At 39.2% G+C, this 288,358-nt stretch overlaps 12 protein-coding genes, 1 long non-coding RNA gene and 1 pseudogene across 20 annotated transcripts in view; 7 read left to right on the top strand and 7 right to left on the bottom strand.

Moving 5' to 3' along the window:
- LOC134212245 (ski oncogene) overlaps positions 1-23,075 on the top strand; it is a 477,716-nt gene extending 454,641 nt beyond the window's left edge. For all 3 annotated transcript variants that reach the window (XM_062689913.1, XM_062689912.1, XM_062689914.1), the window contains exon 3: positions 17,163-23,075. In XM_062689913.1, coding sequence (XP_062545897.1) covers positions 17,163-19,055 — 1,893 coding nt within the window. In that variant the 3' untranslated portion in view covers positions 19,056-23,075. The remainder of the gene's footprint in view (positions 1-17,162) is intronic.
- A 26,261-nt stretch (positions 23,076-49,336) lies between these two features.
- On the bottom strand, positions 49,337-78,098 carry LOC134212243 (uncharacterized). Of its 4 annotated transcripts, none has more exons than XM_062689909.1 (6): positions 77,932-78,098; positions 64,194-64,303; positions 61,358-61,577; positions 61,013-61,234; positions 49,864-50,727; positions 49,337-49,799 (listed from the first exon to the last, which is right to left on the bottom strand). In XM_062689909.1, the coding sequence occupies exons 2-6, from the start codon at positions 64,274-64,276 to the stop codon at positions 49,566-49,568; spliced, it is 1,623 nt and encodes a 540-aa protein (XP_062545893.1). In that variant the 5' UTR covers positions 64,277-64,303; positions 77,932-78,098; the 3' UTR covers positions 49,337-49,565. The 4 variants fall into 4 exon arrangements, with proteins under 4 accessions (XP_062545893.1, XP_062545894.1, XP_062545895.1 ...); XM_062689910.1 differs by having other exon boundaries at positions 77,937-78,098; XM_062689911.1 differs by lacking the exon at positions 77,932-78,098 and adding an exon at positions 77,492-77,645.
- Positions 78,099-105,989: 27,891 nt separating this feature from the next.
- LOC134212242 (DNA-directed RNA polymerase, mitochondrial) lies at positions 105,990-111,404 on the top strand. Its single transcript, XM_062689907.1, has 6 exons — positions 105,990-106,277; positions 107,064-107,192; positions 107,256-108,433; positions 108,584-110,821; positions 110,914-111,005; positions 111,069-111,404. Exons 1-6 carry the CDS (start codon positions 106,103-106,105, stop codon positions 111,196-111,198), a joined length of 3,942 nt encoding a protein of 1,313 aa, XP_062545891.1. The 5' UTR covers positions 105,990-106,102; the 3' UTR covers positions 111,199-111,404.
- Positions 111,405-130,073: 18,669 nt separating this feature from the next.
- Positions 130,074-140,392, bottom strand: LOC134216351 (SET domain-containing protein SmydA-8). The gene is made up of 3 exons (XM_062695259.1): positions 139,624-140,392; positions 130,877-131,103; positions 130,074-130,819 (listed from the first exon to the last, which is right to left on the bottom strand). Exons 1-3 carry the CDS (start codon positions 140,301-140,303, stop codon positions 130,233-130,235), a joined length of 1,494 nt encoding a protein of 497 aa, XP_062551243.1. The 5' UTR covers positions 140,304-140,392; the 3' UTR covers positions 130,074-130,232.
- Positions 140,393-146,615: 6,223 nt separating this feature from the next.
- Positions 146,616-147,690, top strand: LOC134209726 (uncharacterized protein K02A2.6-like). Its single transcript, XM_062685740.1, has 2 exons — positions 146,616-146,673; positions 146,738-147,690. Exons 1-2 carry the CDS (start codon positions 146,616-146,618, stop codon positions 147,688-147,690), a joined length of 1,011 nt encoding a protein of 336 aa, XP_062541724.1.
- Positions 147,691-156,095: 8,405 nt separating this feature from the next.
- LOC134209725 (actin-related protein 3-like) lies at positions 156,096-157,023 on the bottom strand (annotated as a pseudogene).
- Positions 157,024-165,890: 8,867 nt separating this feature from the next.
- Positions 165,891-186,589, top strand: LOC134212241 (voltage-dependent anion-selective channel-like). The gene is made up of 5 exons (XM_062689906.1): positions 165,891-166,050; positions 176,794-177,113; positions 177,201-177,428; positions 185,767-185,975; positions 186,225-186,589. The coding sequence occupies exons 2-5, from the start codon at positions 176,794-176,796 to the stop codon at positions 186,314-186,316; spliced, it is 849 nt and encodes a 282-aa protein (XP_062545890.1). The 5' UTR covers positions 165,891-166,050; the 3' UTR covers positions 186,317-186,589.
- A 27,444-nt stretch (positions 186,590-214,033) lies between these two features.
- LOC134212240 (COP9 signalosome complex subunit 4) lies at positions 214,034-217,774 on the bottom strand. The gene is made up of 4 exons (XM_062689905.1): positions 217,480-217,774; positions 217,158-217,413; positions 214,355-215,031; positions 214,034-214,286 (listed from the first exon to the last, which is right to left on the bottom strand). The coding sequence occupies exons 1-4, from the start codon at positions 217,640-217,642 to the stop codon at positions 214,153-214,155; spliced, it is 1,230 nt and encodes a 409-aa protein (XP_062545889.1). The 5' UTR covers positions 217,643-217,774; the 3' UTR covers positions 214,034-214,152.
- A 3,503-nt stretch (positions 217,775-221,277) lies between these two features.
- Positions 221,278-221,860, bottom strand: LOC134216349 (uncharacterized). The gene is made up of 3 exons (XR_009980628.1): positions 221,757-221,860; positions 221,462-221,693; positions 221,278-221,386 (listed from the first exon to the last, which is right to left on the bottom strand). It is a non-coding gene; the product is annotated as an uncharacterized LOC134216349 (long non-coding RNA).
- Positions 221,861-233,568: 11,708 nt separating this feature from the next.
- Positions 233,569-251,630, top strand: LOC134212239 (alpha-(1,3)-fucosyltransferase 10). Its single transcript, XM_062689904.1, has 4 exons — positions 233,569-233,690; positions 233,763-233,918; positions 246,883-247,464; positions 247,531-251,630. The coding sequence occupies exons 1-4, from the start codon at positions 233,574-233,576 to the stop codon at positions 247,954-247,956; spliced, it is 1,281 nt and encodes a 426-aa protein (XP_062545888.1). The 5' UTR covers positions 233,569-233,573; the 3' UTR covers positions 247,957-251,630.
- A 7,033-nt stretch (positions 251,631-258,663) lies between these two features.
- On the top strand, positions 258,664-263,126 carry LOC134212237 (uncharacterized). The gene is made up of 4 exons (XM_062689902.1): positions 258,664-258,849; positions 258,934-259,258; positions 260,268-260,307; positions 262,411-263,126. Exons 2-4 carry the CDS (start codon positions 258,970-258,972, stop codon positions 262,841-262,843), a joined length of 762 nt encoding a protein of 253 aa, XP_062545886.1. The 5' UTR covers positions 258,664-258,849; positions 258,934-258,969; the 3' UTR covers positions 262,844-263,126.
- Positions 263,127-265,408: 2,282 nt separating this feature from the next.
- Positions 265,409-266,626, bottom strand: LOC134212238 (mitochondrial import inner membrane translocase subunit Tim23). The gene is made up of 3 exons (XM_062689903.1): positions 266,446-266,626; positions 266,110-266,356; positions 265,409-265,995 (listed from the first exon to the last, which is right to left on the bottom strand). Exons 1-3 carry the CDS (start codon positions 266,495-266,497, stop codon positions 265,701-265,703), a joined length of 594 nt encoding a protein of 197 aa, XP_062545887.1. The 5' UTR covers positions 266,498-266,626; the 3' UTR covers positions 265,409-265,700.
- Positions 266,627-269,049: 2,423 nt separating this feature from the next.
- Positions 269,050-269,830, top strand: LOC134212236 (prefoldin subunit 1). The gene is made up of 2 exons (XM_062689901.1): positions 269,050-269,260; positions 269,319-269,830. Exons 1-2 carry the CDS (start codon positions 269,240-269,242, stop codon positions 269,691-269,693), a joined length of 396 nt encoding a protein of 131 aa, XP_062545885.1. The 5' UTR covers positions 269,050-269,239; the 3' UTR covers positions 269,694-269,830.
- On the bottom strand, positions 269,761-288,156 carry LOC134212234 (protein-lysine N-methyltransferase CG9154). 3 transcript variants are annotated; one of them, XM_062689898.1, is made up of 3 exons: positions 287,844-288,156; positions 283,982-284,135; positions 269,761-270,197 (listed from the first exon to the last, which is right to left on the bottom strand). In XM_062689898.1, the coding sequence occupies exons 1-3, from the start codon at positions 287,988-287,990 to the stop codon at positions 269,809-269,811; spliced, it is 690 nt and encodes a 229-aa protein (XP_062545882.1). In that variant the 5' UTR covers positions 287,991-288,156; the 3' UTR covers positions 269,761-269,808. The 3 variants fall into 3 exon arrangements, with proteins under 3 accessions (XP_062545882.1, XP_062545883.1, XP_062545884.1); XM_062689899.1 differs by having other exon boundaries at positions 269,761-270,173; positions 287,844-288,155; XM_062689900.1 differs by having other exon boundaries at positions 287,860-287,997.
- Positions 288,157-288,358: the final 202 nt, after the last annotated feature.

The following is a 288,358-nucleotide window of genomic DNA, read 5'->3' as shown; positions in this document are numbered from 1 at the left end:
CCTTATATTTTTCGATCTTGGTTGAAGACTGCAAACATAGTCCTTAGTCCACGATTTCCAAAATCCTCGCGCATCTTTTGAAGATGTTTCCACCGTTTCAGCCGATTAGCATGTACATTTTCGAGTGAGGGTTCTGGAATTGCAGTTAGTGGACGCCCAATCAGGTAATGTGCTGGTGTTATTACTTCATCATCTGCAGGATCTGTAGAAATTGAGAACAGTGGCCTAGAGTTAAGTACTGCTTCAATTTCTGTGAGCACGGTTGCGAGTTCTTCGTAAGATAGCTTAGAATCTCCGATAACTCTGATCAAATGCCTTTTGTTGATTTTACAGCGGCCTCCCAAAGGCCACCGAATTCTGGAGCATTGGGAGGAATGAAATGCCATTCAATTCGTTTGGGTTGACAAAAGGATTGGATACGTTCGTTAAAGCATTGGTCCTGGAATTGTTTATAGAGCTTGTGTAGTTCGTGCTGTGCTCCACGAAAATTTGTTGCATTATCGGAATGCAACTGATGGATCATTCCTCTACGGCTCACAAAGCGTTGAAGTGCTGCAATAAATGCATCGGATGTTAGGTCGGACACTGCCTCAAGGTGTATAGCCTTAGTTGCCATGCAAACAAAAACAGCCACATAACACTTTGTGTATCGTGCTCGATAATTTCCCATTTTGATCCACAGTGGTCCCGCATAGTCTACACCACTCACTGCAAAAGGAGGTGATGGAGTAACTCTAGATGGTGGAAGGTTTCCCATAAGCTGCGTCGCCATCTGTGGCCTTGTGCGGAAACATCGTACACAAGTCCTTGTAATATGTCTGATGGTTGACCTGGCGTTTAACAACCAAAATTTGTGACGGATTACAGACGTCAATCCATTTTGACCCAGATGTAGATGTTCGATATGCAAAGCTTGAATCATCAATTTTGTAAGACGATGTTTGCTTGGCAATATTATTGGGTGTTTCTGGTTCATTGTCAAGTTAGATTGCTGAAGACGTCCTCCAACACGAAGCACTCCATCGATGAGAATTGGATTCAAATTTCCTATTTTGCGACACGGAACCCCTGTTTCCACTCGACCGATTTCCTCGGCTAGTTCAGAATACTGCAACATTTTAAGTATCGTATGATTCGCTTGCCGAAGCTCTTTGACCGTGACATATCGCAGTATTGTTCGTTTGGATTTGTCCTTTGTCCGGGTGTTGCAAATAAACCGAATAACTAGAGCCATGATTCTTTCTATTTTCCTGAAGTCACTGAATCGGTTGAATAATGGAAATTCTTCTTCTACTGCTATTGCAACTGTTTCAGAGTTTGTTGTTTCAGGCAAGACATGATCAGGGATGTCTACTACAGCTTCTGCTTCATATTCACGGTTCGTCAAAAATTCGGTCCGTACCACCAAAGCTCGTTGTCGTTCAAATCGTCTGGAAGTTGTCCTCTAGAGATAATGTCAGCTGGATTGTCTCTGGATCGTATGTAGCGCCATTCATATCCATCTGTGTTGCTGTTAATCTCGTGGATACGATTTCGTACAAAAACCTTGAGTCGATGCGTTGGTAGCTTCATCCAAGCTAAAACTATTTGGCTGTCTGACCAAAGAACGACGTAACGGAAATCCATTTGTACGACAGGTATAACTCTTTGTACCAGCCTGGTTAGCAGTAAAGCAGCACATAATTCCTTCCGGGGTGTCGACAGCTCATGTAACGGTGCAACCTTCGATTTACTAGTGACAAGTTTTAATTTAGCTGATCCATCGGCAAAAATGCTTCTGATATAAATACACGCACCATACGCCAAAGCGGATGCATCGGCGAACCCGTGTAATTCGTAGCATATTGCATCGTTGAACGTTATCCGTCTAGGAATTGAAATTTTCTCTAGAGCTGATAATGCACTTGAAAATTTGTCCCAAGTGTCCTGAATTTCCTGGTTCACTGGATCATCCCAAGCAACTTTACATTTCCACAGTTGCTGGACAAGGAGTTTAGCGACGACAATTACTGGTGAGATAAGTCCTAGCGGATCAAATAGTTTTGCCACTTCGGAATATATGATCCTTTTGGTAGCACGATGTTGTATGTCACGTTGAACGGGTTTAGCTATGCGGAAAATGTCATCCCTTGGATCCCAGAGTAAACCAAGTACCTTTATAGCGCTGTTTGGTCCGCTTTCTTCCAAACCGTTCAGTTGCTCTTGTTGATCCTTTGGTATGTGTTCCAAGAAGGGTTTTGAATTGGAGCACCATTTATGAAGAGAAAATCCTCCTTTCTTCATGATACCCCTCAGTTGATCTGCTGCTTCGATGGCCGCTGCAAGTGAATCTGCCCCAGAAAGAACGTCGTCCACGTAAAAATCCTCCTTGACAATTCTTGCACCGACAGGAAAATCGAATGATTCGTCTTCAGCTAGTTGCTTCAAGCACCTGGTGGCTTGAAACGGAGCTGCTGCTGTCCCGTACGTTACCGTTGTAAGCTCCAAGACCCGAAGTTTATCATATGGTTGCTCTCGCCAAAAGACACGTAGAAATGGTGTATCTTGTGGATGCATGTTTATCTGTCGATACATTTTTGGCACATCGGCAGTAAATGCGATCCGGTGCGTACAGAACTTCAGCATTATATCGTATAGCTCCTTCTGTATTGTTGCACCCACTTGAAGCACATCGTTAAGTGACAGACTAGCCTCGGTAGGTTTAGCACTAGCATCGAATACTACCCTGCACTTGGTAGTAGAACTGGACGGACGTAGTATAGCGTGATGCGGAAGATAATAATATTGCTGATTCGGGTCATCTTTTTCCTCTTGGATTTCTCTACAGTGTCCTAATTCTTCATACTCACGCATGAATTGTATATACTGCTCTTTCAAATCTAAATCCCGTTGAAGCCTATGTTGCAACATTTGGAATCTCTTCAAAGCCACTGACCGGCAGTCACTTACCTCCTTGACGTTTGCTCTAAAAGGCAGCCTTACCATGTATCGTCCGTCGCTTGTCCGTTGATGAGTGGCGACGAAATGAGCTTCGCACTCTTGTTCCTCACTGGTTAATGGACTTACGGTTGGCACTTCTTCAATCTGCCAAAAACGTTGAATAGCTTCTTCGACTTCATCCAAGGATGCTATGAATGAATGTTGAACTTGGCTTTCCATTGATTTTCCTCTGAAGACGCCAGTCACCACCCATCCTAGGGTTGTTTCATGTAGATCCGGAAATTCATCGTCGAGTTTTATGTGCCCTGGACGGAGTAGTTGGAAAATAATTCTGCACCCAAAAGCATATCTATTTTTTCGGTTTGTAGAATTCCGGATCAGCTAGTTGCACGCCGAATGGTATATTCCATGACGAAGTATCTACTTTTGATGCAGGAATTACTCCAGTCACATTTGGCGTTACAAGGCATTGCACTTGTGCTGGATAGTCTGTGATGCGGGATCGGAACTTGACTACCACCTTATCATTGGCGACCGTTTTGACATCGTTTATTCCTCTAATTGGGACAGATACACGGTGCCTTTGACTTCCAATGCGGCTTGCAAACTCATCTGTAACAAAGTTGAGTTGGGATCCGCTGTCCAAGAGAACACGACACGAATGCGGCTGATCGTTTTTGTCTAATACGTTCACAACAGCAGTTAACAAGAACACTGTTTTTGTAGAATGTGCATAATTGCATGAGAAGGATGTGGTTGGAATCTCTGTTGCAGCTGACGATCCAAAATATGGCTCTTTGGTCAGATCTGATTGGGCATCTTGGACCAAAACGGATACGTTGGGTTTCGGTTCTTGCTTTACCTCGTCATTGTGAAGCTGCGTATGATGCCGTTTCTGACATTTCTGGCATGATTTTGTCGATAAGCACTCTCTGGAACCGTGTCCTTTACGAAGACAGTTGAAGCAGGCACCGGAGGCACGTACCTTCTCCATTCTCTTGTCAAACGGCAGTGTATTTAAAAGGTTACACTGGTAGTTAAAATGCGAACCTTTACGAAAATCGCAAAATTCCCTTTTTGGTTCTGTTGCTGCGGCGTGAACTTTCATATTGATTGCCTTCGATGTAGTTTGTTGTTTAGGATTCTGTTTAAGTTCCGTAAACGCTAATTCACAGTTTTCTAGCGTCTGGCATTTTGCTTGAAGGAACGTTATCGTTTGTGCATACTTTGGTTGCTCACCTTTTTTCTGTGTTGCTTCCCACGCCATCCTTGTTGCATGGTCCGTAGTGGAGGTAAGAATATGTATTAAAACAATTCGGTAACGCCTAGAAACTCCTGCTTAAGGTATTTCAAACTCTCAACATGGCGCGTACAGTCGTCTAGTAAACGTCGCAACTCCTTACATGACCCTGAAGACATTTTCGGGATGTCGAAAAGGCCACGAATATGCGTCTCCACAATGATCCTTTTATTCTCATATCTCTCGGTAAGAATGTCCCACGCTTGCAGGTAATTTCCTTCACTTATCACTCGAGTATCAAGGACCCCAGCAGCAGCACCAACAAGAGCTTTGTCCAGATGATACAGCTTAATCGCATCCGAGTCTCCAGAATTAGCCATCAAGTCCTGGAATATGGCTTTAAATTTTGTCCAATTGGCGTAGGATCCATCAAATGTGGGAATAGGCGCTTTTAATGGTTGCTGCTGCACTATTACTTGGGGCTGTGAGCTTTGGGTTTTAACGGTTTTTGATTCATATGCCATCATCAATTCTTCAATAGCTGTTCGCACATGATCATAACGATCTTCGAAGGCAATGTACACTTCTTCTTGTTGTCTAAATGCTTCATCCGGAATCACTGCAACGAGTTTGGTATGCACAGCACTGAATTCGGAATAAGCATCATCCACTTTCTTCATGTAGGTTTTGAGCTGAGCAAGACTAATATGATCTTGGGCAGAAGAAAGTGTTCTCTGCACTCGCTAGTTTCAGATTTACTTGATCTCGTTGGCGGGAAAGGGATGACAGCTCCTTCAGCGTTACTGCGTCTGCGGATGTCTCCCAGTTGGTACACCTTTCTTGTAGTTTCTGTTTTCGGCTTCAGCCTTAGTAGCTGACCTGGTCATAAGTGTGCGATCCATAGTGGCGAGAATTTCGGAAACGTTAAACACTTCACAATGTGCAATAATAGGGATTTTCACGGAAGTCTTGAATAAATTCACACGCGATGTTGCTTTCGGAAACGCAATCGGGTCGGATTTTCCACGGAACTTCTCGAAACTACTTCACACGCGACGTTGCTCATAAAGCACTTTTCGGAAACGCTATTGAATCGGATTTTCCACGGAACCTTTCGAAATGAATTCACACGCGACGGTCTTGCGGCTGTTCCTCGGATCGATACACGTTGGATACACGTTACCACACAAACGTGTCTGGCGGTTATGGTGTTGTCACTTTTCAAAGGCGGCACTGGATCCGGTTCGAAGGACCACTATGTTGGCGCTATAACCGTGACCAACTCCGGTTGGATCGGATGGACTGTATTTCGATTCGGAATAAAAGATTCAACACCATCAGATTTCACTTTAACTTAATCACTACTTTATTTTTACATTCACTTAATTTACACACTACGAGGTATATTCGCGACGGTAGAAAATTAACTGATTCGTTATGCATCGAGCTAGGATATTTATACTTTAATTTTAAGAGCTGGAATTATCTGGAATGTTCGAAAAATAGAAAGATCTGCAATATTCAAGAAGATTTGGCTGCACTGCCTGAGAAGAGTAGCTCACGTTCACTCACGTAAATGTCATTCATTCGGTCCATGTTCATTCAGATGGTTAGCACCATCAACAGTGTTTCCTGTCATATATATGACTGATGCTAACTATCATCGCAATTTGTTTTGATGTTGCAGTCGTTCGGTGGGTGGCGATGGGTGGTTTGGTCGTTTTCAGTGCTCAGCGTGTTGTTGACAAATTCACTGCTCGCAGAAGTTTCATCTAGTTTTTTTTCCGTACGGAACAGTTACGACAATGGTTGTTTCAATCAGTCTTACAATCTTTCGTCACCAGCAGTCAGAATATGATGTAGGTTTTCAAGAGAACGTTATTCAATTTGACTGGATCTCGGATTGTAGAGTTCAGTCTTGTTATTTATTGAATAATCTATCGTGCTAATAATTATTTCATTCTCAATGAAATGTTGTACTTTCAATTACTTTTTCTTATAATGGTATTGAAATTAGATGATGATTTGATGCGTATAAATTCCATTTCTCTTCAAACATCAAATTTATACATTGTTTCCTTACGCCCAAATCCATATCTCATAATTCAAATTCTACTGCCCCTTCTTCCCGAAGAACTACCCCAATGCAATCGTTTAAAGGCGACCAACATTTTGCGGGAAAAAGCACATTAAAGTGATAAATTAACGACATCAATTCCCCTTCTCTCCCGAACTCTTTGTTTTGCATAGTCTGGCGTCGGCGACGGAGTCTAATTAGGAAGATTTAGTGTAGATATAATCGGTGTCTTTCTTTCGCGACACCAACCACGACGGTTATTGCTGCTCCCGAATAACATTATCGGGCCCAAACCCGCCTCGCTCCGGCAGCTTGTAGGTAGGCCACATGTTTCCCCCAGACGGGGAAGACTTCCTCGATGGGTTGTTATCGCACTCATGTTACATGTGTTCAGCGATCCCTCGAAACTAGTAATGCTTGTGTCGTGCCAGCGATACGAAACGCTGATAGTCCCGCTTATGCTATGCCAGCGCATCAGCTCTACGTTGCTCGTTTCGTTTTTGTTTTGGAACGTGCTCCGATGACCCATGTATCTGTATATCGTACATTCGAGTACCAGCTTACTGATTTGGATCCCAGCATCTGATTCTCGCGTACGACCAATAAATATGCAATTTATCTCGCAAAACCCCATCAAATAACGCTCACACACCTAAATGGCAAACGGGGGAGCCGTCTCCAACGAACGAATGTCTTGTTAAAATGTTCTGCTCCATAGAGTTGACCTCGGCACATGCGGTTATGCTGTATCCAGAAACCTAGAACATGCAGCTCACGGTATGCTTCTTCCCATTCCTGTTTACATAGGTATACGTACTGATACGATGTACGATATAGGATCCAGGATATATTTTTTTCGGTATGTTCAATTTACCGTCTTCACGCGCCACAGCTTCGTCTCCACTTCGAATAAAGAGCATGCCATTTTCCATACTACTTTGTGTTACATTGTATGGCAGGGCCAGGGCCAATGTTATGTTCGACATTAATTATACCTCGGTTTCACGAGCGGTTGAAAAGCGCTGAAAAATATTGCAAGCAGAGCGCGGTGTTGCGGTTTTGCATCGCAGTTAGGATCAGACAGTCCGAAATGGAATATGCAGAGAACAACACCCTAGTATAGGATCTGATTCATTTTGTTGTATCGTTGTATCTAACCTACGACAGCGCAAAAATAGAAGTTAAAAGAATATGTAACGGATGGATATAAATTAGATCGTTGATTGAATTCAAATATTGGTCCGGTATAGGTAACTTTGGAGATGGAAATCTGCTCAACTTTCCTGGTCATAGAAATAACTAATCTTCTTCTTCATCTTCTTCTAATTGGCATTACATCCCCACACTGGGACAGAGCCGCCTCACAGCTTAGTGTTCATTAAGCACTTCCACAGTTATTAACTGCGAGGTTTCTAAGCCAAGTTACCATTTTTGCATTCATATATCATGAGGCTAACACGATGATACTTTTATGCCCAGGGAAGTCGAGACAATTTCCAATCCGAAAATTGCCTAGACCGGCACCGGGAATCGAACCCAGCCACCCTCAGCATGGTCTTGCTTTGTAGCCGCGCATCTTACCGCACGGCTAAGGAGGGCCCCTAAATAACTAACCTAACTAAGATAAATTATTGAGAAAGTCTAATAGACGAAATCTTGGTGAATGCTTAGTCAATTGGGGAAGGAAACAATTCAGCTTATTCGTTACAATGAAAACATGCATTATATTATTCCTTTATTCATTTGCAGTGAACACGTTGCATAAAATTTGGAAAGCATAAAATAGAATCATTCTAAGATCAAGACCATACATAAAATCTGCGTTGATCTAAATATTTATTGAGGGTTCTCACTACTGTACATAATTGAGTAGTTTTTCTAGTTTACAAGCTTATTCAAGTTGTTCTGGCAGTTAAACTTTCTAAGTGCTCCGATTTTGCAAAGCTCCCGCCAACCATGCAGCAATGCAAACCGACAAACGATACCGCACTAATTTATCGGTCATTGTCAACCCGCACCAAATAAGGTCAAAATACTTCCCTGAGCCGGGGATTCATCAGGTGCAGTTTTTTCATGCACCAACAACCACTCGATTCAAACCAAACAATCTTTGAATTGTGCTGAAGACACTTTCAGCACTTGGTTTCTCTCCCGGAAAGGGAGCAGTAATTTCGCAAATTGAGTTATCACAACTAGTTTGCTGTCTTCTTGTTATCCATATATGAAGGTATTTCTGTGGGTAATCGCTCGCCGTCGAATCGCTGAGCAGCATTTTGCTTCGGCTCACACTCCTCGATCGGTGCTTCGTTTGTCGTCATCGTCGTATGTTTGCAGTTTGTAATAAGACGACGTGATTTGGAACAGAACTAGCTCGCGAAATGGTCACAATTTATGCTCCTCCGCCCGTATTTCTCGTGCTTCCAGCAAATTGAGCACCCGGCGATTGTGTGATTCTATGATGCTGCGACTGCATCGGCCAGCACTGCGAGCAATGTGCACCCATTATCATCCGGGGTTGGATTGTTGTGCTGGCAAGCTCTCCCCGTCTTCGTCCGATTGAAAGTTGGTGGAATGAAGGCAGGCCCGGGTGCGGTGATTGCTGCGAGAAATAAGGGAACTGAACCATTTATCACTCAGGCCACCATCACCGCAGCTGAGGGACGAATGCACAACTCGCACATCATTGCGCACCATTTGGGCCAGTCAGTATCGGACGATTGAAGGAACAACGGGAAATGCCTTCCCGTGTGAAGGGAACGTCTTATTTATTTCATCTCTCAAATTGTGATGCCATGTGATTCAATGATATGGGTAGGAGAATGTGCAGTCCGGTCGCTGCTTTTGGTTCAACATTCGTCATTGCATGTTATTACGCGCCTGGAATGAACGAGAATGAGCACAATGATCTTGATAATTGAACTGGTTCTATCGGATGGTTATTATCAGCGACTGGCAAGGAAACATGGAGGGGTGTATTTTTCCGAGCGATAGGATCGCGTTAGGATACGATGACTGCCCTCAGGGATTTGGAGGAACTTAGGGAAAATAATCATCAATCGTTAATAATCAGCTGGCAAATGAAGGTACTTTTTGTAGGATGCATATAATACACTAATAGTAGATGTTGAGTAATTCATTTCACTGTTGCAATTTGCATTTTATGAGAAAATTTTTGTTATTTTTTCGTTAATCTCATGCAGCATTCCGGAAGTTTATTTGTCTGAAGATATAAATTTTAATCGTGAATCCAACATGACACGAATTTTCATTTTGAAACTGATTAAAAATGGCAACAACAAGGGTAAAAGACCCAATAGTGGAGGAACTAAGCACGTTCTCCCACTATTTGTAGGTTTACACCAAGTCTATACTTCATTTCACCTACCTCAAATATGCAAACGAATAGTCAATAATTATGCTTCAAAAGAAAAGTTTCGCAATTGCAGCACCATCCATCGTTGTTGCCTAAAATGATACCTCCAATTATTGGTGCCGTGTTCCAATAGTTACGATATTTTTTAATTCATGTTCCTATAGTTGCGAATCCCATTACTTTTATATGAGACTCGCAACTATGGGAACACTACCGCAACTATTGGAGCAAAGACGAGTAAAAAATAAAAATAATGTATTTCAGTGTTAATTTACCGATTTTGAGGGAAATCCAAACCATTTTCCGTTATTTTATCTAATGACAGGACAACAATTTGATTGACTACATGGGTTGCTGCGTTAAATATGTAGATTTTGTGAAAACAACACTACCGCAATTATAGGAACACCCACGACTATCGGATCATTTGCCCAATAACTTTTTTAACTAAACTTTTTTAGTTTAGCGATTTTGTTTGCGTTTTGCACTGAAAATAAATTGTCCACCCCCGCCTCCTTCTCTTTCATAAATTTGGCAAATTGAAACACCTAGTATACGGTACACAGACAAGAAGATAGGCTCGTAAAAAAGATGACACTTCAAGATTGACGCATATTTTATCGTCACATGCTGGAATATTATCGGCGTAGCACCAACTTAGAATTCGGAAGTCGGGACTTCCGAACCGATTTTTCTTCCGAAGTTTTATCTGTCAAACTAATTGATGCGTTGTTTAGCGCATCTTTAGGCGAATCCAGCGCACTACTTACGAAGTTGGGAAAGTTGCCTGTATCTGGAGAAAAATCCAACTTTGGTATAGAAAGCGTTCTAACTTTGTTCCGGATAGACAATACAAAAGTAAGCATGCTGAGACCGTATAGTACTTACGTCACATGTTTACATTCAAACTGAACTGCCGCTAACCGCAAGTCGAGCACATATGTATATGGATGCCATATACAAGTTAAATAGAATGCGGCACGCATTCATAAAAAAATATAATTTATTCCGAAATTGAATTACACTTCACACTACAGACTAACGATTACAGACTAACTTGATTTCACCTGACTGAACTGATTTTATTAACTACTAGCAGACCCGACGAACTTTGTTTCGCCTAAAAGTGATTTATTCTCTGATTAGTTCTCGAGTTAAGCAGAAATGTGTGTTCCATTTGTATGGGAGCCCCCCTTTCCAAAAGGGGGAGGGGTCTCAAACCATCTTAAGAACCTTCCCCGACCCCAAAAACCTCTGCATGTAAATTTTCACGCCGATCGGTTCAGTAGTTTCCGAGTCTATAAGGGTCAGACAGACAGAAATTCATTTTTATGTATATAAGATAAGATTTCTGATATGTCAGCAATAAGCTTTCCACCTGGTTGTCGTCCCTTCTCGATCGGATGATCGGTTCATTCGATGATGTGTGTCAGCAGTTTGTGCGTTGGCCAAAGTGCACTTCATCGCTGCGTATGCTCGTTCGTCCAATGTACCATGCTGTTGCCAGGTCGCTGTTGCTACCCGCTTGTTGGTATCGGTGTAGTTGCAGGGTCCTGGTGCTGAAGTCCTCCTAACGTCTCCCCCCTTAAGTGTCGGACGTCCTCGTTTGACTTCTCCTGAACATCCAGAACCTGAAGCCTTGGCAATGGGATGAACTTTAATGGTATTGGCTTCCCTTCTTTTGACAACGTTTCTTGACTGGAAGCTTCGATCGTAGCGTCTTCTGCCTTAAACTTTGCTATTTTGCCGTGGCACCACTTGCTGTATCTGTGGAGATAAACTACGATCAAAAGAAAAATAGTTATGGAGGCAATCGTGACTCCTCCAATCACTTATGTTTTGGATAGCTGCAATCGGATCCTTGCGATTTCTTCCAGGTTTTCTAGGTTTACTTGATAAATATCCTCCATCTCGGGGAGTTGTTTGTTCAACTCTATCTTTTGTCCAAATATTGGTGTAGAAAACTATGCGTTCGCTAAGGTTTGGAAATTTTGTAAGAATGTTTGGTCGCTGTTGCTACCCGCTTGTTGGTATCGGTGTAGTTGCAGGGTCCTGGTGCTGAAGTCCTCCTAACGTACATATGTGCTCGACTTGCGGTTAGCGGCAGTGAATGTCTGCCTTGTTTTTTGTATGCCGTGACTTAGTCAGAGTTGCTCAGTATCACTAATTTCAAAGCTTTATTTTAGTGAATTTTAAAATAAAAACTCATTGCCCCATTAGTTAAGAGGCTAGAGCCGCACCTCGTAGAAAAGAGGGGACGTGGAGGCAACTTATTCTAATTTAAACAGAATAAGATATCAAAAACATTTATGAAATTAGTCATGCGTAAAAATCGCTTTTTATTAATTACTAGCAGACCCGACGAACTTCGTTTAGCCTAAAATTCTATTTCATTTGTAGGGGACCCCCTCTCCAGAAGGAGGAAGAGTTTCGAACCACCACAGAAACATAGCTTCCCTTCCAAAACCTCCACATACCAGATTTGATTCCATTTGCTTGAATAATTCTCGAGTTATGAAGAAATTAGTGATTCATTTGTATTGGAGCCCCCTTTCTAATGCGGGGAGGGGTCTCGAACCATCTTAGAACCTTTCCCGACCCCAAAAACCTCTACATACATATTTTCACGCCGATCGGTTCAGTAGTTCCAAGTCTATAAGGTTCAGACAGACAGAAATTCATTTTTATGTATAAAGATTTATGCACACGAATTTGATGTATTTTAGTTCTTCACTTAAAATTGTTAATTGAAGATATTGCACTGGATCGTCATTTGACCAGATGGGCTTCGAATGCATCCGGAAGGAAATTTCATCAAGGCATCCAAGCTCTTCTTGGAGCAGCTTCAAGGAATCAAGTCAAATATGCCGAAACTCAAAATAGTGTTGCTAGCAGGATGAAATTTCGGATCTGTTATCCGGAAGGTACAGACGATTGTACCTTCGTACCGATCGTACCGAGATTGATAGTCAGTATTCGGATTGAGACCCCGACGAGAAGTGAACCGCAACCAAGTCCTGCATTGTGAACGGTAACTTGTCGGCTTTACACTTAGGCTTCCTTATAGTGAACGTCTATCAAACGGGTTGCACGATGTGAGCACGTTTGGATTATTATTAAACGGAAGATTCAACCGGGGGCAGATTGGATTCTATATTCATGTCAAAATGTTTTCGGAGACAGGATTTACAGTCCGAGATGCCTAAAATGTTATACTATTAGTAAGGAGTATTAACATCATTCGTTTTTCAACACACCTGAAGTTCTTGTTGGGAAAATGTTAAAATCTAAAAAAAATGGTTCTTCTGAAGAGCAATTTTAAGGTTGTACATACTATCAGACTATCAGTGACAGAGATTTGATCAGAATCAGTGACTGTTTTTGACTGATAGACTAGTATCCAATATCAGTGCAGAGTTGATAGCTAGTTTGAATAACTGATGTGTGATAGATAAAGGAAGTCACATATCAGCCTACGCTGATGATATTGTTCAACTCTGCCTAGTAGTGTATTCATCTTGATCACAGTAGCCGTGAAATCCTATTTGTTTGGAAACCCGTCAAACATTTGCGCATGGCGATTATTTTTTGGATTAATACCAATATATGAATTTTAAATGAGATGCATTAAGGACAATCCTCATGAAATCCAAAACTGAAAGCACTCACGTTTTCAAGGGCACCCCATTCAAAACGGAGGTCACGCAAAACTGTAGTTTTCATTATTCCAGCTTTGCTTACTACTACTCCATTGCATATGGTCATTATACTTATTTACCAAACATTACAATTTAAATTATTGTAACCAAAGTAGAATTAGAGGCACTTGAAATTCACAGGGTGCCGAGAGACTTATTTAACATGTATTTTGCTTTATTCAATCAGTGTTGGCTTATTACTAGGATTCTTAATGAACCCCAACATATACCAAACGCCAAAGTGGTTTGATTTTAATGCCACGCTGGTGTCAATTTATTATTAGTTACCTAAATACCTAAATAAAGTTTTGCACTTTTTCGAGATTTTCTAACCTTCGCAACTTATTTGCAAACACTTCTAGGCGACAAGACTAACATTCCTATACACTTCCAATGGAAATTCGACTGATCTAAAAGCACTTTTTTTCAAATACACGCGCCGTAAAATATATTCAATTTGTGAAAAGCAATTTTTCTTATCCAAAATAGTAGCTAAATATTTTCTAAATTTGAGGTAAAATATTCAGAAAAATTACATCACATTTATTAAATGGATATTATCTATTTAAATTTTACGACTATTTTTAGTATGCTTATAATTTCTGGAACAGTTATCATTGGTCCAAGTGTGTTTACTATCATGGGCCGCAGTGTGGGCCAGCAGTGTGGTGCAGATAATGGAGTTATTCTGCATTCCGGACTATTTACCATGCTTCAATGATTTTCGAACATTTGAATTTTACTGAAACCTTTTCTTCATTAACTAATCGGAGCATGAAATATTGATTTCGTTAAACATTTTTCGTGAAGTTAGGAAAGCTTTGCGTTTAAGGGCACTCCTGATGGAATCCAATTTTCAAAGTACTCGCTTTTTCAAGGGCACACCATTCGATACGGAAGCAACGTACAACTGTCATTTTTATTGTTTCAGCTTTGCTGCGTCGCAGCATGCGTGAAAAAATAAGAATGACACTGCCCATGATCGCATATTTGTAACAATCGACAAAAGTAGGCATGGGAGAAATTGGACGTTTAAGTTTGTGATATGCATCAGTATGGAAATCTAATTAAATTTCTAAAAATCATCAAAAATTAGAGAAACACTTTTTTCGGTTGAAATTTCCCATAGCATCATTTACATTATTTGCTATTTGAATACACCTCGGAGACGAGCCAGCCTCGGGCTGCAAGTCTCTTAAATAAAGACAAAAAAAAAATTGGAATACAAATCAATTGCGATTTTTTTTTGTTCAAGGAATACGGCATACCGGCGATAGCATTTCCCAGTGTTACCGATATGCGGTCACTTCGCTCAATGTTACAAAACAACTTGATGTTTTTCTAGGTTTTCTAGAACAAACTTTCTGATTTCACATAGTCAGCTTAATTAACTAACAATTTGGGGACGATCCCTAAGCTTAACTCATAATCGCCGAAAATGCAAATGTTACAAATATGCGATCATGGGCAGGACAGTTGTGTGTTACTTCCGTGTCGAATGGTGTGCCCCTGAAAACGCGAGTACTTTGAAACTTGGATTCCGTCAGGAGTGCCCTTAACCAATCTAACTAAACGAACAATGGAAAAATTGGAGCTTTTAATTAAGCATGAGGGTTGCAGATGTATTGCAAATATCAAAATGATCAACTAATACTGGCTGCATTGAAATAAGTCATCCGTATGCAATATAATTATTCTAAAATTATTCTACCAAATAACCTTTTTTACCCTTTCTACTTCTCCAAAGATAAAAAAAAAGCCCCAAAAAAACAGTTAAGAGACAGTGTCACTAGTTCATCTTTCATTCCCTCCTGTCGATCCATATAGCTCGTAATTCTTATTGGGCGATAAGACGTAGAATATTGAAAGAAAACAATAATTAAAAGTAGAAGGAATTGAATTAATGTTTAGCATTTTCTAAATTATTCGCATAATGACTTCCGAAGTGGGTCAACTTCGTGTAGTTATTTCACTGAATGACACATTGAAATATCATGATATACTATGTATAAGAACAAACTAATGGCACATGATATTGATCACTTCTTACAAATAGCATAACTTGATCTCCTAATGATATTTTAGTGCAAATTTTTGATATTGTCGTCTGATCTTTTATCTCTTATATCAATCATGTCCATATCTCATTTTGCTATCTTATCAACATTTGATATTATTTAGCTATTTTCGTCTACTCGGGATGCGTGGATGGTGATCTACGGACAACATGCACTCATTTTACTCAAGACTACGTTTTTTTTTTCACTTACACCTCTTGGCGTTTGACCCTCTCAAACAGGAATCAAGAAATGTGATGTGTGACGTCTTACTTTTCACTGCGTACTTCTTACTTCACATTCCATATTTTTTATACACTTTTCATACACTTTTCACAGTTTTCACTTCGCATTTGCTAGTGAGAAGTGAGATGTAAGAAATTAAAAGCGGGAAGTTAGACGTCTCAATTCTTATTTTTCTCATTTTTAACTTCTTATTTCTCCCTTCTAAATTATCAATAAAAACTTTATACTTTTCACGTGGTCATATGACCAGATCGGTTGACAATTACGATACGTCCATTTCAGCCAAATGGCATTTAAGGCCAAATGATGTTCCTCCAAATAGTTTGTTCGGCCAAATGGCACTTTCTGCCACACAACTTTCGGCTCAGTGGCCTGCGACCAAATGGCTTTCGGCTGAAAGACTTCTGATCAGTTGACCCTCTTCCTCCAAGAATTCTTTCGGATACTGCTTCAGGATTTTTTTTCCAAAAGCAACTCCTCTAAAAATCTCCCAGAAATATCTCAGGCAATTCCCCATGCATTTATCAGAAAAATCCCCCAGGAGTTATTCCGAAAATTCCCTCAGATATTCCTTATTCAGTTTTACCAGGAATTGATTCGAAAGTTGCTTCAGGTATTCCAGATATTTTCCCTGGATTTCCTCCGGAAATTCTCCTGGAAATTTTTCTATAATGAGTTTTCTCTGGAACAGCCCCAGATTTTTTTTTCTTAAATTTCCCCAGTTATTAGAATAGAAACTTCCAAAGGAATTCATCCGGAAATTATTACACGAATACTCCTAGGGGATTATCCGGACATTTCTTTTTGTTGGAGATTGGCAATCATTTTCTGCAATATCACGTACAAATCACCGGATCTCGAAACAAGAGCGAAACAAAATCTTAGTACGATTTGTATATTGTTTTCAGTTGCAATTTAAAAAAATATACGTTCTTCGATTCGTCTTTTTGTACCGCGGATTGGATGTGAAGCATTTTTTCCATTATACGATGCGAGACAATCAGTTAAGTATTCCAAATTTCGTTCAATTTTCTGACGTTCTCTCTTTCCACGGTTCAATTTCTTCTGATACGCCATACTGAGTTCTTCCGACGGTGCTTAGTGCCGTGCGCGTTTTCGCGTGCTGCAAATCCAACTTTTTTTTACCCAAAAATACAATAATTATCCAAATCTCTATAGAACCAAATGTTCGGCGTATATTTCTTAAGTAAAATGGACTGTACTTTTCACTGCTTCGTATTCATTTAGAATTGAACAAGTCCATAAACGGATATCTACAAATAGAAACAATGAGTTCGAGTATATTATCAAAAAAAAAAACATTGCGCACATTCATAGGGTTCATCCCATTAAGAAAATATTCAGTTGTATTGCAATGATATTTCCATGTGATGTAAATGTATTGTCATTTAAAATTTATTTATTTTATCCGGACATTCCAAACACATTGTTTCAGTACCTATCGGAAATAGGAACCTGATAAAGGTGGCAACATTATGTTAATCCATTCTTTTTATTTTCTTCATTCCAGGGTTTCGACGAAAGCAGCGTGCAAGTGACGACGATAAAAGCCGAACCGCCCAGTGACATTCCACTCAAGAAGCCAAAGCTAATCAACGATGCCAGCTTGTACCACAGCTGCCGGCAGAACAGTTCAGCATTTCGGCCTTGGACGCAAGTACAAATGTACGCACAACAGCATCTCCTGCACGCCATGGCGTTCAACGGCAATGGGCTGATAAATGGTGGTAGTGGGGCGGCGCTTGGTGCCACCGGGTCGTCCGGCGGATTACTGGCGCTCAGCCAGGAGCCTCCGGTTCTGCAAAATCCAGAAAGCGTCGTGCGGTTATCGGAGAGTGATAAGTTCGAACGGAGTTTTCAGCCAAACGTAGCACTGGCACCCCGCAAAACGATACTCTGCAAGGAGCGAGAACGGGAACGGGACCGAGAGAAGGAACGGTCAGTCATAAAGTGTGATGTACAAATTAAGCAAGAGAGTCCACCGACGCCGCCGGCGGAAGTGATAACGAGGTCCGTAATAAAGTGCGACGTAAAGATCAAACAGGAACGACCCTCGACGCCGCCACCGATGGAGATGTCGCCTGGTCTCCGGGTACCCTCATCGCCAAGGTCACCCCCGCTGCCTTTGATGTGCACTCCGTTATTGGGAGGCCCACTGAAATCCGTTCCAATGCCATACAGTCCAGGAGCGGATGTGCACCACTCCGGGTCAAACGAAATCACTTCATCCACCTCACCTGTACCTCCCGCGGTCAATATGACCATCATGAACGGTTGCATCTCAGAGAAACCAAAGCTGTTGATCAAAGAACAGAATAGTCCTCCATCGCCCCGAAGGACGCCCACCCTCAACGAAGATATGCTTCACCATCGATCTCATCCACCACCTGCCGTGATTCTAAAAAATGGTGGAATCTCACAGGGCGCACCGGGAGCACCCATTATGGGGAATCCGGAGTTTGAACTGTCGACCGATACCGACGACGACAGTTTAGCTGGCGAACCGGACAGTAGCAATAACTCAATGGCTCCGCTAGACATTATCAGGGATGTAATGAAGGACGTTCAGCATGAAACCAGAGACAAACTAATGAGTATTTTCAAGCTGCTAATCCAAGAAACGGCACAAATTCGAAACGATCATATTCGGTTACTACAGGATAACAAACAGAAGGACGACTTAATAGCGGAGTTGCATCGAGAAAAAGACAGCTTGCAGCAGCAGGTGCACCATCTTCAGCAACAGAACCGATCTCTCATCAAAATCGCCACCTCGGAGTCCAATGCCCTACATATGCAACAGCAGTACCATGAGCGGGAGTTGGCAGCTGCTGCCAGTGCAAATGTCGTACCCAGTGGTTCCGCTCCTTCATCGACACCACCCTCACCTCTCTCGTTAGCTTCCAACAGTAGCAACAGCCAAATTGTGATCGAAAAAATCGAACGACGGAACAGCTTCCCGCAGAAATCCGACGTTATAATGAAACCTCTGAAAAAATGCCTGCGTCGAAGTCCCGATGATTCGGTGCTACAACTGTTACAATCACCACCCCCTCCTCCTCCGCCGCCACCACCAGCGACAGTACCAGTCGCAACCAGTCTGTCAATTAGTGCAACCAGTCTGAGGTCCAATCCATCCGTAATGGACGAGGAAGAAGATGATGACAAATCTCTCCAGCAGTCGAACGATTGTCCTCCAGTTCTGGTCAATGGCGTGGGATGCGGAGTGATAGCATCGCCCTCGCCACGACCACCATCCAGACCAGCGTCGGTGGCTTCGACGGCTTCCAATGCCTCCACAAGTTCACCCTTGGCCAGCGCGGTGGCACTGGAAAACAGTTCGAGTGGCAGTACCAAACCCGGCACCAGCAACCAGGAGATTATCAAAAGTGCTAATAACTGATAGTGTATAATTTACCTTTGATAAAAAGGTTCAATACGTAACAGAGATTGAGGGCACGGGCAAGCTCTCTTTTCCGTTTTGTTTTTCGTCGGATGCTCGACAGTCCATATAACGACAGTGAGCCGTCTCCAAACACGCAGGTTGATGTTTCGAGACCGCAGGCCCACTAGCGAGGTCGAAGTAATGCATCCCAACCAGTTCAATCCGTACTTTTGTTCTAGGTTTGATCACCTTCTAAGGGTGATTGGCACACTCGTGCATTGTAAAGTAGAAATTTATAAGCTTCATTGTCGATATTTTTCCCACCAAATAATTTCTGTTTGTTTATTTTTAGGCGAAACAACAAACCATTATAAGCTTAGATTGTAAGACCACACCGTGTAAGCCAAGAGCAAAGAAATTACAAAGCAAAACAAACAAAAATGATACAAATTTGAAGAGCAAACGCAAAAAAAGGATGTAGGAAGTTTACAAATTCTCATTCGCATGATACAAAAATCGATTTACAATTATAATTTAATGTAGTTGTTCGTTGAGAAGATAACCTACTCAAAAAGAAGCATAAACAAACAAAAAGAGCTGATAGTGACTAATGTGTTACAAACAAACAAACAAAAATTATAGTCAAGTCAAACCAAGCAAAGCGAAAAAAAAAACACAAAGTCGAAACGAAAAAAAAATACACTTGCAAGAAATTATATGGATAGAAGAACCGATTAAGGAGTACTCAAAAATATTATTCTTAACCACTAAGTGGTTTTCAAAGTCTTGCGTAGTGTCTTGTATAAAGATTAAGTTTATTTTAAAACAAAATCGAACGTTCTACAGTAGTAGCGAAGCGCCCTCCCCCCTTATTACTATAGTGTAAATAGTCAGCTGTGTAAAAAGATGAAAACATGTTTTGTGTTCTTTCAAACGACGTTCTTTTTTAATTTGTTTTTTGTTCTCTACTCCTAGCGGTCAGTCAAACTCACCTCTCATCTACACTCATGTCATTTCTGTGGTACCAACAGTACTACACTATTGTTTCGTTTAGGATTTATTTTGCGTAACTCGTCAGTACACCGCGTGTTGGAAATAAGTATTAGGATAGAAGAGAGCGTAATGAACAAAAATTATTTCAGGAAGTCTAATCACCTTTTTTACAATATTGGGGTGTTGAAATAAAACGTGTCTTAAGCTGTGATTCATATTCACTTTCCGTGATCATGCGAACGATCTTAGAAAAAGTATAGTACGATACAGATTCTCACTTAATCCCGTAGTGCACTGTTTGTCATAATGACAAATATTTGTCAAGTTTATCCGGACATCTGTCTTATTGATAACAAATAGACAAGAATATCAGGCTGACTTGACAAATATTTTATATTATGACAAACAGTGTACTGATAGCTTTAGGTTTAGGTATGGAATTACACAGTAATCAGGATTTGAAAAATATCTTTTTCAGCAAAAATCTCATACTCTGTTTATGATCGGTAAATTCGGGTACTGTCGTGGTTAAGTGAATTGCGACAACATGTCGATTCCCAGCCAAATATTTATCATCTCCAGCAAAAAAAAGTCATAAACAATATTTGTTCGAATTTCAAACAGCTTCTTCTGGAAACTATAAAGAATTTCATATGGAAATTCCGAAGCATTTTCCATTGAACTCTCTAGATTTTTTAGTTGAAATGAATCTAAGTTTTTGATCGGAGATTAGCAGTTTGGACGATAGACAAGGTCGAACCTTGTTTGGCCAAGCAAACCAATAGGCCGAATGTTATTTGGCCGAAAAAGTAATTTAATCGAAATGGACGGCCAAAAGTGTCTTTCGGTTAAACTGGTCATTTTGCCGGAAACGTCGTTTGACTGAAAATACCGTTTGACCATAATGATCCTTTGGATGAAAAGCCACAATTTTAGAGATAACCGGCCTAGGGCTGCCAATCTCTCTAATAAAGATAAAAAAAAAAGCCATTTGGCCGAATGGTTCGACAAGTTTGACCAAATGACTCGTTCAGCAAATGACATGACAACTGTACGACCCTAGCTATGTCTTAATTGTCGGCAAAATTACCAGTTCGGCCATTTCGAGAGGGGCCGAAACATTCTCACTTTCGTTTGAATGCCATTTTCGACCTAATAATTGTTTCGGCTGAACTTTGAATTCGGATAGATAACTTTCGGCCTATCGTCTTATTAAGCCATGTGGCAAATGGCTTCCCGCCGAACAAACCATCAGGCCGAAACCCATCTGGCGTTGAAAATACCGTTTGGCAGAAATGATCGTTAGACAGAAAGGGCCATTTGGCTTCAGTTCGGCCTACCAAAAATGTTGTTAAGCCGAACTGATTCTTTGTCCGTAAAAGTTGTTTGGCTGATAGGTCCTTTGGCCGGAAAGCTCGGTTGGCAGAAAGAGCCACTTGATTAACGAAAAAGTATTGTTTGGTTGAAAATGTAGTTTGGTCGAAATGATCGTTAAGCAAAAAAAAAACAAAATGTAAGTTGGCTCAAATGGACATATGTACGACCAAAAATATCGTTCGACCGAATTGGTTCTTTGACCGAAGAAGTCTATTAGTCGATTGGTCGTTTTCGGCCATTTGGACGAAAATGTCATTTGCCGAATGGGTCAACAATTTTTGTCATATTACGCGTTCAGCGAATGACAGCTGGTCATTCCCCGCAGCTCTTTAATGACTTCTCTAACCTCTGATTTTATTGAAATCGCGTCCGGCCCATCCCTCTGGACTCAAAAAATTCATCTGGGGAACGATTGAACCCTATGAGATTTGATTTAGACTTCTAGAATCGGATTGAATCTTTATGAATTCTGTGGCCTCCTCATGGATTCAGATAAATCAATTCGATCAAAGTCAAATCCCGGATTAAGATTCGTTTAAATCTAAAAAAATCATTCGCAAAGAGTCAATCGCATATGAATACATTCAGCCAAATTTAAAAATTGAAATGATTCCTAATGAATCCCACTTTAGGCACTTCGAAGAAAATTTAAGAATACGGAACCTAAGAAGTAAAATACAAAAAAAAATACAAAGTGGACATGAGTTAACTTGAATTGTTTCACGGTTACAAACTAATTTCAGCCTCCTCAAAGTGCTAGAAAAGGTTATCGAGATTCCCTAAATTAACCATATTGTACAAAAAATCCCATCTGACCTAATACCTATTTCCACTGGTGTAGAAGCGCATCACTTTCTGCCATTTTTCGGCAAAAAAAACCATCACTGTACATTTTTCACATGAAATTTTGTTTCCTTAATCAAATTGCCACGACAAACCAGGCGTTCAAAATGCCCCTTACTAGTTTAGAAACGAAACTCATTTACAAACGCAAACGCGAATGTTTAAGTGACATACAAGAAGAATAGAAAGCAAAAAGTAACGTAATCGCTTTTCAAAAAAGTGTTCACCTTTTAAAAGATGTTTGGTTTAAAAAATCGAACTACGTACTCCTTATTTTGAATTAAAAAAAGTCGTCCTAAGTATCACCTATTATAAACTATATAAAACAAAAAAGCGAAAAATAAAGCGTAACATCTCTGTCGATCTGCTTCCACATAGGGGAGGCGAAGTAAATAAATCGAAAAATTATAGAACGGCATACCAGCCAACGCAACGTAAAGAGATCTACACAAACTAGCCATCGTGTTCTCTTGTCGGAAACAAAATAAGAACAAACACAAAACCGCATCCAGATAAGTAAACCACAGGTCAAGTCTGTATTTTTCGCGTTTCAATCAGGCCACAGTTATGATATTAAATCAAAAAAAATATTTATTTATTTATCCTCCTACTTTAGAAACCAACGCAAAAAATCATCTCCTTTATAATTACTTTTCTGTTCGGTGTACAACTCCTACGTTCGTTTAAGTTCAGTGCGCTTTCAGAAAAGCAAACCAAAAGTCATGCAAAATGCATCAATCAACACACTGCTACTTGTTTTGTGATCTTTATTTCATGTTTTTCGATCTAATAAAACGGAATGCAATTTTATCGTACTATTAAAAAGCCGCTTTGTTTTCTTTATTTCCCTGTTTTTGAATTTTCCACCCACTCACTCACACATCCTCCATTAGTTTCCATCGTCGCTCATCACATTGACATCGTCGTTAATCATTTCCAGCGCAATTAGAATTAGGAAAAAAATCACGTCAAACAAACAAAAAAAAATGGAAGCTTTAAGTGACTCTTTAAAGTTGGAAATAACCTTGAAGTTCAACTATTGCCATCGATGATCTCGGAACTGCGTAAAAAATGTATCGTGGAGCTGGCATTCGCTCTGAGAGTCTTGGGAATTATATGAAAAACTGTTGGAATTTCTTCAACTTGTTGATTGTTATCGTTGTGGTCTAAGTCTTAGTTACCGTCATCGGGGGTGACAATGGGTCATGGCTCTCACCGGCATTCTGGAGGTTGTAGAGCAAAATCGTTCAAAAAAGGTCTCTTATATTATAGTCTTCTTGCCCTCAGATACATGCAATCTATTCTACAAGCTTTTTAAGTATAGTTAAAACAGTGACCTATTGTCACCCCGCTTTGTCCCATTATTACGTTATCACCCCCGATTGACAGTATTTTTTAGTTCATCGAAGTCACGTGTATATGTAAGTATGATACCTCATTTCAGATGACTTAAATGTATAAATGTGATTAATGTTGATTATTTTGGTTTCTAAGCTACCCGTAGCGCAGAATTGAGAACTTAACTTGGTGTATTACGGAATAAGATCTACCATTGTCCAACAATCAATAGTTTATGACAACTATTATAGAGAATCAGGAGCTCAAACAATACCATTCTTAAATTGAATATACCTTCTTGAATATTTATTAAAACCGGGTGCTCGGGCTCAGCCCATTGTAACCCATGGGAAATCATGAATCGAGGCATGCGGTTGCTCGAACTTCACAAAATATCTTCATAATTTCGAAGAATATCGTTTTTTTATTGGAATTTACTTTCTGGAATTTTTACCATGGCCGAACGCAAAGGTCACAGTGCTAGGATAGGGCATCCGCACTCGCAACGGCATACTGCAAATAAGTATCTAATGTATTCAGTACAGACTACAAGCTTTATCACTTGTTGCCGAGGTTTACACGTTTTACTTTTTGGTCTTTTATCTTTTATTGAGCGGGAAAAGCCGGCGGGAGTGGAGTTAAGAATAAATTTCCCTCCTTCTCCCATAGACATGAAACCTCTTTTTTTTTTTCATATCAACAGTTTACAAACCAAATGATACATTCTTGGAATTTTTGAAAACTAACTTAATGATTTAATGATAGAATATTAGAACATTTTTACTACGACTAACATAACAAAAGGCTTGACTTACATAGTATTGGACAAATATCGACATTTTTATAAATGCAGAACGCGCAAAATAAAATCGAATACACTATAACACTGATTGAAAATTCTACACATACTACTAATGGGTTCATTTTGGCCATTATTTGTACGGGACATGGAAGACGAATAAAATTTAGGGGAACGAAGATCACAACGACGAATATCAATATCTATAAGGCAGACTAAACAAGAACAGTCAATGTTTGAGAGCAGGATGTCAGATATTGCGATAACAGAGAAAACTTCTAATTTTGAGGAACAAAGAAGAAGAAGACTGAGTGTCGGAAACTTCAAATGACATGCACTGTGCGAAAAGTGTTGATATTCTTTTAAATCAAGAATATTCGACAAGTCTAAAATGTATCAAAATCGCATAAATACGTTCCGAAATGCCTTGAAAGTACCATAAAACTTATTTAAAACATATAGGGGAAACGGTTCGCCAATTCATCTCATAGATCCTATTTCCATCTCATCAAAAACAAAGCAATGGAAAGGAATTTGGTACGTTTATTATTTTTGTGATTTTTTTCAGCAGTGAGCACGCATGTTTACAAAAAGAAGCGACGAATTGGGTGCCGTATTTCTTTGTTTAGCGATGAGATGGATATATGTACAGTGAGATGGAGATCGGAACATTTCCCCTAGCGGCATGTAACACTCGTTTAAAGTTACATATTTTCTTTAAATTCAACCAACATTATTTTCCGTGCATCAAGTGATTTGACGTTTGCAGAACCACTTTCCGACGGTCGACCGTCGGACCCTCGTTCGAATTTTTCTATCTTCTCGCAATATATGTAAATGAAGCTTTAGCGACATCACGTCGTAAATACAGCCGTTCAAGTCCAAAGAGTAGACAACGATCCTCGTATTTTGTCTTGGAAGGTTTTGAGGATCGTTCCAAGGCAAAAGACGAAGCGCAAAACGCACAACCTTGCGCTGGATATACTCAATGCGTTGGATGCCATTTTGCCGAAATAGGAATCCAAGACTTTTCGACGATTTTGAAGAGATGTACGCTATGTAGTCCTTGAGCTTACAGTCAAGCATAACCCCTAAGTCTTTCACGGTTGTATTCTTCCTTAAAGTTATGTCAAAGATTTTGTAGTCGAAATAGGCTAGGTGTACCAGTTGTGGCTATAGCACCAGTTGTCGCACTAGTGCTTTATATGCCAAATGACCAATCAAATCACCGCAAACCAAGTTCATATCGATAAAGCATATTCATATGACACGATAACACCTTTGATTTCCTCCAAAACAAGCAAAGCATAATTGTAAAAATTTATTTTGCTTAATTTTCAACGTTCTTTGCACCAGTTATGGCACTAGTGGTCCCAATTTGGTCCCAAGTCCACCCACATGCCTTTCACTTATTTTTTAATAAATAGTTGTTCTTATGTATGGCGACAATTGGTACACCGACCCTATATGATTGAATGCTTTGCGAGCAAAACTTATAACGGAACATTTAAAGGCATTCAAAACCATCCGGTTGGTAACACACCATTCGGCAAATGCGTTCAACTGAGGTTGCAGGTATAAAGCATTAGTTTCGGTACGAATTACACAATAGAGTTTGAAATCATCGGCATACGAAACTTTAAAGCCGTCGCTAGACAAATTGACATCGTTTAGATATAAAAAGAAAAGGTATGGTCCGAGGTATGGCTGGTAAAAGGTATGGCTTCCTTGAGTATACCTGATGTAACATTGAAAGAAGTCGATATATTAGGGATATACACTTAACGGCATAGGTTGCTGCGTATCTGATTATAGAAATGTTTAATACTCAATTACAAGGGACATATTTTAAATCGCCTATAAAACATTTCCATAAACAGATACACAGCAACCTACGCCGTATAAATTAATTAAATATGCTATCGCCACATGTTTCAGGTCTTCCAAGAATTACCTGGAGTTTAGGCTTTCAGATCTCCACGGGTAAACTAATATCTTTCGGCCTTTATATCAGTACTAGCAGACCCGACGAACTTCGTTTCGCCTAAAATTTATTTATTCTCTGATTAGTTCTCGTGTTATGCAGAATTTTCTGGTTCATTTGTATGGACCAGAAGGAGGAGGGGTTTCAAACCACAACAAAAACATATCTTCCCTTCCTAAACCTTCACATCCTAGATATGGTTCTATTTGCTTGATTAATTCTCGAGTTCTGATGAAATTGGCGTTTCATTTGTATGGGAGACCCCCTTTCCAAAGCGGGGAGGGGTCTCGAATTATCTTAAGAACCCTCCCCGGCCCCAAAAACCTCTGCATACAAATTTTCACGCTGATCGGTTCAGTGGTTTCCGAGTCTATAAGGTTCAGACAGACAGAAATTCATTTTTATGTATATAGATTCCTAGCGATTCATGAATCAAATTGGACATACCTTCAACATGTGTTACATTACAGGTAACCCAATAATTCCGCGGAGTATAGACTTTAAGGTAAAGAAAGACCTCCTTTTTAAAATAAAACATGCGCTATTTGCTTCTTCTCGAAGTGAACATGCTGATGTTTAGCGATCATTTAAATCAAATAACATTTGACTTCTTGTTTAAGGCTTATTCAATTTGGTTATATGGATCACATAGAGCAAACCATTTTTGGAAATATCTAATAGCCAATAGGACGTACTCTTAAGGAAATTCCCGGAAGACCTGGAATAAAATAATGTTTGAGAATATATCCAATTTGGTTCAATGGATTACAAAGCGCATTATCCATTTTAAGAAAGAGGTAACAGCCGTTTGGTGGTCGTACACTCGTTACGTAGGCAGATTTTCACCCCCTCCCCCCATGTAGGATTTCAGGCCGAAACTCCAGGGGCACGTTCACCTCCAGGCTCCAGGGGCACGTTCACCTCAATTCGGAAGATTTGTGCCATCGCCTTCACAGCCTTTCTCATCACGCACCTGACGGAAAAGGAAGTGAACAAAAAGGAAAGGAATATGGATGAGAGAAAAATGGGAAGTTTGGGAAAGGTACCCTTGAAGGGTGCATACAACGTATACAACACGTACAAAAGCTCATAGCTCCTTACCACAACGGGTTATGATCAACAGAATTCTTTGAAGGTTCAGGTTTCTGTAGTCAATTTCACTTAGTAAGTGTTTACCAAATATTTGGCAACGCAGTTGCGCATAAACTGGGCAGTTACATATCAGATGATAAGAAGTTCCATAATCGGATTCACAACCATCACAGACAAAGGATTCAACACGTTGAATATTTGCCATGTGATAGTTGAGTCGGCAGTGACCTGTCAAGGCCTTGACTAAGACACTGCAATTCTGTTTAGACAGATTAGCTAAATAGTTAGCTACTACCGGAGATGGCTCTCGGATATACAATTTTGTTTGTCGACATGAATCCAAACTACTCCAATGCCGTTTGTGCTGAGTGGAAGCCCAAGAGCTAATCAAACGCTTCACCCAACACTTAGATATTGGAATAGCTGGCTCAGGACCAAAAAAGTCTTGTGATGCTCCAGTGCGAGCTAACTCATCAGCCAATTCGTTTCCAGCTATGGAAGAATGACCAGGTACCCATATAAGGTGCAATGTATTAACTGAATTCAGTTCCTCTATTTGAGTTCGACATGCGATTACTAACTTCGACCTTGAGTTGGCCGAAGCGAGGGCTTTGATAGCTGCTTGACTATCTGAACAGAAGTATATTACTTTGCCCATTTTGTGTTTCTGCAGTGCGGATTGCACTCCACACATAAAAGCAAATATTTCCGCTTGAAAGACAGTGCAGTGTGTACCCAGTGAGTGTGACTGTTCCAATCTCAGCTCACGCGAATAGACACCTGCACCTGCTCTACCTTCGAAGAGGGAGCCGTCAGTATAACAAACAATGCTGTCCGACATACTTCTCTCCAAATAGCCAGATGTCCACTCATCCCGCGAGGGGAATTGTGTTGAAAATGTCCTATAAGGAAAACTACTAGCGAGTGTGAGATCACTTGGAGCAAGGACTGTTCTGTCCCAATCAACCATGAGTTGTAACAACGAAGTGTGTGTAGAACTGCGGTTTACAGGATTCTCTTCCATGAAACCGAGAACCCATAATCGGTAAGTACAAGAAAGTGCTTCTTGTTTGAGATGTATGTGTAGTGGGACAACGTCGAGAAGAACCTCGAGAGCAGCCGTGGGAGTCGAAGAGAACGCACCAGTCATTGCCATTAGGCACATCCTTTGAAGATGGCCTAATTTAGACTGAATTGTTCTCACTTCACCCTTTTGCCACCACACAAGACATCCATAAGCCAAAATTGGTCGTACAACTGTTGTGTAAATCCATTTGATATATTTATCAGGTATCAGGTATCAGAACATCGGCTCCAGGGGCACGTTCACCTCAATTTGGGAGATTTGTGCCATCGCCTTCACAGCCTTTTTCATCACACACCTGACGGAAAAGGAAGTGAACAAAAAGGAAAGGAATGTGGATGGGAGAACAAAGGGAATGTTTGGAAAAGGGCCCTTGAAGAGGGCATACAACGCATAAGCGTACAAGAGCTTATAACTCCTTACCACAACGGGTTATGAATAACAAAATACTCTGAAGGTTCAGGTTTCTGAAGTCAATTTCAGTAAGTAAGTGTTTACCAAATATTTGGAAGCGCAATTGTGCATAGACTGGGCAGTTACATATTAGATGATAAGAAGTTCCATAATCGGATTCACAACTATCACAAGCAGATGATTCAACGCGTTGAATATTTGCCATGTGATAGTTCAGTCGGCAGTGACCTGTCAAGGCCTTGACTAAGACACTGCAATTCTGTTTAGACAGATTAGCTAAATAGCTTGCTACTACCGGAGATGGCTCCCGGATGTACAATTTTGTTTGATGACATGAATCCAGACTACTCCAATGCCATTTGTGCTGAGTGACAGCCCAAGAGTTGATCAAAAGCTTCACCCCACACTTGGATATTGGAATAGCTGGCTCAGGACCAATAAAGTCATGCGATGCTCCATTACGAGCTAACTCATCAGCCAATTCGTTTCCAGCTATGGAAGAATGGCCAGGTACCCATATAAGGTGTAAAGTATTAACTGAATTCAGTTCTTCAATTTGAGTTCGACATGCGATTACTAACTTCGACCTTGAGTTGGCCGAGGCGAGAGCTTTAATAGCTGCTTGGCTATCTGAACAGAAGTATATTACTTTGCCCATAATGCGTTGCTGCAGTGCAGATTGCACTCCACACATGATGGCAAATATTTCCGCTTGAAAGACAGTGCAGTGTGTACCTAGTGAGTGTGACTGTTCCAATCTCAGCTCACGCGAATAGACGCCTGCACCTGCTCTACCTTCGAGGAGGGAGCCGTCAGTGTAACAAACAATGCTGTCCGACATACTTCTCTCCAAATAGCCAGATGTCCACTCATCCCGCGAGGGGAATTGTGTTGAAAATGTCCTATAAGGAAAACTACTAACGTGTGTGAGATCACTTGGAGCAAGGACTGTTCTGTCCCAATCAACCATGAGTTGTAACAACGAAGTGTGTGTAGAACTGCGGTTTACAGGATTCTCTTCCATGAAACCGAGAACCCATAATCGGTAAGTACAAGAAAGTGCTTCTTGTTTGAGATGTATGTGTAGTGGGACAACGTCGAGAAGAACCTCGAGAGCAGCCGTGGGAGTCGAAGAGAACGCACCAGTCATTGCCGTTAGGCACATCCTTTGAAGATGGCCTAATTTAGACTGAATTGTCCTCACTTCACCCTTTTGCCACCACACAAGACATCCATAAGCCAAAATTGGTCGTACAACTGTTGTGTAAATCCATTTGATATATTTAGGTTTAAGACCCCAAGTTTTACCAAAAGTTCGTCGGTATTGGCCGAAAGCCATACACGCCTTTTTGACTCTGAACTCAATGTTAGGAGTCCAGGAGAGCTTGGAATCAAGAATTAGTCCCACATACTTTACCTGATCCGTTACATTGATTTCAGAGTCAAAAAGATGTAAAAAGATGGGGGAATACCATTACGGTTACGTTTTTCCGTGAAAAGTACAATAGATGTTTTATTCGGATTAACCGAAAGGCCATATTGGCGACACCAACTTTCGACTGCCTGAAGAGCGTTTTGCATCAGGTCGAATAAAGTAGTAATACACAAACCGACTATCAATATTAGATAGTCGTCGGCAAATCCATAGGTAGAAAAACCGCCATTATTGAGCAATCTCAATAGCGTATCTGCAACGAGGTTCCACAAAAGTTTAGATAATACTCCCCCTTGTGGGCAGCCACAGACACTTAATTTACTAATCGCTGCTTGACATAATGTTGAGTAGGGATGTCGGTTTTTAAGCATCTGGTGAATCCATTTGGTAATTATATTAGGTAGCCCATTACAACGTGCGGCTTCCAATATTGGATCGAAAGACACGTTGTCAAAAGCACCCTCAATATCTAAGAACGCACCCAAGCATGATTGCTTTTGAGCAAATGATTTTTCGATGTCGTAGACAACCTTGTGTAGAAGAGTCACATGGACTTTCCAGATTGGTAAGCAAATTCATTAACATGAAGATGCATGTTTGCCAAAAAGTCATCACGAATGTGACGCTCTAAGCATTTCAGAAGAAATGAGATTTGTAAGGAGCAAAACTATTAAGAGCCCATTGAATCGATTCAGTAGCTATGATTCTACGAGTCTGAGCCCAAAACCTATAACTACATGAAAAGACATCGGGAACATCTGAAGATGCAATATCTACACATCCAGGGAAGTGTGTATCAAATAAGTGCTCTAACGCTTCTTCGTCAGAAGAAGTGTAGTCGCCATTTGGCTTGCGAATTTCGCCAACTTGGAAATCCTTGGATCTGGCAAGAATTTCATTCAATCGAGTGGCTTCACCCAAATTGGAAACATTTGCACAAAGGTTTTTCCAGCCGAATCGTTCAGCAGATCGTAGAGCCTTCTTGTAAGCTTTGCGAGCCAACTTGAAAGAATCCGTCCCTGCTGAATGGCGTCTGTTCCAACTCCTTCTACACTGCTTCCTGAGCTTAGCCAAATCGGAATTCCACCACGGGGTTCCTCTTGAGGTTTTCACAGAACGCAAGGGGCAAGCTTCTTCAAAAGCTTCCACGATATGCAACGTTGTAGTATCAACGGCATCATCCAAGTCGATAGGAGTTTCAATGGATGGTAGATATCCATGAAATTTTGTCCAGAGCAACTCTGTATAGAGATCCCAGCTGGTTGAACGGGGATTTCTAAAATGCAAGGTCTGCGATGAAACATTCAACTGATCAAAATAGATGTAGCGATGGTCAGATATGGATTCCTCATCTGACACATGCCAATTCGTCAACTCGTGACTGATTCTATTGGAGCAGAGAGTTATGTCTAATACTTCTGCTCTGTTAGATACCATAAAGGTTGGGCGATTGCCTATGTTAAGTAAACCAAGTTCGGTACTACTTAAGTATTCCATCAAGCTGGAGCCTCTCAGATTGATATCCGAGCTACCCCAGATGATGTGATGAGCATTAGCATCACTACCGACAATTAGCGGAAGGCCTTTTGACGTGCAATAACTGACCACTTGTTTGAAAGCATCCGTAGGGGATGGTTCATCATGTGGTAAATAAACCGAACAATAGACGTATTTCCTGACGGGGGATCCGCCAGTTGCATCAATTGTGACAACACATACATCTCTGGTTATTAGTTCAGAGATAAGTGTAGCAACGATAGCGTTGTTAACAAGTACACATGCACGCGACATTGATCGAGAGTTTGCCATTTCATTACTGAAAGCAGCAAAAACCGGGTTCACTAGGTTACCTAGGTAAAAGCTACCCTTGCGAAAATAGGGTTCCAAAGGCACCAAAGCCACTTGGGATTTGCCATTTTGCATAAGTCTACAAAGATTAATTATTGCTGTTCTTTGTGCTGAAGATTGATTTGAGCTATCATAACTGTAGCCATTGCGAATTACGATAATACACTCCACAACTTCAACATTTATGTGAACAGCAACGATGAAACCAAGTCGGTATCGTATCAAGAACGTCAAAGACGAAACACAATTAGATGAAAAACTAAATAAAAATATACTCATAATCCCACCCTTATTTAACCTCAAGTTGAGATTGAATAAGAGTAGCCGATTATTCCGGATAATCAAACTGTCAACTAAGCCACAGCTCCGGTTAGCGCAATAAGGGCTCAATACTGTGAAGGGTGCCCTGGTGCTTCACAGGCTCCGTTAGCGGTTAGGTTCTTTTTAGACCCCCCTAACCATTCATTCGTAGGCACGGTAAGCATAAAGCCGCATCACACCAATAATTAGGGGTCACCTGTATGGTGGACTTTTACCACTGGAACAGGCAATCCGTAGTGTTATTTTTAGCCAGACAACCGGCTGCCGACACCACACGGCTATCTAGGCTGTTCGTGGAGAGAAGATGGCATTGAATTTACGCCAACTCTCAATGTGACCGAACAGCCACAAAATAATGTTTGAGGACATATCTAATTTGGTTCAATGGATTACAAAGCACATTATCCATTTTAAGAAAGAGGTAACAGCCGTTTGGTGGTCGTACACTCGTTACGTAGGCAGATTTTCACCCCCTCCCCCCATGTAAGATTTCAGGCCGAAACACCAGGGAATCTTGGATGAACTGTAATAGAAAAATTATTGAACGCCCATCCAATTCAATTGAGATCTCCAAATGAATAAAAGTGTGCGTGAATCCACTTTATTCCTCTCGCAGTGTTTGTGATGTTTTTGCTGCAACTGGATTACCACCCACTTTTATTTTATACATCCTACACAGTGACATTAGTGTTGGTGAGTCTGGCTTTGGAAAACTCAATTCTATAGACAGTAATCAACATAAAAGTATAAAATAGCAATCTGGGTTGCAATTTTTTTCTATACCGGTAATGATGATTCTTAAAAATTGGAAAGCGATTCGTTGGGTTTAACATTTTACTTGCTCGAGAGAAGCTTAAAAAATGAAAAGATTGTGGATCATTGTATTGGAACGACGTGGAACACAAATTCAGGCAGAAACGTAATTCTTAGCTGCTTTATCGAACTTAATACAGAAGTCCCTCCTCTCTCCAACAACGAAATTTTTCTACTACGCCACTAATATTCCAGATATGCTACCTTTTTTCAAAATCTGATTTTGTAACCGATGACAAACATGATGTAATGTGCCATCTGATAATTCGATACGGTGATCAGCATAGCATTTCTGGCAATGACAGAAATTCTGGGGATTCAAGACTTCTTCAAGAATTCGGGAGAATTCCCACACTAAGAAATTTTTGATTCTTTAATTCTGAGTAAATTACCTCGCAAAAATTTAGCAAAATTCCTCCAGGAAACTTCCTTCCTTTCAGGCAACTTTAAACCTCTCCAGATTGTCATTTTTATTGAATTCTGAAATTCTGAACAATTTCTCTAGAACACTAGGAAATTCCAATCTAGAGGAATTCTGGGGTTTTCTTTTATCACAAGTTTTGAGAACTTGCCCATTCAGGAATTATTGAGAGTTATTCCACATGAGGATTTAAAGAACTGCAGCACACTCCCACCTAAACCCAGGTATTCCTTTTTCTAAAATTCTCTGGAAATATCCCCTTGATATTTTAAAGAAATTCTTCTTCAAGAATTCTAGGAACTCTTTATACAAAAAAATAAATGGAATATTCTTACATAAGTATTTTTGGAGAATTTCTCTTTCAGAAGCTCTGGGAGTATGTGGGCTGTTGTATTTTGTATTACAACACTGACGAGCGAGCCTGTTCCTGGACCCAGACGCTTATCTTTTCTTTTCCCCAGTTCCCAAAGATTCTTGCCCAAGTTCGGTTGATATCCAATCTCAGACAATCAATTAATTCCCGCGAGAGACTTAACCGATCTTTTGGAGGCTACCGATTGCATAAATGTAGGCGAAACATAAATTTTGTTTTGGCTCCAGTTCTTGAAAGGTTTAAGCTGTTCTTGGGTCGTTCCACGCGATGTGGCACATAAAAGATTTAAATATAATAAATTAGAAATATTATTCATACAATAATTAGAATTCCCGAATAGCACATAAGTTCTAACTTTCAGATTCAGTCAACGAACTATGTACTGTTCAGTTCAATCAAATGTAATTGCCAACTTTCCAGTTTATTCACCAGCTGAATTGGAAATTAATTACTACAAAAGTTGAAAAAAAAATCACCCGTAAACTATCCTGAAAATAGGTAAAAGCATTGGCGGACAGAAACAAGAAAAAAACTGCAGAAAAAAGAAGACAGGGCACGACAAAAATCGTTTTTAGCGCGTTTATTCAATAATACTTTTATTATACGATTTAGCCAAATGGTGTCTTCCAGATATTTCATCAGTAAGTTAATGCGCTTCTTGGGAGATTGGCTTAATGATCTTAACGGCCTAATGATCGATCCCTCTAAAAGTGAGATGAAAAAAAGTATTTATTTCACTTTACAACATACGAGGTTTATGTCTTCATAAAAGTTGTAGCAAAACTTCTTCTGAAAAACTTTGTCGAAGACGCCAAGTTCGTAATTTCATTACTTTTGGAGATATATTAGTAGGGTAAGACGGTGTAATATGCCTTTTTCTACCATTAGTTAGTTATAGTTTCTAGAAATCAAACTTTGTCGAAGACGCCAAGTTCGTAATTTCATTACTTTTGGAGATATATTAGTAGGGTAAGACGGTGTAATATGCCTTTTTCTACCTTTAGTTAGTTATAGTTTCTAGAAATCAAAGGGGGGCGTTTTGGGCCGGTTGGGGCGCATTATAAAGTCTTACCCCGTTTATGCCTACAAGTTTGGAACATGTTCATCATATAAGCACACACGCATATGGAGACGCATGGTGCATTGTTTCATGAACTCCTTGGCAATAAACTTATTGTGCAAAAATTAAATGTTTATAATATTATGCATACCAGTGAAACCATATTTGCATGAAGTTATGATCAAAACAACCTGCCATGATATACCGAGGACTTATTTCTGCTTTAAACATTAGGAAATGGATTTTGATTAAACATACCTTACATTCGCTTACAACTCGACAGTTCAGGTATTAAATCGTAGTCAATTACTTATGCTTTGAAATGCGTATGATCAATAGAGTGGGGCGTCATGGTTATTTTTTCAAATCAATGGTTTTTCGAAGCCTTTCTGGGTCCTGAACAACTGTGCAGAATTTGGGACCGATTGGTTGCTCCCTCGCTTTCCGCATCGCGTTTGAAGTTTGTATGGAAATTAGTATGGGAGAACGTATATGTTTGCATTTCTATTACTAGAGTTTTCAGTTTATCGTAAAGCAAGTAGCATAATGCGTTAAGGTATAACCCAAAGGATGCAAAAAAAAACTTCGCTGAAGAAGGTACGTTGCTAGAACGTCCACGAAAAAAGTTATAACGTTTCGAACATTGAGTGTTCAAACCATATGCAAAAAATCGTTTATTCTGCCAGCACTGCCGTACTACGTAGACGAATAATTTAACTGAGTGTTTTTTAAAAGAAATAAAATAATTGGGCTTTAGAGCTAATGGGAGCTATCCGGAATTATTTCACAAAGAAAAAAATCCGATAAGAAGGAAGATGGGTTTTGCCTTTCGATAACCATAGGTTGTCCGGTAGTGCTGGCAGAAACATTGATTTCTTGCATATGGTTTGAGCAATCAATTTTCAAAACGTAATAACATTTTTTGTAGACCTTCCAGCTACGTACCTTCTTCGGCAAAGTGTTTCGGCATCTTCCAAACTATATGCTAACATATTGAGTCACGTGATTGATGATAAATTGAAGCCGCTAAGTGCAAAAATGTAAAAAAGTACGTTTTCCCATACTAATCTCCATGTAAATTTAAAACGCGATGCGGCATGCGAGGTTGCAACCAATCGAGCCCATATTTTGCACAGTTGATTGGGGTCCCAAAACGATTCAGAAAAACCTTGATCTCACTTGATCGGACGAAGCTTGCGTTTTTCCATACAACTGCGCCCCACTTTAATGATCAATTATCAAAAATGCCAAAAAAAATCCATAAAAAATGTTATAATGTTTTTAAGTCGCAACAGTCACCAAATGGCGTCTTTTAATATTATCTTGAACTTCATAGAACATGCAAAACATGTAGAAATGGTAATAATAAAGATTTAATGAAAAACCAATTTTTAAGGGGCATAAAACGTAATATATCTCCAAAAATAATGAAATTACGAACTTGGCGTCTTCGACAAAGTTTTTCAGGGGAAGTTTTGCTACAACTTTTGTGAAGACACGAACCTTGTATGTTGAAAAATGGAAAACATATTTTTTTCATTTCACAATAGAGGGATTAATCTAAAGAAGCGCATCAACTTACTGATAAAATGTCTAGAAGACATCATTACGCTAAATCGCATAATAAAGGTACTATTAATTAAACACGCTAAAACACGATTTTAACCACTTTGCGTGCGGTGTATTAGCTACTATAAATTACCTAAATTACAGTGACTATAATAAAAGTGCTGTCAAGCGTCAGAATTGGAACAGAATTGTCTTTCAGCTCCATACAAATACGCGTTCCAAACGAACAGGGGACCTTTCAAACGTGAAACATGGCAGTACTCTTCTTATAGGAATCTACTATAAATGAGTTCATGTAGTCGTTGCATAGATGACCTATTACAACCCCAGACATATTACCACTTGTAATAAATTATCTCAAAACTAAATATTGTTTAAAATGTGTACAACTTTCACATCAATCTAAGTTGAGCAAGCAATTCCAATACACAATAAGAAGGGAACTACTTTCTCTTCGTACGTACGATCTAGCACTAGCAATTAAATTAGAGGCAAGTTCACACAGTTACGTGTTCATATAAAATAGTAAGTCAATACTCCTGAAGACTCCTGATGAGAACAAAGAAGTACAAATTAGTAAATACGCTTCATACACATTACCATACACACAACAATCGTAGCACTTCTTCGAAAAGAACGATCATAATAAAAAAACGACAAACAACATCCATCATAATCCGCAAACAAACATACGATCATTCGTAAGCATATAAGTACTAAATATTCGATAAGAATAAAATCTCCGAAAAGATCACATAAATATTTATGTATTCTACCCTTTCATACGTTTTAATTATTGTATCCTAGAACATCCTGTAAGCTTTACTCGTAGTGGTACGATTTGAACTATTTCTTTTATTTAAGTTGTACGATAATAGTGCACAACTAAATAATATGATGCATGTTTATTAATATATAACAGAGCAAATAATATTCCTTAATAATTTCTTGCCCGCAGTCCAGTATTTGAAAAAAAAAAACATATTTGATGTCTAAAAGTGTGCTCGAAAACTGAAATATGACTGACTTGTTTATGTGGGCTATAGTGTAACGAGTTGAACTCTTTTTGCGAAATCACGTCCAGATTTTGGAGGCTTTGAAATCAATTGCAAAAACGTGGAACAAGTAAAACCAACAAATATTTGAAAAGGTATTTTGTCAGTATAAGTCGGACATTAAGGTGTCGAGAAAGGATTACCGGGTTTTTCGTTTCATCAATAAAAATAGTAAATTCAGCAAAATAACGTCAGGTAAATGGTGTTTGAGCGATTGGGTTTTAATACTAGCAGTAAAGTAACCTGCATTTCCCCAGTAGCAGGGGAAAACTTTTTTAAGGAGTAAAATGGGAAACACTAAAGGAATTTTTTGAAGAATTTTAACTCCAAAAAGAATTTCTTACTGAGTTTCCGGAGAGATTCCTTTAGGAACACTGGAAGAATTTCCTTAAAAATTTCCGATAATCCTGACATAATTGTTGTAGGTCCAAATCTCCGAAACCAATTTCCGCATAAATTTCTAAAACAAAATGAAATCATTAAGAAATCTCATAAGCAAACTTCGGAAGGTTTTTTATAAATTTAGGGTTTCCGTAGGAATTCCGACCAAATTTCCAAAGGAGTTTCCGATGGAATTTAAGAATTTGTTAAGAAAATTTCCGATAGAATTTTCGAAGAAACCTTGGAAGGAATTTCCGAATTCTCAAGTATTCCTTAAGGGTTTTTCTAAGGTTTTCTTATAGGAATTTTTGAAGAAATATCTTGATGCATTTCCAAAATAACTTCTTGATCTATCTCCGAACCAATTTCCTGAAAATTTTCCGAAAGAATCCCTGGAGGCAATTCCGAAGGAATTCTTGGAAGAATGCATAGGGAAATAAAATTTCTGCAATTAATTCAGGATTTCCTTCGGAAGTTTCTTTAGAAATACGTTCGAAAAATCCTGAAAGATCCGGCAGAATTACGGCAGCCAAGGGTATGGAATTTCTAATGAAATACCTGAAGGAATTCCTGAAAGTATTGCCGAAGGAATTCCTGATGAAAATTTTGGAGAAGTTTCTAAAACATTCCTTAGACAAATTTTTGAAGGAATTGTCGAAAGAATTACTTAAGAAATTTTTTAAGGTATTTCTAAATTCATTTGCGAAGGATTTTTAAAGAAATTTCTTGAAGAGAGAAAGAAGAAATTTACGATGGGATTCCTGGAGGAATTTTTAAAGGTATGCCTGAAAGAATTTCTGGAAGACGTACCGAATTAATTTCTGAGGGTATTTTTTACAAATAAATGTCTGGATGATTTTCCGCAAGAATTTTTGAATAAATTAATTTCAAAAAAACCTGAATGGCTATGAATAGGAACTCGTGAGAATATCCGAAGAAGTATAATGATGGATCCACTGCAATCTCGATATGTTTTGGATTTTTTTGGCAAGTCTTCCTGTTTCAAAACATGGTTTTGTTTTACTACTGTCCGCATTTTTTCTGTTTCTGAGTCATTTACGAAGGAATTCCTGCAAAAATCTAAGAATTTATATAAAAATTACAATAGGTCTTTGTTTGGATTTTTTTGTGAATTCCTTCAATAATTCCTTCAGAAATTCTTTTAGAAATTCTTGTTCAAAATCTGTTCAAGTTATTCTTCTAGAATATCTTCAAAAATTTCTTCAGAAAATCCTTCCAAAACTATTTCGGAAACTGTAGTTCATTTGAATACGAAAAATTCCTTACAATATTCCTACAGGAATTCTTCTGGAAATTTTGTTGAAAAAAATCGGTTTATTATGCAAGAACGAAATAGAAAATCCTAAATGAATTTTTGTAGTAGTCTCTAACGGAAACTGAAGGAAATTCGTGAGGATTTTTTAAAGAATTGTCGAGGGAATTCCCAAAATAATTTCAAAAAAAAGGTACGAAGGATTCCTAAAATAATTTCTGAAGGTTTTTGTGAAGAGATTCCTTAAAGAATGCTCAATTTAAATTCCGAATGACTTTCAAAAAGAGTCTCCGAAGGTCTGAAGGAAGTTCTGTAAGGGAAGTTCTGAAGAAATTCCTGAGGAAAATTTCGAAGGAATTTTCTTCTTAGAGTTTCCAAAGGGATTTAAATTGAAAAAATCCTCCCAAAATTATTTAGTTCATTTGAATGTTTCTCTAGGAATTCTTTCGTAAAACCGCCTAAATGGCCTTTATAAATTTCTCCAGAAATTCTCTCTCCTAATTATGGAAGAATGAAATAGGAATTCCCAAAGGAATTTTTGGAGTAGTTTTTAACGGAAACTGAAGGAAACTCGTGAGGATTTTTGAAAGAGTTCACGAACGAATTCTCAAAACAATAGCCAAAAGAAATTATGTAAGGGAAGTTCTAAAGAGGAGAGGAGATTCTATATATTTTTTGCAAGAGTTGCAAAGCATGTCTCAACGGATGCAATGCGCGAAATAGTATCAAACTGTTTGCATTCGACAGATCAAATCGACGTGATAAAGCTGGTTCCGCATTGGATAAATTCTGAAAACCTGCGATATGTTTCCTTCAAAATTGGTGTTCATTGGAAGTTAAAGGAGAAGGCACTTATGAAATCAACGTGGCCGACGGGATTACTCTTTAGAGAATTCGTGCAGCGAGAAACCAGTTATTGGGAGCCGTAAAAAGCAGTCGTTTATTCCATTCTATTAGTTTTATTTTATATTGTTGAATTTTCTAAAAAAAATCATTTATTTTGTGATTTTTGGACCCATTTGCATATTGTTCAATCATCCTATAATCATAGATTTTTCGTTCCGTTGAATGTTTATATATACACTGTAATTTAGTAAATTTGATCATTGGGGCTATTGATCGTAAACAAACGAATAAACAAATTCCTGAGGAAAATTTCGAAGGAATTTTCGTCCTAGAGTTTCCAAACAGATTTCTTGAGAAAGTACTGGCAGATTTCTTAAAGAAGAATTTTCTAAATCGATTTCCGAATAAATCCCTAAAGGAATTTCGGAAGAATTTCTTCTAAAGAAATTTGCGAAGGTATTTCTAAAATAAGAAATTCCTAAAACAACTCGTAAAGGATTTTCTGAATGATTATAATCCCTTCTTTGAATGTTCAAAGGAATATTATGAGGAAATTCCAGTTTAATTTATGAATTTATATCCGAATTAATTTCCGGACGATTTTCAGAAGAAATCCAATCAAATATTTTAGAAAATTTCTTCAGGAAATTATTTTAAGAATACCTTCAGAAATTGTATTAGAAGATTCCTTCGGAAATTTCTCAAGGAATTCCCCGGAAAGTCAAAATTATTTTCGAAAATACTGTTCAAAATATCTTCGAAAATTCCCCCAGAAATTCCCTCGGAAATTCTTCTAAGGATTTCTTCCGAAATTCTTTTAGAAATTACTTTGGAAAATTCTTTAGAAAATCCTTAGGAAATGCTTCATGAATTCCTGCCGAAATTATAAAATTTTCAATTAAATGACTCAGCAGATATTTCAAAATTTTATTAAACAAATTTCTCAAATTCCTTAAGAAATCCCATCTGAAAATAAAGAGAAAAATCTTTAAGTCCCCTGAAAATTTCATTTGGGAATTTCTTCAGAATTTTTTCCAGGAATTCTTTCGAAAATTCCTTCAGGAAATCCTTCGGACATTTAATTAGAAATTCCTTAAGACCTTCGGATACTCCTTCGGAAATCTCTTCAGAAATTCTTTTAGGAATCATTCCGAAATTACTTCAAAAGTCCCTGGAGGAATGTCAAAAGGAATTAAGGGCGTAATTTTTTTTTAATTTTTCCTGGAGGAAATTCCAGAAGAGTAAAGAATTTCAAAGGATTTTCAGAAAAAAAAATTGGATCCTGATGAAGTTCCAAAATGAATTCTCGAATAAATTTCCAAAGGAAAACCTGAAAGATCGTCGGCAAGATTTTGCTTATGAATATCAAAACGAATTTTTACAAGGAATTCACGAGGGAATTTCCAATCCAATCGAAATCCATTTAGTATACAAAAATGTCTCTAGCAAATTCGAATCGAATACAAATAGAACGCTCGTCTTTGACACAGGTGCACAAGGGTCTCTATTTTTTATGTGCTCCACTATATTGCATTTAAAACAACGAAAAATATGATAAAATTGCGAACAAAATCAACACCGGATCATAATCCGTACAACTATTTTCCAACTAAATATTTAAATTAATGCCGACCGATTGACCAGACTACCATTCACTGTCATAAGACGAGTTCAAAACTTCATTGAAAGTTCCTACGAAATAAGAACAGACATCTTCAGTTAAAAAAATAATTGGGAAAACGTGCAATAATAACGTGTTTGAAATTGAAATCTGCTAATAATATGTAAGATTCAATGAAAATTTTGCTCATCTATGGGTTTATTTTTTAGACAGTTTTCTTTCGTAATCATTGACCGTTCCAACAATGTCAACTAAATACAGAAAAAGTTAGATAAAATAAAAAAAATACAATTTTTAAAGTCGTTTCCGATGTCTTTGGCAATAGTTCAAATTGAAGCAATGTCCAACAAAAGTCTACTTTCGGGTAAATTAGTAGAAATATATGAGAAATTATGATACACTGATTGCCGTTCAGTAACAATTTTAAACTGAATCTCGGGGGCAATCACACCTGAAGAAAACTAAATTAGAGAAGCATATTAGTTAAGTTTAGGATCTCCGTTGCTATGTAAATAAATATTATGAATCGAATTTAATAGCCGATAGCGATTCTGTCCAACCTCTTTTATTTCACGCTACATTGAATCATCAGACAAACAGTTATTTTCAAAATTGAGTGTACACCAATTAAGTTATTCTAGAAATCCGAAAGAAGTTAATTTACTCAAAAGTTAAAGCAATTTATCATTTGAATTCCATAAATTTTAATTTTTAGACGTACTGCAATCAATTCGATAAAAAAGTAATATCAACTTATTTTTTATTCATGTTAACTAGGGGAAATGACGGCTTTGGCAGGTTTTGTTCTATTATTGTCAGGGGGGTTTTCTATGATTAATTATGCTCAAATTTGGTCTAAACATTCTTTGCATATCAAAGAATATTGTGGCCAAATTTCATGAAATTTGGTCCACAAAAACCCCCCTGACAATAATAGAACAAAACCTGCCAAAGCCGTCATTCCCCCTAGTTAAACTTTTTTTTAACCAAATAGCAGCGTCTCGGCCGCTTATTGCGTAGATTTTTTTAATTATATGCTGTTCTAAATATTTGTTAAAACAATAGCTACCGTTGGATTATCGCCGAATCGATCGAATCATCTTGCGGACAATGGAAATAAGATTTTTTTTATTGTCATTTTTTTAAATACATGAAATGGTTTTTCTCAAAATACTTACTAAGTTGTTCAACTTTGAAAGAATTTTAATACACGTACGCTTAATTTAGAAAATAACTGTGCACCATGTAAAACTCTCTTCCTGTCTTGAGACAACCGTTAAAGCAAAATATAAACAAAACAAAATCAATTTGATATCTGTTTATCTACAATAACAAGTATAATAACGCAATGTTGAAACAAAATACTTCAAAATAATGCATGAAAAGGAAATCAAAAGTCAGACAAATTCTACCACTTTACGGAAGTACCACAGTACCAGTATATTTCTACAAATTTTAAAAACTACACAAATATAAATAGAAGAAAAAACGATAACAACAAAGTTTAATTAGATAAATATTGCGGCCGTTTTCGAAACAATAATAAGCAAATGAATCACAAGCGCAGTGAACCACTGCTCTCATGTGGAGAATAATATATATCGACATTGTACTATAATGATCTTCATTAAAGAAAAAAACAACAACAGCGGCAACGGAAGTCAAATAGGTGTCGATTTTTAAGAATTATTATATTATTTCCTATGCTCCCTCATGTTTTTCAAACAATGCACAGTGTGCAAATTCGAGCCAAAAAACGGACGCAATTCAACCACGGTATGTACATATCTGGAGATTACCTTAAAAAAATCACAAAAATCCAAAGAATATGATGGTGCCGACCCCTTTGCCGTTAGAATACTGGAAGTGTCCTATTTTGTCCAATTTCCCCTACAAATAGACGATTTTGCTAATGCATATGTTCACATCAATCGAAAAGACAGAAAAAACCTTGACTTGTGTTATGAAAATATCATAATAGGCCTCTCATATATTGTTGAACACGGATAAGTGTCTCATTTTGTCTAAATACCCCCTATAAAATGCTTATGATACACATTTAAGATTCGAGGAGAACATCAAATGAGTTACTGCCAGTTATGGAATTCAGGACGATGAAATAGTGTTATCCTCGGACAATTCACTGGGAATATGTTTAGTGTCTGTTTTTGTCTGATGCCCCCTATAATTTAAAAATATTTTCAAAAGTATAACATCAAATCAATTTTCATTTTAGGAAAATGTACTAAGATCCTTGAAGACTATTGTAGGCATATCAAAAGGCTATTCCTTTTTTGCAGGGTCCCTTCAGTGTCTCATTTTGTCCAATATCCCTTATACGTTGAACCGTTTTTATTCAATTTATCAGAACACACAAATTGAAAGCTCGAGAAAATTTTGTGAAAATCGGCGAATTATATGGTCAATGAAATGTGACTTTTCCTAGGGGGTTGAATAGTGTCTGATTTTGCCAAATATCCCCTATAGTTAAATGAAATTTTAAAATCAGATAGAGCAAATCAATTAATAACTCTGAAAATTATATTAGCATCCTTGCTTACTTAGTGGACATATTAAAGAGAGGTTTTTTTTCTTTTTTAGAGTGCATCGTCCAGTGTCTCTTTCTGTCTAATACCCCCTATACATGGAAGTTCTTTTAATGCACAAAAACATCAATTAAAGTTCAAGAAAATTTTGTGAATTGTGCTAATTTTAGCAAATCACTTGAATAATAAAATAAGACCTTAGCCTCGGCCTTAGCTAATTAACAGGGAGCTGGGTAATGTCTGATTTAGGTCAATATCCCCTATATTTAAATGAAGATCCAATATATAGTAGAGCAAATCAATAAATAACTTAAAAAACTATATCAAGATCCTTGCATATTATAATGGACATATTAAATAAAGGTTGTTTTTCTTAAGTGCACCGTCCAGTGTCCCATTTCGACAAATATCCTTTTAGGAAATATTTAAATGCATACGATCACACAAATCAAAATAACTAAAGAATTTTGCGAAAATCAGCGAATCATCTGGACAATAAAATATTCTTCTTCGTGTTTCTGATGAGAGTTCTGATGAGATATATGAGAGCAATAGAAGGGAATAAAATGTGGTTCTTCTCATTAATTTGTTTAGCAGTTTTGTGGTTGGTTTTGTCAAATACTTTTTTATATTTTAATGTAATAAACTAAACATATCAGATCACTATGAATTTGTGTTATTTCCACTTGCTTATTGTAGAATATTTTATTGTCCAGATGATTCGCTGATTTTCACAAAATTCTTTAGTTATTTTGATTTGTGTGTTCGTATGCATTAAAATATTTCCTAGAAGGATATTTGTCGGAATAATAAGAATAATAATAAGAAAATTATTTTGAGCTTTTTAGTGGAATGTCTTCACTTGTCATAAGAAGAGTTTGTACCTTCCCATTTAATTCCACCACTTGACCACAACCTTTCTTTAATATGTCCACTATAATATGCAAGGATCTTGATATAGTTTTTTAAGTTATTTATTGATTTGCTCTACTATATATTGGAACTTCATTTAAATATAGGGGATATTGACCTAAATCAGACATTACCCAGCTCCCTGTTAATTAGCTAAGGCTTTATTTTATCATTCAAGTGGTTTGCTAAAATTAGTACAATTCACAAAATTCTCTCGAACTTTAATTGATGTTTTTGTGCATTAAAAGAATTTCAATGTATAGGGGGTATTAGACAGAAAGAGACACTGGACGATCCATTCTAAAAAAGAAAAAAACTCTTTAATATGTCCACTAAGTAAGCAAGGATGCTAATATAATTTTCAGAGTTATTAATTGATTTCTTCTAGCTGATTTTAAAATTTCATTTGTCTATAGGGGATATTTGGCAAAATCAGACACTATTCAACCCCCTAGGAAAAGTCACATTTCATTGACCATATAATTCGCCGATTTTCACAAAATTTTCTCGAGCTTTCAATTTGTGTTTTCTGATAAATTGAATAAAAACGGTTCAACGTATAAGGGATATTGGACAAAATGAGACACTGAAGGGATTGCAGGAATAGTCTTTTGATATGCCCACAATAGTCTTCAAGGATCTCAGTACATTTTCCTAAAATGAAAATTGATTTGATGTTATACTTAATATTTTTAAAGTATAGAGGGTATCAGACAAAAACAGACACTAAACATATTCCCAGTGAATTGTCCGAGGATAACACTATTTCATCGTCCTGAATTCCATAACTGACAGTAACTCATTTGATGATCTCCTCGAATCTTAAATGAGTATCATCTGAAGCATTTTATAGGGGATATTAGACAAAATGAGACACTTATCCGTGTTCAAAAATATATGGGAGGCCTATTATGATATTTCCATAACACAAGTCAAGGTTTTCCCTGTCTTTTCGATTGATGTGAACATATGCATTAGCAAAATCGTCTATTTGTAGGGGAAATTGGACAAAATAGGACACTTCCAGTATTCTAACGGCAAAGGGTCGGCACCATCAGATTCTTTGGATTTTTGTGATTTTTTAAGGTAATCTCCAGATATGTACATACCGTGGTTGAATTGCGTCCATTTTTTGGCTCGAATTTGCACACTGTGCAATGTATACACATTAATTTATCTACTTATTCAGTAATCCATCCATACTACGAGCTACGTCAATTGATGTTGATGTAGCTGATATCGTATCGTTTCGTATCAAATTTGTCTATATCAAGTGATGTAGATCGTAGCTTCCCCACTGTTATAACAATATGATTAACATGGATTTATGTGATGTGAAAAAACATGCCAAATTTTCTTTGTTACAAATTAGGTTTTCCAGATCCTTATAATTCAAGATTTGTAATCTGTATTTGAATCTACGACTTCGACTAATTTTCAATAAATGTTTTTCAGACCCTCAATCAAAATAGGCTTTTTATTATTATTTGTTAATTTTATACTTGGATTTGCCATTTAAATGTTATCTAGTAGTTATTATGGATGAGATACGGCAAGTAAATATGTAAATCTGTAAAACAAAAAACGCAAACCACTGTTTCAACTTCACATTAAAATACAACTAAATAAAGGTTTAAGGTCAAATGCAAGAAACCACACAATTCATACACGTAGAGAAACGTATATTAGAGGAAAATGAAAAAAGCGAAAAAGATGATTCCGTTAGACACAAAACAGCAACAAACGCCCCATTGAGACTAGTGTCGACTGGCATTTCAATAGTTACACAAACACATAGATTAGTTCAGATTACTGAATATTAATTAACCGGAAATTTATTAATGGCTCTAGACGAAATAGAAAAATGAAAACCAACAAGAGTAAGAACCCAACGTTAATAAAACTGTAGCAAAATGAAAAAAATGCCAGCAAACAAGTAAAACACAAACAAACAACCAAACATAAGGAATGCAAACATGGGTGGTACAAGTTAAGAAATGAAACACAAATAAAACAAGAAAAAATGCGAAGAATCTAAACCATGTGGAGGAGAACGCGACAATGCTATGAATCATTATAAAAGATGGTAATTTAAAAACCAGAAAATAAATGAATTATAAAATGATTATTGAAACGGTTTTGAACATGTGCTGTTATCCGAACTTTCCGGGATTTATTTTCGTCAGCTGTTCGGCCCTCTGCTATTTATTTATTATCAAACTAAGGCCGGAATGGCCTGTGCAGTGCATAGAAGTCTTCTCCATTCAACTCAGTCCATGGCTACACGTCGCCAACCACGCAGTCTGCGGAGCGTACGCAAATCGTCTTCCATCTGATCGATCCACCTTGCCCGCTGCGCACCTCGCCTTCTTGTGCCCGTTGGATCGTTGTCGAGAACCATGTTCACCGAGTTACTGTTCGACATTCTGGCTACGTGCCCGGCCCATCGCAGTCGTCCGATTTTCGCGGTGGGGCTGGTTGATCTCCATCATCCGCTGAACGGACGTAGTCATCTCCTCAGAAGTCTTGTCCCTAGTAGCCCTTACTTTCACAGTCTTTAAAGTGTTCCTCGAAGTATTGCTTCCAGCTTTTAAGCACCTCACGTTCGTCCAAGATGTTCCCATTTTTATTCCAGCACATCTCGGATCGCCGCACGAAACCTTTGCATCCCGCGTTCAGCTTCTTGTAGAACTTGCGTGTTTCCTGAGAATGGCACAACTGTTTCATCTCCTTGCAGTCCACTCCTTTTAGGCGGCGTATCTTCTCCTGAAAGAGGCTAGTCTGCTATCTCTGTTTCCATCCATAATGTTTCACGTTCTGTCGAATTTCTTATTGTAAGGATGCTGCCTACGCTACGATTTTCTTCTCCAAATTTTGTCTGACTCTTTGTCGATGCCTACATATCCTACGTTGTTCTCCGTTGTATCGTTAATGGCGTCCTTTAACTGCACTGTGTAATTTAAGAATTCGTATATTATGGCTCGCTGGTGACTTCCGAAAACAATACCGGCAGAGAAAATCGAAGACGCAGTGTAACGGGGAATCGTACGTACTTTATATTCCTCAAGATCGAATAGAGTTCGACACCGTACAAAACTAACTATGTACAAAACGCTCACTAGACCGGTAGTCATCTACGGATATGAGACATGAACAATGCTCGAACAAAGACCAACGCGCATTTGAAGTTTTAGTAAAACAAATAATTCTGCGTCGGTGCAGTTGGCTGATGGTTCATGGAGAAAGCGTATGCTCTTGGGAAAACAATCCATCGTTTACACCGTAAAAATCGGACGATTGCAGTTGGCCGGGCATGTAGCCAGAATGTCTGATAGTAATTCGGTGATAATTGTTTCCGACAACGATCCAACCTGCACAAGAAAGCGAGGTGCGCAGCGAGCTAAGTGGAAAACGATTTGCCGATCCTCCGTAAACTGCGTGTTTGGTGAAGTGCACCCATGGAACGAGCTGAATGAAAAAAAGACAAGAAGATAAAATTTCGAGCTTTGAGCTGCAACCCTATTTCCATCCGAATGAAACTACAACCTCTCCCAAAGAAAATTTTCCATAAAAAAATATTATAAATTGGGAATTAGTTATTACAAATTGCCAATTAATTTATTATTGGGTTGTAGCAATGAATGAATATAAAATTTCCCTAAATAAATATAATTTTATTGAACATAAATAAATTTTTCAAAACCCAAAAAGATGTTAGAAATTTTAAACGTAAAAATTGAAATTATAAAACTTTCCTAGTCTTTATAAAAATTTTATGTTGCTGCTGTTCCGTCTCCTACCTACCTCAGTGGGTTTCATCGTTGATGTAGAATATTATAGAATAAAATGGGGTTTCTTTCACTGTTAAATATCTGAAAAGGCTTCAAAACATCAGAGGGAGTTCTAAGCGATATCAAAATACTTTATTCATCATTTTCAATACACATAAAACCAGAGGCTAATCGTTTTGCGAACAGATCAAACTATTTAAAACGTTATCAATCTCTTGATCTTCAAGCACACTGGTTACCTGGTCACAGTCTTACGAACTAATCATCCATTCCTACCAGCTACTAAAACACAGGGTACTCCTTTCTATTCTACTATGCATTGCGCCGATCTAAGTAAGTTCACTTTGCCGGAGGAGCTTGATTAAAATCATCCACCTCTTCCGAGGAGATTTTATGCGGCCCGGGCCCTTTCACGCGTTCCTGCACTTCCATGAAGCTACTCTTGATTTCATCCAGCGCTTGACCGAGTCCTCGCTTGATTAGATTGAATTCCTGGGTCACCAGAGATAGACGTCCCAGCAGGTAATTAAGATTGGAGTCCACCTCCGACATGCGTCCAGTGATCAGCGATACCTACAAATGATACGAAACAGTTTGAGAATTGAAAAATAGTCACTGTGAGTTTTACCAAATTTACCTTTCCTTCCATACTGTCCATCGTCATCAACGTACCGTTGACGTAGGCTTCGGTTTGCTGCTGCAGGCGATCCAAAGCCTGTTTACTTGAGGAAATTTCCTGATACATAATTCCAATTTGTCTCCAAACCTGGCTGATCTCGGTTTCGATCTTCGAGCTGAGGTTGCTCAAAGCACCATTGTGATTGTCCAAAATTGTGGCACCGATTTCATCGAATCGCTTCGTAACAGTGGAGTTCAGCTCCTTTGAATTAGCCTTCACAACTTCCGTAACCTCCCGGAGAATTTGGTGGATGCCATAGTCAATGCCACGCTTAGCATCCAGAACGTTTTCGCCGGTTTGCAGCAGGAACTTCTCCAGTCTACTCAATGCAGCGATTTCGTCCTTCAACGATCCAATGTCCTTCTTCGTTCCGGAGAAGAACGCTTCCGTGTCAACGATCTCTTCTGACAAGGTTTTCAGGATTTCATTGACCGAAGACTGCAGCACCTCGTTGTTTTCCTTGATGCGGGTTGCCGTCTTCGAGAAGCTCTTGTCGGAAGCTGTCAGCACTTCAAGGCGCATATCTTCGATTGCCTCCAGCGTTTCGTTGATCAGACCGTGTACGAATTCCTTATCAATGGTAGACGCAGGCATAGTAACCGGCGATGCCAGAGCCGTACGACTTTCCTTTACGTTCGTATCAATTGCTTCCAGCTGCTTGATGACCTTCTCCTCGAAGGCATCGTTCGAGTGGGAGATTACCACCGGGTTGTTGTAGTAGGAAGAAAGACGTTCCTCGATCTTGCCAAGAATTTCGTCTGATGAACCTTGTTTGGCCTTGGCCAATTTCTCCGCGTGCTCCAGCAGGCTACGATTGGTTTGCTGTAAGAAGATGAGATATTTTATGTGACTTTTTTGTGTGATTGGCAATATAACAGTATAAACAGAGATATTAATATTAAATGTTACCACGATGAGTTGCTATAAGATCTAACCTGCCAGACGTGCAGATAGCTATTAGCTTATAAAATAACGAAATTATACACTTTCATCGATAAAATGGTAGACGTAGTAGTGAACACCTTCATATTTAACATATAAAGCCTGTCCACGTTAAATTTCGGACACTGAGACAATGTCCAACTGATTTGTAACCATTTTATCTCTTTGGACAAGAAGGAAAACCCGCTGAAAGAACAACATAAAGCGGAGAGATTCAACTGTCGTGTAAATTGATCTCCTCAGTGGTTTGTGAAAATTTAAAAAAATCGGATTGGATGATGGGTGTCCGAAATTTAACGTGGACAGGCTTTATCAATTATATTTTCGTAAAAAAAACTCACTATGGATGGCTTTTGAATACTACTATTACAAATTACTGTCGATTAACTTTTATTTTCTTCGCGCAAAAATCAAATCAAAACCATGCTGATGGAGTGATGAGACTTTAATCAAAACTACATGATCGTCTGTTCCCCATGTTAAGGGCGGCCCAAAACAGCGTATGATTCGTAGCAAGCGGCTGAACGAGAAATTCGGTATCACGCAGCTGCCCTGGTAAGATGGCATACCAGAAAACAACAATCAACCCCGAAAATGTAAGCGAAAATACAGGATCAGCAAAGTACACGGCAATGTTCAACGGAAGCTGATTGGAAACTCGGTACTTGGAATGTTAGAACCCTGTTGGAACCTGCACAAATTGCCCACCTTGATCGAGAACTGCAAAAAGTGAAGATGGAGTGGTCCGATGGCGATGAACAGGAGAATGGGAATTACGTGCAGTTGACTTAATTGCGAGTACCGTCAACTGGGGGGAAGATGATCATTTTTAAGACAAAACATGCAATAACAATGTGTGTTTACATTTTAAATCGAAACAAATATTTTCAAAACATGTACTGCTATACGTTGCAATAATCAACAACTTTAGTTTTCTGAAATGCATTCGCATTTATTAAAATAAATTAAATTATTACACATTTTTTGAGTAATCTGGTTTGGGGTGAAGTTGATCAAGACAGCTCTACTAAAATCATTATGACCTAGTAGTCAAAATACACTAGGCTATTTGTATGAATGTTGAATTTACTACGTAAAGAAGTCTACGAAGTCAATATTTGAAACGAAAATGGCGTCATTTATGACTATCTCTCTCTTTCTTCCACAAAATACATTATCATGATTATAATCGAAAAACTCGGATTTCTACCTAGCGGTAACATTACTTGAACGGAGAATATTGTTGACTACCGTTTCATAAAAAAAATTGGCACTTTTGACTGACACATCAAATGATCATCTTCACCTCAATGATCACCTTCCCCCCAGTTGACGGTACCTCATTCAAGTATCCCATCTTCTACAATGGCGGCGAGAAGGCAGAGTATGGAGTTGGTTTCGTAGTACTTGATGAGCAGCAGCGTCAAATCATTAGATAAGGTCGGTAAGTGATCGCATCTGCGTGGTGAGAATTATGGGCAAGTTCTTTAAATACAGCTTGATCAGAGGAGACTAAAGGCCCCAAGCTTCAATATTTGAAGAGGCAATAGGGGAAGTGAACTGGCTTTGGCCACCTTAGTGGCTAATTTGGCCAACCCTGAAAAATGGATATTTTCCAAAAAATATCGATCAGTTTCAACAGCGAAGAAAGATAAGGGAACCCTCGATAATTGCTTCACTTTTGGAGTTACCCTACTTGCACTTAATTCTGAATGAGCAGTCACAAGTTTATCAGCAGAATCATCGAATATTTTGACTAATATATACGCCGGATAATAAGGAATCCACATTCTCTGACCCGCCAAAACTGTAGACGATCACTTTGAAAGCTACCACTCCACTTTCCAGAGGAACCTCCTGAACAACATACGATTAGTATCTAACTTTGTGGTGCCCCACGTTTCTAATCCTTTCAAGATTATTTTCTCAATACGAGATTTGCTGACATTTACTCTGACACCTTGGTCTACTATCTTTCATGCCCGCTAAATCCATTTACGCAGATTACTGACATTTTGTCATTGAGCGATAGTCGCCGTCTGAACGAAAACTGTCATCTTTTCTTCAAACACATTCGGATTTTTTTGTAGAACAGCAACAATATGACAAAACGTGTGAAAAATCATAACACCTGAATGGATACAAGATGTTTGAATCACGAAATTAACTACTTTTTTTGAAAATTCCTTTTGTTTTCAAATATTTCTCCGACCCCTCCTTTTGACGGAAATTCCATTAAAACTTTCTCCAGAAATTCTTTCGAAAATTTCTCCAGAAAATTCTACGGCAATTCCAGGAAGAACTTTTAGAAAATTCTTCGAACTCCTTTCCGGAATTCCTGCGGAAATTCCTTCAGTAAAACCATACAAAATTCCTTAGGTAGTTCTTTCCAAAAATCATGCAGGAATTCTTCCGGAAATTACGTTTGAAGAATACTTTCTTGTTCAGGAATTTTCAGGAAACTTATTGGAGAATGAAATAGTTTCCAATGCAAACCTTTTACCCTTTCAAGACGACTTTTTTACGCGGATTTGACGTACAAATATTGTTTTTTCACTAAGATCCTGCCAAAACTAGTTTAGAAAGAACTGAAAAGGCATATTTTTTTTTGCATGTCCTAGTCCTGTCTTGTCCAAACTGTTCTGGAGTACATACCTTCGAGTGTATCAGAAAATATGCCTGGAAACAGAATGTCCTATACCGAGATGTAAGTCTGAAAACGTCCATGTGATCATAATACATCAATTATTCGAGTTTTGAATAAACGTAAACCATTTCAGGTTCTCCAAAACGTTCTGGAGTTCGAAACATGTGATCTACCCGATCAACCAAGTCCTGAACAATGTATCCGTGCTTCGGTAAACATCCCACCAGGTCCGTTGATCCAATAGGATTGCACTCATTACTTTTACAAGCTGCTATAGACTTTTTTGATCCTCCAAAACGTCATAGAGTTCAGATCGTGTGATCTATCCGATATCAACCAAGTCCTGACCGATGTATCCGTGCATCGTTGAACATCCCAGCAGGTCCGTTGAACCAATGGGATTGCACTCATTACTTTTATCAGCCACTACACTACCCATGATCGCATATTTGTAACATTTGCATTTTGGTTGATTTTGTTGATCTTTTGGCAATCGTCCCCACAAACTCAATCATTTCCAGCTTACCACAGTTAACCAAGATAGTAAAGCTGTTGTGGAATTAGATGCAGAAAATTAAGCATTCTGAAAAATTCACTGGCTTTCAACAAAATGCACGGAAACGCGAGTGTTACAAATATGCGATCATGGACAGTACAGGCCCTTTATGGTTCCCCAAAACGTTCTGGGGTTCAAAACATGTGATCTATCCGATCAACCAAGTCCTGAACGATGTATCCTTGCATCGGTAAACATCCCAGAAGGTCCGTTGAGCCAATAGGATTGCACTCATCACTTAACGATTTACTGCAGGCCATTTATGGTTCTCCAAAACGTCCTGGAGTTCAGAACATGTGGTTTACCCGATCAACCAAGTCATGAACGATGTATCCATGCATCGTTGAACATCCCAGCAGCCAACAGGAGCCGACAGGATTTCAATGAATTATCTTACAGGCTTCAGTGACTTCTTCTTGAGTCGGTATTCTAAGATTCGGTGTCAACTCGTGGAAGCATATGATTCTATACTAAACATATTTTCTCGGTTACTCTGCCTTCCTTAGTTGTGCGGTAAAATGCGCGACTTCAATACAAAACCATGCTGAATGTGGCTGGGTTTTAATTCCGGTCACAGTCTAGGAATTTTTAGGGTTGGAAATTTGTTTGTATCGTCGTGCTAGCGTCATATTATTTAAATATAAAAACAACTTGGGTTAGAGACCTTAAAGTTGATAACTGTGAACACTAAGCTGCAATAGGAAAATGTCTCTGTGGGGGATGTAATACCAATAAGAAAAAGAAGTAGAACTTACTCTGATGGTCCTTTCGACAATTTTCGAAGGAACTTCTGTTCACATTTTTGAACTTCTGAACTTCTGTGGCACTCAGTGGATCTAAGCCCCAACAAAAAAAAGTCCATATCTGCATTCGAATGGGCATTGCTTGACACATACACTTCCTTAGTCATTGTGCACCAGGTAGATGCCTTTGTCCTAACTGTTCAAAGAAATTTAATGCATATGTTTATTGAGCCGGATTGGGTATATACCGATTGTGAAGATATTGCCAAAGACTTGATTGATCTGGTAGGCTGCACTCGGGAATGTTTGGATTTACCTTAAACATCTCGTATTCAATAAATTTCAGTTTACATGGTGAGCATATGCTTTTTAAACCGGATTGTGTATATGGCGATGTTGAGGAAATTGCAAAGTATTGGTTGATCTGACAGAAAACGTGGGCTGAACTCGAGAACGTTTTGGAGTACATTGAACATCTGCTATTCAAGAAAATTCAGTGTGCATGGTGCACATATGCTTTTTGAACTGGATCTGGTAGATAACGTGGGCTGAACTCAAGAACGTTTCGGAGAACATTGAACCGTATTTCTGACAATTGATCACTGACTTGAAGTTCAAGATGACTATACCTCATAGAGTGTTCAAAATTATCATACAATGCGGTATAGGACTCAAATACTTTAGATTAATTTGCATGCTCTCAGAAGCGAAATCTTCCCAAAGGTTTCGAATATCTGGGTCTTCAAGGTATAGCTACACTTGACCTCTGATAATTTTCCTCTAAAGCCAACATCTAGAAGAATAAATTTGCTGAAGAAAGCGAGCACCTAGCTCTCTTATGTGATCTTACACAGCCAATCTAAAACGCTGGACAGAGTGATTCAAATTTTGACTTTTTCGCTCCCCTAAACGATGGCATTTGCTATTAAAATAATCTTCCTAAATTTTTAGCTAATTTGGTTGAAATTTGACTGAGCACATGCAGTTTTAAGTTTGTATGAAAATTACTATGAAAACAGTAGTTTTTGTGGAAACCCGTTTCGCAGCGTTGTCCAGTAAGCTCTAAAATACACGAAGACACCGCCAATATGGAAATTTTAGCAAGGAAACAGATCGTCTTTGTTGCGAAACGATTTGATGCTGGCATGAAAAGTTATTACGGAAATACCAAATCGTGGGAAATTCAATTTAACATGTAAAAGAATAACATCAATATCAATAATGAGCACTTTTGTTTTATTTATAACTTTGCTTATAACAATCAGATCGTTTCGCAACAGCCACTGACTTTCAGCTTAAGAAGCATTCTATAAAGTTCAAGTATAGATTATATTCAAATAGTTTATGGGCCACCTCACGAAACATTCTGTCACGTAAGTGGCGATTTCCATACCAATTTCCATACAATCTTCAGACGACGCGTGCATAATCAAATTACATCCAAATTAGCTAAAACTTTAGGAGGTCTATTAAAATGACAAAACCAATTGTTTAAGCATAGGGGAGCGAAAAAGTCAAAATTTGAATCACTCTACTGGACATATATGACAAGGGTTAAGGCATTTTTATATGAATTTTCGCAGGATTTCTCAAAGCTCTCTGAAAAAAATATTCAATTTTGGGTCCCTGTTCATAATTACCGAGGAATAGACGCTGAGATTCCAGTGATTTATTAAGACCTCGCACCCATCTTTTTGTGCTTACACTTAGGCCTTTACAAACGATTTTATACGGAAATTCAAAATTAACCTTCCGAAGGAATTCGTAAAAATATTTTCAAAGGATTCCTAAAAGAATGTCAGAATAAATTTCTAAAGAGATTCTCGAAAGAATTCCTATTATATTCCTCGAAAGAAATTCCTATTTCCGATGGCGTAAAGGAGTTTCTAGATGAGTTGCTAAAAGATTTTCCAAAGGATTGTCCAAAGAAATTGCTGGATAAAGGAAGCTCTAAAGAAATTACTGAATGCAATTTCGAAGGAATCCAAAAACGTATTCCTAGACTTCACGAAGAAATTCTGGAAGAATGACAGAAAAAATATTTTAAGCTCTTTTTAGTGGAATGTATTCAAGTACGAGACACTGAAGACGACCCCACAGTTGTGGTCGAAATACGTATCTGCAAAGATATCGAAACAATTGGTGGAATTAAATGAAGTTACTTAACTCGTCTTAGACGGTTCTGGAAGAATGTTTGAAGGAGTATTCAAAGAAAATCTCTTCGCTTTAACTTAAATTTTACGATTTGCGATTGACAAAACAAACAACCATGCGTTCACCATTATTTCATATGCAGTTGAGTCACCTTTACATTACATTACATTTCAGGCGTTTTGCCCCAGGTCCATTTTTAAAACATTTCTATTGAATAAGAGATCATTGTGAAGTGTACTTGGTTTTGTAAATTTTGCATCTGCACGTTGAAATGGTTCGGTATTCTTGTTTTTTTTTTGTGAAAATACAGTAAAAGCTTAAGAAGTGCATTTTGTGCTGTTCTCCCCAGCCAAATGAGTTCCTGAAACAATTTCTGTAAGTATTCCTGAAGGAATTAAAAAAAATCGTAGGGATATTATAAGGAATTTTCGAAGAAGTTTATAAAACGATTCGCAAAGAAATTTCCAAACAAAATTCCGTAGTATTTTGAAAAAAAAAGTCAGATGGAAATTCCAAAGAAATTTCTGGATAAATTCCTCAACGAATTTCCGAAGAAATTCTTGAAGGAAGAAAATTATTAAGCTCTTTTAAGTGTAATGTTTTTTACCTGTCATAAGACGAGTTTAGTACTTGCTCGTGGAGTCGAGCTGGAATTAAATGAAATAACATTGAACTCGTCTTGTGACAGGTCCTGGAGATAGTTCTGATTTCCAGCCTTGAGCTGAAAGTCTCCCTAATAAAGATATAAAAAAAAATCTGAAGGCATTCCTAATGGAGATTCCGTAGGAGGAATGCTTGGAATTCCTTGTTTTGATTTTCGAAGTAATATTTGAAGGAATTTCCAAATTAATTTCTGGAATTAGAATAGAGATTTCCGGAAGATTATTCGAAAAAAATCTTGGAGGAAAATCTGAAGGAATACTCAAGTTTAAAATTTAAGAATGTCGGAATTTCCTTCAGAAGTTCCTTTGGAAAATTCATTAGCAATTCGTTGGAAATTCATAGAATTCCGTCCTAGAGTTTTGGAAGGAATTTCTGGATGAAATTCTAAAAAGTACAGGATTTTTGAAGATATGGAATTTCCGATGGAATACGTGGAGGATTCTCCAGATGAATTCCTGCAATAATTTGTGAAGGATTTCCTGTAGAAAATTCAGAAAGTATTCCTAAAGGAACTACCAAAGGTATACCAGATGAAATCTGTGCCAAACGGTCGAAGGACAAAAGGACAGAAGGTCGATAGGACAAAAACAAAACGTCGAAAGGATAAAATGCCGAAAGGACAAAAGGTCGAAAGTCAAAAGTTTGAAAGGACAAAGGTAGACAGAAGGTAGAAGGAAAAACAGGTTGAAAAAATAATAAGGTATGCCTTATATTTTAAACAGGCGCAATTTTTTAGAGTTTATTCAACCCTATACAGGCAATACATTCAAATAAGCGATTGCGAGTGTGCGTTTTTTCATGTTACGAACAGCAGAAAAAACTCCCGATCTCCCAAAATATTGTGTTCTGCATAGTGCGGTCGGTAATAAAGTTAATCAGTACACATTTTTTCATGTTACGAGCAACATCGAGCAGATCGGACTATGGGCTCGGAAGTTATGGCCAAAATACCACTTTTTATAGGAAAATTGAGTGAAAAATTGTTACTCATTTTTCATGCACTTATCCTTAATTGATTTACCCGCAACAAATTACATTCGATGCAGAATTCTCTCCCATTGTTTCCTATTGAAAATTGGCCAGATCGGACTATGGGCTCAAGAGTAACGGCCAAAACACTATTTTTATAATGCACGAGAAAGGCACCATCACCGCTAGGTGGATTAATCAGGGTTTTTTCATGTTACAAACAGCAGAACCATCGAGCGATCTTCAGAAATATTGTGTTCTGGATTTCTGGCTTCATTGTATAATACGAACAGCAGAACGATCGCGCGCGTTCGAAATATAAAAAAAAAATAATCAGTTACCAAGGCGACTTCCTATAGATTACCTTATCATCTAACCAAATATCCCTTTCTTGTGGCACTCACGAAAATGCAGAGGATTCCTCGGTCTCTTATAGCAATGAATGTTGGACTAATTTTCCTCCCCTAATCCTAAATTGACTGTGAGGACGTGGCCGGCATCGTTATTGGTCTTGAATTATTGAAACTCCAAATCATGTACAGTGAAAATGGTTTTCTATTCCTAGGAAAGCTATTCATTTGGTAAGCTGTGCAAAATTTGTTGTTTCTCGTTCAATCACAACTAGCAACTACGATGAGTACAGTCAATCAAGCTAAGCAAAGCTAAGCTAATACAATCAAATTGGAGATTTCATCACATTCTAGTTTAGAAATAATTTTTAACCAGATTTGAACAAGCATTAAGGTTTATATTATTGATCAACATCAAACACTTTTTGAAATGTGAATTGTGAACCATTAGAGCCACAATTCCAAATTCCAAAAAAAAATATTAAAGTCTCCCGTCTAAAGGCGGTCTTCGGCATTATAGGGTTACTAGTTGACTTCAAAATGAAACACAAACGTTCCCCAAATCACGCAATTACATACCCCTCCCTACTTTACAGCGTAACGAAACGGTTTCTAATAATAAAAATAAATTTATTATATTCGTTTATAGTTACTTAAAAACAAATTTTGTAAACAAAAATGTATCATCTTTTGAGTATAAAAAAATTACTGTCATTAGAAGATGGTATGTTAAGCTAAAATGATATATTTCGAATGATCATTTTGATGAAAATGAGTGAAGAACTATTTTCAGGAATTACAATTAAAGTTAAGAAGGGCTGACAACACTTTGAAAGAAGAACACCTTAAGTTTGAACAAAAGGAAAATTCTAGAATGAAATGTTATCAGGTGTTATTGGTATTTCATATGCGGTATAAAAATGCGAAAATCGAAATAAAAGGTTATGAATAAAAGAAAGAAAAACTCAACAATAAAATATAATCAGGTGAAACACAAATAAATATAAATATGCGAATTTCGAAAGAACAGAAGGGAAAATTCAACAATGGAAAATTATAAGGTGAAACATAAATAAACATAAATGTGCAATAGAATGGTTGACTAACACGATTTTCCTAATTTTTTCGACCTTCGAGTTTTTGATCTTCGACTTTTTGACCTTCGACATTTTGTTCTACAACCGTAATTTATTTCGTTTGTTCTTTCGACCTTTTGTCCTTCGACCTTTTTACTTTCGACCTTTTGTCCTTTGACCTTTTTACTTTCAACCTTTTGTCTTTCGATGTTTTTACTTCCGATCTTTTGTCTTTCGACCTTTTGACTAAGATTTTTTTTTTCAACCTTCTATCCCTTCGATCTTTTGACCTTTCGACTTTTTGACCTTTGACCTTTGACCTTTTGTCCTGCGATTTTTAACTCAGATTTTTTTTTCGACCTTTTGTCCCTTCGGCCTTTTGACCCTTTGACCTTTTACCCATTCGATTTTTTGACCTTCGACCTTTTGTCCTTCGACCTTTGACTCAGGTTTTTTGTTTCGACCTTAAATCAATCAAGACAATATTAAATCATATCGCATAATAGGAAACCAAGCAGAATCGACTCTCGACTTGAATTAGTCGAGTTATATATAGGCCGAATACCACTCCGGCCTTAGTCTGAGAAAATAAATAAATATTTCGCCTTCCATATATTCATCTGCTCCCATAGATTCTATTCGCACGTACCCTGTTTGCCGGTTCAAAAAACTACACCCTTTCATCCATCTATGAGTCTAGAAGGATTCTAAATAACACGGTACCATTGTATCTCATCTATAAAGATAATGATTATAAAGTGCATTGAAGTGCAATCAAAAGATCAATTTGTGACCCTAAAACGAGCATCTCTAAATTCATCTTCTGGAGAATTATTACCCAATGCCCAGTGACTAAGAGCTCCAGCAGCATTAATATGAATCCAATACAGGCTAAATTCGTGAAAGATGATAAATCAAAACTTTTATGATATCCCCATCAAGAATGCATTATTGCATTGTCCTAAATGATGTCACTACCCGATTTAACTCTGCGTGCGTATACGAACCTCAATAGAATCTCTGTCCGATTTCAGCTCTGCCATCTCCCGCCGCAGCTCTCTAATACTTTCGGTAAGCTCTTCAATCTTTCCTCCAAGGCCCTCCGTATCCTCATCCGGTCTCGTTTCCACGTGAGCCCTAGCTTCGAGCGCGTGCACATTGTCTTTCAGCCAGCGCAGAACGCCCTCCAGAGTCTCGCTCATCTGCTGCAGCGTGTTGTTCTCATCTTGCTGCAAGGGAAAAAGGGCATGCGTTTACATTAGCACTTTACAAGTTGCGATGAGATTAATAGTCCCGATAGCCTCAAGTGTGCGTGCTTCGATGGAAAGTGGCCAGTGCGCTTGGATACTTACGTTGAGGAGTGCCGTCTCGATGCTACTGACTCGCTCCTCCAGTCTTGAGATGGTGCCCTTGAGTGGTTCGAATATCCGTTGATTCTTTTGCAGCGTTATCAAACCTTTTTTGACCTGCTCGCCCAGGGATCGCTCCCGCTGCTCGTGCCGTTCCAGTTTATTGTCAAGAAGGTTGTAGGAGTGCACTAGCGATAGAATGGCATCTCGAATCTCCTGATTACTGTAAATATTTGAGTATTTTCAATCAGAGTTACATAATACTTTTTTGAATTTATCATATGAAATCTACTATTTTACAAATAATGTTACACTAGCTGAACCAAAAATTGTTTGAGCCGCTGAATTGAATTATCATTTCCACCCTGTCATGATAATATGGGCCGATGTGGGGATTGATCCAGCTCAGATGTGCAATCAATACTCTCGCCTCAAAACAATATGAAAACTAAGGAATGGTAGCTCAAAACGAGACTGAATGGCTCAAGTATGGTTTCAAATGCTAATGAACCATATTGCAATACATACAATTGATTTGAGCTTCGAATACCATGCGTCTCCATTTCACATTTTGCGAACGACTGTGCGTTTAACGGTTCAAATTGCATGTGTCATGTTTCTACGGATAAATCAAGGTCGCAATTAATGTTTCTATTTATTTATAAATTTTATTATTCCATGTGAAATATGGTATTTTCCCTGATATTTTCAGTACAGTTTTGAGCAACATTTTTAAAAAGGAAATAATTTTCCGAGCTTTGTTTAGTAGATTGCCTTCAACTAACTTACGAAACAAGAATGTTATCTAGACCTAGAAATTAATATATGCTAGACTGTTCAGCTCGATACATTGTGGTCACATCTCATATATTACATTATCATTAGATAAATTTAAGCAATTAAATTTATATCTTATACCAACAAAACTAATTCAATAAAAGGAGTATATTTACTGCAGCGTTACAGTCATAAATTCTCAATCCGCGTGTCTTACATGTTCTTGTATCACCATTATCATATTCAGTGCCAGCAAGCAACAACATACGGGTCTGGAAATACTAGATGACGGATAAACATATGTTCCCGACTTGTTTGCCGACATCAAAGAGATGTGACACCATGTTGTTTGGGAACACGAAGAAAAAGTATCACTTCTAAGCCACTAATATAGTTAGTAGTAATGATACCGAACAAACGGTCTGAGAACAACATCAATTATGACCAATTAGATCCTTGTCTCCCATGGACCACGATGAAGCTACTGAGCGCAGCAGCACCGCCGCGTTTTTTTTTTTCAGAAACATCGCTGCGTTAATGAGTTCATTGCCATCACGATCGGCTGGGGTGAAATGGGTCGGATCGAATCTACTCGTGCAAACATAAGTCACATGGAAAGATCAGATGGTATGCCGCAGTAAATTTAATTATGGTGGCGGGGATTTTCTTATTTGTAATTGAGACGTCTCTTTTAGGAAATACTTCACACTTAATTGAAAATGATGCATTGGGATATGTTTCCGTCGTTGATATTATCAAAACATTCCACCGTATTTAATGTTGGTTATAGCAAAGTATAAACGATAAATAATCCAAAATTAGTAAACAATGTGTCAAACATGAGACATGATTCGAATTTTTTTTAGGAATGGTAATTTAGGAAAATGTGGTTAAACCCGTCATTTTCAGACATAAGCAAGAAATTGTTTTGTTTTATTAATGTTATGGCGATAGCACCTTCGATCATAGTGAGTAAAAGTTGTAAATTCAATAGATAGAACAGTTAAATTGAACTTGTTTTTTTACCGTGACGAAAAATTCACGCATAAAAAAAACTCCAGACTTATTTGTGCTTATTCTGCGTCTCGAATGACTCGAGAATAGTCGAATTCGACACGTCTCACGTCAGACGACTGAGAAATTTAAATGGAAGGTATCGACAATTCTGGACCAACATTTGAAAAGGGCGTAACAGCCAAAATTTATTCCTTCTAATTCTTCGTCTTCAAATATAGCTTTATATGTAGACGAGGAATCAGAAGGAAAAAAAATTGGCTGTTACGAGACGAGACGCAGAATAAGCACAATTTCCTTAAGTGACGTTAAACCCCAATCCGTAAATAATTATCAACATGTTTTTGTTTTGCGACAGTCGATGTCCAGTCTAGTAGGCGAGAATGTGTGTTGTGTCGATGCGAAATTCTCACACAAATATCAATTTTAGTTTTTCATGATTTCCACAATTTTACTTGCTAATTTCTTAGTAGAAAATATTCTATAAACCGGTCGTGCTCGTGCTCTTACTTCGCAACTTTTTTTCCTGATTGTTTTAGCTTAAATGTAAATGGTCCACATTATTATCAATGTAATGCACTGAACAGTTGTGAAACAGCATGTGCTTACATTCTGGACTTTAATTACCATCATCTGTTCATAATTTCAGAAAATATTAGTAAAAAGCATGGTGGTACTATTTTTATTTCGCTCAGTGTATAAAAGGAAAAGAGAAAGATAACGTTGAATAAATCTAAGTGATAATGGCATAAAAAGTAAGAATCAGTTTACAAAAATTTGTGGTTCCTATGTGTACACTTATTACGAAAGTAATTTTTCTGTGTTTTTCAATCCTCCCTCCCCCCATGTAAGTTATTTTTGCATACAATTGATTCTTTATTAAGATTTTTTATAAGAAAATGATTAACCTCCCCCCTGCCCCCATAAGTGCTTACATAATATGTGTACGGTAAATGAACCAAATGCTTGAGGGGTCGGACTTATCCCACCTCGTAAAGTAAAATGTTTTAAATAAAATGTTTATTGCTAATAAAATATTACTACTTACGTGACATCCACTTTTTGCTGGGCAAAAACTTGTGCCGACAATACACACAATGCAGATAATACGAATATTCGGTTGAATCCCATGGTTATCGAGCCGTTGCTAGGCTTATACTGCAAAAAAAGGTTTACAAAAAGCAACAATATATTTTTTGGTATCCACTAATACGAAATTATCAGGATAGATTCTTGAAGTTATTTCATTTTATTTTGCTCTTTTTTGGTACAAGTTATTTGCATATCATTCGACTAATCGACTGTACGAACAATCATTTGCTTTTATAACTTGGCACATATTTTCGATATAAATATTAATTTTGCGAAAAAGAATCCACGTGTCTTGGTGGGACTCGATCCCACAACCTTAGCTAGATAGACGTGATAACCCCTGCACTAACAGACCATTGAATGGTTGCTGCCTCTTATAGATAAATAGTATGAAGTCCTCGGGCTTCGTCGTCGATTACGATTTGGTTATTTACACGCCATAAACATTATCATACTCTTCACCAACGATGCGACGAGTTGCAGCAAAGTCACTACAAATCGTCGCTCAAGTCGTCACTACTATGGCATTTCGAACTTCGACGAAAAATCCCTTCTTTTCTTTTTGCAAATATACCCAGCATTGAAATTCGAAACCAATAGAATTCGATCCGGCCTTCGAACGAGAATGCCAAAACATTTTCGGTGGCTCTCCAAACATACTCTGTAGTCTGTGTTGGCTGTTGCTTTCATCCTTAAGCCGGCACTCTTCCACGGCACCTTGGAGGTTCAAATTTGAATCATCGCATTCTGGTGGGCCACCTTACTAACGTTTGTTGACGCAAATAATCCGGCACTCTTCCAGAGCATCTTTGACATCACTAACCGAAAACAAACGAAAAAATGAATCATTCAATTCGGCGCTTTCCCAGAGAAAATTCAACGTTTCAAATCAAATCCGATGAGAACATCAAAATATTCACCCAGTGCAATTCCTAAGCGCCTTCGACATCTTATGTCGAAATCGATGAGAACAACAAAACATTAAATCCGGTGCTCTACCAGAACGTCCTTGGCATCACAAATTGAAACCGGAAACGGAACAAGAAGGAAAATAAACGAGACCTCAATTACCGTGGTATCACCTCTTTGAGCGCTGTTTCTAAACTATTCGAACTCGTGGTCATGGAGCCACTACATTGTAAGCAAAATATCAGCGATGACCAACACGGCTTTATGTCTGGACGTTCAACAGCTTCAAATCTCCTATGCCTAACTTCCTATTCAACTGGAAGTATGGTCAGTCATGCCCAAACTGACGTCATTTATACTGACCTGTCTGCTGCCTTCGACACGGCAAACCATGATATTACGATTGCGAAAATGGAAAGATTTGATGTAAACTTCTAGAATGGTTTCGTTCGTGCAAGTTAGGTCGTCAGATCCTACGCTGATGACTTCAAGATTAATCTACAAATCGGATCAATCGAAGATTGTATTTTGCTTCAGCGATAGCTACTAGTTTTCGATGAATGGTGTAAATTAAACCATATGATTGTCAGCCCGATGACAATGGCGTTAAGAGGATTGAATCTGTTCAGCGACGTTTTCTACGCTTTGCGCTCCGTAGATTCGTATGGAGGAATCCTTTCCAACTTCCAAGTTATGAAAGCCGTTGTCTTTTAATTCATTTGGAACCGCTCCACGTACGAAGGAACGTGACAAAGGCTTTGTTTGATGCTGATGTTCTACAACAGAGGTTCCCAAACTTTTGGAAATGCTACCCACAAAGCAAAAATTCATATTGCTCGCATCCCACATTGGTACCTTGGTTTTGATTTGGTAGGGGAAGAGGCCCCAAAACGCCCCCCCGATGCAAAACGCCTTTTGTGGTTTCCCTCATATTTACCGTCATTAATATGTCCGTAACAAAACTAGATCTAAAATTATGTAGGATAGGCGAAGAAAAATTCAAAATAGTGCATGGGAAGGTCGGAAAAACCGAAAATTTCCACATTTTGAAGAAACATCTAACATTTTGGCGAGGCAAAACGCCCTAGTGGCAATAACCTACAAAGTACTTGCGTCTCCACGGACTATCCATACTAGAATGCTGATTCGCCTACGCGTGGTACTTTGTTCCCTAGGAGCCGCTAGCTGAAAGGCGTTTTGCCTCATGAGTTTTCCGGCAACAAAATATCATCACTTTTTGGAAATGTGAATATTATCAATATGATTGAGATTTTTGACAATTTTTGAATGGCATCAACTAGCTATCTTGTTTAACTGATGCATAATGTAAAAATACCCATGAATAGCGTTACAAAAAAGACAATAGAGCAGTGTTCGCTTAGCTAGGGCATATTGCCCCCCTTCCCCTACATTGATTTTTTGAAATAATATAAAAAATGAGTTCGCGTTAGATTGAAGAAATTATAAAAAAAATCCAAAGCTTCGTATTTTTTTTTTCTATTTCAATTGATTGTGGATTATATTTGGATTTGATTTAGATTTAATTTGAATGCGACTTGGATTTGGTTAGGGTTGGATTTGGAATGGATTTAAAATAGAGTTGGATTAAAATTGGATTTGATTGAGATTTGAATTTGACTTGAAGTGGATTTGAAATGGAATTGAAAAAGATTTTGAATTTCGGAGACCAGCCAGCCTCGGGCTGAAAGTCTCTCTAATAAAGACACAAAAAAAAATTGATTTTATTTGACGAGCTCGGTGGTCTAGTGGCTTCCGCTTCTGCCTTATAAGCAGGAGGTCGTGGGTTCAATTCCAGGCTCGTCCCTTTCCTACTTTGTATTTCTATCTTAGTTCTTTCTGTATTTCACGTTATACCAAAACGATTCCTACTGTTATAACCTTTCACGCAATCCCAAAACCTCCCGTGGCACCTATGAGAGGTCGTAGAGTTCTCTGCATCTTTCTTAAGTAGGTGTCCAACAAACCATCCTTCCCCTTCCTCAGCATTTGCAAGGACGTGGCCAGGACAGATCTCGACTATTGGAGAGTGCATTGCTTCCATCTAAGAGTTAGTGATTAGTCCCAAATCAATATCTGTGGTAACGGATGAAAGTGATGCTACTCTCATACAATAGTCTTGGCTTGTACCACCTACGAATTTGTGCGAACTGCTAAATGCTAATGCTAACGCTTAAAAAAAATTGATTTTATTTTAATTGGATTTGGGTTGGATTTAGATTGGATTTGGATTGAATTTGGATTGTATTTGATTGGGATTGGAATTGGATTCGAATTAGATTTGGATTGGATTTGAATTAAATTTGGATTGGATTTCAAATGGAATTGAATTATCTGGATGTGAATTGGATTCGGATTTGGATTGGATTTGGATTGGATCTGGATTGAATTTGGATTGGATTTGATGTGAATAGAATTTGAATTGGATTTGGATTGGATTTAGATTTGTATTTGGATTGAATTTGAATTGGATTTGAATTAGATTAGAATTTGAGTTGTATTGGATTTGAATTGGATTTGGATTGAATTTGGAACGTTTTTAGATGGAATTTGGATTGAATTTGGATTTGAATTAGATTTGGGTTGGAATAGGATTCGAATTTGATTTGAATTGAATTTGAATAGGATTTGTATTGGATTTGATTCAGATTTTGAATTAGAATTGAATTAGATTTGGATTTTATTTAAATTGGTTTGAATTTGGATTGGATTTAGATTGGAATTGCATTAGATTTTGAATTGAATTCACTTAGATTTGGATTTGGATTTGAATTGGATTTGGATTTGGATTGGAGATTGATTTGAATTAAATTTAGATTTGATTTGGATTGGATTTAAATTGGATTAGGATTGAATTTAGATTGGATTTTTATTAAATTTGATTTAGATTTGGATTTGAATTTGGGTTGGAATTGGATTGGAGTTGAGTAAGAACTTGAATAGGATTTGTATTGGATTTGATTCAGATTTTGAATTGGAATTGAATTAGAATTGGATTTGATTTAGATTGGATTTGAATTGGATGTGGATTGAAATTGTTTCGGATTTGGATTGGAGTTGAATGAGAATTGAATTTGATTTGGATTGAATTTGTATTAGATTTGAGTTAGATTTGAATTAGACTTAAATTGGATCTGGTTTGAATTTGGATTGAAATTAAATTAAATTTTGATTTCGATTTGATTTGAATTGGATTTGAAATGGAATTGAATTAGATTTTGATTTTATTTTAATAGATTTGGATTGGATTTAGATTGGATTTGGATTGTATTTGATTGGGATTGGAATTGGATTTGAATTAGATTTAGATTGGATTTGAATTGAATTTGGATTGGATTTCAAATGGAATTGAATTATATCTGGACGTGAATTGGATTCGGATTTGTATTGGATTTGGATTACATTTGGATTTGAATTTGATGTGAATAGAATTTGAATTGGATTTGGATTGGATTTAATTTGAATTTGATTTGAATTAGATTTGAATTTGAGTTGTATTGGATTTGAATTGGATTTGGATTGAATCTGGAACGCTTTTAGATGTAATTTGGATTGGATTTGAATTTGAATTAGACTTGGGTTGGAATTGGATTCGAATTTGGTTTTAATTGAATTTGAATATAATTTGTATTGGATTTGATTCAGATTTTGAATTGAAATTGAATTAAATTTGAATTTTATTTAGATTGGTTTGGATTTGGTTTGAATTTGGTTTGAATTTGGTTTGAATTTGGTTTGAATTTGGATTGGATTTGGATTGGAATTGCATTAAATTTTGAATTAAATTCACTTAGATTTGATTTAGATTGGATTTGAATTGGATTTGGTTTTGGATTTGGATTGGAATTTGATTTGAATTAGATTTTGATTTGATTTGGATTGGATTTAAATTGGATTAAGATTGAATTTAGATAGGATTTTTATTGAATTTGACTTAGATTTGGATTTGAATGTGGGTTGGGATTGGATTGGAGTTGAATAAGAATTTGAATAGGATTTGTATTGAATTTGATTCAGATTTTGAATTGGAATTGAATTAGATTTGGATTTGATTTAGATTGGATTTGAATTGGATTTGGATTGAATTTGTTTTAGATTTGGATTGGAGTTGAATAAGAATTGAATTTGAATTGGAATGAATTTATATTGGATTTGAATTAGATTTGAATTAGACTTAGATTGCATTAGATTTTGATTTGAATTGATTTAGATGTGGATTTGATTTAGATTGGATTTGAATTGGAATTTGATTTGAATTAGATTTGGATTTGATTTGGATTGGATCTAAATTGGATAAGGATTGAATTTAGATTGGATTTGGATTGAATTTGATTTAGATATGGATTTGAATTGGAATCTAATTAGATTTGGATTTGATTTAGATTGGATTTGCATTGGATTTGGATTGGAATTGAATAAGATTTGGATATGATTCGGATTGAATTTAGATTGGATTTGAATTAGATTTTGATTTGAATTGGATTTGAATTACATTTGAATTTGATTTGAATATGATTTATATTGGACTTGGTTTGAATACGGATATTGGATTTGAATTGGATTTGCATTGGATTTGGATTTGAATTGGAATTGATTTAGATTTGGATTTGAACTCGATTTGGATTAGGATTCAAATTGAATTAGATTCGGATTTGACTTGGATTGGAATTGGATTGAATTAGAATTAGATATGGATTTGAATTGGAATTGATTCAGATTTCGATTGGATTTAGATTGGATTTGGATTGAATTTGGATGGAATTTGAGTTAGATTTAGATTGGGATTGGATTTGGCATTACATCCCCACACTGGGACAGAGCCGCCTCGCAGCTTAGGGTTCATTAAGCACTTCTTATGCCCAGGGAAGTCGAGACAATTTCCGGTCCGATATTGCCTAGACTAGAGGGTCTTGTTCGGGAAATCCCGGGACAAAAATCCCGGGATATCCCGGGATGTAATGCATCCCGGATCCCGGGATTTTTCATGCAAATCCCGGGATTTCCCGAAAATAAAAAATACATGATAACAAAAATATTTAAGATAAATTAATGAATGTATGTTCTGCATAATTGCACCGATTCTAGTTTGTTAGCCCATCGGCTTTTATTTTCCCACATGTCTTATGCTCACTCATACATACAAACATGCACAAGCAAGCAATCACAGATATCTTCTCAATTCGTCGAGAGAGTGATGAGTAACAATATAGGTCTCCTAGCCTTCTGACTATTTTGTTTTTGGAGCGAACATACAGCTGATGAAAATAAGGAATCAGCTTTCCAGATTTCACAATAATCGAAGCGCCATCCGATGTGCGATCAACTGCGGCTACGAAATTGTGTTCAATGTCACAACTCGTTAACAGCTGTTCCACGGATTGCTTTATCTTCTCCGCCGGAAACGATCCGTAAAGCCGAAGTTGTCCCAAGTTGTCGCACCTCGCTATTAATGACGTTCTTCATCGAAGTCCCCCAAGTCCAAGACGATTATGTCGGAATAAAAATGTTCAGATAATGATGACGACGATTGTTTCAACGACATCAATGGTAGTGAAAATCAGATGACGAACTCAATTCGTTCTCATTTGGTAATATCTGAACTTATATTATATTGATTTTCTTAACCAATTGTTGAATTTAATTCAGATTATATAAAACCGATTTTGGAGAAACTTTCAAACGAATCCGAAACATTGTTCGAATTCCAGAGGAAGGATGAAAACCGGTTTAGGGAACAACTTCAACTCGTTCAGGATGTTCTGAAAACTAGTGAACTGTGAAATCGCTCCATAAGAATAAAAGTACGTACATAATCAAAAATTATCTGGATCTGGTTCAATCGATATTCGACGCTCCCTGTTGGGGTGATATCGGAGGCGCTGAAGGGTCGTGACGTAATGTTGTTGACTAGACTTTTTGCTATCTGAACTGAATAGACAGCAAAACCCTTCCACTTCGATTTTGCACGATGCAATTCTAAAACGAGTAGATGAGCGTCGAGACATCAAGAGATGAGATGGCTTCAAAGTAAAGAAAGGTAATTTTCGAATTCTGCTGGATTTTCGATCGCTTCCCGTCACCAGCTGATTAAGTTTGTTTAAGTTCCGATCCACACATCATTTTCTGAATCTGACGGGAACAAGGCTTCATCTCCATAGAAGAGTTGTAAGCTATGGACCAAAAACAGAGAAATGCGTCGTAGCTTGAATAATTTCATCAATAAGGAGCATGCTCTGTTTGAAGTAACTGATGAACTAGTATCGAGTCTGGAGAAGGTTTTCATGGCATTGAAGTCCATTAAAACCACTTCGATTGATATACCCAACCAGCGACTGTTAGATTTTCATACACTTCTGTATAGAACTTACCAAAACCTGTATAAGAACTGGGCATATGCAACATTCTTATACAGATTCGTATACAATATAAGATTACAAACAAAAATTGTATGAAAACCTTGCGAAATTGTAAGGTTCATATAATATTTATAAAAGAATCTAGCGTTTTCGCATATGCCCAGTTCTTATACAGGTTTTGGTAGGATCTTATACAGAATTGTTTGAAAATCTACCAATCCCCGGTTGATCGAGCGGGTGTTCTCTGATTTTAATTCTGAAATAACTAATAAGAATTATTTATTGTCGGATTCAAGCATCAACGCCTTAACATTTATTAAACCGTATTACAAGCAGCCCGGTGGCATCCCGATCTCACACAGTAGGTTTGTTTTACAGCCAACATTGCGCGACCGTATCCCACCGACAGTTTTGTATCCTGAAGAGAATCATATGTGATGTTAGAAAACAAAACACATACTATCATGAGTTTTACACTGAGATGTTGCAAATATGCAAAAACAAAAAAAAACATGGCTGCAAAAACATGGCGTCGTGCCACCCACCGGATTGCAAGCGAGTAGACAAGGGGCGAGTCGTTAGTAAATTGACCTGATACATGTTTTACCATTCTTAAAAATGTAATAAATATATGAAATTGAAATTTGCAAGTATTTTTATTTTTATCCCGGGATCCCAGGATAACGAAAAATTCAATCCCGGATCCCGGGATTTTTTATAGTCCGGGAAACAAGACCCTCTAGCCTAGACAGGCACCGGGAATCGAACCCAGCCATCCTCAGCATGGTCTTGCTTTGTAGCCGCGTGTCTTACCGCACGGCTAAGGAGGGCCCAAATATCGTATACCAAAAGAAGGCCATTGACATCATAAAATTCATTGTTCTCTAATCACCCAACCATTACTTAGATCCTAATCTAAAAGCTCTTATAGATTTGTGAGTAAAAACAGCGTCAAAAATAAGAATCAAGATTTGTTTTACGCGACCCACCATTGGTCAACCCACGACTCCCGTGGGGGTCGCGACCCATAGTTTGGGAACCCATGTTCTACAAGGTTGCGTTGATTGTCCAAGAATCCTGGACCAGATTAGCATTAATGTCTAACCTTGAGCGTTACGCAACACCATAATAAATTTTCGACGCCCAAACTATACTGTCGCTAATCGCAAGTCGAGCACATCTGTATATGGACGCCATGTAAAGATGTGCTCGACTTGCGGTTAGCGGCAGTATAGCCTACATGGAGCTGTTATGGGGCTGCAGAGGGTTTTTTAACCGGGTGGCCTCATTATTTGATTTAAACGTTTCTCGCCAAACGCTTCGTCGACGATTCTCCAGTGTATTTTGGAGACTGGAAAATTGAATTTTTTTTAATTGTGTGTCGATTAGTCTTGACAAATAGATTTATCATTAGAATAAGACCAAACATTATTGGAGCACTAGAATGCCTGTTGATGTGTATAAACCAATAAAGATAAAGATAAAGAAACCAACGAAAAAACAATTCATTCAATCCGGCGCTCCTCCAGAGTGCCTTCGTTATGTCGAAGCTAATCACTCCTAATCACTCCCCACTTTCTTACACATTGCTGGATACTTACAAAACAATAATTTCCAATCAGGAACAATATGGCAGGATCACCAAATGTGGGGCCAGATTCCACCGATCGAATCAATAATTAGTCTGTGAACCTGCGTCGCGACGCGTACAAACCCCTTTGGTTGTCCGATGAAGAAAATGGAAAAAATCATGGACTGCAGCATTTTTGGAAATTATGCTTTCTGTAATGCATATAAATTAATCAAAGCATCTTTACGCATCTTATGCCGGAGAAATAAACCCTATTTCAATGCATATGCTGTTATCAATCAAATAAGCTCCTTGCTGCTTTCGAATAAACTGAACCTCATTTATTAACCTTCCAGCAAGAAGGAGAGGAATATTTCATATAGGTGACCTGCTCCGTTTCCATCTCACTGAACATATATTCATCTCATCGCGAAACAAAGAAATACGCCACAAATTTTGTCGCTTCTTTTTGTTAACATGCGTGCTTACTACCGAAAAAAAAATTACAAACATAAGAAACAAATCAAATTCCTTTTCGATGCTTTGTTTTTCGTGGGATGAATATCGGAGCTTTGAGATGAACTCCAGGAGCAGTTACCCTACTTAATTTTCAGTAACCCTACTTCAACTATTCCTAATGTGTCCATTTAAATACATAATCAAAAATATAAAGACTATGTCTTCGGAGTAATTTTGTTCTCAATCCTACGCAAACAGAATTCGCAAGATTCGCGGATCGCAAGAGAAATAAGATACTACTTGATGGATCGCATACCCAAAAGGTCTTTAAACCTTTTAGTGTTTCAGTTGATTCGGCTAGATGACTCAATTGTTGTATATTAATTGGTCGGAGTTCAGCCAAATCGCACCAAGCGCCATTGAAAAATTAACCATTGTTTTGCCCGAGTTTTCGTGTAGAAGATTAAATTATTCACAAATTGTATCGGAACTCCCTTAGCCCTATAACTGAGGATATCCTACAACAAATGTACGCATGAATAGATCTGAAGTAATTTTCGTTTTACTTTTACGAACAAAACATCACAAGTCAGTCGAAAAGTTGCTTGGTGCGGTTTGGCTGATCCCCGACCAATTGTCCCAAATGGTTAACTAATCAATATTTAGTTGACCAATTTAGCTAGATGACCTTTATGCCCAGTCGAGACCAGCTCGGTGGCACATATCGGTGGTCTAGTGGTTACCGCTTCTGCCTTATAAGCAGGAGGTCGTGGGTTCAATTTCAGGCTCGTCCCTTTCCTACACTTTTGTATTTCTATCTTAGTTCTTTCTATGTTTCACGTTCTACCAAATCGATCCCTACTGTTATAACCTCCCACACAATCCCAATAGATCTCGACTATTGGAGATGGCATTGCTGCCATCTAAGAGATGGTTATTAGTCCCAAATCAAATCATACCATCTACGAATTACATATTTGTGATTATTTCGAATTTCACGGATCTTTCTGCATGTGTTGATAAAAATGAATTAATTTTTTTCAGCACCAGAAAATTTGAAAAAAAAAACGGCAAATTCATGGATTTATTTGAATATTCATGTGGAATACTGTGAATTTCGAGTCTTTATTTTAAAACTTTAAACCATGGCCCGTGCTTTTCCATCTTAATGTCATAAATGAAATTTTTCGAGTTGTGCCGAAACCGTCGATATGTATGTACTGGGAATTTGCTTTCATTACCGTATGAGTTCGAGAAAAAGGGTCTCAGATTTTATGAAAATATTAATTAGAGGATATTAATTTTTATATTAATAAACGAGGATTTTTTGTGAGATAAAATCGTACAATATTGTTTGCGGCTCCGCAAAGTGTTTTGACATTGAGCCTTTATAAATAAATTTGTGAATAATAAAAAATATTCGAACTGAAAAAAATAGCTCGAATTTTTTCACCGTGAAGAAAATTTGTATGAAAAACCCAGATTAATCCACCTACAGTGAGATTTTGACCCTTCCTTAGTTATAAGGATTTTTTTCCAGTCTCCAGTATTTAAAACGAGATAAAACTACTCAGCTTCCCACGGCGATTTACCGTGAAAGTGACAAAATAATTGCCTACCCAAAGGCGGATATCATGGATCGAGTGACAACTCAACGAATGATAACGTACTGTACTTCATGCTGCCTATCTATAAGGAGCTCGTCGGATTGAATAACTATTGTGACATGGTTAGTAACAATCGTAACGCTGGTTGCATATATTGCACTCGTAATTCACAGAGACCTCGATATTAATTAATCCAGAACTAACTAAATCAGTCATTGATCTGAGCGAAACTCAATAGCGTTCAATAATAACATATATTTCGCCTTATGGATGCTTAATTTGGTAGAACTAAACTTGTTCAATACCTTAAAAATGAGCTAGATTTTTATGGTAGTAAATTTCAGAATTTGCACACATACGCACACATACATGCATACAAGTGGTCTATTAGTGTCTCAAAACATGCTCACATTTGCTATCTAGCTTCCACTGAAGACATTTTTGAAATCCCTTTCAATTTTTACGTTTTTGCTTTTCTGAGAAGATTTTTTTGTACATGCTTCTATATGTTCCTCAATTAAAATCATTTGTTTCTTTGAAACAAATAAGAAAAATAGGCATAATTCCATATCACTTCATTTGTTATAATTATATTTTCAATATCAAAGTGAATTTGTTTCAAATATCATACATTTTATTTAATAATTCACGAGATTTCCTGATAGATTAATACGTAACACATCTGCGTAACGCATACAAAGTGAAATTATAGACACTTCCGAAGGAAGGGTCAAAAACCAAAAAAAAACAATGCCTGAACTCGTCGTAACTTTTCACTCAATATTTTTAAGAAAATAATTCTATAAGCTTGAGGTTTTGAAAAATTCAAGATGAACCTTTTTTAACACATATATGGCCGATTTTGTGTGAAATGTTCAACTGTTCCATAAAAGTTCAATTTTGGAAAAATAACTCCTGATTGAAGCATCGTAGAAACAAAGTTTTTTGGTGGAAGTGGAGAATTTATTTTACAAAAGCCGAAAAACATTGCATAAAATCAAGAAAAAAAAATTAAAATTATTTAAGGGAGAGAGTTTTAAAAGATATAATTCCTAAAATTTCTGAATGGTTGATGTTAGTTATGGCTGATGTTAAAAAAAAATCCTAATATCAACTAACCTGGATATTTTCCACAAAAGTGGACATAGCTCAGAAATCAACAAAAAGTAAATCCCTAAAAAATTAGAAATTGAAGAATAGAACTTTCCTGTGGAAAATTTCGTGTAAAATTTTCTTCACTTGGCCTGCTTTTCAACTTAGTATTCTATTTCTTTAGTTATTAATTGAAAGCTTTACTATGCCTGCCATATGAGTATGTATCTTGTATGACAAGTACGATGGGTACACTAGAAGTCATGGAGTCAAGAACCCTGAAACCATCCGAAACGAGAATCAAATTCACCATCTCCGGATTAGACTACCCAAATTTAATATTGCCTTCTAATTTATCTGCAACAAATATAGTGAGGCATTTATTGTGAATTTTTCAAACAATGAACTTATTTGTATATTCCAGAAGGAAAATAAAATTACGTCAATATGTATTTATACCGATTGACAATCAATGATCTTTTAGCCAAAAACATCATCCAAATCTTATTACTTTTCTAGACTCGCAGAAGACAACCATTTTATATATGAACTGTCCGACAAAGTTGTAGAGAAAACATCGTGTCAGAAGTTCACCATACTGAGCATTTTGAAATTCGGTCTCTGAAATGAATTAATGGTAAACTACTAAATGATCGAACCTATATTATTAAATGATGGAAACTATTCTTGGCTATGAGTTAAGGTAATCTTAATATTTACAAGAGAGGACATTGTTGTTGTCAAATAAAATCTAATAAACTTCCAAAAGTAGCAAAATAGTTTAAATCATCAAAGTTGTTTTTCAAGTTGTTCATATTTTGATTAGCTGGTTTCCGTAGTTGGCATACCATGAGAACTTTTTTGTTGACTGCAGGTTAATGAGAAGTATTTATCAAGGTTTGCTAAAGGCAATGAGACAATCATCTTCTAAATACGCACTTTTTTCATGTGTTAAATCACACTAGGTTCTACTGATTGGGAACGCTTCTCAGCTGATAGATTGATAACTCAAACAATATAAGGGTAACAACACTTGCTGAACGTTTTTGACCTTTACACAACGCGTATTACGCGAAAACTGATAATCCCTCGTGTATGATACTAGCGTTCGAGATCGCGAGAATTGTGATGAGTTCATAGGTCATACTTATCAAACTTCACTTGTACAGTAGCACTTGAAAGGCGCCTTGAACACGTTCAATACGATTGGTTCCTGATTTGTATTTATAAATACAAATTATACCTTTTTGATGAATCTATGTAATATGTTCCAAAACTATCACTGAGCTGCAAACACCAAAGTAACTTATCAGAATTCTGTTCAACTTAAGCGGAACACGTGCGGTCTCCTCTTTGGACCAATGCGGACTACACGACCGCCGTCGGAAATCTCTGCGGTTCTAAAGAACAAACACACATCAGTTCCTTGTGCACTGCTAAACACCAAATCAAAACGCACAAAGTTCCACATTCCTGCTTCTCTATTAATTTTCCAACATATGCACATGCACTTACTGCACCATTTGGTGCAATCCGACCATATTACGGGATTTCAACCGAACAAATGTAAAATAACATCAAGAAAAAAAAAACTTCTCAAGTTACACGCTCTTGAAAGACACTTGACTCGACCAATCTTTATCACTTAGCCATTTCGGGTAAAACTGAACCAACCAAACAAACCTTACTCGTTCAAGTCGGATCCTATTTCTGCTGGGGGCAATTTTCGGCTAACACAGCACAGTTAGTGGGTGCGACACTAATGACTTCTGTTCTGAGTGCGGACATAGACGTGTCCGTCCAGTGGAAAAGATGCTAACCGATCGAGCACTGGGAATGGACTGAGAAAAGGATCGATCTACGCTGTTCTAACGTCGCGCCGTAGTGTGCGCGCAAGCGACAGCGGAGAATCATCATCAGGAAACGTGCATCGGCTGCCGCCTGGGAGAAGCTTGCTGTTACTTACATTTTACTGCATGGGTGGTGGCGAGCGATGATCAGAACAACAATGTCCGCATTATCCATGTGCGGGAAAGAGTAACAATTGGAAATTCAGTGGAATAAGGAATAATTCATATGATTTTTGATATACTTAATTTAAATTAGATAAAATCAGAGATATACATCGTTACCTGCAGGATTTCGAGATACTCATAAAAACGAAAATTAAGTATGCGACTTTTACATAGACCTGTGCGCCGCCGCGCCACGCCGCCGCCGCCGGTGGTTTTACTCGCGCCGTCGCCGCCGACGATTTTGGGACGGCGCGCCGCCGATCATAATTTTGCCGCGCCGGTGACTAATCGCAATAAAAAAATCAATTAACTTAAGTCGAGTCGAGCCAAGCACGTGACACTGAAAAACGGCCTAATAATTGAGGTCGAAATACGTATCTGTGAAGAAATACAGCGTGGTAGAGTTAATTGGAATAGTACTGAACTAGTCTTATGGAAGTTCATAAATGTTGTTAAGGTGGATCTCGTCAAAATTCAATTTCAAATCTACCTCAAGCGATGGTGTCTCTAAGTCGGTGTAGTGACATACATTGTCTTGGTTAATTATTAGGTTGGTTGATTAGTTTGAGAGTTTGAAAGAGGCTTTATCTAGTAGGTATAATAATACATAAATTGTTAAACTGATCTTTGGAATGCGTTAAGCCAAGGCCTCATTTAGTCGGGCACCTAAACTTGTAGGTGACTCGCAAAATGGGTTTGTTGTGGGGCCTGGATACATACCCAAAGCGTCCCCATTCTTAAAGGATCTGGCATTGGTGCAGGAAAATTATTGAACTTAAGAAATTTCGAGTCAAGTTGGACATTATTTATTTTGTCAATATATTTTTTTAATTTATTTAAATCAACTCATCAGTTTTCTTTGTTTTAAGATTTGTGCTATTAGGACAGTTGGCTTATAAGGCAAACTGATTTAGCAAAATAATTAAATCCCAACTTTGAATGCTTTACCGATTTTTTTGTTCCGACTCCCGAGTAAGTAATTTATATTTTGAAATCAATTTCTGAATACCGTTTTGCTTCGAATTGCCGGACACTTCTGTTGTTGTTTGACTTTATTTACCATCTCGTCAAGTTTTTCTTGGGTTATCAATGCAGGGAACGATTCTTAGACTTGAAACCATTTTAACAGATGTAAGTAATCCGTTATCTGTGGTAAAAACTTAAAAATTAGAGGTAAAAATTGAAGGCATGTCATAATCAACGGTACATTTCGTTTTTCTTAGAACGCAGCTTAAGACTCAACAGTAGAAAAACAAAGCTCATAATTTCTATAGTCTATCATTTGCAAGGGGTATTAGTGATTTATTAACATAGTATAATAGCAATCTTTGTCATGAACTGGAGAAATTGCTTGGGAATTCATACCTTTATAATTTTTATTACATTTTCTGTATGTTCGGACTTCGAGGCAAGTTTTTAGAATTGCTTCGATTTCCGGACATGCTGAAATAACGTTAAATAACTGTTTTTTTCAACTAAGCTAATTGAATTGAAACGATTCGTAATGGGCAAGCAAAGTTACGATTTTATAAGATATGAGTTGCTACACCTCAAAAGGAACATTGCTTACTCTCAGCTTATCAATACATACTTATACACATATTGCGTATCCGTTTATTAATTACTTTACACAAGTAGCAAAATTTGCTTTCAGTGTCTGGTGGAAGGTTGTCTTCAAAAGATTTTTTTTATTCATTCACATTTTTGTAAAAAAAAATTGGTTCGTAAAACTAGCTTTTTTAAAAGAATTGTATCAATTCTACAGGCACGTTGTGAACAACACCAGTCAAATAAAAAAAACATTTCTCGGACGCGCCCGGATTTATCAATCCACATGAATTAATTATTTCAATCGTTTCCCAGTTCCTCCTAATCATAATTATTTCTGACATGATTCATTAGAAAAGAATTTTGGTCATCTAATCCTTCTTATGATCTATTGCAGCTTATCCACGTTGAGTTTGAGAGACTCATTGTCCAGTTTTGAAAATATTTCATTACCCACACGTCAAATGTCCAAAAAGGGTTCTACCTTAAGGGGGAGGGGCGGGGTGAAATTATTAGATTCCCAATGTTGTATATTGCAGTTGAATGCTCCCGCTTGGTTTCAATTACTTTTTTTTGCAGTCCTGGTTAATCACGGATCAAAAACTTCGAATGGTACATACAACTGGGGGATGCCAGATTTCCATACAAATATGTATAAAAACCTTACATTTCAGATTTATATTAATCGAGAAATATGAATGCTATATGCTCGTCGTCTTTGTATTAATTGAATATTTGAGAATCAATATAGCCAAACTCGAAGTGTCCGGAAATTCGAAACAAAATTGTCATGTATTTGAAGCATCCCTCATACTGTGTCCGGATTTCGAAGCAAGCGATGTTCAATGTTTTCGATTATATTGGCTATTTCGTTCATACAAAATGTCATTTTTAGTACACTACAGCAAATTTGATAATTTAATCTTAATCTCAGTGTCAAGTACTTATTTCCGTTTGAAATATTGAACTAAAAATTCAGCAGTTCTTAGGTGTCCGGACTTCGAGTCAAAACGGTATAACTGACAAAACCACTTGCCGAGCATCAGCAAAGTTAATATTGCTGAGCAAATATTACGAGCATCAGTTAAAACGCTTCTTATTTGAATCGTAGTGTGCCGCGGTCGGGAGTGTATCAGAAAATTTTTGCTCCCGTCATTTTTTTTTGCGTTTTATTCTACTTGCTAATTTAAATTTAAGTGAAACAGTATTATGTAGAGAGATTTTACTGATACGGTTTTTTTTCTCGCCCGCTTTTTGTTCTGTGTTTTTTTGTCGCTCTAAGTGATACATGAGAATAATATTTCGCGTCCGGAAGAAGAAACAATTTTCAAACTGACATGCTGATTCCACACCGTCTACAATGTGACCCCTATCCAATAAATGACAAAAAGGAAAAACCCCTTAAACGAACTCTTTAACTTGTACCATCTACTGAAAATCGCCGGAAAAATCGTTTCTGTGGTCGTCGTTGATCGCGTATCGTGATGAATTGCGGAGCTGGTTGATGGAGAAGAAAAAAAAACACTTGAATCTGGTGAGAAAGTTCCAATTGTTTCCTTTAACCCTCTAAGACCCATCTTGTCAAATTCAGATTTTAAACTTTTAGAATTGTGTTGCTATAGTTTTTCATACTTGGACATAATTTCCATCATATTAAAAGAATTATGTATCTTTTAAGCTCTTTATGATATCGGATTAATTGTGGAAGAATACTAACCACAAATATTTCACTCATCAAAATAATACAAATTTAAATACTAAAATATAAAAATAAAACCAACTTATGAAACAAACATTACATAAAAACTTCTATGTTATTTTTAATAAAGCTTCTTAAAGTTATTTTGAAATACACTTTGATTGACTTCAATGTCAACAAAATGAATTATGAACTTTAATTATTTAAAAACTAAAAACATCCATCTAAAGGCGATCTTGGGAATTAGAGAGTTAATTGTATTATATTTTTGATACCTCATTTGTTTCTATTATATTTTTGTTTCCTCATATATTGCCAACTAAATACGTACAGGGCATCGTTTGTTACTATTGCCGCGGATATTGTGGGAGTCGCAGGTATCCGGTTCACGCTTTAGTTGGCAGCGGTGGCTCTTCTCGACCTTCTACTCCCTGAGTAGTCAGTACGAATAAGGGCGTCCTTGTGAAGTTTTGCTGTACCTGTTATGGCTAGCTAGTGCATCCCCATCCCCTACATTCTCTGAAGACACCCTTCTTGCTTCAGCAGTGATTCCTTTTTACAGCACTAGTCTTCATAACTAAAAGAACACCATTACGGAGCATGAGATATTATCAAATTATTCGTAGTACTACTTGACCAACACCCTCAGCTGGGTGAGGGATAGAGGATGACACACACACATCAGTTAAAACGCTTTTTATTTTCTTATTCACAGCTATTGTAACCCAGAACTGGGGTGTTGTCGCCTCGCTGCATAGTATTTAGGCAAATTATTTAGTTAAAACGTCAGGTATTTTCAAACATTACGAAAATTTTATTTTATTTTATTGTCTTGAAATTATTTAATACTGTATTGTAAAAGCCTTATTGAGAAATTCCTGGAACTTCTGAGAATTTTCGAAGAAATATCGTTCAAACATTCATTTATGAAACCGTCTAAGACGAATTAAGTACCGTCCATTTAATTCCACCAGTTAATTTTCGTTATCTTTTCAGATACGTATTTCGACCACAACTGTGGTCGTCTTCAATCTTGTACTTGACTCGACTTGAAGAAAACAATCGCAACTTACACTATTTATACTACGCTAGGTACCTAATCTAATCTTATTTTCAAGTTTTATTTACCTAAACAATAAAGTACTTTACTGTATAGGTAAATAAAATAGGCAAATAAGATTAGATTAGGTACCTGATCAGTATTCAAATAGTGTAAGTTGCGATTGTTTTCTTCAAGTCGAGTCAAACAGACGATCGAAGACGACCACAGTTGTGGTCGAAATACGTATCTGAAAGATAACGAAAATTAACTGGTGGAATTAAATGGACGGTACTTAATTCGTCTTAGACGGTTTAATACATTCCACTAAAAGAGCTTAATATATTTTTCTGATTCATTTATGAATTTCTTCGAAAAATACTCCAGAAATTAGCTCGGAAATAAATAAAGAAATTTATTTGATAATTCCTCCAGATATTCCTCCGAAAAGTTTCTTTTAAAAAACCTTAGAAGATTATTTTAGGAGTTCTTCCTAAAATTTGTTTGGGTATTCCTTCGGAGACTCCTTACAAAATTTCTTCGAAAATTCCTTAAGAATTTTCATTACGGATTTCTTCAGATAATTCAGAAATTGCTTAAGGAATGCTTTCGGATTTTGTTCCACGAATTCCTACAATCTCCTTCTGAGACTCCATGAGGAATTCTTTGGATGTTTCTTTGTCAATTCCTGTGAAAATTCCTTAAGGAATTCCTTAAAAATATACATTCGTTATTTTGAGAATTTCTTCGGAAATTTTTCTTTGAAATTGTTGAAATTGGAATTGTTTCGGCATTTATTTCATGAATCGCTGGAAAAAGTAGTTCTAGATATCCATAAGGAATTTCTTCAGAACTTCTTCCAGCAATTCCTTGAAAACATTCCTCGGGAATTCTTCCGGAACTTCCTGCAGGAATTCCTTCGAAAATGTCTTCATCTTTCCTAAAGTCTTTGTTTGTTTGTTGTTTATTTTTGATTTTTTTTTTCGAAAATTCAATAACTACATTGCATACATCAATAACTACATTGCAAACAACTTCATTTTCAATAAATTTCAAAGGATCTCCTGGAAGATCTTCCGATAAAAAATCTGGAGAAATATCCGAAGGAAATCTCGGAGGTTTTACGATTAATCTTTTAAAGAAGTCAATGGAGGAATATCCGAATGAATTCCGGGCGGTATTTTTTATTATTTAAGAAATAAAATTCTGGAGGAGTTCCCAAACAAATTTTTGGAGGCGTTTTTAAAGAAATTTGTGCTGAGTTTAGTGCAGGAATTTCCAAATAAACTTTTGAAGGGATTCCCAAAAGAGAACCTGAATGGAGTTTCGAAAATAATTCCTAAAGGAACTTCTAAAAGATTTTTTGAAGGTAAAATACTTCCTTAAAGAACTCCTATAGGAATTTCCAGAGGTTTCGATATAAAGCCTGTCCACGTTAAATCTCGGACACCCATCTTCCCATGCGATTTTTAAAAATAATTACAAATCACTGATCGCCTCAACTTACATGGCAGCTGAATCTCTTCGCTTTATGTGACATTTTTAGCATGTTTTAGTTGTCGTCTAAATTGATAAAATGGCAATGAATCATTTGGACATTATCCAAGTGCCCGAAATATAACGTGGACAGGCTTTAGGTATATTTGAATGATTGTATGATGGAATTTCCGAAGGAATTCTCAAAGGAAATTACGAAGAAAATCCTAATAGAATTTCAAAGAAAATGCCTACTGGTTTTTCTGATGTAATTCTTAGGTTTCTTCAAGAATTCCTTTGGAGATTCTTTTGAAAATTCGTCCAGGAATTCCTAAGGAAATTTCCTCAAAAAGTTCCACAAAAACTCCTCCGTAAACGAATTCCAGAAAGTTCTTCGGAAATTTTTTCGGGTATTCCTTAAAGTTTACCTCAGGGATTACGTCAGAATTTCCTACACGTATTCCTTTGTTTAAGAAAACCTTAGGAAATTCGCTAAGGTTCGTTCTTTTGGAAATTCCTTTGAAAATTTCTTAGGAAATTGCTTTAGGAATTGCTTCATAAAATCCCTTAGAAATTCTTTTGTAATTCCCTTAGAAATTTTTTCGGATATACCTTCCGAAAATCATTCGCAAATTCCTTTTGAAATATCGACGGAAAATATTTAAGAATTCCTCTAAAAATTCCTTCAAAAATTCATTAACACTGAAAGTTTGCTTAGGAATTTCTTTGGAAATTAATACGGAGGATTATTTTAGGAATTCTTTCGGACTTAGAAAAAAAACGTTGGAAATTCTATAGAAATTCCTCTAGGGGTTCCTTAGCAAGTTAAGTTCCTTGGGAATTTCTACAGGTAATCATTTGAAAATTCTTTGGTAACTTTAGGAAGTTCTTGGACATTTCCCTCAATAATTCCGTCACAACATTCTCATTATCTTTTCATTTTTTCGGGAATCTCTTTAGAAATTTATTCAAAGAAATTTCTTCGGAAATTGCTTTTGGGAGCCATTCGGAAATTCTACTAGGGATTCCCTAGATTTTTTTTTTCAAAATTTACTAAAAAGATTCTTTCTGATTTTTCTGCGGGAATTCCTTCCTTGTGAAGTCGGTGCTACCGGGCAAAATTATAAAATACCTATACATATAATAAGCAAGGCCTGCGTGCTCAATCCTTTGTTCCTATATAAACGGAATAAACGAGTATACATTAAGCAAGGTTTTGTATTTCCTTGGTGTGATTTGTGGGAAGTGAGTCGTGGGATCAATAGTGAAGTCAAGGCCAAGTTCGGAAGAAGTATTTTACACTAAGTTCTTTCGAAAATTCCTTAAATTTTTTTGCCAGAAATATCTTTATAAACTCTTTTCACTATTCTCTCGGAGAGTCCTTTCTGAACCCCTTCGAAGATTTTTTCAGCAATTTCTTCGGAAATTGTTTCAGGAATTCTTTCGGAAACTATTTCATTCCTTAATAAATTTCCGAATGAAATCCTGAAAGAATATTCTACGGTTTTACCTGTGGTTTTACTAAAGAAATTTCCCAACGAGAACCTTAATGGTTTTTGAAAAAATGCCTATATGAGCTTCCGCAGAATTTGTTATAGGGTTCAAAGGAATTTCTAATGAAACTTAGTAAAAAATCGTAGTTTCCTCCGAGTCCCTCCAGGAACTCCACCAAGAACTTTTTTGCCATATTTTACCAACTTTTGAAGAAAATATTCAATTTGGTTGGTCATCGTGCCCCAATCTTACTCAGCTCATTTTAGTTATGTTGATCATCTATTGGGATTTGTGCATACAAGAACGCGATTTGGGGAGTAAACTGTCCTTTGTGGTTGTCATTAGTGGACTCCATCGTGAATCCCCTTCAGGATCCAAGGGTAACAGCAAGTGAACGCAGTTGCACTGCAAATTCTCTAAATATACTAGATGTGCAGCCGCTCAAACATTACCCAACTTCATATGTAACTCAAAGAATAGTAGTTGAAATTTTCTCAAATTTAGATACATTGAGAAGTAAATCGACTGGAATTTATCAAAATCCTGAATAGGGATAACTTTTGAAAAAATATTAACAAATTAGTCCTATGACACCGAAGTCTAGCACTTAATACTGCTCAAGGGTTACGAAAAGTTGTTAAATTGTTAAATTTTGATTCATCAAAATCAGAGAATAATAAAATATTTTTAATTTAAATAACATTTTGAGATCAGGTACTTATTAGTATCGCTGGTAATTTACTATGGAATGTGCTGTTTGATGATCTACAAACATAGAATATTACAATTTTAATCCACTGAAGTCGAATCCGCATTCAAATAGATTTTTTGCCTTTGATTTTTTCATCCACGCCGGTTCACGCCGCCGCCGATAAAAGCCAACGGCGCGCCGCCGTGACGACGCCGCCGCCGGGGCAAAAGTGACAACTACGCCGCCGCCGCCGATTATATGACCGGCGCACAGGTCTTTACATTCATTTGCTAATCAGGATGGTTATTAAAAAATATATCACTATGCAACAATTTCTCACGGATTTGCAGTGAACGTTTTCGTTTGGGGGATATCCTCCTGTGCCGGACACATAAGCCATTTAACGCAGAACTCTTCAACTATCCAGATTATTACCATATAGGTATACAAAATGGGGCCCTCCTTAGCCGTGCGGTAAGACGCGCGGCTACAAAGCAAGACCATGCTGAGGGTGGCTGGGTTCGATTCCAGGTGCCGGTCTAGGCAATTTTCGGATTGGAAATTATCTCGACTTCCCTGGGCATAAAAGTATCATCGTGCTAGCCTCATGATATACGAATGCAAAAATGGTAACCTGGCTTAGAAACCTCGCAGTTAATAACTGTGGAAGTGCTTAATGAACACTAAGCTGCGAGGCGGCTCTGTCCCAGTGTGGGGATATAATGCCAATAAGAAGAAGAAGAAGAAGAAGAAGAAGGTATACAAAATACTAGGCGAACCTGCCCGATCTAGCTCGAGTTGTTTTTTTTTCGACCAAATTGTTAATCTTTTATTTGAGACGAGCTCGGTGTTCTTGTGGCTATCACTTCTGCCTTATAAGCAGGAGGTCGTGGGTTCAATTCCAGGCTCGTCTCTTTCCTACTTTGTATTTCTATCTTAGTTCTTTCTGTGTTTCACGTTCTACCAAAACGATTCCTACTGTTATAACCTTCCACACAATCCCAAAACCTCCCGTGGCACCTATGAGAGGTCGTAGAATTCTTTGCATCTTTCTTAAGTAGGTGTCCAACAAACCATCCTTCCTCAGCATTCGCAAGGACGTGGCCAGGACAGATCTCGACTATTGGAGAGTGCATTGCTTCCATCTAAGAAATAGTGATTAGTCCCAAATCAATATCTGTGGTAACGGATGAAAGTGATGCTACTCTCACACAATAGTCTTGGCTTGTACCACCTACGAATTTGTGCAAACTGCTAAAGGCTAAAAAAAATTGTTAATCTTTTATTTGATTGCAGTGTCGCACTCCACTTCAATTCGAATTTGATGGCTCTCTTCAGAACTCATAAAAATGGTTGCATTTTGACATTGTTTCAACTTTCATGGTGAAATTGTTCGTCTTTTCATTTATATAAACACAGGAAAGCCCAAGACGAACCGATTAGTGGAAAAATCTTGCAAATCAGTCCATCCGTTCGTGAGTTATATTGCCTCAAATGAAATGCAAACTCATTTTTATATATAGAAGAAAGAAAGAAGAAGAAGAAAAGAAAGAAGATGATTTTTTTTGTCTTTATTATCGACACTTTCAGCCCGAGGCTGGCTCGTCTCGTGGAAGATGATCACTAATATATTTAATGTTTTGAAAAAAAATCACGATTCAGAAAAGTGTCCCAAAGTACCGGACACTATTCCATCATGTTGAAATATGACCAAGATCCCGTTACATGAGTAAAGGCATCATTTAGAATAGTAATATTTTTCATTTGCTTTAAATTGTAGACATTAAAATGTGTTAGAGCTGATTTGACTTTCCAGCTAAATTTCTTTCATCCTACTCCAAATTTCCATCTTAATGGCATCTTTATTTTTGTTTCTGCTTTTTTCTGTGGCTTTCTGATACCTTGACAAGAAGAAACAATTGAATTGAAGTAAGTTTAACAAAACTTATGTAAAGAATAGCTATTTGATCACATGAATAATTTTACTGTCCCTGAGGACAGCTACCGGATACAGAAAATGAAGTTGCACCACAGTAACATTACATTACATCTAACAAATCGTCTTACTACAAATTCAATGGACTAAAATGATAAAATACTATGCAACATTGATAGTTGTTAGTCCTGATAACTGTCAATAATTGATTGGACAATTGCTGCACAGCTGCATATATAATAATTATTATTATATTTGTAACTGTACAACAATTGTTCCTTTCATTGCTAAAAAAAATCCCAAAACCAAAATTTTAAATTAGCAGTAAAAAAGTCTACAGTGCCAGAGAAAATTATTTGTCTATCTGCAATAAATAAGCTTTACTACAATCCAATACGTTCCATTGCGCACATTATTTTACTTGTTAGAAAGAAGCTGAGAAAACGCAAAGATTCTGCACGATTCTGTATTATTGAACTTGAGTGACGTGGGACGCCGGGCAGAATAAAAATGAATAAAATTTGTAAACAGCATCAGATATGAAACATTGTAAATGCTCGAACGCAATTAAAAAAAACCCTCCCAGAATTGGTCTGGTTTTACTTCAAGCTACGCCACTGGTAACCATTTATCATATTGAACGTTAATAGCGTAGTCAATCGACATGTGGCTATTGCTATTGGACTTCGATAAATGTACTGTTAGATAAAGTTGTGGAAAAACCATAAAACTCAAAATCCACCATACATCAGATTTTCAAGTTCGGCTCACTCAGTTTATACACCTACCCAGTACCCATCCATCTGTTCTTTCCGTTCTTTCGCAAGGCATCAAGAAAATCTGTGCTGCCTGATGACGATATCTAGGTACTAAGGGTCTGTCTCAATTGGATAATTAAACTGAAATTAAACTTAAAAGTGACATTTCAATAATTATCAAATAACCCTGCTCGCAGAGCAAGATTACTTTTGACAGATATCGAATCATTTTCCATCGATGTCCTATTGGAATTGCTGGGTAGCACCAGCCTTTCTTATGACCGATTGATTTTTGAATTTTCGAACAGTCACTTTTAAGTTTATTCTTTCAAATGAGACAGACCCTAAATGCACTTTTGACGCCAAAGCCATTCATTACTACACTGACTGAATGCTACGTTTGCGTAGTCGAACTGCCGCCGTCACGCCGATCCCGGTAAACATGGACGTCTCCTGCCGTCATCGGCGCGTGTTAATCCGATTTGCCTACTCTTTATTGCGTTCCGCACTTCATTTCCTTTGTTTTCTGGCACTTGTGCGCTGGGGAATGGATACGCCCGACGAGTCTGCTGGATCGCTTGAGAAAATGATTTATTTTGCATTGGAAAATTCAATGTGTTGTTCGACGTTTAACCATTACTATTTTTAGCTAACGTATAAATATTTCTTGACAGAAAGGCATTTGGAGAAAATCATGGGTGAAGGTCAATAAGATGCCATATGTTACTGCATATAAAAACCTATTTGGTATTTTGGCTGTTGATAATGAGAATTTGATATTAATTGCAAATGCATGTTTTTGCCTAGTTATCAAGTTATCTACATAACAGGCAGGTCGTTTCGCAATCGGATGTTTCAAACTTTCAATTTTTTATAATTTTTGCAAAGCGCAATTTGGGGCAAGTGTGCCACGTTAGGCGATTAGTTCTGGAGTTTTTAAAAAACTCCTCGTTAAAACTTGGATATGCTTTCAATATCAATTTAAGTACACTTAAATTTTCACTAATGATTGGGTCTAGTGGCGAAGCCAGAAATTTGGTCTGAGGGGGGGGGGTGGGTTCTGAACTTTTTTTTATGATAAATCTCATTAAAACCCCACTACCTCCACTATTGATGCTACCTCCACTAAGGGTACGGTTACCCTACTTGGATTTTCACCAGTTTGAGTAATTAAGATGAAAAACAAACCTCTGGTACTTCCCAGTCGAGTATTTCTCAGGAATTTAATTTAGTTCACTTTAACAAAGTGAACTGACAATGGCTTACTTAGTTACTTAACTCGTCTTAGACGGTTGAATACATTCCACTTTTTCAGGAATTTTGATGTTGATATTCGATCCTTTCGATTCCAAAAGTGATATTGATAATGCTCTCGTATCTTTTGTTGGAATATCAGGTAGTGTGCGACGCTTCGCTGTAGATCGTAGATGGTTAGGAAGCAGGTGCCAGTTGGTTGTAGTTGCTCTTGGGTAGAATAAGGAATATTGTTATGGATGTATTGTATATACCTATTGTTGAATAAAGAGAACTGCAGCTGCAGAATTATCAGTCAGTAGCCTGCCGTGGTGTAGAGAGAAGAACTCTAGTATTGTTTTGTTCTTCGAGAGGGTGTTCCCTTCTTATGGCCAACAGGTTATGGGCCCAGGAACGATTCCCGTTCTCCATCTTAGTGGGATGTTATTGCCGTCGACGTTATCGCAGTGGAATCATGGATCGGCCGCATAAGTCGCGTGGCGCAGTGGGATCATGGATCAGCCACGTAAGTCTTGGGTAGCGCCGGACGGAATTCATCAGGAGGTTGGAACGTTCGGTAGGATGCTGGCTGGTTAGCAGAAGTCCAGGAGGAGCGTCGGAACATTCAGGAGCTGGTCAACAGAGGGTGCTGTGTAAACGTCGGATAGAGGCCATTTGTACGGGTAACGGATTGGGCCAGGAGGAATTGTTCGGCAAGGAGAAGCTCCGGACGGGGTACTCGGTGTTAGAAGGAGCCAAGAAAGTTGCGAGGCATGCACACTAAGGAGGAGTGTTGGAATATCAGGTAGTGTGCGACATATCAGTTTCATTAAGTGATGGTGTTGGCATACACTACATAAACAATGTAGTGCTGCTCGCTAGGAGCGAGCCTAGGAGCAATTCGGAATGATAACTAGCGCTAAAAAGTAAAACATGGCAAATTTAACCATGATTGTCAGCACACTAGCACCGCGCAACGGGGGCATAACGACATACTTCAAAATGACCAGTACAAACTTTTACACAAGCACGCGAATGAAGATGAACGTCTGTTCTCTGTGATCCCAGTTCGAAACCCTTTTCAAAAGCCAATTCCAGCACTTAAAAGGGAAATTAAATTTTATTAACAAATGGCGAAAAGGCTCAAAAACTTGCTCAGCAGTTCGAGAGTGCCCATAATTTTAGTCTAGGTCTCACTAGTCCAATTGAGGATCAGGTTACACGGAGCTTCGAAGACATTCTCAATCAAAACAATGTTTTAGGCTCTTCCTTGGAAACTAATGTGGATGAAGTGAGATCTGTTACTAGAAAATTTAAAAATATGAAAGCCTCTGGTGATGATGGTATTTATTTCTACATACTTATCAAAAAACTTCCTGAGAAGTCTTTATCCTTTTTGTAAATTTATTTAACAAACGTCTTCAATTGGCATACTTTCCAGATACATGGAAATGCGCCAAAATTGTTCCAATTCTGAAGACGGAGAAAAATTCAGCTGAGGCTTCTAGTTATCGCTTTCTTCAATAAGCAAACTGTTTGAAAAGATTATTTTAAATAGAATGATGGCTCATATTAATGACAATTTTATTTTTTTTTTGATGAGCAATTTGGTTTTCGCCATGGGTATTCAACCACTCATCAGTTATTAGGAGTTACGAATTTAATTCGACTCATCAAATCTGAAGGATATTCGACTGGAGTTGCTCTTCTTGATATAGAGAAAGCACTTGACAGTGTTTGGCATGAAGGTTTGATTGTAATATTGATGAATTTTAATTTCCTCTGTACATTATTTAACTGATCCAAAATTATTTATCAGATCGCTCACTGCAGGTAAACTATCAGAATTCTAAATCTGATAGATTACCTGTAAGAGCTGGTGTTCCCCAAGGCAGCATACTGGGACCCATATTGTATAACATTTTTACTTCTGACTTACCTGATTTACCACCAGGGTGCCAAAAATTATTGTTTGCAGATGACACGGACCTCTCAGCCAAAAGGCGAAGCCATCGTGTCATTTGTAGTAGATTGCAAAATAGTTTGGATATTTTCTCCACTTATTTGCGAAAATGGAAAATTTTTCCGAATGCTTCCAAAACTCAGCTTATCGCCATCTTCGTCTGCCACATCGCCATTCAGGTGTTTTTCGTAGTGCTGCCGCCACCTTTGGATCACCTCACGCTCGTTCGTAAGAAGGTTCCCGTTTATGTCCTTACACATATCAGGCTGTGACACGTGCCCCTTACGTGAACGGTTCAACTTCTCATAGAACTTTCGTGTGTTATTAGCGCGGTACAGTTGCTTCGTCTCTTCACGGTCTTCTACACGGTTCTTCCTACTGGCGCTTTTTGCTCCGGAAAATCGAGTTTTGTCTGTTCCGCGCCTGTTTATATCGTGCCTCGTTTGCCCTCGTGCGGTGTAGCAGCAATCTCGCCCATGCTGCATTCTTCTCTTCTACTAACTGCTCACATTCGCCGTCATACCAGTCGTTTCTCTGATCCGGGGGCACCGTGCCAAGTGCAGCGGTTGTGGTGCTACCAATGGCGGATCGAATATCTCTCCAGCCATCTTCAAGAGGCGCTGCATCTAGCTGCTCTTCCGTTGGGAGTGCCACTTCCAGCTGCTGTGCGTATTCTTGGGCTAGTCTACCGTCTTGTAGCCGCCCAATGTTAAGCCGCGGCGTCCGACTTCGACGCGTGTTGTACACCGTCGAGAGTTTTGAGCGCAGGCATACTGCAACGAGGTAGTGGTCGGATTCATGCGGACGTTCGTGATGTCGGAGAAGAATTTACCGCAGACAGACGTTCAAGTTCGACTCACTAACTTGTGTAAAAAAACATGGCCGTCGGATTACCAAGTAGCAATAGGCGAAGAGATGGCGCCACATGTCAAAACGGCAAACCCGGCAAACGTTATTTGCCGTTTTGTTTTGATTTTTTAATTCGTCAAAATATTTTAGTTTCTTGATCTATCTGTTCCATGGGACTCTTAATAAAAATGCATGATCACGCACAAATGCGCTGTTTCGATAAAAATGCACAGCACACCAGAGAGGATATTTGTTACTCAGGAGAGGTTATTTTATTTCTGATTTTTTAAATCTTTTCCATGTCCTACTTGACTGGACTATTCGTTGGTTTTGCAATGAAAAAATCTACGATTTTCGGTCCAGGCACATGTTTTGAATCACAATCGCCAAAAAAACACGCATGTGAAAGGATCTAGGTAAAAGAGCCAACGCGAAAGATCTGAAAAGATGGTAACAGCATACACGCAGCTTCACAATTTCTTTACAATATCGTGGCAAGAACTGCAAGTAAAGTGATTCGCTTAGCTACATTGTTAAAGTCGATTGTAAAGTCGTTCAGATAAAAATGATTTTTGCGGCCGTGCGGGGAGATCTTTGTTGAGTGTTTCTGTTTTGCGTTCATGGTTCGGTGGGTGGCAAACGTGGGTGAGATAGAAGGCGATCGGCAAAACGTCTGTTTTCATGTAGCAATAAGTTGTATAGGCGGCGCTAGCGTGCTATGCAATTCCAACGTATTTAGATTTGAAATTTTACACAAGAAAATCGAATTCAAATGTATGAGCTTAAACGTCTGTCTGCGAATTTACCGTCGATTAGAACGTGGTCGATTTGGTTTTCCGTTTCTTGGTTAGGTGATCTCCATGTGGCCTTGTGGATATTTTTGCGGGGAAAGAAGGTGCTTCGGACTACACACTAAGTTTTTGTTACTCGAGCTCGGCAAAATCGGGCACCGCTGTAGCTCAGTAAATTCCAGAACTGAACTTCGGCAGAAAATTTGGTTTATTACTGATTTTCGGCAAAATATTTACCGTATCTCGGCAAATGAAACGTCACTTTTACTGAGATCTCGGCAAAAATCGTGTTTGCTGAAACTCGGCGGTGCCCACCTCGGGAAAATAAACAAAAAATGCTGAGATCTCGGCGAAAATTTTTAAGTGTGTACCATTCCGCGAGAGGCTGCGAAGTTTATGCATCGTTGGCCGTTGTCATTCGATACGGTGTCTTATCCGGTCCGATGACGAAGGTTCATGTCACCGATGATGATTTTGACTTCCCGCAGTGGGCATCCATCGTATGTCTGCTCCAGCTGTGCGTAGAACGCTTCTTTCTCGTCGTCGGGTCTCCCTTTTTTTTTTTTTTTTTTAAACTATTTTTATTTGCTAACTATCTAATACATGCATTCATCTCTTAGACTAGGTGTTCCGTGTTTTCTTAACACTATCATCCTTATTTGCTATGTTACTTTTTAGTTATTATTAATACATTTCAATTGCCTCTGGCAGTTAGAATTTTTCCTCTGGTTGAATTGAACCATGTAGGAATTACAATGTTTTCAACTTAAACTAAACTTAACCTATTTTATACTAAGGGTACAAGGAGTTAATCGTTGCAATAGAAGATTGCAACGATTTTTGTCTAAAATTGGAAATTATTTTGTTGGACATTTGTTGCAATGTCTCAATATTAGAAATTCTATGAAGTTCATTGGTACTATACCACGGAGGCAACTTCAGAATCATTTTCAAAATTTTATTTTGAATCCTCTGGAGTGCCTTCTTTCTGGTATTGCAGCAACTAGTCCATATTGGCACAGCATACAACATGGCAGGTCTAAATATTTGTTTGTAAATCAAAAGTTTGTTCTTAAGACAAAGTTTTGATTTTCTGTTTATAAGTGGATATAGACACTTAATATATTTGTTACATTTGGCTTGAAGGCCTTCAATGTGATTTTGAAAAGTTAATTTTGATCTAGCAGAAGTCCTAAATATTTAGCTTCGCTAGACCAATTAATTGGAACCCCATTCATAGTGACAATATGTCTGCTAGAAGGTTTCAAATAAGAAGCTCTCGGCTTATGTGGGAAAATTATAAGCTGAGTTTTGGAAGCATTCAGGAATTTTTCCATTTTTGCAAGTAAGTGGAAAAAATATCCAAACTTTTTTGCAATCTACTACAAATGATACGAAGGCTTCGTCCTTTGGCTGAAAGACCCGTGTCATCTGCAAACAAAGATTTTTGACACCCTGGTGGTAAAACAGGTAAGTCAGAAGTAAAAGTTTTATACAATATCGGCCCCAGTATGCTGCCTTGGGGAACACCAGCCCTTACAGGTAATCTTTCAGATTTAGTATTCTGATAGTTTACCTGCAGTGAGCGATCTGATAAATAATTTTGGATCAGTTTAATGATGTACAGAGGAAAATTAAAATTCATCAATTTTACAATCAAACCTTCACGTAAAAAATAACCTTATATGTTATGGCAAAAAAACATTCGAAAATACTTATACTCTTCATTATGCCACCTAATGAATGATCCCATATCAAAAAGCTAATAACATTCATAAGTTAATGAAAAGTATAAGTTTCCGAATGTATGTGACTAATGCGATGTATAAGTTTTTTCTTATACATGTCATTAAGCGCCTGCTTTGGCAAAAAAGTATTACAAATATTAATAATAAACAACATTAATTTTTTTTACGTGTTCATGCCAAACACTGTCAACAACAGTAAAGCAAATGTGGAGATTGGGCAAATCAAGCATCCGAAAGATATTCAATTTGCAAAAAAGAGAGCTAACCGCGGTGGAGGTTGGTACTCGGATTCTGATGGCTTTTCCGCAAACGTGACCTTTAAGTGGTCTTGTTGTGTAGGGGTTATCACGCCTATCTAGAGAGTAGGAGGTTGAGGGTTCGAGTCCCTCCAAGACACGTGGATTCTTTTTCGCAAATTTCATATCAATTTGTCCATTTCGAAACATATGCTGTGCATATGCACAGCCAAGATATTTAACAAAAAATGGTTTTCGTACGGCCGAGTTGCCGAATAATATGCAATTAATTGTAATCAAGTGTCGGTCTTTCACCGTCATTAGTCGTCTGAGTACACGCGACCGTTTACGTAAAGGCAATCAAACTCATCAAATGCTTTAGCCAAGCAAGCCTTTGGCACAGCAGAGTGCGATTGAATTCGCATTCTATACCGTCCCGCCCAGTCCGTTGCTGGGGGGCATGGAGTGCGATCCTCTCGTTTAATAAACAATGTGCACTCGCTTGGCTGTGGATATACAACAGTAAAGCAAATGTGGAGATTGGGCAAATCAAGCATCCGAAAGATATTCAATTTGCAAAAAAGAGAGCTAACCGCGGTGGATGTTGGTACTCGGATTCTGATGGCTTTTCCGCAAACGTGACCTTTAAGTGGTCTTGTTGTGTAGGGGTTATCACGCCTATCTAGAGAGTAGGAGGTTGAGGGTTCGAGTCCCTCCAAGACACGTGGATTCTTTTCGCAAATTTCATATCAATTTGTCCATTTCGAAACATATGCTGTGCATATGCACAGCCAAGATATTTAACAAAAAAATGGTTTTCGTACGGCCGAGTTGCCGAATAATATGCAATTAATTGTAATCAAGTGTCGGTCTTTCACCGTCATTAGTCGTCTGAGGTCTGAGTACACGCGACCGTTTACGTAAAGGCAATCAAACTCATCAAATGCTTTAGCCAAGCAAGCCTTTGGCACAGCAGAGTGCGATTGAATTCGCATTCTATACCGTCCCGCCCAGTCCGTTGCTGGGGGGCATGGAGTGCGATCCTCTCGTTTAATAAACAATGTGCACTCGCTTGGCTGTGGATATACAACAGTAAAGCAAATGTGGAGATTGGGCAAATCAAGCATCCGAAAGATATTCAATTTGCAAAAAAGAGAGCTAACCGCGGTGGATGTTGGTACTCGGATTCTGATGGCTTTTCCGCAAACGTGACCTTTAAGTGGTCTTGTTGTGTAGGGGTTATCACGCCTATCTAGAGAGTAGGAGGTTGAGGGTTCGAGTCCCTCCAAGACACGTGGATTCTTTTTCGCAAATTTCATATCAATTTGTCCATTTCGAAACATATGCTGTGCATATGCACAGCCAAGATATTTAACAAAAAATGGTTTTCGTACGGCCGAGTTGCCGAATAATATGCAATTAATTGTAATCAAGTGTCGGTCTTTCACCGTCATTAGTCGTCTGAGTACACGCGACCGTTTACGTAAAGGCAATCAAACTCATCAAATGCTTTAGCCAAGCAAGCCTTTGGCACAGCAGAGTGCGATTGAATTCGCATTCTATACCGTCCCGCCCAGTCCGTTGCTGGGGGCATGGAGTGCGATCCTCTCGTTTAATAAACAATGTGCACTCGCTTGGCTGTGGATATACAACAGTAAAGCAAATGTGGAGATTGGGCAAATCAAGCATCCGAAAGATATTCAATTTGCAAAAAGAGAGCTAACCGCGGTGGAGGTTGGTACTCGGATTCTGATGGCTTTTCCGCAAACGTGACCTTTAAGTGGTCTTGTTGTGTAGGGGTTATCACGCCTATCTAGAGAGTAGGAGGTTGAGGGTTCGAGTCCCTCCAAGACACGTGGATTCTTTTTCGCAAATTTCATATCAATTTGTCCATTTCGAAACATATGCTGTGCATATGCACAGCCAAGATATTTAACAAAAAAATGGTTTTCGTACGGCCGAGTTGCCGAATAATATGCAATTAATTGTTACTGTCAAATGCTTTCTCTATATCAAGAAGAGCAACTCCAGTCGAATATCCTTCAGATTTGTTGAGCCGAATTAAGTTCGTAACTCTTAATAACTGATGAGTGGTTGAATGCCCATGGCGAAAACCAAATTGCTCATCAGCAAAAATAGAATTGTCATTAATATGAACCATCATTCTATTTAAAATAATCTTTTCAAACAGTTTGCTTATTGAAGAAAGCAAACTGATTGGGCGATAACTAGAAGCCTCAGCTGGATTTTTGTCCGGCTTCAAAATAGGAACAACTTTGGCGTTTTCCATTTATCTGGGAAGTATGCCAATTGAAAACATTTGTTAAATAAGTTAACCAGAAAGGATAAAGAGCTCTCAGGAAGTTTTTGATAAGTATGTAGAAAATACCATCATCACCAGGGTCTTTCATATTTTTAAATTTTCTAGTAATAGATCTCACTTCATCCAAATTAGTTCCCAACGAAGGGTCAAAAACATTCTCTTGATTGAGAATGTCTTCGAAGCTCCGTGTAACCTGATCCTCAATTGGACTAGTGAGACCTAGACTAAAATTATGGGCACTCTCGAACTGCTGAGCAAGTTTTTGAGCCTTTTCGCCATTTGTTAATAAAATTTTATTTCCCTCTTTAAGCGCTGGAATTGGCTTTTGAGGTTTTTTGAGAATTTTCGTTAATTTCCAAAAGGGTTTCGAACTGGGATCCAACTTCGAGACATTATTCTCAAAGTTGGTATTTCTCAGAATAGCGAAACGTTTTTTAATTTCATTTTGCAAATCTCGCCAAATAACTTTCAACGCGGGATCGCGAGTTCTTTGGTATTGCCTTCTTCTCACATTTTTAAGACGGATCAGTAGCTGAAGATCGTCGTCAATAATAATGGAGTTGAATTTAACTTCACATTTCGGAATTGCAATGCCTCTGGCTTCGACAATTAAATTTGTCAAAGATACGAGAGCATTATCAATATCACTTTTGGTATCGAGAGGAATATCAACATCAAAATTCCTATCGATATACCTTTTATATAAATCCCAATCAGCTCTATGATAATTAAAAGTAGAGCTGATTGGATTATAAATGGCTTCTTGTGAGATTTCAAATGTCACAGGAAGGTGATCAGAGTCAAAGTCAGCATGAGTTACCAATCGGCCACACAGCTGACTTGAATCCGTTAAAACTAAATCAATTGTAGAAGGATTTCGACTGGAAGAAAAACAAGTTGGTCCATTGGGATATTGAATAGTATAATATCCCGCAGAACAATCTTCAAATAAAATTTTACCATTGGAATTGCTTTGAGCATTATTCCATGAACGGTGTTTGGCATTGAAGTCACCAATTACGAAGAATTTTGATTTGTTGCGAGTCAGAATTTGAAGATCAGCTTTTGCTGCCCATTGCATTGAAAAGGCAAGTAGGCTGCAATGAAGGAAAATTGTCCAAAATTTGTTTCAACAGAAACTCCCAAGGTTTCAAAAACTTTGGTTTCAAACGAAGAAAATAATTTATGTTTGATACGTCTATTAATGACAATGGCGACCCCACCACAGGCGCTGTCAAGACGATCATTTCTGTAGATAAAATAATTTGGATCTCTTTTAATGGAGAGTCCTGGTTTTAAATAAATTTCTGTTATAATGGCAATATGCACATTATGAACTTTTAGGAAGTTGAATAATTCATCTTCCTTACCCTTTAGAGAGCGGGCATTCCAATTTAGAACTTTCACACAATTATTTGGATCCATTGAAACGGAGTCCGATAACAATTTTTTGTGTGTACTTTATACCAACCTGAACAGCTTCTGGTATGGTATTTGCTTTGAACATTGCATCAATCATGTGATGCAATTGTTCAGTTAAAACATCAAAATCGGAAGCAGTCATGCTACCTGAATCGGCAACATGACCATTATTTTCCGTTGGGACATGGGTATAAACCTCATTTTGAGAAGAGAAATTTTGTCTACCAGCAGCGATGTTTGCATACGTAGGTACATTGGAAAAATTGGAATTTACTGAAGTGCTTGCTACCCGTTGACGAGCGGCAAAATTTGTTTGTGAATTGTGGTGGGTATGAATTGCTCGACCGGTAACCGGTTTCGGAATTTGAGCGTTTGTAAAATTTCTACCCGGCGAATCTGTGATCCGATTGGAATTTCCGTCATCAATTTTGCACGGGAATTCAAAACTTTTGCGTGAAGGGCATTCCCAGAAATTGGATTTATGATTGCCTACAATTAGCACATTTAAATTTATTGGAATCTTCTCTCACAGGACATGCGTCCTTGGCGTGAGAGGTTCCACCACAAATCATGCATTTAGCATCCATGTGACAATGTTTGGTTCCATGACCCCACTTTTGGCACTTACGGCACTGGGTGGGGTTTGGAAATTTCCCCAGGCCTGCGGAAATGTTCCCATGTAACACGGACATGAGACATAAGACAGGCCTTTTCCAAACTTTTCATATTATTTAGTTCACTTTTGTTAAAATGAACTAAATAAAATTCTTGAGAAATGCCCCCCTGGGAAGTACCAGAATGGGATTTCTTTTTCATCTTAATTACTTGGACTGGTGAAAATCCAAGTAATTGAGAAATTTCAATTTTAATCTCATCCAGTGAAGGTCACTGGGGAGACCTTTTAAGACGACTTTGAACAATCGCTCAGTTTTGTCGTCGTATGTGAAGAATTTATGGCGCTTCTCAGTTAAATACTGAAGAAGACGTTTGCGATCGTCAAAGGATCCCGGCAAAACGCGGCAGTCACCCTTCCTAGCAATCTGAAATGAAACCTTGATCCCCTGAAGGTTACTCAAAATCTCATTCCGAAAGCCAGAAAACTCGGCAACAGATACCACAATTGGCGGAATCCTTTGCTTTTTCGCATGAATCGAATCACCTGGGCTAGAGGTATATTCGATTTGCTCAATTTCATCATTAATCAAATCGAACTGATTGCTCAGTTCGATTGGAGAAGAATTATTTCCGATATTAGAGTTAGAAGGAATATCTGAATTCTCCAGCTTCCTTCTATTTTTTCCATTTTTTCCGCGCTTTGGCAGGACGGTCTTGAAACCTTGTTTCTTTGAAGGAAGTGGAGAATTCAGAGACTCCCCCTTCCTCTTGTTTTTATTAATGCTCATGGCTGAGCGTGGAGACGTGACCTTCTAAGAGTTTTTTTCCCAGAACGGTGTCCCTGCAGGATTACCACCGCTTGCCGGAATTTTACTTCCGCAAACGGGTCCAACGTAAAACGAAGGCACGGGTCCTTGCAAAGATCGTAACGGGATCAGTGGGTACAAATAGCGCTAAGAAGCACCGTTGAAATTAAAATAGCTTCGGGTAGTATTAAAAACTCCCTTCCGCAAAGAGAGAAAGAACCGCACAGCACGAAAGCACGATGCGGTCTGTCGGGTCTCCCTTCGTGTGGACAGTGCACGTTGATGATGCTATAGTTGAAGAAACGGCCTTTAATCCTCAGCTTGCACATCCTTGCGTTGATTGGCTGCCACCCAATCACGCGTTGGCGCATCTTACCCAGCACTATGAAGCCGGTTCCCAGCTCGTTGGTGGTGCCACAGCTTAAGCCGATTATATCGAGTCGCATTATCTCTTATATTGTTCGTAATTATTGGTTTTCCAGGCGGCTTATTGGGCCTGCGCAAACCTCCTGTCTCGCCGGAGGGCCGTCGTGTCAGGGCTGTTTAGCGTCCCACCTAACACCAGGACTTGGGCTTGTGAGCTTTGAGCGGCACACGGTCGCTTTGGCGGGGCCTACTTGCGGATACATGCAGCTTTTTATAGAGGTTTAACAGGGCCCACTGTCAAACCCCACCACATCCTAGGCAGGCGCCACAACTCGCAGATGGCCTGGGGAGGGATCGTCAAGCCCTTGGACATAGTCCCTGCTGCCCCCAAGACTAAGATTAGATCAAGCAAAAAAGCCTGCTTCGAGGGCCTGTGTCAAAGTGCCAACGCGAATCCATGGGGTGACGCCTATAGGGTCGTAGAGTAGAGTGGGGCAAGAGTACGCACTTAGTTTTCAACCGATCATGTGGCCCTTATGAAGCAAGCTTCTGCATATCAAATCAGTGTCGATGATTCATATACTCTTCCTTTATGTTACCCAGTGGAAAAAATATTGAAATTATTGAGATTAGTTTTAGTAGAACCCTTATTGCAAGACAAGTGAAAAACGCACTCTTACCCCACCGGTGGGGTAAAAGTGCGCATCGGGTGGGGTAAGAGTACGCATTTATCCAATCATGTGCTTTAAGTATATATTGACACAAATAAGAGTTAATAACATTTAATTGATGTTTAATGAGCATATATTAGGGAATGTTTAAAGATTACGTAACTCTTAAAGGGGGAGGGGGTCCTAAAAATATGCACTTTCATACGAAAAACCATTGTTTTTTATATATACAAAAAACTACAGAGGTAAAAATATATATCAGGTTATGCGTGGCGTATACAAAGGCATTTTCCTTAAAGAAGGTCCACCAATCACGTAACGTAAAATTTGGATATTTCATCACCCCTCCCCCCTATCTTACACTATTTGTATGAATCGTCTAAAAATTATAACATCTCGCAACCCCTCCCAGCTAAACGTTGCGTAATTTATGAATGTTTCTTTTGATTAAATGAAATTATCATTTAGATGAAATTGTGTTTTCGTACTATGTTTTGTTGTACAACAAGTCCTAATACAATTTCATTATTTCGCTTCAGTGCTTTGTTCGCTTTGTTTGCTTTCTAACACCGAATTACTTCAACTTATCCTAAAAACTAGTGATAATTTCAAATTCTGTCCCTTTTTTCTTAGTTGTGGATCTTTACGCTTTGGAAGAAGTCTTATTTCGGCCAGAGATACGGGTTTGACATCATAACTTGAAGATTCATATGCGTACTCTTGCCCCACCGGTTCCTGCGTACTTTTACCCCGCAGTCCCAAAAAATATTCAAGTAATGGTTTTGACTTCTTGGAAAACCAACCGGATTGGTGTTCTGTACCATAAAGTACTCTATACAATAGGTTATCGAAATGGTATAATGGTCACCTGATTGAACTTTTATATGGTAATGAAATACTAGTTGCGGAAATCCAATTATTTTTAGCAAAATGATCAAAAAGTTATCTAACTCCATATCTCCATTGTTGTTTATTCAAATCGTTTACAATTACACACGATAATAGTTGGCCAGAATACCTGTCAAACTGATGCAGTGCTGCTAGTTTATCTTTTTTTATTACTTCAAAAAATCGAAAACGTACTCTTACCCCACGCGCACTCTTGCCCCACTCTACTCTAATGGCCAAGACACGTGGGGCGGTGGCCCGTACAGAGCGGTCTCCAGAGATGCTGGAGAGGATCATTGCCGGGCTCTTCCCACGTCACGACCCAAGTCCCTGGCCTCCCTTTGTGGAGCTGCCAGGGGCCAGGGTGGCCGACGAGGGAAGAGTAACTGTGACGGAACTTGCGGGGATTGCACAGTCCCTTAGTGTAGGTAAGGCGCCAGGACCGGATGGTATTCCGAACCTGGCCATCAAAGCGGCCATTGCTGAGGCTCCCGAGATGTTCAGATCTGTCATGCAGAGATGCCTGGACGAGGGAGTCTTCCCTGAAGCATGGAAAAGGCAGAACTTATGGTCATATTGCCAAAGGCGGGAAAACCACCGAGGGATCCGTCGGCATATAGACCAATATGCCTGCTTGATACGGCGGGGAAGGTGCTCGAGAAGATCATCCTCAACAGGTTGTTGATACGCACGGAGGGTGCGGATGGTCTATCGAGTAACCAGTTCGGCTTCCGAAAGGGTAAGTCGACCGTAGACGCTATCATGTCGGTTACCAAATCCGCGGAGATAGCTATTCAGCGTAAGAGGAGGGGAGTTCGCTATTGTGCAGTAGTGACTCTCGACGTGAGGAATGCTTTCAATAGTGCCAGTTGAGCAGCTATTGCAGATGCGCTCCTGCGTCTTGGAATTCCCGAGTGCCTGTACAAGATTCTCGGAAGCTACTTTCAGAATCGAGTACTGGTATACGCCACGGAGGCGGGTCGGAAGTGCGTTGACATAACCTCAGGGGTTCCGCAAGGTTCCATACTGGGTCCGATGATATGGAACGTCATGTACGACGGTGTCTTGAGGTTGAAGTTCTCGGTGGGCGTGGTAATCGTCGGCTTCGCTGACGATATTACGCTGGAGGTCTACTGCGAATCGATCGAAGAGGTGGAATTGAAGGAAGTTAGAACTGGCTCACCACAAGACTGAGGTGGTTGTTGTTAACAACCGAAAGTCGGAGCAACAAGGGGTGATAAGGGCAGGCAACTGCACGGTCACCTCTGAACGCTCCATCAAACTCTTGGGGGTAATGATTGACGATAAGCTCACCTTTGGTAGCCACGTCAATTACGCCTGCAAGCGTGCCTCCACAGCTATAGTGGCATTGTCCCGGATGATGTCCAATAGCTCTGCGGTTTATGCCAGCAAGCGCAAGCTTCTGGCTAGCGTTGCTCTCATACTAAGGTATGGGGGGCCAGCTTGGGGCACGACCTTGCGTATTAACGGCTACAGAACGAAGTTATAAAGTACGTATAGGCTCATGTGCCTAAGAGTTGCGAGCGCGTACCGTACCGTGTCGCACGATGCACTTTGCGTCATCACCGGTATGATGCCTATTGACATCGTTATCGGTGAAGACATAGAGTGCTTCGAAATGCGCGGCACTAGGGGCATCCGTAGGACTGTCAGGTTGGCCTCAATGGTCAAATGGCAGCGTGCGTGGGACAGTTCCACTAAGGGTAGATGGACTCATAGGTTGATACCGGAGATAGGTACGTGGGTTAAGAGGCGCCATGGGGAAATCACTTTCCACCTGACTCAGGTCCTTACAGGCCATGGTTGCTTCAGACAGTACCTACACTGGTTCGGACACTCGGCCTCGCCCGAGTGTCCGATGTGCGCAGGTTTAGAGGAAACGGCGGAACACGTGTTGTTCGTGTGCCCGCGTTTTCGCACAATGCGTGACCACATGCTTGCCACATGTGGTCTGGACACTACCCCGGACAACCTAGTCCGGAGGATGTGTAAAGATGAAGTTGGCTGGAACGCCGTTTTATCGACTATCGTCCAAATCGTCTCGGAGCTACACAGAAGGTGGCGCGTGGACTCGAGGAATGGCTAGTTCAGGCGCAAATAAGAGGTGGTCCAAGGGTTCGGAATCGGCTTCATGGGTCATACTGGTGCCCTGTGGTCGAACTCGATCCTTTTATCGAACAAGTGGTCGCGTGAAGAACAACATGGTATCGTCGCTTTCGCGGCGTCGGTCAACCGGGCGGGTTCCGAGCCCGAGGACGGAAAGGGGTCCTCGTCAAGGCTGGGGCAGGCGTAGGCACCGCGTCGGCAAGTCCCTCTGTGTGCTGGCGAATAGGCCCTGTCGCAGAGAGGTCAATTTGGGGTGCACGCGGCATCATCATTCTTGATACCAGTCGTGCAGAGGGAAGCAGGCGCGAAGTCGACCCTTCCCACCTTCCGAGGACATAGGGCGTGGTAAGGCCACCTGGCACGATACCATGGTGTTCTTCTAAAAAAGCGAGTCACGATGTTCGATGCTGCAAGGACACGCAGCTAACCTCGAGGGTGCGTTATGCACTGGCCCCCCTTTGAAGCATTACTTTCTGGTTGTACCGAAGGGACGATGCAAGGGGCTAGACTTTACTAAGGTGGCGCAGATCAGCGCTGCGTGCCACTAGTTCTCTCTTTTACTCTCCCGCTGATCTTATGCAACGCAAATAGTGACGTCACTGTTTGCGTTGCATAAGAATAACGGGAGAGAGAAAGAGACAACTAGTGGCACGCTGCTCTGATCTGCGCCACCTTAGTAAAGTAAAGCTCATTGGGGACGATGGTCTTGGCGGCAATGGAAACGGTTTAGCGGGTCGGGGATGCAGTCCTGCCTCCCTCGTTTGCTGTTGAAGGTGGCCCCTAACCCCACACTTCCTGGACAACCCAGGATGTCTGTTGAGCAGATTCCCACTCCATTGCTTAGGAAGAAAAAAACAAGTGCAGTCTATGCAGTGTCACATGAAAAGGCCTATTGGCCCAAACTACGGTTTTGAGTGAAAACAATCAACTTTTGGGAAGTTTTGGTTTTCAGTGTAGATCACAGATCACCCCTCGGTTCAGCAAATCGGCCTCACGCACACACTGAAAACAAACTGTCATCGGTCATTTTATTTTGTGCTTGCCTCTTCCCTGTTTTTCTTTTTTCCATAACAAAAATGTGCTCGCGTTCGTACTCGTCCAGTTAAAATTACGCATTACGCCGGGTTTACCGCAGTTAAATTCGTTAAAGTTAAACCAAAATGTACCGAATACTTAGCCTAAGAAGCCTATCTAGAAATAAGAACAAACTACTGGTCAACAAGACCAGTTTGGTGCGAATTAATCCGGAACTGATTTGCTTCCAGAAGTTTTCCCATTTATGTAACCAGCAGCTAAGTGGATTTTCTGTTGCTGAAGGTACCCTTCTGATAAAAGGTGGGTAATAATTATAATTTTGTTTACTCTATTTCAATAATTACTGAATGGCCTTAGTCATTCCCTAAAACTTATCTCCTTGTGCCTGTTGCGTATAAAATCCTTAGCTCAAATCAAAATGCATGGTTCTTTGCGATTACGACGATTAGGTTATGTTTGGTTTGTTATGCAATCAAAACAAACAAAAAGTAAACAACACTATCAGAATTACGAACCCTACAATTTTGAAAAATCCTTATTTTTAGCTTATATCATTCGATGAGACTACCCACAAAACGAGTAAAATTTGTCATAATTGTACATAGCCCGTATGAATAAACCTGGTTAAATACTCTTTACTCAAAAAGATTCACAGTGATTTGCACCAGCGTGCAGATATTGTCGGGCCGGCACCAAACCGGACCGCGCGATTGAGCACTCGCGCTGCGACGCGAGTCGCGACAATTTGAAATATTTCATTAGTAGTGCGCATCATGCACGCATGGATGTACTATCATGCGCACTAATCAGAAATGAGTTGCGACGTCTGATAACTGCAGATATTTCATTTTATTGAAAAAAAATATTCGATTTTCTACTATACACGGAATAGGATTGAGTAGAGTATTCACTCAGTTTTATGCATATCGGGACTGATTTGCGATTTGGGCGTAACTTATTTTGTAAACAAACATTGTTTTAACGATTCCGTAGAACGCAAGCATTTTACTCCAAAACTAATTATTGAATGACACTAATTATTGAATTAAAATAATGATAATTTCTTTACAATGTCTCGCATTGCAGATGCTGCTGTTACCAAACTCGATTTTATAAAGCGTGTTCACTCGACCATATCAACAGCAGAGATGTTAGATGTTGCTGACAAGAAAAAACGCAAGAAATCAACAAAGAAATACACAGAACTTTTGAAAGGTAGGTTCGGGTCAATTTATTTATTTAACAATACAATTTTTAGTCTACTCATTATCTTTATAGTGACGGATAAATCAACGAAGCAAACCAAAACATCAATTCAGCAACTAAAAGCCCAAAAGCTAGCAGATTTTATAAACAGTAAAATCTCTCATGACTGTTCCGGTGAAAGACCTTCAAAATTAAACAAAAGCACTTCTCAAAATACCAACAATGTGGCCACCTGGAATTTCGAAGAAACACCAGTGATCTACATTGGGGAGAACATGAAGGAACTGGAACTGCCCAACGCAGTATTGGCCGAGATTTTAGAAAGCTATCGAACGCTCAAAGAACTCCACGAAAAGGGCGATGCCGCCGTTGCAGAGGATATGGTTGAGGAAGAATTTTTAGACGCTAACGAGACTTTAATCGAAGAAGAGATGCTTGAACTGTCCAGCGCTCAAAAACCGAAACGAAAATCAAAGAAAGGCAAACAATCTCAGAACAAAGAAAAAAAATTCTCATCAAAGTATTACCAGAATCCAGAAATGGAACTGTTGGCTCGAGACAAAAGCTTCCACGTAATATTGTCTGCCTATTTGGACATTTGTCTCGCCAATGGGATGATCAATCGTGCCTACGCAACTGTGCTCAATTACAGGCATAAACGAAAACGCAAAGTTTCAGATATTGGAATATATAACCTTCTGTTACACGGTTATGCTGAGAATGGCAATCTTTTAAAAATAAAACATATTTTGAAGATTCTGAAAGAGGATAATATTGAACCAACGCCTCAAACATATGCTGCCGTTTTTGAGTGTCTTGGTAGATTGGAAACCACTGATGACGTGAAGGCAGATTCGATAAGTTATCTCAAGGAAGCGGAAGCCAAAGGATTCACAATGGACGCTGTGTTGAACCAAAGCAAATTTGTGCGCGATCAGCGGGAAACTGTGCTGAATTTGTTCTGTGAATTGAAGCCGGAGTACACACCTAACTATACTGCTCCGCCGTTGCTGTATGACAATCACCTTTTGAACTCGCTCAACGAGAATGTCAGGCCTCCCAACGAAAGGCATATCAGTGGAGGAGATGTTAAAGTTGCTGGTTCTGAAATAATGGAACCGAAGGCAGGATTTACGCGAGACCAACTGGAAGAATTTAGCAAAGCTCAAGTGGAATTGGAATTGAAGGGGCACCTAACGGTGAAGAGCATTCAAAAGTTTTCTACCCCAAATGATACAGTTAAGCAATACGTAAGTAGTGACACCTATTGAAGGTGACATTCAAAAATACAGAGCCTCGAACTTTCCTCATAGAGGATTGTTTGTAGATTACCTCCCATACCATTAAAATTGGTTATTTTCCCAATCAATAACAATTTTTAAAACACTTTTATATTCTAGCGCAAAGAGCTTGAAGAGCTTCGGAAAGTTTGGGCAAAACAAATCACTTTGGCATTCCACCGGGATCTTAACACATTGAAAGCAGTAACAGAATCAAAATCTAACCGTGCCATCAACTTGTTTCCGTACCTCAAGGTTCTGAGCGTGGCACAGTTCACCGAAATTATCTTGGATGAAGCCCAGATGTTGCTCGAGGGATCAGATACATTCAGTTATGTCCAATCGCAACTGCAAAAAGAACTTGGCTACAAGGTTGAGTCTCGATATAACGTGGAGCAAAAACGAAAAAGTGGAGTGTTGGACAAGACGTGTGAAATCTACAGTTTGTATTGCGATGTGTTGTCGGAAGAAAACAGTAGCGATAACTCGAGACAACTGTGGCAACGACTTGTCCATGATAATAGGAACGATGGACCCAGTTTGGATATCCAGTTGGCGTCGTGGCCCAGAGCTGCGGTTTGCGGTGTAGGAAAGTTTCTATACAATATTATTAAAAACGATATGAAAATCAACGTAAATGCTACCTCACGAGGAAACCGGCAGGTGAAGTTTGTTCCCGCGTTCTACTCGCTTTTCAGATATGAGGCAAAAATCGCTAGGGAACAAATCAAACCTCACCCAGTGCTAATCAAACTACATAGAAAATCACAACAGGAGCATCTTAAATTTGATGTGAATTTAGTGCCTATGCTTTGTCCTCCGCAACCTTGGAGTACGCCCACGAATGGGGGCTACATCGTAGCAAAATCAGAACTCATACGGCTACCTCAGCAAGCCCATCAACAGTCCGAACGCATCAACCAGGCAAATCCCCAAGATATGTACCCTACGCTCGATGCCCTCAATCAACTAGCTGCTATTCCTTGGAAAATCCACGAGGAAGTTTTGGATATAATTCTGGAGGTGTTCAACAATGGAGGCAATGCTAAACTCGATGTTCCGGAGCCACCGAGTGCGCTTCCTGGAATTGTTGAAACCATGCCGCGAAATGAAATGACCGGCTACGACCGTTTTAAAATGATGCGCCAAAAGATGACGCATCGGCGGAAGCAAGGAGACATGTACAGCTTGTGGTGCGATGCACTGTACCGGCTATCATTAGCCAACCATTTCCGGGACAAAGTATTTTGGCTTCCGCAAAACATAGATTTTCGTGGAAGAGTATACCCGATTCCACCCCATTTGAACCATTTGGGACACGATCTGGCTCGCAGTTTGATGATCTTTCACCAAAAGAAGCCCTTGGGTCCAGATGGCTTCAAATGGTTGAAGTTGCATTGCATCAATCTAACCGGATTGAAGAAGCGAGAGTCAGTTGAGGATCGTTTGAAGTACGCAGACGAAATAATGGACGATATTTTAGATTCTGCTGATCGACCCTTGACCGGTCGAATGTGGTGGAGTACATCTGACGAACCTTGGCAAACTTTGGGATGCTGCATAGAAATTGCAAAGGTGCTTCGATGCCCTGATCCAGCCAAATTCATGAGTGGCTTTCCTATCCATCAAGATGGTTCGTGCAATGGTCTACAGCACTATGCAGCGTTGGGTCGAGATACGGTTGGAGCAAAGAGCGTTAATCTCGCCCCATCTCATGTACCCCAGGATGTATACAGTGCGGTAGCTGCCTTAGTGGAAGAAAATCGTGCCAAAGATTCTGAGAACGGCGTGAAAGTTGCACAGATCCTTGAAGGTCACATACAACGGAAAGTTATAAAACAAACTGTCATGACCACTGTGTATGGCGTGACGCGCTTCGGTGCTCGGAAACAAATCGCCCGCCAGTTGGAATACATCGACGATTTTCCCAAAGAATGGGTTTGGTCCGCTTCCAGCTACTTAACGGTGAAAACCTTCAATGCCTTGAGCGAAATGTTCACGTCGGCTAGAGAAATTCAAGATTGGTTTACCGATTGTGCAAGGCTCATCTCCGCCGTATGCGCGAGGAACGTCGAATGGATCACACCGCTTGGCCTGCCGGTGGTTCAGCCATACAACCGCTCCGACAGGCCGATGTCCTCCAAGGCGAACCACATGCCGGAACATTTCTCAATGGACTCGTACGAAAAGCCAAACATCATGAAACAGAAGAATGCATTCCCTCCTAACTTTGTGCACTCGTTGGATTCAAGCCACATGATGCTGACGTCTTTGTTCTGTGAACGAGCCGGACTGACGTTCATTTCCGTTCACGATTGTTACTGGACGCATGCCTGTATGGTACCTACTATGAATAAGGTATTTAATTTTTACTTTTAGGGGATTCTTACCCTAATAATTGCCGTAATTTGCAATAGATGTTCTCAACAAATTTGCTTTTTTATTTGTAGATATGCCGAGAACAATTTGTTGCTCTACATTCGGAACCAATTCTCGAAGATCTCTCCAAATTTTTAGTTCAAAAATACAGTTACAATGACAGGTAAACGCTCAAATCAAAATCTGTTTCAATGTAAATTCCATTAAATTATAATCCTGATTCCAGTGAAATAACCAACGACGGTTCGGTGATAGATCTGACCAAACTCAAACTAAACCGAAGCTTGCATCAATATCCAGAAAAAGGAGACTTCGATCTGCGGAAAGTGTTGGAATCGGTGTACTTTTTCAGTTAGATTGTATAATCCGCATTTCTGCTTCATGGCACGTAATGCTGAATGGCGTCTAGTCAGTTGTGATTCGAGAAATTTGGTAAGTTTTTCCAATTGTGATTACTGCGGTAGCGTATATCGTTTTTTATATCTCGTGGCCCTAACATTTTACATTAGGCGTAATAAGGTAGTAAGCTGGACTGAATAAAGTGTCGCAAGGATGATATGAATGGTCTGGTTAGAATAAGGAAAGAAATTTCCATAATAATAGTATCTGCCGTGGATCGTCGTGAGTCGTCGCCTGCATATATTCGGTTTTTGCAATTTTCTTCCGCTATTTATTCATGGTTTAGTTTATTTTTTATTCGGTCACGATTCACTTTATTTTTTGTACACTCGAAACAGCTCATGATTCATGTGTCTGCAATGCCCCTGAATTTCGAAACCCTGAAAACCCCTTGTTTCGAAAATCCAGAATGCTTCCCGGTTTGATTTTTACCGTCCACTTCATATCCAAAAAGGGGGCAACCCCAAATGGCACAATGCCATTCACAGGGTGGCCACTGAACCGGGAGAACCGGGAATTCGTTAGAACCGGGAAATAACCGGGTATTCAGTTGAAATTTAATTTATTGATCAAATTTAAAATGTTCAGCATGCCAATTGTAATAATTCTTGTAGAATTTGACACAATCCACGCACACCAAGGGACCAAAAATTTCAAAATAAAAATTAGGATCCAATATCTGTAGGACAGAAAAACATACATATTGAATTACAAGAAAAACATTTCTTCCACTAAAAAATGTTTTCGGAACATTGTTTAATAGCCAATCAAAATAGCAGACTTTTAGTATAAAAAAAGACTCCCTAATCATTTTTTTTTACAAATGTGCTCTATCGCACCTATTTGGGTGAAAATGTATTGCTGAATACGTAATTAAATACAGTTTTTAATGATCTCTTTGTGTGCACATTGTATTACTTACTTACTTATGGATCCGGTACACCTCCGGTAGTACAAAGGGCCGACTTGAAAGATCTCCATCCTGAGCGTTGCCCGGTTATCGCTTTAACCTGTTGCCAGGTTAGATTTCGGTCGACTTCTTTTATTTCTTTATTGAGGCTTCGCCGCCATGAGCCTCTGGGTCTGCCTCTGCTGCGATGTCCCGCTGGGTTCCAGTCTAATGCTTGTTTACAGATTTCGTTTCCGCCCCTACGGAGAGTGTGGCCGACCCAGCCCCACTTCCGATCCCGAATTTCTGTTGCTATCGGCCTCTGGTGACAACGACGATGGAGCTCGTTGTTTGAGATCCAGTTGTGAGGCCACCAGGCCCGAATTATATACCGCAGGCATCTGTTAATGAACACCTGCAGCCGTTGAGTGTTCTCCACTGATACATACCATGTTTCGCTAGCGTATAACAGCACAGATTTCACGTTAGAGTTGAAAATTCGTATTTTGGTGCGTTCACTTATCTGCTTGATTTTCCAAATATTTCTTAAACTCGCAAAGGCAGCCCTTGCTTTTTTGATCCGTGCGCCTATGTCGATCTTGGTACCGCCGTCTGACGCCATTTGGCTACCAAGATATTGGAAGCTTTCAACATTCACCACTAGTTGCCCGATTACTGTGAAACTGGAAGGAGTCACCGTGTTTACATCCAACGATTTGGTTTTGTTGACGTTGATGACTAAACCTGCCGAAGAGGAGCGCTCGGCAAGGTCGTTGAGCTTACTCTGCATATCAGAGCGTCGTTGTGCGAGGAGTGCAACATCATCAGCCAATTCGAAGTCGTTTAGGTGCTCCATGGTTATGGGCTGCCATAACAGCCCGCGGTTTGGTTCACGGTCAATCACATCTACCAGAATCTCGTCGATTACGATGAGGAACAGTAATGGTGATAGAATACATCCTTGCCTCACACCAGCTTCGACCCGGATAGGGTCGGACAAGACCCCATTGTGCAGCACTGTACACGAGAAGGCCTCGTACAGTGCCTCGATGAGACCGATGATTTTCTCAGGAACTCCCTTGCGTCTCAGGGCGCCCCACATATTCTCGTGATTGAGACGGTCGAAAGCTTTTTCGTAGTCAATGAATACCAAGTAAAGGGACTCTTGGAATTCGTTGACCTGCTCCAGAATGATGCGGAGCGTGACAATATGGTCCACACAGGATCTTCCGGCACGGAATCCGGCTTGCTGCCGCCGGAGAGTTGCATCGATCTTCTCCTGAATCCGGGCTAGGATAATTTTGCACAAAACTTTGAGAACGGTACACAGCAACATAATGCCTCGCCAGTTATCGCATACAGTCAGGTCACCCACATTGTATTGCTTCGAAAATTTTAGTTTACATGAAATATTTGTACTTTAAAAACAGTGACATTGAAATGGTGTCGCGGTACGAAAATAGTCGTATAATTGATACTAGACAAAAGGCTTACAAACATTGGAAAAGTGATATTTTGGATTCTCTTAGTACTCGTCAAGAGCTTTTTTTTCGTGTATTAGGATCCAAAATTGGAGCATTTTCATGAAGTTACAATCGGTTAAAAAAATATGGTGCCGCGTTACGCGAATTCAATGCGCTGCTGTAATAATTGTAATTGTAATTTATCAGCCTTCACCCTGGCCAACAGCGTCCGCCCATCTACACTTAAGTTAGGTGAAGACCTACCAAGCCTTCACCGTTATCATGCGCTAGACCGTATAGTACACCGGCTTCCAACCACAAGCAGGCGCTGGGTTTAACCAGTCCCACAAGTATCGGATACATTAAAAGAAAAGAGAGTTGATAGGAAAGGGAAATGTAGTTGAGAAGATTTACGTTTGCTGAAACGAGACAATGATTTTATGATTAGTATAGTAACTCCACGAAGATGGATAACGATTATCTCTTAGATCCATGTATCCAACTCCATCATGCCTCTCTGTTGTTGGATGTTGGATGTTGCTGTTCTTCAAAGCCGGTCGTCTGAAACAAAAAAATAATGGGGGGGCCTCCATCATTGGCCCCAAAGCATTAGTGATTGTTCTATAGACCTTTTTTACGATATTAATTGGAGAACATATTTTCTACCGAATTCCACTACTATTAGAATATTTGATTTTTAAGCCCAGGTCTAACCGTTTCGAATCTCAAGTGTATTACACCACATTGCTACATTGCTCCTATTAATTTAATGAATAAAACAATGAAGATTTGAATCTTACATCTAGACAACACAATATAATTAAATATTTTAACAAATATTAAAAATCAAAATTAAAACTCTATGTTAAGTTAACTGAACTTAACTGTCCCGAAAATGTCAGCACCACACCGCTGCCCAAAGCACGGCCGCCCCATGCCACCACGGGCGATGTACCTCCCATCGCCCCGACGACATGGGACAACTATGCTTAACATGACAATGCAGCAATGCACCGAATCGAGGACCACCTACACCACACTATACAACGCAGAGTTTACACCCTCTCCTGCGCCGCGCCATGCTGAAAAACAAGCTCCCTATCTTTGCTGCCTAAGAATATAAATAATCAAACTGAATTAGAATAACCGCACCAAGCCTAACACTCCTGATCAATCCCGGGTCAGCCGGCTGATACGCGTCGTAAATATGTTCCATGCCCCACACATTAAGTAATATTATGAGTGCTGATCACTTATGATACCGAAAGATCGTGACCAAAATAGAGGGAGATAGACGTTAATAAAGCTTATCAGTTTAGCACCACCAGGAAAAAATAAATCAAATCAACTTTGTTTATCAAAATTATATCCTTACCGCCCCGAAACTGCTATTACTTAGTAAAGTAACACACTGAATCGGGGAATCAATGCAATGTAACGCAGAGTTTAAACCCTCTCTTGCGCTAAGTAATACTGAAAATAAACCTTCTAATAATACGATGCGTAGAAACTATCCTAAAATTTTGCATGATAAAATATTATTTGCTAATTTCGTTAAACCCCAACTACCCCACATTACACTGGCCCGCTTGGTGTCAACCGGTGGCACTTGGTCTTAGCATTCGTTTTCTTTTTAAATTCTATAACAATTTATCATGCTTACCCCCCATATTAGTAATATGTAGAACGAATGGTTGACTATTACTATACTAAGTATAGTAAAAGACCGGAAGTAATAATTGGGCCAGCCACCACCAAATTGAATGTGCTGCTGTAATAAGGGATAAAATGCTTTCGGTTTATTGATACAGTACCGTGACCTGCCCTAATTCCGCACATTGCCTAATACCGTGGATTTTATTCAAATTGATGAATATAGAGGAACTGTCAGCCATGCACATCACATTATTTGGTTAAGTGGACAAATATATAGCAGAAAATGTTAGCAAATTATTATTGTGGGTATTTGTGACGTAAATTAGGCGCTAAAAAATAAATGTGAAAAAGTATGGCTTGATCAGCCAAAATTTTCATCTGCTTAGCAAAGCGCTTAAAATTATGGTTATATTTCCAAGTCTTGTAACTTATTTTTTTAATGATATTTACTCCTAATATCTCGTAGAGCCCATTTTTACAGCTATAAAATATGAGCTGGGTACTGAAATGGTATTAAAAATTCTTGTTTTTTCACTTTTATTGATCAAAACAATTGTCGCGTCGCGGTATTAGGTCATCTTCTTCGCCAGTAGTGCCTAATACCGTGACTAGGCTAGGGTAAATGATATATTTTGGACATGTACATATTTTGGACAAGCCTGAGCTTCTTCGATCAATTTTAGATAATGTGTAGGAAATTTTTTATCGAAAATATGATCATTGCATACTTTTACCTCAACTCTAGCGGCTCCTAATGATAATTCACAAAACAACTTTTATTTATCTTTAAAATTACCTAAATTGTAAAGCTTTCTACCAAAGTGCCTGCTGGACGCCAGTATGCAGGAGAACATGCATTATAGGACTCTTCGTAACATGCACCTGAAACACGTTTAAATTGGTTCAAACGGCAATTTTGAGGTCTTGCGGCCATAGTTTGATTGTAATTGAGATACTAACATATTCCAATCGCTTAACATGAACTTGAGACGGATGAAAAAGGAGTGACCAAAATAAAGTTTATGCATCAGATCAGACATTTATTGGTCACCCCATGTACAGTACATGGATGAACCATTAATTGCCAACTTTCAGGCTGTTTTCAATGATATCGATAAGATTGCGAAAAAATGTTAATTTCTGGTTTAACCTATGTCAGTTAAGCAAATAAATGCATTTAAATGAATGTGGATACGTGTAGGTAAGTCATACCATTGAGATCTGTAGGTGGCCATTTTAAATTAGGAGAAAATGACTCTGTCCAAAATATATGCATTTTCCATGTCGAAATTATATATTTGATGTCCAAAAAGAAAATATTTCAGTTCGCAGTCTATCACAGTTTACACCTAGTAAACGTAATTTACTCAAAAATTGGGCAATGGAGACACAATACTAATCATAGGTTATGTGATTGGATGAACCTAGTGGTTTTCAATTGTTTTATACTATTCAATCTCGATATATTTCCTAATGAATGTCCTGCGCTTGTCCAAGATACATCATTTACCCTATACCGTGAATGTGAAGTTCATACTCGAAAAAATAAAACGTAACCATCATATTGGATACATAGACCACTAGACAATATTGTAAAGGTATTGAAACATTCATGTTAGATATCTACGACATTTATGCGTAGGATAACTAGGGGAGCATCATCCAGATGAATTACATATTGCGATATGTATTATTCCATAACTTAACCAAAGGGAAGCTTCAGTTGGGAGACTTGAAGAAGATATACAATGAACACACAAAACGTCTTTAATGTGTCGTTCAGCACATACGAATACGATATCATTTATGTAATATTTACCACAGACTATTGACGTCAATATTTTTCCTGTATACTGCCGTGAATCGCATATCTGTCCCATCTTTGCTGGGTTTCCTATTCATATGGGACAAATATGCGATTCACGGCAGTATAGTTTCCTTTAGAAATGTAGGTAGAGTATTTTTCATCTGAATACAAATCCTCCCATTGTCTTCAAATCTACTACTACTTAGACACTGGATATCGCCTATCTAAAATCTACATAAATATGAAGTAAATTATTTGAAAAATCAATAAACGCTTTTAAACCGTCAATATTGAGAAGTTGCTAACTACTCTAGGAAATGATTCTTTTTCTAGTATGGATCTGTGTAAAACAGTAATTTTATATGACGTTTTATACTAAAATGACCTAATAATTCAATTGAAATTTGTGTATGATTCAATTATTTACATATTTTATTGTACATGTGCTTTTAAGTTCATATTTCGAGCTTGTTTGATAGGGCACGGTATTAGGCAATTTTATGCGCGGTATTTGGAATCTTCTTCGGAATGTACGCGGTATTAGGCATGTTCATAAGTCAAATGTCGAACACTATTTTATTTATTTTTCATGAGTTGAAGTTCAAAACATATATTGATTGAAGCGACATAGTTTTCAAGGGTGATTGTTACAAATTAAATTTTATATAGCGAATTTATTGTGGACACGTTCTTAACCCCACGGTAATAGGGCATGTCACGGTATTACAATGGTTTCTTTTAAGTAAATTAGGGCTTATACATGAATAGCGTAACAAAATTGAGGGTGTAACGGGGTGTGTTATTTGGTAACTGTCCATACTACAAAAAGTAGGTTACCATACAAAAATGTTACGGAGTGGTGGGAAATTACAAATGTTTGGTGTTTGGTGACCCCTTTGGGGTCGTCCGTTAATAAGTCACGTGAAACTGAGTGTTTTCGAATAAATTGTGAGCCTTTTTAATCCTCTCTCTTTTCCACGCAATATCACCATGCCACTCATATGAGTAAACGTAACTAACAGTTTGCTGACGAACACGGTTTCCTTCTACCATGTCACAAACCGTCAAACTTGTTTGTGGATGCCAAAGTATGTTTTTTTTTTTCAATGTTTCGTTTATTCGAAAGACTCATCTGACGTGAAGCGTTACGGAGCCGCAGTTATGTTTTTCATAACAAGTTTTATCTTGATTTTTAAACATATTTTTAGCTTTGAGGAACCGAAATACTCGTGTTTTCTTTTCTCCATTTAATTTAATGATTTTTAATATTTTAGTTAATTTTCCTTTCGGCATTTTTTATTCTTTGACCAAGATCGTCACAGCTGAGTACGTCAGCGCTCAAAGAAGATGCCGTGAACATACGTCAATTTAGTCGATATTTCATCTTAAGAACTTTAACAGAGATTTTCACAGTCAATATCGGTGAAATAATTTAAGAGTGTTGGTCACCGGTAGTCGAAAATATAATGAATAGCGTCAGGCAAAAAAAATTCACCAAACCAATGCAAGAATAAGGGCCTATCGAAAAAGGTTAACAGAGAGTTGCTGAATGATAAATTGAAGAAAAAATTTCCATTTTATGTTAATCGAGATGAACCAGCATTGGGCTGTCATATTATATCAGGCATCCTAATGAACTTCGCTTTGACCTAAATGAATATACAATAATAAGACAATAACAGGCCTGTCTTGGTAAGAGTAGTCACCATGCTACTACCCAAGCCGTTCCTGGGTGGACGTTAGGCAGAATAACAGCGATTTCAACAATGCTGTTCTCACAAATGGCCCTCTACTAAAATTTCAATTTCTGTTCGCTTCATACTCGTCGCTCGCTTGTGACACCTATCCATACTGTTCTTCATTGTTGCGCTCCCTCTTACTTTGAGCTTTCGATGTTGTACTCACCGATAAATGCCAATAAATCAATAATGATTGAGTCATGTACGGTGATCAAAAAATTTTCCCAATTATATACTAGGTATACAAAAAAGCGTGACAGAGGGGGGAGGGGGGTCTAGAAATCTCAAAAAGTAGTGGACGTCATAATTTAATCGGCCCTAATCACCTTTCCAAATGGTTAACGTAGAAAAAAGGTGTAGAGTCCTGTCCTCACTAACGACTTTCACACGACCATCCAATTACTCGTTCAATTCTTAACTGCTGTCATTCAATTCCTACTGCAATCTTTTCCACATTCATACGAGATTAGACGGAAGAGGCTATACTAAATACTTAAGTAAACGTGTATAAACGCATAGATTTATATATATCATATGTTTACTCAACTCTACATTCGTTCTCTGTTCTCAGAAAAAAAAAACAACTTCCAGAATATACCTATCTTTATTTGATTGACAGCTGCCATCTCGCATTGAACATCTGTTGAAATATTCAAAATATTCTTTATTTTTCCATTCCACACTCAACTACTTTATACTACAATCAGCAATCAACTTTCCCCATTTTTTTTTTAAATATTATTCCTTCAAACATGTTCGATTTCTAACGAATTAAGCTCCTTATTTCATTTCATCAAAATTACACCCCAATAATGGTTTCCAAATAGTCGGGATAATATTTGTAGACAAAAAGCTTGTATTCTTCTTTTTCTTCTTCATCTTCAATGGCTTTACATTCCAAATGGAACTTAGTCTGCTTTTCAACGGAATATTCCCTCAGTTATCATATGAAAGCTTTTCTATGCCCGCCCCTTTTCTATGTACTATGCCCAAAGAGTCGAGAATATTTCCTACCCGAAAGCAGCCTAGACCGGACCGAGAATCGAATTCGGATTATCAATCTACGCCTTTGCTCGTAAGGATAACGGAAGAACCCAGCTTATATTATTATTTTTTATTTATTATCTGTAGCGTGTACTTTCAACTGTTGCTCATCTCTGCTAATGTGAAAATTGAAAATGCGCAGTACAAGGAAGAAAAAAAAGAAGGTTATGCATGAACTTTGATCTGGGGTATCAAGGGTTTCATATGATGTGGTAGAAATGGTCCCTCGCTTGAACCTCCGAGCACCGTCTTCAGTTTGGCTTTGGTACAGTAGGTAGGCTTAGTATAAATTCTCGTAATTCACTAAAATTCTGGGTCTCGCTAGTTGCTGTACCATACCGTACTCGCATCTTTAATAACATTTATGAAAATGTAATGGTCTCGCTGTTGTTTCTGTATAGCGCTTCGGTAATAATCGGACTCGCATATTTTCTTGCGCTACGGACAATGCTTCAGATTTTCATTTTTTGTGTTCGGCACTAAACTCCCGACTTGCATATTTTTCTGCGCTACGGAAAATACTCCGGACTCGCTATTTCATATTTTGTTGGGCGCTTCGGTAACTACCGGACTCGCATCTTTTCCTGCGCTTCGAAAAAAAATATTCCGTCGCGTTACGCTGGAATGTGTCATTTGAATTTTTTATATGTAGTTTTTAAACATTCTTGATTGTTTGTAATAATCCTTTTTTGGCTCTGGGAAAAGTATTGGCAAAGACTTTTAAAAGTGTTTTCCAAAATACGTAGCGTTTACTGAAAATTAAAATAATTTTGATTCACCCATAAGCAGCCGAGATTGCGAGTATTTTTTAGAGTTTTTAGACATAGCTCTTTGTCTTAGATGAACGAAATAAGGGCACAGCACGGTACTTCTAAGGCATTTTGTCATATTATTATTATTATTATTTATTCAGACTAAGGCCGAAGTGGCCTGTGCGGTATATAAGAGTCTTCTGCATTCGGCTCGGTCCATGGCTACACGTCGCCAACCACGCAGTCTACGAAGGGTCCGCAAGTCATCTTCCACCTGATCGATCCACCTTGCCCGCTGCGCACCTCGCCTTCTTGTGCCCGTCGGATCGTTGTCGAGAACCATTTTACCCGGGTTACTGTCCGACATTCTGACTACGTGCCCGGCCCACCGCAGTCGTCCGATTTTCGCGGTGTGAACGATGGATGGTTCTCCCAGCAGCTCATGCAAATTGTGGTTCATTCCAGCGAACAGCAGACATCCCGGTCCTGTGCTTGGGTCAGGAAATGGGGTCTTCCGAACTCCTTATGACGGCGAGTACTCTCAGTCAATGAATTCTTCTCTGCCTGATAGTGTTCCGATTTGCAGTGCTTCATCCGCTCATCACCACATGCAGTCCGACATATCCATCTACTACCAGAACGTTGGAGGAATTAACGGCCTTCTGGACGAATATCGACTAGCTGTTCTGGATCACAACTACGACGTCAGCTTGGTGACAGGCAACTATTCCTCTGTGCTGTGTACATCCCTCCGGATCGGACTCGCGACTCGGATCTCATTGACACACACTGCCGATCTGTATCTTGTGCTTCAGATATGGCCGCGCCTTGTGATGAGGTTGTGATTTTGGGCGACTTCAACCTTACGAGTATTACATGGATTCCTATTCACAGCGGCTTCTTCCGTCCGGATCTTGAAAGCTCCACGTTCCACGCAGGTGCCGTTAAACTTCTGGATAACTACAGTATCGCAAAACTATCTCAAATCAATGGCGAGGTTAACGAGAATAATCGCTCTCTGGACCTCTGCTTCGTGAGTGGTCGTACCACGACACCTTCCAGCTGTTTGGCTCCTGCACCCTTAGTTAAGGATGTTGATCATCACCGCCCTCTAGTGATTGCTGTCGAAGATAATGTTATGCGTGATTTCTTCAACCCCCCAGCCGTAGTGTCGTACGATTTCCATAAGGCGGATCATCGCAGTATCTCTGAAGTGCTATCAAATATGGATTGGGAACACATTCTTGATCCAGTGGACATTAATTCTGCTGCAGAAACTTTTTCTCACATCATGGTGTACATCATCGATAGGCATGTCCCAAAAAAGTCCGCTCGATCAGACTCTCGGATCCCGTAGATGACGAATGCTCTCCGGTCGCTGAAATGGTGCAAGAAAGCTGCACTCAGAAGTTACACGAAACACCGTACGTTGCCACTCAAATTCCACTATGTCAGACTCAACAACGATTATAAGCGGATCAGTCGTTATCATTTCCTACGCTACCAAAGAGGGATACAGCAACGACTAAGATCTCACCCAAAGTCTTTTTGGAGCTACGTAAATGAACAGCGCAAAGAGACTGGATTTCCATCGTCCATGGTATTCAATAGTGAATCTGCATGCAAAAATGCAACCTGTTCTCAGTTAAATTCGCCAGTGTGTTTGAAGACAAACAACTACCTGTTGATGTCGTGACCACCGCTGCCAGCAACGTCCCATTAGCGAATCAATCGCTCGGTGATATCGAGGTGAATGTCGAAGCCATTTCAAGAGCGATATCTAAGCTTAAGACATCATCTAAGCCTGGTCCTGACGGTGTTCCATCGATGATTCTCCAACTCTCTCTATCCAGCGGCACATTCCCATCTTGCTGGAAGACTGCAGATATTTTTCCAGTCTACAAAAAGGGGAGCAAGCGTGATGTGAACAATTATCGGGGTATCACATCGCTCTGTGCAATAGCGAAGCTTTTTGAACTGGTTGTCATGGACCCGCTGAATGCCCACTGCAAACAATATCTTTGCGCTGACCAACATGGTTTTACAGCTGGCCGTTCAACAACTACTAACTTGTTGTGCCTAACGTCGTACGTCACGGATAGCATGATTGCACGAACTCAAACGGACGTGATTTACACGGATCTTTCTGCAGCATTCGATAAGCTGAACCATAAAATTGCAATCGCCAAGCTTGACAGACTTGGAGTCGGTGGAAATCTTCTCGATTGGTTCCGATCATATCTGACCGGACGCCAGATTGTGGTTGCTTTAGGCGATTGTCGCTCAGATGGTTTCCGCGCCGCAAGGCAGCCACTTGGGGCTATTAATTTTCCTGCTTTACTTCAACGATGTTCACCGTGTAATCGACGGACCACGGCTATCCTTTGCGGACGATCTGAAGATATTTCTTCGCATCTGCTCTTCGCATCTCGATTGCCAATCCCTCCAAAACCAGATCACTGTGTTTGCCAACTGGTGTACTCTGAACCGACTTGTGGTCAATCCGGCGAAATGTTCGGTAATTACTTTTTCACGAAAGAAGGAGTCGATCCGGTTTAGTTACTCTCTTCTCGACACGACCATCAACCGAGTGCATTGCGTGAAAGATTTGGGAGTTCTTCTGGATTCGCAACTTACATTTACTCAGCACATATCCTTTGTCGTCGATAAAGCGGCCAGAACGCTTGGCTTTGTGCTCAGGGTGGCGAAAAATTTCACCGACGTACATTGCTTGAAGGCACTCTACTGCTCTCTCGTCCGGTCGACGTTGGAATACTGCTCGGCGGTCTGGTGTCCTTACTACAACAACGGATCGAATCAATACAACGCCGCTTTGTTCGTTTTGCATTGCGCAAACTACCATGGAGAGATCCATTTCGCCTCCCTAGTTACGAGGACCGCTGCCAGCTGATCGACCTTCTTCCGTTGCGTATCCGTAGGGACTTAAGCAGAGCACTGACCGTCGCTGATATTATACAAGAAAGAATCGATTGTCCAGACATTCTGCAACAAATTAACATTAACGTGCAACATCGACCATTGCGGAATAGCATAATGTTGAGACTTCCCCTTCGCCGCACCAACTATGGTTTAGGCAACGCACTGAACGGGCTACAGAGAGTTTTTAATAGGGTGGCATCAGTATTTGACTACCACTTGACAAAAGATGCGCTTCGCCGTATAGTTTTATAAATGTTTTTCGTCGTAGTGGCTGACGCACGCTATGTTTAAAGGCAACTATTATGCAAAGTGAATGCACCTCGGGTGTTATGCCGTTAGATCATAGTTTTTGACCTCTAGTTTAAGGATCTGCGTCAATTAAAATATTTCATCGGTGAAATTTTGACTTTTTTACTATTTAAGGTAATATTTTTAACCTAAAAACCTTTTCTGATTTTTAAAATTTTTTTGAAACAAGTTATATAAAATCCAACCACAACTTTTTTATCCTGATGCTTTAGGAAACAGTTTCATATAAAAACATTTTTCATATGATGAAAATAGTAGAAGTTATATTAAAATTACTGCCTGTCTTAAATGTTCTTACGGTTTATTATGAATAGATCTGTAGCCTTCCTTAGTCGTGCGGTAAGATGCACTGCTACACTGCAAGACCATGCTAAAAGTGGCTGGGTTCGATTCCTGGTCTTGTCTAGGAAATATTCTCGCCTTCCCTGGGCATAAAGTATCATCGTAGCCTCATGATATACGAATGCGCAAAATGGTAGCAGTTAATAACTATGGAAGTGCTAAATGAACACTTAGCTCCGAGGCGGCATATGTCAGAGTGGTTGATGTAATGCCAATAAGAAGATGTATTATTGAATTTAAGAACATAATATCACTCTTTAACATTTCAAATCAACAAAAAATAAAACAACGAACTAGTTCTAAGTAGTATTTATGTATGTTCTGTATTTCAAACTTGATTGAACCTCAATGGACGTCTGCATTATGTGACCACTGTTATATGCTACCACCGTGGATAACAGTTTACTTGCATACTGTTCGTGGTTATCTGGCATTTTGTAGTTTTGGTAGATAGTATAGAAATTTCTGTGGATGGCTTCTGTTGTTTGCTCCGTATACTTTGTGAGGCCTTCCTGTGATGCACTCAATTCAAGAACTTGGAATTTCAAAATAAGAAATTTTTCGTTGATTGGTAGCCCGGGTGCTATCCAACTGTAACAAAAAGCTCGTATGGCGTCTGAATAGAAGTCCAACAATGTTACACTAAAATATCAATCAACTACCTGTGGTAGACTCTCCAATACCTTGTAATAACCATTGCATTATTTTCCTTTCAAAACACCCCGTTTAACTAAAAGACTTCGGCAGTAACGCCCAGTGAAACCAAGTTGAGCGTTATGAGTTGCGTTGACCTCTGATGTCCATACTTCAGATTTGTCTGGATGTTTTTTTTTGCTACAGGGCCAAAAATTTGGTAGACCAATCCCACCAGCTAATATAGCGCTGGAGGAGGGTTTTTGTCTAAAATTGTGTCATATTCTCCTCCTTTCAGAAGATGATTATGAACACAATTGAAATATAATCGAGCATCTTCCTTGACCTGTCCAGCATTAAATTCTGTTTCTATGGTAACTAGTGGCGCATGGTTGCTGGTTTTTTAAATAAACGCGTATGAGATATGCAGTAACACAAGAATTCTCGATCGAAAAATGGAATATATGTTCGATGCCAACAGTATTTTTAGTATAACTTCTGCTATTTCCATCATATGAGAATTGTTGTTAAATGAAAATTTTCCTCGAAGCATCGGGAAAAAATGTGGTGCTTGGATTTTATATAATTTGTTTCAAAAAATTAAAAAAACAGAATAGGTTTTTAGGTTAAAAATAAAGGGTAAAAAGTCAAATTTCCACCGATGAAATATTTTAATCGACACGTATCCTGAAACTAGAGGTCAAAAACTATGACCTAACGGCTTACCATCCGAGGTGCATTCACTTTGCATAATAGTTGCCTTTAAACATAGCGTGTGACGCGCATATGCTAGATAAGTGTATTTAAGTCCCATGACAATTTTATTTTTCGTTGTGACTTTACTGTTTTGTTAATTAGTTATTATTGTAGTGACCATACTAGTTTTAAATTATCATTAGGATTACGAACAATCTGTTGATGTACACCATAAATAAATAAATAAATTCGCCTCCTCCACGTACCGTACCGCCATTTGCACCCCACCATAGATGGTACGCAGCACTTTCCTTTTGAAAACTCTCAAGTGCGCGTTGGTCCTCCACGAGCATCGTCCAGGTCTCGTGTCCGTAGAGGACTACTGGTCTAATGAGCGTTTTGTAGATTGTCAGTTTGGTACGGTGGTGAACTCTATTCGATCGGAGCGTCTTGCGGAGTCCAAAGTACATACGATTTCCAGCCACTATGCGTCTCCGTCGCATATCAGCCGAGATGCTCAAAGCTGACCCCATGACATCCGCTCAACTACTGCATCGTTTATTTCGTAATATCTGGGACACCGCAACTTTCCCGGCCGACTGGATGCAAGGTATCTTAGTGAAGGTGCCCAAAAATGGTGACCTGACTGTATACGATAACTGGCGAGGCATTATGTTGCTGTGTACCGTTCTCAAAGTTCTGTGCAAAATTATCCTAGCCCGGATTCAGGAGAAGATCGATGCGACTCTTCGTCGGCAGCAGGACGGATTCCGTGCCGGAAGATCCTGTGTGGACCATATTGTCACGCTCCGCATCATTCTGGGGCAGGTCAACGAATTCCAAGAGTCCCTTTACTTGGTATTCATTGACTACGAAAAAGCTTTCGACCGTCTCAATCACGAGAATATGTGGGACGCCCTGACACGCAAGGGAGTTCCTGGGAAAATCATCGGCCTCATCGAGGCACAGTACGAGGCCTTCTCGTGTAGAGTGCTGCACAATGGGGTCTTGTCCGACCCTATCCGGGTCGTAGCTGGTGTGAGGCAAGGATGTATTCTATCACCGTTACTGTTCCTCATCGTAATCGACGAGATTCTGGTAGATGCGATTGACCGTGAACCAAACCGCGGGCTGTTATGGCAGCCTATAACCATGGAGCACGGAGCATAAATGGTGCTCGAATTCCCAAGCATTTCTCGAGAGAATTCCAGTAGAGGAACGGGAAAAGGTGGTACCATTAGAGGAACGAGACGTGAACAAAGCTATTAAGATCTTAGGCTTACTCTGACTGCCGACACGTTATACATCGCACATCATTCGAATCATTCACCACCATTACAATGTGTTACCAAAAGAGTAATATACTCGGTCATCGCTAAACGCTTTGACCCCCTCGGGCTGGTTTCGCCAGCAGATTGGCTAAATTACTGGCTCAACGACTATGGCAGCTCAAAATCGGATGGGACGACCCGGTTGACAACGACACAGCACAAGAATGTCGACAACTTCAAATTTCCTTCTCATGTTTAAACAGCATTGCCATCCCAAGATGCGTGATATTCCAAGAAGCAGTGGCGTTTGAGCTACACGGATTTTCCGATGCCTCCTCGGTGACATATGGTGCGTGTATCTACTTAAGAAGTTTGTTCACCGATGGTTCAGCGAAGTAGTGCCTACTAACAAGTAAATCTAAGTTGGCACTTCTCCACGATCTATCCATTCCAAGGAAAGACCTTTGTGCCGCGTTATTGTTGACCCGAATAATTTCGAAAGTAGTGCCAGCGTTGGAAGAAGTTGAGCAATTTGAACCCAGTATACCATTGACGGACTTCTTCGTGTGGGCGGTCGACTCGCTTGTTCCCAGCTACCATTTGAAAGTCGTCATCCCATAATCTTACCGGACAAGGATCCGGTGGTACGCCAGTTGGTGAGACAAATGCATGTCGATCAGCTTCACATAGGGCAATCTGGCCTAATAAATTCGATGAGACAACATTATTGGCTTCTAAACGCTCCCTCCACCATTCGTCAAATTACACGTGTGTGACATGTTTTCGAGTCAACTCAACAAATACTAGTCAGTTGATGGGAAACCTGTCGGCGTGGATTACGCAGGAACCATTTTGTTCAAACAAGGAGCCCATCGACCCACCCTGGTGAAAGCATATATTGCCGTCTTCGTTTGTATGACTACCAAGGCGGTTCATTTAGAAGCGGTATCCGATATGAGCACTGATGCCTTCTTGGCATCTTTGAAGCGATTCATAGGACGACGAGGAATGATACATCAGTTGCACTCAGATAATGGCACCAATTTCAGAGGTGCCAATCACGAACTGCACGCTTTGTTCAAACAGTTTCAAGATCAGCAAACCGTTGACAACATAGAAGAATTCTGCCGAAACCGTGAAATAGAATGGTGTTTCATCCCTCCCCGGGTAGAAACCGTGATATTGATAACAAAACATGATATTAACTTGTTTGAAATAAGAGTAAAAATAACAAGCGAAAATAACAAAAAATTGCACCGAAATATCATAAAAATATCGGGTTTTGCTATTAACAAGAACAAACTAATAGCTCAAGATATTGATAAGTTCTTGTTAATGGCAAAACCTGATATTTTTATGATATTTCGGTGCAATTTTTTGTTATTTTCGCTTGTTATTTTTACTCTTATTTCAAACAAGTTAATATCAAATTTTGTTATCAATATCACGTTTTACTGTTAATGAGCCATTTTCGTCTACCCGGGTCCTGACGCACCTGAATTCGGGGGTCTTTGGGAGGCTGCCGTTAAAGCCGCCAAGAGCCATCTTAAGCGAATCATCGGGAACACGAAGCTAACTTTTGAGGAGTTATCCACAGTTTTGGTTGAGATAGAAGCGGTGCTTAATTCACGACCACTATTCTCCGTTTCCAATGATCCGGTAGATCCGCTAGTGATTACGCCAGCGCACTATTTAATTGGACGCGCCCTTAGCGCTATACTGGAGCCATCAATGGAGAACGTTAAGGCTACCCGTTTATCGAGGTGGCAGCATCTACAACTAATGCGCGAACATTTTTGGCGAGCGTGGAGCCGAGACTACTTGAACACTCTTCAACCCAGGAAGAAAAATCTCCGAGTCATGCCGAACATCCGTGAAAACATGGTTGTTTTGCTTCACGACCGAAACCAACCTCCGCTTATGTGGAAATTAGGTCGCATCAGAGCTGTGTATCCTGGAGATGACGGTTTGGTCAGAACTTCAATCTATCGTCGGCCGATCAATAAGCTGTCCATACTACCCATCGAAGATAATTCACCGCCTCCTAATAGTCGTCAACAGGGGGTAGTATGTTTCGTCTTCATCGAAAGCATGTCGAGAAATGCGCCAGCGTCAACCAACCGAAAGAGCTATACGGGTATGCCTCATCGAAGTTCGTTGAGTTTGTTTCCAACCACCGATCAGGTAACATCCAATGAAAATAAATACTATCTATGCTCATTGGGTAACATCATCGCAGCAGAAGCAACCCTTTGTAAATGAAAAGTAGAGGAAAAATAAAGTTTTGTTAGATAAGAGTAGATCCAATACAGTCCCAGGTGTGATCGCACGAGATCGATCAAACCCCTTAGACCGAACAAAGTGATTGAGAATGTTTGGTGATATCTACTAGAACAGGTCACTTACTCATTAAGGATCACTCAGCTCGAGCATTAGTTTTTGTTTCCTTTATCTCAGTACCACGGCTCAGTCAACGAACTTTCCAGATTCCAGTAAATCTCTGTATTCTGCTCCCATTTCTGCCAACATCATTTGGAATTAATGATGATTGAGTTCCCCCGCGATTGTAAAATTGATTGTTTTAATGGTGAGCGTCAATACTTCAAGATTATTGATCATTTTTGCTCATTGACTCTTATGAGAGAGGCTAAGCTCCTTCAGGTCAGTTTCCCTCCGGTCTTTCCAGTAGTCATTCCACTCATTGGTATCAAAGCTCTGGTTATGGTTATGGAATCAAACTTCAGAGCAACGTATCTTCTACAGCAAAGTTCTAAGGCATGCTTTGAGTTATAGGTACTTGAACGTAATGTGCCACTTGGTTTACGATGAACCTCTAAGGGCCGATTTCTTCACCTTCGCTTAGTGCTTAAACCCGGTTTAATCATATGGGTAAGCACCGCATAAGAGTTAAGCGAAGGTGAAGAAAACGGCCCTAAGAGTAAAAATGCAAACTAGCGAATTCCCCATCGGAGTAAGATAGATCCGCCGCCGGAGGTTATCTGTATAGGTTACTATTAACTTCGACTGTAGTTTAATGATTCGGAGATGGCTTTTCAGTCTTGACAAAATCAAAACACTGTTATTTAATCTTGTCCACAAGATTAAATAACAGTGTTTTGATTTTGTCAAGACTGTATAGGTTACGACTAAGTTAAGAGCTAAATAGCTAAAAAAGGATGTGGTGTTGAATAACGTATTTCGATGCGAGGAAAGTGAAGAGAAATCATAAATTATAGAACAAAATTAATTACCAATCGTGTTTGCAGTGAAAAGCATCCAAATATTCGTACAGATCTAAAAAAAAGCCAACAATTTATTGCAACAACAATATCACATACAATCCAATATATATGAAGTTTACACTGATTTTCGGTTACATAATATAAAATTATGAAAAGTTTTGTGTTGCTTTACTATACTTTCCAGCTTAATCTGCGCCATAAAACTTTCTCACGATAATATTTTAATACTATCTTTCAGTTGTTCTGCAGATTGTTTAGCAACATTTGCAAGGATACCTTCTGGTGATGTTGAATCTTCCCACTCTAAAATGCTTGCACATTCGTCCAGCATATTAGCGGCTTCCTCCAGCCTTTCCTTCAACGGAGCTCCATCCAAAACACCCTGCTGGTACATTGACTGAGCCAACATAACAATCGGACCATGAAGTTCGTACAAGATCATTGCTCGCGATCGGGTCTTCCCAGGCTCCAAGATGTCCAGAACCCGTTGGATATCACGACATAGTTCAATTTTACGCTCTAGTAAAATATCAGGAAGTTCCTGCATTTCATATCCTGGTACTCTTCCATACAACTCAATCAGGCTATGTCGGATGGATATGTTGATGTAATGCGACGGATGCAGAACGGAACGATATTTTTTGAATATTTTTTCGTAGGCAGTCAATTTTCCCGGCCCATGTGCCATGCTGGTTAACGAATCTACCTCAGCTTGCATTAACTGGACAACTTTCTGTACGGCAGTTCCTTTCGCTTTATACTCGCAGTCTGTACATTTCCATTCCGCTCCGTCATCTATAGAGAAAAGAGAAATAAGTCACATTTGTTCAAATGATCAAGCGTTGGTCTCACCTAGAGGATCGGATGACACAATCAGTCCGTTATCACATTTCTGACATTTCAGTGAACTGAAATGAGTACCCAGCTCTGTTGGATCCAAGCAGCGTGTACAATGACAAGTAAAGAATTTGCTAGATGTCAAAATACCCTGACGAGTGCTGGTTCCGGTCAGAGAGTGAGTATAGATAGTATACAGTTTTTCGCCTTCTGGGACATCGATGGCTACCCTAGCAATGAGTCTGAAAAAGACATTATGAGAAAAGTTAGTAACAGTACCTAGTTTATTTATCTACATACAGTCTCGTGTTTTTCTTGTAAATGGCAAGGTATTGGTTTCAATCTGTATTTAAGTATTTCTCTAGAGCTGTGGAGAGCTTTGGAAAATTATGGACGAGAACAGCTTTTCCGGGAAGCTTAAGACTGATAAAAGTAACAATGGAAGGTATGGAAATCTGTGGGAAGATTTCGAGCGATCACTACAATTCGTTCGAATCCCGTCGGGGCCTACAACATAAAGGTGATGGACATTTGTGCCTGTTGTTCAATATAGCGTTTGAAGGTATCATGCAGAGAGCCGGGGTACGATTTTCAATTGATCCTGTCTAATTGCTCGTTTCACGGAAAATATGAACATTATCGGCCGAACATTTGAAAAGGTTGCAAGACTGCACTCTCGCCTGAAACGTGAAGCAACAAAAGTTAGACTGGTGGTGAATAAAAACAAAGCACATGCTAGTGGGGCCCTCCTTAGCCGTGCGGTAAGATGCGTGGCTATAAAGTAAGACCATGCTGAGGGTGGCTGGGTTCGATTCCCGGTGCCGGTCTAGACTATTTTCGGATTGGAAATTGTCTCGACGTTCCTGGGCATAGAAGTATCATCGTGTTAGCAGCATGATATAGGTACGAATGCAGAAATGGTAAATATGGCTTAGAAACCTCGCAGTTAAAAACTGTGGAAGTGCTAAATGAACACTAAGCGAGGTGGCAATGTCCCAGTGGGGGATGTAATGCCAATGAAAAAGAAGAAGAAGACATGCTAGTGGGTGGAACCGATCGCGAAAAGAAGCAGTCTTACAATAGACGGAGATACCTTCGAGGTAGTCGAAAAATTCTTCTAGCTTGGATCCTTGCTAACGGCCGATAACAATGTTAGCCGTGAAATACAAAAGCGCATCATCTGTGAAAGTGGGGCCTACTTTAGGAGGCTCCAGATGAAACAGTGCACAATGGTCCACAGAGCGAAATTAAGTGGAAATTAGTATTTTGAGCCTGAAATAGCAGAGTTAGAAAAAACCTTTGTTCCACAAAGTTGTTCCAAATAGTACACTCTGAAAAATCTTCACGTCATATTTACCTGAAAATAAATGTGGTTCTCATCCACCATACTTTTCACGTAAGAGTGACCTGAATGGCATGTAATCTGAACAAAATTTTACCTCGTTGAGTTACGTGATTTATCAGGTGAATCTGACTGGATTTTCCAGTACTAATGACGTGAAGTTTGAAAGTAGTTACGTGTTTGATCAGGTGAACTTCACGTGATTTCTACGTACTGGTTACGTGAAATTTCAGTAAAAGCTACATGACATCAGGTAACCACTACATGGTTTGAAATATATTGCAAAATTGTTTTTTAATGAATGCAAAATAAGCTAGTGACTGCCTGCAGCCGTAAACAGGAGACTTCTTCGCATTGTTGATGCACTTGATGCGTTCAACTGCATTTGATGCAGAATGATGTTTTTATCATTAGACAGAAAATGCTGTCATTCGGCCATTGCGCTTCGGGAAAACACTGTTGGAGAGAACAAATCAGTTACTGAAAAATGTCGAATAAAATTTATTAGATTTGTAGAAAAAGATGAAACTAGTTTCTTTCTCAAAAATTGCTGCTATTTCCGCTGTTAAATCAAGCAAAAAGTAGTTCACTCTTGGCAGTTGAAATCTGGAATAGAAATTTTCTACTAACGCTACCGAAAATGGTAGTTATAGGCTTATTACTTTCTACGAATCTTATAAATTTTATCCGACTTCCGCTGATTATTTTTCCAAGGAGAGAACATGCAGGTTCGGTAAATCTGAAGTGAAGGTTGTTTACAATGCTAGTTTTCCGCAAATGCCGAAGCTGCAATCACACTAACACAATTTCACTTTAATTGTTTACGAGTACATACAAACATATTCACCAAGATTTTTAGTAAAAGTTACGTGAATTTCAGGTGACCATTACTAACATCACGTAACAATCGTCGTTTGTTCAAGACAGATCAGTTACGTGATTTTTCACGTGAATATGACGTGATGATTATTTAGAGTGTAAGAACTTTATCCGGATGTTGATGAAAATTAGGGTGGTCCTCATTTTCATGGAATGTAAAATCAACTTTTTAATTGCAAGAATAGGGTGAACATTATTCTGTAAAGTTGTAGCCCAGCTTATTCCAATCATTTTACTAAAAACTGTTTTCTGTAGCTCTTAAATTGACAGAATTTAAGCATTTTTCCCATTTTAACTTAGAGTGGTCCCACAAACAGTTTTCCGTACTAACTTTTTTTATTTCAAATTACTCAGTGAAGTCATCTTCAGACGACTTTTAGCGCTTTTTGAGACGCAACTTTTCGTGATAGTAGCTTGTTGATATCTTTTGCAGATGAAAAGTTATTCGCATTTTGCCAAAAAAATGGGTTTTTAAATGGCAATATCTCTGGATGGCGCAGCCATAATTTCAATCTTTTAACACCATTTCAAAGAGTAAGCCCTAGAGTATATCATATCAAAAATCAGGGAGTTGTTTTCTTGTATCTAAAGTGACATCGGTTTAAATTTGTTAATTTTTGCCTTTCTCGTACTTCAAGGTGTGACGAAAATACTCCAAAGACGATTTTATAATAGAGCACCAGAGATCCTTAGTGTTATAAACCAATCAACTAAGCTCGACGAGTTAAGTTGATGTAATTGTATGTTTGTATGTATGGCAAAAAATTGCATTCACCTTTTGGGTATTTATCCTTGACCTTCCGGCACACATCGAGTAAAAGTGAAATATCTGTTTAGTCTGGTGACCAAGTTAGAACCAAACCACCATTCCTCACAAAATTAGTTCTCTATCAATTGAGAAGATATTAGAAGTGATTAAATAGAAAACTCCGATAAATATGACTAAATAAAAGGTTCAAGGTGCACAAGGAAAAGTAATTAACAAGGTGGCTCAAAAACACTCTTTCAAATTTTTTGATTTCATATTGTTTATTTTATTTTTTTGTAATTTATTATTGGAATAATAATAAAGTCATAAAGTCACTTGTACTAATTGTATCACATAGAACTAATTTTCAATAACTAACTGCATTGCTTTATCTGGTAATTCTGAATAATCTTTTCTTGAGACAATTCCAACATTATTCATCGAAATTACGGGGTCTGACGATAACAGCAACCTTCTGAAGACGTCTTCGATGTTTACCATTCTATTGAATTTTCTGGAGTGGAACTCTCGATATCTTCGAATACTTTTGTTCCTCGTTTCTTGTACTTCTTCGCTACACATTCCAACCGGAAGTATTGTGTATTTTATGATTGCCGCTCCATGTACCAACAGTTTATGAACTGTTGGGGACAATGTATACCAACCATAACGCTTCTCATACAAAGCTCTTGTCTCTTCTGCGTAAATCTCGAAAGATTTGTGATTGACTTTTGATTTAGAGTTTATAACGGTAAGAAGGATGAAGAAACGCTCTAACAAGCTCTCATCCAGACCGGTAATTTTCGCAGTGATTTTCCATTCACGAAAGAACTTGCGGGCTGTGTTCCCGTCATTTGAATTTCCACCACCGGGAACAGGTTCACTAATGCGTAATCCTGTTGCACAAAAAGGATGGATATAACTTAATCTACCGAATTACTAATATTTGTTATTACAGTACGTACCTAGTTCCGCTCGCATCTTGTTTCGAATTTCCGTTTCTCTAATTTTCACCACTTCATTCGACTTGCTTACACGCCATGTTGGTTTATCAAGGGCAAGTCTATAGGAGACCTTTAAAAGCATTTCCATTGTTCTGATATATGCATGAAGAGGAGAAAATCCATATTTATATTTGCCTGGATCATCAGAATCTGAATCAATTCTGGAATTGTTCAAACATTTTCCTGACCTTCCACAGATGTAACAAGCTTGCGAATATGTTCCAGTTAAATCATTGACGACCTTTGTATCCATCATCGTAAACAGCATCTCTGTTTGAACGGATACCTCTCGATCCGCCACAGTTAATTTAATGTTTTTCAAATTTTGAATTTGCGAGTTCATCAACGAAACCTCGCGTTTCGTTAATTCGGCTGACTCTTTTGCAAACATTAATTTAATGGGTCTGCACAACGAAACGGATGAGGGCAGGTCATTGTTCCACACAATTTCATCAATTTCATCTGCTTCACGATGGCCAATCAACCTTAAAGGAACCATCGAGAAGGCGAATATGTGAATCGGAATATTCGTGTAATTCCTTATTCTCGTCTTCATCAAAAGCATTTCTTATACCTGGCGTGATTGCTGCTTCCGTCACAGCCCCACTTATAAATAATTGTGTACCCATCATACGGTCCACTATTTGAAAGTAATTCTTTACTATCCACGCTTTCCAGAAGGCGCTTCGAGGTATGCTCGACAAGCTCTTGTAACGGCACTTCTGCAGCTGATGGATTTATAGAAAGACCTATCAGAAATTTTCATTAGTATTTATCATGTACTATGGATTAGTTATTTTGGATACCTGTAGGATAACACAACTTTTTGCTTCGACCAGTTTGTTATACGCTGGAAATATATCGACGCCTTTGACGATAGTTTGCTGTCTGATATTCGAATACTGAGCTTTAGAAAATCATTTTGCATAAAAATGCAAGAGCTTCCTCCGCTGTTAGAGCTACAACATCTTGATTTGAACGTTCTGCCGAACGCTGCAGCTCGAATGCTGCATCAGGGTTTTCTGACAATTTTTAAATCTATTTCCCAGCTTAACAAAACCCTGTCCGGGCTATGGAAATCACAGCAGCAAGCAAAATCTCCACCATTAAAAATTGATTAAATATGGACTCAATCCGCTTTTTATGTGATTTGGATGTCAAAGCAGTGAAAGTTTGTGAAGTACGGCAGCCAGATGATTTTCAAGGAGAATGGATATCGACTACAAATTCTCCTGCGATCCAAGCTTCGTTCAACTTGAAAAATGGTCCCGTTTCCGGCCAGCTTCTCGCCATAGCTTTCGGAATTTCAGCAACACGAGGCTTAGCTTCTTTTCACCAAATTTTCGTTTACTTCTAGGGAAATTCGATTCTTTACAAATTCTAGTAAATTTTTCAGTGTGTTTCCTTCAAAAGAAGGAAGATGAGATCGGCCAGCTGAATCACTGTTGAAAAAGTATTATCGTTATTTGAATGTCAGCTCTCCAGAAAGTGACCTTACCTTGCTTCATTATGTAACGTTCTGACAATTCTGAGTGGAAAAGATCACAGCTTGCTATTATTCATCACATTCGAGATCAAATATACAGTTTTGATGCAAATATCAGGCACTTGAAGCTACTAAAGGGTCTTAATCAATAGAAGTAATCATACTTATGATATGCATAAAAGAAATATATTGTCCAAGATAGGAAATTGTAAATAAGCAATAAATAAATAAAGTAAAAAAAATCCCATAATTCAAAATTTTTGGAAACATAAATAATTTAAAAAAAAAATCATAAAAAGGCATTAGTCATTTTGAACTGAAAATAACAATTATGCAAGAATAATTTTCCACAAAGAAATCGAAATTCTTCTTTGGAAAAAATATAATTTTCTTAATTAAAACAATAAACAATTGCAAAATTTTCCATAACATTTTTTTTTCTATATACATTGTAAACATTCCACAAAAAAAAAATTATATGGAGAAGAAAATAGGGAAAACTACATAAAAAGATAAAAAAATCAATTAAATAAAATCAAATTTTCCTTGAACAATAAACACTCCCAAAGCAGGGGTCATTCATGCAAATTATGCTCCGTTTTATTGTTTTCTATATTTTTCAATGAAAATTTTTATTTAATTTTATTGTTCTTCATTGATTTCAGTAATTTTTTTAAAAATTTTATGGAATATACAATCATTTTGTGGAAATTTTAGCAGTTTTTATTTCTATTCTGGTTTATTTATGGAAGTTTTGTTTTTTTTTCTGGAAATTACATAAACAATAAACACTCCCAAAGAATGGGTCATTCATGGAAATTATGCTCAGTTTTATTATTGTACATTTTTCTACAACCGCAATTTTTATATTCAAAATTGCTAATATACCTTTGGATCTGGGAAAATAGATAGAGATTGATAATTTTGTGAGGAATGGTGGTTTGGTGCAACTTGGTTACCAGACTAAACAGATAGTTCACTTTTACTCGATGTGTGCCAGAAGGTCAAGTATAAATACCAGAAAGGTGAATGCAATTTTTTTGCCATACTTACAAACATACAATTACATCAACTTAACTCGTCGAGCTTAGTTGATTGGTTTATAACACTAAGGATCTCTGGTGCTCTATTATAAAATCGTCTTTGGAGTATTTTCGTCACACCTTGAAGTACGAGAAAGGCAAAAATTAGCAAATTTAAACCGATGTCATTTTAGATACAAGAAAAACACCTCCCTGATTTTTTGATATGATATACTCTAGGGCTTACTCTTTGAAATGGTGTTAAAAGATTGAAATTATGGCTGCGCCATCCAGAGATATTGCCATTTAAAAAAACCCATTTTTTTTTTTGGCAAAATGCGAATAACTTTTCATCTGCAAAAGATATCAACAAGCTACTATCACGAAAAGTTGCGTCTCGAAAAGCTCTAAAAGTCGTCCAAAGACTAAACTGAGAAATTTGAAGAAAAAAAGTTAGAACAGAAAAACTGTTTTTTGTGGGACCACCCTAAGTCTAAATGAGAAAAATGCTCTAAATTCGTCAATTTAAGAGCTACAGAAAATTTTTTTTTAGCAAAATGATTGGAATTAGCTAGCCTACAACTTTACAGAATAATGTTCACCCCTATTCTTGCAATTAAAAAGTTGATTTTACATTTCATGAAAATGAGGACCACCCTAATTTTCATCAACATCCTGATAAAGTTCTTACTATTTGGAACAACTTTGTGGAACAAAGGTTTTTTCTAACTCTGCTATTTCAGGCTCAAAATACTAATTTCCACTTAATTTCGCTCTGTGGACCATTGTGCAGTGGTCTAAAAAGATTCACACGCGCATCAAATGTAGCATGTACAAAACGGAAGAAAGAATAGCGAAAACAATATTCAACAGAGAACCGGATAGAGGCCGGCGGCTTCGTGGAAGGCCACAAACCCGCTGGCTGAAGCGGTGGAATCGGGCCTGGGGACCCTAAACGTTCGGGAAAACCGACGATTATGGAGCTCTACAATATGCCAGGCATAGGTGTATCGACGCTGTAGCCAACCAGGTAGGTACGGGTCATTTTTGGATTCTTCCAGGAACAGGTTAGGTTATGGTGTAGTCTAAACGCAATTTCTTAACGAACCACGAGAAATGTATTGCGGGTAATTAGGTAATACGATTCTCTAACTCATGTATCCGATGAGATTTGATTCGCGCTTGATTTGAATAATGCATGAGTTTTGATAATGTTAATGTTTCCTAAGACTATAACAGAGTAATTTTTGTCAATCCTTTGTATCTAGTTGGGTAGATTAAGACAAGACTATGCTGAGCAGTACTCAGCAGAAATCAAACGTTTTCAAAAACATTTTATTCTTACCTATTATGTCTGTTCTCTGTGATCTTAACACAGGGAAACAACCCGAGCAAGGAATTAAAAAAAAACTGAAAACTCATTTTGATATTTTGATATTTTCATTTCTAATCATTTGGATATTAATTGTATAATCTGTTGATGCATAGAAAACTCACTTGTGGCCGCCGAAAATGATACCAGCAGAGAAGTTCGTAGACGCTTCATGACAGGAAACCATACGTACTTTCGACTCGATACGAATAGAGTCCTCCACCGTACCAATCTGACTATCTACAAAACGCTAATTAGACCGGTAGTCCTCAACGGACACGAGAGACAATGCTCGTGGAGAACCAACGCACGCTTGGAGTTGTCGGAGGAAAAGTGCTGCGTACCACCTACGGTAGAGTGTCGATAAAAAACGGTACATGGGGGAGACGAATGAATTACGAATTGCATCAGCTGTTGGAAAAATCATCCATCGATCTAATCGCGAAAATTGGACGACTACGTAGCTATAATTTCGGACAATAACCTAGTAATGGTCCTGATTAGCGGTAGGCATGAGAAGGCGATGTGCTCATCGAGCAAGATAGATCGGATGACGTTGTCATCATAGTGAGAGGTAAATTTACACTATCGTCACTGAACGAATGCAACAAGCCCTAAACTATACTAGTAACTGGTGTATTCAGGAAGGTCATAGCATAAACCCTTCAAAAGTTGTAATCGTCCCTTTCACTAGAAGAAGGAAGTTCAGCTTAAAAGCATGCGTGTTTGGCGACGTGCAGCTTGAATGGAGACGACATTTATGTACTGCAGAGGGCACTTCGGCCTTAGTATACTTTGATACAATAAGGACACTTATGTGTGGTTGTGTAGAGTATTGTGAGAAGCCATTTAAACATCAAAGGATTTGCTTATAATACTAGGAGCAACATTTCATATTAATATACACACCTAAAATCATTGGAAGGGTGTATCGAATGTACGACATTGCAAACACACGAATGTGCCATAACACCTAGCTTAGGATACAGACCACGGGCAGAATAACCTTTGGACGTTCGCACTTCAAATGCGTTCACATCTAAAATACCGATCACTTGTTGTATCACTTCCTCCGAAAATCGGTCTTTCAGCCCACAAGGAAAACGTAGGTATCCTACGACGTTTTGCTGGTCTTGTTGCCAAGTGGCGCTGCCATTTCGAGATTCATTATGATATTCCATCACACTTATTTCCGCATCCCATCGCTCCGGATGCTCTTCCTTGGCCAAAAGCATTCTCAGTGGTGTTATGCAATCCAGCTGCATACAGCTCGCAGTGGAATCTTCGACAGCTTGAAACTTAGCCTTGTGCTTTGCAAAAAGAGAACATTCCTTCTTATGATACACAATAGTTTGCTTATCAGCGGCACACTCCTCACACATTGGCCAACCACATTCGGGACACTTTGGGCCGCCTCTTCCCCCATCGACTGGACGGCAACACTCCAAACATAATGGCGAACTGTCCACTTTCGGTCCAACCGCGAACGGTCTGTCCTCTAAAACCACTTCACCTGCCTTCAAATCTCTCGCAGCAACACCGTATCGTCCCAATTCAGCACTGTAAAGCACTTTGTATGGTTCATCCATTCCGGAATATTTCACTAAACAACTTAGTTGGTTAACTATTATGTGTTCACTTTACCGGCTCTAGAACGATAATGCGGCTAACGTAATGAGGAGAAAGCCAACACGATCTTTTCTAAGATGCGCGCCTATTTTTAAAGTGGCTATGTGTATCAATTTATTTTTAGCGTTAAGAGGCAACGAATATTATGAACAGTACCTAAGAAATGAAAATGCGGGAAAGCTTTTAAAACCTCAAGTATAGAGTAGAGTAATGATAAGTGTTCTCTACATAGGTCCCATTACCAGTACAGACTGAAAAACCAATGATACCATTATTATTTTTCCACAACTCCACCGCAATCCTTGGGTCTAACTCAACGTGAGTTACTCAATAATTTACAATGAAGCAATTTCAAATGGTGATTTTTAACGTTGAAATTCTCATATGTGTATATTCATTTCTTTTTTATATATTTTTACAAAATATTGTTTCACATTCCCTCATTTGATTCAACCATATTTCCCGCCCACAATTTTTTCAAAGATTTTAATTGTAAAATTACCTCTGGAAAAATGCTTGAACAACAGCTAGGGTAAATGATGTATCTTGGACAAGCGCAGGACATTCATTAGAAAATATATCGAGATTGAATAGTATAAAACAATTGAAAACCACTAGGTTCATCCAAATACATAACCTATGATTAGTCTTGTGTCTCCATTGCCCAATTTTTGAGTAAATTACGTTTACTAGGTGTAAACTGTGATATACTGCGAACTGAAATATTTTCTTTTTGGACATCAAATATATAATTTCGACATGGAAAATGCATATATTTTGGACAGAGTCATTTTCTCCTAATTTCAAAATTGCCACCTACAGATCTCAATTGTATGACTTACCTACACGTATCCACATTCATTTAAATGCATTTATTTGCTTAACTGACATAGATTAAACCAGAAATTAACATTGTTTTGCAATCTTATCGATATCATTGAAAACAGCCTGAAAGTTGGCAATTAATGGTTCATCCATGTACTGTACATGGGATGACCAATAAATGTCTGATGCATAAAAACATAACTTTATTTTGGTCACTCCTTTTTCATCCGTCTCAAGTTCATGTTAAGCGATTGGAATATGTTAGTATCTCAATTACAATCAAACTATGGCCGCAAGACCTCAAGATTGCCGTTTGAACCAATTTAAACGTGTTTCAGGTGCATGTTACGAAGAGTCCTATAATGCATGTTCTCCTGCATACTGGCGTCCAACAGGCACTTTGGTAGAAAGCTTTACATTTTAGGTATTTTTAAAGATAAATAATAGTTGATTTGTGAATTCTCATTAGGAGCCGCTAGAGTTGAGGTAAAAGTATGCAATGATCATACTTTCGATAAAAATTTTCTTACACATTATCTAAAATTGATCGAAGAAGCTCATGCTTGTCCAAAATATGTACATGTCCAAAATATATCATTTACCCTAGGTATTTGGCGTAGCCAAAATTTGTAGAATTATAATTGTAATGCGCGGCTATAAAGCAAGACCATGCTAAGGGTGGCTGGGTTCGATTCCCGGTGCCGGTCTAGGCAATTTTCGATTTGTTACCCTCATGATCAGGGTTGTAAATTTTCGGCAGCACTGGATGAAGGTGATGTTTTTTTATATCATGTTTTTATTTTCTTCCTGCTTTGAAATCAACCTCACATTCCCGGAGAGGCAGAAAAGTAAACAACAGAACTCACATCACCCACTGCGCCGCGAAGATGAAATCAAGACAAAATTTTCAAAACGACTTATCTGCTTTTGTAAACAAAGATTCAAACGACGATTCGACGAATCTGATAGCTCTCCCACGCAAATCAACACCACCAACAGGTAGGTGAAGGTTTCCGCTACCTGTTGATGGTGTTGGTTTGCGTGGGAGAGCTATCAGTTTCGTCAAATCGTTGTTTGAATCTTTGTTTACAAAAGCAGATAAGTCGTTTTGAAAATTTTGTCTTGAAATCTACCACAGCAAAATGTACACATTCACCCAGCAAATTGAAAAAATTCACCACGCGTTTAAATGGGCCACTCACAGTCATATGGTAAGGAGCGAACTGAGCAGCATGTCAGAGTGACTTGTGAGTGGCTGAATGCGAAATTGAAAGGTCGGTGTTGGAAATGATTTTTCGGCTGCACCCAGTCGCACTCACCACGGCGGCGAAGAAGGCGACTGCAGATTATACTGAGATCCATGTTTTTCACTGCATTGACTGTGAAATATTTCTACCCTGATCATGATATACAAATGCAAAAATGGTAGCTTGGCTAAGAAACCTCGTGGTTAATAACTGTGGAAGTGCTAAATGAACACTAAGCAGCGAGGCGGCAATGTCATAGTGGGGGATGTAATGCCAATAAGAAGAAGCAGAAATGTAATTTATCAGCCAACCACAAGCAGGCGCTGAGCTTAACCAGTCCCACAAGTGTCGGACACATTAAAAGAAAAAAAATGTTGACAGGAAAGGAAATGATTAGTGGAGAAGAGTTGCGTTTACTGAAACAAGACAAATGAATTATGATTAGTATGGTAATGGTGCTCGATTCCACGCCTTTCTGTCAACCGGTATCTGTAACTCCGTCTATGTTGGCTGGCAGGATCATCTTTTTGTTCATATGGATGTAAATATTCTTTAAATGCCGGTCGTCTGTAACAAAAATAATAAAAGGGCCTCCACTGTATGACCCCGAAATATTAGTAATTGTCCAAATAACATTCTTTTGTTATTTATATTGAAGCCACTCAAGAAACATTTCAAACACTGGACAACAATGCTGCCGCTATATACAGATGTGCTCGACTTGCGGTTAGCGGCTTCAGAGATACGTTACATTTAAAACAAATCAGTTTCTCGAAAACTATCACCCAATCACACAATCGTTTGTTTCTCTGTGATTTAAATATAAAATTACTCGTCACATAACTGATCCCATTACTAGTAGAAACTTTTGTCCTTCCTATTATCATTATTAGTTTTCTCTCAGTCTATAGGGTTAATGCAGGCATTTTCGTCTTTTCGTCATAGTCTTGAAAACCTTGAAGAAGAAAAAAGGAAGGAAGAAGGAATAAGAAAGAAGTAAGAAGGTAGAAGGAAGTAGGAAAAAGGAAGAATGCAGAAGGAAGATAGAAGGAAGGAGGAAGAAGGGCGTAGGAAGAAAGACGAAAGAAGAATAAAGAAGGAAGAAGTTTTCTGTTCTCAGTTCACTTTTCACTTCTCATTCCTCACTATTCACAACTCATTCCTCACTATTCACAACAACACAACTTCGACCAAATGGCCTGACACCGATCTGTTTAGTGTCAACCGGTGGATACCTGTTCTGAGCACTCATTTGAACATTGAGCGCCCTCAGCTCCTTTTCAACTGCAGAAAGCCATCGTGTACGTGGTCTTCCACGAAGCCTGCGGCCTCTTCCGGGTTCTCGACTAAATATTTTTTCGCTTGACGTTCTTCCAGCAACAACGAACAACGTGTCCAGCCCACCGTAGTCGGCCGTGTTGTTTAAGCTTAATAATATCCAGCCCTTTATACACCTGGTACAACTCGTGATTCATGCGACGCACCCAGATACCGTTCTCCTGTTTACCGCCGAGTATTGTCCGCAGTACCTTACGCTCAAACATTCCGAAAGCTCTTCGATCAGCCTCCTTTATCGTCCATTTTTCATGTCCGTATAAAGCCACCGGATAACCACCGGCCGTATAAAGCCACCGGATAAATCAGCCTCCTTTAATGTCCATGTCTCATGGCCGTATAAAGCCACCGGAAGAATCAGAGTAGTATACAGCGCGAGTTTTGTTTTCGTTTGCAGACTACGGGACTTAAGCTGGTTACGAAGTCCGTAATAAGCCCTATTTGCAGCTGCAATACGCCTTTTCACCTCGCGGATAACATCATTATCGCACATCACTAATATTCCAAGATACACAAATTCTACTACCACTTCAAATGTTTCACCATCCAGCACCATTTCGCTACCACCACCACTAATGAACCCACGTTGATTGCCAGCGAACATGTACTTCGTTTTGGTATTGATCGTGAGTCCAATCCTCGTTGTCTCTCTCTTAAAAGGCACAAAGACCTCTTGCACAGCACGGCGATCAATCCCGATAATATCAATATCGTCCGCAAATCCCAGGAGCATATGCGATCTTGTGATAATGGTACCGCTTCTTTGCACACCAGCTATCCTAATCGCTCCCTCGAGCGCTATATTGAACAGTAGATTCGAGAGTGCATCACCCTGCTTTAATCCATCTAAGGCAGGGCTGCCCAACGTACTTTTCTATCGTAAAGCTTTTCTATCTTGCTCAAGAAGCATCTTTTTATTATTTAATAATAAATACTGTAGATAGGTAAATACTGATTTAAGAAAAATAATCTGTCAAGCATGGAGTCGAATAATGCAGCACGGGCCAGTTTAACTATTGATGAGATATTGGCAGAACGGATGAAACCTTTCCAGAGAAGTTGATTTCACCGCCTTGAAATCAATAAACAGATGATGTGTCTGCAAGTTGTACTCCCGTACTGTACTTATAAAGGATTTGTCTCAGGGTAAACATTTGATCCGTCGTTGATCGGCCCTCACGAAAACCTGCTTGGTATTCGCCGACGAAGGACTCTTCAAGCGGTCTCAATCTGTTGAACAGAATACGGGACATAATTTTGTACGCCGAATTAAGGAGGGTTATTCCTCGGTAATTGGCGCACTCCAGAGTAGGAATGGGCGATATCGATACGATATATCGGGAATCGATATTTTCGCTCCGATGAATCGATATTTCGTATCGATTTTTTTAAGTTCGATATTTGACTGTATCGATTTTTTCTAGCGGATATCAGATTTCGATTTTTTGAATTCCAAAAATATAGCACATTAGGCACAATCCGGAGAGCAGTGTGACGTTTTCGGCATGGTACAAAAGGTACGAAGGTTTGTTCGAGAAGGATGCTAGTCGGCTGGATGAAAGTGCCAAGGTTCGATTGCTGATGAGAAAGTTAGGAATGTCTGAGCAGGAGCGCTATGTTAGTTTTATCCTACCAAAGGCTCCGAACAGTGGTGCAATTTATCAAAAATGCCTGCTGAGTGTGATTCTTTTGTTTTGTTTTTTTCTCTGCTCCTCTTTGCGTATGACGATGCCTTTCAATCAAAAAGACAAAGCAGGAATAGCAACCAACTCGGTTTGCTAACAGCAGGCTGAAGCTGATGATCATTCGGCACAAATTTCCTATCTTTGTCTTTCAAGTGATAGTATTCACCCATGCATTTATATAGGGCCGTCACATTCACGCAGCAGTGAGTGAACTGAATGAACTGTCACTGCGGGCTGCGTGTGCAGTGAGAAAAGAGGTCTTTTGTTTACTTAAGCTTTGATTGTTGCTGCTAACCATTTTCAGTTTTCACTGCTAAGAAGTGAGTGTGAAGAGGCAATGGTATCAATATCCTACAAATTTCAGTCACTGAGATTGCGAATTCGCACCTCTGGCTCCGAAGGATTTTTCGTTCATTGAGACGGTGACAAAACTAAATTCTCTTTTTGGCGCCTCAGAGTCCGTTATCAGCCGGAGGTATCGTTGTTTGCAAATAACGAAGTTTGTTTGATCAACGAAGATTATGTTACGTATGCTTGTCGAATCAATAAGTCGTGCATGGAGTTTTAATTGACGAAACTAACAGAAGAGCAGTTCAAATGTTTAGTGTTCGTCTGTGGCTTAAAATCAGATAGAGATGCTGATGTGGGGACAAGATTGCTGACTCTAATTGAGGGACGAGATGACGTAACATTGGAGCAGATTTCGGAAGAATGCCAGAGATTGGTCAATTTGCGGCATGATACGGAAATGATTGAGAACTCGACGTCCGTGAAGGCAATGCGATCGTGGAAGCAGTTCAAGAGAGATTCGCCGAATTTCAAATCGAATTTCGGTGCTGCGAAGAAAAACGAAAATAGTGCAAATAATCAGGAAGTATTATGTTGGCTGTGCGGAGGCGAGAGATTGCTCATACAGGAGCCATAAGTGCAGTGATTGTTCGAAGACCGGCCACAAGAAGGGTACTGCCGGAGCGCCGAGAATGTGAAATTTGGAAGATTTAATCGGCAAAAAGCGAATGTTTCTATGAAGGTGGTGACTGTTAATGCGTGTAGCGTCCAAAAACGTCGAAAATTTGTATCTGCAAAGATAAATGGTGAAACGGTGCGAATGCAGCTGGATACCGGGTAAGATGTTATCATCATATCTAGCGACACGTGGAAGAAGATCGGCTGTCCTCAAATGGATCCTTCGTCCGTAGTAGCAAAGGCTGCTACAGGGAAGTCTCTGGAGCTGATTGGTGAATTCTTGTGTGAAATGAACATCAGTGGGAAGAATAACCGTAGCCTAATCCGAGTCTGCAGAGAACATCTTCATCTGCTCGGTTCCGACACGATTGAAGTGTTTGGACTATGGTAAGTGCCTTTTAACACGATTGAGCAGCAAGCCAGCATACGTGGAATCGCTGAAAACAAAATTCCCGGAGGTCTTTTCAGAGCAGTTAGGCCTCTGTACGAAAGCGAAAGTCAAACTGGAATTGAGGGCGGGGAAAACCCCGGTGTTTCGTCCCAAGCGTCCGGTAGCATACGCAATGTATCGGACAGTGGACGACGAACTGGATCGTTTGGAGCAAGACGGAATAATAAAACCGGTTGATTTCTCGGAGTGGGCGGCTTCGATCGTTGTGGTTCGCAAAGCGAATGGATCTATCCGTATATGTGGCGATTATTCGACAGGTCTCAACGAAGCGCTGCAACCCAATCAGTATCCGTTGCCCCTTCCTCAAGATATATTTGCGAGTCTGGCTAATTGTACCGTGTTTAGTCAGATAGATTTAACCGATGCGTTCCTGCAGGTAGAAATTGATGAAACATCGCGGCAGCTTCTGACGATCAATACCCACCGTGGTCTCTACCAGTATAATCGGTTGCCGCCGGGCGTGAAAGCGGCACCAGGAGCTTTCCAGCAAATTATAGATACGATGCTCGCTGGGTTACAGCGTGTTAGTGGATATCTGGACGATGTGGTCGTGGGCGGTATTGATGAGGAAGATCATCGGAAGAACTTGGAGGCCGTACTCAAGCGACTAAAAGAGTTTGGTTTCACAGTGAGAGCGGATAAATGTACTTTCGGTGAAGAACAGATCGGCTATTTGGGACTGTTGCTGGACCGTCACGGGCTGAGACCAGATCCAGCGAAAATTGAAACCATCGTCAAGCTTCCTGTACCGACGGACGTGAGTGGTGTTCGATCCTTCTTGGGCGCTATCAATTATTATGGCAAGTTTGTTCCGAATTTGCCTTTCTCGTACACCTAAGTTGTACCGAAAGGCTATCATTTCACTCCGAAAACGATCTTTTTATAGAAGCCTCTAAGACCCATAGTATTATATACCAATCGACTCAGCTCGACGAGCTGAGCACATGTCTGTCTGTCCGCGTGTATGTATGTGTTTATGTGTGTGTGTATGTGTGTGCACAAAAGCTATAAAAAACATTAGACAACTTTTCGTTTAGTAATCCTCAACCGATTTTCTCGCAACAAGTTTCATTCGACATAGGACAAAGCCTTGTTGATCACTATTGAATTTTATAACGATTGTTCATTGCGTTTAAAAGTTATGAAGAAAATGGTACATCGGACCATATAAACCCCATATAAGGTTGGTGGATTGCAATTGCAAAAAGAAACGAGACCAGATCATGAGATGGTGGCGAGCCACAGTAAGACTCCGGAATCAATGCGTCTCTTTGTTGTGGGCAACGCTACTGCGATCCTGTTGCAGTGGAGTAAAAATTGCAATGATAATTACGACTTCCCTTTCGTTTGGCATTCAGATTGCACTTCTTTGGAAGAACAAAAACAAAGTTATCAACACGCCAACAACCGCTTGTAATGCTTTTTGATGAGGATTTTGAGTACCTAATTTGTGGGAGCGGCTGCAGCATCTGACCAAAATGTTTTACTTTACTTACTTAAGGATCCTGTACACCTCCGGTGGTGCAATGGGCCGACTTGAAAGATCTCCATCCTGAGCGTTGCCCGGCTATCGCTTTAACCTGTTGCCAGGTTAGATTTCGGTCGACTTCTTTTATTTCTTTATTGAGGCTTCGCCGCCATGAGCCTCTGGGTCTGCCTCTGCTGCGATGTCCCGCTGGGTTCCAGTCTAATGCTTGTTTACAGATTTCGTTTCCGCCCCAACGTAGAGTGTGGCCGACCCAGCCACACTTCCGATCCCGAATTTCTGTTGCTATCGGCCTCTGGTGACAACGACGATGGAGCTCGTTGTTTGAGATCCAGTTGTGAGGCCACCAAGCCCGAATTATATACCGCAGGCATCTGTTAATGAACACCTGCAGCCGTTAAGTGTTCTCCACTGATACACACCATGTTTCGCTAGCGTAGAACATCACAGATTTCACGTTAGAGTTGAAAATTCGTATTTTGGTGCGTTCACTTATCTGCCTGTTTTTCCAGATTCTTAAACTCGCAAAGGCAGCCCTATTTTGCTACCAAGATATTGGAAGCTTTCAACATTCTGCACTGGTTGCCCGGCTACTGTGAAACTGGAAGGAGTCACCGTGTTTACATCCAACGATTTGGTTTTGTTGACGTTGATGACTAAACCTGCTGAAGAGGAGCGCTCGGCAAGGTCGTTGAGCTTACTCTGCATATCAGAGCGCCGTTGTGCGAGGAGTGCAACATCATCCGCCAATTCGAAGTCATTTAGGTGCTCCATGGTTATAGGCTGCCATAACAGCCCGCGGTTTGGTTCACGGTCAATCGCATCTACCAGAATCTCGTCGATTACAATGAGGAACAGTAACGGTGATAGAATACATCCTTGTCTCACACCAGTTACGACCCGGATATTGACGGACAAGACCCCATTGTGCAGCACTCTACACGAGAAGGCCTCGTACTGTGCCTCGATGAGGCCGATGATTTTCACAGGAACTCCCTTGCGTCTCAGGGCGCCCCACATATTCTCGTGATTGAGACGGTTGAAAGCTTTTTCGTAGTCAATATTTAATAACTTTTTATTCCGGAACAAAATGATTCGTTCCTAGCTGATAAATGAAGTGATAAAAAATTGTACATGGTCCAACCCCGTACTGCTTATCGTTTTTAATTAAATTGCTTCTTGAATTTTTGGGAAGAGTTTTAAAAACTTCTTCGTATGGTTTCCCGTATAGATAGTGGAATATATAGATGAGCGAAGATAAATCCTCTGTCTCCAAACGAACTGTCAAACGTGTCTCCAAACGAGCATGATGTCACGATTTCAATGGAAATGTTAAGGGCTGTGGTGACGTCATATGCGCGCGTGCACGGTCAAAAAAATCGACTCAGCCATGCTTTCGCTCATCTATATAAGGCTATCTGACGTTTATCATCTTTCTCTTGCACGCCCACAGACGGGATAGGGTTTGTTTTCATACGAAAACGCTTCCGAAGCGTTTCCGTATGAAAACAAACCCTATCCCGTCTGTGCTAGGGATCCTACATTCAGAGATATGCGAAAGCGGCCATCTTGAGCCAATCGAGCATAGAGCTTGCTGACGTTAATCATCTTTCTCTTGCTCGCGTACGGAGGGGATAGGATTTGTTTTCATCGGGAAACGCTTCCGAAGCGTTTCCCGATGAAAACAAATCCTATCCATTCTGTGCGTGTACAAGAGAAAGATGATCAAACGTCAGCAAGCTCTATTGAGAGCTGTCAGAATCTGAGCCAAATGAACATTGTTATTGTTGCGGATTGAAAGGTATTGCGATTGTAATGAAAAAGATTTTACGAAAAGTTTTGTTGAATAAACAATTTGTTTTACATTGGCAAGTTGAAGTAGTCTAGTTTATGCATGGTACTTTGTTCATTTGTATTGCACTTTTATTTTAGTGATAATGCACTGTTGGACGTGAGTTAACGAAATCTGAAAATGCCATTATACGCAAAGTCATGTTCGAGCTCCAACATTTTGCGCCACGGCAAGTGGTAACAGCGTTGCTAAATCGTCTGGAAAAGTATTCGCACATTTCTTAATATAGGATCCCTAGATTCTACTATCTATAGTTTCCCGTGGAGATTTTTTCGATTATCATTTTTCTACTTCTCGCTTAACTTTTCAAAAGGACCTAAGTAACATTTTTTTCATGAATTAATTTGAATAGCGCAATCAACATAACAACATGAAAGCTATTGATTGCAGTATTCAAATTAAATCATGAAAAAAATGTTACTTAGGTCCTTTTGAAAAGTTAAGCGAGACTTCTTCTTCATGCTAGGAATGGGCGTTTTTCGGAAAAATATCGATACTGCCGAATCGATGTTTTTATTATCGAAATATCGATGCCGAAAAATATCGGCGTTGAAACATCGATATTCCGATATATCGATACGCCCGAAAAATTAAAAGCACGTGCAAAAAAAATGGAAACTTTAGATTTTCCATTTCAGATCATCGAATCACGCACATTAAAGATTCGCTGTTTCAAACAGATTGTGCCTAATGTGCTATATTTTTACTTTGAAAAAATCGAAATCCGATATCAGCTACAAAAAATCGATACGGTCTAAAGTTTTGCATTGAAACTTTTCGTTTCGTCACTGAAACCATTGACACTTGTCTTCAGCGACTGCTTCCGCGATAGAGCATTTGCACATTTTATTCACTCATACATCTATATTGCTGTCAAAATGTGCATTTGACAATTAAATTTTCAGCTAAAAAACAGAGAACAGACGTTGAAGCTGCACTCGCCATGTTGTGATAACTTTTTACTGTTCATTTTGAAATAATATTGGAATGTCGCCATTATCCCCTGCATAATCAGCGCTAGCGTCATTAAAAAATGCCACTGTGCGCTAGTGTCGTTATGCATGCAAGAGCATACCAGCGCCATCGTGTTGTCAAAATGATATTGTGAGTTGCAATGTCGACGTTGATGGCGTTGCGGTTCGGTGAGTTTGTTTACACATGTTTTGCAAGAAATTTTGTTCGAGCCTCCATGTCTGTTCTCTGTGCTAAAAGCTCTATTTTTTGACACCGATGCACTCACACAACCAATCGACATCAGTTGTCAAAAAATCAGGAGTACCAAGGGGCTGTCCACAAACCACGTAGACTGAAATTTCACATTTTCAAACCCCTCCCTCCCCCTAGTAGACTTTCGTAGACTTTTCCGAAACCCCTCCCCCACCCCTTGAAGTCTACGTAGACTTTTCCAAATTTTACAAAATATCATATGTGATTGGACAATCAAAATCGAAATCAAATTTAATCCTCTGTCCACTGCTCCTGAAACCAAACCTCCAAGTCAATTAATTCAATTTCTGTTGAATTCGATTCCTCCTAGAGGTGTGCACCACCGCTGCCAACACTTTTCATCGGCGCGCCACTGCTTAAAATCTGTCACATATTCTTCTTCTTCTTCTTATTGGCATTACATCCCAATACTGGAACAGAGCCGCCTCGCAGCTTAGTGTTCATTAAGCACTTCCACAGTTATTAACTGCGAGGTTTCTAAGCCATGTTACCATTTTTGCATTCGTATATCATGAGGCTAGCACGATGATACTTTTCTGCCCAGGGAAGTCGAGACAATTTCCAATCCGAAAATTGCCTAGACTGGCACCGGGAATCGAACCCAGCCACCCTCAGCATGGTCTTGCTTTGTAGCCGCGCGTCTTACCTCACGGCTAAGGAGGGCCCTGTCACATATCTGACCTACAATTATTCACGCCGGTTCAAATTTGTATAAAACCGAAGAATTTTCAGAATTTCCATGAAAAGTTAGAATTATTTTCCGGTAATTGTAAGTTTAAATGGACATTCTGAAATATTTCCCGTAGAATATTGGTTTCCTACGTTCTTGCTTGCAGATTTGGAGCAATTTCCTGAGGATTTTTTTTTAAATCCTGTAGACATTCCAAAGACTTTTCCGAATAATTTGCGGTGGAAATTATAGAGAATTTTCAGTTGAAATTTTGGTGAATTTCTCGTAAAAATTTCGAATAATTTTTCAAGAAAATTACAAAAGCTTTCTTACAACTCATTTTTTAGAGATTGTGCTAACGTAAGAACTATATCACATACATAAAACGCGACGCGAGACTGGACACAACACTTATGGTTCTTACAAACGAAAAAAGGATTTTTTTAAAAATTACCTTTTTGTCGACCGGTTTCGGGCTCGATGCTGCCCATCTACAGGACGTGGTCCAACTGGTTACAAAGAGGGACGATTACATTTTTGTACTTGGCACAGTACACGTCGAAAAGAGATAGCTTCACATTATTTTTTGTTTCGTCAAGTGGAAGAGGGAAGATGATATTGGGGCTTCATCTTCATTCATTAGCGGCTGTTCGGCAGTGGCGATGTATAGAGATTCCCAAGCGTTTAATTGGGAATACTACCTTACGCACTTTTTTAACTTTGCCTGTTCCCAATCTATAGTGTGGTCAAGTTCGACAGTGTGCGCTGCCACACTCGAGTCGTGGAAACGGCCATTCTCCGCTGCGTTTCTATGCTCCCTTCCCGATGGGCAGCATCGAGCCCGAAACCGGTCGACAAAAAGGTAATTTTTAAAAAAATCCTTTTTTCGTTTGTAAGAACCATAAGTGTTGTGTCCAGTCTCGCGTCGCGTTTTATGTATGCTTTCTTACAAAAATGGCAAACATTTTTCTACGGAAACTCAAAGAGTTTTTGGTGGGATATTCAAATAATTTCTCGTGGAAATTTTCAACAGTTTCTTTGGAAATTCCTAAGATTTTCCATCGATCATTCCAAAGAATTTGCATTAGTACTCCCGAAGAAATTGCCCTAAAATATAAGAAGAATTTCCTATGAAAATTTCAAAGAATTTCGCTTATATATCCGAAGAATTCCTCGCGAAAATTCCGAAGAATTTCCGCAATTAAGAAAAAATTCCCGGGACCTCCCAGAAAATCTCCAGTGAAGGGTTATTCGCGGAAATTTTAAAAATTATAAAGAATCACGAGGAAAATTTAAAAAAAATAGCAATAAAATCCAAGTGGAAACTTTGAAATTTTCTAGAAAGTTTTTATAGAATACTCCGTAGAATTTTCCTGCTCAGAACAGAAGAATTTCCTGGGAATATCCATACAGTTTTAAGCCGTAATTCAGACTATTACTTCAGTGAAATTCATGAGATTATTTCGATAAAGTCTTGCAAAAATTTTTGAGAAGATCCTGAAAAAAAATCGAACAAGTGAACTTTGCACATAGCTTCTGTATAAATTGTTTTCAAAAAAAATAAAAAAAAGTCTACGTAGACTTTTGGTATACCCCCTCGTCCCCCTTCGTAGACTAACGTAGACTTTTTCGAAACCCCTCCCTCCCCCTCAAGAGTCTACGTGGTTTATGGACAGCCCCCAACTTGACCACTATCTCCTTGTCGCAGAGTCTGACGCTGAGTGCTCGGCGAGGAAACCCAAAGGTGGGAATAAAATTTTGGAGCTTATGCGCAATACAAAATATCGATTAATCGGAGCGAAAATATCGATTCCCGATACATCGTATCGGTATCGCCCATTCCTACACTACTAAAAATCCACACATATTTATTGACAAAAATCCATAGATTTAACTTATGATGTATATCAGGGCACACATAACCATTAGATTGATTTTTGAATAGGTCGGATGTGCAATTTTGAACAATCAGAGAAAATGGAGAACGAAGTTTTCAAAGATAAAATTAAATGTTATTTTATCAATATGTACCAATTTTGTACAATTTCGACACCTAAAATTTTAATTTTAATCATTTCTATAAATCATTGTGAAAGAATCGTGATTATTTCACTAGAAACACATTTTCTCCACAAAAAAAAATATTCGCGTCGTTTTGAAAGTGTGTGCTATTCATTCGACCTAAACGATGCGACCTTTTGCAAAGCACCATGTTACTTTCGACTGGAATGTTCCGTCGGTTTTTCATTTGTCATGTACATTCGTCAAAGCAGTTCGGACCTGTTGACAGATGTCATTGCTTTTACGACAGGACATACGACCTATCGAATCCATCGAATAATACGAAATTCTTTATAGAAATGTAAATGCCCAGAAACTTAGCACGTGCGAGTGCACCCCAGACACCCAACAGCAACGAAATCATGGCAATTGAGCTGCATGCGAGAAATTCGGAAACTGCATATGGTAGTGGGAAGCTGCTGAGGTAAGTTTCAGTCATTCTCAGTCGAAAACATAGGAAGTTTGATTTTCTTCGTGATCCGCATGTGCAACTCAATTCTGAATTGGTTTTCTAAACCAAGCATGTTTAGTGTACGAGTTATGAAAATGAAAATAAAAACCTATTAGCTAAAAATTGTGAACTTAAACTGAACAATTTCCGTATGTACTAGTACTAACATAAATTTTCATCACCGTTTACAGAATTTACAACATGCGACAGTATCCACCCCGTTGTCACCGGCACCGGGTATTAGACCTACTGTTCAACGGAGGGCCTAGCAGATTGTCTCGTCAACTAATTCCAAACCGACTATAGTACGACGCATGATTTGATATTGGCATATTTCATATTCGTATATGGCATTTCATAATTCATAAAATAAATTCATAATTCAATAAGCCGATGCAAGTTTACAGAAAAACTTTAGTCCTTCCGTGGTTTTGTGGTCAGAAACCTCTCCTATTTCATTCATCTAGCAGAAGGACCAATTCCTAGCATAATTTGCCCAAAGATGCTGACGAGTACTTCGATATTTTATCTAGAAGGAATATTCCATAAAGTACGAATTCAAACTCATCCGCTTAGTAGTTGCGCATAGTATCATACTAAATCTGAATACATTAACGAATTCGATAAATATATTCAACAATGTGATATTTGCTTGGATATTTGATACCAACGCTGCCGGGCTTGATGAAATACCAATCTCTTTCATTAAACTCCTATGCCCTTCCGTCTTACCTGCTCTCTGTCATCTTTTCAACTCGATCATTGAAACGAATACCTTCCCATCAAACTGGAGGAAAAAGTCAAACACCAATTCCGAAACTTCCCAATCCCACACAACCCAAAAACTTCAGATCGATAAGCGTGTTACCGGCATTGTCGAAGATACTTCCTTTTTCTTTAAATAACAATTAATTTCATATTATTCGGCAACTCGGCCGTACTATATACAACAGATATACAACTGTGGATATACAACAGTAAAGCACATGTGGAGATTGGGCAAATCAAGTATCCGAAAGATATTCAATTTGCAAAAAAGACAGCTAACCGCGGTGGAGGTTGGTACTCGGATTCTGATGGTTTTTCCGCAAACGTGACCTTTAAGTGGTCTTGTTGTGTAGGGGTTATCACGCCTATCTAGATAGTAGGAGGTTGAGGGTTCGAGTCTCTCCAAGACACGTGGATTCTTTTTCGCAAATTTCATATCAATTTGTCCATTTCGAAACATATGCTGTGCATATGCACAGCCAAGATATTTAAAAATAAGCAAATGTTTTCTCACCTGTACTGCCGTGAATCGCATATTTGTCCCATATGAATAGGAAGCCCAGCAAAGATGGGACAGATATGCGATTCACGGCAGTGTAATGCTCTTATAGGTTATAAAATAATTTTTAATACATAGTGTTGAGATGTCACCTCATGCCCAGAAAATGAGACAGATTTAGACAAATAGTAGCAGCAGAAGAAACGTCGACAGACCTTTGGGGACAAAACTATGTCATGGTGCCAAATACGGGATTGTGACGACAAATGCCCGGATCGTACATTCCATAGGCGACTTTCATATGACATACCTGGTAAAATTGCACCGTTGAGGCCAACATACTTTTGCCAAACCACGTATTATTGCATATGATGGGAAATCATCGAAACTCAATTGATTTAGTCTTGATTCATCCCTCGGTCAAGTTCTCAGTAATTCTTAACCGAGCATCTACTCTACGTTTGATGTTAAGCTGAAGCCTTTCGACCGAAATCCCTGAACATGGTCGACTCACCGCTCAAAACAATGTTATTATACAAGGCCGCCGCATATCGATCGGGCAGTTCTGATGAATCGTGTCGACAATCTCCGACAGTGGTGTCGTGTAGTCCGGGTTGGACAAGAATATTTCTGTTCCAAGGAATCGTTCGTACCCGACCTCGACCCCGAATGGCTGCTTTGCGATGTTCAGACAGATGAATCCAAACCATTCCTTGATCAGCTTGGCCGTCTCGATGCTCTGTTCCAGGTATATTCCAACCTCATGCTCATAAAGGAAGCTCTGAACAGAAGAAGTGATGTTCCCACCAGCGTTTGAAATGTGCTAGGTGGACTATCCCATGACGTAGCCCTCGGCCACAGGAATCACGTGCGTCACACTGTCGCAACAATTCCCATCAGCATTCTTTCCTCTGCCGGACGAGACACCCAACTAGCTGCCAGCGCCAGAACCACCTGCACTGCGATATACAGACCCCGGTACGCGGTGAAGGTCTCGCACATAATCTCCGCCGTGTATTCACTGTTCTCCGGTATGTTTAGAGGAAACTCTGTCAACAAAAACTGATGTCTTCTATATAGTTCGGCACTGCTTCAGGAAGCGTTCCGTCGTCACAATCTTCGACCAATCCGTGGCGTACTGGATACTTAACCGAATACCATGATTATAATAATACTTTTAATTGAAAAAACATCAAAATAATTTAAAAAACAAAATTCCCAGCCTGTCAACAAATATACTATATTAACAATATGATTCACTCTCACGAAATTTTGGCGACACCGCATGTGGCGCCATCCGTGCCCAAAAGGATCGATACACGCTGAAACGAAACTACCCAAAATATGAGGATCGGTAAACACACACACTTCAAAATGTCATCACAACAAAAAATAGGGATGTCTTATGTTTTACTGTGCACATAATCGATTAAAGTTAATCGAATACCAACGGAAAATCAAATGTCAAAATCAAAATTTGGTAGACATTTTTTTACTAATATGTATAACAAATTAGATGTTGCGCGTTGAACCGCCGGTGCACCATATCGATACACGGTGAAACATTTGGAAAGCTAAGAGGTTGCTGTTGAAGTTAATACTTAATATTCTGCATTCATCGTTTTATACTCGCTCTCTGTTCTCCCACTTTTTTGCCGGTTTTCATCTTACATTGGCCCAATTCTGCAGCTCGTTTGGCTGCCATATATTTTTAATTTTTTGTTGTTTTAATTTTAAAAATATTTAAAGGCATCAAATAATACGGTTCTTTGGGAAATTTGACAATAAAAAAAGTCACAGAAAAAACATAATTTTCTAACTATCGACAAAAGTAGTGTTATCATGATAATCATGATGAATCACGTCAAATGTCAGCAAGAAAATACAAAGACATGTCACAAGCTCGTAATCTGAACTAAATGCTCGTACAATCCATATATGTGAATAGTAAAAATGCATGAGCTGTACGATATAATATAAAAATGTCTTTTTCAAATTGATACTTCCCAAACGGACAGAAAAAGTCATTTTAACTACACTGCCCATGATTTCATAGTTGACGTAACAACCAACACCTTCGATGTTGGGAAAACGCATTTTTAATAATTTTACCCGAATCATCATATCAATCAACAAAATACATGAACTAATCTGGCCAAAATGACAATATTAGTTGTTATTTTAAGGCCGCGGGGAATTAATTATTATTCCTTTGATTGAAGTTGTCAAAATATGCATACGACAGTTTATGCGATCAAACAAACGTTTTGTGAAATGTTTGTTCCCATAACATGGCGTAAAAACCAGGCCAAGAATAATTGTAGTTAGTTCCAACGATTTATTGATTGAAGAAGGGAAATCTTTTGAAAAGTTCAAGTTTCCGGGAAAGGTTTTTCGGATAGCTCTTTCCGTGAAAATTAAAATTGTGTGGTAAAGATAAAATTATGTGTGGAAGAGTTCGTGTTGCAAACCAGTACCGTACGGTTTTTTTTGCACTATTACAGCATTAGAATGGTTCTGTAACAAGTGTGCAAGCAGTTACCCTTTTTCATGTATTGGCCAAAGCACTCGTTCCAACCAAATTTAAAGCAAACATGGTTCCAATCCCTATTTTGAAAAACCCGAGTAGACGAGAATTAGAAGTAAATCAATTGTGATTAGATTGCAAAATGAGATATGGTCCTGATTTATATGTAGGATATAAAAGCACAAAATATCAGACGACAATATTCAAATTTGCTATGAAATATCATGAGGTTATTAGTTAATGGTATTTGGAAGAAGTGATTAATATCTCGAGCTATTAGTTTGTTTTTATCCAAAACACATCTTGATATTTAAATAACACTTCGGTGCATTTTTTGTTGATATTTTTGCCTGTTTTTTTGAATCCTACATCAAAATCCATATCATGTTTTATAATGAATAAGAATTGCATTGCAATTGTAAAAATAAAATAACAACCGAGGAATATATTAGGATCCTTCCCGGTAAATGTGCTCGAAATAAACATACCAATATTATCAAGCTGAGGTACAAATAAAAAACCATTTAACACGCACTAATTCTTGTGTGTTAAGTCCTCAGTGGCAGACCTCTCCTGCCACGCAAAAAATGATTTTGACTTTGATATGCACTTTTAGAAAATACCCATAAATTACCACACTTTAGAGGAGGAATGGGGATTTAGATAAGTATGATTTCCCATACACAATTTTGATATGCTTCTAAAAAAGTGTGACACAAATGGCCAATCATTGTGTTACAAATTAATGGATTTTCATTCTGCTTTTATATTATACTTCCTTTTGAATGATCGCGATTGTCTTAAATCAAAACTTTTGCCACAATATTTAGCAAACAAACATTATTTTATTGATTCAAATGAATGTAAACGTTTATCGCCAGAGCTACACCTCGATGGATGAAAACTTATTTTGCCGGATTATACCGTGGATTTCACAAGAAATGCTTGCTTTAGCAGGAACTTGCATATTAATCTTTGATTACAAAATCAGTTACGCCCAAATCATAAAGTAGTCCTGAAATACGACAAAGTTAAACCACAGATAACAGACATTGAGGCTGGCATCCGATACGTGTGTAAACATCCGCAACCGTTGATTCAAATGTATCCTAAATTGTGACCGCGTTTGGCAATCGATTGGAGATGGCGCAAGGATCATTGTTATTGAAAACGCAGCCCGAATGCGGCTGTCAAATGCATTGGCTGCGTTCGAAGGTTGTTAATCAGCTGCGTCCGTATGTAGTAGAGTGGGGCAAGAGTGCGCGTAGGGTAAGAGTACGTTTTCGACTTTTTGAAGTAATAGAAAAAGATAAACTAACAGCACTGCATCAGTTTGACAGGTATTCTGGCCAACTATTATCATGTGTAATTGTAAGCGATTTGAATAAACAACAAGGGAGATATGGAGTAAGACAACTTTTCGATCATTTTGCTAAAAATAATTGGATTTCCGCAACTAGTATTCCATTACCATATATACGTTCAATCAGGTGAACATTATACCATTTCGATAACCTATTGTATAGAGTACTTTATGGTACAGAACACCAATCCGGTTGGTTTTCCAAGAAGTCAAAACCATTACTTGAATAATTTTTGGGACTGTGGGGTGAAAGTACGCAGGGACCGGTGGGGCAAGAGTACGCATATGAATCTTCAAGCTATGGTGTCAAACCCGTATCTCCTGCCGAAATAAGACTTCTTCCAAAGCGTAAAGATCCACAACTAAGAAAAAAGGGACAGAATTCGGAGTTATCACAAGTTTTTAGAATAAGTTGAAGTAATTCGGTGTTTGAAAGGACTTAGCGAACAATGCACTGAAGCGAAATAATGAAATTGTATTAGGACTTGTTCTACACCTATACATAGTACGAAAACACAATTTCATCTGAATGATAATTTCATTTAATTAAAAGAAACATTCATAAATTACGCAACGTTTAGCTGGGAGGGGTTGTGAGATATGTGACGATCCATATAATTTTTAGAGGATTCATACAAATAGTTAAACATAGGGGAGGGGGATAAAATAGCCAAATTTTACGTTACGTGATTGGTAGACTTTCTTTAAGGAAAATGCATTTGTATACGCCTTGCGAAATCTGATATATATTTTTACCTCTGTAGTTTTTTGTATATATATAAAAACAATGGTTTTTCGTATGAAAGTGCACATTTTTAGGACCCACTCCCCCTTTAAGAGTTACGTAATCTTTAAACATTCCCTAATATATGCTCATTAAACATCAATTAAATGTTATTAACTCTTATTTGTGTTAATATATACTTAAAGCACATGATTGGATAAATGCGTACTCTTACCCCACTTGATGCGCACTTTTACCCCACCAGTGGGGTAAGAGTGCGTTTTTCACTTGTCTTGCAATAAGGGTTCTACTAAAACGAATCTCAATAATTTGAATATTTTTTTCCACTGGGTAACATAAAGGAAGAGTATATGAATCATCGACACTGATTTGATATGCAGAAGCTTGCTTCATAAGGGCCACATGATCGATTGAAAACTAAGTGCGTACTCTTGCCCCACTCTACTCTACTGCCGCAATCAGTTGAGTAGATGGCAGTAGTGGGCCAACGTATATCAATTCAAAAGTTTACACAGGATTTTCAATAAAATTTGTTCTAGCCTTAATATCTGTTATCTGTGGTTAAACGAAAACCTCTGTTGTGCTTAATTAGTGGATTGTGAATGTCGAAAAAATATGAGACAGGTTTTTGCTCCATATTGCAGCAGGTAATGGAGGTACGTCAACTTATGCGATCAAATGACCATTTTTTCAAAAACAATTATCGCCATAACTCTAATGTTTCAGAACAAAACATGAATATTTTTCTATGGAGCATATGTATAATCGTACGAAGAATCCATATCCGCAAAAAAGTGTGTTTTGGTCATTTTGGCTTATACGTCAACTATGTGATCATGGGCAGGATAGTCGAATGACATTTTGTCTGCACGGCTTATCATCCGTTTATCAACTCCCGATGAACATTTTGGTTAACTTAGTGACAAGCTAAGAAAATAATTATTTATTATTAGGGTATCCAATCATGGTTTGAACTAGTGAAAAGCGTATCATGGTTTGAACCATTTTGAAATCTGTAGAAATTACCATCTCATTGGCAGGAAATGAACCTAAAACAGTATGAATGGCATATTTAGGTATACTGGAAGTGATAGAGTTTATTTAAACATTCGTACATATTGTTTAAGTAATAAAATGGAGCGATTTAAAAACGTCCTGAATTTGCGCTAAATCCCCCCTGTCAGTGTCATAATTTCAAAAAGCTCGTAAACTTGAGCTTGATCTTGAAGCTGCTGTCCGCTAGGAGCGCTGCATGCGCCTAACTGGAGCATTTTGTTTACGTTTCAATATGAACAATATGAAAAATCGCAATTTTCATATTGATAATTTAGACGATTTTCACACGTTTCGAGTTACTAATCTAATGCGAGAAGATGAATAGTATAACAAATTTGCTTTTCTATAGATTTCCTCAGCGTTTCATGCATGTGATTAGTATTATATTTAGGAGCTGCTGGCTGCTGCAGTAGTTCAAACCATGGTACGAATTTAGTTCAAACCATGAACAGTGTAGTTCAAACCATGGTACGAATCAAAGTTATATAATTATTAATTTCTTTCAGTGAAACTAAGCATAAATATGTGCACCCAGGATGTTTTTAGAAAGATAATGAACTAAGCTTCCATATAAACTAGAAATCGCAGTTGTAACATGTCCCTTTAATGAAATAAATCAACTTTGTTTTGACGGCTCATCTGAAACCCGCCATTTGGTTTAAACCATGATTGGATACCCTAATTTTTACTGAGAAAAAAAAATGATATCACCCTCTGAAAATACTCAATAAATTTACAAATATGAAACATTTTGAATCTATTTTTTCATCTGTTTATTTACAAAATTATTTGAAATATCCCTTGTCACTTTTTAACTCACATTTCTAAGATTGTTTTTCTGATTGAATCATGGTAGGATATGAACACAAAATACAACAGCCGTGAAAAACCAACACAATCGCACTCAAATTTATTTAGAATGTGGCAGTAATCCAGCTGAAATTTGACAGTAGGACAGTAAAACCTAAATGAAAATTTTGAGTAAAGACGGGTTCGTGAAACTAACTAAAACGCAATATGAAAATTCGGAATTTGGCTGACTGCAAACTAGCTATTCAGTTTGCAGTCAACCAAATTGATCACACGGTTTAAACATATACGAACGTAGAAAATAATTCAAGTACTTGTGGGGGGAATTCGTTAATGAATCAATTTGATTTTGATAGATGGTAATTGTACCGGTTTTGGCCACCACCTGCCTAACATGACCAATCCTGAAAAAGCATTTTTTCCAAAAAAAAATCGATCAGTTTGAACAGTTAAGAAGCAAAGCACTCCAAATTGCTTGAATTGCTGTAAATAATGCAATATTATAATAAAACTAAGTTTGGCCACTGAGTCCAAATTATTTCTTTTAAGGCCGATACAAATATTTAAGGACTATTTTGTCATCCCCCCTCGGATTTTTTTTGGCATTTTTTGGCAGGTGAAGTTGCGAAAACCTTTCTGTTTAACTAACATCAAATACATTTTTCGAGAAAAGTAAAAGCTGTTGAGAACACCTGCATGTGATGCAAATTTCTGGTGGTTTATTAAAAACTAAACATTGCTTTCCACGCATATATGTTAGCACTTGGATGCTGGCAACTATGGATAAAAAATCTTGCGAAATACTAGCTAATGCTTGCAATTATTTTCGACTCAAAAGAAATTTAATCAATATTTTCTAACGCGCCGCAAGCATTTTCTTGTATGCGGAACAGCTTCTATTGGAGCAGTCGGATCACAATTTATTTTCCTGTATTATCGAAAGTGTAAAAGAAAAAAAATCGATCTGTTGATGATCGATTTATTCAGAAAAGTATGGACATCCCTGCAGTGTCGTATGAAAACTTTTCAACAGTATGACTGTCACTGTAAATTGGCAGGAAGATTAGCTAGAATAAACAAGAAGAAAACACGTTTAGATTCCTCTTTGCTCGCTAGATGATGTTGTTATCACCGGCAAAAGGTTCGCCATTTCGTTGTATGGAAAAGCTCGAAGTGAACCATATTGTTAATATAATATATTTGCTGTCAACAAAGGGTCGTATGTGATGTTTATTTGCATTTGACATTTTCGGTACATGCGACCTTTTTTGACAAAAGGTCGTATACACGGAATTTTTAATTTCGGCATTTTTTGTCGAAAAGGCTTTTTTTGACAATAGGTCGAATGATCGATTTTCGTTCTATAGGAGGATTCATCAGTTACGTCGAAATGTTTCGAAATAATATTTTATTAAAATATTAAAATATCGGCACAATTTTTTTTTCATGGAAGGAACTGTATATTCTCTATCTTTTAACGTAATAAGCTCGAAATATCCAAATTTGTTACATACGACCTATTCAAAATTCAGTCTAGCATTCTCCACGCGAACTACACACTTAAATTTATTTGCCGGGTTCGGTTAACGAATTACCGATTTCTCAACAGCTGAGCTCTCGGTAGTCACCTCGGTAATCAATTTTGATTACCGAGTGCTCGGTTCAGCTTCTAAGCTAGTGAAATGTCAATAATTACCGAGTAGAACTGTAAAGGTTACTGAGTACTCGGTAAAACAAAATGCGGGTTGATCTGTAAAAATAGAGCACACTTTTGTATCCCAAACAAGCGAATAAAATGGAAATTGTACTGAAACTTATTATTAAAAAAGAAAACACAAGCAATTTCATTTCAACCAATTATTTATTTCTGTCCAATTCGAACAACATCAATATATTTTAGATTTTGAAGTCTTAAAAATGCTGCAAAGCATTTCTGGTACATGGAGCAGACGAATGAATCATAAATTGCATCAGCCGTCGTGAAAAACCGAGAAAATCGGACTACTGTTGACGGACAATTACCCTTTGAATAAAATCATAGAAAGTGATCCGATGGTTATGAGAAGACGAGGTGGTTGATGACGTGCAGCCGACGATTACGCAGTAGTCACTCCGGCCTATTTATCACAATTTGCGGTCACTCATGTCTGCTGCTTCCCCTGATCCGCTATGAAAAAATCCTCATCGTACAAGTGATGGGGATACTCGTACAAGTGATGGGGATACAATTAGCTGAAAATTCAGAAATTATAATTATAGAAAGCAAATGAAACATTGCCAAAAGTTGCAATAATTAACGCTTTTACTTACATGTATCCTTAAAATCCAACAGTACCGAAGTCAGCCGCTTCTGAATTCTGATTGAAAAGAAACATGGCGTCACATCAAGCTTCACGCTTGTTGGCCGAAAACAGAGAGCTCGGTGAAAAGCTTACCGAGCACTCAGTAGCTCGAATATATTTTACTGACCGATCGGTATATTTTTTGACAAGTCTGGTAGATTTTCATAATACGGAGTAGATCGGTAAATTATTCTACCGAATTACTGTATTTCATTTTATGATGCTGAGAGGTCGGCAAAAATGTTTACAGACATCGGTTAATTCTTCATACTTTACTGATCTCTCGGTTTAAAATTACTTTTACAGGATAAAATCAGTAAAAAATATTACCGAGCTGTAATTCTGGATTTAAGTGTGTACTAATCAAATATATGTCCAAATAAACTTTATGTGTGGTCTCGAATTAGCAATAGGGGGATTCAGTTAACGGCGTAGGTTGCTGTGTATCTGTTTATGGAAATGTTTCATAGGCGATTTGAAATATGTCCCTAGTGATTGAGTGTGAAACATTTCTATAATCAGATACGCAGCAACCTACGCCGTTAAGTGTATACCCCTAATTATTTAATTTATGTGTGGTTCTATATCGATTATATTAGGATGGAGCTATTGCAAAAATTTATAACGGCGACACATATATCTTATATAGATATTGTCTGATTTTGTCAAAATTGCACGCGGCGAACCCTTCAGGAAAGGTACCGCCGCGCTTTCTGCACCCCGTTTACTTGATTCTTATGGGTGAATAGCATTGCGGTGTATCGTTTGGCGCGGCCGTACCTTTCGACAGTCATTCGCCGCGTGAAGTTTTGTGCAAGTACCCATTTGGGAACATTACAAACGCCGCGCAGTGTATCACATCCAGAGAATCTGACAATATTTTTGGCAGTGTATTCATGCAACATCAAAACGCCAATACTCGCATAATTTATCAAAAAGACCTATGTAACATTTTTTTCATGAATTAATTTGAGTACTGCAATCAACAGAACAACATGAAAGCTATTGAATACGTCCTTTTGAAAAGTTAAGCGAGAATAATGATGCTCGCGCGTAGACCAAACCTTGTATCGAAATCATTGACTTGACGTGACGCAAATGTCATGTGGTAAACGTTGCTTGTAGTTGTATCATCGTGTCGCACGTACACAAGATTAAAACTCACCACGAAAAAATCACTTCACACGCTTTCTCTCTGCCAGTCTTGAAAGTTCCGTCGAAGTTCTTGTGCGCGCATCCTCATCCCAGCAGTGTGGCATTTTCGCTGGTTCAGTGAAGAAAAAGAATATTTTTGTGTTCCTTCTAAACAGAGTTTAGCTAAATAAAACTTCTATTCAAAAAGTAAGTAGATTCAACAGTGCTTTATGTGATCAAAAACCGGGTGGCAACGATGTGGGTGGTTCCAAGAAAATTATGAAGTGGATTATAATTTCATCATGGGAGTCCCGAAGATGTATCGCACATTATTCGGTCGATCCCGTTATATTTTCATATGCAGACAGATTCAACAAAAGGCGTTGATAATTTGGTCAAAGGTCCCGTATTATTTTATTTGCCAGTACTTGTGGACACGAAATCAACGAATAAACTTAAGGATTTGCCCTAATTCTGTGCGTCGGCAAAACTAGGTTACATAACCGATCAATAACAGCCTCCTCCGATGGGCAAAATGGTGCCAAAGGAAATCACGTCACGCATCGTGCAAATTGCAGTAAAAGTGGGCAAGTCACGTCGCTGTTATCAACTGATTACTTTGATTAAATTCCATTTTGCGGTTTACTACAATTGTTGCCCAACGATAATGTAATGTTGCCGGGAATGTTGAAAGAACGTTGTCGAGTCGAGAAGGAAAATCAATATGGCTGCAAACCTAATTGACTACAACTGCGACTCACCGTCATCATGTGAAACTTTGAAGGAAGAGCTAACTTATCTTTATAACTTCCACATTTTTTTTACCATAAAATGGTCCAGAAATTGAATTAAAATTTGTTCATATGCCGGTTACTCACCTACAAAGAAAAAAAAAATCTTATCTCGCTGATGGAGAGATTCTCTCAAATCTACTACCTCGTTGCAATGTAGATATATCTAATGTCCAGGGGAAAATAGCTCACGAGGATAGCACTTATTACATAATTGTTTGTACAACGTATCTCATCTGGTGCAAGTATTTTAAGTCTAAAGCAATTCCAAATGAAAATGTGTTGGATGATACGGCAAGTCTGGGTAGATGTTCATCATTAATTGGTGCTGTTTTCTAAAGCAAATCATGCCATTTGCCGGTCGGTATCATATCAACTTCGGGTTGTGGATTGGCTACTCCTCTCGGGTTAGCGGACTGTCACTTCTGATGTTCCACATATACAGACGATTGGGCATGTGTGTCTGCTGTGCCTATATCGCCTCATGATGCGTATGAACTCAGGTAAATATTAACGATATAAAAAATCATTTGGATAGGATAAATTTTGATGTAGGGATAGGGAGTATTTGGTTGGCATGCGGCCGAAATAATAAACGATGGGACGGGAATAGGAGGTGCCGTCCAAATGAGTCTACTCTGGGTAATAGCATACGTCATACCGGATTTTTGCAAGAAACTGTAAAATTTTATTTACTCTGAAAATGTTGCGTCATAATAAAGTCTTAATTCGTAAGTAAATATTTGGATTCTCAACATGTAAATGATAATGAGTTTAAAAAATCAAGTGTTCATCATAGATGACTCAAATGAAGCGCGTTGTTGAAACCACCCAATTTAAATCCAAAGAAAAATTATGAATTTCTTATCAACTTTTGCAAACGGGTATGTACAAGAATAAACGGATTCAGGGGAATAAACTCCATGATAAATTCTATTAAACTAACTACATATTCTAGGGGAACCGGTGCTAGTGATGCATTTTAACTTATTTTACACGTCTGTGCGAGAAAAAAAAGCTTGTCTTCAAAGGAAACATTTATAGCACAGACAAACAGACATAACACATTGAACATTCACTCATAAAATTCATCGTCGTTCAAACACTAACGACATCTGTTGATTTCAGTTAGTTGGGCAAATCACGAACCAGATGGCGGTAGTGAGCAAACGTCAAACTAGAGCAAATCCGATGCGCGCGCCACCAGTGATCGATTGGTCAACTAATGATTATTTGAATTGACCGATCAATCAGTGAACGATGGCAATTTGAAAAGTGTTATGTCTGTTTGTCTGTGTTTATAGTTTGCAGGTGAGGGCTGCTTAGAAGGATTCCGTTTTTTTGCACTTATATTAAATTGCTCATCTGTTTGTACAATAGATATAATAAATCATAGAGGACAATCATACTACGAACAAATCGCGCTTAACTTTTCAAAAGGACCTAAGTAACATTTTTTTCATTAATTAATTTGAGTACTGCAATTAAAAGCTTTCTTATTGGTCTGTTGGTTGCACTATTCAAATTAATTCATGAAAAAATGTGACTTAGGTCCTTTTGAAAAGTTAAGCGAGATAATATTGGGGAAAATTTTAAATGAGGTTTTTGGAGGAAGATCTACTTGGACCCCGTTTCCAATTATTACACAAGTGTATCAATAGGGCACTGCACGGAAGAATCTCTTTCTCTTTCGTTCTTAATGAAATTTGACGTTTACTGGCCTTGTTGTTTTCAAATTTCTTTGCAGCGAAAAAGAGACAAAGCAGTCCGTGCCGTGCCCTATTACGACAGAAATATAAATTTCGAGTGACAGTAGAAAATATTCATGAAGGAAAAATAAATTTACAAATATTAAAATATTCAAAATTTTATTGAATACGATAATCAATTACAGTGGCGTAGCCACGGGGGTGGTTTTGGACATAAACCCCCCCCCCCCCAGAAACAAAATTTTTAGAAGAATTTTTTTTTGTCGAAAAAAAATGTTCAGAAAACCCCCTCCAGACCAATTTACTGGCTACGCCACTGATTAGTACAATACAGTAACCATTCGCTAACTGGGCATCAGTTAAAATCAGTTAACGAGCGCCGCTTTTTACGCCGATCGGTTCAGTAGTTTCCGATTTTTTACATTGTTATGATCGGTGTTTTACTTAGAACGAGAATAATTTACCATTTCGACTCCCCTCGCAGCTTAGCCTTTGTTTTTGTTTTTTTTTGCGGATAACCGCTTTTTAACTGGGCTTTGGCCTAGTTAGCGAACGCCCAATTCAAAAGCACCCAGTTAGCGAACTGTTGCTGTACTTTAATATATTATATTAGACCAAAGAAAAAAACAATAAGAAAAATAATTACATTTAGATGTGAACAGATTTGGCAAAGCAATTCAATATATTTATTGGTCTCTTAGAACAGCTTTCCAATGATTTTCTGTTCTGCTTCTCAATGATCCCTTCAATATCGACTCGTGGTGGGGTGACTTCATTTGACATCAAACTAAACCTGTATGTCTCATTTTTAAATAATTTGATAGATTTTTAGATAACCAATAATAAGATTATGCTATTTACTTTTGAGTTATATACTATTATGATTGCTACATTGCTGGATTTTTACAATACAAGAAGATCGATTGATTGGAACAAATGTAATGGTATAATTTTCCACACATATGCGAAAGTGAGCCATATGGGGCAAGATCGCCAATAACGATAACGGGTAATGAAACTGAAAAACGCCGTTTACAGCCAGAAACCTCCATGAGTTGATGTTCTATGACTCGATATCGACTCATGGAAACAAATTATCCCATATTAAAAATATTTTCTGAGTTACTGTGATGGTCCCTTCAAAGTGACGAGCTCGGTGGTGTAGTGGCTACCGCTTCTACCGCTAATGCTAATACTGTGATGGTCCCTTCAAACACCTTTTAAAAGATTTCCTATTCCACATCTCGATATTTCTATAAGTCGATGGTCCCTTCAATATCGCCTCACGGAGGTTTGACTGTATTACTTATTTTAATGTTCCATACCATCTTTTTTTTTTTAAAGTGATACCTTGACCCACATTATTATGTTTGAACATTTCACCAAATAATACGATGTCCATGATAGCCCGGTCTCCAGTAGCCTTGCGAGCAAAGGCGTAGGATTGCCAATCCGGAGACGGCGAGTTCGATTCTCGGTTCGGTCTAGGATGTTTTCGTATTGGAAACTCTCTCGACACCCTGGGCATAATGTATCCATTGTACTTGCCACACAAGATACATACTCATGCAATGGCGGGCATAGAAAAGCTTTCAATTAATAACTGAAGAAATGCGAATACTGAAATCAGGCCAAGTTCCAGTTGGGATGTAGAGCCATCGAAGAAGAAGAAGATGATAGCCAGGTTCTGATTTTTGTTGAAAATCACGGTATTAAGCGATGCGCGGAATTAGGGCAGGTCAGGTTTACGAATGATTTTATATGCCTAATAGTCTACCCACACTAATATCTCGATGAGGTTGAAATGCAATATAATCGATTGAAGAAGATTAAAAAAATGTCGGCATGGGGTGGTATTGCCAACTGTGGTAGAGACAAGATTCCCTTTAAGATTCAATCAAGCATAGGGGTGATCGGGGCAATATGGGTCACCTAATGAAATCATTCCGAAAAGCGCTGAAAAGCTCCAAAAATCATCATATGTAGTTGACTTAGTGCCTAATATGTTGCTTAGTGCAGATAATGTCCATATTGCCCTATAGAGAGTGGTTTTAGACAAAAATGTTCTATGATAAATTGAAAGAATTGTATCAGATTTGTATCAGTACAAACATATTTAATATTCAAATAATTTTTTACCAGTATTTTAATCAGTTTTGTGTCGAAACCTTATTTATAAACTTAAAATCTTATAATAATTTTGCCTATGCAGCGAAAATTTACATTTTCAAGTGTATTTTCGTGTTTGAATTGAATTTTAATGCGGTGCAGTCGTGTTTCTCCAGTAAGCGGATCGACCGGTCGTCCAAATTTGGTTTTGCTTTGTGCGGAAAGCAAAACGATCGGCCGATCGCCGTAATTTTGTTCTGCTTTGCGCGGGTGAGTAAATAAATCAGAAAGTGAATGTTTGTCTCTGTCCAGTCTTGTTTCTCCAGTAGACGCGCGATCAGTAGTTTGAATAGTTTGCAGTAGCAATCGAACAAGTAAGTGCAGTGCGTGTTTTAGTCGTCGGGAAAGATATAAAATATCTATCTTGTGTTCGGTGGCTCATGCGCATGTATTGCGCTTTGCTCCGGTCGAAACAAGCGCGATCTTCAATAGTTTGCTGTAGCCATCGAACAAGTGAGTACAGAGCCGTTCGGTCGTCCAAAACGCGAATCTCCTCAGTTTTTATATGCCACCGGGCGTGCATGTTTTAACTTTAACTCGTCGCGAAACAGCGTATTAGTGTTATTTCCCATCCCATAGATCACATCGCTTACCAAAGTGAATCCAGATAAATTATCCTTTGTAACTAAAACGATATCCTATCCCAAGACAATCGTGGAGATGCAGAGGTATACTCGGTCTCTAGTAGCAACGAGAGTCGGACTAACAATCCTTCCCTTCCTATATGATCGTAAGGACGCGGTTGGCACCGTTATTGACTTTAAATATTTGGCTCCCGAAACGTGTACATTGAGAATGGGTAGCTAATCCCAAGCCAATATGGATTAACCCTTTATAAGGCAGACGAATCTAAACAATAATATAACAAAAACAACAATAGGACACAATGTTGAGATGGTATTGAACTTGTTTAATGTATGTTTGTTATACATTAAACAGTTCAGAAACATTGAAAAATTGGTAGCAATATAGTTGCCACTGCCCGGCAAGCGGGAAAACAGGCAACAACAAAATAAATAAAAGATTTTTAAAAATTGGGTTTTACGTAAAACCAGTCAAATCAAGGCACATTACTTTTTTTGGTGAAGAGTCCTAGTCGGAAAACGCATTAAGTGAAAAAAAAAAATTTACGCTTTTGTTCCCTTGGGAAAAAAAACACAATTTCGTCAAAAATCCAAAAACCAAACATACAGAAAGGTAAAGCTTTTTTTCACGCTAATCACATAATAATCTAACACAGGAGATTCAAAATAATTAATACCAATGGGAAAAAATATATGTTTGTCGTTTTTTTAACGAATTATAAATTCTTCCACTCGAAACTTACGATTTGTTCGTAAGAAAACTGTTATAAAATTGACATTTCAATTTTTCTATGCCAGGCCTGGTAGCGGGTCACTTTTTAGTGACTTGGTCACTTTTTGCGGGCAAGTCACTAAAAAGTCTCTTTTTTCGACCTCAAGTCACTAAAGTCACTTTTTCTCGCAAAAAGTCACTATTTTCAACTATTTTGAAACTATTGACTAAGATTTATGAATGAAGCTTTATGTATCCGTCGGATGATGCTTTGTTCATGGTGGAAATGAAATTACGGATCTTGGGAAAATTATTGCTCTGAAACCTCGCCAGCCATTTTACTCGCTGCTCTTATTGGCATTTCACCAGTAGCTAATTGAAGGTGTTTTACGTCAGAATTTATAAATTGGTATATGGTCATGCAAGCAGGAGACTTGCCTATTTGGATGTTTTTAACTATCAGACTTTCTACAGAAAGGGAAGGTGGGGAGACTTGATTCCTTGAGAGACTTGACCCCTTGGGAGACTTGAGCGTATTTTTCTAATAAATCCTCTAGACAAATGATCGTTATGTGGCGAGTTATTTTTTGGATTGACAATCTTATTTACTCTATTATTTACTGTGTTTTGTCCCTCCTGAAGATTTTTTTAGTGGCCACGAAAAATTTGAACAACTTCTCCCAACAATGACCAAATGCTACATTTTTTTCACAGCACAAAGCCATAAGTATGCTAAATTGTTTTTACTGATAAAAATTCATACATTCCATTACAATATCAGGATATATGTATTTTTAGTTGTTGTCCTTGATCTCTCATTAGTTACACATAAAATTGGCGAGAAAATTGAAGAAAATATAAATTGTGCTAAAGCGAATATTTTTTTGCAGATATAGATGTAATGAAGGGTTCGCTCGCAAAAAAAAATTATTGAGTAGATATCATTTAAAGGGGATTAAGACTCCCCAATTTTGAGATTACATGCGCTGTCGAATTCCATAGCAAAAACCATTCATGAATATGCACAGCAAGTCGAAAAATCTGCGTTTTTTGGAGGAAATTGAAAATTTTTGTATGGATTGTCACACTTTGGTCAACCCCCCCTCCCCCCTCTAAGCGTTACGTAATTTGTGGATGTTCCCTTAGTAACTGAGTAGATAAAAGTTAGCTTGCACGGTTTTCGTTTCTCTTCTGAGTTCGTTATGAGATTGTGGTGAGTGAAAGTTTTCCGCTTGAATTCGTCTCATCAAACTTGCAACTGAAACTAAAAGTCACTATTTGGTCCCTTTTTCTGCAACTGAAAGTCACTATTTGGTCCCTTTTTCGCCAGCTTTGGTCACTAAAGTCACTATTTTGAGCGGCATTGGTCGCTACCAGCCCTGTATGGCTTAAATTTCATCTGCTGTGTTACTAGGAAGCAAATGAAGCCACTACATGGGAGATAATAAGTAGAGATTTTGTTGATAAATAGAAAAATATATAATTTGTTGGTGGCAATATAATTGCCACTGCCTTATAAAGGGTTAACGGTTGACACAGTAGAAATGAGACCCTATTTTTACACTGTGGAATCAAAGAATCAAAACAGAAAACAGAGAAGGTTGCTGCGGCAAAAAAAAGGTGTTCCTAAAAGTTAGGTGCCCAAGTAACATTTTTAGTTTTATAACGTTCTTGAAGACCATTATTTACTCTACAAAAGTGCCTTAAAACCATTATAAAATCAAAATGTTACTGGGGTGCTTTGGTGCGCTTAACTTCGTTTTGGTAATACGGAGAAAATTGACGAGTACTCCAACATTGGACGAACGGTTGCACAAAACAGTGTTTTCAGACAGTACACATCCCGGAATTTCTTGGTAAAGCGACAGCAACAGAAAGCTTGTGAAGATGTCTTCGAAACGATATATGCTACATAATCCTTGAATGTCATTTTCGAGTGGATCAAAACTCCGAGATCCTTGACTGTCAATTCGCATTGAAGTCTGCCGAAGCGTAGTCAAATAGGAAACATGGTGGCAATAAAAACTTGCGGTTGGTACACTGATACACCAGGTTGATACACCAGGACATTATCTTGTCCCATAGCGTCATAGCGAATGTCCTTGGAATATATTTCTGCAGCTGTAATGCTCTTCCAAGGTGAAAATTTGAACAGTATAGCAGTTTTTTAAACAAGTGGTCATAGCTGGAGACTCGAACGCTTGTGCAGTTGACTGGGATAACCTCACCAACGTTAGAGTATCTTGCTAGAAGCGTTAGCTAGGCTAAATGTTGTTCTGCTAAACGAACCTATCTTTGGGGCTCATGAGCCGAGTCGTACATTGATGTAGCGTTTTGCAGCACTAAATGGCTGATCCAAGGATTATATGACACTGCTCCGAGTGTCAACACCCCGATCGCCAGTACCCCGAAAGGCTATTGCCCCGAATAGCCCATTATCCCGAAATATCATTACCCCAAATTTGTCAAAAAATGAAAAAAAAAACATGTGTTCACATTATTACATTATTAGATTGCGTTTACAACATTCACCGCCTTTATTTTGCCTTTCCAAGGCATTGACTGATTTTTTTGTCTTTATTATCGAGACTTTCAGCACATACTTTCAGCCCGAGGCTGGCTCGTCTCGCCGTTGACTGATTCATATTTGTGAAACAAATTAAAGAATGGAAAATAAAACAAAATCGATTTGTCACATTTTCTTATTATTGATCTCCTTAGAGTTCACCAGGCAGGTGATACATTCGGGATATTACTGTTATATCAAAATAATTGTTCATTTATTTTTCTGCAAAATATGTCTTTTCGGGAAATGTCATTCCGCGGAATACATACCCCTTAACGCCGGGTAGACACCTTTGCGTGGTGTGTTACGGTGTAAGATCTACCACGGTCATATTGCCAGCTACAGGCAAATCCTGACCCAACGAATACCTTCCCCAATATACAACTCCGTAGTACTTATGAGGGTGTCGCTGAGTCGGGGGCCTCTCGTTAAGTAAGTACTACATCAACACTTCCTTCCCCTCCCAAGTTACGGTGAAGATGGGCGTGGCCAGGAGTAGTAATCCTCATGCTTTTGTGATTTTTATCCTAGATTGAAATCAAGGACCACGCTCACCTTGATTTCTGATAGCAATCTGGATAAGGATTTCAAAAGAAAAACATGAGTATCACTAGTGTCCAATCTACGAAGTACACCGTAACTATGCTATGCTATGCTGCTGCTATGCTATGCTAATGTCATTCCGCGGAATACATATTCCGCGGGACGACATTCCGTAATTTGCCATACAATTTTGTCTGTATTCTAACAAAACCTTGTGTGATAGTTTTTATGTACTTCTACCCGTGAAAAAAAAATCGCTAGTTAAGTTGAAAACCTAAATGGAGGACTATCGCAGTTGGATTTTTCTCGCAATCCGTACGTTAAACCTAACTTCGCTAGTAGTGCGCTAGTCTAATTAGGTCCTAATTAGACTAGCGCGCCACTAGCGAAGTTAGGTTTAACGTACGGATTGCGAGAAAAATCCAACTTCGATAGTCCCCCATTCCGGTTTTCAACTTAATTGAGTATAATTTAAAAAACTGGCAACGTCACTAGTTTCCAAGAGAGCAATGTACGTACACTGATCATGGTAACAGCGCGTCGCGATCATACGAGATCATCAGTGTTCCTGCACGATCAACCCATGCATTGCATATGCTTCTCACTATCTCTGAGGTGTTTGGTTGTGTATTACTTCTAGGCTTGGCTTTAGAATGTATGCAACTGACAACGTGAGCTGCCTTTGAACTTTTAGTTTATTTACATACACAGATTTTTATATTTTTAGATTTGGTGCGGGAACGGTGCAAGATACAACAACTACTAATCTGCCTAGAACGCTATGAAGTTCAACTAATGTAGGACTGAATGAGGATGGGTCAATTGTTTACTATTATTTTGCTAAGCTTGATTAGATGGCGTTGTCGATAAGAGTTTCAATGTGATGTGGATGTGGATGTGGCTGTACCTACATATTACTCGGCTTACTATTAATAGTTTTAATGCGAGGGAAAACAAATTTTGACGTAGGCAAGGTCATTGCCCTGAAATCATCTGTCTAGAAATATCTCCCAGACAAAAATTCACATGCAACCGCCGGCATGACCAGGATTGGATCTCAAGAGATATTGTTAAACCAGTCTCAACATAATCGAAAACTGTCTCCGATGCTATAATATATCTAGGCATCGTCATGGTGTGTACCTATAACTGTACAACTATTTGTCTTTGCTATTAAAACAGTTCCATCAAAAGTTATTGAAATTTACAACCTTGATTCATGAGGTACTAAAATAAAAATCGGTGAACATTTTTTGATAAATTGAAAGTGACCAGGAAATGTAAAATAACAACATTAGTGCTGTTCAATGAGAGCTTGAAGTAGCTCGAAGTTTCTCCCTGTCCTGCTCCTGCCCATTTGTTGACACAAAATAACGAGCAGGACGGGAACAACTTTGAGCTGCTCATTGGACAGCACTATTGCCAATGACAACAACATTGTCCTCTCTTGTAAATGTTGCGACAAACTCAACTCGCAATAAGCGTTTGTCCCAAACTGCAACAGAATAGGACAATGATCGCCTGCAGAGAATTTTAAGAAGTAGTCGGTTTTTGATGATGTTTTTGGTTAAATAAGTATCAGTTATCAATGTGAAAAGTTCACAACAATTACCTCTCCATGTTTGTTCCAAATAAAATGGAACGCAACAATGTATTTATCCTCTGCAGATGAGGAAAAGAGTTATCGCTATTCTCTTTTGTTGCTTGTTTTTGGCATTTTTCAGCGACAATTACATTCCTTGAACGTGACATAAATACAAAAATATACAATACTTACTTCGGATAACAAAACTATATTATTTGGCTCTCCGTAAAAGTACATCCGCTTTTGAATACCAAACAAACTAACAAAATTCGTGACATTGTTACATTCCAGATGGCCCCACCAGCGTACGCAGATCTCGGCAAGCAGGCCCGCGATGTCTTCAACAAGGGCTATCACTTCGGTCTGTGGAAGCTGGATGTGAAGACCAAGACCAACTCTGGCGTCGAGTTCAACACCAGCGGTTCGTCAAACCAGGACAATGGAAAAGTATTCGGCTCCCTGGAGACCAAGTACAAAGTCAAGGAATATGGTCTGAACTTCTCCGAGAAGTGGAACACTGACAACACTCTAACTTCGGAGGTTTCCGTCGAGAATCAGCTCGTCAAGGGTTTGAAGTTGTCCTTCGACGGATCGTTCGCTCCACAAACCGGGTACGATAGTGTCAAGCTTGGCTACAGCGTCACCTACAAGTACCGCCGAAAGATCGACAATGCTAATGTTCTCACTTTGTCCTACAGAAGCAAGACCGGACGCTTTAAGACTGCCTACTCGCACGATAAGGTCCGAGTCGATGCCGACGTCAACGTCGATCTCGCTGGACCACTGGTGAACGCATCCGGTGTGTTCAACTACCAGGGATGGCTGGCCGGTTACCAGGTTGCATTTGACTCGCAGAAGTCCAAGGTCACCGCCAACAACTTCGCCCTCGGCTACTCGACCGGTGACTTTGTTCTGCATACTAACGTGTAAGTACTTAGTGGCGTTTGAGTTGGATGGTGTTACAACTTTATGTAATCGGCATCACGGGTTTCTCATCTAATGGAGTATTTACTTTCGGCGTCTTACGATAAGATAAAACACAAAAAATAGAGGGGCAACCCTGCTGTTTTCTGATGAGACACTACGAGCGCTATGTCTAATCGTCAAGCATTTGCAAAACTAATCTAGACATTCAGTTGCGATTTAGACATAAACCTTAGGCTGTCTAGACAAATATTTACCATTATGATAAAGAGTGTACGACTAACTTGAGTTTTATTAAAGTTTAATTTGGGAATTGAGACAGAACCTAATTTGTTTGAGCAAAGTTTTAGGATGACCAGTAAACTGAAAAAAAAACAATACAAGTAACATCAGTTGACATTTACCTTAAACACTTTAAATAACAGACAGTCGGCTTAATTGAAATTCAAAGACCGGAGACTATCATTAAAAAATAGAAGCAAATGGGAAATAACAGAATCGGAAAGTTATCGCTAGGTTGCGACAAGTATGAAAATGCTTTGAAAAAATGTTGAAGCATGCTAGGGCCAATTAACGGATGTACGGAAAAGGCGGACGCTTCGATAGTAGTTTTCATTTATTTGGGAAACATCTATGTACCTACGTGCTGAGCATCCATTATTTGTTCGATTTATAACTGTGACTGTAGAAAAAACACTAAATTACTGTGGGAAGAGAATATTGCAGTATGATCACAATACGAACCCAGGCCAGCAGTAACCTAGTGAGCAACATAGCTTAAGCTTAATTGAGGCTTTTGCAGGTATTGTGTATCACATGGAGAGCCCAGTCTTGATAACAGTCTATTAAACTTCCTAATGCATTAGAAAAAAGTTACATATTGTGCATTGGGGACCATTTGGACCCAAGATTTCATCACGATCACAAAAACTCGAATTTCAACCGATTTTCGATCTTTAAGCACCAAACGAAAGCTGTAGGTTTCTAGAACAAGCCCATAAGGTAATCCATCTAAATTATCCCCTCTAGTCCCCGGGGAACCTTTACTAGAAAGGTACTGTTTGAGTTTCTCAATTTGGCACCTAATTTTCGAGTCTCGTGTTTTTATGAAACATAAAATTGCTGGCAAAAATGTGCTCTGATGATCCCAACTGTATTTGCTATCTTGTATATGCCATTTCTGGGCAAATTTATCCCTCGAGTTGTCATCGGAAAGCCCTCTGGAAAATTCGGAACATCCGTAAAAGTGGTCAATTCTAAAAGTTCATCCCAGAGCTTCGCGATTTTTTGGTTACCATCTATTCTGGCATATTGTGGGTGAAATCAATACTGAATTCTTCAGTGGCCTCTAAATGCCCCAGGAACGGTCATCCGGATATTCCGGAAAATCCATAAAATAACCAGTTTCAAAAAATCATCCCAGAGCTTCGCGATTTTTTCGAAACTATTCATACCGGCGAATTGTGTATGTGATCAATAGCAAAAGTACTGCTCTGAGATCAAATGCTCTCAAAACAGTGCTTCGGAAGGTTCGGAACATCCGTAAAAATGATCAATTCCAAAAGTTCATCCCAGAGATTCGCATTATTTCGTAAACGGTCCTCCGAAAGATCCAGAGTATACGGAAAAGTGGCCAATTTCATGTTTTTCCTTGTTGGGTATTTGTTAGATCTGTTGTGATATATGCCCCATTTGATATGCTTTGACGCATTATTGCCATGTAGAACAATCGCATCGCCTTGCCTTACAGCGTTGCCCCAATTCGGTATTATGGTTCTGATGAACCCATGAACGGTAGTAAAGTATTGGGATTTGTTCTCCAAACTTCAGAGGGTTCTATCAGCCCCATGTTAAAGACCTGTAACCATTTTTTAATTGCCGGAAAATGACATAAAAGATGTGCCGAGTCCTCAACATGTATGCCACAGAAACGACATACATCATCTTGAAGTTTTCCTAACAGCTCCAAGTGATATCGACTCGGACAATGGCCTGTTATAAGACCTGCGTAAGTACTTAGATCTTTTTTTGGAAGATCTACAATTTTGCGATTACTAAATACGTTGGGTTTAATAAAACGCCTTGACTGCCTCGCAATTAAGGTGTTTTTTCAAATGTCCTCTATTTTTTAGTGTTCCCAGGATTTGAGTTCCATTCTAGAGCACACGCAGATACACCACAAAATGGTTCCGGACCTATAAATTGTCGAGATGATCCAAGTCTTGCCAGCATATCAGCTTGTTCGTTGCCTTCAATGCCACATTGACCGGGAACCCAATACAGGTTCATTCCCAAACAAGCTTAGACGTGCATGTCGCTGATTTCAAGGCGTTCAATGCTGCTTGACTATCAGAGAATTTCAAAAATACATCCCAGAGCTTCACCATTTCTTCATAACCAATCATATCGATATGCCGATAAGCAATAAATTGTTCAAATCTTCTGAGATTACCACAAACGGCCCTCCGGGAAATCCGAAACATCCGTAAAAGTGACCAATTTCAAAAGTTCATCTCGAAGCAAATTTTCGAAACTGTTTGTATCAGCGAATTGATTATGCAATCAATAGTGAAAGTCTTTTGTGACCCGAAATAACCACAATACGGTCCTCAGAAAACCCAAAACATCCGTAAAATAGGTTAATCCTAAAAGATGATCCCAGAGCTAACAGTTTTGTTAGCATTCACGTAGTAACGGTGATTTATAATATTGGATTCCATAGTGAAAGTCATTTGTGACACATTCGATTTTCTAGAAAACATTGTTAACGGCATGTTACGTCTGTAATCGACAGCAAAAGTCCTCTTTATTCGCCAATGATTACAAAACGGTTCTCCGGGAAATTTGGGACATCCGCTAAAATGATTAATTTCATAAGTTTATCCCAGAGCTCCACATTTTTCCGTCCATAGCGGGGAAGTAATTGTGCAATCAATAGTTGGAATTTTCTATGACGTCTGAATGTCAACAAAAACGTCCTCCAGGAGATCAGGAATGTATCAGTGAAAATGGTCAATTCCAAAAGTTCATCCCACAGCTTTGCTAATTTTCGCTTTCATTCATATGGGTGGATTATGTCGTCGAAATACATAATTATGAGGTCGAAACACATATTTGTCAAAGGTACAATCAAGTGGTGGATGACAAGTAAAAACATTCCACTGATAGCTCAAAATAATTTTCTTATCAATAATAAAAAGTCCTTCAGAATTCAAGAAGACTTTTATTATTAATTTCTCAGAATGGATTGTTACGAAAAAAAAAATCGCTCTGCTGATGTTTTGGAATTGTCCACTTAAGTTCATCGATATAGTGAAAATTGATTTTTAAACATAACATAACATGTTAACGACATCATAATTTTCTGTTTCGTAATTGGCCAGAGCCAGTTCTATGAAGTTTGGGACAGGTTCTATAAAATGCATCACGTCCTTATGGGCAAAAGGAAACGGTACTACCGACGAGGTTTCTTGTGACAAACTTGGCGTCCATATTGACATACTATTAGAGAGGAATGCAGCGCGAGTTTTCTTTAAAATTGAAACATCGACATATTTAGCAGTTTTCGAAAACTCCATAGTAGCCCCAGAGTTCATAGAGGCCGTAAACTAATTACGTACATATGTAAGCTTGTTTTTACATTGGAGGTTAATAATATCCATTTGAAACATTTTAAGCACATTGTTCATAACAGTAAACGGTATTGAGAAAATGGAAGCTTTGTTAGTGAGTTTTTTTTTAATCTTTATTAAAGTGATTTGTTAGTGAGTTCTCAAAACAGCGAATAGGCTAGAAAACTCAAGTAAACTGTTTTCACCATGAACTGTTTTCAACAAGATGAGGGAAATGTATCAGTTTTCAGTAACCTACTGTGCCAAACTATTAATTTTGTTTTAAAAGTATTAATGTTGGAAAATAAAAGTTCGACGTGTATATCCTTGCCTTGCTGCTTTATATTCAAGTAATCAAGATGTTTGGTGATATCTACTAAAGCTATTTATTCACCTATTCAGGATCATTCAGCTCGACCATTGATTATCTTTATTTATTTATCTGTTAAAGATAGTGCGATTTCTTGTCGAAGAAAATTAAACTTTTTAAGCATTGTACCACGGCTAAGTCAAAGAATTTCCCGCTAATACAGCAAATCTACGCTAGTCATTCTTCTCCTTTCTTAGAAATATCATAATGACAGTGTTCTTTGCCATCATTTCCGATGCCAGCGACATCAAATGTAAGGCCAGTTTTTAAAGGAGAGTCCAAGCTCTTTTATACAGATCATAACAAAGCTGCCAATTCCTCTGTGATTGGAAGACGATATACAATTCTGTGCCATGTTTTTCACATCAGGAATATAGAGTCTGTGGCAGGCGTCTTTTACGTAGTTTTCAAATCTTATGTGAGAACTTTTAATCTTTACCGTATTCCGCGACAAACATTCTACCGAAGAAGGCTTTTTCTTAGGGCAGGCGATGTCCAGAACAGCCGATATGCATTCCTTAACAAATTATCCGTTCTTGAAATTGGAATGGTTTCAACTGTTTTGACAAAATTTCACCAACAGCAAAACTGACACGTGCTGCATTTTCAGACATGGTGTTTGTACGAGTAAATAATTCACTCTTCCGCAAATAATTTAATCAATATTGTAAATTTATACTAAATGAGCACCTTACCTTTGCAGCTATTTCAGCATTGTGTAATGATCCAATATGATTATCGTAATGTCGTTAAAATTTCTTCAAAATCAAATCAGCATAATATTCTCTCAACAAAAAAACAGTTTTAGAACAAATTCAGCAAACCGGCTTTCTTCTGGTGAAGGTAGGGGAAAGTGGGGCAACATGGCCATTCTAAGCGGTAACCCTTGTAAAATAGTGACACTCCTTACAAAATTAGCATCGTATTCTCGGAAATATCAGAGCATGCAAGGCAAATGATTCTTGTCTGAAACTTGATTATGCATATGTACAACATGTGATAGATTTAGTTCGGAAAAGGTATTGGAGGGTAACCGCCCCTTCGGTGGGGTTTGATCCCACGACCCCAGTTCGCATGACAGGTGCTTTCCCTACTAAGCTACGAAGGACCTCCGTCGTCCACCGCAGCTTAGCGGGTACTGATGAAACCAAATTCCCAGCACCAGGTACCAGCCGATCTCTCGCAATACATTTTCAGAACTATCTCTCTCAAATGTATTTTTGTACACATCATGTCAACCAAGTAGGATGAGTATTTAGTATTGTCCGGCTCCTACACACTTGCTTCATCAGCAACGGCGCTCAATGAAGTAGGGTTGTGTGAGGTTGTGCCAGTTTGGTCGTCAGATCCCAACACGACCACACAAGCGAAGAGAGATCGCCACTCGAGATCAGTACATTCAAAGTTAATTGCCTATATGCCGGGTATTAAGCCACCCGGAGTGGAAATTAATTACTATGTCTGAAACTTGATTATGCATATGTACAACATGTGATAGATTTAGTTCGGAAAAGGTATTGGAGGTAACCGCCCCTTCGGTGGGGTTTGATCCCACGACCCCAGTTCGCATGACAGGTGCTTTCCCTACTGCTACGAGACCTCGGCTGGTACCTGGTGCTGGGAATGAATCAGCACCGGTGCGGACGACGGAGGTCCTTCGTAGCTTAGTAGGGAAAGCACCTGTCATGCGAACTGGGGTCGTGGGATCAAACCCCACCGAAGGGGCGGTTACCCTCCAATACCTTTTCCGAACTAAATCTATCACATGTTGTACATATGCATATAGGCAATTAACTTTGAATGTACTGAAATGATTCTTGTCATATTGTGTTCGGGTTTTGATAAAGGTTTGTCGCTAGGTGCGTTTGTCAATAACAAACTCTGTTGATGACAAAGAGTATATTGTTAGGCGTTGCTCGAATATTGATTCCCTGCTTGGGATACTAAAATTAAGCTATATTAACTAATTTGCAAAAGTAAATACGTAAGAGGGTCCATTACTAGCACACAAGGGGGGGTTCATAATAGGTAACAGGAACATGTAAATCAAATGGGGGAAACCATAATACGTATGTAAACAAACTCAATGTTGCGTATTATGGTCCCGGGGGTGGCCATAATAGGCAATATGGCTACATTATTTTAAAATACTTATTTTAGTAGTAAAAATTAATGTTTTACCATGTTTTATGTACGAAACGCATAGCTGATAACTGTTACTAGTCATCTGGTGCTACAGAATGACAATATGTCATGAGTCTGACTCTAGCGAAGCGATTGAAGTAAATTTCCGTCCTTAAGGGGTCCATTACTAGCACTCACTACCTATCAATAAACTTACGTTTCTTGGGATCACTCAACGCTCACTCAATGCTTTAATTCCTAAGATTCCCAATTCTCAGAAGCTTTTCAAAAACGTCTACTTTTTTTAGCATTAGCATTAGCATTGTTACGGTGTAATTCGTAGATTGGACACTAGTGATACTCATGTTTTACTTTTGAGTTCCTTATCTAGAATGCTATCAGAAATCAAGAAGGGGAGTTCTCCTTGATTCCAGTCTTAAACAAAAATAACAAAAGCATGAGGATTACTACTCCTGGCCACGCCCATTTTCACCTTAACTAGGGAGAGGAAGGAAGTGTTGATGTAGTACTTACTTAACGAGAGGCCACCGACTTAGCGACACCCTCATAAGTACCACGGAGTGATAATGAGGAAGGTATTCGTTGGGTCAGGATTTGCCTGTAGCTGGCAATGTAACCGTGGTAGATCTTACCCCGTAACACACCACGTAAATGTGTCTACCCAGCATTACGGGTAAAAAAAACTTCTATTTTTTTGAGAACAGAAAATCAAATTTCGAGAAAACTTTTTTAACCGAACCGGGAATCGAGCCCAGCCTTATTCATCATCTTATTTTTCAAAAACACCGAACATCTTTATTTTTTTACCTTTTCTGTGGAAGTATCCTAAATTTAACTTTGTTTTTGTAACTGTTTCTGTGTTAAAATTAAAGTTGAAGTTAATTCACATCAATATGAAAATTATTATTGTTACCGTTAAAATTTAAAAAAAAAACTAGGGGGTGCCTGGAGCTGGGATAAATTATTACGAAACAATCGCGAAGCTCTGACGAAATTTTTGGAATTGCCACTCTTACGGATGTTTCGGATCTTCCAGAGGGCTTTCCGATGACCGCTCGAGACTTGCCCAGAAATGGCATATACAAGATAGCAAATACAGTTGGGCACATTTTTGCGAGCAATTTTACGAAACTCAAAGCTAGGTGCCAAATTAAGAAGCTCAAACAGTACCTTTCTAGAACAAAAAATATATAAAAAATATAAGAAAAAAACTCTAGGAAGAAACTCAATTTATATCTGTATTATTGCCTTATTCTGGGCATATGCCTGTTTTAAGGAGTGATTTACTTTTTCGCCTAATTCCGGGTAAATTTTAATTTAAATAGATTTAAATGAAGAAATAATGTGCTAATTTGCTTTATTCCTGAAAAATGTGATCGTTTAAAGTTTATTTTTTCAAATGCGTGCTTCGAATGGGGGAATGATCTACTCATTAGAATTCTTCCAACCGAATGCATGCATGCTTTCTCGTTATAAGGAGAAATCGAGTGCTATAAAGATGGAATCATCAGCTCATTCATCTTATTCTGATCGTATGCGTAGAAAAGAAATCATATACACTTCGACTTTCGCGTTATTTAGAAAAATGGGTCATTTAGTATTCTGTCCGGAAAAGGCGTACTTTTGAAGAAGGGGGGGGGGTCATTTACTCTTTTGCCTTTTTCCGGCCAAATGCGTACTTTTAAAAATAGCATCTACTTTTGTGCCTTATTCCGGGCAAATCGTACTTTTAAAGCAGTCATCTACTCTTTTGACTTTCTCCGGGAAAATGCACAGTTTAAAAAAAGGAGTCATATACTCTTTTGCCTTATTCTAGGTAAATACGTACTTCTAAAAACGGAAATCATATATTCGTACGATTACCCTTTTTTGTGCCAAGAGGTCGTATTGCCCATTCTATTTAAACATTTTCTCAAGGATTATGCTTAATGGCCTCGAGTCGAGATACCCAACAAATTATGCCAAATGGTCTTTATGCCAAATGTCCTTTAGACATTTAAATCGTTATGCCAAACGGCATTATGCCGTATGGGCTTCTCCCCATTATAATAGTTTAAAATGCTTTAGGTAGCCTTCTTGCCCCGGGTTCTCCTTTTTCACTAGTAAACCCCACAAATATCACTTCCATGTCAACACAAATCGCAGTTTGTAACACATCTAATGAGTTGTCAAAAACTGGGTAAAAACTAATGACTATATTTCTTCCACTTACAGCAACGATGGCCGCGAATTCGGTGGTCTGATCTATCAGCGATGCAACGACCGTCTGGAAACTGCCGTCCAGCTGTCGTGGGCCTCCGGTTCCAATGCCACCAAGTTCGGACTCGGTGCCAAGTACGATCTGGACAAGGATGCCAGCGTCCGCGCCAAGGTCAACAACCAGAGCCAAATCGGTCTGGGCTACCAGCAGAAGCTGCGCGACGGTACGTGCAATATATTTGACAGAGTTTTGGTTCTTTGTTCAGGACAAACTTTTAACGCCCCACTTTGCCTGTTATCATGTGCCCTATCGGTGTTTTAATTCTTTTGAAAGTTATCATTTCTCTCCTAGTTAGTTTTTGCTATACGGATGTTTCGTTAGCTCTTTTTTTTACATTTTATCAGTTTTTTTTCATATCCGTTATTATTTTGTTAATAATTATTTGTTTTACTTGATCTTTCTCTTATTATAGGTGTCACCCTGACCCTGTCTACGATGATCGATGGCAAGAGCTTCAACACTGGCGGACACAAGATCGGTGTTGCACTGGAACTCGAAGCCTAAATGAGTCAAAATCGTGTTCGTGTTTTAACAAACAGATACAAATCTAATAACTATAAAAAATAAAAAAAAAGTGTAAAACCACATAGTAAAAAAACATTCGCATCATGATGAAAGACAGCATGTCTCTATAGAAGCGCACTTCCCACACTGGTTATGGGATGAATTTTGCGAATATTATGCACTGCCGGTCAGGGATAGGCAGTCCCGCATAGAGACTAGAGAAAGCGATACAGACAAATTAAATAAAGATACAAAATCAGTGCAGTCATACAATTAGGTGATGATGTTTATTGAATTAATGAGAAATTATAAAACTGTTTGAGACTTGCACTTATGCAGCAGTCCGCACGAACAAAATCATTATCATCTCCCATAACCTCTCAACGGAAGCATTTCCTTTGTAGGCACTTTTTATAAATTCTTCATTGACCATGAAGCCCCTCAACTAACTTTATAAGACACGCCTTGTTACCCTGCGAATTGTCAAATAGTTGATAAGCCCTTTAATAATAAATTCAGATTCGTCAGTGATCAATCCATTTGATGTAAACATCAACAATGCGCCAAGTTATAAAGCAAGCATTCACAATTCTGTATCTGAATTGAGAAAAATAAACTTGCCAGAATGTTATATCGCGTCAACATGTGCAGCATGTTCCTTCTCTGGTTCAATGGAACTGTATCGGTTAGGAGCAAAAGCAGAGAAATAAAATAGTGCATGCATTCACGTGCTTCAGCCTCATCCTATCAAAGCGTTTAATTTGAGCACCAGTATCACTATCACATCGCATAAGCACGACTCCTAGCGCCAATCTTCGAAATTATTTCAATTTATTTAAATGTTTAAAAATTAAATGTGGATATGCATTTAATGATATGCAAGTTAAAGATTCAATATGAAAAATGTTTTGGAGGCCACGCTACATTGCAGCACGCTGGTCTGGCGATTTGTCGTTATTGTACAGTGGGTCCAAAAAGTATTCGTCTAGCTGCATATTCTTTAGTAAAATGTAAAACTTAGGCGCGATAGAAGTGAAATCAAAACACTTTTTTCTAAATTTGGTAGAAAACTGATTAACACATGATTATTATTCAAAAACAAATAGAAATTTCAATTACTTTTTCTGGTATGTAGAGAATATCTAAATTTCGTCAATTTAGCTCGCTCAAAAAGTATTCGTCTATTCAGAAAATAATCGAGTAAAACACGAATATAATAGTTTTATTCGCATGTAGTTACATTAACACATTCTAGTGATGTCTAGCAACATTGTTGTCAATATTCAATGACAGATCAAATAATGTTTTTGTTTTGTTTGAACTTGACGCGGAAAATAGAAGCACCATGGGTGGGAAAAGTAAAAAGATGAGTCCAAATGAAAAAAAAAACTTATTCTACGCCTGCATAATTAGTGTAAGTTGACTTATGACTTTGCAAGAAATGTGGGTAGACCAAGGGTAGCAAGAATTCAAACATTTAATTGGTGACTATGTCTGAAACTTGATTATGCATATGTACAACATGTGATAGATTTAGTTCGGAAAAGGTATTGGAGGGTAACCGCCCCTTCGGTGGGGTTTGATCCCACGACCCCAGTTCGCATGACAGGTGCTTTCCCTACTAAGCTACGAAGGACCTCCGTCGTCCACCGCAGCTTAGCGGGTACTGATGAAACCAAATTCCCAGCACCAGGTACCAGCCGATCTCTCGCAATACATTTTCAGAACTAACTCTCTCAAATGTATTTTTGTACACAATGTCAACCAAGTAGGATGAGTATTTAATATTGTCCGGCTCCTACACACTTGCTTCATCAGCAACGGCGCTCAATGAAGTAGGGTTGTGTGAGGTTGTGCCAGTTTGGTCGTCAGATCCCAACACGACCACACAAGCGAAGAGAGATCGCCACTCGAGATCAGTACATTCAAAGTTAATTGCCTATATGCCGGGTATTAAGCCACCCGGAGTGGAAATTAATTACTATGTCTGAAACTTGATTATGCATATGTACAACATGTGATAGATTTAGTTCGGAAAAGGTATTGAGGGTAACCGCCCTTCGGTGGGGTTTGATCCCACGACCCCAGTTCGCATGACAGGTGCTTTCCCTACTAAGCTACGAAGGACCTCCGTCGTCCACTGCAGCTTAGCGGGTACTGATGAAACCAAATTCCCAGCACCAGGTACCAGCCGATCTCTCGCAATACATTTTCAGAACTAACTCTCTCAAATGTATTTTTGTACACAATGTCAACCAAGTAGGATGAGTATTTAATATTGTCCGGCTCCTACACACTTGCTTCATCAGCAACGGCGCTCAATGAAGTAGGGTTGTGTGAGGTTGTGCCAGTTTGGTCGTCAGATCCCAACACGACCACACAAGCGAAGAGAGATCGTTTCAATCACTTTACTGGAAATTTAAGAGATGTTACCAAGATTATATTCAGAATTAATCTGAATGTTACCCGGAGTGAAAATTAATTACTATACCTTCCGAATCTAAATCTATCACATGTTGTACATATGCATAATCAAGTTTCAGACATAGTAATTAATTTCCACCCGCGGCTTAATACCCGGCATATAGGCAATTAACTTTGAATGTACTGATCTCGAGTGGCGATCTCTGTTCGCTTGTGTGGTCGTGTTGGGATCTGACGACCAAACTGGCACAACCTCACACAACCCTACTTCATTGAGCGCCGTTGCTGATGAAGCAAGTGTGTAGGAGCCGGACAATATTAAATACTCATCCTACTTGGTTGACATTGTGTAAAAAAATACATTTGAGAGAGTTAGTTCTGAAAATGTATTGCGAGAGATCGGCTGGTACCTGGTGCTGGGAATTTGGTTTCATCAGTACCCGCTAAGCTGCGGTGGACGACGGAGGTCCTTCGTAGCTTAGTAGGGAAAGCACCTGTCATGCGAACTGGGATCAAACCCCACCGAAGGGGCGGTTACCCTCCAATACCTTTTCCGAACTAAATCTATCACATGTTGTACATATGCATAATCAAGTTTCAGACATAGTAATTAATTTCCACTCCGGGTGGCTTAATACCCGGCATATAGGCAATTAACTTTGAATGTACTGATTTAATTGGTGATTGATCGCATCAGCGCCACAAAAATCTACCAAAACGAATAACAGAGTGGTCGTCAGCGATGATAATCTGACAACGATTAGCGATTTATTGTACGGAAAATAAAAAAATCCTCAAAAACGAGTTCACCCATATAGGCAAGTGAGTTGGAGAGAAGAAGGGCTCAGATTTGAACTAATACGAACAGCAATACCTGTGAAAAGTATGGGTGTAATGGGCGAGTATCACGGAAGAAAATTCAAGTGAGCCATCCAATTATCAAAAACAGCTCGATTTCAGCTAAAAATATCGCTGGAAGAAGGATGACATTCGGAATCAAGTCATGTTGTCTGACGAAAGCAAGTACAGCATGTTTGGATCAAATGGCCGATGTATGATATGGAGGAAAAGGAATATTAAGATACAGCCGCAGAATCTCTTTTGAGCAGTAAAGCATGGTGGGGGCTCCGTCATAGTCTCTGAGGTGCTTGAGCGCAACCGGTGTGGGGAAATTTCACATTATTGAAGGAATTATGTATCACAAAATGTTCATCCGCATTTTGAAAGAAAATTTGAACGCCAATGCTGAAAAATTGGGCTTACAGGGAACATACATCTTACGGGGTGATAATTACCTCAAGCACACAGCCGAAAGTACTGAGCTGTAGCAACTCTATAATGCCACAATCAACTCAAAACGCCTCCTCAGAGCCCAGATATGAATCTAATTTAACTCCATTTGAAGCTTCTGGACGACAAACTTTTCGTGAAATTCGTGAAAGTCATATTTCCAACAACAACGAATTGAAATTAGTGTTGAAAGAAGAATGGAAGAATATTCCGTCCCCCGTTACTGCTAATTTGGTCAGTTCCATGCTACAAGAATTACAGCCCGTCATAGATACACAGGGGAATCCAACGAAATATTGAATTCCATTCTACAACTCTGGTGTGTATCAGTGGAGAACACTCAACGGCTGCAGGTGTTCATTAACAGATGCCTGCGGTATATAATTCGGGCCTGGTGGCCTCACAACTGGATCTCAAACAACGAGCTCCATCGTCGTTGTCACCAGAGGCCGATAACAACAGAAATTCGGGATCGGAAGTGGGGCTGGGTCGGCCACACTCTACGTAGGGGCGGAAACGAAATCTGTAAGCAAGCATTAGACTGGAACCCAGCGGGACATCGCAGCAGAGGCAGACCCATGGGCTCATGGCGGCGAAGCCTCAATAAAGAAATAAAAGAAGTCGACTGAAATCTGACCTGAACATCGCTCAGGATGGAGATCTTTCAAGTCGGCCCTTTGCACCACCGGAGGTGTACAGGATCCATAAGATAAGATAAGATTCTACAACTCTTGTTTTCGTTTCAAAAGCGCGCTAAACCTGAATAGACGAATACTTTTTGAGCCCGTATTTAATGAATTGTTATGTTTTGTTACCTTTGTTTTTGTTATTGTTTTATTTTTCTGTTTGATTTTTAATAATAAAGATGAATTGATTAATTTGCTACACAATGTAGTCGATAGTTTTATTTTGTTTCGCTTACTAGATTCTATCTGTGGCATTTTCTAGAAAACACACAGCTAGACGAATACTTTTTGGACTCACTGTATCTAGTAATTCGAACTAAGGCCGTAATGGCCTGTGCCTTACATAAAATCCGCAGAAGGGTCCGCAAATCGCTGTTCACCTCGCCTTCTTGTGCCCGTCAGATCTGTTAGTTCGCTTTGGATAAGTTTTGTTTTCGACGCTTACGACAGCGTTTCCTTTAAATGTTATTGATAAAATTATAATTATAGAGTTACGTGTAGAGTTTTTCAAGCAGATTCCTTCTGCTGTTTTTTGGAGACTGAAATAAAGCTTCAGTATTAATATGTGAAGAGCATACAGTTGCATACTTATACTCACAACTGTGTGCTTATCGAAATGCATTCACAATAAATTGTGTCGCGTTACCAAACAAAGCACAATTGGAAGCTCTTAAGATAATCAAGTGATAATTGTGTCCAGGAATGTTTGTTCAAGAAAAGTCGAAAAAATATAAAGCCGATTTGTCCAGATGAAAAATGACCGCATATGAGTCCTCTGCGGTCTCATATGGACTCATATGCGGTCATTTTCAAGATGGGACATGTATGCTTGATTTTAATTCCTCATTTTCTCCTTTTGATGTTTTTTCATTTGGGACAGATACTACGATTATATAAGTTCGATGGTTACTGTGCCAATCTTGGAATTTTCCATGGAAAAATCTGGAATTTCCTCAGAAAATTGCTCAAAATTTGCAAAAGACTTTACAAAAATTCTTGAGAAATTTTCTGAAATTCCACGCGAAATATTCCGGAATATCTATTAAAATTTTCTTGGGAAATTTAACTAAGTTTTCATGGACATTTATTCAGAATATTAATAGGAAATCTTTTGGAATTTAGAAGGATATTCTTTGAATCCGTCGTTTGATTCTTAAGATTTTCCACGGGAAATTCTTCTTATATTTTACGGAAAGCTCTTCGAAGTTTTATTGGGGTGAAATTTAAAAAGAAAAATCTCCGGGATTTAACGTAGAATTCTTATGAGTATCGAAAGAAGTTTTAGGATTTTCAATTGAGAAAATCTACGAAAATTCTTTGGAATCTCCACTTGAATTCTTCGAAATTTGCATTGAAAATTCTACGGACTTCTTTAGTAGTATGACAGATTTGTAACAGTGGCGTGCCAATACAAAAATGTCGGCGACGGCGCGCACCTCTAGGAGAAATCTAATCTGCCGAAAATTTTACTAATTTACTTCAAGCTCTGGTTTCAGCATCCATGACCAGAACATCCATGTTTTAAATTAATTTTTGTTTTATTCGCGAATATGAAGGTAAATTCTGCACGCACAGTCTGACAGTTTCTTATGGGATTTTACTGTGAAGGAACAATAAGGGTTGATTGGCGGCCATGTTTCCACGTACAGTCTGACAGATAGCAATGATATTTTGCCATAAGAATGAGTTGAGGCATTACCTTTGTATTTGCGAATTACTTTACTTATGGGTCCTGTGTACACCTCCGGTGGTGCAAAGGGCCGACTAGAAAGATCTCCATCCTGAGCGATGTCCAGCTATCGCTTTAACCTGTTGCCAGGTTAGATTTCGGTCGACTTCTTTTATTCCTATTCCTATTCCTATTTTATTCCTTGCCGCCATGATCCTCTGGGTTCGGAAAAGTCTATGTAAACTTCAAAGGGGGGAGGGTCGGAAAAGTATACGAAAATCTGGAGGAAGAGGGTTTGAAAATGTGAAATTTCGCTCCACGTGGTTTATGGACAGCCCCTTGTCCTTGTACGAACAGCTTTCCAGGTATTTTATATTCCACATCTCAATATTTCCATTAGTCGATGGTTCCTTCGACTCATGGAGGTTTGGAGGATTCCAGGCATTCCACGTTCAGACCGCATCGTGCTTTCGTGCTGTGCGGTTCTTTCTCTCTTTGCGGAAGGAAGTTTTTAATACTACCCGAAGCTATTTTAATTTCAACGGTGCTTCTTAGCGCTATTTGTACCCACTGATCCCGTTACGATCTCTGCAAGGACCCGTGCCTTCGTTTTACGTTGGACCCGTTTGCGGAAGTAAAATTCCGACAAGCGGTGGTAATCCTGCAGGGACACCGTTCTGGGAAAAAACCTCTTAGAAGGTCACGTCTCCACGCTCAGCAATGAGTATTAACAAAAACAAGAGGAAGGGGGAGTCTCTGAATTCTCCACTTCCTTCAAAGAAACAAGGTTTCAAGACCGTCCTGCCCAAGCGCGGAAAAATAGAAGGAAGCTGGAGAATTCAGATATTCCTTCTAACTCTAATATCGGAAATAATTCTTCTCCAATCGAACTGAGCAATCAGTTCGATTTGATTAATGATGAAATTGAGCAAATCGAATCTACCTCTAGCCCAGGTGATTCGATTCATGCGAAAAGGCAAAGGATTCCGCCAATTGTGGTATCTGTTGCCGAGTTTTCTGGCTTCCGGAATGAGATTTTGAGTAACCTTCAGGGGATCAAGGTTTCATTTCAGATTGCTAGGAAGGGTGACTGTCGCGTTTTGCCGGGATCCTTTGACGATCGCAAACGTCTTCTTCAGTATTTAACTGAGAAGCGCCATAAATTCTTCACATACGACGACAAAACTGAGCGATTGTTCAAAGTCGTCTTGAAAGGTCTCCCCAGTGATGATAAATCACTGGATGAGATTAAAATTGAAATTTCTCAATTACTTGGATTTTCACCAGTCCAAGTAATTAAGATGAAAAAGAAATCCCACTCTGGTACTTCCCAGAGGGCATTTCTCAAGAATTTTATTTAGTTCATTTTAACAAAAGTGAACTGAATAATATGAAAAGTTTGGAAAAGGCCTGTATTATGTCCCATGTCCGTGTTACATGGGAACATTTCCGCAGGCCTGGGGGAAATTTCCAAAACCCTACCCAGTGCCGTAAGTGCCAAAAGTGGGGTCATGGAACCAAACATTGTCACATGGATGCTAAATGCATGATTTGTGGTGGAACCTCTCACGCCAAGGACGCATGTCCTGTGAGAGAAGATTCCAATAAATTTAAGTGCGCAAACTGTGGGGCAATCATAAATCCAATTTCTGGGAATGCCCTTCACGCAAAAAAAGTTTTGAATTCCCGTGCAAAATTGATGACGGAAATTCCAATCGGATCCCAGATTCGAAGGGTAGAAATTTTTCAAACGCTCAAATTTCGAAACCGGTTACCGGTCGAGCAATTCATACCCACCACAATTCACAAACAAATTTTTCCGCTCGTCAACGGGTAGCAAGCACTTCAGTAAATTCCAATTTTTCGAATGTACCTACGTATGCAAACATCGCTGCTGGTAGACAAAATTTCTCTTCTCAAAATGAAGTTTATACCCATGTCCCAACGGAAAATAACGGTCATGTTGCCAATTCAGGTAGCATGACTGCTTCCGATTTTGATTTTTTAACTGAACAATTGCATCACATGATTGATGCAATGTTCAAAGCAAATACCATTCCTGAAGCTGTTCAGGTTGGTATAAAGTACACACAAAAAATTGTTATCGGACTCCGTTTCAATGGATCCAAATAATTGTGTGAAAGTTCTAAATTGGAATGCCCGCTCTCTAAAGGCTACTTTACACCTCGGGAAAATTTTCCGCCGGATTTTGATCCCCGTGCATTTTAAATGGGGCCGGGATTTTGATTTTCCGTGCCCAAATCCCGAAAACATCGCATATGCAAAAATGCATGGGGAAAAAATCCGCGGACCAAATTCCCGAGGTGTGAGGCTGCCTTAAAGGGTAAGGAAGATGAATTATTCAACTTCCTTTCAGTTCATAATGTGCATATTGCTATTATAACTGAAACGTATTTAAAACCAGGACTCTCCATTAAAAGAGATCCAAACTATTTTATCTACAGAAATGATCGTCTTGACAGCGCCTGTGGTGGGTTGCCATCGTCATTAATAGACGTATCAAACATAAATTATTTTCTTCGTTTGAAACCAAAGTTTTGAAACCTTGGGAGTTTCTGTTGAAACAAATTTTGGACAATTTTCCTTCATTGCAGCCTACTTGCCTTTTCAATGCAATGGGCAGCAAAAGAATTTGTTGAAAGCTGATCTTCAAATTCTGACTCGCAACAAATCAAAATTCTTCGTAATTGGTGACTTCAATGCCAAACACCGTTCATGGAATAATGCTCAAAGCAATTCCAATGGTAAAATTTTATTTGAAGATTGTTCTGCGGGATATTATACTATTCAATATCCCAATGGACCAACTTGTTTTTCTTCCAGTCGAAATCCTTCTACAATTGATTTAGTTTTAACGGATTCAAGTCAGCTGTGTGGCCAATTGGTAACTCATGCTGACTTTGACTCTGATCACCTTCCTGTGACGTTTGAAATTTCACAAGAAGCCATTTATAATCCAATCAGCTCTACTTTTAATTATCATAGAGCTGATTGGGATTTATATAAAACGTATATCGATAGGAACTTTGATGTTGATATTCCTCTCGATACCAAAAGTGATATTGATAATGCTCTCGTATCTTTGACAAATTTAATTGTCGAAGCCAGAGGCATTGCAATTCCGAAATGTGAAGTTAAATTCAACTCCATTATTATTGACGACGATCTTCAGCTACTGATCCGTCTTAAAAATGTGAGAAGAAGGCAATACCAAAGAACTCGCGATCCCGCGTTGAAAGTTATTTGGCGAGATTTGCAAAATGAAATTAAAAGACGTTTCGCTATTCTGAGAAATACCAACTTTGAGAATAATGTCTCGAAGTTGGATCCCAGTTCGAAGCCCTTTTGGAAATTAACAAAAATTCTTTAAAAACCTCAAAAGCCAATTCCAGCGCTTAAAGAGGGAAATAAAATTTTATTAACAAATGGCGAAAAGGCTCAAAAACTTGCTCACCAGTTCGAGAGTGCCCATAATTTTAGTCTAGGTCTCACTAGTCCAATTGAGGAGCAGGTTACACGGAGCTTCGAAGACATTCTCAATCAAGAGAATGTTTTTGACCCTTCGTTGGGAACCAATTTGGATGAAGTGAGATCTATTACTAGAAAATTTAAAAATATGAAAACCCCGGGTGATGATGGTATTTTCTACATACTTATCAAAAAACTTCCTGAGAGCTCTTTATCCTTTTTGGTTAATTTATTTAACAAATGTTTTCAATTGGCATACTTTCCAGATAAATGGAAAAACGCCAAAGTTGTTCCAATTTTGAAGCCGGACAAAAATCCAGCTGAGGCTTCTAGTTATCGCCCAATCAGTTTGCTTTCTTCAATAAGCAAACTGTTTGAAAAGATTATTTTAAACAGAATGATGGTTCATATTAATGACAATTCTATTTTTGCTGATGAGCAATTTGGTTTTCGCCACGGGCATTCAACCACTCATCAGTTATTAAGAGTTACGAACTTAATTCGGCTCAACAAATCTGAAGGATATTCGACTGGAGTTGCTCTTCTTGATATAGAGAAAGCATTTGACAGTGTTTGGCATGAAGGTTTGATTGTAAAATTGATGAATTTTAATTTTCCTCTGTACATCATTAAACTGATCCAAAATTATTTATCAGATCGCTCGCTGCAGGTAAACTATCAGAATACTAAATCTGATAGATTACCTGTAAGGGCTGGTGTCCCCCAAGGCAGCATACTGGGGCCCATATTGTATAACATTTTTACTTCTGACTTACCTGATTTACCACCAGGGTGTCAAAAATCTTTGTTTGCAGATGACACGGGCCTTTCAGCCAAAGGGCGAAGCCTTCGTGTCATTTGTAGTAGATTGCAAAAAAGTTTGGATGTTTTCTCCACTTACTTGCAAAAATGGAAAATTTCCCCGAATGCTTCCAAAACTCAGCTTATAATTTTCCCACATAAGCCGAGAGCTTCTTATTTGAAACCTTCTAGCAGACATATTGTCACTATGAATGGGGTTCCAACAGGGGGGAAGACACTCGAATCATTTTTTAAATCATCACAAAGATTAAAAAAAAATCGAAAAGATTCAAAAAGATTCGGCGGGCTGAATCTTTTTTTGAATATTTTCTCGCCTTGCCGATAATTTTGTTCAGTGTGGCGAGATTGTTGAAAAAATAAACAAAACAGAACAACTTTAGTTCTGCGCTGCCTATAGATTTTGGTGATACCGGCCGACGTGATCAAAACCTTCAGTCCCGGAGCCGGAAGTTCCCGGAAGAATGCGAAGGGCATTCGCTATTTGCTGCGCCCACTGGAGATGTTCTCGCAGATCCGGAGAGTTGGACCAATAGCTGTTTCTCGAGAGCTGAACCAGATGGATTGTCTCATTGTGGTAAGGTAAGAAAATCGAGAAATAAGTTTTTACTTAACGATTTTTATTTTTTAGAAACGGTTTGAACGATCTTCGACAATGGTGACATCCACTTTGACGGCGGTTACCGTCCTGAGGAAAGAATCCCAAATATAGTGTAAAACCCCCCAAGCCGCACGATTTGGCTGTGGAACATAAATATTCAGCTGAGCCTAGCTAGTCTGCAGGTGGCCGTCGACAGTGAAAAAGTTTTCATCAATCGATGTCGCTCAATCCGGTCACCCTGACGGCACACCGGTCGAATCGAATTTGGGTTTTCTGTAATATGTTGCGACCCATCCGGAAACTCGATCCGTTTCCCGGGCGGCCCATATTCCATTATTTATGAATGTATCCGTTCCTATATGCCACGTATCGCCCATTTTAGTATCTAAGAATTATTTTGCTGGGTGTGATCGGAGACTCGGAGTTTTGAATTGAAGCGCTCCGTGGGTCCGAATGGAATATTTTCAAGAATACCTACATAATAAAATTCTTCACGAATTTTGTAGAGATTCACAAATGGCATGCTTCAGAGATTCCCAGTGGAATCTTTCAAAGATTACCAATGAAATCCACCATCCTCCTGAGAGTTCTCAAGGTTTCCGGATTGAGTTCTTAAGAAATTCCGAATGGAATCATGTAGCGATTCCGGTTGGAATCCTCCAAAGATTCTAAATGCAATACTTCAGGTATACCGAAAGAAACTTTCATAGATCAAAAATTGCGCCCTCTAGGGATTTCCAATGGAATCTTTCAGGAATTCCCAGAGAAGCCCTTAGGATTTCAAATATATTCCTTTAGTTATGCCTAATAGAATCCTCCAAGGATGCCGAATAGAATTTTCCAAGAATTTGAAGTGGAATTTTTTGTGATTCCGACTGAAATTCTTTATGGATTTAAATAGAATCAAATTGGAAACCAATTCCGAATGGAATTTCTAAGCGATTCTGGCTGGAATTCTTCACTGTTTCTGACTTGTGTGCCTTAAGGTAATCCGACTGAACTTTTCTGGGATGCCGATTAGAATCCTTCCTGGAATCCGACTGTTATCCTTTTGATATTCTCTCCCAGATTAGGTATCCAATAGAATCCTTCTATACATATATTTCCGATTCAGATCCATGAAGATTACGAATAGAATCCGTAAACAACCAGAACGGAATGCCTGCATTATTCTTTTTGGAATCGATGGAAACTTCAATTTGAAATCGCTGGAGGATTTCGATCTGATCATATAAAGTTATTATAGAAAGGGATTTCCTATGGAATCTTGTGATTTTCTTCTCGACATTACATCACACACTGGGATGTGTTCTTCAAGTACTTCCAAAACTATTGAATATCATAAGTCCTCAAAAGATTCCCTAGATAATACACCAGGGACTCCTAACGGATCCTCCATGGATTCCCAATATGATCCTTCAGAGATTCCCAGTAAATCCTACAAGGATTCCCAAAGCGATTCTCCATGCATTCCCAATGAAATCCTCCAGTTATTCTCAAAGGATCTTTCACAGATTCTCAATATGATCCTCCAGAGATTCCCAAAGGAATCCTCCAGAGTTGATCAATAGAATTCTCAAGGATTACCAATGTGATCCCGAAAAGATTCCCAATTAAACCCTACAGGGATCCTCAAGAAATTTTCAATGGGATCCTCCAGAAATTTCCAAGATAATCCTCCAGGGATTCCCAACGGAATCCTCCCCATATTTCCAACGGAAACCTTCAAAGATTCCCAACGGAAACCTCCAAAGATTCCCATCGGAAACCTCCAGAGATTCCCAACAGAATTCTCCAGGGGTTCCCATCACAATCCTCCAAAGATTCCCAACAACGTAATCCACCGAGGGTTCCCAACGCAATCCTCCAGAGAGGATTCAGAGATCCCATCGGAATTCTCCTTAGATTACCAACGGAATACTCCAGGGATTCCCAACAGAATCCCCCAGGGTGTCCCACCGGAATTCTCTAGGGATTCCCAACGGATTTCTAGAGGAATCACTAGAGGATTCCGTTGGAAATCTCTAAAGGATTCCGTTAGGAATCCTTAGAGGATTCCCAGCGGGATTCTCCGGGGACTCCCAACAGGATCCTCCAAGGATTCCCAACGGACTCCTCCAGGGATTCCCAACGGGATCCTCCAAGGATTCCCAACGGGATCCTTCAGGGATTCCCAACGGAATCCTCCAGGGATTCTCAACGGAATCCTCCAGAGATTTCTAACGGAATCCGCCAGGGAATCCCAACGAAATCCTCCAAGGATTTCCAACGAAATCCTCCAGAGATTTCCAACGAAATCCTCCAGAGATTTCCAACGAAATCCTCCAGAGATTTCCAACGGAATCGTCCAGGGACTCCCAACAGAATCCTTCAGCGATTTTCAACGAAATCCTATGAAGGTTCCCAACATAACCCTTTGGCGATTCCCAACGTTATCCTTAAGCGATTCCCAACTGAATCCTCCAGGGATTCCCAATGGAATCCTCCAGGGATTCCCAACGCAATCCTCCAGGGAGTGCCAACGGAATCTTCCAGGGATTCCCAACGCAATCCAGGGATTCCCAAAGGAATCCTCCGGCGATTACCAACGAAATCTTCCAAGGATTCTCAACGAAATCCACCAGAGATTCCCAACGGGATTCTCCAAAAATTCCCAAGAGTATCCTTCAGAGATTCCCAACGGAAACATCCAGGGATTCCCAACGGAATCCTCCAGGGACTCCCAACGGAAACCTTCAAGAAGACTAACGGAATCCTCCAGCGATTCTCAACGTAATCCTCCGGAGATTCCTAACGTAATCCTTCGGCGATTCCCAACGCAATCCTTCAGCAATTCCCAACGAAATCCTACAATTTTTTCCCAACGTCATCGTCAAGCGATTCCCAACGGAATCCTCCAAGGATTCCCAATAGAATCTTCCAGGAATTCCCAACGGATTCCTTCAGGTATTCTTAACAGAATCCTCCCGGGATTCCTAACGAAATCATCCAAGGATTCTCAATGAGATTCTCCATGGAATTTCAATGGGAGTCTCCATTGGACTTCCAATGAAATCCTCCATCGATTTCCAACGGAGAAAATCCACCAAGGATTTTCAACGAAATCCTCCAGGGATTCCCTATGGAATGGTCCAGAGATTCCCAATGGAATCCTTTAGATATTTTAAACGGAATCCTGCAGGGATTCCCAACGAAATCCTCCTGGAATTTCGAACGAAATCCTCCAAGGATTTCCAACAGAATCCTCCAGGGATTTCCAACGGAATCCTCCAGGGATACCCAAAGGAATTCTTCAAGAATTCTGAATGGGATTCTCCATGGAATTTAAATGGGATCTTCATTGGATTCCCAATAAAATCCTCCCTCAATTTTCAGTGATATCCTACATCGATTTCTAATAGAATCATCCAGAAATTACCAGTGGAATTTTCCAGGTATTTCCAACGGGATCCTTCAGAGATTCCTAATAGGATTCTTTAGGGATTGCCAATGTCATCTCCCAGCGATGGAATCCTTCAGGGATTTGTAATGGGATTCCCAACGAAATCCTTCAGGAAATCCCAACGGAATCTTCCAGGAATACCCAACGGAATCCGCCAGAGATTCCTAACGTTATCCTTCGGCGATTCCCAACGTAATCCTTCTGCGATTCCCAACGGAATCCTCTAAAGATTCCTTTGGCGATTCCCAACATAATCCCTAAGCGATTCCCAACGGAATCCAGCGTTTTTTAACTGAATCCTCCAGAGATTCCCAACGGATTACTCCAAGGATTCTCAATGAGATTCTCCATGGAATCTCTTCAATTGGATTCTTCATTGGATTTCCAATGAAATCCTCCCTTGATTTCCAATGAAATCCTCGATTTCCAACGGAGTCCTAAAAGGATTTTCAACGGAATCCTCCAGGTCTTCCCAAGGATCTTTAAGGGATTTCCAATGTGTCCCTCAAGGGATTCCCAATGAGATCCTTTAGAGATTCCTAGCGAAATCCTCCAGAGATGCCCAATGGAACTCTCTAGCGATTCTGTTATTATCCAGGGATTCCCAATGTAGCCCTCGAAAGGTTCTCAAATAAACCCTACAGGGATGCTCCAAAGATTCCCAATGGGATCCTGCAGAAATTTCCAATGGAATCCTGGAATACCAAACGGTATTTTCCAAGGATTCTCAATGGAATTTAAGAATGAACAATTAGAACAATAGAATGGAATCGTCCAGGTATTCTCAATAAGATCTTCCAAAAATTTCCAATGTGATTCCCCGGAAATTTTCAAAATAATCCTCCAGGGATTCCCAATGGATTCCCTATGTGATCCCCCAGAGATGAAATCCTTCAGTGATTAGCAATGATGAAATCTTCCAGGGATTCCCAAGGGAATTCTCCAGGTTTACCCAACGGAATCTTCCAGGGATTAACAACGGAATCTTCCAGGAATTCCCAACGGAATCCTCCAGAAATTCTCATTGGAAACCTCCAGAGATTCCCAACGGTATCCTTCAGCGATTACCAACGGAATCCTCAAGGAATTCCCTATGAAATCCTCCAGAGATTCCCAATGCAATCCTTCCAGGATTCCCAACAGAATCCTCCAGGAATACTCAACGGTATTCTCCATTCTCAAGGATTCTTTTCCAGGTATTCTCAATGGGAGCCTCCAAAGATTCTCAATAGGATTCTTCAGGGATTCCCAATGTGATCCTCCCGAAATTTCCAAGATAATCCTCCAGGGATTCCCAACGGATCCTCAGTGGATTCCCTACGTGATCCCCCAGAGATGAAATCCTTCAGTGATTTGCAATGAGATTCCCAACGGAATCCTCCAGAAATTTCAAATGGAACCTTCCAGGCATTACCAACGGAACCCTCCAGGGATTCCCAATGAAATCCCCCAGGGATCCCCAATGAAATCTTCCAAGGATTCCTAATGGAATCCTCCAGGGATTACCAATGGAACCCCTCGGGGATTCACAGTAGAATCCTTTGGGGATTCGCATTGGAAACCTTTGGGGATACCCTGTGCATTTCTCCAGGGATTCATAGTGGAAATCCCCAGTGACTTCCAGTGGAATCCTCCAGGGATTTCCAGTGGAATCCTCCAGGGTTCACAGTGAATCCTCCAGGGATTCCCAGTAGAATCCTTCAGTGTTTCCCAATGGAATCCTTCAGGGATTGGAATCTAGTGGAATCCCCCCGGGGTTCCCAATGGATTCCCAGTGGAATCTTTCAAGGATTTCCGTGGAATCCTTCAGGGATTCCCAGCGGATTCCTTCAGGGATTCCCAGCGGAATCCTTCAGGGATTCCCAGCGAAATCCTGCAGGGATTCCCAGCGGAATCCTTCAGGGATTCCCAGCGTAATCCTTCAGGGATTCCCAATTGAATCACTGAAGGATTACGCTGGGAATCCTTGAAGGATTCCGCTGGGAATCCCTGCAGGATTCCGCTGGGAATCCCTGCAGGATTCCGCTGGGAATCCCTGCAGGATTCCGCTGGGAATCCCTGAAGGATTCCGCTGGGAATCCCTGAAGGATTCCGCTGGGAATCCCTGAAGGATTCCGCTGGGAATCCCTGAAGGATTCCGCTGGGAATCCCTGAAGGATTCCGCTGGGAATCCCTGAAGGATTCCGCTGGGAATCCCTGAAGGATTCCGCTGGGAATCCCTGAAGGATTCCGCTGGGAATCCCTGAAGGATTCCGCTGGGAATCCCTGAAGGATTCCACGGAAATCCTTGAAAGATTCCACTGGGAATCCATTGGGAATCCCTGGGGGATTCCACTAGATTCCAATCCCTGAAGGATTCCATTGGGAAACACTGAAGGATTCTACTGGGAATCCCTGGAGGATTCACTGTGAACCCTTGAGGATTCCACTGGAAATCCCTGGAGGATTCCACTGGAAATCCCTGGAGGATTCCACTGGAAATCCCTGGAGGATTCCACTGGAAGTCACTGGAGAGTTCCACTATGAATCTCCAGGGATTCCCCCAGGGATACCCAATGGATTCCCAGTGGAATCTTTCAAGGATTTCCGTGGAATCCTTCAGGGATTCCCAGCGGAATCCTTCAGGGATTCCCAGCGGAATCCTTCAGGGATTCCCAGCGGAATCCTTCATGGATTCCTAGCGGAATCCTTCAGAGATTCCCAGCGGAATCCTTCAGGGATTCCCAGCGGAATCCTTCAGGAATTCCCAGCGGAATCCTTCAGGGATTCCCAGCGGAATCCTTCAGGGATTCCCAGCGGAACCCTTCAGGGATTCCCAGCGGAACCCTTCAGTGATTCCCAGCGGAATCCTTCAAGGATTCCCAGCGGAACCCTTCAGGGATTCCCAGCGGAATCCTTCAGGGATTCCCAACGGAATCCAGCGGAATCCTTCAGTGATTAACAGCGGAATCTTTCAGGGATTCCCAGCGGAATCCATTAGGGATTCCCAGCGGAATCCTTTAGGGATTCTCAGCGGAATCCTTCAGGGATTCTCAGCGACATACTTTAGGGACAAAAGTGACTGTCACGCCGCCGCCGATGATTTGATCGGCGCACAGGTCTAGTACACACTCACGCACACACAGACATCACATCAGTTAATCGAGCTGTGTGAAGTGACTGTGACTGTTGATATATAGCACTATGGGCGACCCATAGTGTTAAGCCATAGGCCTTCTATCAAAAAATGATCTTACCTGTAGCCTTTCGGTACAACTCTATTATACGAGAAAGACAAAAACCTATGTTGAACTTTGACATACTGCCGAAACGAACGATACTGAATACTGATGTAAATTTGTTGTTTTTCTTTCAACAGATATCAGAGCCGAGAGATCCGTTTGTATTTGAATCTGCCGAAGGACTTCTAAATTATTCCTGACAGCACCCACAATTTTGAACAGGGAAAAGTTGTGGATTAGTTCTTGGATGGAGATGGAGAACAAATTGCCTATCGAATATCTCTATTGGGCAACATCATGCTGGGCCCGAACAAAAACATATTGCGATTCAGACAATCGACTCCGTGGGCTTTTTATCGATGCGCACTATCAGCCTCGTGGAAAACCAACGCGCACTTGCAGTTTTCGAGAGTAAAGTTTTGCGTACTATCTATGGCGGGGTGCCGATGAAAGACGGTATATGGAGGAGGCGAATGAACCACGAGTTGCAACAGCTGTTGGGAGAACCAACCACAAAAATCAACAGACTGCGGTGGGCCGAACACGTAGCTAGAATGTCGGACAATAAACCGGTGAAAAAGTTTCTCCATAATGATCCGGGCGCAAGAAGGCGAGGTGCGAAGCGAGCAAAGTGGATCGATGAGGTGGAAAACGATTTGCGGACCCTCCACAGACTGCGTGGTTGGCGACGTAAAGCCATGGACCGAGCTGAATGTAGACGAGTGTTATGTACTGTATAGGCTACCGCGGCCTTAGAATCATTCGAGAAGCAGAATAGGCACAATTATCGACCTCAGATTGAAACCTTTGGAAGAATATTTTTTCGATAAGGCTCGGTTCCGGTTGAATTAGTTTGACTTGTGTTCTATTTCCTCATCCAAGTGTTTTGAAGTTCAATTCAAACGGCTTGCTCTTTACGTGCCCTGGCCCTACGTGCATTTTACTAAGTACAAGTGAAATGAGCAAGTGTCTTGCTTTCAACACGAAACGAACGAACGCCTTTGTTAAAAATCACTCGAATTAAATGAAAGTTGAACACGTTCAATGTTTGGCATGTCAATTGAATGCAACTGGGTTTGGGAACCTCTGGTCTAGGCGGTTTGTGACTGAACGAGTTTTTGGCTAGAATATCAGGCGTTGACGTTCGCAAAGGTGAGAAAGACGGAGTAACCGGGGACATTCGTCCCCAGTAGCAAATGACCATCCAGTCGGGCATCGACATCTCGGCATGATCAGCTAAGGGTCCACCATGTCATATGCGTCAATACCGTTAAACGGGGCGAATAGAAACACTTTGTACCTTGCTTTGAAGTTGTATAAAAATAACGGTTTATAAATTCAATTCAGTTTGTCGAAAATGTGGGTGGTACAGGATTGCCACACTAATAACGAGTCTCATAGCGATTTTTCCGAATTTTAGTCTTCCATACGGACATCCCCAGGAAGCTTCCAAATGTCCCCTGGGAACCTGTAAAGGGGACAATTTCGATTTTGCTCCGAAACATGTCGTGCGACGGCTCTTTCTTCACAATTTGCCATAAATATACTCGCTGTTGTTATAAAAGTGGCCTATGGTCAGTTTGGCCACTCTTGTGACGCCCGGAATGCCCCCAGGGAACCTGTAAAAGGGACAATTTCGATTTTGCTCCGAAACATGTCATGTGACGGCTCTTTCTTCACAATTTTCCATGAATAGGCTCACTGTTCTTATAAAAGTGGTCTATGATCAGTTTGGTCACTCTTGTGACACCCGGAATACCCCAAGGGAACCTGTAAAGGGGACAATTTCGATTTTGCTCCGAAACATGTCGCGCGACGACTCTTTCTTACAAATTTTTCATGAATATTTTCGCTGTTGTTATAAAAGTGGTCATTGGTCAGTTTGGCCACTCTTGTGACAGCCGAAATGCCCCCAAGGAACCTGCAAAGGGGACAATTTCGTTTTTTTATCTTTTCATGCTGCATGAGGGCGCACAAATGCGCGATAATTATATTTTATTTCTGAGACTGCTGTTTGTAGCGAGGAATAAATACGATACATATATCGTAAACCGTAACACACTACGTCAAAGTGATTATTCAGGTTTTTTTTTTCTTTAGGAGTTCTTCCAGGAATAACACCAAAAATTTATGGAAGAAAATCCTTCCACATTCTTCCAGGATTTCCTTAAAAAAAATGTACAAAGCTTCCATCAAACTGATCCACCAGGAATCCCGAGCAAAGTCTGAAAACATAATGAGAGCCTATAGAAGACATATTTTGATTTCGATATCAAATTGAAATCATAATTTAATTTCAAATATGAATCATCATGATTGATTACATATTTTGATCTCATTTTGCTGTAGATTTCTAAATTGTATGATCTGACACCAAACTTTGTACTTCATTGTTATCGGAACCAATATCAAATTTAGTTTTCGATTTGCTCTCATCGATAGCAGGAATAGTTTTCGATTTGTTGTTACAGTAAGATTTTTCTGCTATACATTTTGTTATTTTAACCGTTAAAACGATCAAAAAGATATCAAATTAAGTAATCATATTCGGCGATTTCAAAACATCAAAACGAGTTATCGTTTTGCTCTCAAGCTTTGCTCGGGATTAAATCACAACTTCATACAGTAACTACATCATCCATCTGAAACTCCTCCAGAAATTCAACCACAAATTCTTGGAAAAACTTTTAGCAGAATTTTTAGTGAATTTCCTACAGAAGTTCTTGGGTACAATAGTGAAAGAATCTGCGGTAGAAATCTTGAAGGAATTCCAGTTGAAACTCTTTGGCGGAGTCCAGGTGTCCTTGGCGGAATTCCTGGACGAACCCCTGAAGGAAGTTTTGGAGGAATCATTGCTGGAATTCCTAAAAGAAACCTTGGTAGACTTCCTATAGGAATCCCTGGTAAAAAGGAATCCTTGGTGGAACTCCTGGAGGAATCCTTGGTAGAACTCCTGGAGGAATCCCTGATGAATCTCCTGGAGGTATTCCAGGAAGAATGCCTGGTGGAACTTCTGGAGGAGTCTTTGCTGGAACTTCAGGAGGAATCCCTGGTAGAACTTCTGGAGGAATCCTTAATGGAACTCCTGGAGGAATCCGTGGTTGAACTTCTGCAGAAATTCATTTTGGAACTTTTGAGGAATTCCTGGTACAACTCCTAAATAAATCCTTGATATAACTTCTGAAGATATCCTTGGTGAAACTCCTGGAAAAATTCCTGGAAGAATGTCTGGTGCAACTTCTGGAGGATTCCTTGATGGAACTTTAGGGGGAATCTCTGGTGGAACTTCTGGAGGAATCCCTGGTGGAACTTCTCGAGGAATCCCTGGTGGAATTTCTGGAGGAATCCTTAATTGAACTCCTGGAGGAATCCGTGGTTGAACTTCTGCAGGAATTCATTTTGGAACTTTTGAGGAATTCCTGGTACAACTCCTAAATAAATCCTTGATATAACTTCTGAAGATATCCTTGATGAAACTCCTATAGAGGAATCCCTAGTAGAACTCCTGGAGGAATCCTTGGGTAAACTCCTGGAGGAATCCCTGATGAAACTCCTGGAAGAATGTCTGGTGCAACTTCTGGAGGATTCCTTGATGGAACTTTAGGAGGAATCCCTGCTGGAACTTCTGGAGGATTCCTTAGTGAACCTCCTGGAGGAATCTTTAATGAAACTTCGAGGGAAACCCTGGTATAACTCCTAAATAAATCCTTGATGTAACTTCTGGAGATATCCTTGGTGAAACTTTTCAAGGAATACCTGTTGGAATTCCCGTTGGAACTTCTAGAAGAATCCCTAGTAGGAGGTCTGGTGAAACTTCTGGAGATTCCTTAGTGAAACTCCTGATTGAATCCCTGGTGGAACTCCAGGAAGAATCCTTGGTGGAACTCCTGGAAGAATCCTTGGTGGAACTCCTGGAGGAATCTCTGGTGGAACTTCTGTAGAAATCCCTAGTGGAACTTTTGGGAGAATCCTTGGGGGAACTACTGGAGAAATCCCTGGTAGAACTTATGGAGAAATCCTTGGTGGAACTTCTGGAGGAAACCAAGGTGGAAATTCTGGAGAAATCCCTGGTGGAGCTCCTGGATGAATCCTTGATGGAACTTCTAGAAAAATCTCTAGTAGGACTCCTGGAGGAATACCTGATGAAACTTCTAGAGGATTCCTTGGTGAATCTCCTGGAGGAATCCCTGGTGGAACTCCTGGAGAAATCCTTGGTCTGGAGGAATCCCTGGTAGAACTTCTGGTGGAATTCCCGTTGGAACTTCTAGAGGAATCCCTATAGTAGGACTCCTGAAAGAATTCCTTTGTTTTTCTGGTTGAGGTGGTGCGGTGGAGATGTTCCGGACATGTTGATGTTCTTTGACAGATGTACTGCATGTACACTAAAACAAAAACGTAGGCGGGATTTAATTGCGGGATCAATTGAAAGATTTGAAAGATTTAAAATGATTCGAGAAGATTTAGAAAAAATCGGAAATGAAACCGAATCAAAAGATTCAAGTGTCCACCCCCCTGGGTTCCAATTAATTGGTCTAGCGAAGCTAAATATTTAGGACTTCTGCTAGATCAAAAATTAACTTTTAAAAATCACATTGAAGGCCTTCAAGCCAAATGTAACAAATATATTAAGTGCCTATATCCACTTATAAACAGAAAATCAAAACTTTGTCTTAAGAACAAACTTTTGATTTACAAACAAATTTTAGACCTGCCATGTTGTATGCTGTGCCAATATGGGCTAGTTGCTGCAATACCAGAAAGAAGGCACTCCAGAGGATTCAAAATAAAATTTTGAAAATGATTCTGAAGTTGCCTCCGTGGTATAGTACCAATGAACTTCATAGAATTTCTAATATTGAGACATTGCAACAAATGTCCAACAAAATAATTTCCAATTTTAGACAAAAATCGTTGCAGTCTTCTATTGCAACGATTAACTCCTTGTACCCTTAGTATAAAATAGGTTAAGTTTAGTTTAAGTTGAAAACATTGTAATTCCTACATGGTTCAATTCAACCAGAGGAAAAAATTCTAACTGCCAGAGGCAATTGAAATGTATTAATAATAACTAAAAGCGTAACATAGCAAATAAGGATGATAGTGTTAAGAAAACACGGAACACCTAGTCTAAGAGATGAATGCATGTATTAGATAATTAGCAAATAAAATTAGTTAAAAAAAAAAAAAAAAAAAAAAAAGGCATTCCACGTTAATAACATGGGATGAAAATTGGCACATGTTTTCGGCAGAACAGACTTGGGCTTATTCTACGAGTGCAGTGACGTGAGATTGGTCGAATGGCGTGAGAAGAGTCGTACACCCCCATTTGAATAACATGGTCACCTCACGTGACAATTGCTAAAATCGACTCACCTCACGTCACTCGACTCGTAGAATAAGCCCAACTGACGACCATTTTCCACTGATTAAAAAAAATCGAACTTCGAGTAATTTATAAAAAGATCGTATATGTACACGTAAAAAATTTAATGTTATTTATTATTAAGATTTCTAATACTTTTTTGCCAAAGCAGGCGCTTAATGATATGTATAAGAAAAACCCAGATTAATCCACAAAATAACACCAATATATATTGGTCTTATCTTTCATATTTGTGTATATGCATAAAAAAATTTTCGCCAAACGCAATTTGTTGCAAACAAATCGGATGAGCATAAGAGCTAAAAATGGCATTTTATTTTGTAGTTTTAAAATTAGTATTTTCGCCATAACTTTTGACCCAATTGTACGATCCGGCCAAGTTTCTAGAGGAAACAATGGGACAAGATTCTGCGTCGAATGCAATCTGTTGCGAGCGACCTGAGAAGCACACATATTGCATATCAATCACAGTAACTTATATATGACCGGATTCAGTCACAATGGACTTAACCACGAGCGTCTTCTTTTTCCACGATTCTTCTTCTTTTCGCTCGAAAAAAAGACATCCGCTGCGGGCCGATGAACATTTGAGTGAATTCGGAGCTTTTAGTTCACCGGATGTTCACAAAGATGTTCATTTTTTGTAAACTTTGCCCTCAGATGAGGTTTTCTTCTTACTGAAAATCGACGCGTGACGTCATCGTGGTTTAGTCCATATGGTTACTGCGAATCTATGACAAAAAGTCGAAAAGACAAAAGGTCAATAGACAAAAGGTCGAAAGGACAAAACGTCGAAAGGAACAGAATGTCGAAAGGACAAAAGGTCGAAAAGAACAAAATGTCTAAAGGGACAAAAGGTCGATAAAGAACGAGTTGAGTGTATTCTAAAGGAATTTGTTAAATGCATTTATTTTCATGCAGAAATACCACACTCATCTCATCAATCAAAGTTGAAGAATGAGCAATTTTCAAAGAAGGAGTAATTACTATGAACCAATATTATGAATACCTAGATAGTTCTGTTAGAAATAAAAAAGATTGTTAATTTAAGAAATGAATAAAACTTGTATTGCGCGAGACAGAGTTGTCCTATACAGTTGGCAAAAAAAATGCCCTTTTATTTTTCACTATTTTTAACAATTGAATAAAAATCGTTGAATGAGTGCAAATAATGGAGATCTAGATTTTCTAAATGTCACTTCAATCTGTCTAAATAGTGCACGCCGCAGCCACGCAAGTGCGCGCATTAAAAATACACCGGTGTGTAAAGGCTCTTCAAAGTCTAAGCGATTTCATCCCCAAGACGGCGACAGCTTGTTGCGGCGATTATATCGTTGGGTAGATGCTGGCAATGCTCGATTTACGCATCCATACCAACAGAATCGCAGTCGCCAGGCAATAGAATCGCGTCGCGATTGTCTCGTCACGTGTGTTTGGGGAACCCTAATACACGCCGATGTGTTTGATGTGCGGCGTGCGCCATTTTGAGAGAACGAAGCGATATTTAGAAAACTCAAACATCCATCTGTACATATTGAATGAGTTTTATGTATTTGTAAAAATTGTGAAAAATAAAAAGCAGAGTTTTGCCATTTGTGTAAGGCAACTCTGGTGCGGAATTGATTCTCTCCGTTTCAGTTTCTTGTCTATTTCGACCTTTTGTGACTTTTGACCTTTAGATCTTATTGATCTTTTATTCTTTTCGGCCTTTTGTCCCATTCGACGTTTTGTCCCTTTCGACCTTTTGTCCCATTCGACGTTTTGTCCTTTCGACCTTTTGTCCTTTTTGACCATTTGTCCCTTCGACATTTTGTCTTTCGACCTTTTGTCCCTAACCTGGTTACTGCAACCAGATTTGTTGAACTTGTGTTGCTTGGGGAAGATGAAGATGAAGTCTAAGCGCTAAAAAAGTGAGCTAGACTTTTTTGAACTCTTTTTCACAATAAATAGTAATTTTACCATAACTTCTAAGCCCATAGTCCGATCTGGCCAATTTTCAATAAGAAGCAATGAGACATTCTGCGTCGAATGCAATTCAATGCTAGCAAATCGGTTGAGGAAAAGTGCCTGAAAAATGAGTGAACTTTTTTTAGCGATTTTTCCATAAAAAACCCGACTTAATCCACCTACAGTGAACGCAACCCTTCTTACACTTTTGAATGGTTGTGTGTGCCCAGTGCATATTACAATTTCTATGCATATGACCTTCAATTGAATATAAAATAACTGATATTATCATGCTTTTATCGATTTCAAAATAAAAAAGGGATATTTCTGGAAATTTAACAATTTTTAAAAAATACAAGAGGACTGCAGATTTGATTTGCCGCCTTAAATGGCAATATTACAGCTTCTGTTTAAGCCCAAAAGAGTTCAAATCGGGTCATAGACGGCAGAGATATTGGTGTGACAATTCTTCATTAGTAGTCTGAAAATATGTCTCATAAGGACTGTATCGAAAATAAGTTATCCACTTTCAAAGCGTTACTACTCAGAAGCTCATGAAGGTATTGGTTTGTTTTACTCTGCAATCAATGTATTCATATATTAAGTTTCAAATCAGAATTTGTTTGTTTGTTGAAAATTTGTTGTTTCCGATGTATCGCAAATTGAAAGTGATATTGAAATTCGAGTTTTGGACACATGGCTCAAGTAATAAGGCCATCGAGATGGATAATTTGACCAAGCGTTTCGCTATCCATCCCCAAAGGTACAAATTCATGGTCAACAAGCTTGGGGAATACTACACGTTTGCTAACTTGTCGGAAAAGGAAGAAAATCAAAATCAAGTGACCGGAATTTGGACCAGAAAGTAATCATGTTATAAAACTAGACAATTTTATGCTGATTTGTGGCCAAGATGATAAATGCTCGAATAAATGTTGGAATAGTGCAATATTTATTCAGTATTATATTTTTTCATAAAACTTAACAAACAGAATTAACACAAATTGCTAGAGAAATTTTAATAAATTTTTAAAATCCATCCGATTTTATTCGAATAAAATGATGTGGATAACTTATTTTCGATACAGTCCTTATTCTTATTTCACAGATATCTCTGAAACCGAATTTCCGATTGCAGAAAAAAATTAATGAGTCCAATGACAAAAACATAGCTTTCGTTTAAAGATAAAATCGCACAAGGACGACTGAGATCTTGATGGGACATATTTTACCAATGTGTGAAGTTGATACGTCTAATGCTTTATGTTCGTATTTCAGAGATATCTCCGGAACCCAATGTCTAATTGCAAAAACAAAATACAATTGGTTCAATGGCAAAGTCATAGCTTTCGTTTAAAGATAAAATCATGCAAATTGGTTTACAGACGGCTGAGATATTCATGTGACATTATTTTGTTAGTTTTCTGAAAATACACTTCATGTTCGTATTTCTCACATATCTCTGGAACCAAATGTCCGATTGCAAAAAAAAAATTAAACTTGTACAATGACAAAGTCATAGCTTTCGTTTAGTGTTAAAATCGTGCAAATCGGTCCACGGACGGCTGAGATCTTGATGTGACATTTTTGTAACGCACACACATACGCACACACGCACACACACACATACATACATGTGCTCAGTTCGTCGAGCTGAGTTGATTGGTATATACGACTTGGGTCTCCGAGCCTCGGATAAAAAGTCGGTTTTTCAAGCGATCTTTATACCCTTCTTAGGATGTAAGAAGGGTAAAAATGGTATAATTTTCGATCCCATAGTCCGATATGGCCAATTTTCAATAGGAAACAACGGGACAGGATTCTACGTCGAATGTGAGTCTTGTTGTGAGCAAATCGGTTAAGGATAAATGCCCGAAAAATGAGTGACATTTTTTACGCGATTTTTTCGTATGAATTTATATTTTGACCATAACTTTCGATCCCATAGTCCGATCTGGCCTATTTCAAATAGGAAACAATGGGACAGGATTCTGCGTCGAATGCAACTTGTTGCGAGCAAATCGGTTGAGGATAAGTGCCCGAAAAAAGAGTGACATTTTTTACGTGATTTTTTCGTATGAATTTGTATTTTGGCCATAACTTTTGATCCCATAGTCCGATCTGGCCAATTTCAAATAGGAAACAATGGGACAGGATTCTGCGTCGAATGCAACTTGTTGCGAGCAAATCGGTTGAGGATAAGTGCCCGAAAAATGAGTGACATTTTTGAGTAGTTTTGCACACACACACACACACACACACACACACACACACACAGACATCACCTCAATTCGTCGAACTGATTCGATTGGTATATAACACTATGGGTCTCCGGGCCTTCTATAAAAAGTTTGTTTTTGGAGCGATCATATAGCCTTTACCGTATACTTAGTATACGAGATAGGCAAAAACTTATACATCGCATTAGTCACATACATTCCGAAACTTATACTTTTCATTAACTTAAGAATGTTATTAGCTTTTTGATATGCGACAATATTTAAAGTAAATTTAATTTCCTTGTATGGATAAAATCATCCGTTCTCATCAACTACGCATCGCATCAATATGAAAGCTAGCTCAAAAAGTAACAAATAATTTTTAGATTTTTTGTACCCACGACTTGTTTTGGAGTTCTAAACAATAAAAGAGATTTCATTGTACCTCCTGCCTCCTAAAGCCTGTTCAAAATGTTTTTTTTTGCAAACAACGCAAAGAAATTTTTTAATTTAATCCAAATGCCATATAATCAGAAAGATGTATATATATTTCCTACAGTTTACTGTCCAGATTATTATTTTGTCAAAGCCTTGAAGATAACTCTTAAACCTTCAAAGCCATATATTTGTTCAACTCTGATACTTCTTAAGTGCACATTTCTTCATCCATAATCTTCGTGATCCACTCGGGTTCGGCTGCGCTGATTTTCTCAATTAAGCCATTCACCTGATAACACAAGCTTTGTATTTGCTTGTCCCACTGTGGTAGAATTTCACGAGCTGAAAGACAGGCAAAATTTTATCATTGACCCTAAAATAAATATATAGCCTTATTTTGGGGAACTTACTCTCAAAATGAACCACTCCATCGATTTGATCAATGTACCCATTCATACGACCCTCGGTTATCATTTGACTGGCAATGCGTTCGGCTTTGTTCGGAGGAATTTCCAACAAGGAACCCAGCTCATCGAACGTGATGTTGTTATACAACTTACTGGCGGATAGCAGATTATGTTCGAAAACAGCCCGATCCAATATAGTGGAACCGTCCAGGGTGCTGGCTTTCTGGTGGGCTTGTAGCAATGCTTCAAAGTCTTGCAACTCCGACCGACGGATGATGCGGTCCAAGTACATTTTCTCCAAAATTGAGTAAGCCGGAAGATGTTGGCAGCGTTCATCTTTGAACAGTGTAGCCAACATACGGGATCTCTGTTGGCCAGCTGACGCCAAAACCGTGCAGATAAGGGCCTTCTTCAGTGCGGTCATACGTTCGCCTTCGTCGACGATCGTACGGTAGGACAATTCATTGTACCGTTGGGCAGCTTCAATGAATTTTCGGCGATAGTCCAAGACACGGGCGTAGCAGACTTTGTAGAGAATTTGGAGCTTTTCATCCTTTGTATCCGCTTGAAGAATAGAAGCACGATTGATGAAGGCCTCCGCCTGTACCGGGTCTTCATCTTCCAAGTAGAGACGTGCAATTTTGAGATACGTTTCTAATTTGTAATCCAATGAGTAGGGCCTAAAATAAACACGGTTATATTGAAAACTCTCATAATTATAGGATTTATTCATACAACTACACAATCTGCAAGCAAGGTGTGGAAACCGAATTTCAAAATATGCAATGACACGATGAGCGTGGCATAAATAATCAAGAGATTTCACTTTTTACTGCGACCAGTTATTAGAACTATTGTAGCATTCCCCGTTTCTTTAGTGTACAAGTGCATATCGAATTACTCCTTTACTATTGAGAACCAATGCGGTATGCAGTATCGGTTTCTAAGCCATGTTACCATTTTTTGCATTCGTATATCATGAGGCTAACACGATGATACTTTTATGCCCAGGGAAGTCGAGACAATTTCCAATCCGAAAATCGCCTAGACCGGCACCGGGAATCGAACCTAGCCACCCTCAGCATGGTCTTGCTTTGTAGCCGCGCGTCTTACCGCACGGCTAAGGAGGGCCTCTCGGCTCTATCTACAAAACTTTTGCCAGCTAAAGATTTTTTTCCTCTTACTACCATTGTGCACCAGTTCATGAAGAGTTAGAACGCATTCAAACCCCCAACTCAATTTTTGCCTTTCTCCTACAACTAAGTTGTACCGAAAGGCTATCATTTCACTCCGAAAACGAACTTTTGATAGAAGCCTCTGCGACCCATGGTGTTAGCACATGTCTGTCTGTCCGTGTGTATGTGTGTGCACAAAAGCTATGAAAAAGATTAGACAACTTTTTGTATAGTAATCCTTCGCCGATTTTCTCGCAACAAGTTTTATTCGGCAGGAGACAAAGTCTTGTTGATCACTATTGAATTTGATAACGATCGGTCATTGCGTTTAAAAGTTATGAAGAAAATTGTACATCGGACCATATAAACCCCATATAAGGTTGGTGTTTTAACTAAATGTGAGAAAGGCACCACCAACGCTAGGTGGATTAATCTGGTTTTTTCTAGCAATCAGTTCAGCCCAGCACGATGGGCACGGAGGTTTTTTAGTATTTGGTTGAAAAGTTACTTCCGCTGCATACATTTTAGCTTCAAATGGACGGAATTCGAGTCTTTCAACCATCTGCAGGGTAAAATAATTTAGTTATAATTCAGAGATTGCAATTTGCAGCGAGGACTGAATACGATGAATCCTTATTAACACCAATTATTGTCCTTGCTCAAACAATTGTTACTCTTCGATTGTATATCCATTTATTGGAGCTTCTCTAGGAATGCATTCTTTCATTGTGGTACATCAAACTGTATCAAAAAAACTCAACTTAATTCACCGAGTGGTGATACTGCCTCTCTCGCATTTATCCAAGACACCAACCTTATATGGCGCTTATATAGTTCGATTCCATTTTCTGAATAACTTTTCAACGCAATGGTCGACCGTTATCAAATTCAATAGTGATCAACAAGGCTTTGTCCCCTGTCGAATGCAACTTGTTGCGAGAAAATCGGTTAAGAGAAAATCGGTTAAGACAAACAGACATTTATTCAGTTCGACGAGCTGAGTCGATTGGTATTATATAACGTCATGGGTCTCCGAGACTTCTATAAAAAGTTTGATTTTGGAGTGAAATGATAGCCTTTTGGTACAACTTTGTTGTAGGAGAAAGGCAAAAATTGAAATCTTGAAAAGCAAGAAGGTTGAGGACCAACTCGTTGATCGTTAAAAAGTGTGTTCAATCAAAGAGATTTAATATTCCCAATGCTTCGGTAATCAAAAAGCTCTTGGAGCTCAATAAGAGAGCTCTTTGCACCCTTGCTGGTCTAGTGACTGGACACTGCCCGAGTAGATATCACGTTCAAAATGATATCTGCCTGTAACATAGAACGTGAAACCTCAGAACATCTGCTTTGCAGTTGTGATACATTATACAAGAGCATATCTAAATGTCTAAACAGTGGCAAGAGAATTTTATGGTGATGCAATAGAGCAAATAATCGATGTCAATGTTTTGGAAGAATAAACATGAGAACATAAGATAAAATTGAACGTGTAGGCAGGTATATGGAACGAGATTATTCGTCACTCAAATGCAAAATAGTATTCTCGGAGGAAATCTTTACTTGAAGAAAATGACACTAATAAGAGAAACAGTTCAATGTAGACCAAGCTCTGGTCGAACAATAATACTTACTTCTGACCGGTCTCCAGCGGGATGCCACCTAGTACGTTAGCAGCCTCTTTCCAGTTCTGGTTACGTTCGTAAATCCCGGCCAGATGTTGCCTAATGCAAGCCACTTGTTCCTCGAATGAAATCACACGAGGCTGTACTTTGTCCAGCGTAAAATGTGACACCGCCTTTGATATGTCGTCCGACAGTTTTGCCAGGTGGGTACTGACATCGGACAGTATTTGTCGGGAAATCACCAAACTGACATGTTCATTCACAACTGCAGTGAAAATATCCATTTGAAATTCAGTCAAATATACTTTCAAATTCAATGGTTCTGACTTACTTGCTTCAATAAATAGCTTGAGGGTGTCCACCAATTCATTGCCAGTGTTAAGTAAAATTTGGTCCAAGAGACTCCGATATTTGTCTGCTTGTTCCTTGTGGATTCCGGAGAAATTTGTAAGAGCGGCAAGTTGGCTTCGTAGAGCTGTTTGAGAAATAGCCATGTTTGTGTACTACTTTGCAAATTTATCCAGAAAATGTTTAAAATTTAAAGTATTACACCACACAAGAGCTTCTTCGCAAAAACCAAAACTGCCAGCCGAAATACGCGATTTTTGTTGTCATAATTTTCAAACAAAAAAAAATCTGTCAAATAGTGACGAAGTTAGCCCCTGGTATAAAAACAAAATTTGGCATCCATAATTTACGAAATATGTTGGACCTATGGGGCCGTACACATATTACGTAAGAACTTATGGGAGGAGGGGGGTGTTTCGGCATTTTCTTACGCACAGTTACGCACCATAAAATAAAAAATAATTTGTATGACAAAAATCTTACATTGTGGGAAGGGGGGTGGGTAAAAAACCCAGAAAAAATTCTTACCTATGTGTACGACCCCTATCCTGTTTTCCGCGACGAGCTATAGGCCTTTTCATGTGACACTGCCGGAACTGCACTTGTTTACATCCGCTGAACCCCGAAGCTGTCACTTTCATAGAAGAACTGTCATGTGACGATAAAATCAGCTGATTTTAAACGTCTCGTGAAAAGGCCTATAAAGCCATTTTATGAGACAGTTTCGATCAGCTCAAGATGAATACACAGCTAGGTGTTGCAGTCTGCTCAATTTATGGACGAGAAGAAGGCGGGGGTGAAAAATTCATTTTCGGTGCAAAACATAAACAAACCGGCTGGCTCTCCCATACTAAAATCCAAGATGGCTGAATCGTGAATAGGCCTTTTCATGTGACACTGCCGAGACTGCACTTGTTTACAACCGCTGAACAGGCCTGCAAGTCCGAAGCTGTCACTTTCATAGAAGAACTGTCAATTGACAATGAAATCAGCTGTTTTTAAACGTCTCGTGAAAAGGCCCATTTGGCAGATTGGAACACCTAGTGGTGTATTCAAGATGAATACACAGTTAGGTGTTGCAGTCTGCCCAATTTATGGACGAGAAGAAGGCGGGGGTGAAAAATTCATTTTCGGTGCAAAACATAAACAAACCGGCTGGCTCTCCCATACTAAAATCCAAGATGGCTGAATCGTGAATTTGGCAGATTGGAACACCAAGTGGTGTATTCATCTTGGATCAGCTGATCGAGACTCCACCATCAATTGAGTGGACGGCTCGGCGTTTTGTGTTGGTAAATTTGCACGGCAACCATCATCATTTCGTCATCATCATCATCATTTCGTTTCTTTTTCGCACACGGAGAAACACGTTTACTCATTAATGAGTACTTTTTCTTTACTATTTCTTTCCCTCTGCTGAAAAATGTACCCATTTTGGGAGAATAAGTGGATCTACTCATTTAAATGAATAAATCCACTTATTATCCCAAAATGGGTAAATTTTTTAGCAGAGAGAACGAGATAGCAGACAAAAAGTACCCATTAATGAGTAAACGATTTTTACCGGGCAAGTGTTGCGTATAAAAAGTAAACATTAGTGTTTGGTCTCCTGGTAATTTCACCGAGAAGATAGAAAAATTCGAACGAGGGTCCGACCACGGTCGACCGTCGGAAAGTTGTTCCGCAAACGTCAAATCACTTGATGCACGGAAAATAATGTTGGTTGATTTTTTCGGTGTGAATGTTGATTATTGAAATCAAAGAAAATATGTAACTTTAAACAAGTGTTATTATATGCCGCTATATATTTAAAAAAAAGTTTTATGGTACTTTCAAGGCATTTCGGAACGTATTTATTCGATTTTGAAACATTTTAAGGCTGCCTTAAAGGGAGCCTCACACCTCGGGAATTTGGTTCGCGGATTTTTTCCCCATGCATTTTTGCATATGCGATGTTTTCGGAATTTGGACACGGAAAATCAAAATCCCGGCCCCATTTAAAATACACGGGGCTCAAAATCCGCTGGAAAATTTTCCCGAGGTGTGAGGCAGCCTTAAGGCCACCTTACACCTCGGGAAAATTTTCCGCCGGATTTTGATCCCCGTGCATTTTAAATGGGGCCATTTTGATTTTCCGTGCCCAAATCCCGAAAACATCGCATATGCAAAAATGCATGGGGAAAAAATCCGCGGACCAAATTCCCGAGGTGTGAGGCTACCTTCACTACTTAAAATCCACACATATTTATTGGCAAAAATCCATAGATTTAACTTATGATGTATATCAGCGCACACATAACCATTCTCCACGCGAACTACTAATAAAATATATATCCAAATAAACTTTATGTGTGGTGTCGAATTAGCAATTATTCAATTTATGTGTGGTTCTAAATCGATTATATTAGGGTGGAGCTATTGCAAAAATTTATAACGGCGACACACCCAAGTAACCATGAAGCTATATATGCGTGTAAAAAACACAGCCCCAAAAGTTGACTTAAAGTGGAAAAGGGCAATTATAAGACCGAATTAATGGTTCATTACTTTGACATGTTGAAATAAAGCAACAGTAATGCATCACTGCATTCGTTATGCTGATCTAGAGTATCGTTGTCTGACAGTTGATAAATAAACGCCACTTCACATCATTAAAACTGATCTAATGCAGTTAGCATTTAGGATGCCGATTTGTGATTGATATATGTGCAATATTGTAATGCTTGGTGTTACTTGGGCATATATCTTATATAGATATTTTTGGCAGTGTTTACACCTCGGGAAAATTTTCCACCGGATTTTGGTTCCCGTGCATTGGGGAAAAAATCCGCGGACCAAATTCCCGAGGTGTAAAGGCAGCCTCACACCTCGGGAATTTGGTCCGCGAATTTTTTCCCATGCATTTTTGCATATGCGATGTTTTCGGGATTTGGACACGGAAAATCAAAATCCCGGCCCCATTTAAACTGCACGGGGACCAAAACCCGGAGGAAAATTTTCCCAAGATGTAAGGTGGCCTTAAGTACAGTGACTATAATAACAGTGTCGTCAAGTGTCAGAATTGGAACAGAATCGTCTGTCAATTCCATACAAATGCGCGTTCCAAACGAGCAGGAGACCTGTCAAACGTGGCACATGACGTTACTCTTCTTATAGGACTCTAGCCTTAAGGTAGCCTTTATAGACTCGAATATTGTAACGTTAGGCTATGAAGAAATTCACATTTAGTCGATTGTCGTGAAATGATAGTAGTAGTTATGAAAAAATACATGGGAAAAAATTCCACGGATAGGAAAATTTTCCCGAGGTGTAAAGTAGACTTAAAGCAAATATTATATATTAACAATATAGCCCACTCTTGGCGGATGGATGGCGGTCGAACTATTCAATCACAGCAACGCGTGGAGGCGAATCGTTGCCTTTCCAGTATCACGTGCAGGACGTCGATGCGTGTATTCGCGTCGATGCTTCCATAACAACGCATAGAGACGCATCGTTCGTTTTATAACAATCATAGCAAATGCCAAACATTATACGGTTCTTTCCATTTTATGTTTCCTATTACCACCTTCTTGATTCATTTTTAGATGCAAATTGTGAGAAATATATAAGAAATGTGCTACATATTGTTTCCTAAAATTATTCAGCTTGAAGGTATCCTCAAACCACGAGAATCTTGTCATTGGTCATGTGCTTTCAAAGGGGTGAGATCCACTGTGTTTCATCTCATAAATATTGAATCTGCTCCCATTTGTAGAAAAGAAGAACATAATCTGGTGGAAGATATTGCCGAACTTCGGATTAGCACGAAGAGTCTAAATAGTTTATGTTGGAATCGCCCAAGGAATCACCCGTTTCTGCCTCGCATAATCTCTCCAAAAAGAATATTTCTAAAAACACAAGATAAAATAAATGAGTTGTTTTATATCTTCTTTTATTATAATTAAAAGATTTTTAACTACAACCCAACCCAATGTTTTATCCAGTAACATTAAGGCGACCATCATTATTCATATCAATAGTGCTTGAACGTTCTGCGTGTTCCAAAACAAAAACTCGGCGGGCTATTACTAATTAATCTGTTAGCCTGTAGGACAATAGCCGCAGAAATTAGTTGATCAACGGTGAGACGTCAGTACATCCTTGTACAGGTTTGAAGTAGATTTTCCAGCACCAACAGTATATCTTGGCAGCCATCTGCAAATGCTCCGGAAGCAATACATGAGTTTCTAATAGAGTGGTAAAAATAATTTTACCTACATATTTCGTCTTAAATGTTTATTTGATCACAACAAAAGCTTGGCACCAGAAATCAAGGATATTTCGATTTTGACAGTTTCATAACAATAAAAATCATAGTTTACTTGATCATTTTTAGAAAGATAGCTCGACTTTTCGTCACAAGTTGGCGCTACGATCAACAAAAGTTGTTCGTCCGTCACATACATGGAATATTGAAGAGTGGACTATCTTGTACTTTAAAATCTTTGCTTAAAGGTACACACGCTAACCTGAAACAACTCAGTCGCTGGGTCGCTTGTACCCAGATTTTTCTGATATTAGCAGTTGTCAAAATCTGGGTATGTCAACAAAATGGATCCGAGTCAGACGGACCCGAAATCTGGGTAACTGGGGACTTGAAACATTTTCGGATATAGCAACATGGCGCCGACGTTGCATGCCGGAGAAAATGCTGGAATTTTTCGCCGAATGCAGCAAATATAAGGTAAGAATGGTTGAATTTATCACGGCGCAGCACTGTCGGCACATTCGGCAAATGATATACGGTGGGAAAACTCTTGAGGAAACTGTATTTTTCAACATTTTTTATACAACAACAACCCAGGTAACCGTAAGCCTTAAAATAAGCCGTATGTGCGACTATAATGCTAGCACAGAACTAACAAGCTTTATACTGGCTCTGTAATAGCCCCATATAGCCGAAAAGGCGAAATATAGTGCTAATGGTTGTAGGAATAATAGCTGCAACAGTAATTTGAATTTATATGGACCGAAGATAGCTTCAGTTTATTGACGGATGCGGATGGACTCGGATCGGAGAACCAGTATCAGGGTTGAAGGCTTGGACGGAGCCCGCTTGGTAGCTCGGACGGAGCACGATTGGTGGCTCGGACGGAGCCCGCTTGATGGCTTGGACGGAGCCCGCTTGATGGCTCGGACGGAGGCCGTTTGGTGGCTCGGACGGAGCTCGATTGGTGGCTCGGACGGAGCCCGCTTGATGGCTTGGACGGAGTCCGTTTGGTGGCTCGGACGGAGCCCGATGGGTGGCTCGGACGGAGCCCGCTTGGTGGCTTGGATGAAGCACGCTTGGTGGCTCGGATGCAGCCCACTGGGTGGCTCGGACGGAGCCCGCTTGTTGGCTCGGATGGAGCCTGGTTGAGCACTCGGACCGAGTACTCATTTCGGAACACCCTGGCCGTTGGTGACTGCAGAAAGGTTTTTATGGAGTTACCCTCACTGCGGCGAACAGGGTGATGTCAGGTAACAGTGGATAGGCTGTGGCCTTCTACTGTTGCTATTTCATTAAAACCGGATTGAAAACAGGCCGGTCGCGACAATGGTTACCTGGGAATATTCTGAAGCGAGAAGAGCTTTCACTTACTGTTACCCCACTGTTTTTTCACTTGTACTGTTACCCAGATTTGAGTTAAGGTACCCGAACCCAAATTAGAGTAACCACGGTTTTGCTGAATCTGGGTCACTTTGACATAATTCTGGGTAGGTTCAGGTTAGCGTGTAGTCTCACACTTAATTCGAGAATCTGGTCAGCGTATTTTTTCCCCACGCACCAAATTTTTTTCGCCGAATTTCAGCAAAGTTTTGCTGAATTTTACCGAGCTGAAAAACTCAGCAGCCATTTCAGCAAAATAAAATTACCGAATTTTTCAGCAATCTGCACTACTGTCATATCTGACAGACGTTTACTGAGTCGTCAGTATTTTACTAGAATTTGCTGAATATTCCGTATTTTGGGCTGTAACATGAATTGACAGCAGATTGCTGAATCAATTCAGCAAAAAGTACAGAACTGCTGAAATACCAGCTCATTCCAATTGATTGTATTGTTATTGTTTTTATTACTTTTCTTTCATGGATTCAAAAAATTCAAACGTTTTAATTATTTTTATTGAATTTCAGCTAATACCAAATAAGTTGCTGATTTTCGGCAAATTCAAAATAGCTGATTGATTTTCAGCAAATCAATTTGCTGAAATATTTTATTTGAATTTGGTGTGCATGCTTTTTTGCATATGCGATGTTTTCGGGATGTGGGCACGGAACATCAAAATTCCGGTCCCATTTAAAATGCACGGGGACCAAAATCCGACGGAAATTTTTTTCCGAGGTCTAAGGTAGCCTTACCGGCTACCTTTACCTACCTATGGTTAAAATTTATGTGTGCCACATAATAATATGATTGCATTTTTGTCAGTGCAGTCATTGTTGCTCCAAACGATACTCAACATAAAATATATTTACAGTATTACAATTAACATTTACAAACTATACAAACCAACTTACAAACTAGTTTTCCTTCCGGCTACAAACGAACAAACATCTACCTCCGGGCTCGCGGCGACCTTATGCTATTTTTAGACAAGGCATATGAATTGAGCAAGTCGCTTGAATCGAACGCGAATTGAACGTGTAAACACCTTAATTCAATTCACTTGAATGAAAATAAAGTTGAACAAGTTCAACTTTTGGCAAGTCAATTGAATTCAACTGAATTGTTCAATTCAATTTGCCCTGACAAAACGTAACATTATTAAATAGCTCATCACATTCAACACATTATCATAAACGTTCATACTGATACGATTCAATACGGGAGACGGACGATTAACGGCAAACAGGAAATCTTTAACACAAATAAACAATTAATATAATTCTACAAATAAAACATTACAATATTACAACTTTCGATCATGAACAAATAACGACGGACGAAACACCATCTTCTGCCTCGGAAGCTCGCTCAGAAGTGCACACTAAACATTTAATTTGCTCGTCTCTCCCGCATACATCGTATCGCTTGCTGCTATGTGTTGCTGTTATACGAGTGCAACAGCACAACACCGTGGAGAGCGTTCGCTGCCCGTCTATCGAATACGTTCGCCTAGGTAACCCTTTGCTACATCCCCCCCCCCCACGTAAACCATGTGGCTGGTTCTCTCGGATACAGGACGGGGTTTACTCCCCACAATTTAATTCCAGGACAGCCAGCTTGGCCGGACTTGGGCAAGTACTCCTTCTGCCAACGGTCCCAAAATTTGTGCGCCAAGAACTGCGCTCGATTATAGCTGCTCCGCAGCGTATCAGTCAACTCCACCAAATTCCTCGGCGGCAAGCACTCAGCAACTGGACGCCCACGCAAGAAGTGAGTCGGCGTCAAAGCTTTTTTGGTCCTCCTTCACCTTCTGGAGTTCACCAGATTCTTCGCTTCAGTCAGCACGGTGTGCAATATTTCGTTCGTCAGCTATCTGCCATCGATGAACGCCTGCATTGCTTTCTTCACCGAGCGTAGCATTCTCTCCCAAACTCCGCCCATGTGTAGTGCTGAGAGAGGATTGAACGTTCACCTGGTCTTCGCACTGGTAAATGTGTCTGCACATCCCGCAGTCAGCTCTCTCATCAGGTCTCGATTGGCTCCCACGAAATTCGTGCCGTTGTCGGAGAAGATTTCGGACGGACTGCCGCATAGCTTCACAAACCTCCGAATCGCCATTTCACACGACTCCGTCGTAAGGCTGTACGCCACCACCAGGTGTACCAAACGCGTTGTCATACACGTAAAAAGTGCTACCCACTTTTTCTCCTTCCTTTGTCCAATCGACACTTTCAGCGGCCCGAAGTTGTCGATACCTACGTAGGCAAACGGATCGACCCTCGCTGCTAAGCGTTGCCTTGGCAGGGGTGTCATTCTCGGCATAGAAGGCTTCGCCTTCCGAATACTGCACATTTGTACACGTAACCTAGATATATAGAATCGCTGCTGAACTTCGTTCACAACACTCTATCTGCTACTGTGGCTATACTCTCGATGGTAGTGCTCCAGCAACCTAGTCGTCATTACATGGTCCTTTGGTAGAACGATCGGGAACCTGACTTCGAATGATGCATATTCCGCCGCTTCGGTCCTACCTTCAATGCGAATAACTCCATCTTCATCCAGGAATTGTGCCAGACGATCCAACGCACTCGATCTTTCCAGCCGAATTGCTTGCGAGATCGACAGCTCCTTATTCCTCCACAAGGCCTCATCGGGGAACTGGTCCGCTTGCATAGCTTTCCACAAAAGATTCTCGACCGCCAGATATTCTTCCTGTTGTAACGATACTTCAACACTCGAGAATACTCGTACTCCGGATCGCTTGCTACTCCTCCATAAAGCTTCAATCGGCTTCTTCTGGTACAAGTACCACAGGTGCTTGAAATGAAACTGAATATCGTAGCCACCGTTCGTTCACTCGGAGCTCCTCGGATACTTCAACTCGTAGACGATCCTGTTTCAGCCACTCTTCTGTTCCTTGATACAGAAACTCAAGTCCACGGTACCATCGGCTCTCCGATTTGATCTCCATTCCCTTGCCCTACTTCGTTCGATCGTTGGCAGGATTACACTTCGTTCCCACCCAATGCCACTCTTCTGGATTTGTGATGCTGACTATTTCTCCTACCCGGTGGGCGACAACGGGTTTGTACCTTTGTTGGTCGGATTTAATCCAGGATACCACAGTATCGGAATCACACCACTGGAAACTTCTCTTTAAAAAAACCCAGAATAATCCACCTAGCGGTGATGGTGCCTTTCTCGTGTATTATAAAACAAGAAAACACATAAGAATTACAAGAAAAGCACATAAGAGAGACTGCACTTTAGGGAGGTAGATTCAGCTATTTCCAACAATTCACATTGATTTGCGTTCATTTGAATGCATTGCAACAGTCTTTAAAAAAAATCGATTTAAAAAAAAAAAATTCCACGGAAATGGGGAAAAAATCAATGTTTTTTTAATAACTCCGGAACGCAATGGCCAATTGGACCAGTTTTCAACAGCGAAAGATTAGCGATAGCGATTAGCGAAAATTAGGCAAGATTCTGCGTCGAATGAAACCTGTTGCAAACAAATCGGATAAGGGGTAAGTACGAAAAAGTGTGTCTCACATTTTTTTGTACACACACCCACACATACAAACATACATACAGACATCACCTCAATTCGTCGAGCTGAGTCGATTGGTATATAATACTATGGGTCTCCGAGCCTTCTATCAAAAATTCGGTTTTGGAGTGATCCTATAGCTTTTACGTATACTTAGTATACGCGAAAGGCAAAAAATTAAATGGTTTCGCAAATCTAGGTAACAATTCGCGCACCCAGAACCGCACCTTCTAACTCCTTCCTCGGAGTAGATAAATACTGCAATGGTACCACCTTTGCCTTCGCTTTGCCTTTGCCTTCGATTGCGCAGTGAATGACTTCGCCGTAGTCGAATCTAAAGCGCACCTTGTCAGGTTTCTTCGGATTGACCTCATAGTTCAGTGGCAAATACCACTCTTGATTCCTCGGAGTCTTCCTCAATTCACGTTCAGTGATGCGATGTGCGTAACCCTTGACAAAATAGTCATTCAGCTGCTTCTGCAGGGCTTCATGTACCCCCGGATTTAGATTCATTCGACCTTCCAGACTTCCAGTCTCGAATCTCAGGCCCACCTCTGGGTTGTCTTCTCCAATATTTCACGAGCTTGACGATCCTCTTTCTATTAAAGGCGTATTGGCGTTACTCCGACTTCTTCGAGCTGATAATGCTGTTTTATAGCGTCGTCCAGCCTTTTATCCACCTGACTGTATTCCTCACAAGTGCATCGTTGGTGTCCCATGAAATGTAGGGTTAGGCGGGGCAAGATGGGTCACGGGGTAAGATGGGTCAGGGCTGTTTTTGAGCATCGTATACATTTTAATGTGGAGATTATGACTTTGTAGGAGGAATAATTTGATTCTACTTTATTGTCACTCGATTTGATGATAAAATTTCATTTTGGTAGAGTATGGCAAGGTAAAATATTTTTCAGCATCGTTTCTTATGCGAAATACACTTATTATAAAACATGTAATCTCGTCGAGTCTTTAAGAAAGCAATACACGGACGGCTTTTTTTCATAAAAAAATTGCAGATATTTTTAAATGTAGTGTCATTTCTTAATCCAAAGCATTAAAATCCTTTTTTTATTCAGTACAATCATTGGCATTAAACTTATCTATCTGAGTGTAATTTAATATTGTGAATCAAAACAATATTAATTGCAGAAGTTAAAGGTGACCCATCTTGCCCCGCTGTTTGACCCATCTTGCCCCGGCATTTTTTGATTGACAGAAAAATAGACTTCTACTTCAATGACTCAAAATCAAATAAAAAGGAGAATTTTTGTTATGTCATACCCCTGGCTCAGAGATTATGAGCTATTTTTATAGATTCATGTTGAAAAGCTAAATTAAAATGTTTATATTTTGTGGCATTGAGGGTTCGCTTTAGGTGACCCATCTTGCCCCATCCTACCCTACGTTGCCCCCGTTTTTTACACACTCAGTTCCGTTCACAGCCGAGATCGATGTAAAAATTTAAGCGTGTATGTATATCGGTGGTCACCGATGATTAATTTTACGTCGTATTATGGATATTATCCGTAGTTCTTGTCTAGCCACTCATAGAACTCGTCCTTCACATCATCGGGTTTGTCGTTGGTTGGTACGTAATGCATTGATCAAGCAGTGGTTGAAGAATTTGCTAATGCTAAACACGAAATTCGACGATGTTTTCGGGATTTGGGCACGAAAAATTAAAATCCCGGCCCCATTTAAAATGAACGGGGACCAAAATCCGGCGGAAAATTTTCCCGAGGTGTAAGGTAGCCTTTACCAAGCACTACGAAACCAACTCCATACTCCGCCTTCTCGCCGCCACTGTAGTCGATTTATTTATTTATTATCAGTCTAAGGCCGGAGTGGCCCTTGCAGTGCATAGAAGGCTTCTCCATTAGGCTCGGTTCATGGCTACACATCGTCAACCACGCAGTCTGCGGAGGGTCCGCAAATATTCCTCCACCTGATCAATCCTCCTTGCTCACTTTGCACCTCGCCTTCTTGCTCCCCTCGGATCTTTATCGAGAATCATTTTCACTGAATTACTGTCCGACATTCTGGCTACGTGCCCGGCCCACCGCAGTCTTCCGATTTTCGCGGTGTGAACGATGAATGGTTCTCCCAACAGCTGATGCAACTCATCATTCGCCTCCTCCACGTACCGTCCGTCATCTGCACCCCACCATAGATGGTACTCAGCACTTTCCTTTCGAAAACTCCCAGTGCGCGTTGGTCCTCCACGAGCATCGTCCAGGTCTCGTGTCCGTTGAGAACTACCGGTCTAATAAGCGTTTTGTAGATAGTTATTATGCATTTAAACCAAAACTGTTTGTACGACGCTGATGAACTGGCAGCCAGGCCCACTTCCGACGAGATTTACACAGAAAAATAAAATAAATATGCAGCACTGCACGGTGTTATCTGTTACAAAATCGAGCTTGTTTTGTCTCTGGAATCAAATTGAAGTTCGGAAGTCGATCTCCACACTTCCGAACGCTCTGCCGACAATGTGTTAGTGTCGAACTCAAATTTTGTTTTGACGTTCATAATGTCGGAAGTCGGAATACAATTTAATTGACGTTCATAATGTCGGAAGTCGGAATACAATTTAGTGCTGGCGACACAATAGTTTGGTACGGCGGTGAACTCTATTTCTCGCTTAACTTTTCAAAAGGACCTAAGTAACATATTTTTCATGAATTAATTTGAATACTGCAATCAATAGATTTGTACGTTTTCCTGCCATGATGCGTCTACGAATTTCTCTGATGGTATCGTTATCGGAGGTCACCAGTGAGCCCAAGTACACGAATTCTTAAACCACCTCGATTTTGTCACTACCAATACAAACTCGTGGTGGGTGGCTTACGTTGTCCTCTATTGAGCCTCTTCCTATCATGTACTTCATCTTCGACGTATTGATGACTAGTCCAATCCGTTTAGCGTCGCTTCTTGGTCTGATGTAGGCTTCCTCCATCCTCTCAAAGCTACGTGCCAAATAACTGGACGGACTTCGTGAAAATCGTACCACTCGTGTCGATTCCTGACCTTCGTATTACTCCTTTCAAAAACGATGTTGAATAACAGGCACGAAAGACCATCACCTTGCCGTAACCCTTTGTGCGTTTCGAAGGGACTTGAGAATGCCCCTGAAACTTGAACTACGCAAATCACCCAATCCATCGTCGCCTTGATCAACCATATCAGCTTATCCGTAAATCCGTTTTCAAACATTAGTTGCCATATCTGGTCCCAATCGATAGTACCATAGGCGGTTTTGAAGTCGATAAATAGATGATGTGTAGGCACATTGTATTCGCGGCATTTCTGCAATACCTGACGCACGGCGAACACCTGGTCTGTGGTAGAGCGTTTACCCATAAATCCCGCCTGGTACCCCACAAGGTCTCTTGCGATTGGTGTTAGTCAGCGGCATAAAATTTGGGAGAGTAGCTTGTAGGATGCGTTCAGCAATGTGATTTCGCGGTAGTTGCTACAAACCAGCTTATCCTTTTTGTAGATGGAACCAGAGCATAAAATATTCACTTTCATGAAGCACATTCACTCCGACTTTTAACATTAGTGTTTTGATTATTCAAAACATAGAATGACTTACTCAGTTTACTTCTTCATAAATTCATTCAATTGATTACCACTGAATATGGTAACTGCACGCGAAAAAAACAAAATTAGGTTTGATTATATTGACATTTGGCGCTAAAAATGCCCCTCAATTGAACGTCGGGATTAGATTTATGCGTGTATTTATTTAAATCATCAAACATGTGTTCAGTTTTACGATTATTTAATAATTTGTGATATTTATAAATACTCACTGACCCATATTCATTCTGAAAATTGACGGTGCAGAGCCGAATATGAATATGTTTAGAAGTGAAGTGACAAAGAAGGCCAATGGGCTTCATAAAAAATAATCGAATATTTAAAGCTCTGGATGGAACACACGACACCTTCCATCCACTCCTGCGGCAGAACATCATCCTCGATCTTCCTGTTGGCGCTTTTTCCTACGAAAAATCGAGTTATGTTTGTTTCGCGCTCGTTTGTATCGTGCATCGTGCCTCGTTTGCCCTTGTGCGGTGTTGCAGCCATCTCGCCTATGCTGCATTCTTCTCCACAACTAGAACTAACTAGTCACATTCGCCGTCATACCAGTCGTTTCGCTGATCCAGGGGCACCAGGGGCTTAATGCAGCGGTTGCGGTGCTTCCAATGGCGGATCGAATATCTCTCCAGCCATCTTCAAGAGACACTGCGGCTAGCTGCTCTTCCGTTGGGAGTGCCACTTCCAGTTGCTGCGCGTAGTCATGGGCAAGTCTACCACCTTGTAGCCGCCCAATGTTTATCCGCGGCGGACGACTCCGACGTGTGTTGTACATCGTCGAGAGTTTTGAGCGCAGACATATTGCAACGAAGTAGTGGTCGCATTCGATATTCGCACTGCGGTAAGTGCGTACGTACGAAGAATTTACCGTCGATTAGAACGTGGTCGATTTGGTTTCCCGTCTCTTGATTAGGTGATTTCCATGTGGTCTTGAGGATATTCTTGTGGGGGCAAAAAGTGCGTCGGACTACCATTCCGCGGGAGGCTGCAAAATTTATGCATCGTTGCCCGTTGTCTTTCGATACGGTATGCAGACTATCCGGTCCGATCACTGGTCTATACATTTAAACCCTTCTTACCTGAGCGTTCAAGCCACCGATGATGATTTTTTTTGCCTTTCTCGTACAACAAAGTTGTACCGAAAGGCTATCATTGCGCTCCGAAAACGAACTTTGTATGTAAGTGTTGGAGACCCATAGTGTTATATACCAATCGACTCAGCTCGACGAGCTGAGCAAATGTCCGTCTGTCCGTGTGTATGTATGTGCGTATGTGTGTGTGTATGTGTGTGTGTATGTGTGTGCACAAAATCTGTGAAAAACATTAGACAACTTTACAATGTTATGAAAACTCATATGTGAATATGTACGTTATGTGGAAGATATTGATTTTGGAAAATGTATTGGAGGTAACCACTTTCCCTTCGATGGGACTCGAACCCATGACCCTACAGTACGCTAGACTGGTGCTTTAACCGACTAAGCTTTGATTGAACTGAACCTGAGTTGCGTGCTCTTACCTACGCAATGCGGTCGGGTCTGAGCTTGACGACCGACTGGCAAATAGCTTACACAACCTCACTTGATCAGTACAGTTGCTGATGAAGAATGTGTATAGCCGCCAGACATTCTAAATACTCACGCTCCTCTAATGTGGACGTGTACCATACACATGTGGAAGTGTTGGTTTGAGAAATGGATTGCGAGTGATTTGACTATGCGTCCAATTTGGGAATCTCAAGCTCGTTCAGTAGCCGCTAGGTTGCGAAGGCCGACGGAGGTCCTTCGTAGCTTAGTTGGTTAAAGCACCAGTCTAGCGTACTGTAGGGTCATGGGTTCGAGTCCCATCGAAGGGAAAGTGGTTACCTCCAATACATTTTCCAAAATCAATATCTTCCACATAACGTACATATTCACATATGAGTTTTCATAACATTGTAAATTAACGTCCAAGTCGGGTGGTTTAATCCCAGGAAATAGGCAATTAACTTTGATTGAAATTAGACAACTTTTCATATAGTAATCCTAATCTGATTTTCACGCAACAAGTTGCATTCGAAAGGTCGTAAAGCCTTGTTGATCACTATTGAATTTGATAACGATCGACCGTTGCGTTTAAAAGTTATTAAGAAAATGGTACTACGAACTATATTACCGCCATATAAGATTGGTGTCTTGGCTAAATGCAAGAAAGGCAGTATCACTACTCGGTGAATTAAGTTGGGTTTTTATTTTTATTTTTTCGTAGCAGATGTGATATTCGAATGAAGTACCCGCAATTGGGTCAACTGCGCGGAATTCCCGTTCTCCTGTTCCTCGCCATCGGACCTCCTGAAGTGCTGCAACCTTCACCTTTATCTTTTGCCGCTCTCGAACAGGTTCAGTGATTAACGCCAAAAAAATCAAATAGTTGGATGTGAACACGGCGACCCGGGGTCTCCAGTAGCTTTGCGAGCAAAGGTCTAGGATTGCCAATCCGAAGATGGCGAGTTCGATTCTCGGTCCGGTGTAGGATGTTTCCGGGTTGGAAACTATCTCGACAACCTGGGCATAGTGCATCCATTGTATTTGTCACACAAGCTACAAACTCATGCAATGACGGGCATAGAAAGGAAATGCTAATTGAATACTAAGTTGAAAAGCAGGCCAAGTTCCAGTTGGAATATAGAGTTATTGAATAAGAAGAACCATTCCAGCTTCACAGTAGCCGGGCAATCAGTGGAGAATGTTCAAAGCTTCCAATATCCTGGATCAAAAAGGCAAGGGCTGTCTTTGCTAGTTTGAGATTTTATCTGTATGTATCGGATAACATTAAGAGCAGAGTGTCATATGTACCGGTTGGGAAAAGTCTAAGATAAAGTAGACTACAAAGAATTTTTAAGCCAACACAAAAAAAAATGGTTTCTATAAAAAAAGATTTGTTTAACCTGCAGAGTATACTACTGTTCTATTACGACAATTAAGAACCAAGTTAATTAAAATTTGTATCAATTTTCTGTTCTTCGAGCGATCCGACCACTTTCGGTAGTGGCTGCCGGTCTCGAGTAATTACTTAGGGTTCTTTTTTCTCGATCCATTTTCGCCCAACCGTATTTCACAATGATGTATCTTCTACAATGAGAAATTATCGCATTAAGCTCGAGGCATACATTACACATTACCACAACTGCATCTACAATGATCTTAGCAATGAAATCGAATAACGTAACAAACACATTGCTTCTAGATGATAACGAAATGTGTTAAATAGTTTTGCATACGGAGCGATAAATCTGTCGTAGGCATTCATGATTGCAAGTCGTAAATACAATCTGTCGACTATAGTAATGATGCAGTTCGGGCGATATCGTAACGGAAAACTGTTGTTACTTGGCTTTTCGCTATTTGTATTGTTATGTACATATGTGAGATGATATTCTTTAAAAAACGGAAAGCATTGAGCTATAATTAATATATTCAATATTCGAACATTTTAGGCATACAGGAAACATGCTAAATCAACGACCGCAAAGTATAATGTGATGGTATGGTGGAGCCCATATGTAAAACAGCTAGATTATCACCGGAAATGTGGAGAAATAGAATGTCGTTTTACAAGCGATAGAAGAGTGCAAATGGATCCTTTCTTCTCGGTATGTAGACAAAATACCATTCCTGTAAACGACACTTATCTAAAACAGAATATGTTTCTATCTCTAATACCGTCTAGAGGTTTTAAAATTGGTCAAGGTCTGATCGTATAATGTTACTCGCACTCAAAATTTTCAAAAAAAAAAATTAGAGTCATAATTTCAATTCAAGGTAGATGATGAGTTGGTCCAGATAACTTGACCAACTATTACGTTGGATATTGTCTTATCATAAAACCATGCTGACATTATAATCTGGTATGGCAACCCTTAATACGTCTAAGACGCGTTTAGTTCTCTCCATTTAATTCCACTAATTATTTTGTTATCTTTGCAGATACGTATTTCGACCACAACTGTGTGGTCGTCTTCAGTGTCTCATACTTGACTCGACGAGACACTGAAGACGACAACACAGTTGTGGTCGAAATACGTATCTGCAAAGCAAAATAATTAGTGGAATTAAATGGAGAGTACTAAACTCGTCTTAGACGGTTGAATACATTTCACTAAAAAGAGCTTACAATATTTTTTCTGAACCCTTAATATTTATTTCGATTACATTTAAAACATGCGCCAGTAAATAACTTCGAATAAAATTGCAACTTGATAAATTATGAACTTGCAGCTCTAGAGTCATTTTACAATATTGTTCCAAGTTATGTTACTAACAGTTCAATTCGGGGTAGCCTATGCAGACTACAAGCTTTATCGCATGATATTGGATACCAGTTTTCCGCGAGCGGTAATGGCCGCCAGCTTGCCTGCGGGTCAGTCTCTGATTTGACGTTTCTGGAGGTCAACTGCACCCACCGCTCCGAGCATTCTGACCAATGTTGCATATAAGAAGGTGCTGATTCAGTGAATTCGAGCCTTATTATATACCTCATTGATCAAAATGCTCGAATGGTGGGTGCAGTTGACCTCCAGAAACGTCAAATCAGAAACTAACCCGCAGGCAAGCTGGCGGCCATTACCGCTCGCGGAAAACTGGATAGTTCTATGCACAGTTAATACACTCATGTAAGGGCCACGTGCCACAACCTGACATGTAGGGACATAAACGTGAATCTTCCTACGAATGAGTGTAAGGTTATGCAATGCTTGCAGCAACACCACGAACAGCACGTTGTAGCAGTTACCGATATCGAGTGCATGATAGTCAACACCTATCTAGTAGACACATTGTCACTATGAATGGAATTTCAATCAATTGGTCTAGCGAAGTAAAATATGTAGGACCTAATCATCATCTTCTTTTTTGTTGGTGTTACCACTTGAAGAATCCTTCGGCAACGAATATTAGGCAGGTTTTTGTGAGGGTCAATCGACGACGGATCAATGTTTACCCTGAGACAAATCCTTGATAAATTCCTAAGGTACAACTTGTAGGTTAACCAATTTGATTTAGACCCCTACACATTTTGGACTTTCCTGGTGACATATTCTTGATATCTGAACTTATATCAATGCCGCTGCTAATTCCTCCATTGGCTTCAGGATTCACTACCCGGATAAAAATGTACTATTGGTTTAATTGTGTAAACAATTGAATTACCATACAATGTACGGTATACAATAGGATATATTGTTTCTTGATGGTTGCACAGATTGTATCCACACTGAGGGTACAATACATCAAAATATTTTACTAATGTAACAATACTTGCAATTGTTTTTTAAACATTTTCGTACATAAGATTCATACATTGATAACTTTGAAACGTGTCTTTACATTGCATATAAACTATATAACAATATTTGCCTCAAAGAGCCAAATATGCATTTTTCCCTTTATATTGCATTGTTGAACAGTAAAGCTGTCACAACTGAGAAATCAAAAATCGTATTGTTTTACTATACAAATACAATACAATCCATTGTATTTTGAACAGTTTTGTTCGGATATTTCAACAATATTTTAACCATACACTCTATTGTGTGACGAAAAAAATGTATGGAAAAATCTCAGATTTTGTATAGTTACGATACTTAACAACCCGTACATTCTATTGCGAAAACTTCATTTACATTTGAGTAAATGGTTCATAACAATGCATTCTAATGTATTTCTATGGTTTCATTTACAATAAAATCTATTGCCAATTTAATGTTATTTATAGTAGTGTTACAATAAATTGTGTTGTTATTCTACTGTATTTTTTATTCGGGTAGCTTCCTGTGCAAAAATAACGATGTTTGGATGACATTTCAGTTGAAAGATATTTTAGTTAGGGTAACCGTACCCTTAGTGGAGGTAGCACCAATAGTGGAGGTAGTGGGGTTTTAATGAGATTTATCATATTTATACACTTTACGATGGTTTCAGTTGATGCGTCGTGCTTTAAATATCCTGTTAAATGCAACTTATCTTAAGATTTCGCTTGAAAAACTATTGAAAACAATGATTTTCCTTAACAAAAATTGACTCCCTTGCACCTATAGTGGTGCAACTGTACCAATAGTGGCGAGTCTCATAAGAAACCAATGGATAGCACCACTATGGGAACCGAAATTAATTTTTACCGCCACTAAAGGAACAGTGTACCCAAGTGGTAATTGTTGATGTTAAATGACACCTATCTCATTTTTGTTAGCAAATTTATTAGTTTATCTATTGACTAAGATATTAAAGCTGTAAATTTCTCATAATGATCGATTTAAAAAAAATATTTTTTATTTGTGTATCTACTAATCTAATCTACTAATACCTCCACTATTGGTACCGTTACCTTACCAGATAAAGATTGTCGCTTCGGTTTCCTTTGTACTGATGTCCGAAACATGTGTGGTACCTAACTGTCAAATCGTATGTATTTTTCCTTCATTGACATTTAGATCCCCTATCCTCGCCAGCAAAAGATGTTCCGGACAGCGACAATATTTATCTAGTAACTACAATATCTTTTTTTTTCAGTTGTATCAGTTTGTTCAAGAAGACAAGCGTAACAATGCGTTACGCTTCAAAGCATTCATTTCATATATTTAGTTTACATCTAAACAGATAGCACTGAATCAACAATTTGACGCCACAATACACGGTTCGAGGCCGCATCTCGCCATCCTCGAATGCGCCCCACGCTCGCCAAGTCGTTTTGCACCTGGTCTGCCCACCTTGCTCGCTGTGCTCCACGCCATCTCGTACCTGTCGGATCGGAAGCAAACACCATCTTTGTAGGGTTGCTGTCCGGCATTCTTGAAACATGTCCTGCCCATCGTACCCTTCCGGCTTTAGCTACCTTCTGGATACTGGGTTCGCCGTAGGGCTGGGCGAGCTCGTGGTTCATACTTCGCCGCCAAACACCGTCTTCTTGCACGCCGCCAAAGATGGTCCTAAGCACCCGTCTTTCGAATACTCCGAGTGCTTGCAAGTCCTCCTCGTGCATTATCCATGTTTCGTGTCCGTAGAGGACTACCGGTCTTATTAGCGTCTTGTACATAACACGTTTGGTGCGGTGGCGAATATTTTTTGACCGCAGTTTCTTCTAGTAGTAGGTCCGACTTTCACAGAGGATGCGCCTTCGTATTTCACGTCTAACATTGTTATCAGCCGTTAGCAAGGATCCAAGGTAGACGAATTCCTCGACCACCTCGAACGTATCCCCGTCTATCGTAACACTGCTTCCCAGGCGGGCCCCTGCTGTTACACCCGGCTAAATATATTATATTAACAATATAGCTCACTTCGTGAATCTCCATATAATAGGCAACGGTCAACACAATCACACCATCTTGCGTCACAAAGGGTAACTAATGCCTGAGAACGATGTCCAAGGGGTGCCATAATTGCAAAAATTACACTAATTTTACAATGTTTAAAAATTTGACTTACATTTTCAAAAACTTTATATTCAAACTAAGACATCAAAATGGGGTCATAGAATGATTTCTAGCATATTATTTCAACATGTTATACTGCATATTGTATCATACTTTTAAACACCCCTCGGAATGTCGCTTTACTACATTGCTTACCCTTTGTGACACCGCGTCGCTACTGTGTTGTCCGTCGAAATCAGCCAGAGTGAGCTATATTGTAAATTAATATAGTATACTAATCGACCCGGCAGACGTTGTCCTGCATAGTAGGCGAAAATGTTGTGCGTTGTTAACTGCCCATGCGAAATTCCCATACGAATCTTTATTTTAGTGTTTCACGACTTACTCAACTTTACTAATGATTTTCGACTAAGGAAATATCATATAAACCCGTCGGAAACTATTACGAATGTAATGCTGAAGGAATGAAGAAAATCCATCCAGCAGTTTTCGAGTAATGCGGATACGAACACAGACCATTTCATTTTTATTATATAGAAGATAGATAGAGAAGAAGATTTAACCCCCGATTAATATAGTATATTTGATCCTTCACACCGTTTTGCACACCATCCACCGTTGCTTTGATCAGTTTGGTAAGCTTCCCAGGGAAGCTGTTCTCGTCCATAATTTGTCATGGCTCTACGCGGTATATACTGTCGTATGCCGCATTGAAATCAATGAACTGATGGTGCGTTGGGACCTGGTATTCACGGCATTTTTGAAGTACAAAATTTGCCGTACAGTAAAGATCTGGTCCGTTGTCGAGCCGCCGTCAACGAAGCCGGCTTGATAACATCCCACGAACTTATTCACCAATGATGACAGATGACAAAAGATGATTTGGGATATCACTTTGTAGGCGGCATTAAGGATGGTGATCGCTCTAAAGTTCTCACACTCCAGCTTGTCGCCTTTCTTGTAGATGGGGCATATAACTTTTTCCTTCTACTCCTCCGGTAGCTGTTCAGTTTCCCAGATTCTGACTATCAGTTTGTGTAGGCAAGTGGCCAGCTTTTCCGGGCCCATCTTGATGAGCTCAGCTCCGATACCATCCTTACCAGCTGCTTTATTGGTCTTTAGCTGTTGGATGGCATCCTTAACTTCCCTCAAGGTGGGGGCTGGTTGGCTTCTATCGTCCGCTGAACTGACGTAGTCATCTCATCCGCTGCCTTGACTTTCACTGCCTGTACTCTCAGCGCCGTTCAAATGTAGTAGTGCTGCTTCCACCTTTCGATCACCATACGTTCGTCCGTCAAGATGCTCCCATCCTTATCTCGGCACATTAAGCTTCTGGTAGAACTTGCGTGTTTCTTGAGAACGGCACAGCTGTTCCAGCTCCTCACACTCCGCTTCTTCCTGGCGGCGTTTCTTTTCCTGAAAAAGGCGGGTCTGCTGTCTGCTGTCTCCGCTTCCGTCTATAACGTTCCACGTTCTGCCGAGTACCTTACCTTACTGCAGCGCGACCGCCCGGCAGTCGGTACCGAACATTGTTGATGACGGATAGTTTTGGGCGCAGTTTATCCATCACCAGATAGTGATCAGAGTCGATGTTAGCGCCACGATATGTCCTGACGTCAATAATGTCGGAGAAATACGGTCCATCAATCAAAACGTGGTCGATTTGTGATTCTGTCTGCAGTGGTGATCTCCAGGTGTACCGATACGGAAGGCTGTGTTGGATGTAGGTATTTCGAATGGCCATATTTTTGGACGCGGCGAAATCAGTTAGTCGTAGGGGGCCGTCCAGAAACCACGTGGTCATATATGGGGGGAGGGGGGGGTTTGGAAAATGACCACGATAAGCCACATGGGGGAGGGGGGTGTTGCTCTCGAACCACGTGGTTTTTTTTACACAAAAAACTTTTGGTGAATAACAATAGCGGTGTAAAAAATACAAATCAGAAAAAATATTGAGTTAATCATTAAACGCCAAAGCGCATCTTAGGGCCTATGCCCACGTAGCGTCTTTTCAAATCAGCGTTAAAAAGACGCAGGTGTGCATCGAGAAAAACCGGTAACGCAGCGTCGGTCGTAACGCCGATGCATATCTGCGCTATTTGACAATCTTAGCCTTAGATCCTTTTTTCATAAAAAAATAAACGAAAAAACAGGTTGCGATTCAGTCTCAATTTCCATAACAAAAATTTAAAAAGTAAAAATGGGAAAATATAAAAAAAAAATTCTGCCGCGCCACGCCACCGCCGCAGATGTTTTTTGGCATCATGCCGCCGACACTTTTGCATCAGCGGACTGCAGCTACAAATTTGAAAAATATTCATGTTTTTACAATAATCCAAGAAAAAAACTTCAAAAGAATTTCTTGGGGATATTCAGGAAAAATCCAGTAAAGAAATTTCCTGTAAAAACTTTTACATTACTTCATATAATCCTGATAAAGTGCTGGCATTCAGAATGATTTTTGAACAATTCTCTCTGAAAAATTTTGCTTGGAAATTTTGCTACAAATTGATAATGAAAAAAAAAACAAAACATCTCCAGTGTAAATTGCGAAAAAATTTCTGAAAATTCAAAACAGTCCCGTGGGAAATACATATAATTTATATATATTTTTTTTACATTCTAATGAAATTTTCTACGACAAGTTCTTTCGAATCTTCACCAGAAATTCTTCTTTATTTCCAAAAAAAGTTTTTCGAACATCTTAAGGAGTGCACTTCAAAATGTTCAGTCTCCAGTTAACTTTGCGAGCAAAGGCGTAGGGTTGTCAACTCGGAGATGACGAGTTCGATTCTCGTTCCTATCTAGGATATGTTCGGGTGGGAAACATTCTCGACATACTAGGTATAGTGTATCCATCGTACTAGCTACACAAGATATATATTATATAATCGTGCAAGGACTGGCATATAAAAGCTTTCAATTTATAACTAAGGAAATGCTAATAGAATATACTAAGTTGAAAAGCAGACCAACTTCCAGTTGGAACATGGAGCCATAGAAGAAGAAGAAGACTTCTATTTTTTTCAATAAAACTCTTCTGAATTTCCGAAAGATATTAAACAGCCAATGCCACATGAAACACTTTGATATTTCCGTTGATTTTTTGTTTTTGGATTTTTTTTTCAAATTTCAAATTAAAATTTTTCGGAATACTTTTTTACGCTCTTTGTGAATTCTATCACATTTTTTAAAATTTTCCAAGTATTTTTTTATTCGAGGCATTATTCAGAATTTCCACGGAAGAATTCTCGAGATTCTTGTTTTTTTAATTTGTACCATAAAATCTTCCAAAATTTCATCGGGAATTCATTCTTCTTCGGGAAGTCATTTCGATTTCTTTGTAGGTTCAGCTGAACATTTTTAATTAAATTAAGATATTCAGTGATGAACTTTATAATTATTTTAAAAAAATCACTGGTAAAAAAATTTAAAAAAAATTAATAATATAGGGATATTTTGGAAAATTTCAAAACCATTACAATTTTTTCTCGAAATTTTTATAACATATTCGCGAGTCCACATTTTTTTGTATCCTCTCCTGATGCATCGAAGGTATACGAGTGCTAGATATCCTAATACCCGATACACATTACAACATGATAACATCATCAAAATGTTAGAATTCATGAAAATTTATAATTTCCATGCCGGGTTTAGTTTGATTTCACGCAGAGAAAATCTAACTTTTTGAACTAAAAAATAAAATTATTGAAATATTTTTTAAACTCAAATATTTTATCTTTAAAATCAAAACTGAAATATATTTAATTCAAAAAATTTAATTGTTGTTTCTACTACAATCCAGTATAAATAATATAGTATATTATAAACTAGTTTGTGAAGTAAATATATGAAAAAATTACAAATATAATTATTGTAGTTTTATTTTCCACACGACGCCTAATCAAAAATTAAAATAATTGATAATCACAAGAAATTTAATATAAAATTCAAAATACATTTTTGATTACAATATTTTTGTTTTTTTGAATTTAAGAAAAATATTGTTGAAAGCAAAAATTTTTCTTTTTGGTTTAAAAATATTTTTTGTACAAACAAAAAAATATATTGTAAATTCAACAATTTTTATTTTGAGTGCTGTTTTGGAACATTGTAGAAACAACAATATTTTTCGTCTAATCAAATCTGTTTTTTTGTTGAATTCAACAAATAAAATTATTAGCCGGGGAACAATAATTATTTTTGTTGTTTTTATACATAATATCATTGAGTTTAAAAAACATTTTTCTGCGCGTTTGAATCAGTTGAAAATGTTCATCTTCAAAATTGATCGGTTTAGTTACATAAGGTTTTTTTTTTTAATTTTTGTACTTGAGAAAAAACCACGTGGTCATTGGGGGGGAGGGGGGTCTGCCAAATGACCACGATAAGCCACATGGGGGGAGGGGGGTTGAAAATCTTCAAAAATATGACCACGTGGTTTCTGGATGGCCCCTAGCCCGTTTTCGTTCGTCAGCCGGTGAGCGCTGAACTTTCCTCCAGTCGGTCGAAACTCCTTCTTTTGGCTAACCTGAGCGTTCAAATCTCCTATGATGATTTTGACGTCGTGGCTTGGGCAGCTGTCATACTCACGTTCCAGCTGCGCGTAGAATGCGTCTTTATCATCATCAGTGCTTCCGGAGTGTGGGCTATGGACGTTGATTATGCTGAAGTTGAAGAACCGGCCTTCAATCCTCAACCTGGACATTCTCTCATTGGTCGGCCACCACCCGATCACGCGCCTTTGCATATCGCTCATCACTATGAAAGCTGTTCCCAGCTCGTGTGTTGCCGCAGCTCTGGTAGATGGTATGATTATACCTCCAAACGTTCGCACCATTGATCTCTTTTAACAAACCTCCTGCAGCGCTACGATACCGAATCTACGGTCCTTGAGTACATCGACGAGCATGCGTGTGCTTCCGATGAAGTTGAGAGATTTGCAACTCCACGAACCGAGTTTCCAATCGCTAGTCCCTTTTCGTCGCAGTGGTCTTCGCCGATGGTTCCGGTCCGTATTCTTTTGTTGATTGTCCGTTGCGTATGTTTTTTAAAAGTCTGGCTTGCAGGGCCTGACATCAAACCCCCTAAATTTCCGGAGGACCATTCCTCCTTATTCCCGGTGGATCATGGTGCACAGTTTCACTTAGTGTCCCTCGCTGGCACTCGGACGATGATCAGCCGCCCCTAACATGGAGAACAGACGCTGTTGTGAGCCGATCCTGACATGGAGAAAAGACGCTCAGTAAGATTTGCACCTCCGGAGAGGAGCAAACCTCCCCTTCCCTGTCAGCATACGACAATAGTTCCCACCGGTAGGGATAGGAGTTGCTGGGTAAGAGGGTAAGGACCACGAGATGGGGTCTATTTTATTCCTTCAGGTACGCGAAGTACCAATGGCACGCTTTACCCAGCATTGGCCGTGCCATCTCAACCTTATCCTCTCTGTATGTATACACTATACAGATATGTAACATACCGTGAGACATTTTTGAGACGCAAGTTGTTATGATAAAAACGAGCTATGGGTAATGTTTTCAACATAACCGCGAGTAGACGTAGGACTTGTATAACGTATTTACATTTAACTTCTAACTTTTGGATCTATGGAGTTTGATTATAGGTATGCTGTGTAGAATTATTAGCAATTTGTTTATTCATAACTTCTGGAAATAAAACCAATAATTAAATACATAATTAGAATTGCTTTGTTTCTAACTATTAAGCCCTTATTTACTCGAGTAAATGTAGGACATTTATAGATTTCTTATTGATGATACATAGTATTGGAAGTTTAAAAATTCTATTTATAAAATTTTCAGACTAGAGCAAAATGTGCTATTTTAGGGGAACTGTCCCGTTTTCCAAACAAAGAAATTCAGCACCAATTTCGTTGCTTCTTTTTGCTAACATGCGTGCTTACTGCTGAAAAAATCACAACAATGAGAAACAAGTCAAGGAGCAGTAACCCTACTAAAATAAAGGAGGTACTGCTAATTAGTCAACGAAAAATTATTTAATTTTTAATTTAATTTAATGCGGACTTATTTAATAGATTTACATGTAATAAAGCGAAATTTCCAAATGAGCAGACCAAATCTCTCTAATTTTGGCCACCCACTTATTTCATGCATATTCGCAGACCCACCGGCAGATCTACCGCTGCACACTTAACTCATTTCACCGTATTCGGTAAATTTTACCGAAATCTCAACAGCAGAACTGTTCGGTAATTTATTTTACAGATTTTTTGTAATTTTTTCCATTGCTCAACTGTCAAAATCACCGAAAATCAGTTAAATTATTTACCGAACAGTTCAGCTGTTGAGATTTCGGTAAAATTTTACCGAATTCGGCGATTTATTTTAAGTGTGTGGTGACTGCATGCTGTCGCTGTGTAGGTAAACACAGCTAACGAACGAACGAAACGAAAAATGCGCGAGCAAAAAGCACGTCAGTACTAGAGGCCTGAATAAGAGAAACGCGGATAGAAAATATGACTCTGCCAACACTGCATCCAATCTTCATCATCAAAGAACAACACATGAAAAGAAAGAAATGGTTTATGTAGATAAAATCTCACAATCCGCTATTTTATATGTCCACATCACATAACAATAGAATACAATAAACAATGTAATTTCATTTCATAATCTATAAATGACTTGCATATATTATATTAAAATACATTCAATTTTGTTTATCTAAAAATTACATAAAATCGAATTTGGCCGTTTTCAGTATTTGAGCCAACATTTTGGCTGCTTGACAGGTCTCCTGCTCGATTGGCTGCTGTTTTTTGACGGTTCGATTGGCGGCACATACCTATCCGCGTTTCTCTTATTCAGGCCTCTAGTCAGTACGCGCTGCTGTCACAAATTGTAATGACTCGCAAACGACAGGCACTGCTTCTTTTATACACAAAGAAAATCTAAATCACCCAGAGTAGTAAAGAAAGACGTAAGTCCTACGTCAAAAAAACTGATTCGGGGGGCTTCAGTTTTGGATGAATTCCTTTAAAAAAGCATCAATTATGTGGATCACTGGTTCTGACAATGTATTTCAACTTGTTTTACACAGCTGTGCGAAAGATATGTAAGATACCCCGAGGCAAGTGAAAATACGGGGTAAGTGGGTACTAGGGATCCTATATTAAGAGATGTGCGAATACTTTTTCAGACGATTTAGCAACGCTGTTACTCTCGTAAACAAACGCTGCCAGCACTTGCCGCACTGAAAAATGTTTAGGCTTGCACATGACTTTACATTCGAAGACACTATTTGATTATTTTGTCTAAGCTCTAGCAGTGTATTTTCGCTAAAATTAAAGAGCAATACAAATGAACACGATATAAGGCATCAACTAGACTACTTTTACTTACGAAAGCAAAACTAATTGTTTATTCGATAAAACTTTTCATAAAATCTATTTCACCAAAATCGCAATACCTTTCGATCTACAACAATAACGATGTTCATTTGGCTCAGATTTTGACAGTTCTCAATGCTCGATTGGCTCAAGATGGCCGCTTTCGCATATCTCTGAATGTAGGATCCCTAGTGGGTACTATGGCTGCCGATTAATCGGTGAACGTTTTTAATGATAACAATGTTCTAGAAAGATGAAGCAGAACTATCAACGAATTCACCTGACATAAAAATATTTGGAATCAAAAACATTTACGGCACCATACTAATGGTATTGTTCAATCATGACTTTGAACTACCGGCAAAATCTATTACTTTTATTTTAATTCAATGGATTTACAACAAAATAGTCATTTATAAATTCATCATTGATTAGGGAAGTGAATATTTTGAGCAATTAAATAATTGTGTGACATCGAAAACGATTTAAAAGTTTTGATTAAAGCCAAAATCGGCAATTTTCATTTGCCCTTGAGTTTAAACATACATGGGGCAAGTGGGACATATTTGAACAACATTTTCGATAGAGCCATTTAACCTATTTTTAGATTGTTGTCTAGTGAAACATATTTACGACACTCATATATCATGTGGATTTGAATCAAATGCAACTGATATCGTTGATTCCGTTGTTAAGAAGTAGTGTACAGTTGATTTACCAAATGTGTATGTGTACTTTCTGAAAATTAGGAAAACGCAATGACTATACGAATTTTTCCGTTTACAGTGCAAATAATCTATTTATTCTACAACAGATCAACAGGTTATTTTTGAACTTCGCATCAGATTCACAGATTTTTACTTAAATAAAGTGCTTAAGACATAAATTGGCCATTTCGTTCTATTACATATTTAAAACACTGCGCATCGCCTGAATAAAAACGTTCCTTTTGAATTTCTAATTTATGTACTAATTTGTGTTCCAAACAGAGAAACATTCATTCGAAAAGTGAACAAAGATTTGTTCATACTTTCCATCTAACACATATGTTAAGAAAGTAAGCTAATAGAAGCCAGGCAACAGTCAGTTAAACAGTGAACCGGGTGTTGTCTTGTTCTTATATCTGCTAACATTGTTTTCCCTTTTTTGCAAAAACAAAAGTCTGACAAGCAATAAACCTCCATCCATGATATGAAATACTATAACTCAGAAATTACATGAACATTATATCTACATTCTTATAATTAGTTACGTTCGACAGTATAAAGCAGAATAGTTCCCACTTGCCCCGTTTGAAGGGGTAAGTGGGTCCCACAGGTAAATTTATTTCTGTCACTACCAATATTTTTTATAACTGAATAAATGGCTTACAACAAGTCCACACTTCAACAACGGAAGCATATGATGACGTATCCGTGGTTAATGTCCTGAAGTACCATGTTTTCTAAGAATGTTTTCTGAACTAGCGCTGAACCTTATGCAATTCCAATCCGAAAATTGTCTAGACCGGCACCGGGAATCGACCCAGCCACCCTCAGCGTGGTCTTGCTTTGTAGCCGCGCGTCTAACCGCACGGCTAAGGAGGGGCCCGTCCTTAGGGTTTTCGTCCTGCTACATCTATAAAACTTAATGCATATATAATTCCCCGTTCTCAGTACAAGCTATATCACTTGATATAGAAACCTTAGATATGAAACATCATATGGATTGTATCCAATAAAAACTGTCAAGATACTCTATCAAATGATATAGTTCGTAGTCTGAGCGGTACATAAGAAATATTCTACAAGACTTTTGAAAATAAATATTTTACAGGGCTACCTTTTCCACGGGAGTAAAGTTTCCATATATGACATGCCATCGAATCGCAGAATAGACCAATATTGGGGATTGTACTACGATACATCTCCCAAGGATGCACCGTTTCTTCTGCATGCATTGGATATATTCAACTTCTCATCAACGTTCAGCCGATACAGTACGGTCCCGCTCACGCTGCAGTCATTCACTACATTAGAAGAGCTGATCAACTATAAAAATATGTACACATTCGGACAAAAATCCAATTTTCAAAGGAAAATGAAAATGGCCCCTGTACTGTACATACAGTCTCGCTGTGATACGCTTACTGGGCGAGAATTGTACGTCAAGGAATTAAGCAAATACATATTAATAGATTCCTACGGAGCATGTTTGAATAATAAAACATTGCCAAATGGAATAACAGACAATTCAATGAATGTTACTGATGTTCGTAACTTCTACGACTTTGCCTCCAAATACAAGTTCATTATTGTTTACCAAGACATGATCTGTGAAGATTATATAATTGATAAGTTTTGGAAATCCTTAAGTCTGGGGATTGTTCCTATTTATTTTGGGGCAACCAACATACGAGTAAGTAGAAAAGCTTTAAGTATTACAATGTTGTTTATATATAATGTACCTTTTTGTTGTTTTCAGCGCTATCTACCAAACCCAAATTCAGCCATTTTGATAGAAGATTTTAGCAGCCCTCAAGAACTAGCGCAATTTATTTCTCAAGTATCCAACAACGAAGATGTTTACACAACTTTCTTGTACCACAAAACCATGGACTTTTACCCAATATCCAATCAGTTATTGGTCAATGCGATCTTCAAGGAAGATATCATGTATTTGGAAAGCAGGAGAACTCGATCAATAGTTGAATTCGAGTGCACCGCATGCGTACAAAGTTATCACCAGGAACATCATCAATCTCATCAGAAAGAGATATCATGCGAACTCCCGTACTTTCCACCTGGAAATTTCACTCTCAAGGCACTACCACGTGTTCAAGAATTTATCGAAAAAGCTCGGATGGAAGCAGCTATTGTGCACAAAATGGCAGACGTGAGAGCAACGTAATAATTAGAGATCTGTCGATATCCCTAATAAGGCTATTTTTTATGAATACGATACAAAACAAAAGATCATAGTTTTTTCTCAGTTGGGGCGCAGTTGTATGGAAAAACCCAAACTTCATCCAATCTAGTGAGATCAAGATTTTACTAAATCGTATGGGAAAACGTATTTTTTTACATTTTTGCTCTTAGCGGCTTCAATTTATCGCCAATCACGTGACTTAATACGTTAGCATATAGTCTGAAAGACTTTGCCGAAGAAGGTACGTACCTAGCTGGAAGGTCTACAAAAAATGTTATTACGCATCGAAACTTGATTGCTCAAACCAGAGTCTATTATATAGAGTTGCGCAAAGAGGATCTTCTTACTCTTATTCTGAATGATGCTTTTGTTATTATGTTGAAAACTTTCATTTTTGTTCAACCCTTCAAGTGACTTCACGGGAGTGATCACTTCTAAATCTTTTTAATTCGATAACCAAAGTCACCTACAGAGTGCAAACACGTGAGTTTCTTGTTGCAACTTTATTGGGGGGTGTATTGAAGTTTTTTGAAGCTGTTTTTTAGAACAAATCTAATACATTTCAATTCATGAGTTTTAATTCGCCATAATAATCATCAGGCGATAACAATACTTCCGCCTTACCAACAATCATTTGTTTACTTTGCTCGATAGGTAGACGGTTTGACAGTTCAATAGGTAGATTTAGCTTCACTCTTTGCGTAACTCTATATATAATAGACTCTGGCTCAAACATGTTCAAACTAGGGATCCTATAATGAGAGATATGCAAATACTTTTCAAAACGATTTAGCAACGCTGTTACTTTTGTTAGCAAACGCTTCCAGCACTTGCCGCAGCGGAAAATGTTGAAGCTTGTATATGACTTCGCATTTGATAACAATTTGGAACATGTTTGTCTATCCACTAACAGTGTTTAAATAGGCATTGTCAATAAAATAAAAGTGCAACACTAGACTACTTCACTTCTAGTGCAACACTAGATTACTTCTACTCGTGAAAGTAAAACAAATTGTTTATTCGATAAAACTTTTCTTAAAATCTATCTCAATACCTCTCAATCTGCAACAATAACAACGTTCATTTGGCTCACGTTTTGACAGTTCTCAATGCAAAAAAATATTGATCTTATTGAGAAATTATTGGTCCACGTAGTTCGGCAGTGCTGACAGAATAAACGATTTTTTGCATATGATTAGAACAATCAATCTTAAAAACGTTATAACTTTTTTCGTGAACGTTCCAGCAACAAACGTTCTTCAGCAAAGTTTTTCGTCATCCTTTGGGTTATAATTTAATGCAATGTGCTACTTGGTTTACGATGAACTGAAACCTCTAGAAGTAGTAATGCAAAAAACACGTTTTCACAATTTCATTACAAACTTCAAACGCGATGCGGAAAACGAGTTGTTTGGGATCCACACTGGTTTCAAAAAATCATTGATTTGAAAAAATGACCATGACACCCCACTCTATGCATACAGCCTTGATTTAAGACGAAAAGTTTCAGAATGGTATCAATTGAAGAACGTTGAAAGCAAAGTTCAGAATGTAGATTGCTTAAGTGAATTCATAGGTGATAGGTAATCATAGGTGATCATTTGAATGGAAGCAAATGAAGCATATGTTTATACCACCCCCCTGAAATGAGATGTAGTTCTTGAAGCCGTCTACCGATTGGGTGGCGCTAGGGTTGCCTTTCCCAATTTAAGCTCCGTTCATACCGCCTCGAGAGCATTGGCGATTGGCACTTTGATGTTTCATGAAGAAGAAGAAGCAGAAAGATGATAATCAAAAATAGTCGCACAGGAAAACATACAAAGAAATTTTTGAAACACTTCTTTAAAATTCTAGAAGCAATATAATTAAAAACGGTAAGCAGTACGGGGTTAGTCTTGTTTTTTACTGCACAATAAACACAATATTTCAATTTCAATTTTTATTCTGTGATATCATACTTAATACACAGTATAAGAAAAGTCCAACCCCGTACTGTTTACCGTTTTTAATTATATTTCCTCTAGAATTTCAAAGAAGAGTTTCAAAAATATCCTCGTATGTTTTCCCGCGCGAAATTTTTTGAATATCATCTTTCTGCTTCTTCTTCTTCATGCAACATCAAAGCGCCAATTAATTACGTCGAAAATCACGCAACAATGCAATACATCTCGTTGAATATATTTAATTTAACAATGCAACACATGCCGCTTACGCCGATTACGCATCCGACTGTTCTGACTTCGTGTGTTTATTGCTTAACCGGCAATGTTTACATCCAGCACCATGTTTTTGGCTTCAGTCGAGTTGTTCGTGGATGACAGCCGTTTCATGGGGGTGGTTTATACCAGAGACGATGGTATTATATAGAGACACGCGGTGTTATGTGAGAGTTCTATTTGTACACCACTGTCCGTCACTCTACGTAGCGTTCCTTACTGTTGCTGTACGTTTTTACGTAGACGAACCATTAGATCACGGAGTGGAAGCATTAAGATTACGGGCGCATTAGATTTATTCTAGTGTGAATAAAACACTGAAATTGTGAGTAGGCTATTCAATGTTCATTGTAAACTATGTGAAATTAAGAAATATATTTCAGCTTTGATCTACGTGTTTTCAATTTGTTCTGCTTTAAGAGCAGTGCCCGTCGCTATTGTTTCCAACACGCGGAGAGAATAAAAGCAATTCTGGCTTCACGGCCAGCAGTCAAAAAAATTCTGTGCGATCGGCAACATAAAAAATTGTGAGAACTTGAAGTGACTCTCAGTGTGAGCAGTTATTTCGTTTGCTCCAACTACATATTTTCTCTTGTTTAGCACCATTTCCTTATATTCAACAGTAAATATGATTAAATACCATATATAAATTTGCTATGAGAACTCTGAAAACATCTTCATTCACTGAACTCTCGATTGGTAATGTTTGTTTACTTTGCTCGTTTGGTACCGCGTTTGACGGTTCGTTTGGTACTTTCGGCTTCACTGTTTGCGGGTCTCTATCTATAAACAACGTCTCTGGTTTATACAGCGATCCTTATTTGGCTGTTTAAGACTACCTAAGGGTCAATTTCTTCACCACCGCTGAACTCTTAAGCGGTGCTTACCCATACGCTTAAAACTGGTTTAAGCACTAAGCGGAGGTAAAGAAATCGGTCCTAAGTAAAGGAATGAAAACTATATGAAAAATAAGCCATACACAGATAGAAAAATCCACTGAAATTTACGCGAAAAATCATGCACGCATATAAATGAAAGCGCAATTCCACACGGGATACAGCCTAAATGTATACAATATTTGACGTGAATCGTCAATATTCCACACAAGTTGTAAGCAATCTTGTTAGAAAGAGGACCATTTCAGCGAAGAATAGCGTAAATTTCCGCATGTCAAGTTTTATGCGCTGTTTATTTTTCATTATTTTTTCTGTGCAGGTAAAACAACAAGTTTATTTAAAAAAACGGAACAAACAAATGTAGGGTAAGACGGTATAATATGCCCCTAAGGCAAAACCTATAATAACTTTTTTCTTTTCAACGGAATTTATGTAAACTTTGTGTTATTTGGTACTCCAAAAAGTTTCAAATGCTTTGCCTGTGTGTAGTTATATAAAATATCACAGAGAACACGTAATAAAGCTTTTTTGAAAGTCGTGAAAATGGATTTTAACAAGTGCCTGGGCAAAACGTCCCACCTTAACCAAAGTGTTTCATAGCCTATCTATCCCATAATAAAAAAGGTTACAAACCCCTATGTACTTGACATTGAAAAACCAACATAAGACCATTTAAGCAAGTTCGAATTACATTACGATAGTGTCCATACCAGCAACTGCTGCTGGGCTCGCCGCGCATGTGCCCAGTTGGTAAGGATATATCGTCCTGCATACACTGGGGCGTTTTGATTCTTCTTCTTTATTGGCATTACATCCCCACACTGGGGCAGCGCTGCCTCGCAGCTTTGTGTTCATTAAGCACTTCCACAGTCATTAACTGCAAGGTTTCTAAGCCAGGTTACCATTTTTGCATTCGTATATCATGAGGCTAGGCACGATGATACTTTTATGCCCAGGGAAGTCGAGACAATTTCCAATCCGAAAATTGTCTAGACCGGCACCGGGAATCGAACCCAGCCACCCTCAGCATGGTCTTGCTTTGTAGCCGCGCGTCTTACCGCACGGCTAAGGATGGCTCCTGTACGTTTTAATTAGTGAAACATATTTTCAATATACCCAGAAAAAAAATTGTTGCCTAACTTAGTGCTCCGGTCAAGTTTTGCGAACAGTACACTGCCACTCGCATATTAGCCCCATTTAACTTTTCATCTCTTTTAAGTTAACCCAGTGAGAAGTCTTTATTTCAAAAGTACTTCCATACATCATAATCATAATTGCGATTTTGTATGCCCATGAGTGAAAAAAATACCAAGTCATGTGCGTCCCATATTGAAAGTACCCGCATAACAGCCCCATTAGGAATTAACATGACCTGATTGCATAAAACTAAACAATATGTCAATCAAACTAAATCGTTTAACAATAATCTATCGTATGATGAAAAACTTAGCAAAATTTCAACAAGATCCGATGATGTTTCAATTTGTTAAATTTTTTAAAGGTTTATATGGAAGATGCAATGTGGAACTTCAATGGCTATTATCTCAGTTTTCCAAAAAACGGTATGGGGCTGATATGCAAGTGGAGGCAGTATAGCAACGTCGCTGTATAATGTTGCAACCATGAGCAACCAAACATGAAATAATTATGTAATATAAAAATACTTCCACATTCGTATTGTATGATGGTCAAACAACCAATTCTTATTTGTATTTTGAGAACCGAAGGAAGATAAGCAATTGTAGGGGATCTGGGGCATTATAAACACCCTGGGCAGATTGGAATCCCCAAATATATAAATTTGGCAAAAAAGTTAGAATGTTTTCCAAATTATTAAAAATTATAAGTTTCACCTCCCATAAAATAAGCTTTAGTTTGTCATAGAACATGATTTCCCAATTAGTCATCATCCTATATCATAATTCTGTTATTAACAGTGCTCCGGTATCCATTTGCGATAAGTTGATTTTTACAATATTTCAAACAATTTAAAAAAAAATGAAACATAATCTGAACCTCACCGAACCAGTATACTGATGCTTTTATATCGTGTCCTTCTCGTGTTATGATGGTGCGGAATTTTAAATCGCTATAAAATATAATGCAGACAACAAAAAAGCAATAGAAGCAATAGAGAACACAGAAAGTGCAACAAAAAAGGAAGCGCTTTAGTTCTCTTATTAATAAAGTTGATCGGTACAGCCCATTGGAGGGATTGGTGTTGCAAGTCGGTGGATAGGAACTGCCACAGCTTACATAACGCTTAGCCCCCTGCAATCTTGCAATAAGTGTGACGTTCCATATAAAAAAATCAGATGCTTTGTACAATCAGTGCGACATACATACATGTATGAAGGCGGCTGAAAATGGAAAATGTTTGCGTTTCGTAATCAATCCTCATCTATTCACCATAGAATTGAAGTTTCTTCATAGATACCGTCCATAAATGACGTCGCCCAAGTTTAAACCCGATGTTTGAACATTGTAAATTGCTCCTGGGTATATCGGAGTTCCGGCTCGTGTTCAGATTGCTATGTGCAGTGGGCAACCTCTATAAAAAGCTGCATGTATCCGCAAGTAGGTCCCACCAAAGCGACCGTGTGCCGCTCAAAGCGCACAAGCCCAAGTCCTGGTGTTAGGTGGGACCACAAAACAGATAGGTATCATAGAACAAACTGCAAATTTCAAAGTAGGCTTTTTGTGTAGCAATAATCGACGAACGGCACTCCCGTATATCCAAGTCGAAAGACAGAGACAGCAAAGCATGCGATGCTACTCTGTCTAATGCGCGTTTTTAAGTAAAGCTTGACTTCCACCGCTAGGTTCGCTGGCGTTCCAACATCATGGAAGGACCACATTTCACAGCAAAGATGCCTATATGTTATGTGGTGGGACGCTAAACAGCCCTGACACGACGGCCCTCCGACGAGACAGGAGGTTTGCGCAGGCCCAATAAGCCGCCTAGAAAACCAATCATTACGAACAATATAAGAGATAATGCGACTCGATATAATCGGCAAAGACCTAGGCGACGAATACAGGATCACGATTGGAAGCTTGGAACATGGAATTGCAAGTCGCTAGGTTTCGAAGGTTGCGACAGGATGATCTACGATGAATTACAACCCCGCAACTTCGACGTCGTGGCGCTGCAGGAGATTTGCTGGACAGGACAGAAAGTGTGGAAAAGCGGGCATCGAGCGGTTACCTTCTACCAAAGCTGTGGCACCACCAACGAGCTGGGAACCGGCTTCATAGTGCTGGGTAAGATGCGCCAACGCGTGATTGGGTGGCAGCCAATCAACGCAAGGATGTGCAAGCTGAGGATTAAAGGCCGTTTCTTCAACTATATCATCATCAACGTGCACTGCCCACACGAAGGAAGACCCGACGACGAGAAAGAAGCGTTCTACGCACAGCTGGAGCAGACATACGATAGATGCCCACTGCGGGACGTTAAAATCGTCATCGGTGACATGAACGCACAGGTAGGAAGGGAGGAAATGTATAGACCGGTCATCGGACCGGATAGTCTGCACACCGTATCGAATGACAACGGCCAACGATGCATAAACTTTGCAGCCTCCCGCGGAATGGTAGTCCGAAGCACCTTCTTTCCCCGCAAAAATATTCACAAGGCCACATGGAGATCACCTAACCAAGAAACGGAAAACCAAATCGACCACGTTCTAATCGACGGTAAATTCTTCTCCGACATCACGAACGTCCGCACTTACCGCAGTGCGAATATTGAATCCGACCACTACCTCGTTGCAGTATGCCTGCGCTCAAAACTCTCGACGGTGTACAACACGCGTCGAAATCGGACGCCGCGGCTTAACATTGGGCGGCTACAAGACGGTAGACTAGCCCAAGAATACGCGCAGCAGCTGGAAGTGGCACCTCCAACGGAAGAGCAGCTAGGCGCAGCGTCTCTTGAAGATGGCTGGAGAGATATTCGATCCGCCATTGGTAGCACCGCAACCGCTGCACTTGGCACGGTGCCCCCGGATCAGAAAAAAGACTGGTATGACGGCGAATGTGAGCAGTTAGTGGAAGAGAAGAATGCAGCATGGGCGAGATTGCTGCAACACCGCACGAGGGCGAACGAGGCACGATATAAACAGGGGCGGAACGGACAAAACTCGATTTTCCGGAGGAAAAAGCGCCAACAGGAAGATCGAGACCGTGAAGAGACGGAGGGACTGCACCGCGCTAATAACGCACGAAAGTTCTATGAGAAGCTGAACCGTTCACGTAAGGGCCACGTGCCACAGCCCGATATGTGTAAGGACATAAACGGGAACCTTCTTACGAACGAGCGTGAGGTGATCCAAAGGTGGCGGCAGCACTACGAAGAGCACCTGAATGGCGATATGGCAGACAACGGTGGCGGTATGGTGATGAACCTAGGAGCACGCGCGCAGGACATGCGACTTCCGGCTCCGAATCTCCAGGAAATCCAGGAGGAGATCGGCCGGCTGAAAAACAACAAAGCCCCTGGAGTTGACCAACTACCAGGAGAGCTGTTTAAACACGGTGGTGAAGCACTGGCTAGAGCGCTGCACTGAGTGATTACCAAGGTTTGGGAGGATGAGGTTCTGCCGCAGGAGTGGATGGAAGGTGTCGTGTGTCCCATCTACAAAAAGGGCGATAAGCTGGATTGTAGCAACTACCGCGCAATCACATTGCTGAACGCCGCCTACAAGGTACTCTCCCAAATTGTATGCCGTCGACTAACACCAATTGCAAGAGAGTTCGTGGGGCAGTACCAGGCGGGATTTATGGGTGAACGCTCTACCACAGACCAGGTGTTCGCCATACGTCAGGTATTGCAGAAATGCCGCGAATACCAACGTGCCCACACATCATCTATTTATCGACTTCAAAGCCGCATATGATACAACCGATCGGGACCAGCTATGGCAGCTAATGCACGAAAACGGATTTCCGGATAATGATACGGTTGATCAAGGCGACGATGGATCGGGTGATGTGCGCAGTTCGAGTTTCAGGGGCATTCTCGAGTCCCTTCGAAACCCGTAGAGGGTTACGGCAAGGTGATGGTCTTTCGTGTCTGCTATTCAACATTGCTTTGGAGGGAGTAATACGAAGGGCAGGGATTGACACGAGTGGTACGATTTTCACGAAGTCCGTCCAGTTATTTGGTTTCGCCGACTGAAAAGCGAAGCTAAACGGATTGGACTAGTCATCAACACGTCGAAGACGAAGTACATGATAGGAAGAGGCTCAAGAGAGGTCAATGTGAGCCACCCGAGTTTCTATCGGTGGTGACGAAATCGAGGTGGTTGAAGAATTCGTGTACTTGGGCTCACTGGTGACCGCCGATAACGATACCAGCAGAGAAATTCGGAGACGCATAGTGGCTGGAAATCGTACGTACTTTGGACTCCGCAAGACGCTCCGATCGAATAGAGTTCGCCGCCGTACCAAACTGACTATCTACAAAACGCTTATAAGACCGGTAGTTCTCTACGGACACGAGACCTGGACGATGCTCGTGGAGGACCAACGCGCACTGGGAGTTTTCGAAAGGAAAGTGTTGCGTACCATCTATGGTGGGTTGCAGATGGCGGACGGTACGTGGAGGAGGCGAATGAACCACGAGTTGCATCAGCTGTTGGGAGAACCATCCATCGTTCACACCGCGAAAATCGGAAGACTGCGGTGGGCCGGGCACGTAGCCAGAATGTCGGACAGTAATCCGGTGAAAATGGTTCTCGACAACGATCCGACGGGAACAAGAAGGCGAGGTGCACAGCGGGCAAGGTGGATCGATCAGGTGGAGGACGACTTGCGGACCCTCCGCAGACTGCGTGGTTGGCGAAGTGCAGACATGGACCGAGCTGAATGGAGAAGTCTTTTATGTGCAGCACAGGCCACTCCGGCCTTAGTCTGATGATAAATAAACTAAATCTGTCCTTGATCAGAATGAAACTCAAGAGCATTCAATAATAACATGCTAATTCGCCTTATGGGGGACTAATTTTGTAAATAATTTTGTTTAATACTTTAAAAATGAGTGAGATTTATATAGAAGTAAATTTGAGAATGAGCACACATAGGTATGTGAATAACTGATCCATTAATGTCTCAATATATGCTCTCATTTGCTATCTACTTCTTCTCCTTCTTCTATGACTCTACATTCCAACTGGAACTTGGCCTGCTTTTCAACTTGGTATTCTATTAGCATTTCCACATGCCCGCCAATGCATGGGTATGTATCTCGTGTGACAAGTACAATGGATACACTATGACCCGGGAGTCAAGAATGTTTCCCACCCGAAAACATCCTGGACCGAACCGAGAATCGAACTCGCTATCTCCGGATTGGAAATCTTACGCACGCAAGGCTAACTGGAGCCCCTTATTTGCTATCTAACTTTCACTGAAAAAAAATTGGAATTCCTTCTGTTTTTACGTTTTTACTTTTTTTGTACATGCTTCTATAAGGTCTTCAATTAATATATTATCAATTCAGTAGAAAACCGAATTAGCCGCCAGCAAAGTTTTGTCTCACAATCCATACGTTAAATCTAAATCCGGAAGTAATGCGCTTTACCAAATGAAAACAGCGCAGAACTTCTGAAGTTAGGTTTAGCATACGGATTGTGAGAAAAATCCAATTTCGCTAATCGCCCATTTCGGGTTTCTACTGAATTGATAATAAACTGTTTTCGTGGCGAGCGCGAAATTAGGGCAACGAGATGAGCCGGCCAAGGGCCGAAAGTATCGTTAATAAATAGGGGAAAAGACGGCTTTGGCAGGATTTGTTCTATTATTGGCAGGGGGTCTTTTGTCGACCGAATTTTATGAAATTTGGCCACAATATTCTTTGATAAGCAAAGAATGTTTAGGCCAACTTTGAGCATAATCAGTCATAAAAACCCCCCTGCCATGCCAATAATAGAACAAAACCTGCCAAAGCCGTCATTCCCCCTACTATAATAATAATAAGTTAAGGCACATCATAGTACACTAATTTTGAGCAACATTATGATCCGCAGTCATTACATGTCAAAATACGAGAAAGGCAAAAAGAAATATAGTTACCTATCTGCAAGCGTTAATGTTAAATATCAGAATATCATCATAATGTAAATTCTAATAAGAAACTGGCTATGTATAGCTTTTGAATCAGGTCTGTTCAAAAAAGGTTCAGGCGGATGCTGTACTCAATATCTACATATGATGAGCACATGCAAGCGCGTCCAGTGAGCTAATTGATCCAGCCAAACTTGACATTGCGCGACATCATCAATTAAACTAATAACCGTCGGATCGGTTAGCATAATAATAATGCAAGGGTCACACAATCTCAATATAATGAAGTGAATAACAAAATTTTTATGGTTCAAAGTATGAGAAATATACCATTAAGAAAAATGATTATTACGTTCATTATCCGTTCATAATATAATTCTATTACTTCAATCTAGTACCACAATATCGAAATTAAAGGTGCCTGATGTGGGTGTGGGTGCAAATCGAACGGTACAGGTGAGAAATACAACGATACATACTAACATTCATAAACACCTGTTAAGTATAGAAAGAAACCAGATTTTTATGTAATATTGTATGGATGCATGTCACCGCGCGCTCTGGTGTAAGTAACAGCGACAGAATAATAAAGTGCTTAATCGTGGCGTCGTTTGTAAAGGCGAATTAGTTCGCTGCGCGTACATCACCAGTTTGGTGAGCAACTCATTGTTTTTACTAGGTTTCTAGTTGGAAAGGTAACGCCCAGTGCACGTTGGGGGAAAACACGATAGTTCTCCTCTGAGTATCACTTTAAATAATCATGAATTGATCTATTATAGGCTTTAATAATATCATTGAAAGAAAAGTGACTCAGTATGAATGAATACGATAGTGAAAGGCGTCTTGCCTTCCTGTATCCCCTTATCGGTGCGTTATCATTTATCTGCTGCATATCGACCGCCGTAGCATGGCATCATTGGCGGTATGTGCTGGACACTTGTGTTGAAACCAACTGCGGGTGCATTCTGAACGGACGATCAACACCAACATTCTTCACGGGAGGCCACATCGCATATTGCCATTGGGCCACCTATGGACTGGTTTTACCCATTATCTTCTGTGTTATATTCGGTATATTTCATGTGTTTCGAGTATGCTGTGGAACAGGGTTGTTAATCGATAAATTATCATCGTTAATTTAACGCCAACTTCGATAACGATAACACTTTTACGATAATGCTTCGTTGACGATAAAATGAGCGTTGAATTAACGTTATCGTTATCGAGTATTCGTTGATTTATCGATAATTATCGAGTTAACTGTAACATGTACTACAGTTTGAGGTGCAAATATTCACAAGTTGGATTTGCAATATCTATTTTAAAAATATTGTATCGCCTTACAATATTCGAGAACGCCTTTAAATCTTGGAATTAAATTGGTATTCAAGGAGGTCACCGAATTGACCAAAACATTATTTCGTTCAATCATTAAAGTTCTTACAGAGTCGCAGTTCTACATAGTAGAGAATCTGAGAGCATTTTTCATGTCTACCTATACTTATGTTTAATCTTTCATTATTAACAAAACTTCTGTTTTGAAGATCCGGAGCACCCAGTTATATGAATATTTTATGACTCACAGTTTAGACTAAACTCCTTAGTCTAACCAAATCATAGGTGACGAAGTAAGTCCACCAATCTGTTGAGAGAATGTTCACTCGGTACTGGTGCTGCCTGGAATGCAGCACTACAGATCGCTGCATCAAATAAATTTCTAGTACTTGGATCCCAATATATTGCCGATGACATCTATGCTGCATAGTGAAAAAACGCTAACCACTAACAGAGCACCTCACTTCTCATCGTTTCGTAGAGCAGCATGCATTAAGCAACAATTAAAGAGTGCCCCGCTTTAATCAAAATTAACTCTGATCAACCAGCTGCAAACAATTTGTTCCATTCTCGACTTCTGTCAAAATTTTACACCAACTTTATTCGCGTAATCTAGTAACCACATTATCGCAAAATTATCGAGTTAACTTACGTTAAATTATCGAACTACGATAATAATTCAGTTGATTCATCGTCATCGTAGCAACCGATAACGTTGATCACAATCAACTTTATCGGCGATGACGATAAATTAACGATTAACAACCCTGCTGTGGAAGACCAAGAGGACACACTCAAACCGCAACTGTTCGACAAAGGTGAGTCTATATCCTAGTACATATTGGGATAAACCTTAACAAGAGGAAAAGGAACAACATCATAAAGAGAAATGTTTACTAACCAATGAGATAATTATAATCAATTAAATTAGGCCGATACAAATTTTAAAATCTATTTTGTCTCCCTCCCCCTCTGATTTTTTTGCCAAAAAAATATATTTTAAGGGGGCAACAAAATAATATTCGGATAATTTTGAGGTTTTACAAAACTTTATTTAACAAATCCGAGGAGTTTTATGATTTTTTTCATTTAAATGTTTATTTTTATTATTCTCCCCCTTGACCTTTCGGAGACCAGTAGGACAAAATGTTAATTAAAAATTTGTAACGGCCTTACAGTCGAGAGTAGATGCTCAAATGCAATTATATCTCCGCATTAACCACACCACTATGTCCTTATATCGGAATTACCACATCAGTACATCCGGATGGAGGGTTTCAGTTAGCCTTTTACATTTTGTTTTCACTGCCGATATAAGTTTTTTTAAGTGGAAAAGATTTTACATTTTGGTCGTGCCAGGAACTTATAACTGGTTATGAGTTAAAGGGCTGTATTATAAACGATATCACTGATTTGCCTATTGCGAAAAATCAGGACTAAAAGGAAATATCGGACGAAGATTTTACTGCCCATGATCGCATATTTGTAACATTTGCATATTTGTCGATTTTGAGATAAGTTTATGAATCATCTACAATTTGCTAGTTCTTCCAGCTGACCAGGTGAAACAAAAAAGTTTGTTCCAAAAAACTCGAAAAAACTACCAAGTTGTTTTGTAACATTAAGCAAAGTGACCGCATAACCGTAACACTAAAAAGCTTTATTGAAGATACGCCATGTGCTGTGAACAAAAATTTACGCAAGTAGTTTGCATTGAAATATCAAGTAATGGAAATGTTTTTACCGAAGATTCCAACTAGATAAAGTAATTGTGCAATTTTTGGGATTTTTTAGAATATCATTGAGATTTGCATACTCATTCATATCACAAACTTCATCGTTCCATTTCTCCCATGCCTACTTTTGTCGATTGTTACAAATATGCAGTTTAGCAGTTCACTGTATAGTTATCAATATCAGTTCACAGAGAACGGAAATAACCGCAAACTGGGTGGCTACAAATGCCCTTCCTACAAGACGGTGATCGCAGACTACCAGCAATCCAGATAGATCTGAATTATTGCGAAATTACACATCAACTGCTGTAGCAGTCAACAACAGACACGATGTGTGACGTCGCGATAACTACAGAGCTCACGGTGTCTTTGTCCAAATAGGCTCATTTTCAAAAAATCAGTAAACACTCACTACACGAACGTCATGGTTTTCCTCTTTCACGTTTTTTAAAAATGTTCTATCGAGGATAGTTTTTTCATACGTTTTAGGGGTGGGGGCGGTGGTGAGATTTCTATGTAGTTTGCTCTAAAAATAGCGACAAAAACATGTTCCAGACTTTTTCCTTAATAAAGACACAAAAAAAATGTTCCAGACTTCCAGATCCGCCGAACTGCATAAAGCTTATACTTATACTACTCGTGTGTAGGTGTTTCAGAGATACTGGACCCTGGGCTACAGACAGAACGGAACTGCTGCGATACAAGTTATGAGCAAATCCCTATTCTATAAGTGGCGTAGAGTTCAAGCAAGTATATTTCTTCTTCTTCAATGGCTCTACATTCTAACTGGAATTTGGCCGGCTTTTCAACTTAGTATTCTATTAGCATTTCCACAGTTATTGATTGAAAGCTTACTATGCCCGTCAATGCATGAGTATGTATCTTGTGTGGCAAGTACAATGGATACACTAAGCCCAGGGTATCGAGAATGTTTCCAACTCGAAAACATCTCAGGTCGGACCGAGAATCGAACTCGCCATCTCCGGATTGGCAATCCTACGCCTTTGCTCGCAAAGCTACTGGAGAACCAGTAGCAAGTATTTATTATTGCCGAAGTAAACGGTGTTTTTGTAACCAGCTGTAATGCACCTCTAGGATGGACCATATATGGATCTGCATGGGAAGAATCCATAATAGTACAGCAAAGACACACAAATACCAAATACCTTTTTCTCTTTCTTACAGATCTGGTGAAGTAGTCGTTATGACAACCAAGACCGACGTTACGGACGATGATGATATCAGCCCATACTACTGGATACCTGTGAGCATTATCGGTAGCTTCATGGCGTTGTTCACATTAGTTCACGCGGCCATGTACCTGGATGGTTTCTTATATAGTTGCAAGCAGTACCGCAATGAGTTGATCAAATATATGCAGGCCAGCGGACCGTTGGTGGCTTCGATCCAGGGGCGCTTATCCTGCGCATCTGTATTCGATTTTATGGACTATCTCCACCAGGACGTCTCATGGGATAGACGACGCGAGGGAAGAATCAATACGTCGGCCGCACTTATCATCGGTATAATTTGCTCTTGGACTTGCATTGCCCTATGGATCTGGACGGTGGTCATTGCAGTACAGCGCGCAAGGGCAAGCCGGCGTGTCCGTGTTTGAAATCACAAATTGAGAGATTTCTTACGTAACGGCATTCAGCTGGATGCAACTCATCATGGTGTTCAAACTTCAATACGCCCATCCATTATTTGCCTATATGACTTGTCAGGGAGACATGTGCCTTTTAAACATTTTTACAAAACAAACCAGACATTATTTTAAAATCATTCAATTTGACTTCACATTCCATTATTCCATAGGAATGTTTATTTTATAAGCCTAAGCTTTGCTTAAGATTTTAAAAGACAATAAAACATAAGATACAATTAATACTATATTCAGATTAACTTGTTTTAATCAATGATATATGTGTTTGGACCAAGCTTACTACATGATTATGTATGACCGCCTATTATTTTGAACGTGGTGGTGTTGTAAATCACTGAATTTATTCCGTCCACATGTTCCCTGGCGATAGGATGTGCAGCTACAAAGCAAGAACAAGTTAGTGTTGGCTGAATTTGATTCCAGGTTCGGACTAAAAATTTTGTTTTTTCACACGAATACATTTTTGCAATTTGGCAACTGCAATATATTCGATGTGTGAATTCACATAAATTCAATTATTACTTATACAATATATATATACTTATACAATACTTATACAAGATCGCTCATGAAATTTGATTATAAACTTAATGTTTCACATTTTTCATTTGATTAAGTCTTCATTTGTATACTCAACGCGAAGACTGATTATATGTGCGTGCGCTTATAAACATTATTAGTTATACTTATTGGCGCTTTGATGTTGCATGAAAAAGAAGAAGAAGCAGAAATATGAAAATTGAAAAAAAACTCCTCGGGAAAGCATACGAAGAAGTTTTTAAAACTCTTCTCAGAAATTCTAAAAGCATTTTAATTAAAAACGGTAAGGCGGGATTAGGGGTAAGACGCGCGGCTACAAAGCAAGACCATGCTGAGGGTGGCTGGGTTCGTTTCCCGGTGCCGGTCTAGGCAATTTTCGGATTGGAAATTGTCTCGACTTCCCTGGGCATAAAAGTATCATCGTGTTAGCCTCATGATATACGAATGCAAAAATGGTAACCTGGCTTAGAAACCTCGCAGTTAATAACTGTGGAAGTGCTTAATGAACACTAAGCTGCGAGGCGGCTCTGTCCCAGTGTGGGGATGTAATGCCAATAAGAAGAAGAAGGGATTAGGGTTTGGCGGGATCCACACTCCTTGGTGCGTAAAATTTCCTTTTGTTCAATGCAAAAAGTAAACAACATTGACGCTTGTCAAAACGCCCCCAATTAACGGCAGGCATTCGCCGGCGGTTCACCGCAGTCATCCGATTTTTGCAGTGTGAACGTTCTCCCAACAGCTGATGCAACTCGTGGTCCTCCACGAGCATCGTCCAGGTCTCGTGTCCGTAGAAAACTACCGGCATAAGCGTTTTGTAGATAGTCAGTTTGGTACGGCGGCGAACTCTATTCAATCGGAGCGTTTTGGGGAGTCCAAAGTACGTAAGATTTTCTGCCATGATGCGTCTCCGAATTTCTCTGCTGGTATCGTTTCTGGAGGTCACCAGTGAGCCCCAGTACACAAATTCTTCAACCACCTCGATTTCGTCACCGCCAATGCAAACTCGTAGTGGGTGGCTTGTGTTGTCCTCTCTTGAGCCTCTTCCAAACCACGTACTTCGTCTTCGACGTGTTGATGACTAGTCCTCTGATGTAGGCTTCCTCCATCCTCTCAAAGTTACGTGCAATGTCGTCTTCGAAACCTAATAGGACTTCGTAAAAATCGTACCACTCGTGCCAATTCTTACCCTTCGCATTACTCCCTCCAGTAGAAGCATACGTAAAAGAACGGTAGTGGCGCTGTAGTCATTTAAATGAGTTTGTTAAATTATGTTTCAACAAGCTACAGTTGGCCATAATTTATGCATCATATTGTACCTAGTGTATGTCTTGCGCTTAGAAGAATTTCTACTGTTTACCTTAGATCGTATGGTTTGGAGCGATAAAGGATAGCTGCAGCTTGCACCAGAAGCAACAATCACGGTTGTAACTTTAATAAAGTTGAGTTTATTCATGAAACAATCGATGAAGATAAATCAATCAATACAGTTACGTCCCTTATGATCCTAATACTAATGACACACTGGTGGTATAAGTACCATGGTACAATAATCTTGAAATGAGTACCATACCAATTATTGTATTTATCAAAGATAGACTTGGAATAATTTTCTTGTCCTCTTGAACCATGGTACAAGTACCACAGGTGTGTCTTTAGTATTAGCGCGAGATGTTTTTATTTTTTCATTACCAACATCGGTTTGACACTTGTAGTACCAGTTCTTTGGCTGCCAGGTCAGGTCGGGTCGAAGTAACCTAGATGTTAGTCACGCGAACAGGAAGGACATTAACAATCTTATACTTTTGAATCAACTCTCCCTCCAAAGCGATGTTGAATAGCAGGCCATACCTTGCCGTAACACTATAATGCATGATTTGTTCTATGCGGGAATTTACCTCTACGCGTTATTTCCGCAAAGCTTCCCAAATTTTTCTTTTTCTACGTAACACAACACGCTTGATTAAATACTCACAAAACTAGGTATAATTACAATTTATTATTTGCTTATAAACAGTACTTAAATTAGGAGCTCCTTTTTGTATAAAGAAAATATTTAAAAAATATTCAGAATCACAGCTAACAAGTGTACCTTAAAATATACATAATCAAACCCATCTTAAGGAAACACTTGTTTCCGGTTTGCCTCCGTCGACCAACCAAACTGTTCATGGTGGCCTACAACTGAAAGTTTTGTGAATTGTTACAATCTGGACCTAGCGAATTTCGATAGCTTCTTGTCATAATTCTACTTGGGAATTGAGTCAAAAATCTACATATATTGTGATCGCAGTTCTTTTAATTTTTTTGAACTTCCTCCGGTGACGTTCCACAAGACGTAGAGTGAACTCAAAGCCAACCCGATTCCTCCTCCCATGGCACATTTTCTCAAGCCTGCGGTAGATTTGTACAGCAGTCCGGTGGCGCCGCCGGCTGCTATGGTATTAATATCATCGTCCTCCCCACGCGCATACTGGAGCAATACACCAAACGCAGAATACATCACGGCCAGGGTTCCGAGGGTGTTTGCAGTAGCTGCTCCTTGCTTCATGACATGATTCAAAAGTCTGAAAAGCGAATATTGTGTAATGTGTATTCACCACAATCTCGTAAACCAAGTTAAGCCTTATAGCCTCGCATAGTTCTAGATAAACGTTTACTACCGAAATACATATACTTACTGTGTTCGGCGCAGTTTCCCGGTTTGACTGGCTAAAGTGGTAGCACGTACCCCGTTATAGAAACCAGCTACGCCCCCAATAGAAGCGCCTATCATGGCAGAGGACCCTATCTGTGAGAATGCTAACTCGAATCTGCCTCGCTGTTTGGAGGCTCCCTCAGGAAAGATAAATTCAGGCTGGGTTTGGAGATAGCGAGTGTCGTAGTTTAGATACGGCGACAAAGGTTGGATCTGCTGGGATGGAAGTGCTGCAACCAAAACAAAGCATTGAGGTTATTATATCTGAGGTTGCATCCTATTGCGTAACTAAATAAAATCCATTAGGAATTATACTTACCAGGAGTCGGAGCTCCAAACGATAAAGGTTTGCTCAAATAATCGTCACTCATTGTCGAGCAATAATCCCTAGATTCACTGATTTTTAATGAAAGATATTAAATTCTAATTAATTCGCGACAGAATCTGCCCCGTGCGGTGATTGAGATTTGATTTGACTTTTTTTTGACAAATGTCATGCTTTTGGTGTGGTCAACATTAGCCCTCGTGCACTAAATTTACATAACACGCAAAAAAAAATTGTTATTTATGTATTTTGTTGTTTTATTTTTTGTTACCACAAATCTTAAAAACATGGAAGGATGTCTAAAAGCGAACAGGAATATACCTGAATAGGACGCAAACCACCTTAGCCAAGCCACAATTTCATCCCAAGTTCCTTTTAAGAATGATTGGGCATGTGTGTGTTACCGGTACACTCATACCGCCAAATAAATTAAGCGGTTCAACTGTCACAAAACCTCGCGCTTTTTTTCGTCTTCATTTTTTCACCGAGTCGAGTGCGGTTCGGCCAAAGCTTTACCTTGCTGTTCTGGGGCAATCCAGAGTCTATTATATATAGAGTTACGCAAAGAGTGAAGCCAAATCTACCTATTGAACTGTCAAACCGTCTACCTATCGAGCAAAGTAAACAAATGATTGTTGGTAAGGCGGAAGTATTGTTATCGCCTGATGATTATTATGGCGAATTAAAACTCATGAATTGAAATGTATTAGATTTGTTCTAGAAACAGCTTTAAAAAACTTCAATACACCCCCCAATAAAGTTGCAACAAGAAACTCACGTGTTTGCACTCTGTAGGTGACTTTGGTTATCGAATTAAAAAGCTTTAGAAGTGATCACTCCCGTGAAGTCACTTGAAGGGTTGAACAAAAATGAAAGTTTTCAACATAATAACAAGAGCATCATTCAGAATAAGAGTAAGAAGATCCTCTTTGCGCAACTCTATATAATAGACTCTGGGGCAATCAACAAATTCCTGTTAGCGACACCAGGCGTTGACAATCTCTGGATCGAAAAATTCCCCCTGTCGTAGCCAATGGAAGGAAACGCCCAACACATTACGGAAAACCGCAATTTTTCAAGCACTTCTGGAACTGCTGGATGGAGCTGGTTAGACTTGACCGTTATATGGTGGTTGAACATCAATGTGCAAGTGAGTTCGATTAGACTTTATGAAGCATTATGCCAACTAGCATATTGGAATTGTCTAATACCAACTAAGAGTATTCTTCCTTCTAATTTCAGTTTCAAGAATTAAAAACAAGCCCAGCGTAAATGTATCCATAGGCTGCTTAAAGAAATTACCTATCGTGGTCTGGAGTACGAGCGTCGGCGCGCGAGTGGATGCAATCTGTTTTAACTTGCTGGTAGTGATGTCTACTATAACAGGCTGATTCACCAAATTTCACAAAAGACCGAAATCAGCGGCACTCGCTCGTACCTGTATACTTTGTTGTTGATTTTATTTGGTTTTTTTAAAGGGTTTTTTGGGTTCAGAATTGCATTCGGAATCTTCCCGGGACTCCTTTTGGATTTCATTCGGATTCCTTTGCGATTCCATTCGGAATCTTTTTAAGATTCCAATCGGCATCCTTTCGAGATTCCTTCTGGGATTCCATTCGGTATTCCCAGGGGATTCAGAGTAGAATCCCTAGAGAATTGCAATCCCAATCCCAAAACGCTTTCAAACGGAATACTTTTGCTATAAGTTCTATTTTTCATTGTGCACATGGATTCATCATGTAAATTGTTTTTTTTTTAATAATAAAATAGAAACATTTTGTTTTACTCCTAAAATTAAAAAAATATCTTATCCAAAATGTAAAAAATGGAAGAAAAGCTAACAGAATAAAAAAAGAAAAAGAAGAAGGAATGGGGGTATTCACATCTAGAAGATATCTAGCAGATTCGTGGTACTCGAGTCTAGGAGATATCGAGGTAACATCTACGAGACTAGACCTGTCAAATCCAATCGGTTCTAACCGGTTTGATAATTTATTCATCGAGGTAGAAACGGTTGTTGCATTTGAGGCGGATTTGAGGTGTGACAGTTTCTAGACATCGAACAAAAATATCTAGGAGACTCATTTTTTTGTCTCAGAGATATCACGGTAGATGTCTAGTACTACTTTCCGAGTGGAAAAGAGCTTGATGACGTCCCGCGTAGTAAAAAACTTTATGTTATATGGTACAAATTATATGATCACCTCGACATATTAACGATTGCACCATGACGTCATCGGACACCATATGAGGGCAATGTTTACATTTTTTTTACCCGTGTTTAAATGGGAGTGACTTCTCATGAGGGCAATGTTTACAATTTTTTTTATATGGAGATTTTGACTCGTGCAATGGTCAATCCTGTCATTATTGTCTATCCGGAGCAGAACAAAGGGAAGCTAAACGACAATCTTGTAACTAAAATATTTTTTGTGCTATCAGATCCATCAAATTGATGGTTGAATTTTTGTTTACAAAAGCAGATAAGTCGTTTTGAAGATTTTGTATTGAATTGTGGTTGAGGTCAGCTCTCTGAACAAACCGAATATAAATATATGGCTGCATGCCATATGGAAAACATAAATTAACAATCCATCAGCCCCTTGTTGCGCTTGTCAGTTCCGTCAGTTCTCGTCAGTAAAAAATTGTCAGTGTAAAATTCCTAAAATTGCGTTGATTGATTTTTGGAAAATAAAATAACACATGCACTGATTGAATACGATTATTTTAAAAGCAGTTGAATTAATTATTCAATTATCTTCATAAAAACAGTAACTAAACAAGAAATATGGATTTGGAATTGAAAAAGGTATGTTTTTGAATCCTGATTCGATAGCCCCACGACTTAAATATTGTTCCCAATTTAGGCCTTCTCCGAAATGCAGATGAACAAAATTGAATCAACCAAAAAAATACGCATGCTGGACATTAAGACGGACAGCCTGAAGGTGTCTAAACAGCGAGTAGAACTTACCAACAAGGAAATCTCCCAGCTGAATCCCGATACCAACGTGTACGCTTCAGTTGGTCGAATGTTTGTGCTTTCCGATGTTCCTTCGTTGACGGAAGAAATGAAGACTAAGCAGAGCAACTTCGAGGAAATTATCAGCCAATGCGAGAAGAATAAAGAATTTTTATTAAAAAACCTCAAGGAACAGGAAGATAGCCTCCGGGAGTTAGTGCAACAGAAGAGGACGGAATCCACTGCGAAGGAAAACGGAACCGATGCGAAGAAAGAATAGTTTTAGTTTTTTTAATATAATTACACGTTATTGGATGCATTTCGGATGAATGAGAACAAGTAATAGATCATAAGGAAAGCTTAATTCATTATAACGTTTTGGCCGATTAATAAAACTACGCTTTTTCTGCTAACAAACTATCTATATCGAAATTAGCATATGAAGCAAATTCGTTGCCTAAGTTTCTTTCGTGCTGCGGTTCGAATTTGCAAATGTCCAGATGTAGGAACTTCTTGGCCCACTCTCGCACAGCATATCCGGAGCAAAGAACGATTCGACAATTGGGTTTAGCAAGTTTATGAACTATGCTGCCCATCTTCTCGATGCATTCTTCCGATAAAAATGGAGGATCCGCAATAATTAGATCGAAAGATTCCCTGAACTCTTCCAAGTAATCGCGCTCGGTCGCCCGGTTGTAGTCAAAATGTTTGAAATCCTGTCCAATGGATGCGAATCGTTGGTCGAATTCAAATAATGTCACTGGTAAAATAGATGAGAAATTCGCTAAATGCAAAAAAAATACAAGGGATGGGTATAGAGAAGAAGGGAGGAGCATTGAACGGAGTAGTAAAGCGAAATTTGTAGGCGTGTAGTTTTGCTGGCAGCAATCAACGAAAAGCAATTCAGAAAAACCAGAAAGCTGAGTTAATTTCCCAACGCATTACAAGAAAAATTTGGAATGCTGGAAAATCCTAATCGCTTCCAAACAATATTTTACTGGTTATTGATCAAAGAAAGCAAATTACTAAATTGCGATGTTGTTTTTATTCAATTTTATGATATTTCTATTCTTAATCGTCCCCAATCATTCGGATGGGGAATGAACAATTCTAAAATTCAAATGTTTCACTGAACGAAAGAAAAAATGCATTATCTATTGAATTGAAAATAGACATTCCATGAAAATAAAAGGGCTGCAGGGACTATGTCCAAGGGGATTGCCTAGAATGGGATGGCGACTCAATGGCCTCTGCGAGATGGAAGATTTGTGCAGGCCTCATACACAGCCGCTTGTAAAACCAACTATCACGGACACATAAAAGTTTTATGGCACGAAACTATACGAAAGCATTCTTTCCATACCGGTATCGCAAGGATGTTAACGATCATTCAGTAATTTGCGTTCGATCATTTAGTATTTTGTCAATAACACATTCTAGAAGCTGAATTTCAAATAATGTTGTATGGTGGACTTCTAGTGCGAAGGTTTTTCTACAACTTTGCCTAATGGTTCGCTATTAGAATTCAACTAATAACGGAGTTAGAGCGCTAGTTGCAGTAACTTAAACTAAATGATTGGAATTTTGTTATCATTTAGTCTAAGTTACTGAAACTTTAGCTATAACTCCGTTACTAGTGGAATTCAAACAACGAACCATTAGGCAAAGTTGTAGAAAAACCTTCGCACTAGAAGTCCACCATACAACATTATTTTAAATTCAGCTTCTGGAATGTGTTATTGACAAACTACTAAATGATCGAACGCAAATAACTGAATGATCGTTAACATCCTTCCCGGTATGAAATCGAAATGCTTCATTGCGATGATAAGCTGCCATAAACATTGAGCTACTGCAAGTGATACGGTATGTATTGTAATTTATCTGTAATGAATCTAACATAAGGTACAGTGGGGCAAGTGGGTAAATGAAATCGTATATTTCATGTTCATCAAGTCATAAAAGTTGAATATAATATTGAAATTGATCATATTTATGACATAACAAATCATCTATCCAATCTTTATATGCCTACGAAAAAATACTTTGAAAAATACTTTTAGGATACAAAATATTTGGAAAACAAAAAAATCGGTTTCAATTTTTCACTTGCCCCACATGTGGGGTAAGTGAAAAAATGATTTTAAAAGAGAATTTTTCTATATAAGAACACATTTTCTGTTCATATATTTCATGCAAATGATAATTATACTGAACTAGTGGACCCAGCAGACGTTGTCCTGCATAGTAGGCGTAAATGCCCATGCAAAATTTCAATACGAATCTTAATTTTAGTATTTCACGATTTACTTAACCTTATTTGTAATTTTCGCATGAGGAAATATCATATAAACCCGTCGGAAACGATAATAAAAATATCTGCTGAAGTAATGAAGAAAATCCATCCAGCCGTTTTAGAGTTATGCGGATACGAACACAGACCATTTCATTTTTATATATAAGAAGATAGAGCATAACTGTGATCTGTTGTGATGCTTTTTGACACTTCATGAAAGTCAAAGGGCACTAGAGTGCCTCCATTAAATGATTTTTATGTTTTTATGTTTTCTTTACTTGATTTTTTTGAGATCTAATATCTCATCTCCATTTGTGTCTAACAGTACATTCTATTTCAGGTTTATAGTAAGATAATGAACCTTGGCGATAATGCAGAGAAATTATCTTTGAAATATTCATCAAACCTGAAATCATATTGTGTTTCATTAACAATCCACTTGTTGCGAACACCCTTATAATGTCGATCAGCACCCTGCACATACCGCCGAAGTGACAGCCGTCAATAAGTGATAGGAACGTGACAGTTCGAACGTCATTGGCAGCCTTCGTTGGAGAATTGTTTATCGTACACTCCATGCTAAGCGGTGTTAGATATTGTCTTGAATTTATTGCATAATTTCCATAAGAATCCGTATTAATTTATTAGGTAAAATTGGAATGTGATTTATAATGAATTTGATCTGAATTGTGCTAATCTCTCTATTAGATTCCTAGTTATCAGGCCACGCATATTCTTCTTTGTTCTACCGTTTACTGCATAACCGTTAAAAGCAGGTAAATCACGTGGACTAAGTTTCATGATGCTGGTCAATATGTTGAGTTATTTATTGTGTTTCAGCAGAAATATATTTTGCGCGCAGATTCAGTGAATTCACGTAGCGAAACTATCGCATAGCCAATGAGCGCATAAAACGTAAGTCGAAACACAAGTGATCAAGAATAATAAATCTAATGAAGAATTTCTACCCTAGGAAACTTTAACACGCAATAAAGTTGTTTAAAAGTTCGTGACGCTGTTTCTATTTAGTTGGTTGAACCAACATATTAAAGTTTCGTTTTCAGTTGAAACTGAATTTGCACAATGTCGCATTCACCAGAAGGCCACGATGAACATAGCATAGAACAAAGCTGTTTGCTGTGTAGACAACCTGATACAAGCCAGATGGTCAGTTGCGATGAGTGCCAAAGGTGGTACCACTTTGCTTGTGCGGGCGTAACCGATGCCATCGCTGATTACGACTGGAGCTGTCAGAGATGCCATGATGCCAGAATCTCTGCTCCCGTAACAACCGCATCCGATGTCTCACCAGCGCTACCCATACCATCGTCTGTAGTGCAAACCGCACAGGGAAGAACAAATGTACCACCTGTTTCTAATAGTGGCCTATTCTCGAACCAAGCATTGCAACCATCGTCATCGATCAGTGCTTACGACGCAATGCGTACATATACGAGCTTTGTTTCAATCCCGGTCGTCGACCCGCTAATGACAACCGCACCATCAACCATTCCGGCAACCTCTACATCAGCTCCTTCCGGACAAGAATCGCACTCCACACCCGTCTCCTCCACATCATTAACCCGCCAGAATCTTGTCTCGCAGCTGCCATCAGAGTTAAGGCTCCGGTTTCTAGAAGAAGAGCAAGCACTTGAGATGAAGCATCTTCTGCAGCGCTACCAGCTGCTAGTTGACCAAATACCGAGTTCAAAAGTCAATTCCATGCCATCAGTGTCACACCCTGGTGGAGCGACAAACTCAGCCGCACAGTGTCATTTATTTTCGGCTCATCAACCACGAATGACAGCTATTGACCTACCACCTGCTCCGGTTCTACCAAATCCGCAATACCATTCCTCACCGGTGCTCAATCCACAATCGAGGCCAGTCTATGGCCTGCCATCCCATTCCTCACCGGTGCTAAATCGTCCTAGCATGGAATTTCCGCAAACAAATCCGCTTCAAGCGACGGGAATCGGTAACGAGACAGCAATACTGAATAGGAGCCAAATAGCCGCTCGACAAGCCGTGTCGAAAGAGCTTCCAGAGTACAATGGTGACCCAGAGCATTGGCCATTGTTTTATGGTACCTTCGAGAGTACGACACGTATTTGCGGATACACCCCAGAAGAAAATATGGTGCGATTACAAAAAATTCCTGAAAGGGGCTGTACGCTGTCAGCTGCTCCACCCGGGGAATCTTGATAGCGTTATGGCATCCCTTAAAATGCTGTTTGGAAGGCCAGAGATAATAGTCCACGCTCTTATTCAAAAATTCAGTTACTACCGGCGCCCAAGCCAGATAGACTGGGGACGCTAATTGACTTTGCTATAGCCGTCAGGAACATGGTAGCCACCGTCCACAACTGCAACCTGGATGAACATCTCTGCAATATTTCGCTCCTCCAAAGTCTCGTAGATCGTCTACCACCTATGATCCGACTGAATTGGGCAACCTATCGTCAAGGATTATTCCGCGTAACCCTAACGGAATTCAGTACATGGTTATACACCCTCGCCGAAGCGGCTAGTACAGTAACCATACCGCAAATACGAAGTGAGCCTGAAAAAACGCGGCGTGTGCGAAAAGACAATGGTTTTTTAAACGCACACACTGAAACTACTCAACAACCGAGTGAATTCAAACGTTTTTCCACTAACAGTTTAACTGACGTGTGCATAATTTGCCAAGGATGCTGCGATAGCGTTGAAGTGTGCAAGCAGTTTCTAACGCTAGATCATGCTTCGCGATGGAATTCGCTACGTGACCACAAACTATGCCGCTGTTGTCTGGCCAGGCATCAAGGACCGTGCAAACTGAACAGAAGTTGTGGTAAAAACGGATGCGCTTTCAAGCATCACAAACTATTGCACAATGATGCCAGGGATCATCGAGGGTTTGCTGTAAGTGCGACTGGCAACCGGCAAAACATTACTGATAGTCCAATTACCCAAAGTGACGTTGTTCATACTTGCAATACTCACCAAGCTGACAGTAAATCCGTACTGTTTCAGTATATTCCAGTTATATTACACAACCGCGGAATAAAAGTTCGTACCTACGCGTTCCTTGACCTTGGTTCTTCCGTAACATTGCTGGAGGATAGCCTTGCATCAAAGCTGCAATTGAAAGGGCGAGACTATCCATTGTGTCTTCGATGGACTGGTGATGCTTGCCGCTATGAAGATTCAGCTACAATAGTTGCTTTAGACATCTCTGGAACACGCAGTGAAACAACCGCATACCGTCTTACAGATGTTTTTACAGTCAAGGAACTAAAACTGCCATGTCAGTCCTTGCCGTTCGCAGAAATTTCGAAAATTATGATCATCTTCAAGGACTACCTGTTGATTCGTACTCTAATGTTCGACCACGAATCCTTATTGGGATGAACAATGCTCGAGTAGCACATCCTGTGGAGAGCCGAGAGGGCGAAGAACACGAACCGATGGCAGCGAAAACACGATTGGGATGGATGGTGTTTGGAACATGTATTACCAATGATCTACAAACCGCGACAAATGTTCCACATAGCTTTCATATGTGTCATCACGCAACGGACGACGATGAACTTAACTCTGCCGTTAAAAACTATTTTGCGTTGGAAAGCCTTGGTATCTCGAAACTAGATAGCTTGCCCATGTCAACTGAAGATGAACGTGCTTCAAAGATGATGCGTGCGGTGACAAAATTCGAGAACGGAAGATACTGCACTGGTTTGCTATGGAAATTTGATGACATCCAGCTTCCCGATAGCAGACCCATGGCAGTGCGACGTCATCGATGCCTGTTAAAAAGAATGCAGCGAGATCCTGAATTGGCTTCTACGTTGAAGGCAACGATGAACAATTATTTGCGGAAAGGATATGTTCGTAAGCTATCTAAAGAAGAGCAACAGGAATCTGAACGCCGTGTGTGGTATTTGCCCATGTTCCCTGTTTATAACCCAAATAAACCCAATAAAGTGAGAATCGTTTGGGATGCTGCAGCGACCGTCGGAGGAACCTCGCTCAACAGTGTACTAATGAAGGGACCGGATCAATTAACACCATTGACTTCCATATTATATCGATTCCGTGAAAACGTGTAGCTGTGTCTGGAGATATTGCCGAAATGTTTCTCCGCATCCGAATGAATAACGTTGATCAGCAATGCCAGCGTATTCTGTGGAGCGATCAAGAAGATGAAACCAGTGAATACGTTGTTACGGTGATGACATTCGGAGCCAAGTGTTCACCAAGCTGTGCTCAGTTTGTCGTAAAAGAGAACGCCGCAAGATTTCAATCAGTGTTCCCGGAAGCTGTGGAAGTGATAAACAAAGGTCACTACGTCGACGATATGTTGGTAAGCGTCGACACCGTGGAAGATGCTGTAAAACTAGCGAAGGACGTCCGTTACATACACCAACAGGGAGGCTTCACAATGAGAAACTGGATTTCTAATTCAACAATCGTTACACAAGCACTAGGCGAAACGGAAGCAACGGAGAAAAGGCTGGATGGAGATAAGGATGCAGTTTTAGAGAAGGTCCTAGGTATGTGGTGGGACACAAGAACAGACGAATTTCGCTACAAGTTGTCGACCGACCGGAATAAGCAGCTACTTTCGGACAACAAACACCCCACGAAACGTGACGTCTTACGCGTGCTGATGTCCGTCTACGATCCCCTTGGAATGTTGTCTAACTATATGATACTTCTGAAACTGCTTTTCCAAGAGATCTGGAGAGATGGTATTTCGTGGGACGACGAGATTGGCACGAAGCAACTGGAAAAGTGGAAAATCTGGCTGCAGCTTCTTCCCGTAGCAGAATCTGTTAGAATACCACGATGTTATCATCTTTCACCATCGGGAGGTATAGAACGGCTCGTGGAGCTCCATACGTTCGTGGACGCGAGTGAACTCGGATACGCAGCAGTTTCGTATTTTCGATTCATTGAAGAAGATAACATTTCATGTTCGTTAGTGGGGTCAAAGAGTCGGGTTGCACCGATCAAATTCGTATCAATTCCTCGTCTCGAGCTCCAGGCAGCAGTAATCGGTACCCGTTTAGCAAAGAACATCGAACAAGGACATTCAGTGAAGATCAAGCGGAGGTATTTTTGGACGGATGCACGGGATGTGATGTGCTGGCTTAAATCAGACCACCGCAAATATTCGCAGTTCGTTGCATTCCGCGTTGGCGAAATTCTTGAAGCAACAGATGTATCGGAGTGGCGATGGCTATCAGGAAAATCTAACGTGGCTGACGAAGGCACGAAGTGGAATGGTACTTCTTGTTTCCATGCCGACTCCCGGTGGCTTTCTGGGCCATCTTTCCTATCGAAACAGGAAGAAGAATGGCCAATAGCATCTTTCAATCAGAAAACGGTGGAAGAACTTCGCCCACGCCTACTGTTACACTATGTCGAAGAATCCAGAGATACTTTACAACCTGAAAACTATTCCAGCTGGATTCACTTGCAGCGTGTAGCTGCCTACGTTTTGAGATTCGTCACCAATATAAAACGCAAAAGGAACTTTGAACAAATTTTGCGAGGGCCATTAACTAGCGGAGAACTACGAGAGGCGGAGAATTACCTCTACAAACGGGCTCAATTTGAGTGTTATGGAGATGAAATGAGGACGCTATCGAAGCAGGATATATCGCCAGGTAAGCCAATTCTACCCAAGACAAGCCCGTTGTACAAACTTAGTCCTTTTCTTGACGTCACCGGCTTGATGCGTATACATAGCCGTATAGATGTGTGCGATTATATTGGGGAAAACACTCCATTTCCGATAGTCCTGCCCCGTAGCCATTCCCTCACTAGGCTAGTGCTGAAAGATATTCATGAAAAATATCACCACCAAGGTAACGAGACATTCGTCAACGAAGCACGTAAAAGGTTTTACATACCAAAGGTGCGCGTAGAGTGTAACAAAACTCGCAGGTACTGCCAGTATTGTAAAACTACCGAGCTAAGCCCAAACCACCGATGATGGCCAACTTACCAAAAGAGCGATTGGCGGCTTACGTCCGTCCATTTTCATACGTGGGAGTCGACTACTTCGGACCTTATCAAGTCACAGTTAGACGACGCCCGGAAAAACGATGGGGAGTATTGGTGACGTGCTTGACAACTAGGGCAATCCATATTGAAATAGCCCATTCTCTTTCAACCGATTCGTGCATAATGGCCCTTAACAACTGTTTTGCTAGACGTGGAACTCCGATACAAATAATTAGCGATCGAGGTACAAATTTTGTAGGGGCTTCAAAAGAGCTCAAGGAAGCTCAAGCACTGATCGATAACCATAAACTAGCAACTGAGTTCACGACACCTACTACGTCATGGAGATTCAACCCTCCTGTCTCCCCGCATATGGGAGGCACCTGGGAACGTTTGATTCAGACCATCAAACGAAATTTGGCTGTAATAAAATTGAGTCACTCGCCTACTGATGAAGTCCTGAGAAACCTAATGATAAAAATAGAAAATGTCGTTAACAGCAGACCTCTAACACACGTTCCTGTTGACGACGAATCTTCGCCGGCCTTAACACCAAATCATTTTTTGGTGGGATCCTCAAATGGTTCAAAACCTCTTGTTCCTTACAACGACAGTGCTACAGCAATGCGACACTCTTGGAAAACATCTGATATCCTCGCAAACTACTTCTGGAAGCGTTGGGTGGAAGAATACACCCCTGAAATTACAAGGCGCACAAAGTGGTTCAACCCTGTGAAACCAATTGTCGTTGGGAATATTGTCGTAATCGTTGATTCCAACCTTCCGAGGAATTGTTGGCCGAAGGGAAAAGTGATAGCTACCCGGACTTCGAAGGATGGTCAAGTAAGATCAGCGACGGTTCAGACCATTTCCGGAACCTATGAGCGACCTGCAGTGAAACTGGCGGTGCTGGACATCGCAGGAAAGATGAGTATGCCGGACCGAGGACCGCCTACTGGGGGGGAGTGTTGCGAACACCCTTATAATGTCGATCAGCACCCTGCACATACCGCCGAAGTGACAGCCGTCAATAAGTGATAGGAACGTGACAGTTCGAACGTCATTGGCAGCCTTCGTTGGAGAATTGTTTATCGTACACTCCATGCTAAGCGGTGTTAGATATTGTCTTGAATTTATTGCATAATTTCCATAAGAATCCGTATTAATTTATTAGGTAAAATTGGAATGTGATTTATAATGAATTTGATCTGAATTGTGTTAATCCCTTCTATTAGATTCCTAGTTATCAGGCCACGCATATTCTTCTTTGTTCTACCGTTTACTGCATAACCGTTAAAAGCAGGTAAATCACGTGGACTAAGTTTCATGATGCTGGTCAATATGTTGAGTTATTTATTGTGTTTCAGCAGAAATATATTTTGCGCGCAGATTCAGTGAATTCACGTAGCGAAACTATCGCATAGCCAATGAGCGCATAAAACGTAAGTCGAAACACAAGTGATCAAGAATAATAAATCTAATGAAGAATTTCTACCCTAGGAAACTTTAACACGCAATAAAGTTGTTTAAAAGTTCGTGACGCTGTTTCTATTTAGTTGGTTGAACCAACACCACTTATGATTTCAGTAGAAGAGTCTACATTAACAATGTAATTTTTTTTATAAATTTCAACTAAATAAATCATAACTGTTGATATATTTGCAATAGTAGTGATTCTTGTGCGTAGGCTATATAAATAACATTTTTTCACGAATTATTTATCAAACATGGATTATTTAAAACACTGACACGCTTGGCACTCTGGGTTCCTGTTTTAGTATTACCACGTATCACTGTAATAACCAAAAGCCTTCGAATGAGTTCGAATTGGTATCATTTGTTTTTATACGCTTAATAGAAATTATTTGTGTTTGGAAAAATAGAGAAATGCATTCAGTGTCGGAAAATTTTCACTTGCCCCACCCATGGTAAAAAACAGGCGAGGCAATAAAATATTTTTTTCAAAATTTTTGATGTTCATATCAATATTTTTGGGCAGGAATTCAAAACTACAAAGAAAACCAACCTATCAATGCACTAATTGAATGTGTTATGAAAACCAACATAAAAAAATATTTGTATTTATTGACACGCAAAACAACTTGTGCAAAAGATAAACTTGAAAGGTTAATAAACTTTTACTCTCGCATGTTGAAATAATTAATTATTTCATGCTTCATTTATTCAACGCATTGATTTGAATGGCCTTGTATGATTGTGAAGTGAAATTGAATAATTCTGTGCTTCATCAGTGAAATACTTGCGTTTTTTTTACTTACCCCATTTACCCACTTACCCCACTGTACCTTAGATGATAATGTTCTTGTATTCGGCAACTGAAATCTGAACTTGTTCGAATATTAGGTTCTAAAATGTTGCTTGTGCAGGTACATATGTCCATATTGCCTCTCTATGGGTTTTGGAAAAAATATATTTTATGATAAATCCAGATTGGCATCAGTACAAACATGTGTGGACAATATTCAATTTTTTGCATTTTTATCAGATTTATGTCAAAACCTTATTTATAAACTTCAAATCTTACAATAATTCAGGCAGCGAAAATTTACATTCTCAAGTATATTTCCATGTTCGAATTGAATTTTAATGCGTGAAAAGTGTATGAAAAATAAAAAATCTGCGACATGAGGACGGGGATGTCTGAAAAGAAAAGTCTAGAGAAATTCGTATACCTAATAAGAATATGGCTCCTTTTAATAAGCATTGGTCCATATTGTATATATGAAACAATTTCGGGTGAAATGTGTTTCGCTTCACATGGATTTCCAAATCAGGCTCCGTGGTATTCTAGAGAATCAAATTTTTGACATATTTAAACCACGAACACTTGAATTTGTATGTAATGAAATATTAGATCGAAATGATTCATCAAGCTTCATCGAAGGGACTAATGATTTTAGCTTATTTTAGTATAGTTCCATCATAGTAGTTCATGTTAATTCAATGCGATAAAGTAATTAAAAGCGAATCTGAGCTATCCAGTTGGAATTTTTTGCAATTTTTCTTCTAGGTACTGCGTAGGGACCCTCCTTAGCCGTGCGGTAAGACGCGGCTACAAAGCAAGACCATGCTGAGGGTGGCTGGGTTCGATTCCCGGTGCCGGTCTAGACAATTTTCGGATTGGAAATTGTCTCGACTTCCCTGGGCATAAAAGCATCATCGTGTTAGCCTCATGATATACGAATGCAAAAATGGTAACTTGGCTTAGAAACCTCGCAGTTAATAACTGTGGAAGTGCTTAATGAATACTAAGCTGCGAGGCGGCTCTGCCCCAGTGTGGGGATGTAATGCCAATAAGAAAAAGAAGAAGAAGGTACTGCGTCATCAGGTATCTGCAGTTTGAATCATAGTGTCCGAAATATTAAACCAAAGCTAGATGCTGTCCAAAATTTGAATCAAAATTATTCCGGACATTTTCGAGTTGCAAACATTAGTAGCATTAGCATTAGCATTGAGCAATTCGCACAAATTCGTAGGTGGTACAAGCCAAGACTATAGTATGAGAGTAGCATCGCTTTCATCCGTTACTTCAGATATTGATTTGGAGCTAATCAGTATCTCTTAAATGGAAGCAATGCACTCTCCAATAGTCGAGATCTGTCCTGGCCACGTCCTTGCGAATGCTGAGGAAGAGGAAGGATGGTTAGTTGGACACCTACTTAAGAAAGATGCAGAGAACTCTACGACCTCTCATAGGTGCCACGGGAGGTTTTGGGATTGTGTGGAAGGTTATAACAGTAGGAATCGTTTTGATAGAACGTGAAACACAGAAAGAAGTAAAATAGAAATACAAAGTAGGAAAGGGACGAGCATGGAATTGAACCCACGATCTCCTGCTTATAAGGCAGAAGCAATAGCCACTAGAGCACCGAGCTCGTCATTTGCGAGTTGCAAACATTATATGCAATAATTCGTATATATGTATTAAACCCATAGTTCGAAGATGATTGCTATACTTGGTTGCAATGGTTATTTGAACTGTGTTACTTGAAATATTTGAAAGCTTCTTATTCATTGGCATTACATCCCTCACTGGGACATACTACTTTTATGCTTATGACCCTGCCACCCTCAGCATGGTCTTGCTTTGTAGTCGCACACCTTACCGCACGGCTAAGGAGGGCCCATAAGGAGGTGTAAGCAGAGCAGACAGATTATATATCAAAAATGCTTGAGCGTCCGAAGTTTAAATTTGCACGCCACCTCAATACCACAATACTGGGAAGGTGTTCGTTGTTTCCAATTAAACTTATTTCGGATTAGCATCTGATGCGTCAAGTGGGAGCTTTTGCGGGGGTGTCTGTTTGTAATTTGGAAAAACACGATTAGGTTTTAAGCATTGACCAATTTTATCGTAACAAGTTGTACTCGACGGGAAATTCGGCCCCATTGTTTGCTATTAAAAATCGATCAGTCAATTCGTTCCGAAACTATTGCAAAATATCTTGTAAAATAATGGCCCAACTCAGTCATGCGCTAGGAAGCGCAACTACAAAGCGATGATGCTGTAGGTGGCTGGGTTCGATTCACGGTCCGATCAAGGAAATGTTCATCATATACGAATGTCAAAATGTTAACTTGGCTCAGAAACCTCGCAGTTAGTAAATGTGGAAGTGCATTGGGCATTTCAAGAAGCTGTTAGGCGGGGATGTTCCAATGTGGGGATGCAATGCTAATAAGAAGAAAAAGAAGCAGCAACCCAAAATACCATAGTTGTTAAGCTATTAAGACAGCGAGCATTATCATATGATATAGTGTATCTTGATGACAAAATTCACACATCGAAATCATATTGACAATAATGTATATGTCTTTTGGAAATAACATAAAATAATGCGTAGAAAAAGAGAAAAATACTTGAAAGTGAAACGCAATAAAAGAAACGGCCATATAAAGAAGAGGAAAGTTAAAAAGATAAGCTAAACTTGAATACCGCGGAACAGAGCACCGCGAAATGTCGGAAAACCATATCGCTACATTTGAACACTCAGATTTGAACTAAGTATGTATAATTATGGCGGTTTCAACATAAAGTTGACAAAGTCAACATAAAGTAAATATTGAAATTCTTTATAACACAAGTTTTCCATTCGAATTATCAGCAGGTAAATCAAGTACCAACACGACAGAGCAAGCTCATTCAATTATTCTCTTCTGAAATCAGTATCTCAAGAATCTTAAAGTTAGTCTTTTAGAAATACTGGAAAGCTTCTCGAAAGCTAGAATTCCTTAATATAAAGAACTTTCCAAAGAATACTTGCAACGAAAAAAAATTCCCCAATCAGATCAGCTTTGAACTACTGACATGTCTTGTGCAAACAACAGGAAGCAGCAGATGGCAGTGATACTGAAACAAAAAGTACAATGAGCCTTGCGTTTATACAGCAATCAATTTTATCTAAATGTAAATAACATTTTCCACTAGCATCGGATAACTTTGTGGTCTTCGATGGCTGGCAAAATTTCCTAGGATGTAGTTGGATTGATTTATCGTTAGAGAATAATGGGTCACCTTGGGGATTTTTTCTTTGTGAAAGTTAATTTCCCCATAGTATATCGTATGGAAAATTGAAATCGCTGGTGCTAAGATATAGTTCCACCGATCGAGCTAAAGGCTTCCATATCCATGTCCCAGGCTAATGGATACCCAGGGAGTCAAGAATGTTTGCCACCCGGAAACATCCTGGACCGGACCGAGAATCGAACTCCGGATTTGCAATTCTACACCTTTGGACGTAAGGATAACTGGAGATCCATAAAAACAATGTAAGTTTTTTTTATAAGGCCGTTACAAATATTTAATAAAAAATATGTCCTATCGGTCTCCGAGAAATCAAGGGGGAAAATAAAAAAAGTAAATAAAATGAAAAAAAAAACCGAAAAACTCCTCGAGGTTGTTGAAGAATGTTTTGAAAATCCTTATAATTTACCGAAATATTTTTTGTTGTCTCCTCAAAATATTAGTTTTAAGCAAAAAAAATCCGTGAGGGGGGCATAATTGTTTTGAACTATTTGTATCGGCCTAAATACCTGTCCTCTAATCCTAATCTATACATTGTCTTGCATCTCCACACACGCAAAAATGATGATCATTTATTACCCAGGGATCACCACCTAAATCATTCCCATTCGTAAAAATACTGAACTGGACCAAACAACGAACTCGCCGTCTTCGACTTCGTTCGCAATAAAGGTTACTAGAGAATTATTTGCAAACGGGAATTTACAGCGGGATGTTGTAGTTGTATGCTACTTACCGTTGTTGACCACCTTTTTAACATGATGATAGAGCGATGGCGACGAAAGCAGCGCTACTCGAAACTCGTCCGTTTCAAACATAGCCTTGAAATGACTAACAATTCGAGTCAGATTCACTTTAGTCTCTTCATTATACCAGAATTGGCTCAGTTGCTGCAAAAAATAATAATAAAAAAGTTAAATACTGCTAAAACCATCGAACATAACAACATGAGAACGGCAGATATTTCCATGGTCTTAACCATAGTAGGGCTGGTAGCGGCCAATACCGCTCAAAATAGTGACTTTAGTGACCAACACTGGTGAAAAAAGGGACCAAATATTACGGAGAAAAAGAAAAATTTGGATAGCTTCGCGGAAATAACGCGCGGAAGGCAATCCCCGCATAGAACAAATCATACAAAGTGTGCGTTGGATTGAATATGATGCCAAAGCAACTGTCATGAAGCCCAGAAAGTTGAATGACGTGTTTACACGCGTACATAACATGTAAGGACTGATCATCAGCACTAACCCGAAGTATATAGGACTGGTCGCTTAGCGGCTCAGTGCTCAAAACAGTTAATCAAAGAAATATCAAATTCAGAAGAATGTCATACAGTTTTATGCCCTTAAAAAAATGTGTTCATAATGATTGATTTTATCAGCGGCTAACTGAATCTGGACAGCCTTTCTGGGTCAGCCTTATGGTAGGCCCTCCCCCAACTGATACAAGCAGCTTTTCATCGAAAATTACAAGAGCTCTCTGTTAAAATCTAACCACGTCCTAGGCAAGTTGAATATAGAAATGTCATTGATATAAATATAAACAAAACATCACAAATTTAGCATTAGCTGCCTTTGATCAAAAACCCGGAAAATATTCATTGGAGGCGCTTTGAATTTTCCAGGACTAACAATTTTTCTTGCAATGCGTAATACTTTCAGCTGCAGAAATAGTGACTTTTAATGTTATTTGCAGTGAAAAAACTGACTTTTATATATAGTTAATAAGGCCGATACAAATAATTTAAAAAATATCTTTAATATCTTTTGGCCGAAAATTTGCCAAAATATTATTCAACAAAAACCGATGAAAAGAAAATTGTGTTCTTATTTAGTGGAATGTCTTCACTTGTCCTGAATTATTTAATTCCATTACTTTGCAATCTTCACAAGTATACGTACTTCCACCTCAACAGTAATGACGTTTTTTTGTCTTTCAAGTCGAGTCAAGTATGAGACTATGTTTAAAGAATACAAAGTGATGGAATTAAAGGGAATAGTTAGTCTTATGACAATTATGAAATTTACTCTCCCTCTCAAATAATATTTAATCAAATTAAATTCAGTGGCTGTATAAAACTTATTTAACAGATTCAAAAAATCTGAATAAGTGCCATTGAAGCGAATTATATTACTAAATGGTTTAGTAAAGATTGAGAAAACATTGTGTAACATGCTGTAAAGTAGTTGTGCAGGCACGTCGAAAACAGCTGAATAGATTCGCCAGATTTGCTGGTAAAAGCATTGAATAGAAGTTCTTGATCATATGTATTAGAGTGGGGCGCAGTTGTATGGAAAAACGCAAACATCGTCCGATCAAGTGAGATCAAGGTTTTTCTGAATCGTTTTAAGACCCCAATCAACTGTGCAAAATATGGGCTCGATTGGTTGCAACCTCGCATGCCGCATCACGTTTGGAGATTAGTATGGGAAAACGTACTTTTTCACATTTTTGCTCTTAGCAGCTTCAATTTATCATCAATCTCGTGACTCAATACGTGAGCATATAGTCTGGAAGATGCCGAAAGACTTTGCCGAAGAAGGTACGCAGCTGGAAGGTCTACAAAAAATGTTATTACGTTTCGAAAATTGATTGTTCAAACCAAATGCAAGAAATCAATGTTACTGCCAGCACTACCAGACAACCTATGGTTATCGGAAGGCAAAACCCATCTTCCTTCTTGTCGAATTTTTTTTCTTTGTAAAATGATTCCGGATAGCTCCCATTAGCTCTAAAGCCCTATAAGATCAATTATTTTGAAATAACACTCGGTTAAATTATTGGTCTACGTAGTACGGCAGTGCTGGCAGAATAAATGATTTTTTGCATATGGTTTGAACACTCAATGTTCGAAGCGTTATAACTTTTTTCGTGGACGTTCCAGCAACGTGCCTTCTTCAGCAAAGTTTTTCGGCATCCTTTGGGTTCAATGTGCCACTTGGTTTACGATGAACTGAAACCTCTAGTAGTAGAAATGCAAAAATATACGTTCTCCCATACTAATTTCCATACAAACTTCAAACGCGATGCGGAAAGCGAGGAAGCAACCAATCGGTCCCCAATTCTGCACAGTTGTTCAGGACCCAGAATGGCTTCGAAAAACCATTGATTTGAAAAAATGACCATGACGCCCAACTCTAATATGTATAGCACACATATTCAGCTTGAAGCCGTATAGATGAGTTGAAATAACATTTACATTGGCATTAAATGTTAGTTCGGTTGTAACTTGTGTAACTGATGAGTGGTGAACAACACAACTTTGAGGCAAGTCATACAGAATAAGGTGCCATAATGTTTATTATGGGTTTGAACTTATTAGGAGAACCTTCGCTTGTGTGTGAAAATGGCACTTTTTATGATAGTTTACAAATTATGATAAAGTTTATAAATCTGAAACCCGAGAACCGAGGATTAAAAAAAAGCCTAAACAAGAAATTCGAGATACGAGATGAGCCAGCAAAGAGCCGAAAGTCTCGTTAATAAAGATAATTTTTATAAAAGTTCGAGCAACCAACCGGTGAGTCAGTCAAACTCAAAATATTAAAAATCTTTCAAATTAACGATTTTTCTTGATGGAATATCCAAAGTATATGCAGTTTCGGATGTCTAAAATTGTCAGAAATGGTGTAGAATTTGTAATAACCGGCTTTTCAACAACATTATAAAAACGACTGTTTTCGTTCAGAATCAGAAATCAACTAATTTCATTTACTCAGTACATCCTTAGACATCTAACACAGTATACTCTATGCTGAGAACCCTTCCAGAGGGTTCGGTTATATTACCGAGTAGCTCATGTCACTACAGGATTGAGATGAAAATATCAGAATTTTATTGAAAAGGTGAATCTGAGTACTCAACAGTTAAAATGATAAGGTCTAGAGATAATAGTTTTGCAAAAAGGTTTTAAAATAAGCAGGGTCTGCTATTAGACTTGTGAATATTTATAGATTCTCAATCATAAACAGTGACACAAAAGACAAAACCCCTTCAATTAATCGCTGTTGTAAATCTAATAAGAGCACTGATATTCGTATCAAAATTGGAGTCACTAAGAAATTGCGAACAGCTTTTGGGCCAAAGGTGTTAATTTTTTCTAACCTTGTCATTTCATATCTGTCATGAATAAAGCATCTTCCGACGAATAAAACTTCAAATTTTATAACATTGCAAAGATGCTTTTAACGAAACCTAGTCAATAGTTTAAAAATAGTGACTTTAGTGACTTGATGTCGAAAAAAGAGACTGACCCTTAAAACGTGACCCTGTCACTAAAATGTGATCCGCTACCAAGCCTACCATAGGTGCTGAAATCAATGAGTGACCATTTCTTACAACTCAATAATAGTCATGTCTACAATGAGCAGATTGAAGTCGCTCGAAGTTTCTCCTATTCTGCTCGTTCTTTTTTGTCAATGGAAACGAGCAGGTCGAGAATAACTTCAAGCGGCTCCAAGTTTTGACCTCCTGAGCCTACTTTTTGAAACGAATGATTTAAAAAAAAGTTTCTATCATTGGTTTTTTAGCATGACGATCATAAGAATGCAGACGAAAATAAAAGCCATAGCCCTATATAATATTATAATACAAACCCAATTTTCTTCGAACCTTCCCTCGTCTGTTTCTTCGGCCTTCTCGCGTAATTCTTTCTGCCGTAAGAATTCTTGAAGAATGAGCATCGTGTCGGCGGGTAAGCGGCATTCATCACTATCGCTGGCCTCCTGGTTGGTCTGAGACATATTATTTGCTTGAGTCGAGATCCGCGGAAAATAATTTAACAATAATTTTCAAAAAACGACCTAATTCTAAAACAAACGAAGAATCAGTAAATAAATTTGGTAAGTAAAAATGTTTTTTCTCGTTCACAACTCATTCGCGTTTAGCGCTGCGTACTTTGTTTTTATTTATGAACTTTCACATGTTTTGTTTTGTTTACACTTGCGATGTTTTATACTTCCAGTAGCTTCGACTGATCTACACGGAACCGCAAATCAGCTCAAATTTGGTTTCCATTCTCGCTTAACTTTTCAAAAGGACCTAAGTAACATTTTTTTCATGAATTAATTTGAATAGGGCAATCAACAGAACAACATGAAAGCTATTGATT

Source organism: Armigeres subalbatus, chromosome 2 (assembly GCF_024139115.2).
Source record: "Armigeres subalbatus isolate Guangzhou_Male chromosome 2, GZ_Asu_2, whole genome shotgun sequence".
NCBI lineage: Eukaryota > Metazoa > Arthropoda > Insecta > Diptera > Culicidae > Armigeres > Armigeres subalbatus.
Note: the sequence above shows the minus strand (reverse complement) of the source record. Positions and strands in the feature narration are given on the sequence as shown.

What these genes read in the sequence shown, in the direction of transcription:
- LOC134212243 (XM_062689908.1), bottom strand. An exon ending in CAGCAAAAAGTGGATGTCAC is followed by an intron (nt 61,578 to 64,193) that starts GTAAGTAGTAAT and finishes AAATATTTACAG; the next exon opens with TAATCAGGAGATTCGAGATG. An exon ending in TGGACAGTATGGAAGGAAAG is followed by an intron (nt 49,800 to 49,863) that starts GTAAATTTGGTA and finishes TATCATTTGTAG; the next exon opens with GTATCGCTGATCACTGGACG.
- LOC134212242 (XM_062689907.1), top strand. Translation starts at nt 106,103, where the DNA reads ATGTACCGAATACTTAGCCTAAGAAGCCTATCTAGAAATAAGAACAAA. An exon ending in ATGATACAGTTAAGCAATAC is followed by an intron (nt 108,434 to 108,583) that starts GTAAGTAGTGAC and finishes TTTATATTCTAG; the next exon opens with CGCAAAGAGCTTGAAGAGCT. An exon ending in TGGTACCTACTATGAATAAG is followed by an intron (nt 110,822 to 110,913) that starts GTATTTAATTTT and finishes TTTTATTTGTAG; the next exon opens with ATATGCCGAGAACAATTTGT.
- LOC134216351 (XM_062695259.1), bottom strand. Translation starts at nt 140,303, where the DNA reads ATGGATGAACCATACAAAGTGCTTTACAGTGCTGAATTGGGACGATAC. An exon ending in CACCCTTCCAATGATTTTAG is followed by an intron (nt 131,104 to 139,623) that starts GTGTGTATATTA and finishes TGTCTTTTTCAG; the next exon opens with ACTCATTGCTAGGGTAGCCA. An exon ending in TGTGTCATCCGATCCTCTAG is followed by an intron (nt 130,820 to 130,876) that starts GTGAGACCAACG and finishes TTTTCTCTATAG; the next exon opens with ATGACGGAGCGGAATGGAAA.
- LOC134209726 (XM_062685740.1), top strand. Translation starts at nt 146,616, where the DNA reads ATGGATCCTTCGTCCGTAGTAGCAAAGGCTGCTACAGGGAAGTCTCTG. An exon ending in GAAGTCTCTGGAGCTGATTG is followed by an intron (nt 146,674 to 146,737) that starts GTGAATTCTTGT and finishes CCGAGTCTGCAG; the next exon opens with AGAACATCTTCATCTGCTCG.
- LOC134212241 (XM_062689906.1), top strand. Translation starts at nt 176,794, where the DNA reads ATGGCCCCACCAGCGTACGCAGATCTCGGCAAGCAGGCCCGCGATGTC. An exon ending in TCGTTCGCTCCACAAACCGG is followed by an intron (nt 177,114 to 177,200) that starts GTACGATAGTGT and finishes TTTGTCCTACAG; the next exon opens with AAGCAAGACCGGACGCTTTA. An exon ending in CCAGCAGAAGCTGCGCGACG is followed by an intron (nt 185,976 to 186,224) that starts GTACGTGCAATA and finishes CTCTTATTATAG; the next exon opens with GTGTCACCCTGACCCTGTCT.
- LOC134212240 (XM_062689905.1), bottom strand. Translation starts at nt 217,642, where the DNA reads ATGGCTATTTCTCAAACAGCTCTACGAAGCCAACTTGCCGCTCTTACA. An exon ending in CCGCTGGAGACCGGTCAGAA is followed by an intron (nt 215,032 to 217,157) that starts GTAAGTATTATT and finishes TGTTTATTTTAG; the next exon opens with GCCCTACTCATTGGATTACA. An exon ending in TGGAGTGGTTCATTTTGAGA is followed by an intron (nt 214,287 to 214,354) that starts GTAAGTTCCCCA and finishes CCTGTCTTTCAG; the next exon opens with CTCGTGAAATTCTACCACAG.
- LOC134212239 (XM_062689904.1), top strand. Translation starts at nt 233,574, where the DNA reads ATGATTGCAAGTCGTAAATACAATCTGTCGACTATAGTAATGATGCAG. An exon ending in TTGTATTGTTATGTACATAT is followed by an intron (nt 233,691 to 233,762) that starts GTGAGATGATAT and finishes CGAACATTTTAG; the next exon opens with GCATACAGGAAACATGCTAA. An exon ending in TTGGGGCAACCAACATACGA is followed by an intron (nt 247,465 to 247,530) that starts GTAAGTAGAAAA and finishes TGTTGTTTTCAG; the next exon opens with CGCTATCTACCAAACCCAAA.
- LOC134212237 (XM_062689902.1), top strand. Translation starts at nt 258,970, where the DNA reads ATGAATGAATACGATAGTGAAAGGCGTCTTGCCTTCCTGTATCCCCTT. An exon ending in GTTTCGAGTATGCTGTGGAA is followed by an intron (nt 259,259 to 260,267) that starts CAGGGTTGTTAA and finishes CCTGCTGTGGAA; the next exon opens with GACCAAGAGGACACACTCAA. An exon ending in ACCGCAACTGTTCGACAAAG is followed by an intron (nt 260,308 to 262,410) that starts GTGAGTCTATAT and finishes TCTTTCTTACAG; the next exon opens with ATCTGGTGAAGTAGTCGTTA.
- LOC134212238 (XM_062689903.1), bottom strand. Translation starts at nt 266,497, where the DNA reads ATGAGTGACGATTATTTGAGCAAACCTTTATCGTTTGGAGCTCCGACT. An exon ending in GTTTGGAGCTCCGACTCCTG is followed by an intron (nt 266,357 to 266,445) that starts GTAAGTATAATT and finishes TTTTGGTTGCAG; the next exon opens with CACTTCCATCCCAGCAGATC. An exon ending in GGGAAACTGCGCCGAACACA is followed by an intron (nt 265,996 to 266,109) that starts GTAAGTATATGT and finishes TTCGCTTTTCAG; the next exon opens with ACTTTTGAATCATGTCATGA.
- LOC134212236 (XM_062689901.1), top strand. Translation starts at nt 269,240, where the DNA reads ATGGATTTGGAATTGAAAAAG. An exon ending in TGGATTTGGAATTGAAAAAG is followed by an intron (nt 269,261 to 269,318) that starts GTATGTTTTTGA and finishes TTCCCAATTTAG; the next exon opens with GCCTTCTCCGAAATGCAGAT.
- LOC134212234 (XM_062689898.1), bottom strand. Translation starts at nt 287,990, where the DNA reads ATGTCTCAGACCAACCAGGAGGCCAGCGATAGTGATGAATGCCGCTTA. An exon ending in GAAGGTTCGAAGAAAATTGG is followed by an intron (nt 284,136 to 287,843) that starts GTTTGTATTATA and finishes TATTTTTTGCAG; the next exon opens with CAACTGAGCCAATTCTGGTA. An exon ending in TAAAAAGGTGGTCAACAACG is followed by an intron (nt 270,198 to 283,981) that starts GTAAGTAGCATA and finishes TTTTGCATTTAG; the next exon opens with CGAATTTCTCATCTATTTTA.